The sequence below is a fragment of the Drosophila pseudoobscura genome, chromosome 3, assembly GCF_009870125.1.
Source record: "Drosophila pseudoobscura strain MV-25-SWS-2005 chromosome 3, UCI_Dpse_MV25, whole genome shotgun sequence".
NCBI lineage: Eukaryota > Metazoa > Arthropoda > Insecta > Diptera > Drosophilidae > Drosophila > Drosophila pseudoobscura.
Genome location: NC_046680.1, coordinates 1,398,242 through 1,686,599, shown reverse-complemented (window position 1 = coordinate 1,686,599; position 288,358 = coordinate 1,398,242). Strand labels below are relative to the sequence as shown.

Here is a 288,358-nt window from a genome sequence, read left to right as displayed (position 1 = left end):
CCGCATGCATGGGGCATGATCAACCAAACCCCCTCCACACGCGCCTCGCCAGGCTCTAATCGCAGAATGTTCGGCCAAGGACATCGGCCTATGCCGATGCCAATGCACATCACTGTCAGTGGGGAAGCACTGACACAAACGAAAGGGGTGACTACCTTTTCAGTTACTTACTGACCACTCAGATGGTCTTATTAAGCCGGGGTAGTGATCCCACCTTTATTATTAAAAACCGCAAGGAGGTCCTGGACCTCACGCTTGCCTCTCATGAGATACAGAGTAACATTGTATCCTGGAGGGTCCAGGAAGAGCACTCCTTCTCGAACCACAGGTACGTGGAAACTGTTTTCTCCTTCTCAGTACCGAAGCCAGTTCGTTTCCGGAACATCAGGCGGACAAACTGGACTCGGTACTCTGATTACATCTGTCGTGTTCTCCCCGAGCCCCCATCTGAGGAGGAGTTCTCCACGGAGGCCACGACGCCTGCAATAAGGCGCTCGACAAAGCATGCCCCTCTGGCAAGAACAGAGGCCGGAGGAAACCTGAATGGTGGAATCCGAAACTGGATGAACTCCTCCGGAAAGCCTCCCGGAGACTCTTCAATAAAGCTTAAGGCTGAGAACGTTGAGCAAAACTGGGCCGAATACAAGGCCATTCTGTCAACCTACAACAAAGAAATTGGAAAGCCAAACGCGCTTCCTGGCGTAAGTTCTGCAGCGAAATCGAGAGTAACTCAGAAGCCTCGCGCTTGCGCAAAGTTCTCTCGGAGACAACACCCACCCTGAGCTGCTTGAAGAACACCGACCAGTCGTGGACTACGTCCAGCGATGAATCGCTAAGTCTTCTCCTAAATACTCACTTCCCTGGCTGCGATGAAAACAGACCCAACTACTTCGCGCCTCCTTCTGTCGTCTCAAATGCCATCCTGAGCCTGCTAAACCAGGAGAACATCTCCTGGGCGATCAGAAGTTTTAAACCTTACAAATCCGCGGTCCCAGACGGCATTTTCACAGCGTGTATTCCGTCCAGTCTGATCTCAGACTCCCAGCATGCCTATCGGAAGGGAAGATCCACCAAAACGGCCCTACACTCGATCACATCGATCATCAAAGCGTCCCTTAACTTTAAGGAGTACACACTCGTAGCCTTCCTCGACATAGAAGGCGCTTTTAACAACATCCTTCCGACCGCCATCACGGGCGCACTGACGGATCTGGGGGTTGACTACAGGACGGTGAGCCTGATCAATCAGATGCTGCAATGCAGGACGGTTGAGGCATCACTGAGGACGTCAACGTGCACCAGATTTGTCAGCAGAGGCACACCGCAGGGCGGAGTCCTCTCGCCCCTCCTATGGAACGATATAGAGGGGGGTGGCTGCCGTGTGGTGGCGTATGCGGACGATGTTGCTATAGCACTCTCCGGAAAATTTCCGCAGACGTTGTGTGAATGCATGACAAGTACTCTCACGAAAATGTCGAAATGGGCAGACAAATGCGGGTTAGGCGTCAACCCGTCTAAAACGGAACTGGTGCGTTTCACTAGGAAGTACAAAGTTTCGGCACTGATTCCCCCAAAACTACGTGGGGAAGCGCTAGTCTTTAGCAACAACGCCAAGTATCTTGGCCTAATCCTCGACAGAAAGCTCGACTGGAAATTGAGCATAGAGGACAGAGTAAAGAAAGCCACAGTGGCCCTCTATACTTGCAGGAAAGCTATCGGACTGAAATGGGGAATGACCCCCTATACAGTCCGGTGGCTCTACACCGCCATCATACGACCGATCATGCTCTATGGAGTGGTGGTATCGTGGCCAGCCTTAGACAGAAGGACATGCCTCAATAACTCAGCAGAGTTCAACGCATGGCAGAGCTATGCATCACTGGCGGGCTACGCACTACTCCAGGGGAAGCCCTGGATACTGTGCTGGACCTCCTCCCTGTAGATCTCATGGGAAAGAAGGTGGCAACACTTTCTGCCCTCAGAATGAGAGAAGCCAGACTGTGGAAGGCGTCCGCAGTTGGGCACTCGGGACTCCTGATGAGACTCCCACAATTACCAGAGAGGACAGATTACTTTATTCCTAGTGATCACCTCTCGACGCCCTTCCAGGTATCAATCCCACCTTGGGAGGACTGGGAGATTTGCGAACCAGGACCTGCAAATGCGGTTCACTTCTACACTGATGGCTTATAGCTAGACGGCCGCGTGGGAGGCGGAGTCTACTGCAGCGAGCTGAACATCAGTCATTGCTTCAGGCTCCCGGACCACTGTAGTTTGTTCCAAGCGGAGATTGAAGCCATCAAGGAGGCCATTTCTATCGTCTCCAAACTACGTCTAGACACGCACTTAGTGTGCGTCTTCTCGGACAGCCAAGCGGCTATTAAAGCTCTAAGCTCAATATCGTCGAACTCAGCGACTGTAAATGACTGCCGCAGGTCTCTGCACGAGATCGCAGAGCAGTTAGTTCTCTTACTTATATGGGTCCCGGCCACAGGGACATCGAGGGGAATGACGCCGCCGACGAGCTAGCCAGGCAGGGTACTACGATTCCTCTTCTATCGGAGAAGGAGCAAGTAGCGAAGCCTTTGGCTACGTGCAGGCTCCTAACGCATAAATTGTTTGAGCAAAATGCCAATAGGAGATGGCAGCAAACCGTCTCCTGTAAAGTCTCAAGATTGATATGGCCATATCGATCGAAGAAGCGCTCAGCAGAGCTGTATAGACTCAGCAGAGCACAGTGCTCTGCAGTTACTCGAGCCATTACGGGATACTGGCAGATCGGCACTCATGCCTCCAGACTGTCAGTCCCTCATAACGACTTCTGCAGGAGTTGTCGCGACGAGGAGGAGGAGGAATCGGTCCCCCACTTCTTCTGCCACTGCCCAGCCCTTGGAAATCGTCGTCTTCGTATTCTCGGGGACGCTTTCCTCACGGACATTTAGGACCTCTCCGAAATCAAACCAGGGACCTTGTTCAAATACATCCAAGCGACCGGATGGGACTGCCCTTAATCCTGCAGTAGCCTGCTTTCACGGTTCAGGCAACCGAAGGAGCACATGCCCATGCGGCAACACAACGGACCTTTTATAGGTCCAAGTGAGCTCGGGGGCGGGATGCTAACCTAACCTAAAGTAGACCCAAAATTAAATTTATAAATTTTGCGCTGATTTTGATTTTATCTGATTATCTGATTTTATTCCCCTCAGGGCACCTGATTTCGGAGGCCTTTGGGAAGCGGCAGTCAAGAGTGCAAAGGACCTGTTGTATCGTAAGCTGGCCAACACCAGGTTCACCTCTGAAGAGTTGAGCACCGTCGTCGTCGAAATAGAATCGATTCTCAACTCGCGCCCGCTATCGCCGCTTTCGTCAGACCCAAATGACTATAGCACTCTCACGGCTGGTCATCTCTTGGTTGGCAAATCATTGCGACCACTACTTTAGAGGTTCTTCGAGAATATCAAGCTGCCAAATATGGACCGCTGCGATGCGATCACGGCCGTCAAGCAACGGTTTTGGAAGCAATGGTCAGCTGACTATTGACGCACGAAGTGGACAGCACCCTCAACGAACCTCACCGAGGGCACGTTGATCATCATCCATGAGGATGTTGGAAACTAGGCCGAGTGCAGTCTACTGTGCTTGGGAAGGAAGGGCTTGTACGGTTGGTGCATCTCCGCACTGCAAATGGAATATGTTGCATGCCAATACAAAAGTTGGCAATTCTTCCGGTGGTTTGAAAGCAGTCCTTTCAACGGGGCTGGAAGGTTCGGTCAAACTCTTTTCACGAAACAAACTACTCGAATGGCCCTCGTAAAATAGATAGCCTACGCTCACATTGTATAATTACTCTCCCAATCATTGTTACAAATTCACCACAGTAGAGTCTCTCTTATGCCCAGTGCTCAAGTACTGAGATTTGTAATAAATAGTTATTTACTAACGCTCAAACTCATCCATTGACTTTTCTTGCACGGCTAACGCATATATCTCATTTAATTCGTTTACTAAAAGCTAACACACCCCCATCCGTGAAAAAACATTAATGCGGAAAACGCTCTGTGTTTAAACAGCAGTGTCTAGCTAAGACAATGGTCCAGCGTCTTCCCGATCTAAAGTCGGGGGCTAGGCATAAAACGCTAGGGGTGGTCCACCCGAAATATATTAACCGGTATGGACCTTCCGGCCAAACATGGAGGCTGAAAGAGAGCAAACACGGGTAGGGATGTCAACCCAATCGTCGGTGGAAATGCTACCACCAGCGGACACGGGGAGGAGCAATCCTCTCTGCGTGTCACCAGCGGTCATACCTCGAGCACGGCGGGAGCAGGCCATGTCAGTTGTAATACGACTGCCACAAAAACGACGTGTTGCAGGATGAGCTGCGTGGGTGCCGCTGTCGACACAGATTTGGACCCGGACAGCGTGCTATCCATTAGCAAGACAGAAAAAGACTCCGCTCGCCGGAACCAGGTAAAAGCTCCCTGCGTAGGAAAGGGCCGAAGCGTTCCAGGGAGGGGATGAATGCAAAAGCTCAGTATAACGCGGCCCTCACGTTACTGAGCCGGCTCCAGGGCAAGGCGGAAATCTCCCAAGAGGAGAAATCCAAGCTAGCCTCGGCTGAGCAACGGGTACAGGAGGTCCGCAAACGAGATCGAGAGTGCTGCCTATGCCAGTCCCATGCACACGTTTGATGGAGGGGGATGGCTCCACTAACTCAGACGTATGGGGGATGAACACACCTTCTTAGGTCTCACCTCGTCAAACGTAATAGACCTAACTCTTCTTCCGGGAAAGAGTACTTTGGTATCTGACTGGAGAGTCCTCGAAAAGCCATCCATCTCAGACAATAAGTACTTATTAGTTCAAGTGCAAATTCGAACACCCTTCGAAGATAACAGTCTATAGAAACCCCCGGAAGAAAAACTGGGTAAAGTTTAAAAACACAGTTACTTCGAAGGTCGCGAATCAGGGCTGTGTGAAATCCGTGAAGGATTTAGAGAAGTCCCTAAAGACCCTATCCAAAGACCTACTGAACGCCTACCACGCATCGTGCAAACCCTCGAGAACGAAGAAGAATTCCAAGTCACTCTGGTTGAACCGAGATCTCTCTCACCAAAGGAACAACCTCAAGGAATTCTTCAAGATTGCCAAGCAAGCGAACGAAATATAATGAGGAATATAAAATCCTACTTAGGAACTACAAGAAGAAAATACGTAAGGCACAAAGGAGGACTTGCAGGAACTTCTGCTCCAAGCTGCTATGCTCCGGAATCTGCTTTCAAAGCAGCCCACAACTAAAAGTAGATAACGGACAGTTGACATAGGGCAGAAGCCCTAACAGCACTAGTGGGGGCGCATTTCCTTTGATGCACCGAGGTCACTGACGCCAAAGAGCATCAGGAACAGCAACCGAGGAACAGCACCCCTCAACAGGTCTGTTAACCACTAAGAGAATGCACTGGGCCACAGATTCCTTCGCGGGCATAAAAGCACCAGGACTGGACTAAATATTCCTAGCCAGATGCAGATGACCAAAGAAGATCACCCCATGGCTCTCAGCAATATACTCAGCATTTCTAAGTACGGGCTATATCCCTATCCAATGGAGAACCTCTAGAGTTGTCTTTCACCCAAAGGCAGGAAAGTGCAGCCACGTGAGTCTCAAGGATTACAGACCGATAAGCCTTAGCTTCTTTATTTTTATTTTTTTTCTTCTTCTTGGACGTTGACATGCAATGACTGCATCTTTCAAGAGGCGATGCAGCTATTGCACCCTCAAGTGGCCAGTGTGAAACTAGCAGAAGGCTGTTACGCGCGGATCCCAGGCAAAACGCAGCCCTCCTCCCGCCCAACCGACCGAGGGGCGCTGCCGCATGACGCGTGGTGTGTAGCCGAACCAAAGCCGCGAACATGCAAGAAAGATAGCTATTAGACTAACATTCGAGGAAAATTAGCACTAAACTTACTAAGGAACTAATCATGCAATCAATACAAAATAGACCAAATAGTCTCTTGTCAACTCTTGGAAAAATGTTTGAGCGCGGCATCCTACGAGGGGTACTGTTTAAAACAGCCATGCCAAACTATCAATTTGGGTTCAGGGTTCAGCACGGCACACCCGAACAACTGCACAGGGTAGTGGAACACATACTAGACGTCTAGACTAGCACAGTCTAGACTAGACTAGACTAGACTAGCTGCATCGCCTCTTAAAAGATGCAGTCGTTGCATTTCAACGTCCAAATAATATAGTTGTTGATGTCTATCGGTGGTTTTCCTGGATTCTTCAGGCTCTGGGAAAGTATGCTAATCTGAGAGAGCGTTAAAGATTAGCAACAGATACAGAATCACTCTGTTTGGTAGCGCCTTTGCTTCAACATTGTCCTTCCTATCGTCGCCAGGGGCCTTCTTGCACTTGAGAGTCCTTATGTCCTCCGAGATTGGCGCCACAGGGAGCTCCATCTGGTGGGTCTCATTTAGCCTTTTAGTGAGTATCATTGCTCTTCTACTAGATAGGACCGGAATTATGTGGTGTGTTTCTTCCAGATTCATCGCAAAAGCGAGGTGTAGATTTCCGCTTATAGCGGTGTAGTTTGAGTGTACGCCAATTTCTTCCTTACCCAGTTAGCCACTCTCCTGAACACTCTGTCAACCTGCAGGTCATTGGTGCGTATGTACTCGCGCCTGAGTCGTTTCTTGAGCAGATGAAGCCCGTCGATCTCACTTGAAGTGCCGCCTCTGTGGTTTCCAGTCTATGAAGTTCGACTGCCTTGAGGGCCGTAGCTGGTAGCAGCTGCAGAAGCTTCACAGACTTTGGCCACAAGAGTGTCGACTGCAGAATCTGCATCCTGAGTGGTCCTTAAATGTTACGCAGAATTTCCTTGAACAGGGGAATGTTTGAGTTGGGTTTCAACAGCCTCGTCATGGCTGGGAATGTCTGTCGAGTGGTTGATAATGTAGCAATGAGAGGCAGGTGGTCAGAGCTGAGCTCATGCTCTTCACGGATGGTAAGCTGATTGCTGGGGATAGATCGATATATGAATAATTCTAGGCAAGAGGGCATGGCTCTCTGAAACGGTGTGTAGTAGGTGGGGCTTCCTGTTACCAGAAATTGAGTTGACCCATTGGCTAGGTAGTCATGCAGCGCCAACCCTCTGCGGTGTCCTCTGTGATTACCCCAAATCCTGTGCTCTGCATTACAGTCTCCTCCAATGATAAATTTTTTACCCAGTATACCTGTAGTATACATTTTGTAGTATAAATTAAAGAATTAACAGTTTTTATTTAATTTCCCGCACCCGAGTGCATCGCACCCCTCCACCAACCAGCCAATTCTTTATTTATTTTGATTCGGTCAGGTCAGTTCATAAATAATCTGAAGGCTCAAACAAAAAACAAATTCAAGTTTTGGTTCTAGCGACCAGCAATATAATAATACACATTCAAAGTACGTAAGAATGCGTATTCATATGTACATTAAAATATGCTGGAGACAACAGAAAACAGAAAGCCAGAACTCTAAAAAACGAAGCGATCATACTATCACATACTAATTTTATGCGTGCTCCACGCAAATTTTATATTTTTTCCTGCCAAATGACTATTAGCAGGCTCTCTATTATTATTATTATCTATTATAATCAATTTAATAAATAACAAATATATCTATTCAACTTACCACTGGAATTTGCTGCTCCTTCTTCTATTTTATATTTATTTTAACTTGTTTCATCTGTTTTGTGCCGTGATTGTTGTTGTTTTTTGTTAAATTGGTCACAACCATTTAACCATTTTTTCGTTGTGAATGACAATTATTCAGAGCTCTGCACACTGAGTCCATCCAGGGGGAATGTTGGGATTTTTTGACAGATGTGAAACTCCGATTCACACTGCCACCATCCGCCATCCATCATCCGTCAAAAACAGCTAATGCCAATAACAAGTACATTCAATTTACGCGGAAGATTTAAAATTTTTTTCTAATAATGGATGATGAAGATGTATCAATTATTTCGCAAACAGCCCGATAGCAGCAAAAGCTCTGGTGATATTAATCAGTCAGCAGAACAGATACGATCCGCAATCGCAAAATATTGTTTAGACCGTAATTCAAATTATAAACTTATTTACTTTTATTTTCAACCACTTCCAATAAATCAATCAGTATTTTTTTTTTGCGTCTTGATTAGGTCCTTGACCATCTTTTCCTTCCTCATTTAATTTTCTTCCTTCTTCCTGTGAAATTCCTTCTGCTTTTCGAGTCGCTCTCTGGCGATCTCTGCCATCCAAGAAGTGTCGTCTTTTTGGTTCGCTTTGGCGGGGGCCCTTGTTGCCAGAAAAGGTGCTGGAGCTACATGATCCGTCCAGATCCAACTCGATAATATCCGAAAAAATCTCATTATTAAAGAATAAATTATGCATAAAATAAAGCATTTACAGAGCAAACAAATATTTGTGCTATGTTGTCAGTCGTCTGCCATTTATTCGCTACACACTTGCAACTTCAGCCTGGCAGACTCGGCCCTGTCGCATTCAATCTCATCGCCAGCCTTGAATGCATCCGAGCCATTGGAAACGATTGTTGTTGTTTTTTGCTAATTTGGTCACAATCATTTTTAACGTTTTCGCAGTGAATACCATTTTTTCGTTGTAAATGACAATTATTCAGAGTTGCATTTGAAAACCATCGGCTAAGTATTGCGTAGAAACGAGCGGCTTAGGAACATCCAAACTGGGAAACTTTCGGAAAGGCAAAACCTTACGGACAATCCCCGAAATGAATGGTATCCACTATCCGGTAGTCTGGATCGCTCTTTGGGCGATCTCCAAAAACACCAAAACCGAAGACCTTTGGGATTCACTTTTCCGTGTTCGATGTGCGACATGTTCGTTGTGTGAACGGGCACATCTATATACTGAATGGTTAGTGGTCATACTGTGAAAAACAGGAATAATTGTTTGGTATTTTTTGTTGGTATTTGAGCATGATCGATTTTCAGAATTATAAAGATTGGCGCCAAAAGTGTTAGCAAAGCAAACATACAAAACATATGTGTATGTTAATAGATGTGATTTGGTTTTGCATAAACAAAGATTAAATGTATACTTTTGCGAGTGAACACTCACGAATTCATTATCTGAGTGAAAAAACTATTCGCTCTCAACATATCTAGCACGGAAATTAATTTTGTCATTGGAGTTCACGGACGAAATTGAATGATTTGGGCCAGCTAATCCGATAAAAGAATTATTTAACATTATTATGATGTTACTAGTCTTCATTTCATTCTGGATCCTTTACGTACAACTGAGTCAATGTTTTTCTGAAGCAGATCATAATGATAAGAGAATATACAATGTGGTCGACGGTGGTGGTTCAGTGCATCATCAGAACTGGAAGCGTCATGTGATGATGGACTCCAATGGCTTGTATTGGCTTCAGTGGTGGATAAATCTAAACGAGAAAGCTATTAACTTTGAAGTTAACGTTAACACCCGTGGTTTTATTGGACTCGGGTTCTCAAAAGATGGACAAATGTCAAGAGCGGACATAGTGCTATTGTGGGTTGATGATCGCACAGGCCAAGCAAATGCTTTAGTAAGTTTCATAATTTGTACTGTATATTGATTTAAATATTAAATCTCATATCAAAACAGTTTGGGTACATATGTATGTACGTGTGTTTGGATAACGATCCCAATCCAGGTTCTGGGACAGATTTATACATATAGTACATATAGTTTATACATATTTGTATATGTATGTATGAATGTACATAAAAAAGTAACTGCCTTTTGTACGTAAAAGATTTCAAAATTCTAGTTTTATAAAACAAACATATATACCTATGTACATACTACCCTTCGCCTTTACTCAACTTTAATGGGTCTGTCACAATTAACCAATATTTTAGGACTGTCATGGATCAATTTATTCTCCAAACGGAGCTCCAGTGCAAGATGATACCCAAAATTACCACGTCGTCGGTGGTTATCAAAATGCTACTCATACCCATGTTCGATTCTCTCGTAAAATAGACACATGCGATCCATATGATATGCCATTAACCGTACGTATTTTATGATCATAGATTGTGAACAATCATATACAGATTCTTAAACACATATAGGGCGATACTTTTAAAGTTATTTGGTCTTTTGGTGATACTGACCCGGTTTATGGCAGCTTAAAAGGACATGGTCGCAATCGAGGCGAAAAATCGTTGCATTTACTTTCTCCGATGTTCCAAAAACATAGCGTCCTCACATACGGAGCAACAGCGAAAAGCTCAGCGGCAAACAAATGGGACGTAATAGTAAATAATGTAACGATCGAACCATCAATGGACACTCTATACTGGTGTAAAATTGTGCGACTCCCCAAGCTAACTGACAAACAACATATTATTGGCTTTGAAGCTCTCTTGTCTCGTTCTGGGTAAAAACTTGTTTGCCAAGTGTTAATTTTTAATCAATAATGTTTTTTATTATTTAATAGGTTAGAGCATAAAAATATTGTTCATCAGATGACACTATTTGAATGTCAAACGAAATTCTATCCTGGATCGGATCCGGCCTCTTGGGATGTTTGGGTGAGAAGTTCTGGTACAGTGTGCAACAGTAATCTATTGACACCAAGGGATTGGGATTCTTGCTCGACGCCAGTTGCAGTTTGGTCCACTGGTGGATCCGCAGGACAGTTTTTACCTCCTCATGTCGGCATTCCAATGGGAGGCTCATTGGGTGTGAAGTATTACATGCTAGAAATACATTATGACAATCCTAACGGAAAAAAATGTAAGTAGTAGGGTCAACAAAGATGAATAATATTTATAAGCAGTAATTTTAGCCGTAGATAATTCCGGGTTTCGTATACATTATACGAACCATCTGCGACCAAACGATGCCGGCATAATGATCAGTGGCATTTCTATATCCGACACTCAACTAATTCCACCTGGACAGAAATTGTATCGCAGTGTTGGCATTTGTGGACCTTCATGTTCTAACATGGTATGCACAAATATTATAAATACCGTTGATTGGTGAGATCTAACAATATAGTATTTAGATGTTTCCTAAGAATGGCATTAAAATTATATCTGGAATGATTCATTCGCATCAAGCCGGTCGGAAAATGAGTCTTCGTCATGTTCGGGATGGAAAAGAATTAAGCCGCATTATAGAGGATGATAACTACGATTACAGATATCAGCAAGTTCATCAACTAGCCAATGAAACAGTCGTACTGCCTGGAGACTACATTATCACGGATTGTGCTTATGAGACAATCCAGCGGAAACGCCCCACATTTGGAGGTTACTCAACGAAACAAGAAATGTGTCTTTCCTTCATTACTTATTATCCGAAGATCGAGTTGGCTGGTTGTTATAGTATGACGCCAGTTCGAGAATTTTTCGAAATGTTTGGTGTTTCCCAGTTCTATTCTCTAAACATGACGGACGTTGAAAATTTATTCCTTTACAATGGGAATTTCTTAGATTATATACCCAAAAGAGCTTCCCTGAAAACCAGGAAAAATCACTCAAATATGACCGTCGAGGATATCTTGTTTGAAGAGTCTTTGTTGAGTAAGTTGTATCGACGTGTTAGTATGCAATCACTTAATTTTACTTTGACTTACAGATAAACTGGTTATATCTGATCCTGTTGAGTTTCATGATCGCACATTTCTGTCCCATTTAAATCAATTACCATGGTCTGAGCCACTTTTTACTAAACGTGTCGAACAAGAACTTATAACTGGTAAACATATGACTTTTTGTCGTGTTTCTAACGATTCCATATCAATTGTAAGTTAGTGATTCTATATTTTTAAAATTAAATACTATAATATATATTTTCAGCCATCGGAAATTATACGTTTTCCCAACTTTACTACATTTGTTAAGCCAGCTAGTACTTGTCTAAATCACCTTTTCCATAATAACGCTGAAATAAGTTCCAATGGCTCGAGACTGCTTGCCGATCTAACATTAAGTCTGGTCCTTACAGGAATTGCCTTACGACACACATGACTCTTATTTATGTTTATAAAATAATAATACCCTCATACAACATTATAGCATTTATCAGAGCCAATGAGCAAAATGGTTCAAAAGTGACTGATTTTTTTGCGGCTGGGTGGCGGTGGTACTACGAGAAATCGGCGAACCCTATCATAAGTATACCATGTGTTTGTCGAATCGTCTTCATCTACGAATTAATGACAATTAAATAGATGATTACTTTTAGTTTTGACATTGAAATACATATATTTATTTATCAAAAAAATTGGAAGCATAAGCATACCTATTTATTTATTAAAATGAATGTTAATATGTGGTTCCCATATTCATGAAAACTATTTAGTATTTTGTATGATTTAGAATAATGGCCATAAATCTTTTTGTTAAACTTACTGAGGGACGTTTTATTTCTTAATTATTTTACAGACTGCCTAGACAGACAAACCTATCTTCGTTTTTGAATAGATTTGGATTTGGGAAAATCTGCAATCTGTCAAACCATTGTTGATTGTACAACATCAGTTCTTTGGACTCTCCTCCTCGTATCCGTGACCCTACTTCTGCTAATGGTCTTATGCATACCCTATTGCCAGGGTTTGGACCAGCAACCACTACCACTTCGACCGTCACGACAGCTATCACGTCAACCACAACATCAGCCTCTAATTGTCGTCCAGGTACCGCATCAAGGATAGCGCTCGCACCTTCGTAGAAACCAATACCTAAATCCAAGGCAAGATCCAGTCCAGGCTCAATCACTTCCTCCCTGGAACAGGGAAATGAGTTTTCCTAAACTCACGTTAATGTCCACCTTAATAGCTGCTCAAGCAACTCAGGTTGAGACAACTCCCAAAAAACCACGAAAGCCTAGGCCAATAACCATCCCTGGGGTGCTGGACATTACTGCCGTCGAGGATTCCCTGAGCCTCTCCGAGGACAGAAACTTCAGGGTAGTGGCAAAAAAACTTGCAGCATCTACACCCAAGGATACCATCAACCAGGCATTTGAGAAGTTGGGAGTGGTCAATCTGTACAACCCGAAGTCCAGGAGGAGCCCATCCATCAGCGCTGATGGAGTCAGGCAGGAACCACCCAACCAAAAACGTCTGGTTTATTGATCTCGCCTAGGCCTCTAACAACAAGTAAGCTCTCAAGATTGCTAGAATCAGCAGACAACGGGTGCAAACGGAGCTGCCCCGCAAAAACAACAGCGTGAGGCAGTGCTTCCGTTGCTTTGAATTCAACCACACGAAAAACTATTGTCTAAAGCGACCAGTGTGTGGCAGATGCGCCGAGGACCACTGGACAGGTAGCCCAGAATGCAACGCCATGACCGAGGACGACTTAAAAATCGCCAATCCGTCGAGAATGTCTCTCCGCAAAACCAAGAAAGGTAAAGAAAGGTGAGACATGTACCCTCGATGGCAGTACAACGGGGAATATCCTTCGCGGATGCTTTCCGCCTAAACAAACCCCAACGGGCCTACGTTGATACTCGCCGGGACTACTCGGCACAGCAGGATTACAAAACCCAGTTCCCTCACCTTAAAAATAAAACGCAGACCACCAACTTGGTCCTCCAACGCCCAAGGTTCTCCTACAGAACCGCAGATGGATGTGAACTCCATAGCTCAGGTTCTTGTTGAACTGCAGAGGTTAGAATCCCTTGACCAACTGCGTAACGCAGATACACTCCTACCCTCGCAATCTCTCTGAAAACCATAATGCTTTCGGACCTAAGGATCCCATTCTGGAACGCCCGTAGCCTGGCTCTTAACACCAATGAGCTGGCTTTATTTTTACAGCGTTATAACATTGACATCATGTTAGTGGATGAAACCTACCTTTACCCAGGGAAACACTACACACTCCACAGATACATGTGTAACAGAGCCAACCACCCATTAAACAAGAGGAGGAGCAGCTGTAGTCGTTCGGAGGGATATTTCCGACTACCAATTGTGCTGTGCAATTGGGGCTGATTCTTCTTGCAGTGGTCATGGCTTCAACTGCGTGGGAAGATCCTCATTGCTACAGCCTATTTGCCCCCAACGATTATCTTTTCAAGCATTGATTTCGAAAATTTTCTGGCCCAACTGGGTCTTAGGAAATATTAATGCGAAGCACAGGCTTTGGGGCAGTCACAGAGTAGACCGCAGAGGATTGGCGCTGCATTTGCTGGTTCTGGCGACAGGAAGCCCCACCTACTACCCACCGATTCGGAGATCCTGCCTAGACCTCATAATATATCGATCTATCTCCATCAATCAGCTTACCATCCGTGAAGAGCATGACCTCAGGTCGGACCACCAGCCTCTCATTGCTACCTTATCGACAACTCCGCAGACAATCCCAGCTGTGACGAGGCAACAGCCAACAGAAACCTAACTCAAACGTTTCTCTGTTCAGCTCGCTAGACTTAGAGACATATTTAAGGACCGTTCAGGATGTAGATGCTGCAATCGACACTCTTGTGGTCATTTGCTTCTAGCTCTTGCTTAAGCCGGTTGTGTTTTTTTCTTGCTTCCGCATTCTCCGCCCTATGCCTAAATATCATACAACATTGTTGTGAGTTTGTTTTGATATATCATCGCATCTCTTTAATTTGATTCTACTTTGTGTTAACCACCAGTGTTTTGTTTGTAAACAAGTGTTTAATATAAATTCAATATTCGCAACGTAACGCATCGGACTCGTGCAGGCAATTTGTTATTTTTTTTTGCCCAGTCTGCTTTTCGTTATCGCTTCTTCGCTGTGCACTGTTCTCGCGCATCAGCGTTTGCATCGCCCACACTCTCTCGTGCCTGCTGCTCGCATTGTTGCTCTCACTCTCTGGATTGCCTATACTCTCCCTCTCTGTGGACTTATCTTTTGTGTATCTGCTTTGGTGAGTTTACTGCTCGTTTTCTGCACTTCGTTGGATCACCTGCTTTGAATTATTGCCGCTGCAGCTGATTGTCTGGCTCGCTCTGCTGTCTGCTCTCCTACTTTACCTGCGATCTCACTCCGTTCTTTTATTATTCGTGCACAGTGATTCTATTGCTGTCAATAATGGCAATCGTTTTTAGTGTAAAGAAATGTGAATTCGGTGGTGTTATCATTGGTGATTCATTTCTTAGCTGCTGGCTGTGCGACAATTTTGCCCACATAAAATGTGCTGGTGGTGGAAATTTTGGCCGGCTGAATGATCTGATCTCGAATCGCATGGGCCTGTCTTGGTCATGTCTAGCTTGTCGGGAGATTGAGGCCGAAATGCGCACATTTAAGAGACAGACTCGAACTGGGTTTCTGGATGTCCGGAAACAATTTTTGGCTCTCAACGAGAAATTTCTTGCCCTTGAATCCCAGTTTCTTGGGCTCAAACTCTTGAGCGAATCGCCTAGACGGAAAATTCCGCATAATGATACCAATTTTTTGCAACCTAATCCGATTGGTACGCCTACCTTCATCCATCGGAAGCATTTTTTTACTCCGTGTAGTTATGCCACGCCGCCAACGGTGGCTCCGGTGTTCTTTACACCGAGCAATGTGCTTCCTTCGAGCATCCAAGTTCCCAACAGCATCAATCCCATCCCCGCAGTTCCTGTTGCCGTCACTTCTTACGCGGTGAGTGCTCTTAGTGCGGGTGTGCTGGTTGCTGGTGACGTCTTGCCAATTCCTGCTCCAGCCATTGCTGCCAATTCCTCTGCCCTTGAACCGTGATCTCTTTTAGGAGTGGCTCCACCATCTCGATCTCGCTCGGGACTTCAACAGTGGTCCCTCGGAAAGCAATATTTGTTTCTCGTCTTATTCCTGAGGCTACAACGGAGGATGTTAAACAACATCTTTCCTCTAAACTTAACACTTCCCCTGTTGATATAGCTGTGACTAAATTTACATTTAAACATAAGCGCAACATATCATCCTTTAAAATTCTTCTCCCTGATTCTTTACTATCCAGTTCTCTAAAACCGTCAATATGGCCTGAGCATACAATTATGCATGAGTTCCTTCTCAAAGATTCGAACTCGAATCCAAGAATTACCGAACCTGCTCTGTAACGAACCAGGCTGGATGTTGGGGAGTGGGTGTAACGTGCAACCACGATGTAGGCGAGATGGTCCTCTCAGCTTGAAGCGGCACGCTGTCAATTTTCCGGCTACTGGCTCGTCGGCCACGAGTGTGGTGTTCTTGTTTATTTGCTCCTAAGCTGAGGCCTACCCTATTATTATTTTACATTTAATGCGTGTCAATAAGCCATATGAAACCGGACGGAAAGCACAACACCTAAAACGAAAGACAATAACTGCACTGGTGAACGGACAACGAAAAGAATTCCTCAGCTGTTCATGAGGAGTGATGTTCGCCCACCCTACCTTGGTCTTGCTGTGCCCGATACCACATAATTTGTCACAAGACCCCTTATATTATGCGAGACCTACAGGGGCTTGCTGCAGGAGATCAAACACTATTTCTTCTACTCAGACATTATAAACGTTTATTTATTTCTAATGACTAAAATTAGTGATCCCCAGTAATTTAATGTTCTCATTTGCCCTTCCCGAGTATTGGCTACGACTTAATTTTAAATAATTTGCGTAAAGTACTGTAAACAAATAAGAAGCTTAGGCTAGATATGAGAGAGAACAGATGATTTGAATAGGAGTGAAAAGAAAAGAAATGTGAGAAAATTTTATGTGAGCAATTGCTGGCATAGCGATCCACCAAAAGAGAAGGTGTAATGTACGAGAGGCGTAGGGAAAAGAATCAAGAGGTGACTTTCTGATGCCCTCTCTTTTCAACCCACTAATTGGGTGCGCTCCCGTGGCGAACTTTCATATTTTTATATATTTTTCGAACTTTCATATATGTACATATTTTATTTATTCAATTGAACGACTTACAGGAACCTCCATCGACGAAGCGCTTCCGATTTGGGCCCCTGAAAAGTATAAAAAAAAGAACACACACAATTCGCACACACAAAAAAATTGAGATGACGACCGAGTGGCTCAGGCAGATCGAGTTAATTTTAACGGTGATTGCCTGTCTCTTTTCTTCCCGTCCCTCACGCCGCCTTACATTCCTCTGCGCTCAGTCTTGCATTCCTATGTGCAGATTAGCGGCGCTTATCGGGCACCGGTATGTGGGGGCTCGCCCGCAGCGCAAAGTTAGGTGGAGAGAGATAGATAGGGATAGCGAGCTAAAGAAGCCTAAATGAGAGGGAGAATAAAATAACTCGGGTATTGATGCTTAGAGCATCTGACTACGATCCGTTATTTGTTTCTTATATTTGATTCTTTTTTTTGTTATTGTTATTTTGGGCTGGGCTGGCCTTCTATGAGAAATTTTCTAACTCGATCTGCCACTATTTGCCGCCACTGAAGATCACTTTTTTTTTCTTTGCCTCCTCCCCTGCGCACGGGGTATGGACGCATACGCGGAGCGATGAACAAGCCGACGCGGCTGCCGTCTGCCGGGCACTAGTTGGCCTCTCCTCTCTGGCTCGCCGAACTGCTCCAAGGCGACGACCCAAAGCTCCGGCGAATTTCTACGACTTTCAGCTGGCGGTCGTGGAAGACGAGCCTCCTCCAATTTAAGACCTATGGAAATTTGCACCCACAGAACACCTTTATACTCTTTCGCTAGGCTGTCTTTTTTTTATTTCACAACTTACCCAAACGGGTGACCCGTCGAAAGGGTGTATCGAAGAGGTTTCACTAGTCACCGTCTCACTTCCTGGCTACTTTTCACTAGTTATTGTATTTATATGGTCTTTCTCTTTTTTCTTTCTTTGAATATTCAATTACGGCTGCCACTATAGAGGACACTTGGTGAACACAATCAAATGCTGTCGACCAGGCTTGGAATCCCGCAATGGCGTCCAATGCCATCTATTTATAGCCTTTTATCTTGTCCGACTTCGACTTCGAACTCGCTCTCCTTTCGACGAGGAAGTCTGACCTGGCTCTGACCCACTCTTTGATCCCAGGCCCTCTTTGCCGACTGTTAAAGAGAGTTTGTCTTGCCTCTCGTTAGACGGTGCCTAATTTTCGGCGGACCCCAAAAACCCTAGGCCTCCTCACAGCAGCTACAAGCCTCACCGTACAACTCCCCCCTGCCAAGATCAGACTTGGGGTGCAGAAGGCTCACAAGGATGAACCGCTTGTAGCTGTTATTGGCGGATATCTTTCCCGTGGTATTTCCCAATGCTTCGGCCCTGCAAATCTTCCAACTCATAAAGCGAATTTCCTAGCTTTCTCCGAACTCTAGCCTTCACGAAGGCGTGCCCAAGCTTAGCGTTGTATCCAGCTTGGAAGTTGCTTTGTTTAAAATTCCTTCTATAAACTTCCTGCCCAACCTGGTATACTATCTCTCTTGATCTTAGATTATACTGCTTTTCATTACGTGCATTTTGCTTATCCATTACTTCACGTGCTTTCTTCCTGACCAACTCCAAGGAATCCTCTCTTGTAAAAGCTGCCGCCCTGTCTTCCAACATCTCTAGTGATCTCAGCAGAGAGTAAGTGCCACCAGAAGTGATCATCTGCTGACCAAACACCATGTAGTATGGCGTAGCGCCTACTCCCGAGTGGATGGACGATCTCAGCGCGCAACAAATGCTGCTTAAATTCTCGTCCCAATCTTTTTGATCCGGACGCACATACGCTCTGATGGCGGCAATCACTGAGCGATTGACTCTCTCGGAGGCATTTGCCTGTGGCGCGTGTACCGCTGTCAAGGTATGTGAGATACGGTGGCTTTTTAAAAGGCTTTGGAATTTTTCAGCCCTGAATTGGGATCCATTGTCGGACACTATGGTTTCGGGCACCCCGAAAGTATGAAAGAGATCCTCCCGCAAGTATTTGATAATTACATCAGCTGTCAGCTTCTTAACGGCTTTGAGGAAAACAAATTTAGAATAATGGTCTAACACGATAAAAATAGCGACGTGACCACTTCGTGACCTAGGATATGGACCAAGAAAATCAATGTATAGTCGCTGAAAGAATCTTTGTGATTCGGCCGGCTTTCCCATGGGTGGCCGCAAGGTAAAGTTTGGCGCCTTTGTGGTCTTACACTCACTGCAATTATTCACATAAGCTTTGACGTCGTTAACCAATCCTGGCCAAAAGTAGTACCTACGGACGCGCTCCAAGGTCTTGTGAATACCCCCATGCGAGGCTAACGGATCATCATGTGACTGTTTTAAGATCTCGCCGATCAATTCCTTAGGCACCCATAATTTCCAAGCAAACGAGTCATGAAGTAAGTCGCCATTCGCATGCTCAGCTCTCCGGTAAACTAAGTTGTCGACCACTTTTACATCTGGCAATCGTTCCTGGTTGCTCTTTACCCGCTCCACCATTTCAAGATACCCTACCGCTCTGAAGTGAGGAGAATCTAGATCCACCAGGAGCCCATTACTCTTGTCTATTGCTGCGATCTCATCCTGGTGAACCCTTGACAATGCATCTGGGACTATGTTCTGGGTTCCCTTTCGGTGCTCGATGCTAAATCGGAAACCTTGCAATTTTAGTGCCCATCGAGCTAACCTCGAGTGCAGATCATTTTGGGACATCAACCACTTCAGTGAGGCATGATCCGTTATCACGGTGAATTGATGACCTTCGACATAAGCTCTGAACTTTTTAATGCACACTAAGGCCGCCAGGCACTCTAGCTCGGTCACTGTATAATTGCGCTGGGCTTTATTCAGCTTTTTAGACACGAAAGATATCGGCATCTCATCCCCTTCTTCCGTCTTTTGGACTAGTACACCCCCTACTCCCGTATTGCTCGCGTCGCAATGTATATAGAAGGGCTTTCCAAAGTCAGGACTTCTTAAAACTGGCGCCTTGCACAGCGTTTCTTTCAATTTTTCAAAGGCCTCTATTCCATCCTGGGACATGACGAATTTTTTTTTCTGTTTTAGCAAGTCTGTTAGAGGGGCGGATAGTGAAGCAAAATCATGTATAAATTTCCTATACCACCCGGCCATTCCAAGGAAGCTCCTTAGGGCTCGGAGAGTTCTTGGGAGCGGAAACTTAGTAATGGCGGAAATCTTTTCCGGGTCTGTTTTAATGCCGCCTTCGCCAATTACGTGACCTAGATATTTTACGGATCTCCTACAGAATCTGCTCTTCTCTATATTTATGGTCAGCCCTGCGTGACGGATGTGTTCTGCCACCGAACGCAGTACCTCAAGATGCGAGGGAAATGTGTCTGAAATGACCAGCAGGTCATCTAAGTAGACAAAAACTTGATTTCGGAGAGCGGCGGGTATTACCTTATCCATGAGTCTGGACATGGTTTGTGAGGCGTTGCATAAACCAAACGGCATGACCTTGTATTGGTACAACGGCCTCCCTGGTATGGTGAACGCAGTCTTGTCTCTCGACGCCACCTCCAAAGGTATTTGCCAAAATGCATCTTTCAAGTCCAGGCTAGTTACATATTCTGCCTTGGGCAATCTACTCAAGATGCCATCAATCTGGGGCAACGGGTACGCATCTTTTTCTGTCACCGCGTTTACTTTTCGACTGTCTAGACAAAGGCGAGCTTTCCCAGGCTTTTGGACCAGTACCACCGGAGAAGACCAAGCGCTTCCTGACTCCTCAATCACCCCTAATCTCAGCATCCTATCAACTTCCCCGTACAGCAATTTCTCAACAGCCGGTGAGACTGAGAAATGTCTCTGCTTTACGGGCTTCGCATCCCCCACATCGATGGTATGACAAAGCATATCTGTCCTTCCCAGACCCGACACAGCGAAGGATGGAAATAGGGAAATAACCTGGTTTAACGCCGCCTCCTGAGCAGACGTAAGTGTATGAACATCAGAACTCTCGCAAATTTCGGAAATCTTCCATTCGGACGGTAATAATTCAAAAAGGGACCAAAAATCAATACCTAAATATAAATCTTGACTTAAATTAGGAATTATGAATAGCTCTATGTTTTTAGACTCCCCACGGTACTCTATCTTAGTTGTTAACTTTCCTACTATTTGATGCTTCTTTCCATCAGCCGTAAAAGCATTGGACGACACCAATTTAAATGGTTTCTTACTGCATACTACCTCCTTTGCCAATTGACCACCCACGCAACTCATTCCGGCGCCGGTATCTAGCAATCCTACTACGGTTCTATCCAGTAACTTGACTTCGGCATAAGGCCTCTTATCTCCCTCCTTTTTCCTTATCTCATTAATACATTTGAGAGATTTAAAATGGGCCTTGATCCTACGTGCATTTCTAGTTAGTCTCCTTGACTTAACAATTTCCACTGGAGGTTCTAACTTCTTACCCTCTATCAACTTCATATGCCATCCCACTATCGGTGGTTCCGCCTCCCCAAAATCCCGAGAAGGCTCTCCTTGCGTTTCGCCACTTGCTACATCTAGTCCTGTTTCGCCGACCCCCTCTGCGGAACACTGGTCAGCCGACGAGACTCTGCCGTGTTCTCCTTGGTGTTTTTTTGACATTTTTTGCAAGATGGCTTATACGTGTTTGGCGCTCCGCAGCCAAAGCAGAATATTTTCCGTTTAGCTACGCAGTCGTGGTAACGGTGCCCTTCTTTTCGACAATTCCAACACACCAAGGATAAAGCTGCTATCTCCTCCCCAAACTCCGATTCCGAGAATTCTTCCGCATCCTCTCCCAAGGCTTCGTCCACTAGCTCCGAGATTTGCTTTCGAAATGGAGCAGGTTTTTGATAGCCATGAGTCCGACGCACCTCCTCCATAAAACATTCTCGCCTCTGACATATATCCCGTAGTGCTTCTATTGAGTCTATTTTTTGATTCAGGATTTCATGTTGTATTTCCGGCCGCAAGTTTCGGCGAACGATCTCGACCAAAGTTTTATGAGAAAGAGGCTGCTCTAACCTGTCAGTGAGCTTTTGGATTGCGTCAAAAAATACCTCGAAAGTCTCTTTTTCTCTTTGTTTCCTATCGCGAATCATCTGTCTAATGTCTACGTCCGTCCGGGAATCTCTGAACTGCTTCCTCAACGCTTCACACAGATCCATCCACCGCACTGAGCCAGCTGTCTTGTGATATCTCCAATAAAAATCAGATGCTTTCCCTTCAAACAGAGTGTTTGCATTGCTGCACAACAGCATAAAGTTCCCTTCCAACGTTTGATGGGTAAGGGCCTCTACTCGGTATATAAATGAATCCACGCTTATGGAGTCTGAGGCTCCCGAAAAGCGAAGCTTCCAATTATTCATTATATGACCCACCTTGTCAGGTCTCTGAGCTAAATCAGATGCTGCTGATCTAGAGAGCGAAGTCCGGAGTGGAGGGGTGTAAACTGCGCCCTGGTTCCCCTCGGGATTTTCTAGCAATTGGTCCAAAGAAGCGTTCATATTCAGGCTCCCTACTGACGGCTGCGGAATTTGCGCATTAGAAGCTAAACGAGCTTCTACAGTGGTACTTATCATTTGAGACATCTTCTCCGTCAGGTGGATAAGTAATTCATTCTGCATACCCCTAATAGCCGCCGTGATCTCCCTAGACACTTGATTTGAATTAGCCGCTTGATTTGAGGTAGACGCTTGACTTGAAGTAGACGCTTGACCCTCCGACCCCGCTTGCGATTGCTTACTGCCTCCCGCGAGAACTGACTTTGTCTGCTGTCTAGTCTTGCCAGGCACCAGAGGAGGCTGACCAGCCGTTGGGGCAGTACATACCGCATTGCAAACTGGACAGGTTGTTTGGGTCTTAAGGTATGTTCGCATGCATGTTTTATGGAATTCATGCTGACAAGGAGTTCTATAAACATCTTCGGGGGCCATTGTGACTTTGCACAGCCTGCAACAGAATGCTGAGGCGCTTGCCCCTTCATCATCAGACCGATCCAAGCCCATCTTTCTTCTTATAGGTATTTACTAAAAAAACTATCTGCTTAACTCGTAAAGGTATGTTTTCTTATATATATGTAATAAGGAAATTTAAAAGTGAAATGAAATTTGAATATTAATTAAACAAAAAAACTTTCAACTCAACAGTTTCCAATAAAAAAATAATACAAAAAAATTCTAATGGTTTGATCTCCCAGCTAGCCTGGCTCCCTGCAGAGCCTCTCTTAATTGTCCGAATTATTTCACCAAGTACAGCTAAAGAGGAAAATACTTTCTGGCAAGTTAGAACACCTAGGCCGTGGGCAGTGGTAATTCTAAATTCTGCGCACCTGCGTCCAACAGCGCTTATAGAAGCAGTGATCCAAACTGCCAAACAAAGATAAGACAAAGCAAACTGAGGCACTTAATGAAATGATCCGTGGTCAGGAGTGCACTTAAGCTAAATGCAGCACCAGTGAATCCAAGACGGTTCAGTTTTCCCTTGGTCCCTCAGGCATAAAGTTGAGTAGCACTTACAGCGCAGACTGAAATGACATGGACAACAGATAGCTTCTTAAAGCTATTCTAGTAGTATTCCTATTAATCACGACAATCAGGCTATTTGTACAGAAATAAGTCAAACTCACTCAGAACCCTTAGAATCGTGGCCCGGAAACATACCCTGGGGCTTAGTTTTCTATCGGTGTTCCAAAGATCCGTAAGAGAACTGGATGAAAGCGGAAATGATTTGCGTTTCTTTGTCTTCAATAAAGACATCGAACAGTCGATGGAAGGAAAATTTTAAAAGTGAAGGTTTGTTTTAGGTCATTGTTCGTGAACCACACCCCTAAGTACAAATTGTAATAATTCCCACCTAACAGTGAGGCCCCACGTTGGGCGCCAAAAATAATAATAAATGTAACGTGCAACCACGATGTAGGCGAGATGGTCCTCTCAGCTTGAAGCGGCACGCTGTCAATTTTCCGGCTACTGGCTCGTCGGCCACGAGTGTGGTGTTCTTGTTTATTTGCTCCTAAGCTGAGGCCTACCCTATTATTATTTTACATTTAATGCGTGTCAATAAGCCATATGAAACCGGACGGAAAGCACAACACCTAAAACGAAAGACAATAACTGCACTGGTGAACGGACAACGAAAAGAATTCCTCAGCTGTTCATGAGGAGTGATGTTCGCCCACCCTACCTTGGTCTTGCTGTGCCCGATACCACATAATTTGTCACAAGACCCCTTATATTATGCGAGACCTACAGGGGCTTGCTGCAGGAGATCAAACACTATTTCTTCTACTCAGACATTATAAACGTTTATTTATTTCTAATGACTAAAATTAGTGATCCCCAGTAATTTAATGTTCTCATTTGCCCTTCCCGAGTATTGGCTACGACTTAATTTTAAATAATTTGCGTAAAGTACTGTAAACAAATAAGAAGCTTAGGCTAGATATGAGAGAGAACAGATGATTTGAATAGGAGTGAAAAGAAAAGAAATGTGAGAAAATTTTATGTGAGCAATTGCTGGCATAGCGACCCACCAAAAGAGAAGGTGTAATGTACGAGAGGCGTAGGGAAAAGAATCAAGAGGTGACTTTCTGATGCCCTCTCTTTTCAACCCACTAATTGGGTGCGCTCCCGTGGCGAACTTTCATATTTTTATATATTTTTCGAACTTTCATATATGTACATATTTTATTTATTCAATTGAACGACTTACAGGAACCTCCATCGACGAAGCGCTTCCGATTTGGGCCCCTGAAAAGTATAAAAAAAAGAACACACACAATTCGCACACACAAAAAAATTGAGATGACGACCGAGTGGCTCAGGCAGATCGAGTTAATTTTAACGGTGATTGCCTGTCTCTTTTCTTCCCGTCCCTCACGCCGCCTTACATTCCTCTGCGCTCAGTCTTGCATTCCTATGTGCAGATTAGCGGCGCTTATCGGGCACCGGTATGTGGGGGCTCGCCCGCAGCGCAAAGTTAGGTGGAGAGAGATAGATAGGGATAGCGAGCTAAAGAAGCCTAAATGAGAGGGAGAATAAAATAACTCGGGTATTGATGCTTAGAGCATCTGACTACGATCCGTTATTTGTTTCTTATATTTGATTCTTTTTTTTGTTATTGTTATTTTGGGCTGGGCTGGCCTTCTATGAGAAATTTTCTAACTCGATCTGCCACTATTTGCCGCCACTGAAGAGCACTTTTTTTTTCTTTGCCTCCTCCCCTGCGCACGGGGTATGGACGCATACGCGGAGCGATGAACAAGCCGACGCGGCTGCCGTCTGCCGGGCACTAGTTGGCCTCTCCTCTCTGGCTCGCCGAACTGCTCCAAGGCGACGACCCAAAGCTCCGGCGAATTTCTACGACTTTCAGCTGGCGGTCGTGGAAGACGAGCCTCCTCCAATTTAAGACCTATGGAAATTTGCACCCACAGAACACCTTTATACTCTTTCGCTAGGCTGTCTTTTTTTTATTTCACAACTTACCCAAACGGGTGACCCGTCGAAAGGGTGTATCGAAGAGGTTTCACTAGTCACCGTCTCACTTCCTGGCTACTTTTCACTAGTTATTGTATTTATATGGTCTTTCTCTTTTTTCTTTCTTTGAATATTCAATTACGGCTGCCACTATAGAGGACACTTGGTGAACACAATCAAATGCTGTCGACCAGGCTTGGAATCCCGCAATGGCGTCCAATGCCATCTATTTATAGCCTTTTATCTTGTCCGACTTCGACTTCGAACTCGCTCTCCTTTCGACGAGGAAGTCTGACCTGGCTCTGACCCACTCTTTGATCCCAGGCCCTCTTTGCCGACTGTTAAAGAGAGTTTGTCTTGCCTCTCGTTAGACGGTGCCTAATTTTCGGCGGACCCCAAAAACCCTAGGCCTCCTCACAGCAGCTACAAGCCTCACCGTACATGGGAGAAGGGCGCACGCGGTTATTCCCGGCTGGGATGCTCGTCGGCTAATTGGGGTGGTGATCTTGCCCTCCTCTCACCTGATTATCTTCATTATTAACAAGTTAAAATTTATGCGTGCTACGACGAGAGTTAAGGTGGACCTAAAATTGCTTGAACACATGATTGGCCCTTTCTCCGACCTGTCCCCGAACGCTTTTCCCCGCCTCAGATCTCGTTGAGGGCGGATTGACCCTCCCTACCTTGGCCATTCCTAGGTCGCAATTCATATGGAATGACCCCTTTTCGTCGTTATGGGATCCTCAGGGGCATTTGGCTAGCCGAAGGCAAAACGGTGAACTAAAACATTATAAAATTTATTGAATTATGACTAAAAACTGAGCGATTCCTAAATTAAAACTAAACATAACTCAACAAAAAGTGCGTATAAAAAGTAAAAAGAATAAAAAAATAATATCAATAAAATTGCTTAATAATGATGAGGAATATAACTGACAATTATCTCGGAATTCATGTATAAAGACAGTACAACAGCCAGACCGAAAGGGGGGAAGAAACGGAACAAACAATAGGGGGAATTATGTAATTATCTAAATCTCTCTTTTCTTTTCTCTCATGAGTGGAATTGCCAGGGTTAAATTTTCTTGTTCGTTCTCACTCACCCGATGATCCGCATATCCACCGATGAAGCGCTTCCCGGAGGAGATTTGGACCTGTAAAGTGAACTCCAATCGGGAGTAAAACAAAGGCACACAAAAAAAACCTCACTCACAAATTCACTCTTTGCTCGCTCCACTCTTACTTTGAGCGACTCATTCCACTCGAGTACAACAAAAAACTCTCTCGGCCCTTTCTTTTTTTTCCTTTTCTTTCGCCTGCCCTTCGCCGACTGTCGCAGACTTTGACGCACAAAAAAACTAACAAAGAAATATTACTTAACTCATTAAATTATTAACACTAATCACTTAACACTGAATCCTATTATTGCTAGAGATCTCGGCCATTCCCGGTTTCTTTTAGTTTTAGATTTTCCCTTCCGAAATCACTTCACCGGTTCCCGACGATAAAAGCACTCGCGAAGCCACTCGAAAGACCCCGCCAAATCTCGGACTGCTCTTGCTTTCGCTCTAGCTACGCTATATAGCCCTGCCTTGGCTCGCTCTCCAACCAAACGATTGAGTTTTTTTTTTCCTCTTCCCCAAAAACCACTCAACCCCCGCTAGCGTGACGTCGGTGCCCGTGTACTTGGGCCTGCAATTTTTTTCCACCGCTGCTTTGGCTGCTCCTCTGGACCCCTTCTGGCGTCCCTTGGACGCTCGATCTCCTCGACGCCTCGCGTCTTTGGATCCGCGAAGCTGATCCGGGCCGCTTTGCAAAGAAAATACGGCGAGGCGGCGTTCCTCCTTTGCGGTATCCACTGCGCCAATGGCCGGTCCTACACGGATGAAATTATCTGACTAGTCCAATTTTCCTTTACCCTTCTCAATCTTACCTAGGCTGGAAAACTAATGCCGGAATGCTGAAGCTCTTCTCCTCCCGCCGCGATTACACTTTTTTTTCCTTTTTAGCACTTATAAAAAATACTTGTTGGCTGTTGATAGACAAAACGAACGCTCGGGTCGAGCGCCAAAACGGGAAGAGACCGAAGCCAAGCCCCCCAACAAGCTACAACCCTCGGGCCCTCTCAAAGGACAGGGTGAAAGGCCAGAGAAAGTTGACAATCCAAGCTGTTAACTCTATCACTCTTCCTATGCCACTTTTCGTGATCTCCCCGACCTAGCCCATAGAGGGTGTTTGGTCTACCACGGCCCTTACGGTGCCGACCACTAGATGGCGCTGCGAACTAGCTCGCTCGCTGATCCAAGCGTTACAAATACCCCCCGCCGAAGATCTGACTTAGTGGTATCACACAAGTCGGATCCAAACTGCGCGGATCAGCTATTGTTTTAAGTCTTTCGCGTGGTATCGCCCAATAGACCGTCCTTGTAGATCCTCCAACTCATAATAAGCATTACCTATCTTCTTGCGGATTCTGGCCTTCACATAGGCTGGGCCCAGTTTGGCACTATAGCCAGCCTGGAAGTTGCTCTGCTTAAAGTTCCTCCGGAACACCTCTTGGCCCACTTGGTACGAAACCTCCCTTGATCTCAAATTGTAATTTCGTTCGTTTTTCTGCCTTTGCTTTTCCATTACCGTTAAGGCCTTGCTACGTACCAATTCCAACGAATCCTCCTTGGAGAAGACTAGGGATTTATCTTCCAACAATCGAAGAGCTCTCAGAACTTTATACGTTTCCCCTGAGCTAACGAACTGCTGCCCAAATACCATATAATAGGGCGAAGTTCCAAGGCTAGAATGGACCGCGGTTCGCAAGGCGCAACAAATGCTGCTCAGCTCCTCGTCCCAATTTTTCTGATCGGACCTCACATAGGAACGAATGGCGGCAATTACAGATCGGTTTACTCGCTCTGACGCATTCGACTGCGGAGAGTATACTGCTGTGGCCGTGTGTGATATCTTGTGCGCTTTGAGAAACTTTTGGAAGACTTCCGACTTAAATTGCGAGCCATTGTCCGATACGATGGTCTCCGGAAAGCCAAAAGTGTGGAATAGATCTTGCTGCAGATACTTGATCACGAGATCAGCCGTTAGTTTTTTTACAGCCTTCAGGAAGACAAACTTAGAATAGTGGTCTAGTACTATAAATATGCCAATATTCCCGCTTTTTGAACGTGGATAACGGCCGAGAAAATCTACGTATAGCTTCTGGAAAAACCTCTGCGACTCGGGTGCCACTCCCATCGGGGGTCGCTGGACAGAGTTCGGTGCTTTAGTTGCTTTACAAGTGTCGCACGCGAGTACATACGCTTTTACATCTTTGACCAAACTTGGCCAATAGAGAAATTGTCGCACTCGCTCTAGAGTCTTATGAATTCCCCCATGCGATGCTAAGGGATGGTCGTGAGCATTGGCTAGTACCTCTGGAATGAGACTCTGTGGGATCCATAACTTCCAGATAAAATGATCATGAAGAGTACTCCCTGTGGCGAAATCACACTTCCTATACACACGATCTTCGACCACCCTCAGATCCGGCAAGTTAACGTCATTGGCCCTTATTCTGCTTACCAGCTCCACATACTCGTCGGACTGAAAAGCTGGTGACTCGAGATCAACTGCTTGTCCATAACCAACATCAACGGCCGCCAACTCTTCTTCATTAACTCTGGATAAGGCATCTGGTACAACATTTAAACGCCCACTCCGGTGTTCTATTTTGAAGTTAAAGCCCTGTAATTTCAATGCCCATCGGGCCAGCCGCGAATGTAGATCCGTCTGCGTCATGAGCCATTTCAGAGATGCATGATCGGTGATAACCGTAAAATCATGTCCCTCTATGTATGCCCTAAAACGATTGATGCAAACAATCGCCGCCAGACACTCTTGCTCGGTCACAGAATAATTTCTTTGCGCCTTATTAAGTTTTTTCGACACAAAAGCTATCGGAAATTCGTCTCCTTCCGGAGTCTTTTGCACTAAGACACCTCCAACACCTGACTTGCTGGCATCACAATGCACAAAGAAAGGTTGGCTAAAATCGGGACTACGAAGAACTGGCGCAGAGCACAACAGTTTTTTAAGTTCCTCGAACGCGGTACGTCCTTCTGGAGTCATGACAAATCTGCACTTGGGTTTCAGCAGGTCAGTGAGAGGGGAAGCTATCGACGCAAAATTTGCTATAAACTTACGATACCATCCAACCATCCCAAGGAATCTTCGTAGGGCTCTCAAAGAGTTCGGCACTGGAAAGTCTATCATGGCAGAAATTTTCCCGGGATCCGTTCGAATGACACCCTCCCCGACGATATGACCAAGATACTTCACTGAACGCATACAGAATTTGCTCTTTTCTACGTTGAGCGTTAATCCAGCCAATCGAACATGCTGCGCTACAACTCTCAACACCTTCATATGCGACTCAAAGCTATCGGAAACAATTAACAAGTCGTCCAAGTAGACGAAGACTTCATTGCGAAGTTCCGCAGGGATCACCTTGTCCATCAATCTGGTCATGGTTTGCGACGCGTTGGTGAGACCGAACGGCATAACCTTAAACTGATATAAAGGTTTACCTGGAATTGTGAAAGCAGTTTTGTCCCGAGACTCCGGATCTAAGGGTATCTGCCAATAGGCATCCTTGAGATCCAGACTCGAGATGAACATGGCTCTGGGGAGGCGACTTAGTATGCCGTCTATTTGCGGCAACGGATAGGCGTCCTTTCGTGTAACGGCATTGACTTTTCGGCTGTCTAGGCAAAGTCGAACCTTTCCCGGTTTCTGGACTAGCACAACTGGAGAGGACCAGGCGCTATCAGATTCCTCAATAACTCCTAACTTGAGCATCCTATCCACTTCGGCATACAGCAGTTTCTCCACGGCTGGTGACACGGGAAAATGCCGTTGTTTTACAGGCTTAGCATCTCCTGCATCGATCGAGTGCGACAAAACCGATGTTCTACCCAAACCAGAGACTGCAAAGGATGGAAATTCCGACACAACCTTCTGCAACTCCTCTTTCTGACTTGGAATTAGTACGTGCGATTCCTGACAAATTTCTGCTACCTGCATCTCCGGAGGTAATAAATTGAACGTTGACCAAAAATCGATTCCTAGATATAAGTCCTGGCTAAGCGACGGAATGATATGTAGCTCCAAATCCTTCACGACGTTATCATAGGTGACTGGAGTTCTCAATCGACCCAGAACCTCCTGCCGCCTGCCATCTGCAGTATGAGCAACTGAGATGCCCCGTTTAAATGGAATCCTGCTGGTAATTATTTGTTTAGCCAAATTCCCACCAACTACACTCATCGCTGCCCCCGTATCTAACAACCCAAGCACTGGCCGCTCAAAAATTTTTACCTCTGCGTACGGACGTTTATCGAGCTCTTTGTATCTAATCGCATTTATTGCTTTAGCTGCCTTCCAAAATGATCTCATCCGTTTGGAGTGTCTTGAATTGGATCTACGACGGAACAGTGTTTCTACAGCTTCTGCATCTGAATTAGAATTAATGAAATTATTCCATAAATTTGTTTTTACTGTACTGACGGGCTGGACTGGAATGCTCGTATCTATACCTGCCTGGTGTTGATTTTCTACTGGCTGGCGTCTGGGTTCGCGGATTTTTGGCGACGCACACTCTGAAGCTGACGAGGCTGTGTGCTCGCCCTGCCGTTTTTTTTCTGACATTTTTCGCAAGCTGGTTTGTAAATGTTTGGAATGCCACACCCATAGCAAAAGATCTTGCGTTTGGATTCGCAATCCTGGTACCGATGTCCTTCCTTATGGCAGTTCCAGCATACCAAGGCCAACGCTCCTATTTCGGCTTCGCCCTCCCCTTCGGAAAACTCCGTTGCGTCATCAGACATGTGCTCCTCCACCAACTCAGCTACTTGCCTACGGAAAGGAACACTCTTTTGATAACCATAATTCCGTCTCACGTCCTCCAGGAAACTCTCTCTTCATCTGCATATTTCCCTGAGCTCCCCAACCGAAGTTATTTTTATATTGAGCAACTCGTGCCTTACTTCGGGCCTCAAATTTCTTCGCAATATGTCTACCACAGACTTTTCTGACAAGGGAGACTCTAAACTATCCATTAGCTGGACTATGGCATCATAAAAGGCATCGAACCCTTCTTTTTCTTTCTGCTTCCGGTCCCTGATCGCCTCTCGAATGTCCACATCCGTGCGAGTGTCTCGGAACTGTTTCTTTAATGCCTGACAAAGCACATCCCATCGGACTACTACCACTGACTTATGAAACCTCCAAAAGAATTCCCGAGCCTTTCCGTCAAAGAGGATGCTAGCGTTGCTACATAGCACCGCAAAGTTGCTTTCCAGCGTTGCATGGGTGAGAGCTTCTACCCTATAGATAAAATTATCAACGCTAATTCCTTCCGCATCCCCGCTAAATCGTAGCTTCCAACCATTCATAATGTGTACGACCTTGTCCGGCCTTTGGGACAGATCGGAAGCTAAACTTCTAGGAGTGTCTCTGCCCTCTCTGTAAAATCCTGCCGATTCTCGGCCTCCGCCTGCTTCCTGACCCTGCGAACTATGGTCTGGAGCTATATTTCGAGTGTGTTGATCCCGGCCAGTCAGTTGAAGATGAGCAGCGACATTGGTTTGTATTATTTGCGCCATCTGCTCCGACAACTGGGTTAAAAGGTCGTTTTGCATGGCTCGCACTGCTTGGGTAATCATGATTCCTATATTCCCGCCATCAACTGAAGCTGAACCTGGATTATTATTTGCTGATCCCGTCGCTGGGGTGCCTGAAGCTTTTTCTTTGCTTCCTGCCTGCTGTTTTGCGGTTTGCGTGCCCGAAACCGATGCGCCGCCTTGCAACTCAAAAGTGACTCTTCCACATCTGGGACATTTAGCATTTTCCTTCGAGTAGGGGACGATGCAAGCTTTATGAAACTCGTGGCCACACCTGGTCTTGTATAACTGCAGGGATCCAAACTCTTCCCCACACAGAATGCAAACGGACGGATTTACAGGTTCTCCCTCCATTATTGATTCCCTTCGCCACGTCACCTAGCTTTTTTCTTCCCAGTGCTCACAATTCTTTGCCGGTCGATGACCTATCTCAACCGAGACAGCTGTTTCGGCGTTCTAGCAACTTTTTTTTTCTTGTGACACAAAAAAATAAAAACTCTTTGCTTACAGCTTGAGGAATTGAGACGCGTTTGTAGCTGATAATAAAACATAAAACAATTTATAATTAAAAATAAGAATAATATTTTGTGAAAATCGCAATATATAAAGAAATCAAAAAAAATATTTATTTGCCTTCAAGCATAGCTTAGTTCCCCTGAAAAAAAATCATATCGGAACTGGTGTGAGAAGAAAGAACAAAGATAATTTACCGCTGCTTGTGCCGCTAATCAGCCCTCGCAACAACAACCAAACGTTTTATTGCTTTGGAGCGCCGATCCGCAAGACAAAAACAACGACTGCAAGCTCGAGTGCGAGTAAATCGAAGCTAATCAGTTTCGTCTTCTTTACTCTCCTTCGCACTCTTGCTTCCGCGGACAGGTATGCTGGTTTTCCATCACCCGTGGCCAGGCAAACTCTTATTAAAGATTTTGTTCTGTATTTCCGAGCGTTTGATGGCTAGCTCTGCCGCATGACTATTGTAAACTATGGATGGGTCTTTGCTAAAACTCGTTATTCGTGGTCAGGGTGGACTTATTTAAAGACTTCTTCCCTGCTTTTCCAAACGTCTAACTCGTTGGGCTACGGACTCCATTACTGTAGGGTATTTAATCGCCTACTAAGCTCTACGTCCTCAGCCGTGGCTTGTCGATCGCTGCTAGCAACTTCTCAACAATAAATCCTATGCGACTGACTTGCAAAATTTAGCTGACTATGAAGATCGGTATTCTGGCCCAGATGCTGCAGCAACCGTAGTTTGAGAATAAAAGCGAATAAACGTATATGCCTCTCTTCTCAAGCCCACTACATATGTACATCGTTTGCCAGAAAAACCGAAAGTGTTTTTGATGTGTGTGTTTCGGCGATATTGTTGACCACATCGGGATGCGGTTCTACCAATTATTTTGGGTCCCATTGTTGGGCGCCACTAACTTTATAATAATGAAATTAATAATTACTTATAACTGTAACGAACCAGGCTGGATGTTGGGGAGTGGGAGAAGGGCGCACGCGGTTATTCCCGGCTGGGATGCTCGTCGGCTAATTGGGGTGGTGATCTTGCCCTCCTCTCACCTGATGCCTATCTTCATTATTAACAAGTTAAAATTTATGCGTGCTACGACGAGAGTTAAGGTGGACCTAAAATTGCTTGAACACATGATTGGCCCTTTCTCCGACCTGTCCCCGAACGCTTTTCCCCGCCTCAGATCTCGTTGAGGGCGGATTGACCCTCCCTACCTTGGCCATTCCTAGGTCGCAATTCATATGGAATGACCCCTTTTCGTCGTTATGGGATCCTCAGGGGCATTTGGCTAGCCGAAGGCAAAAAAAACGGTGAACTAAAACATTATAAAATTTATTGAATTATGACTAAAAACTGAGCGATTCCTAAATTAAAACTAAACATAACTCAACAAAAAGTGCGTATAAAAAGTAAAAAGAATAAAAAAATAATATCAATAAAATTGCTTAATAATGATGAGGAATATAACTGACAATTATCTCGGAATTCATGTATAAAGACAGTACAACAGCCAGACCGAAAGGGGGGAAGAAACGGAACAAACAATAGGGGGAATTATGTAATTATCTAAATCTCTCTTTTCTTTTCTCTCATGAGTGGAATTGCCAGGGTTAAATTTTCTTGTTCGTTCTCACTCACCCGATGATCCGCATATCCACCGATGAAGCGCTTCCCGGAGGAGATTTGGACCTGTAAAGTGAACTCCAATCGGGAGTAAAACAAAGGCACACAAAAAAAACCTCACTCACAAATTCACTCTTTGCTCGCTCCACTCTTACTTTGAGCGACTCATTCCACTCGAGTACAACAAAAAACTCTCTCGGCCCTTTCTTTTTTTTCCTTTTCTTTCGCCTGCCCTTCGCCGACTGTCGCAGACTTTGACGCACAAAAAAACTAACAAAGAAATATTACTTAACTCATTAAATTATTAACACTAATCACTTAACACTGAATCCTATTATTGCTAGAGATCTCGGCCATTCCCGGTTTCTTTTAGTTTTAGATTTTCCCTTCCGAAATCACTTCACCGGTTCCCGACGATAAAAGCACTCGCGAAGCCACTCGAAAGACCCCGCCAAATCTCGGACTGCTCTTGCTTTCGCTCTAGCTACGCTATATAGCCCTGCCTTGGCTCGCTCTCCAACCAAACGATTGAGTTTTTTTTTTCCTCTTCCCCAAAAACCACTCAACCCCCGCTAGCGTGACGTCGGTGCCCGTGTACTTGGGCCTGCAATTTTTTTCCACCGCTGCTTTGGCTGCTCCTCTGGACCCCTTCTGGCGTCCCTTGGACGCTCGATCTCCTCGACGCCTCGCGTCTTTGGATCCGCGAAGCTGATCCGGGCCGCTTTGCAAAGAAAATACGGCGAGGCGGCGTTCCTCCTTTGCGGTATCCACTGCGCCAATGGCCGGTCCTACACGGATGAAATTATCTGACTAGTCCAATTTTCCTTTACCCTTCTCAATCTTACCTAGGCTGGAAAACTAATGCCGGAATGCTGAAGCTCTTCTCCTCCCGCCGCGATTACACTTTTTTTTCCTTTTTAGCACTTATAAAAAATACTTGTTGGCTGTTGATAGACAAAACGAACGCTCGGGTCGAGCGCCAAAACGGGAAGAGACCGAAGCCAAGCCCCCCAACAAGCTACAACCCTCGGGCCCTCTCAAAGGACAGGGTGAAAGGCCAGAGAAAGTTGACAATCCAAGCTGTTAACTCTATCACTCTTCCTATGCCACTTTTCGTGATCTCCCCGACCTAGCCCATAGAGGGTGTTTGGTCTACCACGGCCCTTACGGTGCCGACCACTAGATGGCGCTGCGAACTAGCTCGCTCGCTGATCCAAGCGTTACAGCTCCAAAAAACTGATGTACCATTTCCATGCACTATCAGAACGTTTGCAGTTTGTTGGGAAAATTGCGTCAAATTCATACTAGTAGCGCGTCTTTTGATTTCGACGCCATAGCTTTTACCGAAACCTGGCTTAACTCTTCTGTCAATGATCATGAAATTTTCATTGATAGTTACACTATTTATAGAATGGACCGCCCATCTTTTGCAGGTGGGGTTCTGATTGCAGTTAAATCTGTTTTCTCATCTGAGTTATTCCCATTCAATAACATTCACGGAATTGAATTTGTTGCAGTCAAAGTTCGTGTTGGCTCCGCATTTTTCTATTTAACCTGCTCTTACATTCCTCCCAGGTCTGATGCTGAGCTTTACTTCCACCACCTCTCAGCAATTAATACTGTTGTTTCTGCATTAGGGCGCGATGATCGAATTATTGTCATGGGGGACTTTAACCTCCCATTTCTTTCTTGGTTGCCTTGTGATGACGCTAACCATTGGTTTCCCAATTGCCATAATGACTTTATCAATGGGCTAACGGATATTTCCCTTGTCCAAATTAATGCCGTTAAAAACATTAGGGACAGACTTCTTGACCTCGTTTTTGTAATCGATGCTTCTCTTGCTACGGTATCTAGAGAAAGCCCAATATCACTCCCTGACGATCCTTACCATCCAACTTTGTTGATATCCCTGGAGTGTACACAATCTGGTGGTGCTGAAAGTTCCATGGCTCCTTGTCACATAAAGTGTTTTCGCAAAACAAACTTTATCGATTTAGATCTTCATCTCTCGCGTCGCGTCGTTTCTTTATTCATTACCGAACATAGATGCAACTGTTAACTCGTTTTATAGTTCTATTTACTCCGCCCTTAATACTTTTGTTCCAGATATCACTGTACCTGTATCGTCCAAGCCTGCCTGGTTCTCCAAGTATTTGTCATACTTAAAAAATAATAAATCCCGGCTCTATAAAAAGTACCAGAAGTCGGGCTCGCTCTCTGTTCCTTGCCGTCAATAGTCAGTGTTATAATCATTACCTTTCACAATGTAGTAGAAACTTTCGTAGTGATCCTAAAAAATTCGTTCGTTAACTCTAAGCGCAAGTCAAAAGCTTTTCCTCCGTCCCTTCATTACCAGAACAAAACAGAAGTTTCTGCTGTTGGTATTGCAAATTTATTCGCTTCCTTTTTCCAAAGAACGTACTCGTCTCAAATTTACAACGCATCCACTCCGTATTCGTACCAGCTACCTCAAGCTAACAGCATTTTTCTGCCCTTTTTCGAGGAAAGCGTTGTTCAGGAAGGTTTGTCATCTATGGACATATCGTTTTCTGCGGGTCCAGAAAAGGTACCAAGTATTTTTATTTGTATATATATTCCTAACGCGACAGTATTCCTACTTTATGTTAAAGCGCTAGTCACATGGAGTTCACATATGTAAATTTTAATTTTATTTCTTTCGATTTTTATTTTATTTTATTCGGTTTGAGATAGGCGTGGCGACGGCCGACGCGGTTGATTTCTCCTCCCGAACTACTCCACTCCTTACCAGTAAGTTCCCAGCACTCCCGACGCTCACTGCTCGTTCTGCAACATTGTTGCGTACCCAAAACTCCGGTGTCGCTGGGCAACATCCCCTGTGTAACGGCTGATCTTGTTTTTATATATTTTTTCGATCGATTGTGTTAACTCCTCCTTCACTTAAGTGGAAGACGTCCTCGGATTCCTTTAAGCCGTCAATTAGCACTTGGAGGTCACGTTGGCGTCTGTTTCTCGGAGCCAATCCAGATATTATCGGTCTTCTTACGAGTCCTGATTCCAGTTGGTCGATGTGTCGTAAGTTTCCATACTTAACCTTTATAAGTACGGCAAGCTCGGTACGTCTTCATGGTTTGTTATGTCGAGGAATGTGGATACTGTTGATCCTGGAGACTTCCTCGCGTAGTTCTGTTTATCGATTGTATCCACTATGTCGTTTATGATGATTATGCCATTATCGATGCGTGTTACAGGTTCGAGATGGCTGGGCCGAGTTGGACAGTGCGCGATGACACCGGAGTGTAGTTGCTGCGCACAAGTTGTGTAGGGAAGTTTTTTACAGAATGTTGTTGTAAGAGTGGTAGCGCAGTTTCCGATAGCTGTAACATGGTTACCACCGTCGGCAATTTTTCGTCTTCGGCGAAGTTAATTGTGATGCCGTTGTGCTCAACAGGGTGATTACAGATTAATCTTACAGAATATTTTTTTTTGTAAACTAGGTAAGGCTTAGGAAAGAATTCATTATTAAATAAAACTTTGATTTTAGCTTCCTCTATTAGATCAGTAATAGTTAAATTCGTAGAGTGTTCATTAATTATTCTTCTCAAATCGTGAGAGTCTAATACGGAAGGGTTAACAATTCCTATCTTTGCAAGTGTAACTGATAACATTAATGCTTTTAATTCTGAAATAATTATTCTGTTTCTTGAAAGTAATGTCTCATTTGCGATTGTAGGAATTGGTTTCTTAACTCTTCTGTATCCTCTATTATTGTTGTATATTGAATAGTGAAGAGGAATATGAACTCATTATGAACTGATGTCTATCTTAAATTGTCCTTGTGGACCACCCTTCCTTTTATTAGGACCGTTGTCCCCAAGTCTGCCTCGATTTTATTTTCGGTGTACAAAGGTGTCAGTTTGTTTCCTAATCGTTTGTTTGCTTTTACAAGGACTGTGTCACCTACTTGAAACTGTCTATCATGTCTTACTTCATTCAGTTTTTTCATTTGGAGTTGTTGTGCTTTATGAACTCTATTCCTGATTTCCACCTCAAGTTCAGGGGAGGACGAGTGAATTACATCGACCGGACGTTTCTTCGTTACGGAGTGAACTGTGTTATTGTATTCAATAGTTGCTTGAAGTATCGTTTCCACAGTATTTGTAAGCTTCCTTTGGGCTGTTAAACATCTCGCAATGTCATTAAGGGTGCTATGGAATCTTTCGACTTGTCCATTGGAAGTACTATGAAGTGGTGGAGCATTTATAATTTGAATGTTATATTGGTTACTTAATAATGATTTTATTGTCTCGGACTTTATGGAAGGTTCGTTATCGCAATAGATCGTCTTGGTGTTCCGGTAAAAATTGATAAGTTGTAAAATTGCTGATTGTATGTCAACTATTGTTCTTGAAGCGATGGGTTGGACAACTGCAAATTTTGAAAGCTTGTCTATGCATGTGAGGAAATATTTTTTATCGGTTGAATATACGTCGATATGTAGCATTTCGCCCACATACGAGGGTATGGGTGTTTCCCCAAGTATTTGTTTTTGTGGGTGTCGGTTGTACTTGGCCGTTTGACAAATTTTGCAATTTGCAACAACCTCGACTGCTAATTTGGTCATTTTCGGGAAAAAATAGTCTTGTAAAATTTGTTTTACATTCTCCTGTGCCGCCCTATGGGCTCTATTGTGTTCTGTAATAACTATTTCTTTTTGTTCGTTCTTGTCCAAAATGTCATTTACTATATGTTTTGTGTATCGGAATATTGTTGTTGGAAATGTTTCTATTAATTTATGTTGAATGAATGCTAATATGGGTAATTCGCAGTGGATTGCATTTACGACATCTTTTTTGACAGCGTCACTTATTTTTTTAATTAACGAGTCCCTACTTGAGAAATATATTGTATGTCGGATCTTTTCACCGAACAAAATGGTTGTGCGATTTGAAGCTACTTCATGTTCCTCTATTATAATTTGGTTTCGAAAACAGTTGATTGGTTTGTCTGTTGATTCTATAGTGTATGTAAGTGATATTTCGCTGTGTATTGTGGCCCTGTCTGACTGTGCATCATCTTCTAAGGTATGGATGTTGTGTCGTGATAGTGCGTCAGCGACGAAGTTTTCTTTTCCTGGCTTGTAGAAGATATTTGCATTGTACTCGTCTATGAGAGCTTTCCAACGTCTTATTTTTGCGTTTGGGTTGCGATCAGAAACTGCAAACGTAAGAGGCTGATGGTCTGTAAAAATATTTAAATTTTTTACTCCGTATAGATAGTTTCTGAGGTTTTTCAAAGCCCAAACTATAGCGAGCAGCTCTCTTTCGTTTGTTGCAAAGTTAAGTTCCCTATCATTTAGTGTCCTTGATATCATGGTAATTGGCTTCCCGTCTTGTGATAAGACGGCTCCCAGACCGAAGGACGAAGCATCTGTTGTTAGGTCAAATGCTTTCTTATAGTCAGGATAGAGTAACATTACGCTTTCGGATGCCAGAATCTCTTTTAGTTTATTGAATGCCGCGCACTGACTTTCGTCTAATTTGACTGGTATTTTCTTTGACTGTCCGGCGCTTATCTTGCCATTTTCGCCCTTAAGGATGTCACTTATGGGTTTAGCTATGGATGCAAAGTCTTTAATAAAACATCTATAGTAACTTGCAAGTCCAAGGAATGATCTGACGTTGAACAAAGTGGTTGGTTGTTCGTAGTTACGAATCGCTTCCACTTTATTGGGGCATGTTTTTATACCATTACTTGAGACGACAAATCCTAAGTATTCGACATTCTCCTTGAAAAAGTGCGATTTTTCGCGCGAAACTCTCATATTGGCATCGTACAGTTTGTCTAAGACCCATGCGATATGCTTGACATGGCTTTCCATGTTTTCGGAAAAAATGATTACATCATCGACATAAACATAGCAAGTTTTCCCAATTTGCTCTCTGAGCACGTCGTCAATGGCCCTCTGAAAAATACTAGGTGCATTTTTCAAGCCAAAGGGGAGTCTACAGAACTCATACTTCCCATTTGCTACGGAGAAAGCTGTTTTTTCTCTATCTTTTTCTGCAAGTAAAATCTGATGGAATCCAGATTTAAGATCTAGGGTTGTAAAGTATTTAGCTGTACCCAAGTTGGATAATATAGAAACTATATTGGGAATGGGATATTTGTCATCTGTTGTTTTTAAATTTAGTTTCCTGAAATCTATGACCAAACGTTTTTTTTTATTTCCCTGTTCATCGGTAGCTTTTTTGTCTACAACCCAAACGGGGTTGTTGTATGGTGACCGAGACGGTCGTATTATACCACCTTTCAACAAGTCTTGAGTTTCTGCATTTACGAATTCTGAAACGCCCATTGGATATGGGTACAATTTTGAATATATGGGATCTTCATTTTCTGTTCGGATAGTGCCAATGATATTTGTATTATATGGGAGTGCTTCATTTGGGTCTGCGAAAACCCCTGTTCGGTTTCCTAACATCAGCTGAAACTTTTGGGATATAGTCTCAGGGACCTGTATTTCCTCGACATTTGTGAAATTTATGTTTGCACATTTTAAAAATTGGATTGTTTCGGAACCGAAGTTTGTTATTAATTTTTTATTCTTTAAGTCCAGTAGAACGTCACTCTGTTTTAATAGGTCAAGTCCAATTATACCGTCAAATGTCGTGAGGTTTGGTAGTAAAAAAAATGTTGAGTTGGTATTGAAAAGGTGCATTATACATTTTTTGTCTATGCCACTATAGCCATGGATTGACTTCACTCGGAAGGGTTTATTTACTAGGGTAATATGTTTTAGTTCTTTTAATGGTTTTATGTAGTTTTTGGAAGCTCCTGTATCTATGAGTAATTTGATTGTTCTCCCTGCTACTGTCCTTTCTATGAACGGAAGCAAGGAGTTATGTCTAAAAAATTAATCTGGTCATAATCTGAAAGGTCGTTTTCTATGCCATCAACTTCGGCGTTTGCTATAGTTTGGTAATCCTGTTCTTCCTGATCGAGTAGGGTATCTTCTGCTTCTACGTGGTTAATTCTTTGTTGTTTCGGTCCCGTAAAACGTGCGCTACTATTGTTCGGTCGCTTGTTTGTTTGTCCCTGGTTGTTGTAGTCCGATTGGTTGTTTTGTTGCTGACTTTGCCACTGGTTTTGTCTCTGAGGCGCGCTATTTTGTTGATACTGAGTAGTCTGCCTAAAACGTGAGGATGTGTCCACGTCCATTGGTTGGACCTGTTCTGATTTTGGTAAAAATTCTTGTTTCCTATACTGTGGGAGTTTCCCTAGTTGTCTTTGCCTTGTGTCCGTCATTAAATTCTCTCTGCCATGCTGTCTTTGTTCAGTTCTCTGAGCTTTTTCTTCTATGCTACGGGCGTAGTTTGAAGCGAACATATATCGATCATGATTAGCCTCAACTTCTTGAGCCAGTGCCAAAGCAGAGGGTAGATCTTTTGGTCTTGCCGAGAATAGAACATCACTTAAAGTCTTCTTGGTTCCTGAGATGAACACTCGTAGAGCGTCCGCTCTGTATTTCTCATTCAATGAAGAAGCTACAGTGGTTTCGTTAGTCATAATTGTTTTGTTTATAAGGAGGGTCAGTTTCTTTTCTACTTCGTCATAGTACTGTAATAATGTCAAATTTCCCTGCCGGAGCGTTGACATCTCTTGTTCAATTAAGTATATTGGTCGTTTGTCTGCGTACGTAAAGTCTAGTCGATCTATAATGGCTTTAAAATTAAGGGGAGTGTCGAAAGAAGAGAGTACCATATCAGCTGAGTTCTTAACTTTGTTTCTCAGTATTCCTAAAGCTTGATAATGTTTTGAGCTACCGTCAAATTTCTCATAAACTTTGTATGCGGTATGCGCAGCCTTCCTCCATGAGACATAGGTTTCATTCTTTCCCTCAAAGTCGGGCAGGGATTTCATAATATCAAGAGTCTCATTACAGACAACGTCTGTTCTTATCTCTGCATCCTTGTACGCCACCACTTGAGGAGCGTTAATTTGTACACTATTTAAGCTCTCCTGAATACCCTGTAGTTTTGAAGTGAAGCTCTGTTCCTGTACGGCTAGTGCGCTTGAAACCGCGGCCTCTATCATGAGTCTGAGCTGCTCGTTTGATATATTCATTTCTAAATTTATGTTCTCTATTACGTCTTCCTGATAATTTGTTCCTTTTAGTTTCTGAAATTCTTTTACCAAATCTTGTACTTCCTTATCACTCATAACCTAAACCAAAAAATGCACCTGTTTTTATTTATTTCACTATCAATCAACTTGCAAGACTAAATTGTGTTTTATGTGGGGTTTTGAGTTTTTTTTTTTTAATGAACACTCTACTCACATGTTCTTTGTCATAAACTATGTTAGTATAGCTGCTTCTTGATGTCTTCTTGTTGGTAGGTGTATGGTGGTGTATGGTGTACGGTTTATGGTGTATAGTGTACAATTTATGGTGTATGGTAGTATGGTGTCTTCTTTGTCTTCCAGATGCTGCTGGATTTATACTATGTTAGTATAGCTGCTTCTTGATGTCTTCTTGTTGGTAGGTGTATGGTGGTGTATGGTGTACGGTTTATGGTGTATGGTGAACAATTTATGGTGTATGGTAGTATGGTGTCTTCCTTGTCTTCCAGATGCTGCTGGATTTATACTATGTTAGTATAGCTGCTTCTTGATGTCTTCTTGTTGGTAGGTGTATGGTGGTGTATGGTGTACGGTTTATGGTGTATGGTGTACAATTTATGGTGTATGGTAGTATGGTGTCTTCTTTGTCTTCCAGATGCTGCTGGATCTGTTTTTTTTTTTTTATGTTCAATTGCGTGTATTGGTTTTTTATTTTTGCCGCTGGTTCAGGTTTTGCCGTGGGTTCGAATTAGTTGGGCGCCAATTTTAATTTTATTTCTTTCGATTTTTATTTTATTTTATTCGGTTTGAGATAGGCGTGGCGACGGCCGACGCGGTTGATTTCTCCTCCCGAACTACTCCACTCCTTACCAGTAAGTTCCCAGCACTCCCGACGCTCACTGCTCGTTCTGCAACATTGTTGCGTACCCAAAACTCCGGTGTCGCTGGGCAACATCCCCTGTGTAACGGCTGATCTTGTTTTTATATATTTTTTCGATCGATTGTGTTAACTTGTATGTAGTTGTATGCTTTAAGCAGAATGATTTTCTTATTCTAACATTTTTGGTATGACTAATATTTTTATTATTATGACTAATATTTGTATTATTAATACTAATACTAATTCTAATTTTTTTTTGTTTTTTTTCTATTTTATTTTTTTTTATTTATTTATTTTTTTTTTATATTATTATTTTTTATTATTATTATTATTATTTTTATTTACTTATTTATTTATTTTTATTTATTTATTTATTTTTATTTATTTAATTATTTTTTTTTTATGGGTTTATCAAGTGTTTTTCTAGTTTATCCCTAAATTGCGTTGCTCTACTAATATTTTTAATATTGAAAGGTAACTCATTCCATAACCGAATAGCATTTGTTAAAAATTGTTTTCCTGAATTGGCAAGTTTGTACCTTATGGTTACCAGATTCAACGTTCTATTCGATGAAGCAAAGGTTAATTTATCATATAAATGGTAAATAAGGCCATGGGCGTGCTTGGGTTTATAAAGAGGTGGTCAAAGGAATTTGACGACCCCTATATAACAAAGACTCTCTATACCTCGCTTGTTCGTCCGATCTTAGAATACGGCTCCTGTGTATGGTGCCCTCAGTACAAAGTACACCAGGACCGTATAGAATCAGTACAGAAAAACTTTTTACTCTTTGCTCTGCGGGGCCTTAACTGGGATGCGGGTGTAAGACTCCCATCTTACTCTAGTAGACTATTATTAGTAAACCTCCCATCCTTAGTTAACCGTAGAAAAATGCTTGGTGTGATATTTATGCACAACTTGATCAGGGGTGACATAGACAGCCCTGATCTGTTGAGCCGCATAAACTTCACGATTCCTATTAGACTGACTAGAAACTTTATACCGTTGTTCCTTCCACTTTGTAGATCGAATTATTCCTTGCATGAACCGTTTAGGGTCTTATGCTCGGACTATAATTCCCTCTACCATATAATATCCTCCACTAATTCTCTTCCTCTTATTAAATTACTAATCCTTACACACCTTTCTAGTAATTAGTAATTGTAGTGGTATTTGTATTTTGTATTTTATTGCATGCTTAATTTCTTAATAAGTTTAGTGCTAATTTTCCTCGAAGGTTAGTCTAATATCTATCTTTCTTGCATGCTCGGGTTTGGTTCGGCTACGCACCGCGCGTCATGCGGCAGCGCCCCTCGGTCGGTTGGGCGGGAGGAGGGCTGCGTTTTGCCTGGGATCCGCGCGTAACAGCCTTCTGCTGGTGTCACACGGGCCACTTGACGGTGCAGTAATTGCATCGCCTCTTGTTAGATGCAGTCATTGCATGTCAACGTCCAATATAAGTAGCTCGGCTGTCTGGTATAGATTATTCGATGTAGAAAAATAATTGTTCTGTACCCTATCCATGTCTTTAAATCCATTTTGAATATTTGTCTTGCTAAGACTGAGATATGATCGGTTCGTCTCTTATTATATATGTAGTGGGCAATGTTGTTAAATGTTACTTTTAGTTTTTTTTTAGATTCAGCGTCACAATTTCCAAATATTTCAATACCATAGAATAAGGTGGGTGTCAAATATGTCTTAGCTATCATTAGTTTGAGTATATCTGGCAGGTATTTTTGTGTTGGTGCGAGTTTTCTTAGTAGACTATATGTTCTACCAGTAGCTTTCACTACTTGGCTACTCCAAGAAAGCGTATTGTTAAATGTTAATCCTAAGTTTTCCACCTGATCTACGTAATTAATTTGTTTTCCTTCGATTTCAAGTTTTGGCTAGGCCATCGTATTTAGTTGCTTCTTGTATATAATTACACATTTAAATTTATCTGGATTAAGTGCCAGACCATTACGCTTCGCCCAGCTACTCACATTGAGCAAATCACTGTTACACACACTTATACACTCATCAATTTTACTCAATGGACTGTTAGTCGTACATTTGGACGTCATCCGCATACCTATGACTTTTACAATTTAACAGGACGTCTGGCAGGTCATTCACATATAATGAGAACAAAAGCGGCCCAAGAACTGAACCTTGAGGCACACCACATGCAGTGCTCATCATTGAAGAAATTCTACTTCCACTTACCACTACCTGTCTTCTATCCGTTAAATACGATTTTAATAGCTTTATAGCTACCTTACTAAAATTGAAAAAGTTAACTAATTTACTTAATAAGATTTCGTGGTTAACCGTGTCAAATGCTTTACTGAAGTCAAGTAGTACTAATAGCGTCACATTTCCTTCATCTTGTGTTAATCTAATGTCTTCCGTTATATTTACTATTGCCGTAGTACAGCTTCTTTGTCTTCTGTAACCTGACTGTTTGTCACTTAGTAGTGCATTGTTATCTAGAAAAGTTCGAATTTGTTGTGACATTAATTGTTCAAGGACTTTTGACAAAAACGATAGAATTGATATAGGTCTATATTCATTTTTTCCTTTAGGGACCGGTGTTATTTTCGCAAGCTTCCATGTACTTGGAAATATTGATTTTTTTAAGACAGTATTGCAAATATAAGTCACATGTGGTAATATTTTCGGAAGTAAGATTTTTAGAAATTTTGTATGTATTTCATCCAGTCCGATTGCATTTGACTTAATTTTAAGCACAGATTCAAGGACATCACACTGACTGGCACACATGAAGCTAAAGTTATTATCACAGGAACTATTCGGTATATTGTCAAGATAATGATTATATGCTACTTCAGGTACCCCGTTTATCACAAATTTTCTATTTAATTCATCTATGTCTACATCAATTTTGGTGTTATTTGTCCTCTTCCCTATTCCCAAGTCTTTGAGCTCCCTCCATGTCCTTCTTGTTAATATTGCACTTTGAAACCTTACAGAATAAAAAGATTTTTTAGCTGTCAGTATTAATAGGTTGGTTTTTTTCCTTAAAGTTTTAAATTCTTGATACTGAAGACGTTCTGTAGCGTTTCCATTTGTTATATGCTTTGTCCCTTAATGATATATTGTGTGCAATACATTGATTGAACCATGGATTTTTCTTTTGTGCAATCTTTAATTTACGCAGAGGTACGAATTTTTCATAAAGACATGTTATGTGAGCTCGTAGTTGTTCTACTTGAGAATTAACATCATCCATGTCAAATATTATATTCCAGTCATATGTATTAAATTCGTCATTAAGTTTGGTAATGTCAATGCTCTTAAAATTTCGGTACCATATGTCGTCGTCAATCTTTTTACAATTAAAATCATAAGTCAGGAAAAGTAGGTCGTGCCTGGAAAATGTTGGGACACATAACTGATCATAAAGAACGATTTTTTCTTTATCATTGACAAAACAAAGGTCCAATAATGTACTTGCAGTGTTTGAGAAATGTGTTGGTCTACTATTATTGACTAGATGCAAGCCTAACGATGCCATCGCTGACTCCATATGTCGTTCCTTCAGTATATTGCTGTTTAGATCCCCGATTATAATTACGTCAGTATAGCTTACAGATAGGTCTGAAATTGCATCAATTACTTGTTGGTAGATTGTATTGCGGTGTGGTCTGTACAGACAGCCCAATAGTAATTTAAGAGAACTGTTAGAGGCCGATAATTCTATAAAAAGGTATTCTATTGCACTTTCTGGAGGGTGCTTGCATATTAATTTGGATTTGAGTTTCTTGTTTATGTATACAGCAACACCCCCACCATTTCCTTCCCGATCAGATCGGTATAGATCAAATCCGGTACACAAAATAACATTATCACATAGATGCGGCATGAACCACGTTTCCGAAACACAAACTACATCAACATTCGATTGTTCAAACATATATCGGAACTCATCAATCTTACCATACAGACTCTGAGCATTTATATGACAAATATTTATGTCATCTTTTTGTTTAGCCAGCGTACGAATCAATATCCTACTATTCGTTGGAAGTCTATTCATATTATGGACCATTTAAAAGTTACTAAATAGCATATTAGCAGCACACGCAATATACACAAATCAATTATAACTATATAAAAACATAAAACCTTAAACTTCAACATTATATTACTATGGCTAAGGGAAGTTTTACTAACGAAAAAGGTTATTCTGGTCTGTCTCAACTGGCCTGTTAACTGCACCTGGATCAACTGCTGCAAGCTCATCCTCGGAAGTATCCCGCAATGCTTGCAGGTCATGCATGTTATCCACTCTAAAAATCTCTCCAGTTGGATGCTTCTTAACATGCACGATCGCCCGACGAGTGAAAACAGCCGATAGTGCTTTTCCTTTTTTCATTTTCATAGCCTCTTTGAAAACAGCCAGATTCTCTTTAGACAGCTGCTCATTAATATAAAACGCAGCCTGTGAGTCGAATTCCATTAGGTCCAGTGATAGCAGTTTTTTCGATTCCCTGCGATAGTTGCCAACAGCTTGCAACAACGCCGCCTTCTCTCTCACACTCTCTAGTCGCAGGATTATCACTGGATCAACAGCTGTTCCGTGTGTTCTCTGTCGGATCCTAAAGATGTCTCTCACCCTTGGGAGGGGTGTTAGGTTAAGGGCAAAGCACATCTTGTTGAATCGGACCTTCAACATTTCACCTTCTTCAAAGGGTATTCCATGAATACGGAGATCACACGCAATGTCCGCTTTGGCGCGCTCAACACATTGTGTGCTTAGATCTCTAACTTGCGCACGTATTTCTTGCATACCATGTACCTCATTTTTGAGTTTGATAATTTGCTGCTCCATTTCGTGGATTACCTCACCCGTCTTTTCCAATTGCAGGACACGTTCAGTGAGTTTCTTCACATCTACTGCCATACCAAGAATTTGATTGGTCATAGCTGTGAACTTTTCCTCTATGGCCTGCAATACACCCTCAGACTTTAACGTATTTGCCGTGATTAGTTTAGCCTGCTTAGCAAACATTCTGTCCAGGGCTTTCTGAATATTTTCTGGTATTTCCTCAGAACTCTTCGAGCCCTTGAGATCAGTTCCAGATTTTTCTCGCAGACGTTTTGAAACTGGAGCCATGTTCAAAACGTTTTTCCGTTACGGTGCTTCTTGAAATACTGCTTTATACTGCTTGAAATACTGCTTTGCCGACTCTTTACAATGCGTTGCCAATCACTTTGCTGTCTGCACTGCAAGTTGCATCTTAAAACTTTCTCTTCAACCTCTCCTTGGAACAGTCTTGTCTCCCAGTAATTTGGAATGAGTCCTACATTATTCCGCTTTACAAAAAAGGTTCAAGATCAAACATTGAAAACTATCGTGGTATCGCAAAGCTTTCCGCCATCCCGAAGCTTCTTGAGTTCCTGGTCACCCGGCAACTGCAACATCTTTTTTGCAGCTTGATATCTCCGTCGCAACACGGCTTATTCAGACATCGTTCAACATCGACTAACCTTCTTGAGTTTTCTATCCTAATCCACCGGGGTTTTCAAATTGGTCTGCAGACGGATGTAGTTTTTACGGACTTCAGCAAGGCATTCGATTCTGTGAACCATGCTCTGCGTATTCACAAGCTCTCTTTATTAGGGTTCCCAACGAATCTTCTAGATTGGATTTTGACCTATCTCTCTAACCGTACTCAACGTGTTTTGTTTTCTAACACACAGGGAAGTCATCTGGGCCCGCTTCTGTTTATTTTATTTGTGAATGACCTTCCTCAAGTTATAACATACTCTACTACACTAATGTATGCTGATGATGTTAAAATCTGTCTGTCTTACTCTGATTGGTATTTGCACACACGCCTTCAACTTGATCTAAGTGAACTACTATTGTGGTGTTCAACTAATCTTCTTTTTCTGAACCTTTCCAAATGCAAACTTATGACATTTTACCGTCGTGAAACCCTAAAAGGTCAAGTTTATGTGCTAAAAAGGAATGGTTTACAGAGTCGAATGCTTTACTAAAGTCGGTGTAAATAACATCCGTCTGTAAGTTACCTTGAAAGCCTTTAATAATGAAAGAGGTAAACTCTAACAAGTTCGTGGTGGTTGATCGCCGCCTTATAAATCCATGCTGAGTTGGAGATATAAGTGACTTGCAGAGATGTTGCAAGTGCGGAGTTAAAACCTTCTCAAACAATTTGGGAATAGCGGATAACTTTGCTATACCTCTATAATTTTTTGCATCAGACTTGCTACCTTTTTTATGGAGAGGAATTATAAACGATTCCTTCCAGATTGGGGGGAAGCAAGAGGAATCAATGGACAGGGTGAATAGTTTAAGCAATGGTCCACACAGAGCCTCGGCGCAGTACCTGAGTACACAACCTGGAACCCCGTCTGGGGGTTGAGACTTTACAGGAGACGGTTTGCTGCCATCTTCTATTGGCATATTGCTCGAACAATTCGTGCGTTAGGAGCCTGCACGTAGCCAAGGGCAACGTTACCTACCCTCTGCACGAATGGTTGCGCGAGTGCAGATTTCACGCGATCCACCTCGATATTCTTTGGTTTAACGGTCTTTGGACGCGTGTCTTAGCATAATTAATATATATTTTTCTATACATTTTATAATTTTACCCTTAGTGTAAAATGCGTGTTTTAATTGAAAAACTATAACGTTGACAAGCAATATAAAAGAGTGAAAATTTTCAGTATACATTTGGGCATGCTTTAAAGCAATTTTGTTGTTTTCAAATTTTGAATTAATTAACTTAAATAACTGTGCAATTTTAATTTACTTTTTTTTCAAATAAAAACCACAAACCACAAAAACTAAATTAAAATAAAATAATATAAACTAAGCTTAACTAAAATTCATAACTTTCAACGGCGCTTTGGTTTTTCCCCGCTCCCACTTACAATATTTCGTAGTTGAAGATCTTCTCTCCTGGTACGCCAATAATATGATCATGTTCAAGCTAACAGCTTTTTTCTGCATATTTTCGAGGAAAGCGTTGTTCTGGAACGTCATCTATTGTCATCTATTGACATATCGTTTTCTGCGGGTCCCGATAAGGTACCAAGTTATATTTTAAAACAACGTACTCAACGTGTTTTGTTTTCTAACGTGTTGTCAAATACTGTTAATGTTACTTCAGGTGTGCCACAGGGAAGTCATCTGGGCCCGCTTCTGTTTATTATACCCGATACTCAAAATGAGTATTAGATTTGTGGTAAAAGTGGATGTGTGTAACGTCCAGAAGGAATCATTTCCGACCCCATAAAGTATATATATTCTTGATCAGCATCAATAGCCGAGTCGATTGAGCCATGTCTGTCTGTCCGTCTGTCCGTCCGTCCGTCTGTCCGTCCGTCCGTCTGTCCGTCCCCTTCAGCGCCTAGTGCTCAAAGACTATAAGAGCTAGAGCAACGATGTTTTGGATCCAGACCTCTGTGATATGTCACTGCTACAAAAATATTTCAAAACTTTGCCCCGCCCACTTCCGCCCCCACAAAAGGCGAAAATCTGGGGCATCCACAATTTTAAAGATACGAGAAAACCAAAAACGCAGAATCGTAGAGAATGACCATATCTTCTAGACTGCAGAATCTGAATTGGATCGTATTATTATTATAGCCAGCATCAAGAAAAAAATTTCATTTTTTCTCGCCCTGTCTCTCTCTAACACACACGTAGCATAGGCGGCTTTGCTTAGAGTAAAACATTAGCGCCTAGATCTCAGAGACTATAAAAGCTAGTGCAAGCAAATTTAATATCCACAATCCTAATATATCGGACCGAGACGAGTTTGTTTCAAAATTTCGCCACACCCCGTTCCGCCCCCGCAAAGGATGCAAATCTGGGGATATTCACAAATCTCAGAGACTATTAAGGCTAGAGTAACCAAATTTGGTATCCGCACTTCTGTTAGATCTCACTATAAAACCTTTATATATGTATGAACCGTCGCGGGAGTGTTTATGTGGTTTTAAAGTCCCCGAGAATCGAGGTGTTTTTAGCATAGGCCAGCAGTTCCTGTGGCGTCCTTTTGGAGGCATCATCCAGTGATGCCAGCACTGGGGCGCCCAGGTATCTCCTCCTTGCCCTTGAGAGAGCCGGACAGTAGCAGATGAGATGTTTCAGGGTTTCGATAGCCCCAGGTTCGTCACATTTCCTACAACTGTCTCTGTTGGTGATGCCTAGCTTAGCTGCATGTGCAGCAGCCAGACACTGACCTGTAAGTATTCCCACTAGCAATCTACAGTCCTTTCGTGGTAGGTGCAGTAGGTAGTGGCTAAGTTTCTCGTTGCGTTCCTTGCACATTATCTTGGAGGTTTTGCAGGTGGTGGTACTGTTCCACCTGCTATCAGTCTGTGTTCTAGTCTGCTTCTCTAGATCGCATTGCAGCGTTCTAAGGGAGACAGGCACGTTCTCGGTTCTCCTATTCTCCAGCCCGACGCCTTCCTTAGCTAGTACTTCCGCCGCTTCGTTTCCTTCGATGCCCTGGTGGCTGGGAACCCAATAGATCCGCACTGTCTTTGTCGTGCTTAGGATGTCTAATGCCTCCCTGCTCGCCAAGACACTTCTGGAACTGACCGCGGACGACTGCATGGATCTTATCGCCGCTTGGCTGTCGACGAATGGGTTGACCGCATCGTGTGCTCGTTCTGTGAGGAGAGCGAGCTCCGCTGCTTTCCCGATGGCAAAAACTTCTGCCTGGAATATGCTGCATTGGTCCGGTAGCTTATAAGACAGCCTTATCTCAGGATCTGTAAAGTATAGGCCCGCTCCTACTCCTCCGTCCATCTTGGAGTCGTCTGTGTATATATTGAGGTGCTCAGTTTGGTCCCTTCCAATTTTCCAGTCTTCAGGTCCCAAAGATGTGGTTGTTTTGACGTCAAGGCAAGTTTGCAAGGCAAGGCATGTCCCTGCCAATTGAACTGTGCCCGTATCCTTGTATCGATAGGTTTCCTGATGCTATAAGGCATTGTGCTGCCTTTCCCGCAATCAGGCGAGCGTGGATGTCCAGGGAGTCGATACCGAGTACAGTTTCGAGTGCTTTTGTTGGGGTTTACCTCAGCACCTCGTAATACAGAGCAGAGCCTGTCGCTGAGTCTTTTCCATAAACTTATGGTATGTCTTCTTTTCAGTAGCCTGCCACCACACTAAAGCTCCATACAGCAGAGTTGGTCGCACCACCGAGATGTAGATCCAGTGCATTAGAGCAGGTGACAGGCCCCATGTGCTGCTGAGCATCTTCTTGGATGCATAAAACGCAATGGTAGCCTTCTTCACCCTTTCCACTACATTGGGCCTCCATGCCAGCTTGCTGTCCAGTACTGTGCCTAGGTATTTCACCTGTGATTTTGGGGTCAGCCTAGTTTGGTCAATTTTCGGGGGGGTCCATATCGGTACCTTGTACCTCTTGGTAAAGAGAATGAGGTCCGTCTTGTCCGCGTTGATACTGAGTCCTACCTCTTCCGACCACTCACGTATCTCCCTGAGTGTACGTTCCATTATGGAACTGAAGGTCGATGGACATACACCCGTAATAAGTATGCTTATGTCGTCTGCATAAGCTGTTATTTTTGGGGCTTTCCTTTCAAATCTCTTAATGAGGTTGTCGACCACCAAATTCCACAGTAGTTTCAACAGGACTCCACCTTGAGGTGTGCCTCTGTGTGCCCCCTTTACCATGGAAGCAGTGCCCCACTCCGATTGCACCCGTCTACAACTTAGGAGGTTTTTGATCCAGACGTTGATTGCAGGGTGTATGTTATTCGCTTCTAGGCGACTTGTTATTGCGGTTGTGGCCACGTTGTTGAATGCTCCTGAGATGTCCACAAATGCTTCCAAAGCATACTTTTTGTTGTGAAGGGCGCTCTCGATGGTGGCTACTAGCGAGTGTATTGCCGTCTCCACTGATTTCCCCTTGGTGTAGGCGTGTTGGTTTGTTGACATCAGTCCCCCTACCTCATTCCTGATGTGTAACTCCAACAGCTTTTCTAGTGTTTTTAGTAAAAAGGAGGTAAGGCTTATCGGTCTGTAATCCTTGGGACTCACATGGCTGCACTTTCCTGCCTTAGGGAGGAAGACAACTCTCGAGGTTCTCCATTGGATGGGGATATAGCCCGTACTTAGGCATGCTGAGTATATTGCGAGGATCCATGGGGTAATAACCTCTTTGGTCAACTGCATCATGGCTGGGAATATCCCGTCCAGTCCTGGTGCTTTTAAGCCCGCGAAGGAGTCTATGGCCCAGTGGATTCTCTTAGTGGTTAACAGACCTATTGGAGGGTGGTGTTCCTCGGTTGCTAGGTCCTGATGCTCCTTGGCGTCAGTGACCTCGGTGCATCCAGGGAAGTGCGCCTCCATTAGTGCTGTTAGGTTTTCTTTACTGCCCTCTGTCCACTGTCCGTTGTCTAGTTTTAGTTGGCTCTGTACTGTGGGCTGCTTTGAAAGCAGCTTCCGAAGCCTAGCGGTTTCGGGCACTTTCTCGATGTTGGAGCAGAAGTTTCTCCACGAGTTCCTTTGTGCCTTACGTATTTCCTTCTTGTAGCTCCTAAGTAGGATTTTATATTCCTCATTGACAATCTCTTCGTTCGCTTGTTTGGCGATCTTGAAGAATTCCTTGAGGTTGTTCCTTTGGAGAGAGAGATCTCGGTTCCACCAGAGTGGCTTGGAACTCCTCTTCGTTCTCGAGGGTTTGCACGATGCGTGGTAGGCGTTCAGTAGGTCTTTGGATAGGGTCTTTAGGGACTTCTCTAAATCCTTCACGGATTTCACACAGCCCTGATTCGCGACCTTCGAAGTAACTGTGTTTTTAAACTTTACCCAGTTTTTCTTCCGGGGGTTTCTATAGACTGTTATCTTCGAAGAGTGTTTGAATTCGCACTTGAACTAAATGTAGTTATGGTCTGAGAAGGATGGTCTTTCGAGGACTCTCCAGTCAGATACCAAGGTACTCTTTCCCGTGACAAGAGTTAGGTCTAGCACGTTTGACGAGGTGGGACCCACGAAGGTGTGTTCCTCCCCCACGTTTGCTACGTCTAAGTCAGTGGATAAGATAAAATCTAGGAGTGACTCACCTCTATCGTTGATGAGACTCCTAAGTTCTTCCGGTGGGGCGGGCCTGTCGTGTGCCATGTAGCAGGAAACTGCCATTAGGCGCTTTTCCTCGCTCTCCAGCATCACCACCGTCAGGTCATCCGTGCTGTAATAAGACATGAGATGAGCATGGATTCCCTTCCGTACGAGTACGGCGGTTCTGTTCCTGCTTACCGATGTTGAGTAGAGAAGGCTGTAATTTGAGGACTTTAGTCCGGCCACAGAGTTACCTGACGCAATCCACGGCTCCTGGACTAAAGCTATGTTGGCGGGCCCTTGCTCCATGGCAATGAGGAGCTCCGCCGACGCTACCTTGCTTTTATGAAGATTGAGTTGCAGCACCCTTAGTGTCATGGGTGGCTAATTGAACCTCACACGACGGGTTGACTATGATTGTCAGGTCACCGTCCTCCTCCTCCTCCGAGTCGTCCAGCGCAAGACCCTGGGCGGCCTCCACTATGGTCTCCAGACCTAGGTCCTTCTCGACCTCGCCTGCCTGGAGGGTGTGCGCATCTTTGTCCTCGAGGTGGCGCTTTTTCAGCCGTAGGTATACGCTACCTACGCCCCACGCCATCTTCCCGAACTTGGGATACAGGATGTCCTCCGCCTCCTTGCTGATCTGGAGGATCACGTGCTGGCCCCCCTCGTTGGGTAGTGGGCTACCGGCATGCAGAACCTTCCAGTCAGCCGTTGGCACGTCCGGATTTTGCCTCTGCAGCAGCTTCAGAAGAGCACCTTCGCCTTTGGTATGGACGGGATCAGCTCCCTGTCTACCACCTCCAGCTTGGCCCCCTCCCACAGAGCTTCCAGTAGGGGCACATTCTGCACCAGCCACTGCCGCGTTGGGTCGTCGTTACACTTGAGAATTTTGACCCCGTTCAGCCATCCCGCTCCATCGAACGTGGGCATGGGAGCGCTGGGGTCCTCCTCCATTCGCGAGAACAGTGCCTCGACGAGCTGCGCGTGGACTAACATCCACTGCGCCGCCGTCATCTTCCCGTTCTCGTCGCTGCGGTCGATCAAGGCCACAATGAGAAGTCTCTTGGACACCTCGCTCATGGCCTTCTGTCTCGGCTTCCTCGTCTTTGGCTGGGGGGGTGGCAACCTTGGGCCCGCGTTGCCGCTTGCTCGCCGGAGTGTCTTTGGCAGCACTCTCGATCGAGCGTTGCCCCTTGGTGGCCAACATCTCCTCCACCTTGTTGGCGAATCCACCGTTTGTTGCCTTCGTCTGGGGCAACTGCGCGTAGTGTTCGCGGCCCTAATGTACCCGTTGCTCAGCCCAGGCTAGCTTGGACTTCTCCTCTTCGGATATATCCGCCTTGCCCCGGAGCCGGCTCAGTAACTTGAGGGCCGCCTTATACTGAGCTTTTGCCTTCATCCCCTCCCTGGAACGCTTCGGCCCTTCCCTACGCAGGGAGCTGGTACCTGGGTCCGGCGAGCGGAGAAGGCTTTCCTCTTCGGTCTTGCTAATGGATAGCACGCTCTCCAGGTCCGAGTCTGCGTCGACAACGGCACCCGCGCAGCTCACCCTGCAACGCGTCGTTTTAGTGGCAGTAGTATTACAACTGACATGACCTGCTCCCGCCATGCCTGAGGTGTGACCGCTGGCTACACGCAGAGAGGATTGCTCCTCCCCGTGCCCGCCGGTGGTAGCAGTCACGCTTTCCACCGACGTTTGGGTTGACATCCCAACCCGTGCTTGCTCCTTATCTGCCTCCATACTTGGCCCGATGGACCATACCGGCTAATGTTTTTCGGGGGGACCACCCCCTAGCGTTTTATGCCTGGTCGCCAGGCACCTCTAGCCATGGCCTTGGTTCAATTCCCCCGACTTTAGATCGGGAAGACGATGGACCATAGCCTTAGCTAGACACTGCGTTACCCCGGGCAGGGCAAGCGACAGTGCATTATCCTCGCCCGGGATAATGCAGTGTCCATTGCCCAGCTGGCACCCTCGTGTAGGGTTCAGCTAGAGGGTTTTTGCCAGCCTAACAGCCATATAGCTGCAACTGTAAATAAAGCTAAGGGTGTTTTAGCGTTCATCAAGCGTTGGTTCAAGGAGTTTGACGACCCGTACGTTACGAAACAACTATACATCTCGTTAGTACGTCCTATATTGGAGTATTGCTCTTGTGTGTGGAGCCCGCAGTATAAAGAGCAGCAGGCTGTTATTGAATCCGTGCAAGAGCAATTTTTAATTTTTGCCCTTCGGAACTTTAACTGGGACTCGGGTAGAATCTTGCCACCCTACCGGTCTAGGCTAAATCTTATTGACCTGCCGTCGTTGCACCATCGCAGAATATGCAATGGCGTAATGTTTGTGCACAAGCTCCTTCTCGGGACTGTTGACTCCCAAACTCTCTTGGGTCAGATTGACTTGGCCGTTCCATCTAGACCTACCCGTACTTTTAAGCCTATCCGTCTACCCATATGTAGGTCTAATTATGCTGATCATGAACCTTTTAGGGTTTTATGCCATAATTATAACTCCCTCTGTCAAACCTTATCCCCTGAACTGTCTCTTAAACTAATTGCATGCAATATTTATAATCACTTAAATTTAGCTAACTTTTAACTTATCTTTTTCCGTCTTTAGTAACTAAGTACCATTATTAACAGATAATTTTGTTAATTTAATAAATAAATGAACAAAAAAGTCTGTGAACCTTCTGCAGCTGTTGCCACCTGCGGACTGAAAACCACAGAGGCGGCACTTCAAATGAGATCGAAGGGCTTATTCTGCTCAAGAAACGACTCGGACGCGAGTAGATACGCACCTGTTAATGTGTGTGTGTGTGTAGGAAGCTGGGTTGTATACGGTACATAAACCGTCTACAGTTTGGTCGTCGCAACTGGAACTTGAAGCAGTTGGATTGCGGTGTGGGTATCCTACGGTGCGCAAGGGAGGGTCTGAAGACACGGCGACAGCCTCTGATGATTACGATGGAAGATGAGTGACAGGCAGTTATGGTACTGTTTCTGATACTGACTTTATTGATATAATGATTCTTATTTATAGGTAATCAAAAGGTACAAAAGTGCTGAGTCTGTAAAATATATGTTTTGTGTATTATGGATAATTTTAGTGTCTGGTGGTCAATTGCGACATTATGATGGTCAGCAACTGCCCCGCTGTCTTCGCTGCAGTGGCTAGTGTGTTGCTAGGTAGGTATTATATTGCATGTTACGTAGAACACTGTGTCACGGTGCCACTGTGTTATGCCGACGGGTATTATACACTATTACTTAAGCATATTTCTGCAACTGAACATTCTCCCGGCCGTTGAAACTGTGTTCAACCATCGTTCAAGTCGACGGTAAACCGGCGTGCAAGGGGTATAGGGGGTGATGACATGGCTGGATCGGGATTTGATGGCCTTGGTTTCCATAGTTGATACTTCTTCCGGAAAATGAAGGCAATGATCAATAGAATTGATATTGCTAGGGCTGCATAAGCAGCGAGTTGATGGTGCTGCACGGTGGTGAGATGGTGTGGCAGCTCGTGATGATTGATGGCTGATAGTTGCTGGCGTAGATCATCAAGTTCTTGAAGAAAGTCTGATGTCTGGTTCTTCAGTTGCCACATTGCCACGTCACCAAACCGAGTGTAAGTCGATTTTACTTCGCTGATTGTGGTGCTGAAGGTGCTGATGCTTACTTCAGTATTGCGAGCAGTGCAACCAGGGGACATGGAGAATAGACCAGTTCCTTCCAGTGTTATGGTTGACGGAAGTCCGTTGCATACTGCTTGAAGTTTAGTTGTAGAATGCGTTGCGAAGATCCATTTATTTGGATGCTGAGTTTTTAGCCACACCATGTCAGCCTTTGTGTGTGTTACCTGACACAGTGTTTCTGTTTTATTGTTAAACAGTTGAAACTCACAGCGATTGTCCACATTGAAGATCGTCTGATTGTCAAAGCAGATGAACTCCTCGTTGTGTACTTTAAGACAACGTCGGAATTCCTCTTGGGTAGTGCCCATGAACTGGTCTCGGTGGATGTTAACCGATACTATGGTGGTTCTGAGGTCCAATAGACTCCAGCTTGTTGAATCCCAAAACGGAATCGGGATGATGTTGAAGACTTCGAGCTGAGCTGTTGAGACCAGCGGTAGCGTCAGCTTGAAGATGACGTGTTTTGCAGTCGAGGTTCCTTCGGCTCGCATGATTCTGTATAGTTGAATCACCTCCTTCGTTGTGACCGGCAGCATTTGATCTTGTGGCAAATGATCCCGTATCTGGTCTAGTTGGTCTATTAGTTGCTCGGGAGACACCAGCGTGGGGCTTATTCTCCGATGATGAATACCGATTAGGACATCAGATATGTCGGACTGCATTCGTTGAAGAGTTGTTGGGAGCAGGGTTAATTGTGCTCTGCGTTTTCGAGAGTTTTTCATTAAAACGCTTCCTGCTTTTAGCTCGTTATACACATGTTGAAAGTGTTGAACTATGGAGTTACATACCGGAACATTTATTAGTTCAGGGCACATGTATCGTAACTCTGAAATTCCAGCAGACATTATTTGCATATCCTTCCAATATGGGTCCAAGTCATAGTATACGATCAAGGTCCACTCAGACGTTGCTATTCTTGATGTTCCAAGTTTCTCATAGAATATTCCAGGCTTGTTTGCGAATTGTGTCACATTTATTGACTGTGACAATGCTAATGGAAGCATGAGCAACAGCACCACTAATGTTGATGTTAATGTAGGTGACAATTTTGTTGTTCGCTGTTTGGGTGGCTCATCAATCTCCGTGGTGTCACTGATCACGTTGTGGGAACGTTTGATTGCCACATCTTCTGGAAAGAGCGGCGCTAGACGAGTGATCGGGCGGTTGTATACGCCAGATGCTGTCAACCACTCGTACGTGGTTGTCCTGTCCAGGATATGTCTTAATGATGCGACCCATTGGCCACTTCATTACAGGAAGGTTGGCTTCTTTAACCAAAACTAATAATCCTTCAGGTACGTTTGATGAAGCGGTCTTCCATTTATGCCGAGCTTGCAATTCTTGGAGGTATTCTGTAGACCATTGTTTCCAGAATGAATGCTTTAGGCGCGATACCAATTCCCAGCGCTTGACCAATGTTCTTCCTTGATGATCAGCATTGACGTCAGGAGGCGTTGTCAATGGTTCACCAATCAAGAAGTGTCCTGGGGTGAGCGCTGTTGTATCAGTGGGATCATTTGACATTGGAGTGATGGGTCGAGAATTGAGAATTGCTTCAATTTCGATTATCACTGTGTTTAGTTCTTCAAATGTCAATGAGGTTGTGTTGGTGGTTGTTATCAACAGCTTTTTTGCTGATTTTACCGCCGCTTCCCAGAGGCCGCCAAACGATGGAGCCCTGGGAGGAATGAATTTAAAATCCACTTGTTTTTTGTTGCAATGATTCGTGATCAGAGAACTTGCCTTTGAGCTGAATATAGAATCTTCTAATTCTTTAAGCTGGTTGTTTGCACCCACAAAGTTCGTTGCATTGTCGCAATGAATAGTTTGGCCCTTCCCACGTCTGCTTAAGAATCGACGCAGGGCGGCCAAGAATGCATCTGTGGTCAAGTCGCTTACCAGCTCCAGGTGTACTGCCTTTGTGGAAAAGCAGCAGAACACGGCGATGTATGCCTTATCTGGTCTTTTGCTTCGGATCTTATGGTGGATCGCGATTGGTCCACAGTAGTCGACGCCTGCGTTAAGAAACGGGCGTGCTTGTGTGACTCGTTGTGCTGGGAGATTGCCCATGATCTGGTGCATCAGCTTTGGTCTTGCCTTGGTGCATCTACAACAGCTGTGGATGATGCTTCTAGCCATTGTCTTGTCATTGATAATCCAATATTGTTGTCTTGCGATTGTCTTAGTGCTTGAGCACCACAATGCATGTTCTCCTAATGTACCTCCCGCAAGATCATTTTGACGATTGGGTCATTGGCAGCAAAACTGGGTGTTTTGCGTTGTATGGAAGTAGAGCTTCTTCAAGTCTACCACCAACTCGGATGAGCTCATCGTCTCCTAGGAAGGGAGATAACGATATGATCGAGCTCTTTCTATCCACAGTCTTATAGCGTTGGAACTGTTTTAACTCTGCTGTAAACTCGGGCGTGAGTCAGTTCGTCTTCGCAGAGCATCGTGGTGTTCGCTCTGTTGGTTTTGTAGCAGAAGCGTAACATATAAGCCACAATGCGTTGCAGTTTGTGAAACGAGTTGCTATGTCTGCAAGTATATAATTCATCCCCAAGTGCGCTAGGTGTGATTGGCAAGCTTACATGTTTAGCTTTTCTCTCAAGATTGCTGGGTTCTATGTTGGCTGCCTTCGTCCAGTTGTCTCGAGATCCGTGCAGGAATACTGGTCCATATAACCACAGATTGTGATCTGCCAGTCTGCTTGCTGCGGTTCCTCTTGACAGGACATCGGATGCGTTGTTGGCCGATGACACGTGACGCCATTGTGACTGGTTTGTTAATGCCTGGATCTCGGCTATGCGATTTGCCACAAAGGTATGGTATGTTGATGACGATGCGTTTATCCAGGATAACACAACTGTGGAATCACTCCAAAACCATCCTGAAACCGTGTTAATGTCCATGTGCAGATCCTGTCGGAGTCAGTTTGTGAGCTCGGCACCGAGGTCTGCAGCACAAAGTTCTAACCGTGGTAGCGATTGTTTGGCTGTCGGCGGCACACGTGATTTCGAACAGAGCAGTCTTACTGACACTTGGTTGTTTTTGTATGTTGCGCGTACATATACTGTAACTTCTTGTGTAACTGGAATTTTACCATCGTAGATATGCCGGGGAATTTGCATTTTGTTCAATGTTTGTAAGTCGTCCCGGTATTCTTTCCATTCGGTTTGGTGTTGTAATGGTAATCGTCATCCCAATCCAGTTTGAGCTCCCAAAGTGGTTGCATGAAGATTTTTGCCTTTACTACCACCGGTGCAAAGAGTCCTAGTGGGTCAAAGATTTGGGGCAGCTCGGAACATACCACCCGTTTGGTGATGCGTGTAGCCTGGCCTTTCTGTGTTCGTCCACACAATGTATCCTTCTTCGGTATCCAGATGAGACCCAGAGTTTTCACGCTGTAGTGCTCTAGTGTCTCTCCTAGTTTTACATCGGTTACAATATCCTCTTTGGGGATTCCTTGGAGAAGTTGCTCATTGTTGGAGCACCACTTTGAATTCGCAATTTGAATCCGGACTGTAGCAATATCTTATTTAGTTCTTGTCGAACATGAATTGCCTCTGGAATCGTGTTTGCTCCAGTTAGACAGTCGTCAACATAGAAATCGGTTTTTAATGTTGTTGATCCTACTGGTAGTCTGTCTTTGTATTGTATTGCCAAATGATCCAGACATTTCGTTGCTAGGAACGGAGCAGCTGTTGTCCCATATGTTACTGTTTTCAGGCGATAGTACCTGATCTCTTCGGATGGATTGTTTCTCCAGACTATCATCTGATGGAATTGATCCGGATTCATCCACACTTGCCGGTACATCTTTTCTATGTCCGCTGTGAATACGTACTTATGAATTCGAAATCGTAGCAGAATAGACATAAGTTCGCTCTGAACGGTGGGTCCAGCCTGCAGAATGTCGTTCAAAGATTTTCCGGTGGCTGATTTGCATGAGGCATCGAATACTACCCGAAGCTTTGTGGTGGTGCTCTCAGGTTTGAGTACACAATGATGTGGGATGAAGTAGTGCCTTTTGGGAACTTTTGATGCTTGCACAATCTTCATATGTCCTAGTCCTTCATACTCTTCCATAAAGTCCACATAACTCTTCCAAGTTTCTGTTGAGCTTCGCCGCTCCAACGCTAGGAATCTTTTTGTTGCGGTTTCCAACGACTCCCCCAGGGCTGAAAAAATGTTCGGAAAATGGGAGCTTTACAATAAAACGGCCGTCTGAAGCTGTCCGAAGATTTTCTATAAAATGAGCTTCGCATCGTGCTTCCACTGGAGTGCGTGGTTTGTCTTCCGTCTCTAGATTGTCCAGAGTCCAGAATCTTTCCATGAGCTCGTTTACGCCCGTTGCACAAATGGGTGAGGAATTGTGGGCAGATTTGACTTTTCCTGCCACAATCCATCCCAGTTTCGTGTTTTGTAGCAACGGTCCTTAGCTGCTGTTGATCTGGTAGCAGCAGCGAGTAGTAATGCTCGGCTCCGATTAGCATGTCGATTTTGCCTGGCTTATGGAAGTTTGGATCTGCCAGTGAGATCTTGCTTGGTACGTTTAAGCTCTCTGAATCGAGTGCCTGAGCTGGTTGATCAGCTATTATCTGTGGTAATACGAAAGCTTCAATTCTTTGCGTAAAACCATTGTGAAGGGATTTCATGAGCACATTTACTCGAGCCCTGCTGGTCTTTGATTGACCTCCGATTCCTTCGATCCGTAATGTTGTGTCTTTTAGTTTGAGTGACAACATTGATGCCATTCGTTCAGAGATCAAGTTTATCTGTGATCCTGAATCTAGCAGTGCTCTGAAATTAGCAACCTGCCCGTTGTCGGCTTCTACTGTCACCTTTGCTGGGGCAGAAGATTGTAACTATTGTTACTTGCTGCAACAACCGGGCCTCTTGATTTTGTAGCTGCGCCTGATGCTGTTTCCAAATGTAGCATTGTGTTGTGCTTCTTGTCACACTTGAAGCAGTTTCGACCAGGGCATGCGTTTGTTTTGTGATTTGTTCTAAAACAATTAACGCACATTTTTTGTTTTTGTACCCAATTTAGTCGTTCTGATGGAGATTTGGAGCGAAATTCTTCGCATCCGTAGAGCCAATGGCTTACTTTCTTGCAGAATGTGCATAAATGTAATACAGGTGATGTGTTGGAAGGAGGGATTTGTACTGTTTCCAATCTATGGAACGCACGGAACAACAAAAATTGATTACCTTGGTGGTAATCGAATTCTATAGCTGTTTTTCTGTTGGCTGATAACCTGAATATGTCAGATTTGCCAAAGTGATACTTATTGGTAGGAGATGCTACCGTAAGTATTTGGCCTGGTTTCAAATTTTTATTGAAGATGTCCTGTTGACTGCTTTAATCTAATGTCCAGATCGAATCCTTTCACTGTAGCTTGTCTGACAGTTTGAAAGGATGACCAAGGTCGTGGTCACCAAATGTTAATGTGTGTGTGTGTGTAGGAAGCTGGGTTGCATACGGTGCATAAACGTCTACAGTTTGGTCGTCGCAAATAGAACTTGAACCAGTTGGACTGCAGAGTGGGTATCCTACGGTGCGTAAGGGAGGGTCTGAAGACACGGCGACAGCCTCTGATGATTGCGATGGAAGATGAGTGACAGGCAGTTATGGTACTGTTTCTGATACTGATTTTATTGATAAAACTGATTCTTATTTATAGGTAATAAAAGGTACAAAAGTGCTGAGTCTGTAAAATATATGTTTTGTGTATTATGGATAATTTTAGTGTCTGGTGGGCAATTGCGATATTTTGATGGTCAGCAGCTGCCCCGCTGTCTTCGCCCTCTGCGTAGAGAGTGCATTATCAGCAGAACTCACTGCAGTGGCCAGTGTGTTGTCGTGAGTTATTATATTACATGTTAAATAGAACACTGTGTCACGGTGCCACTGTGTTATGCCGACGGGTATTATAAACTATTACTTAAGCATATTTCTGCAACTGAACAGCACCAATAACCCGCAGGTTAACAGAGTCTTCAGAAGAGTGGCTAATCGGGTAAGGAAGAAATTGGCGAAACCAAAGATCGATGCCACGGATAGACTGCTATCGATGGCCACAGTTCGCGTACACTCAAGCTACGCCCTTTGGAAACAGACGCTACAAGCAGCAACCAACACCTCGCTTTCCGGTAAGTAAGGCTGATGGCTCATGGGCAAGAACAGCAATGGACAGTGTTGAGGCTTTTGCGACGAATCTGGAAGAAAGATTCACACCATTCCGGAGGAAATCTGGTAGAAGAGCAATGATGGTCACTGAGTGACTGAATGAGACCCACCAGATGGAGCTCCCTGTGGCGCCAATCAGTTTTCAATCAGGGCCGGAGCATTAGGTGGTGAAGGAGTTTAAGGCTAAGAAGAAGCCCATATCCCTTCCAAATCTTTCCAGTGTGCCACCCTCAACATCAACTTCCTCTTCCTCAACTTCCCGTCTTGCTTCCACCTTTCCAAAATACTAACTTCTCTTTTAGTAACCTATCAGAATGTAAGAGGCTTGCGTAGTAAGCTCAGCATTCTTTTCCGGGATAGTGTTGCATTTGCTTCCCACGTTATTGTGTTTACTGAAACCTGGTTAAAGCCGGACATTCTTAGTTCCGAGGTTTTGGCATGTCGGTACACCACTTTTAGAAAGGACCGTTCGTCTCGACGTGCAGGAGGGGTTCTAATTGCAGTGGACTCTTACGTCACGTCAGAACACTTCACAGTCCAGGCTCAACCGGAACTGGAATTCCTGTGTGTAAAACTGATTCTTCCCGCTATCGCTATATTCATTAATCTATTATCCGCTTTAACCGCTATTTCTTCCTCGCTATCAGATAAAGATATATGATAGTTCTTGGTGACTTCAACTTGTCAGAAACTGTTTGGTCTTCGGTAAACGAGTCTAGTATCCTAGGGCCCATGTCACGACATGACTTTGTTGACGGCTTGCTTGCCCTGTCCCTGTCTCAAGTCAATCATGTGAAAAATTCCTTGGGTCGATTGCTTGATCTATGCTTTATATCGGATCCGACCATAGTGTTGTTAACACGAGCCCTTCCGCTCACTATACCTGAAGACGCCTGCCACCCTACTTTCGAGGTGTCGCTAGATATAGGACCAACTGTATTGGATCGGTCGAGTAGACTACCTGAACGTGTCCGCTGCTTTCGTAAAGCCGAGTTTGCGAAGCTTAATAACCTTATTAGGGATTTTGATTGGTCCGCTTTGTACTTGTGCACTGATGTCACAAAGGGCACAAACATTTTTTACAATGCTCTTGGCACATTTTTTGATTCTTGTGTCCCACTTTCTTGTCAGATTAGATCTGGAAAACCCCCTTGGTTTACCAAAGAGTTATCCAGGCCAAAAAACCTTAAAATCAAGACTTTTTAAAAAATTTCAAGAAGTGGGCTCTCCTACTTCTCACTCTCGTTATGTAATAGCACGTTCAAACTTTTCAGTTCTTAATGCTCAATGCTATAAGAACTACCTACCTCGTTGCAGGATACGTTTTTCTCAGGACCCTAAACAGTTTTACTGCTTCGTAAACAGTAAGCGTAGAACGTCCGCACACCCATCATCGCTATCATTTTGTAATACGTCGGCAAATAATGATCAGGCAATTGCCGATCTTTATGCCCAGTTTTTCCAAACCACCAATTCTGAGGAACGCTACTCTGGTCAACCGTACCCATACGGATTACCGAGGTCGAACGGCATTTGCAGTCCCTTGTTAAATGAATATTCCCTACTTCATGATCTTCGACTAGTTAAGCCGGTGTTTTCACCGGGTCCAGACGGGGTTCCAGGTTGTGTACTCAGGTACTGCGCCGAGGCTCTGTGTGGACCCTTGCTTAAACTATTCACCCTGTCCATTGATTCCTCTTGCTTCCCCCCAATCTGGAAGGAATCGTTTATAATTCCTCTCCATAAAAAAGGTATCAAGTCGGATGCAAAAAATTATAGAGGTATAGCAAAGTTATCCGCTATTCCCAAAATGTTTGAGAAGATTTTAACTCCGCACTTGCGACATCTCTGCAAGTCACTTATATCTCCAACTCAGCATGGATTTATAAGGCGGCAATCAACCACCACGAACTTGTTAGAGTTTACCTCTTTCATTATTAAAGGCTTTCAAGGTAACTTACAGACGGATGTTATTTACACCGACTTTAGTAAAGCATTCGACTCTGTAAACCATTCCCTTTTAGCACATAAACTTGACCTTTTAGGGTTTCCGCCCAACCTCCTGAGATGGATTTCTAGCTATCTTTGTTCTAGGTCTCAAAGAGTCCTCTTCAAAAACTCCCTCTCTTTACCAGTAAAGGTTTCTTCGGGACTATCACAGGGCAGCCATCTAGGCCCCTTACTCTTCACACTCTTTATTAATTACTTGCCTTCGATATTAACATACTCTCGAGTACTTACGTATTCGGATGATGTTAAAATCTGTGTCCAGTACAAAGACATTTCATTTCATTCTCGCTTGCAATCCGATCTCAATAGCTTTCAGTCATGGTGTTGTGCAAAGTTGTTACACCTTAATGCATCGAAATGCAAAGTTATGACATTTCATCGTTCTAGCCCTTTGTTGGCTCCCTACGCCCTATTTGGTGGTTCTCTTGAGAGAATTACCCTGGTGGATGATCTGGGTGTTATGTTAGACCCCAAGTTAAAGTTTTCCGAACACATTTCTACCATGGTAAATAAGGCCATGGGCGTGCTTGGTTTACAGGAATTTGACGACCCCTATATAACAAAGACTCTCTATACCTCGCTTGTTCGTCTGATCTTAGAATAAAGCTCCTGTGTATGGTGCCCTCAATACAAAGTACACCAGGACCGTTTATAATCAGTTCAGAACAACTTTTTACTCTTTTCTCTTCCTTAACTGGGATGCGGGTGTGAGACTCCCATCTTAATCTAATAGACTGCTATTAGTAAACCTCCCATCCTTAGTTAGCCGTAGAAAAATGCTTGGTGTGATTTCTGTGCACAACTTGATCAGGGGTGACATAGACAGCCCAATAGACAATTCCTATTAGACTGACTAGAAATTTTATACCGTTGTTCCTTCCACTTTGTAGATCGAATTATTCCTTGCATGAACCGTTTAGGGTCTTATGCTCGGATTATAATTCCTTCTACCATATTATATCCAACACTAATTCTCTTCCTCTTATTAAATCATGAATCCTTACACACCTTTCTATTAATTAGTAACTGTAGTGGTATTTGTATTTTGATTGCATGCTTAGTTTCTTAGTAAGTTTAGTGCTAATTTTCCTCGAATGTTAGTCTAATAGCTATCTTTCTTGCATGTTCGCGTTTGGTTCGGCTACGCACCACGCGTCATGCGGCTGCGCCCCTCGGTCGGTTGGGCGGGAGGAGGGCTGCGTTTTGCCTGGGATCCGCGCGTAACAGCCTTCTGCTGGTTTCACACGGGCCACTTGACGGTGCAGTAACTGCATCGCCTCTTGAAAGATGCAGTCATTGCATGTCAACGTCCAAATATAAGAAATCTCGGGAGACATAAAGAAACTCAAATCCAAGAAGGCCCCTGGCGACGATACCAATTTGGTTTCAGGTTTCAGCCCGTCACAACCGAAAAACTGCACAGGGTAGTGGAACACATACACCCACGTCATGCCAAATCCTTTTAAGGTCCGAAGGCAAACATGACACGCCATCAAGGTGCCAACATTTGCCGACGGCTCAGCAATACTCTCGAGGGCTAGCTGTGTCTATAATGCCACAAACAATCTACAGCAATATCTGTTGAAAGCTGGACCTGCCGATGGAACATCTCCAATGTGCTCTCAATATGCAGTGGTGACGCACACTTTAAGAATACTCGTGGAGCAGCGAAGGGATCACATATACCTCGGAGTTACACTGGATGCACGTTTATCTTTCGACAGTCCCATCCGTAACGTGAGAAGTGTGTTGGTGGGTAAGGCCCAGAAAATGTCCTGGCTACTTAAACAAAGCAACAAGCTCAGCTTAAAAAATAAAGTCAAGATCTACCCTGCCTGGAAGTACGGCATTCAGGTGTATGGGATTGCCGCCAAGACTAACCTTGCGAGGATCATGACCTTGCGTAGGATCTCTGGAGCTGAGTGGTATATCCATAACCGGGACATCGCCGAGGACCATTTGATGGTGATGTTGTCAACAATCAAGTGAAGAGCCATATTTGTAAGCCAACCTAATGTACTGGCGTGGCGTCTTGCAAGAACCAGATACCGGTGTAGGCCGATGATCTAAAATAACCTCTACCATAGAAACCTGGACAGATAATTGAACCAAAAAATATCCCCCTCCAAATTCTTCGACCTGGATGACACGCATTTATTTATTTTTTCTTTGTTTTTAAATCAGTGTAATTTTTCCTTTGACTGTTGTATAAGTTGCTCCAACAGTAACAGCAAAAAATATAATTTATAACAGTGATATTATTTTATAATCAAAGATACAATCCTAATTATAATAAAAAAAGACAGTTTGAATATAATAAATAATATGATGTAAACGCCGCGGCACTCTACCCTAGCATTAAACTAGGCTTTACAATGATTGGGCTATCGTAGCTAGAGCTCTCATTTTTCCTGCGCTTTAACAATTAAGAAACAGTGCAGTGTGTTACCTGTGCTAGGTATCGGCAGAATAGTGGGAAATCTGATGAAACACAGAACTACAGTGTCGCACTCGTTTACAAATACAGGTGATGCCAATATTAGAAAGAGAACAGATGGAGTGGCATTTTATTCCCCAGGCAGGACGTCACTTCGGAGGTATTTGGGAAAGTTTATTATTGTTTATTTATGTATATATATACATATATATATATATTAATAGTTAATGGTCAGAATAGCCAAACAGGCAGTGATAGATGTTGAAAGTATCCACACGCCTAGGTCTTAGAGACTAAGAGGTAGAGCAACGAAATTTTATATGTAGCTCCAGTGATATAATACGGAATCAAGTTTTTTTTTAAATCGCCCCTTCCTTCCGTCCCCCCACCAAGGATGAAAATCTGTGGCTTCCATAATTTTATTTTATTTGTTTATTTATATATATATTCCCTACGTAACAGTGTTTCTACTTTGTGTTAATGCGCTAGTCACATGGTGTTCACATAGTGTTTGTAGTGGGGCGGATCGAAGCTCAACTCTCCCACATCGCAATTGATGATCCAGTGAACCTCCGAGTAGCCGTCATACTGTCAAATGAAAACCGTTGTGTTTCGTGGTATATATATAATTATGAGTGTGTATTTGGTTGGATGGTCACGCGGTAGATCGGCCGTCTGAAGCGGGGGTGAAATCGTAACTATCTCTATGATGCTTTTGCTGCCGTGAGCGCCGTGTGGATCGTGGATTGTGTATCTGAGCGCCCCTACGAGCGAGTTGGGACCGGGGCGAACGGAGTTGGCACAGTGCGCGGAAATTGTTTACTGCTGGCCTGAACATCCCCCCCTTGCAGGATTGCAAAATATAATGGGGTGGCCTATGGCTGGGCGTACGCCCCGGACCCGATTCATCCAAAAACAACGCTCTGGACTTGACAAGGACGTCGACTCAGTGTCGCTCCACGGTCGGATAGGCGTGCGGATGCGCAAAACGGGGCTTGCTCTTGAGGAATCTATGGATGGCGCCGTGGGTCCTACGACGGGGCGGCTCGCGGGGAGACGAGTGTGTCGTTCGTCGTGGGCCGATGTAGATGGCGACGGTGAAGTCGCGGCTGAGCGGGCTGGACGACGAGGGCGGCGTTTGGCATGGTTCGATTTAGATGGCGACGATGCTCCCGAGGCTGAGCGGGCTGGACGACGAGACGCGGGTACGTGGAGTAGCGTGTGGTGGTTCTTGCCACACACCCTGCACAGCCCGCCACTGCAACAATCCTTGCCGGAGTGTTGGTGAGCCAGGCAGCTCCCGCAATGCTGGTTGACAAGGACAGCTCGGAGTCTCTGTTCGGGGCTCAGGAGAAGAAATTGGTGGAAGGTCCGTGGCGGATGGACTCCTTGGCAGATTCGGCAACGGTAGGAGCCAATTTCCCGAGCACGTCGGTTCTCCATGGTGCGGTTGGCGCGGGGACGTTGGGCCATATATGGGTGCGGAGAACTATGATGAAATAAAGGCGTCGAAGACACATTAGTAACGATCTTGGAACGGGTGAGAGGCACATTTAAGACATAGTCTGGTGAGGCTATGTTGATCTAAGGACGGATTCACCTTCGTGTTCAGGCTTGAATTCGGACCGGAGCGTTGAGCTTTCATACAGTGCATATTTTGGAAATATTTCCGTCGGTCAGGAGACCGTTCGAGAACTTCTGCGGAGGGAGCTGGAAGGAAATTGCTGTCGTAAAAAGACCGCGAGTCTTCTACCAGTTTGATAGGTTGTCTGGAAATTTGACTCGAAAACGATGAGATTTGATTCATTACCTGAGGCACTGGACCTGTGAGTACCCAGCCGAAAATGGTTTCCTGCCCGAGGAGAGAGCCATAGATGTTGGTCAGTGAGCCACTTAACTGAATGGATGGAAGGATATCCGCTCCAATCAGGACATCTATTTGTGAATTCTCATAGAACGTCGGATCCGCCCATGATCGGTTCGGCAGGTCTCTCAAGAACCCTTGCGAGATCGGATGCGATGGAATATTCGCGGCCAATTCCGGAATAACGTAGGCTGTGGCATTTAGTTGTAAGCCCGGCTTTGTCGGAGAACGGATGGAAAAACTGCAGAGCTTTTTTGATTGAGCGGATACGGCATTATTTAGGCCGGAGACCTGTGCCTGGATACGTTGGAATGGCAATTTGATCATGTCCACAAGACGTTCTGTAATGAACGTCGCCTCTGAGCCAGAGTCGATCAGAGCGCGGGCGTGGAAAGTTTTTCCCAGGTGGCCAATATTAACGATGGCCCTGCCTAGAAGGACAGCACTCGTGCCGGAGTGCCGGAGTGAAATACGACTGAACGTTTGGCTGGGCTTCGGACGAACTTGGATTTTGTACGCTTGGTACTCGTGAATGTAGCTCGGGCCACGCTGAGGAATTTTGTGGAAATCGCCTCACTGGAGTTTGCTGGATTGCTACGGTGTAAAAGCGTATGGAGCCGGTCTACACAAGTGATGCAATTGTGGCCGCATTGGCATGCTCGTATCTAGTGGCCCCTTGCAAAACAGTTCAAACAAAGCTGCTTTTGCTTAATGTAGTCGGAGCGAGCGTCAGCGGGCATTTGAAGAAAGTGAGGGCATAAACGGATTGGATGATACTCTTTGGAGCAGAGATCACATGTGCTCCTCGTTTGATTGGGCCTGAGTCTCCATGCCTGGATGGCCGTCCTCGGTCGCTTCGAGAGACAGGTACCGCTCCACCAGGAACTTGTCCATGGCGTGCCAGGTGGGAATTTCGGACTTATGCGTCACGGATTGCTCCCAAAGCTCTAAGGTCGTCTTTGGCAGCTTAGCGGAAATGAGGAACACTAACAGGCCGAACAGGCCTCGAACTCCGCGTCCACCTTTGCCCACAGGCTTCGGAGTTGTCTCGCTGGACTTGGGAGAGCGAGCGGATTGGTGTGCTAGCATCTGGAGCGCTGAGCTTCTGGTCGAAACTGGTCAGTCTACTTGTAGCCAAGGCAAACTTAGACCGTTCGGAACTGGAGCCCAATTGGACCATAGTGCTAGGAACCGTGCGAGGGACTACCGAGGGGAGCAACAAAGCCTCGAAGGCATGTGGTGTGTGAGCCCGGGACGGTCGGACCTCGCTCAGCTGGGCCCAGACGGGACGATGTGGGCGTAGTGACTGAGCCGTTGGAGCTGGGTGGATGGGTCAAACTCAGCGAACGTACCCGCTTAAACTTTTTACGAGATTTCTTTTTACTATTGGGCAAGGTTGGCTGATGGATTTGCGATCACGCGTATCAGAGTCGCACAGCAGTGAGCGGGAATGGAGAAGCGGAAGTTCTGAACGACGAACCGTGGATATGTGGACTTGGTTGAATTTATTGGGAATTTATATTATAGAGATCGTACACAGTGGCCGGAATATATAATATAAAAATACTACGAACAATATAAAAAACTGTCCAACCAAGAACGACTAATGAGGATGAGCAATAATATTGAGACACAAGGTACCCCTATATAGAGTCGGTTGCAAAACGAATGGACAATATACCCTCGAAATGCAGGGTAGCGCGTCACTTGGCGTTCCGTTCCGGTCAAGCGCGACACCGAAAAATATTCTCCCACCAACAACAACGCAAGCCAAATGGTGGAGAAGCGAAAGTGAAAAAAAAACGAAAAGAATGCACCGTTGCTTCTGCTTGTATGTGTGCGGGTGTATGGATGTACATAGGTGCTATTTACCGTGGCTTGGATTAACGACCCCCCCTTTTGACGAGATTATAACAACGGGGAAAAAAAACAAACAAAAACAAAAGGGGAGACGCAGTGCACCGTGTTAGTTTATATATAGATGTATGTATGTATTGATAAAATCAAAAAAACTATGGACCATTGGGCATGCACGGAATAAACAAGGTGACTGCTAGAATATGTGCTTCAACATGTGTATGTGCGTTGGTATGCATACATCAGGCATGAAAGCTCAGCTGGTACGAGTAGAAATATTAGTAACAGTAATGTGTAATGAATGTAAGCACTGGATCGGAGGCGGAATGCGGATCAAATTAAACCTTTGGAAAAGTAGGAGGCCACAAGCATTGGCAGAACGAAGTATGGCTTAATTCTTTGAGCTAGAGCGGTAAGTACATATGGACATGTACATATGCCGAGGGGTATGTGAATACGGGTGCTGGCGTATTAGTCGGTGGATAAAATTGGGCTCGCTGTGGGTGAATTATTTTAAATTCACTGTGGCACAACTGCTTGCACCGTTTTTATGCGGAATGTGGATATTGAGAAGCACTCAAAGACGAGGAGAACGCTCAGATTTGCCGATAATATGGCGCCGTCAATAGAACGGTGGAATAAAGGAAACGGCACGTATGTATATATGGATATGTCCAATCCATTTCATCGTTCTAGCCTGGCTCCATATAATTTATGTGGTGGTTCTCTTGAGAGAATTAACCTGGTGGATGATATTAGTGTTATATTACATGCCAAGCTAAAGTTGTCTGAACACATTTCTACCATGGTAAATAAGGCGATGGGCGTGCTTGGGTTTATAAAGAGCTGGTCAAACGAATTTGACGACCCTTAGTTCTCCTGTGTATGGTGCCCTCAGTACAAAAACCAGGACCGTCTTATGCTCGGATTATAATTCCATCTACTATATTATATCCACCACCAATTCCCTTTCTATTTTTAAATTACTAATTCTCACATACCTTTCTCGTAATTAGCAATTGTAGTAGAAATTGTATTTTGAATGCATGCTTATTTTCTTAGTAATTATACCCGATACTCAAAATGAGTATTGGGGTATATTATATTTGTGGTAAAAGTGGATGTGTGTAACGTCCACAAAGAATCGTTTCCGACCCCATAAAGTATATATATTCTTGATCAGCATCAATAGCCGAGTCGATTGAGCCCTGTCTGTCTGTCTATCCGCTTGTCCGTCCGTCTATCCGTCCCTATGAGCCCCTATTGCTCAAAGACTATAAGAGATAGAGCAACATTTTATATCCGGACTTCTGTGATATGTCACTGTTACAAGTATATTTCAAAACCTGGTCAAAAAGACAGTTTAAGGTAGAAATACTAGCCAACATAATTAAGGTAGCGCGAAATGTAAAATTATTCTGATATGGAGTGTACCTGATCAAATGGATTCATTAGTACCTAACTTTTTAGTAGTTTTTCAACTTTGACTGCACTTTACGAAAATATGTCCCTAAATTTTCCTGAAATTTTTATACCCGATGCTCAAAATGAGTATAGGGGTAGATTTGTGGTGAAAATGGATTCGTATAACGTCCAGAAGAAATCGTTTCCGACCTCATAAAGTATATATATTCTTGATCAGCATCAATAGCTGAGTCGATTGAGTCATGTCTGTGTGTCCGTCCGTCTGTCCGTCCCTGTTAGTAATATTAGAAATATTTCACTGCTACAAGAATATTTCAAAACTTCGCCCCGCCCACTTCCGCCCCAGAAAAGGCGAAAATCTGTGGCATCCACAATTTCTATGATACGAGAAGACTAAAAACGTAGAATCGCAGAGGATGACTATATCTTCTAGAGTGCTAAATCTGAACGAGATCGTATAATTATTATAGCCAGAATCAAGAAAACAATTTCATTCTTTCTCGCTCTGTCTCTCTCTAACACATAGGTTTCATGGTCGGTTTTGCTAATTGCAAAATATGAGTTGAAGGATCTGAGAACCCATAAGAGCTAGAGCAACCAAATTTGGTATCCACACTCCTGTGATATCGGACCTTGACCGTTTTGTGTCAAAATTTCGCCACACCCCCTTCCTTCCGAAAACTATAAACGCAGAATCATAGAGAATGACCATATCTATCAGACTGCTGAATCTGGATCAGATCAGACAATTTTTATAGCCAAAAGGAACAAATCAATTTGCCGGAGGAGAGCCATACTGACTAAGTATGGCTAAGTATGGGTATAAATGTTGAGTTGCGTTTTCCGCAGCAACTCACAACGTTCCCCCACGTTTGTTTTATAAATTTAAAACTTTTGGTGGGTCTTTTATTCAAAATTCCGTGAGATTACAGGGCATTTACAAAGCATGTGTTGTCTGCTCTATTTCGCAGAATCAACAGGAATATATGTGATATTTTAGGTATACCGTGAGGTATTCTTTTAAAGTCCAAATTTCGCCCTTATTCAATTTGAGAAGTCTTTCTCTTCCGGGATGAGAAATAAATTGTCTTGCCTTTGACCTACACTATTCAGTGTTTCTTATTCCTCACATATCCCGATCTGGGTCCTTTTTTGAGCCCACAGAACGGTAGGGTAGTGATTAATTGTCTACCTTAATTCCACCTCTCTTAGCGAGGACATCTGTCATTTCCTTTCTCTTGTGCGTCTTATTGCCCTGCATGTGCCCCAACGTAACGCTCTTGAGTGTACCAAGCTGTTGGAACTGAGGAATATATTCCTTGATCAGTTTGGATTCGATCGTGAAGAGAGCGGAGAGCAAGCGTCTCCCAGTCCCCTCTGCTAATTTTTACAGTAACAGTACAGTGCACCAGGTTTTTAGTAATCTGATCAAACGAAGGACAAAATTCAGTAAAACTAAGGAATGTGCCGTTAAAAAAATTCACACTTTGTTTTTCTTATAGCTTCGAAGTTTTTGTGTTCCGAATTTAAATTTTATTTGTTTGTAATTTTAAAGAAAAACATAAAATGTTGTTAATAAATTTAAAAAAAAATGTCTAGAAACTTTGTCGGGTCAAGCAGCTTAAACATTGTAAATTATTGCCAGTGGTGTGGCCCAAAAGAAATGCATTTTGTTGTTGTTGTCATTTCCAACGCCCACTGTAAAGATCATTTGTTACCGCATAGGCAGCAGAATTCTTTCGTCTCCTTATATCTGAATCTCTCGTACTCGGCTTAACAGCGGCCCGAGCAGCTCTCCGGCTATCCTACTCTCTCGCTCGCGTCTAAGCTTGCTGCATAGGGCCCGGCAATTTGGCCCGTCAACCCTTGCATTTTTAGTCTTGAGCTAATCGTCGCAGCTATTAGATTAATATCCTCGCATCATTCGTTTGCCCAATCACCCCCATATGTACATACGCGATAAGTTGGTTTACAAATGCAAATAAATTGTAAACTAAATACAATCTCCCGACTTTCATTAAATTAAAAATGGCAACAGTTATTAAAAACGCCTAATAGCTTAACAAACTTATTTTTGATCGAATTTGTTTGCTTAACACCTCTTGTTACGGCAGAAACCGCAGCGGCAGCTCTAAATATCACTGCGCCTAACAGCCCTGAATATCACTGCGCCTAACAGCACAGACGTTAACAGCACAAGCATTAACAGCGCCGAGCAAAGGGTTAATCAGGGCGAACGGCAGCTATAGGCAAGGAAAAGGAAGAACGAAAAGAAAGGCAGCGGAAAAAGTTCACTGAAGCGGTACAAGTTTTTTAGCTCTAGCTCCCATAGTTTAACACCCGCCCGACATTGTAAATGAAACACCTGAATAAAACCGATTTGAAGAACAAAACCACGGGAGGCCTCTTGAACACGGGAGGCTTATCAAACGTACGGCCCCAGATTTGGAGGCGTTGCCCGGCGCGGCAATATTCTAAAAAACTTGTACCGCTTCAGTGAACTTTTTCCGCTGCCTTTCCGCTGCCGACGTTCGCCACGGCCTTCGAGGGAATGCGCTCCATCCCGAAGCATTCCAGACTGCCTCAAGCAGGAGGCCTCATGAGCTCCACGGTAATAAACAGAGGCTGGGACAGAGCAGCTCCCAACTGGACCGGAGTCCACATGTCAGGAACCACGGAAGCAACGCGGATTGGAATGCCTACTGGGCTGAATCCGAACGAGACAATGCCAGTCGGCGCTATGTGGCATCCAATGGCCGCACCGGCGCTGGGTACCAACCTGCATGGGCAAAACCCCTTCATTCGCGCCCCGACTGCACAGTATTACCCAAGTACGAGTCGAAACATTTCGGACCCGTACGCGTGCGGGAGTAATCAATCGGTCGCGCCAGCGGGGGCGGAGAGATGCTTGACAGCATCCCAGATAGCCGCAAGACAAGTCATCAACAAGGATCTACCATGCAGGCCCATGTTCATAGTAAACTTCGAGCAATTTACAGAACGCTGCGGACTCAGCGATCAAAAGAATCTCATGAGGCTGCAAAAGTGCCTGAAACGTGCCGCTTTGGAAGCAGTACGAGGAAAATTAATGATGCCCGCAACAGTTCGACTAGCCATCGAGACTCTTCGAATGCTATATGGCCGACCAGAGGCCATATATATCAGACCCTACAGACGAAGCTAAGCATGGAGCCGTCCGTGAAATCGAGCAGCATCGAAAGCCTAGTGCGCCTGCCGCTGTCGGTGCAAAATTATCGCGCTACTGTTGACGCGATAGCACTGTCCGCCTATCTGAACGACCCAATGTTACTTCGCGACCTTGTGGAGAAACTCCCATTCGACTTGAAACTGGATTGGGCCAGACAAAGCGCTGGACTTCCGAGGGTAAATATCGCCGTTTTCGACGATTGGCTATTCCGAGTCGCATCGTGCGCAAGCACCGTGATGCCAGTAGCACCCGAGAAAGAAGTCTGCACGAAGGAGAAGAACCCAAGAGTCCGGTTTATGGTGCACAATGATAGCAGCGCACAACCGCCCTGCCGTAGGTGCAATGGGGCCCACAAATTGGAGGACTGTAAGCAGTTCCTGGAGCTAGAAGGGCCAGGTAGATGGAACTTCGTCAGAGAAAATAAGCTATGCTGGAGGTGCCTTGGCAAACACTTTATAAGGCACTGTAAGTCAACAAGAGTATGTTCCGTCGACGGATGCTCGAGAAAGCACCATTTCCTCCTCCACAACAGTAACCAGCAAAGCTCTAGGGTAGAGAATAGGCCGAAGGTATGGTACTGCACACGATGCAGAACGAAGCTGCGTTGTTTAGATACGTTCCCTTAACATTGTATGGACCGAACGGCCAAATGCAAGTGTTCGCACTGCTAGACGAAGGATCCGCCTGTACCCTAATCGAGACGGAGATAACGGAAAAACTAGGCATCGATGGCCCCTCGGACGAGTTATGCCTACGCTGGACTGGAGACATCACGCAGAGAGAATCTCAATCCAAATGGATAAGCCTAGCGATCTCTCCAAGGGACAACGTGGCTTGCAGATTCACGCTTCAAAACGTGAGAACAGTAAAAAACCTGGATCTGCCGAAGCAGACGCTGGACGACTCAATCCTAGAATCCCATTCGCACCTGGAAAAGCTACCGATACTCAGCTACAAGGACGTGAGAGCGTTATTGATCATCGGATTGGACAACGTGAAACTTGGAGTGCCACTGACCGTCAAAGAACGCGAGAATTCCGAATTTATCGCCGCCAAGTCCAGGTTGGGGTGGTTCGTTTATGGCCGTAGAAAGGGCGACGGGCCAGCGAGTCCGCGGGTAATGCACGTATGCGAATGTAATAAACACCCACAGCTGGACACTCTTGTAAAAGAGAGTTTCTTATTAGACGCGGTTGGCATAAACATGGCGAAGAGCACACTCAGTTCCAAAGAGGACGAAAGAGCAAAAACAATACTGGAAAATTCCACGAGGTTTAGCAGCGAAATGAAGAGATGGGAGACAGGACTTCTCTGGCGGTACGACAACGTGGAACTTCCTTCTTCCAGAGAGATGGCAATGCGACGACTCCGGTGCCTAGAATCTCGTATGACACGCGATAAGGTGCTACGAGAGTTCGTAAACGAACAGAATAAGAGGTACGAAGACATCGGCTACGTCCGAAAACTGGAAAAAGATGACACGGTCGAAGGCAAACGCTCCTGGTATCTGCCCGTATTCGTGACTAAGAACCCGAACAAAGGCAAATTAAGACTCGTATGGGATGCAGCAGCCAAAGTGGAAGGCATCGCTCTTAATTCAATGCTTCTAAAGGGCCCCGACCAATTGCCATCGCTGGTAAGAGTAATATCGCGCTTTCGAGAGAAGTCTATTGGCATCTGCGGAGATATTAGAGAAATGTTTCACCAGGTTAGGATACGTTCGGAGGATCAAAGCTCACAGCAGTTTCTCTGGAGATATGGTGACACCAGTCGAGAACCGGATAGGTACGTAATGAGCGTAATGACCTTTGGTGCTTCTTGTTCCCCAGCAGCAGGGACCTACGTGAGAGATAGGAACGCAGAAAGGTTCATCAAGGAACAAAGAGAGGAAGTAGAGGCTGTAGCGCCATTTGAATTATAATAATTGTTATTAGGATAGTATTTCATGAAGTCTAGTGTAAGTTAGGCTAGGGCAAAGCGGGAGCGCAATAAAAGCTCGCTCTCTCGCTCTTGGCGAATTCGCCCCGCTTTGCCACCGTAGGTAAGATAGGCTTAGAAGAAATTGTTTTAATATATAGAAGGAGGTCGAGAAAAATCCCTGAAATCGAACGCACGCACCCCTTTTCTTTCGTCGTATTAAAATAAAAAATTGCAGTCACCCAAAATTTCGGCATTGTTATTTAGAAAAACTATTCTAAAATTTCATGGCGCCCCCGGGTGGACTTGCAATTTAAACGTACATATTAATTCGAGTGGAAAGGCAAAAAGTGACAGTGACACAGTGAAGAAAAGATAAATAGCCAAAATCTATTGTACATACATACATACATGTACATGCATATGTGCGGCAGCCAATTGCCAAATTGACCGCGACGTGTGTGCAAATAATCAAACAAACCAAACTAAAAATCACCGCGTCGGTCGTGCAATACCCTGTCTGCAGCTACATATATACAAGAGGAGAGTACAGCACCTGGAATTTCCTATCTTCCCAAGAGGTATTTGTGCAAAAAATTGAAAGCTCGAGTGAAGACGAAAAGATTAAAAAACTCGCAATTATTGCCTTGTGCTGAAACAATTGCACCTCGCTTTCAATTCTTGGCACATATGTACGTATGACATAGTAGAGCTAGATTGCATGCTGTAGTTAGAGTTGAGCATATATATTAATACATATATACATACATATGTACATCTAACCCTCTTGGACGCAATAACTACACATATACATAACTCATTTTAACTGCAATCGCTGTCGCCCCTTTCCCCTTTCTCGTTTTCGTTGTGTCAAATATATGTATAGTTGGGTCGTTGGCCAAGCACGCATACCAATACGCAGCTGCAGCGGTGAATTTTTTCGTCTCGCTTTCGCTCTTCACCGTTGCTTATCGTTGTTCTTTTGTTTGGCGCGCTTGATCCAAACCAAACACCAAGTGACGCGCTACCCTGTTTTCGTCGGGTATATTCGTTTGGTGTCAGTAGGATCCAACTATCAATTAAGACAAAGTCGTGCCTCGCAAATCAATTTAGCGTCGATCGTTGTCGGTGCATACGCATACACAACATTAATTCTTCAGAACTGCAGCGGTGAAATTTTTCGTTTTCGCTTGTCACCAGTGCAGTTCGTTGGTATTCTTGTGTGGTTTTCGTGTACGCGCCAGCCAAGCGACGCTATACCCAAAATTTTTCGGGTATATTGGTTTTTCACCTCGTTGGGTACAATTACTCATTATTTCATTGAGTGCCTCGGCATTAAATACGATTATTAGAAACGATCTTTCGCCTTCAGTTGCTTGAATTGAGAATCAATATGACCTCAAAAGCCAACAATATCGTCCTTGCAGAGCTGAAGAAAAAGCGCAGTTGCCGTGTCAAAGGCATTCGTTTATTAGCGGACCGTTTAGAAGCGGGGGATATTCCGCTGGTATTGACGGAGCTCGAGTGCAGACTCGAAACGCTGATGCGTAGCATTGACACGGCACGCGAACTTCAAGAGAAGATTGAAGATATAGACATTGACGATGAATTTGGAGTCGAGTTGGAAGAACTCTCAATTGTCACAAAGGCAAAATTAATGTCTCTCATTTGCGCATTAAAGACAGCTGATGAGACAATACCGGCAGTACCAGCTTATGGTGGCCCAACTCGTGCTCGCCTTCCGAAGTTAGCTCTGCCGCAGTTCAGCGGCAACTTTTCGGACTTTAAAAACTTCATAGGTTTATTTGAGACTCTAGTTCATAATGACCAAAGCATTCCAATTATCGAAAAGTTCAACCATTTGCTTTCGTGTCCCTCCGGTGAAGCGTTGGGAACAGTTAGGGCTTTCCAAGTAACCGAGACCAACTACGAGAAAGCAATGGTTAGCTTAAAACGGGTCTACGATAATGATTGTCTGATCTTTAAAAATCACATTGATGCCCTATTTAATCTTCCCAAAATGACCCAGCAACCAGCATCGTCCTTAAGGAACCTTATCGATACCGCCTCATCCATATATGGTTCGTTGTTGTCGATAGGCGATGATAAAAAGATCTCGAATGCGATGATTATTCATCTCGTCTTGAGCAGAGTCGATCCGGTGACCAAAGAGAAATGGGAAGAACAGCTCGATTATGACAAACTGCCACTTTGGACGGACTGTGAAAAGTTGCTTAATCGCAGACATCAGCATCTTTCGGCCGAAAATTCGGACAAACCAAAGCAGGAGCAGAAAGCTGTGCCAAGCAAGCCGCATAATCGGAGCTCATTCGCGTGTTCCACCGCGAATACCAAAAATCAACAATGCAGCTACTGCAATGCGAAAGGCCATTTGTTGACAGATTGCAGTCCATTTGGTCGGCTAGCAGTAATGCAAAGGTTCGAATTCGCAAAAACTGCATCCTTGTGCATCAATTGTCTGCAGCCAGGCCACTCTGTAGTACGATGCAAAGCTAAGAAGTGTCGAGTGTGTGGCTGCTCACACCATACCTTATTGCATAGGTACACAGTGGCGAATAAAAGTCTAGCGTTACCATCACCCCCAGAGAATTCTTCTCCTCCTCCCAATCAGAATCAACCTTCCACTTAGCATGCTCTCCATGCGACAGCTATGGATAGAGTTATTCTGGCTACGTCGATCGTAAGCGTCCTAACAAATAATGGTGAACATGTTTTGGCCCGAGCTCTGCTTGACTCGGGTTCTCAAACCAATTTTATAATTGAGCGCTTACAGATCCGTAGGGAGGAGTCGTGTATCAACTTTCTTGGTATTGGTGAATCCAATTCACAAGTCAAGAAAAAGATACACACGGTGGTGAAGTCGCGAATTACTGGTAGTGAGCTTTCGGTTGATTTCTGGATTCTAAGGTCCATTTCGGGGTATCACCCTGATCAGACACTTAACGTGAGTGACTGGAAAATCCCGAAGAACTTACCACTTGCAGACCCATATTTCTTCAAGCCACAGAAGATAGATATGTTGATAGGTGCAGAAACATTTTTCGAACTTCTATCTGTTGGTCAGATTCGACAAGGTCCTGACTATCCAACTCTGCAGAAAACGCTTCTCGGCTGGATTGTGTCGGGCAGATACACTCCAAAGGTGACTGCCACCCAAGAAGCTAGGAATTGTTTGAGTTGTCGAGAAGAGTCAGTGATCCACATCGACAATACATTACAAAAGTTTTGGTCACTGGAAGAATTGCCGTCTTCTAAAAAGTCTTTATCTCCTGAACACAAGTTATGTGAAGAGCATTATAGAAGGACTACTCAGGTCGTGCCTTCAGGTCGGTTTGAAGTAACACTGCCGTTCAAATCAGATCCCAGTATCTTAGGCAACTCCTTTGAAGTGGCTAAACGGCGGTTTTTATCGCTTGAAAAAAGATTGTCTCGTGACCCCGAGTTGCAGAAAATGTACTTGGAGTTCATGGAAGAGTACCTCTCCTTGGGTCACATGTCTACCACAGACAACACAATCCCCAAAACTCCACATTATTTCATTCCACATCAGTGTGTGTTGAGGCCTCAAAGCACGTCGACCAAGCTCCGCGTCGTTTTCGATGCGTCTTGTAAAACGTCCTCTCAGGTGGCCTTGAACGACATATTGATGGTCGGTCCTACGATACAGGATGAGCTGTATTCGACATTGCTCCGATTCAGACTACACAGGTACGCCTTGACAGCCGATGTTAAGAAGATGTATCGCCAAGTCTGGGTCGCTGATGCGGATAGACAATTCCAGCTCATAGTGTGGAGAAAAGACCCGTCTGAGTCCTTGAGAATATACCAGCTCAACACCGTAACATATGGGACTGGACCAGCCCCATTTTTGGCAATTCGGTGTTTGAAGAGGTTGAGTGAGTCTGCAAAACTCTCATTCCCTAAAGCTGCTGAAGTTATCGACTCCGACTTCTATGTCGATGACATGTTGACTGGTGCTGGTTGCGTAGAGGAGTTAAAGACAATTAAGTCTGATGTGGCTCAGGTTCTTCAAACCGCTGGGTTTGAATTGACTAAATGGTTTTCGAACTCACCTGAGGTCACCGCATCCGAGAGCACAGTTAAACCGATAACGATCTCGGACTCAGGGGCAACTAAGGCGTTAGGAATATCGTGGCTGCCACACGAAGACGTCTTTAAGTTCCAAATTGACACGTCAGTTATGGGTCTCCGAGCGACAAAACGGAACATCTTATCGGTGACATCAAAGCTGTTTGACCCCCTTGGCTTGTTAAGTCCTTTAGTAATTAAGGGAAAGATCCTACTGCAGGAGCTTTGGCTCAACAAGCTAGATTGGGATGAGTCAATTCCAATGAACTTGGAAACAGCATGGAACTTATTAAAAGAATCCTTGGGTCAGTTGGAGAAGATTACCATACCTCGATTTGTGCATACTGATCCCATGTAACCGATTCAAGTACATGCCTTTGCCGACGCATCCATGAGAGCTTATGGAGCCTGCGTCTATATCCGTAGAAAGACTGCAGAAGGTTTCAAGGTCTCCTTGTTGACTCCAAAGTCGAAAGTAGCGCCACTCAAGACGAAAACGCTCCCAAGGCTTGAGTTATGTGCCGCTCACCTTCTAGCAGACCTTTGTCACCGAATCAAATCCCTGCTCCAGGTTCCAATTGATAAAATGATATTCTGGTCAGATTCAGAAGTTACTCTTCATTGGATCAGATCCCACCCTTCGTCGTTGTCAACATTCGTTGCGAACCGAGTAGCGGAGATTCAAGAGTGGTCAAGTGAAGCTACGTGGCGGCATGTGCCAACAAAACAGAACCCAGCAGACATAGTTTCGAGAGGTTGTGACGTAGAGGAAATCGTGCAGTCGATCTGGTTCGGAGGACCAGAGTTCTTAAAGTTTGAAGAAGAGAGCTGGCCCAGAAATCCACACTTCGAGCTTTCCGAAGAAGAGATACAGATGGAAAGTCGGAAGAAATCGGTCGGACTGACCGTCGCGGCCAAGCCAAATTACTTAGTGGATGTAATCGAGGGATACTCGTCACACCTCAAACTGCTAAGAGTGTTCGTTTTCGTGTTCCGCTTCATCCGAAAATGCAAAGACAAAAGTCTCAACTTTGGAAAAATTCCGTCATCCGTAGAATACGACGAGGCGTTTCTAAAAATAGTCGAAATAACACAGAAAAATGAGTCTCAAGAAGATATTGAAAGGGTTCGTAAAGGTACCAAGTTAGGCCCCAGTCTTCAGCGCTTGAATCCCTTCATCCATGAAGAGGCTGGGACATGGTGGTCTTTTTCGTTGTTGCGAGTTGGGGGGCGACTAGTTAACGCTCCTATGTCATATAATGCCAAGTTTCCTTTGTTATTGACAAAACGCTCGCAGTTTGTGCAGACATACGTTCGCTATCTGCATCAAACGAATTTTCATGCCGGCCCACGAGCACTCGTGAGTATCCTTAGACAGCGCATTTGGATAGTGAATGCTCAGGCGGTCTGCAGGGCGACAGTTAGGTCGTGTATTCGTTGCTTTAAATGCAAGCCGCTACTCCAGACCCAAATGATGGGCAACTTACCCGCAGACCGGCTCCGTGCTCTCCGCCCATTTTCAGTATGTGGCGTTGATTTTTGTGGCCCAGTCTATACGACTCTGAAAATTCGTGGAAGGCCCCCTTATAAGTCCTACATAGCGTTATTTGTCTGTTTTGCGTCCAAGGCGGTTCATTTAGAAATTGTCTCCGATTTGACGACTAATTCCTTCTTGTTGGCACTCCAAAGGTTCGTCGGTCGTCGAGGATGTCCGCAACGCGTGAACTGCGACAACGCGACAAATTTCGTCGGAGCAAGTCGCCACTTCAGCGAACTGCGGAGGAAGATGGAGGCCGAAGCGGACGCGATACGCGAATTTTCGTCAAGAAGCGGGTGCGAGTTTGCCTTCATACCGCCTCGAGCACCGCACATGGGCGGACTTTGGGAGGCCGGTGTGAAGTCTGCCAAGGGCCTACTCCTACGCGCCATCGGAAGCGCTCTCCTCACCGCAGAGGAGCTGGAGACCGTGCTGGTCGGGATCGAGGCGGTGCTCAACTCGCGCCCGCTAGGACCCCTAAGCCCAGACCCAAGCGACGGAGACGCGCTGACTCCCGGGCACCTGCTGACAGGCGGGCCGCTCATCGCACCCCCAGCACCCAGGACCCCGGACCAGGAGGGTCTGAGCTGCTTAAAGCGATGGCGGCTTGTCTCGTCAGCCAGGCAAATGTTCTGGCAGCGATGGTCCCGGGAGTATGTGCTGGGATTACAAATCAGATGCAAGTGGCACCAGGAGGAGCCAAACATAAAGGAAGGCGACCTAGTAATCGTCGCCGAGGACAAACTGCCCCCTCAACAGTGGCTCCTAGGAAGGGTGGTCGGAACAACCGCCGGGCAGGACGGAAGGGTCAGAGTGGTCGAGCTAAGGACGAGCAGCGGAGCCAGGCCGATACACAAATTGGCGCTTCTGCCAATGGTTTGAAGCCTTCCAGGCCTTCAACGGGGCCGGTGTAGCGTCATTTGAATATTAATAATTGTTATTAGGATAGTATTTCATGAAGTCTAGTGTAAGTTAGGCTAGGGCAAAGCGGGAGCGCAATAAAAGCTCGTTCTCTCGCTCTTGGCGAATTCGCCCCGCTTTGCCACCGTAGGTAAGGTAGGCTTAGAAGAAATTTTTTGAATATATTGAAAAGAAGTCGAGAAAAACCCCTGAATTCGAACGCACGCACCCCTTTTCTTTCGTCGTATTAAATAAAAAATTGCAGTCACCTAAGAACTTTCGGTATTGTTATTTAGAAAAACTATTCTAAAATTTCAGATGGGTGTGCGGACGTTCTACGCTTACTGTTTACGAAGCAGTAAAACTGTTTAGGGTCCTGAGTAAAACGTATCCTGCAACGAGGTAGGTAGTTCTTATAGCATTGAGCATTAAGAACTGAAAAGTTTGAACGTGCTATTACATAACGAGAGTGAGAAGTAGGAGAGCCCACTTCTTGAAATTTTTTAAAAAGTCTTGATTTTAAGGTTTTTTAGCCTGGATAACTCTTTGGTAAACCAAGGGGGTTTTCCAGATCTAATCTGACAAGAAAGTGGGACACAAGAATCAAAAAATGTGCCAAGAGCATTGTAAAAAATGTTTGTGCCCTTTGTGACATCAGTGCACAAGTACAAAGCGGACCAATCAAAATCCCTAATAAGGTTATTAAGCTTCGCAAACTCGGCTTTACGAAAGCAGCGGACACGTTCAGGTAGTCTACTCGACCGATCCAATACAGTTGGTCCTATATCTAGCGACACCTCGAAAGTAGGGTGGCAAACGTCTTCAGGTATAGTGAGCGGAAGGGCTCGTGTTAACAACACTATGGTCGGATCCGATATAAAGCATAGATCAAGCAATCGACCCAAGGAATTTTTCACATGATTGACTTGAGACAGGGACAGGGCAAGCAAGCCGTCAACAAAGTCAGGTCGTGACATGGGCCCTAGGATACTAGACTCGTTTACCGAAGACCAAACAGTTTCTGACAAGTTGAAGTCACCAAGAACTATCATATATCTTTATCTGATAGCGAGGAAGAAATAGCGGTTAAAGCGGATAATAGATTAATGAATATAGCGATAGCGGGAAGAATCAGTTTTACACACAGGAATTCCAGTTCCGGTTGAGCCTGGACTGTGAAGTGTTCTGACGTGACGTAAGAGTCCACTGCAATTAGAACCCCTCCTGCACGTCGAGACGAACGGTCCTTTCTAAAAGTGGTGTACCGACATGCCAAAACCTCGGAACTAAGAATGTCCGGCTTTAACCAGGTTTCAGTAAACACAATAACGTGGGAAGCAAATGCAACACTATCCCGGAAAAGAATGCTGAGCTTACTACGCAAGCCTCTTACATTCTGATAGGTTACTAAAAGAGAAGTTAGTATTTTGGAAAGGTGGAAGCAAGACGGGAAGTTGAGGAAGAGGAAGTTGATGTTGAGGGTGGCACACTGGAAAGATTTGGAAGGGATATGGGGGGCCTATTCTTCTTCTTAGCCTTAAACTCCTTCACCACCAAATGCTCCGGCCAAAATTTGGCGGAGCAAATGGTGTCAAATTGAGTTGGGGAGATGCTTATCTTAAACGAGGCTATCTCCCTGGCATAAGAGAAGTTAAATTTCTCCACCTTTAAACCCACGGCTTTTATTTTGCTTTGAATAAAAGCAATTACATCATTAGATGTGAGGTCAGGGGCCGTTTGGTGGGACTCCCACCAGTGGTTTAGTCACCACAGGTCTAGTACCTGTGGTGGCAATATCCGGAGGTCCAGAACGTCTATTTACTGGTGGGATCGGGATGGTCGGGACAACTAGTGAACTTGCGGACACCACGGACACGGACGCTGCAGACGTACTTGGCTGCACATTCTCCGAGGCGATGAATACGGCTACCGAATCTGCATCGCCAGCAGCTGTCGTTGCCTTTGGAGTGGCAAACGAGATCAACTGCTGCACACTTGGAGTGGTCGGAGTCAGTTTTTCGGCGGCGCACGGCTGAGTGACGGTTGGCACTTGCAGATCCCGCGGAGTGACCTTTTTGCGCCTCGGAGACTCATTCGGCAGTTTTAAGCCGCTAAACCGAGCCTCCATGGCTAGGAGCCGATCGTATTGGTTTTTAAAAGCAACGGTCAGCTCCTTAAAGCCACTCCGCGTCTTCCTCATAAAAGCTACCATGTCTTTCTCCACCGCACGGCATACCTCGCAACTGTAATGCAAGCCATTACGTTTGGCTATAGCATCACTCACGAGGCCAGAAAATCCAGCGCATTTTACGTGCACTACGCTGTCGCAGAGCCAGCAGGGGACACTCGGCTGATCGTGAGTGATCTGCTTCTTGCAGGTTTTTTTGGCGCAGACCACAGCGTATTCCATTTTTATTACTTATATATTTCCTCGAGAAAATTTACAAAAAAAAAAAAATTAAAATTTCCAGAACAAATTGGTATCAGACCAATGTGCCAGACAACGCTCAAAGCGGAATTGGTAAGAAAAAAAAGGAGAGCAGAGTGGAGAGCGGTTATAGCGAGAGCTACTAAACAGAGGGCGCTATTGCTCAGAAAGTTGAAAGAGCGAGAGAGAAAGAACAGTTATTGAAGTTGAGGTAATAGCGAGAGAGTGATAAAACAACAAAAGCTACCAGACGAGAGCGGACTGCAATTCAATACTCACTGACTGCAACAACACAAACACAAGCCGACGCCGAAAAATAAAAAGTTAAATAATGTTTTAACACAAATCAAATCAAAAGGCATGCACTCGCGTAATAGAATAGGTTTCCAGATTGTTGTCTGGTTAGGAAGTATAATTAGAATTTAGTTAGGAAAACACCGGCTGTTTATTCAAAACAAAAGGAAAAAATGCGGAGCTCAAAACAAAAACACGTCTGATCACTACGAAAGAGAACGGATTTCTTGATTTGAGTATCGGGTATAAAAATGTAAATGTCCAGTGTGAGCAAAAAAAACGAGGGGGAACGTTGTGAGTTGCTGCGGACACCGCAACTCTACGGTTATACCCGATACTAAGTCAGTATGGCTCTCCTCCGGCAGACGCCGCTAATATTTAACGACACGACAAAGAGTGCGTGCGAGAGAGACAGAAAATCAGTATGAGCGTGACGTCGGGCGCTACGTAGCCACTGCAAATTGATTTGTTCCTTTTGGCTATAAAAATGATCTGATCTGATCCAGATTCAGCAACCGGATAGATATGGTCATTATCTATGATTCTGCGTTTTTAGTTTTCTCAAATCTGCAATATTGTGGATGCAACAGATTTTCGTCCTTTGTGGGGGCGGATGGGGGTGGGGCGAAATTCTGAGATATACGTTTTATAGTGACATCTTAAAGGAGTGTGTGTACCAAATTTGGTTACTCTAGCCTTAATAGTCTCTGAGATTTGTGGTTGCCTCAGATTTTCGTCCTTTGCGGGGGCGGAAGGGGGTGTGGCGAAATTTGGACATGAAACGGTCAAGGTCCGATATCACAGGAGTGTGGATACCAAATTTGGTTGCTCTAGCTCTTATGGGTTCTCAGATCCTTGAACTCATATTTTGCAATTGGCAAAACCGACAATGAAACCTGTGTGTTAGAGTGAGACAGAGCGAGAAAGAGTGAAATTGTTTTCGTGATTCTGGCTATAATAATTATACGATCTGGTTCAGATTTTGCACTCTGTAAGATATAGTCATCTTCTACGATTCTGCGTTTTTAGTTTTCTCGTATCTTTAAAATTGTGGATGCCACAGATTTTCGCCCTTTGTGGGGGCGGAAGTGGGCGGGGCAAAGTTTTTAAATATTTTTGTAGCAGTGACATATCACAGAAGTCTGGATCCAAAACATCGTTGCTCTAGCTCTTATAGTCTTTGAGCATTAGGCGCTGAAGGGGACGGACAGACGGACAGACGGACGGACGGACAGACGGACAGACAGACATGGCTCAATCGACTCGGCTATTGATGCTGATCAAGAATATATATACTTTATAGGGTCGGAAACGATTCCTTCTGGACGTTACACACATCCACATTCACCACAAATCTAATATACCCCAATACTGATTTTGAGTATCGGGTATAAAAAGCAGAAACTGTATATTCAGTGGGTGCTATGTCACTTTTAAATGTGTCATAATGCTCGCGGGCCTTATGACACAAAAATTAGTGTCATTTTGGGGCGTTATGACATGCCCCCGGAGTGAAGCATGATGCATCCTGCTATTTTCTCCTTGGTACGTATCGACTTAGCGCTCACATGTGAGAATTCAGCTTGTCCGATATTGTAGTAGTTTTTAAGTTGACCCAGGCCGTCAGCCATCGGGTGCTACAGGGGGACAAACGGATGACGGGTCGGCTCGCACAACTGTGAACTCGGAACCCGCCGTAACTGTACACACCGGTGGAAGTGCGACTATACTCTCCCCGTGAGGGCGGCTGGAAACAGGTCCTGGCACGGTCATGTCTCTGCCAGGATTCTGGTGAATGGTAGTCGGGCGGAGAGAAGAAAACTCTCATTGAAATTACCCCAATCCAAGGTGACACTGTTATATGCCGAGGGATGCATGGCCGGGGGGTGCCCGGTCACTAATATGCGGACCCTGGATACCTGCCGACCTCCAGTTTAAATTTGGCTTCCCGGGGCAAGCGGGCTATGCCTCGGGTGACCAACCCCTGCCCGCCTACTCGGGGGAACAACAATGCCAAATAAATCAAATATAACAAAGAAAAACACGGCAAAGGAGCTCGGTACTCCTCTTAAAGTACTTAAAGTACAAGCTAATCCCTCTGTACCAGCGCCTGGGAAACCAGGTCCAAAGAAGACGGGGAACGAGACTGAGTCGTTCCACCGTCTTCAGGCAGCAGCCGCAGCGAGGGGGGGCCCAAAAAGCCAATCGGGTCCTTCCAAGTCGGGTGGCTCCAAGGGCGAATCGGATACCGGGGTGGCTGCCAAGCAGAGCGTAATCGCAGTTGGTAAACGCACCGGGACCGAGGAACCCATGGGGGCGCCGGCGAGCAGCGTCTCTGCACCACGGGAGGAAAGCCGTCGTACCAGGACAGGAGACGAGCGGCTTTCAACCTGTCCAACTTGGAACTTGGAAGGAAAGGAGCAGAGGCTGTGGGCCTCCTCAATCCTGCCACTATTCCAGCCAGCCAAAGCCGGAAAGGGCGCAGCCAAGGCCCCAACAAGCGGCAACGGTCAGCGGAGGACCCCGCTAATCAGCGAGGCCAAGCCCAGCAAGCAACGAACCGGTCGTTCGCTGAGGTGGCGAGGGGCAAGACCCTGATCGGTGTCCTGGACTGGGGCGCCGAGGACGGCACTGTTCCTCGCGATAAGTGGCACCTGGTGGTGAACGAGCTGCAGGACCGGTTCCTACAGGAACTGGAGGAGAACAGCGGACCACCGCCAAAGTGTGAGGACGCAGGGTGGCATCAAGGCAAGGTGAAAGCCATCGCCTGCCAAGACACACGCTCTGCGGCCCTCTACATGAAGGCGTTGGCTGCTATCCAGGGGCGAAACTGAGATGGGAGGATGTTCCCAGCCGTCCGAGAGCCAGAGCATGGGTCTCGGCTAAACCTGCAGAATCTGAGAAAATCCTCAGGCTACTGCCGGTCTGCAACCCCCACTTTCCCACAGCAGATTGGAAGGTGGCCAGGGTAGAGAACATCTAGGGGCAGAGGCGCCAGATTATCCTCGTTCTTTATGAGGAGTCGCTAGAGCACCTCGCCAAGACGGACGGTGTGGTCGACTACGGGTACAAAATGGTCACCATAACCACCTATAAGTCGTATCGCAAGGGCAGGCAAGCGGAGGTCGGACGACATCCTGGAGGACCACGCGTTCGACGAGAGCGACCTAGCCAGAGGTCTCAGCCATATCTTTGTCGTGGAGGAGCCGGATTCCCCCGATCTAGAAGCAACAATGGTGGAGGTGAGACTCAGGAATGTCACTGATGATCCAGCAGATAAACCTCCACCATTGTAAGGCAGCATGCGCTGCTCTACTGCTCCACCTGGCCAAGGAGCCGACATAGTCCTCATTCAGGAACCCTGGATCCTCGGAAACAGGGTCTCCGGTCTGAGGACTTCTGACTACAAGCTATACGTAGCTAAGACCGCAGGTAAAATTCGTACCTGCATTCTTGCAAAAAGAGAGTTGCACTTATTTTTGCTCCCAAATTTCAGCAGTGAGCCTCGAAGGCCAAGAGCGCTCACAGAGGATCTGCTCCGCATGCATAGGGCATGATCAACCAAACCCCCTCCACACGCGCCTCTCCAGGCTCTAATCGCAGAATGTTCGGCCAAGGACATCGACCTATGCCGATGCCAATGCACATCACTGTCAGTGGGGAAGCACTGACACAAACGAAAGTGGTGACTACCTTTTCAGTTACTTACTGACCACTCAGATGGTCTTATTAAGCCGGGGTAGTGATCCGAAACTGGATGAACTCCGGAAAGCCGCCCGGAGACTCTTCAATAAAGCTTAAGGCTGATAACGTTGAGCAAAACTGGGCCGAATACTAGGCCACTCTGTCAACCTACAACAATGAACTTGGAAAAGCCAAACGCGCTTCCTAGCGTAAGCTCTGCAGCGAAATCGAGAGTAACTCAGAAGCCTCGCGCTTGCGCAGAGTTCTCTCGAAGACAACACCCACCCTGGGCTACTTGAAGAACACCGACCAGTCGTGGACTACGTCCAGCGATGAATCGCTAAATCATGTCCTAAATACTCACTTCCCTGGCTGCGTTGAAAACAGACCCAACTACTTCGCGCCTTCTTCTGTCGTCTCAAATGCCATGCTGAGCCTGCTAAGCCAGGAGAACATTTCCTGGGCGATCAGAAGCTTTAAACCTTACAAGTCCGCGCGGCCAGACGTCATTTTCCCTGCCCAACTGATTCACACTGGACTTAAAGCCAATAACTGGATCAAAATAATTTACGAGGGAATCTTCTCACACGGGTACATCCCTGACACCTGGCTTCAGACCAAAGTCGTATTCATACCCAAGGCAGGCAAGCCCTTGCACACTGCCACAAAAGATTTCAGGCTTATTAGTCTATCGTCTTTTCTTCTGATGGCGATGGAACGGCTCCTGGGGCTGCATCTCATAGCGTGTATTCCGTCCAGTCTGATCTCAGACTCCCAGCATGACTATTGGAAGGGAAGCTCCACCGAAACGGCCCTACACTCGATCATCGAAGCGTCCTTTAACCTTAAGGAGTACGTAGCCTTCCTCGACATAGAAGGCGCTGACGGATCTGGGGGTTGACTCCAGGACGGTGAGCCTGATCGATCAGATGCTGCAATGCATGGCGGTTGAGGCATCACTGGGGACGTCAAAATGCACCAGATTTGTCTGCAGAGGCACACCGCAGGGCGGAGTCCTCTCGCCCCTCCTATGGAACGTGGCAGTGAACACACTGCTCCGGGAGATAGGGGGGGGGGGGTGGCTGCCGTGCGGTGGCGTATGCGGACGATGTTGCTATAGCACTCTCCGGAAAATTTCCGCAGACGTTGTGTGAGTGCATGACAAGTACTCTCACGAAAATGTCGAAATGGGCAGAAAAATGCGTGTTAGGCGTCAACCCGTCTAAAACGGAACTGGCGCTTTTCACTAGGAAGTAAAAAGTTCCAGTACTGATTCCCCCTAGACTATGTGGGGAAGCGCTAGATTTCAGCAACAACGCCAAGTATCTTGGCCTGGAAATTGAGCATAGAGGATAGACTAAAGAAAGCTACACTGGCCCTCTATACTTGCAGGAAAGCCATCGGAATGACCCCCTATATAGTCCGGTGGCTCTATACCGCCATCATACGACCGATCATGCTCTATGGAGTGGTGGTATGGTGGCCAGCCTTAGACAGAAGGACATGCCGCAATAAACTCAGCCGAATTCAACGCATGGCAGAGCTATGCATCACTGGCAGGCTACGCACTCATCCAGGGGAAACCCTGGATACTGTGCTGGTCTCCTCCCTGTAGATCTGATGGGAAAGAAGGTGGCAACATTTTCCGTCCTCAGAATGAGAGAAGCCAGACTGTGGAAGGCGTCCGCGGTTGGTCACTCGGGAATCCTGATGAGACTCCCACAATTACCAGAGAGGACAGATTACGGTATTCCTAGTGATCACCTCTCGACGCCCTTCCAGGTATCAAACCCACCTAGGGAGGACTGGGAGATGGGCGAACCAGGACCTGCAAATGCGGTTCACTTCTACACTGATGGCTCAAAGTAAGACGGCCACTTGGGAGGTCTACTGCAGCGAGCTGAACATCAGTCATTGCTTCAGGCGACGTGTGCCTGAAAGATTATACTTTTATTATTGAAACGATTGTGAAGTATTATAATTGCTCTCCGCTACTTCCAAAGAGCGAAAAGCCTCCAGTGCAGGTTCATCCAAACATGTTTGGTATGCGAGCGCAAGTGCAGCGAACACGAAGTCGGTAGTTGGTATTTTGAGGATGGCCGAAGATAGCAGAGCCCTTCAGAAGTATGTTACGGCAGAAACCGTAGTGCGCCTAACAGCACTGACATTAACAGCACTCAGAAAAGGGTTAATCAGGGCGAATGGCATACATAAGCAAGGCAAGAAAGAATAAAGAACGAAAAGAAAGGCACCGTCGAAGAGTTAAACTGAAGCGGTACAAGTTTGTCAGCTCTCTTCTCCTCCTAACCTAATACCCTGCCTCCATCTTTGTAACTGAAAACACCTGACTAAAACCAAAACTTGCACAAACCACGGCAGGTCCATTAAACGCGGGAGGCTTAACAAATGTACGGCGCGGAAATTTCTAAAAAACCTTTTAGACGTAGTCAGCTGCGTCACGAGAGATTCGACATTGCAGGTGAGATATCCTCATACGGTTGGGCAGAAAGGCTAATCTGTTACATTTGAGCGACACGGGGTTCGTTTCTAACCACAAACTAGGACTGTGCGAAAAAAGACACCGTAGTAAAATGAACGGCGTTAATGGTCAGCAGCCGGAATCTGGCGGTGAGAACCCGTGTGGATTAGGAGAGATATATGAGCCGGAAAAGATGCCTGGTGCGAGTTCTGAGACTGAGGGAGACTGCAATGAAATTTATCGCGTTAGGGATACAAAAATATAGATGTGATCTCGGCGGCAACATCGGCCGCACCGAACGTGTCCACCACAGCCCCGACAAGTCATCAAGTACCTGAGCATACGAACCAAGGAGGAGGGGTGCTCCGATACATCGAGAGCTTGTGGGGAAACTTCCATTCGACTTGAAACTGGATTGGGCCAGCCAAAGCGCTGGACTACCGAGGGTGAACGACGACTTCTATTCCGAGTAGCATCGTACGCAAGCACCGTAGCATCCGAGAAAGAAGTCTGCACAAAGGAGAAGAATCCAAGAGTCCGGCTTATGGTGCACAATGATAGCAGCGCACAACCGCCCTACCGTAGGTGCAATGGGACCCACAAATTGGAGGGCTGTAAGCAGTTCCTGGAGTAAGAAGGGTCGGGTAGATGAAACTTCGTCAGAGAAAATAAGCTATGCTGGAGGTACCTTGGAAAACACTTTATAAGGCACTGTAAGTCAACAAGAGTATGCTCCGTTGATGGATGCTCGGGAAAGCATAATTTTCTCCTTCACAACAGTAACCAGAAAAGTTATAGGGTAGAAAATAGGACGAGATCGAAGGCAAACGCTTCTGGTATCTGCCCGTATTCGTGACTAAAAACCCAAAGAAGGGCAAATTAAGACTCGTAAGGGACGCAGCAGACAAAGTGGAAGGCATCGCTCTTAATTCAATGCTACTAAAAGGCACCGACCAAGTGCCATCGCAGGTAAGAGTAATATCGCGCTTTCGAGAGATGTCTATTGGCATATTAGAGAAATGTTTCACCAGGTCAGGATACGTTCGGAGGATCAAAGTTCACAGCAGTTTCTGTGGAGATATGCTGACACCAGTCGAGAACTGGATAAGTACGTAATGACCCTTTGTGATTCTTGTTCCCCAGCAGGAGCGACATACGTGAGAGATAGGAACTCAGAAAGGTTAATCAAGGAACAAAGAGAGGCCGTACTTCGCAAAACCTTTGTAGATGACTGGGTCCAAAGCTGTAACTCAGAAGACGAAATGGTCCGCCTACCGCTGGCAGTGAGGAACATACACATAGAAGGAGGCTTCGAGATGGGCGGTTGGATATCTAACTCGAGTACCGTGCTGAGAGCGCTCTCAGGAGATGGAGGTCATGGAGGACGAGAAGGAGTGCTTGGTATGGTGGCACCCAAGGAATGAATACTTCACCTTCGTCACCTCGCCTAGTCGGGCGAAATGGGACAGCAGTGCTGATAAGACTAATGAGGGCCGAGGATTCAACGTCGCCTAGGATAAGTTTGTGGAGAAATATAATTCCATGACAAGTCCTACGGCTTTCAAGAGAGTGCACATCTTCTTTTATAAGAAAGAAGATGTGGAGAGGGGTCCCAATTAAGTATGCGCAGGACATAAATAAGGAATTTTGTTTGAACGGACTCAAGCATATTGATATTTTTGGTAATGGGGAGACCAGATACAGGAACCATATTCCAAGATGGACCGAACAAGAGACACGTAGAGTAGTTAAGTGGTATAGGGGTCAGAAAATTCCTTCGACCATCTTTTGATAAAGCCAAGGACTCCTTTGGCTTTATTCGAAATAGCGGATATATGAGAATTAAAACATAAGTTCGGAACGAAGATAATGCCTAAGTCATTAACTTTGTACAGGCGTTCCAAGGAAATGATATTAATTGTAAAGTCAAAAAGGTAAGGCTTGTTGCGATGGAAGGTCATGACGTTACATTTGGAAATGTTAAGAGGAAGAGCGTTAATCTTGGACGTTGACATGCAATGACTGCATCTTTCAAGGGGCGATGCAGTTACTGCACCGTCAAGTGGCCCGTGTGACACCAGCAGAAGGCTCTTACGCGCGGATCCCAGCTCAACTGATTCACACTGGACTTAAAGCCAATAACTGGATCAAAATAATTTACGAGGGAATCTTCTCACACGGGTACATCCCTGACACCTGGCTTCAGACCAAAGTCGTATTCATACCCAAGGCAGGCAAGCCCTTGCACACTGCCACAAAAGATTTCAGGCTTATTAGTCTATCGTCTTTTCTTCTGATGGCGATGGAACGGCTCCTGGGGCTGCATCTCATAGCGTGTATTCCGTCCAGTCTGATCTCAGACTCCCAGCATGACTATTGGAAGGGAAGCTCCACCGAAACGGCCCTACACTCGATCATCGAAGCGTCCTTTAACCTTAAGGAGTACGTAGCCTTCCTCGACATAGAAGGCGCTGACGGATCTGGGGGTTGACTCCAGGACGGTGAGCCTGATCGATCAGATGCTGCAATGCATGGCGGTTGAGGCATCACTGGGGACGTCAAAATGCACCAGATTTGTCTGCAGAGGCACACCGCAGGGCGGAGTCCTCTCGCCCCTCCTATGGAACGTGGCAGTGAACACACTGCTCCGGGAGATAGGGGGGGGTGGCTGCCGTGCGGTGGCGTATGCGGACGATGTTGCTATAGCACTCTCCGGAAAATTTCCGCAGACGTTGTGTGAGTGCATGACAAGTACTCTCACGAAAATGTCGAAATGGGCAGAAAAATGCGTGTTAGGCGTCAACCCGTCTAAAACGGAACTGGCGCTTTTCACTAGGAAGTAAAAAGTTCCAGTACTGATTCCCCCTAGACTATGTGGGGAAGCGCTAGATTTCAGCAACAACGCCAAGTATCTTGGCCTGGAAATTGAGCATAGAGGATAGACTAAAGAAAGCTACACTGGCCCTCTATACTTGCAGGAAAGCCATCGGAATGACCCCCTATATAGTCCGGTGGCTCTATACCGCCATCATACGACCGATCATGCTCTATGGAGTGGTGGTATGGTGGCCAGCCTTAGACAGAAGGACATGCCGCAATAAACTCAGCCGAATTCAACGCATGGCAGAGCTATGCATCACTGGCAGGCTACGCACTCATCCAGGGGAAACCCTGGATACTGTGCTGGTCTCCTCCCTGTAGATCTGATGGGAAAGAAGGTGGCAACATTTTCCGTCCTCAGAATGAGAGAAGCCAGACTGTGGAAGGCGTCCGCGGTTGGTCACTCGGGAATCCTGATGAGACTCCCACAATTACCAGAGAGGACAGATTACGGTATTCCTAGTGATCACCTCTCGACGCCCTTCCAGGTATCAAACCCACCTAGGGAGGACTGGGAGATGGGCGAACCAGGACCTGCAAATGCGGTTCACTTCTACACTGATGGCTCAAAGTAAGACGGCCACTTGGGAGGTCTACTGCAGCGAGCTGAACATCAGTCATTGCTTCAGGCGACGTGTGCCTGAAAGATTATACTTTTATTATTGAAACGATTGTGAAGTATTATAATTGCTCTCCGCTACTTCCAAAGAGCGAAAAGCCTCCAGTGCAGGTTCATCCAAACATGTTTGGTATGCGAGCGCAAGTGCAGCGAACACGAAGTCGGTAGTTGGTATTTTGAGGATGGCCGAAGATAGCAGAGCCCTTCACAAGTATGTTACGGCAGAAACCGTAGTGCGCCTAACAGCACTGACATTAACAGCACTCAGAAAAGGGTTAATCAGGGCGAATGGCATACATAAGCAAGGCAAGAAAGAATAAAGAACGAAAAGAAAGGCACCGTCGAAGAGTTAAACTGAAGCGGTACAAGTTTGTCAGCTCTCTTCTCCTCCTAACCTAATACCCTGCCTCCATCTTTGTAACTGAAAACACCTGACTAAAACCAAAACTTGCACAAACCACGGCAGGTCCATTAAACGCGGGAGGCTTAACAAATGTACGGCGCGGAAATTTCTAAAAAACCTTTTAGACGTAGTCAGCTGCGTCACGAGAGATTCGACATTGCAGGTGAGATATCCTCATACGGTTGGGCAGAAAGGCTAATCTGTTACATTTGAGCGACACGGGGTTCGTTTCTAACCACAAACTAGGACTGTGCGAAAAAAGACACCGTAGTAAAATGGACGGCGTTAATGGTCAGCAGCCGGAATCTGGCGGTGAGAACCCGTGTGGATTAGGAGAGATATATGAGCCGGAAAAGATGCCTGGTGCGAGTTCTGAGATTGAGGGAGACTGCAATGAAATTTATCGCGTTAGGGATACAAAAATATAGATGTGATCTCGGCGGCAACATCGGCCGCACCGAACGTGTCCACCACAGCCCCGACAAGTCATCAAGTACCTGAGCATACGAACCAAGGAGGAGGGGTGCTCCGATACATCGAGAGCTTGTGGGGAAACTTCCATTCGACTTGAAACTGGATTGGGCCAGCCAAAGCGCTGGACTACCGAGGGTGAACGACGACTTCTATTCCGAGTAGCATCGTACGCAAGCACCGTAGCATCCGAGAAAGAAGTCTGCACAAAGGAGAAGAATCCAAGAGTCCGGCTTATGGTGCACAATGATAGCAGCGCACAACCGCCCTACCGTAGGTGCAATGGGACCCACAAATTGGAGGGCTGTAAGCAGTTCCTGGAGTAAGAAGGGTCGGGTAGATGAAACTTCGTCAGAGAAAATAAGCTATGCTGGAGGTACCTTGGAAAACACTTTATAAGGCACTGTAAGTCAACAAGAGTATGCTCCGTTGATGGATGCTCGGGAAAGCATAATTTTCTCCTTCACAACAGTAACCAGAAAAGTTATAGGGTAGAAAATAGGACGAGATCGAAGGCAAACGCTTCTGGTATCTGCCCGTATTCGTGACTAAAAACCCAAAGAAGGGCAAATTAAGACTCGTAAGGGACGCAGCAGACAAAGTGGAAGGCATCGCTCTTAATTCAATGCTACTAAAAGGCACCGACCAAGTGCCATCGCAGGTAAGAGTAATATCGCGCTTTCGAGAGATGTCTATTGGCATATTAGAGAAATGTTTCACCAGGTCAGGATACGTTCGGAGGATCAAAGTTCACAGCAGTTTCTGTGGAGATATGCTGACACCAGTCGAGAACTGGATAAGTACGTAATGACCCTTTGTGATTCTTGTTCCCCAGCAGGAGCGACATACGTGAGAGATAGGAACTCAGAAAGGTTAATCAAGGAACAAAGAGAGGCCGTACTTCGCAAAACCTTTGTAGATGACTGGGTCCAAAGCTGTAACTCAGAAGACGAAATGGTCCGCCTACCGCTGGCAGTGAGGAACATACACATAGAAGGAGGCTTCGAGATGGGCGGTTGGATATCTAACTCGAGTACCGTGCTGAGAGCGCTCTCAGGAGATGGAGGTCATGGAGGACGAGAAGGAGTGCTTGGTATGGTGGCACCCAAGGAATGAATACTTCACCTTCGTCACCTCGCCTAGTCGGGCGAAATGGGACAGCAGTGCTGATAAGACTAATGAGGGCCGAGGATTCAACGTCGCCTAGGATAAGTTTGTGGAGAAATATAATTCCATGACAAGTCCTACGGCTTTCAAGAGAGTGCACATCTTCTTTTATAAGAAAGAAGATGTGGAGAGGGGTCCCAATTAAGTATGCGCAGGACATAAATAAGGAATTTTGTTTGAACGGACTCAAGCATATTGATATTTTTGGTAATGGGGAGACCAGATACAGGAACCATATTCCAAGATGGACCGAACAAGAGACACGTAGAGTAGTTAAGTGGTATAGGGGTCAGAAAATTCCTTCGACCATCTTTTGATAAAGCCAAGGACTCCTTTGGCTTTATTCGAAATAGCGGATATATGAGAATTAAAACATAAGTTCGGAACGAAGATAATGCCTAAGTCATTAACTTTGTACAGGCGTTCCAAGGAAATGATATTAATTGTAAAGTCAAAAAGGTAAGGCTTGTTGCGATGGAAGGTCATGACGTTACATTTGGAAATGTTAAGAGGAAGAGCGTTAATCTTGGACGTTGACATGCAATGACTGCATCTTTCAAGGGGCGATGCAGTTACTGCACCGTCAAGTGGCCCGTGTGACACCAGCAGAAGGCTCTTACGCGCGGATCCCAGCTCAACTGATTCACACTGGACTTAAAGCCAATAACTGGATCAAAATAATTTACGAGGGAATCTTCTCACACGGGTACATCCCTGACACCTGGCTTCAGACCAAAGTCGTATTCATACCCAAGGCAGGCAAGCCCTTGCACACTGCCACAAAAGATTTCAGGCTTATTAGTCTATCGTCTTTTCTTCTGATGGCGATGGAACGGCTCCTGGGGCTGCATCTCATAGCGTGTATTCCGTCCAGTCTGATCTCAGACTCCCAGCATGACTATTGGAAGGGAAGCTCCACCGAAACGGCCCTACACTCGATCATCGAAGCGTCCTTTAACCTTAAGGAGTACGTAGCCTTCCTCGACATAGAAGGCGCTGACGGATCTGGGGGTTGACTCCAGGACGGTGAGCCTGATCGATCAGATGCTGCAATGCATGGCGGTTGAGGCATCACTGGGGACGTCAAAATGCACCAGATTTGTCTGCAGAGGCACACCGCAGGGCGGAGTCCTCTCGCCCCTCCTATGGAACGTGGCAGTGAACACACTGCTCCGGGAGATAGGGGGGGGGTGGCTGCCGTGCGGTGGCGTATGCGGACGATGTTGCTATAGCACTCTCCGGAAAATTTCCGCAGACGTTGTGTGAGTGCATGACAAGTACTCTCACGAAAATGTCGAAATGGGCAGAAAAATGCGTGTTAGGCGTCAACCCGTCTAAAACGGAACTGGCGCTTTTCACTAGGAAGTAAAAAGTTCCAGTACTGATTCCCCCTAGACTATGTGGGGAAGCGCTAGATTTCAGCAACAACGCCAAGTATCTTGGCCTGGAAATTGAGCATAGAGGATAGACTAAAGAAAGCTACACTGGCCCTCTATACTTGCAGGAAAGCCATCGGAATGACCCCCTATATAGTCCGGTGGCTCTATACCGCCATCATACGACCGATCATGCTCTATGGAGTGGTGGTATGGTGGCCAGCCTTAGACAGAAGGACATGCCGCAATAAACTCAGCCGAATTCAACGCATGGCAGAGCTATGCATCACTGGCAGGCTACGCACTCATCCAGGGGAAACCCTGGATACTGTGCTGGTCTCCTCCCTGTAGATCTGATGGGAAAGAAGGTGGCAACATTTTCCGTCCTCAGAATGAGAGAAGCCAGACTGTGGAAGGCGTCCGCGGTTGGTCACTCGGGAATCCTGATGAGACTCCCACAATTACCAGAGAGGACAGATTACGGTATTCCTAGTGATCACCTCTCGACGCCCTTCCAGGTATCAAACCCACCTAGGGAGGACTGGGAGATGGGCGAACCAGGACCTGCAAATGCGGTTCACTTCTACACTGATGGCTCAAAGTAAGACGGCCACTTGGGAGGTCTACTGCAGCGAGCTGAACATCAGTCATTGCTTCAGGCGACGTGTGCCTGAAAGATTATACTTTTATTATTGAAACGATTGTGAAGTATTATAATTGCTCTCCGCTACTTCCAAAGAGCGAAAAGCCTCCAGTGCAGGTTCATCCAAACATGTTTGGTATGCGAGCGCAAGTGCAGCGAACACGAAGTCGGTAGTTGGTATTTTGAGGATGGCCGAAGATAGCAGAGCCCTTCACAAGTATGTTACGGCAGAAACCGTAGTGCGCCTAACAGCACTGACATTAACAGCACTCAGAAAAGGGTTAATCAGGGCGAATGGCATACATAAGCAAGGCAAGAAAGAATAAAGAACGAAAAGAAAGGCACCGTCGAAGAGTTAAACTGAAGCGGTACAAGTTTGTCAGCTCTCTTCTCCTCCTAACCTAATACCCTGCCTCCATCTTTGTAACTGAAAACACCTGACTAAAACCAAAACTTGCACAAACCACGGCAGGTCCATTAAACGCGGGAGGCTTAACAAATGTACGGCGCGGAAATTTCTAAAAAACCTTTTAGACGTAGTCAGCTGCGTCACGAGAGATTCGACATTGCAGGTGAGATATCCTCATACGGTTGGGCAGAAAGGCTAATCTGTTACATTTGAGCGACACGGGGTTCGTTTCTAACCACAAACTAGGACTGTGCGAAAAAAGACACCGTAGTAAAATGGACGGCGTTAATGGTCAGCAGCCGGAATCTGGCGGTGAGAACCCGTGTGGATTAGGAGAGATATATGAGCCGGAAAAGATGCCTGGTGCGAGTTCTGAGATTGAGGGAGACTGCAATGAAATTTATCGCGTTAGGGATACAAAAATATAGATGTGATCTCGGCGGCAACATCGGCCGCACCGAACGTGTCCACCACAGCCCCGACAAGTCATCAAGTACCTGAGCATACGAACCAAGGAGGAGGGGTGCTCCGATACATCGAGAGCTTGTGGGGAAACTTCCATTCGACTTGAAACTGGATTGGGCCAGCCAAAGCGCTGGACTACCGAGGGTGAACGACGACTTCTATTCCGAGTAGCATCGTACGCAAGCACCGTAGCATCCGAGAAAGAAGTCTGCACAAAGGAGAAGAATCCAAGAGTCCGGCTTATGGTGCACAATGATAGCAGCGCACAACCGCCCTACCGTAGGTGCAATGGGACCCACAAATTGGAGGGCTGTAAGCAGTTCCTGGAGTAAGAAGGGTCGGGTAGATGAAACTTCGTCAGAGAAAATAAGCTATGCTGGAGGTACCTTGGAAAACACTTTATAAGGCACTGTAAGTCAACAAGAGTATGCTCCGTTGATGGATGCTCGGGAAAGCATAATTTTCTCCTTCACAACAGTAACCAGAAAAGTTATAGGGTAGAAAATAGGACGAGATCGAAGGCAAACGCTTCTGGTATCTGCCCGTATTCGTGACTAAAAACCCAAAGAAGGGCAAATTAAGACTCGTAAGGGACGCAGCAGACAAAGTGGAAGGCATCGCTCTTAATTCAATGCTACTAAAAGGCACCGACCAAGTGCCATCGCAGGTAAGAGTAATATCGCGCTTTCGAGAGATGTCTATTGGCATATTAGAGAAATGTTTCACCAGGTCAGGATACGTTCGGAGGATCAAAGTTCACAGCAGTTTCTGTGGAGATATGCTGACACCAGTCGAGAACTGGATAAGTACGTAATGACCCTTTGTGATTCTTGTTCCCCAGCAGGAGCGACATACGTGAGAGATAGGAACTCAGAAAGGTTAATCAAGGAACAAAGAGAGGCCGTACTTCGCAAAACCTTTGTAGATGACTGGGTCCAAAGCTGTAACTCAGAAGACGAAATGGTCCGCCTACCGCTGGCAGTGAGGAACATACACATAGAAGGAGGCTTCGAGATGGGCGGTTGGATATCTAACTCGAGTACCGTGCTGAGAGCGCTCTCAGGAGATGGAGGTCATGGAGGACGAGAAGGAGTGCTTGGTATGGTGGCACCCAAGGAATGAATACTTCACCTTCGTCACCTCGCCTAGTCGGGCGAAATGGGACAGCAGTGCTGATAAGACTAATGAGGGCCGAGGATTCAACGTCGCCTAGGATAAGTTTGTGGAGAAATATAATTCCATGACAAGTCCTACGGCTTTCAAGAGAGTGCACATCTTCTTTTATAAGAAAGAAGATGTGGAGAGGGGTCCCAATTAAGTATGCGCAGGACATAAATAAGGAATTTTGTTTGAACGGACTCAAGCATATTGATATTTTTGGTAATGGGGAGACCAGATACAGGAACCATATTCCAAGATGGACCGAACAAGAGACACGTAGAGTAGTTAAGTGGTATAGGGGTCAGAAAATTCCTTCGACCATCTTTTGATAAAGCCAAGGACTCCTTTGGCTTTATTCGAAATAGCGGATATATGAGAATTAAAACATAAGTTCGGAACGAAGATAATGCCTAAGTCATTAACTTTGTACAGGCGTTCCAAGGAAATGATATTAATTGTAAAGTCAAAAAGGTAAGGCTTGTTGCGATGGAAGGTCATGACGTTACATTTGGAAATGTTAAGAGGAAGAGCGTTAATCTTGGACGTTGACATGCAATGACTGCATCTTTCAAGGGGCGATGCAGTTACTGCACCGTCAAGTGGCCCGTGTGACACCAGCAGAAGGCTCTTACGCGCGGATCCCAGGCAAAACGCAGCCCTCCTCCCGCCCAACCGACCGAGAGGCGCTGCCGCATGACGCGCGGTGCGTAGCCGAACCAAACGCGAACATGCAAGAAAGATAGCTATTAGACTAACATTCGAGGAAAATGAGCACTAAACTCACTAAGAAACTAAGCATGCAATCAAAATACAAATACCACTACAGTTACTGTTCGGGCCAGCCGCTGAGGAATAACCGTAACTTTAGCATTATTATTGTATGAGCATAGAGAGCCGCCTACATATGTTGTAAAACGTTGACTTTCTGCAGAGCTGCTGCGCTCTCTCGCTAAAGGGGCTCTCTGCCGCCGCCACTTCGGCAACTACTTTGATCTGCTGCCGCCACTTCGGCAGTCACTTTGATCTAACGCCGTCGTCTATAGTCTAGTTCTATGCTAACCCCTCTGCGCATTGGTTGCATATCGATCTCGCATAAAGTACATCTGGCAATAGCAAGCAATCGGCTTCCGCTAAGCCACCAAGATTAAATATTAAATATATATATATATATATATATATATATAAATATATATTATAAAGTTTAACCCAAATCTCTTTTTATTTTGAAACACATAGGTGCCAAAAAAGCTTGGCATCTCAAACATTGGTGACCCCCCGACGTGATATAAAACCATTTCTTAATCGCGTTCCGTTAAAACACTTATTAATTATACAATATTGTGTTGTTGGGTAGTTTAACTACCAACAAATACATTTGAGTGCACATTGAAAAACAGTTTAAAGTGCAAATTCAGTGAGAGTGCGGCTGGAATATTTATAGACAAATTCCGGTACTTAAGCGTCGAATCTCTCATTCTCTGCGCAGCTGCAGCCGCGGTTCTTGACTTTTCGTGTTTTGCATTCTCGCTCTCGCGTCTATACATCGTCGCTTAAGCGGTATTTCATTTTCCGTTGTTGTGTCGATTGCACAACGGTTAACATGGACAACGATCCAAATACAGGCGCGGGCGGAAATATTGTGGTGGCTGATTCCAGACTGAGTCTGTATAAACGTAAAAGTCAGTCATTATATGATCGATTGCACAGGCTTGGCGAATCCTTCGCGGGGAATAAAATCGACAAGCTGACCGCCGCGGAAGTCGAGGTGCGCCTTGATATGTTGGCAGAAATTCGAGCGGAATTTAATAAGGCCCATAATGAGTTGGAGGCTCTCGATCAAAACGAGATTGGGAGTGAGCTGCGCGAAATCTTCGATACTCTTTTCATATCGTTGAAAGCTGAGTTGCTGGCTGCTGTTGAAGTAAGCCAGTCACACGCCGCTGCCAATTCTACGACTCTGCCAAGCCATTCCGGACATAGTACCATCATCATGGCTCACAAGCAGCGACTTCCTGAGCTGAAGGTGCCGAAGTTTTCTGGTGGATACGTCGAGTTCTCGGATTTTATGGCAATGTTCAAATCGGTGATTGAAGTGGATGCGGATCTCAGTGACATCGAGAAATTCCAGCACCTTCGCTCTTGCCTCGCTGATGCGGCTTTGGATTCGGTTCGATCGTTGGAGCTCTCCAGTGCCAATTATCGTGCGGCTCTGGATATACTTAATAAACGCTTTAATAACAAAAGACTTGTTTTCCAGGCACACATCAAGAAGATTCTTGGGCTAAAGAGGGTAGACTCGCCTTCTGCTAAAAGGCTTCGGGAGTTTTCGGATGCAGTCAATTTACACATGCGAGCGTTGCAGACATTGGGAACTGCTGAGGAGATTTCGGGATTCATGGTTATCAACATGCTGCTGCAGAAGTTGGATTCGAAGACGCAAACCAAATGGGAGGAGCACACATCGTCGGATGCTATACCTACCGCAGAGGAATTCTTCGAATTCTTGCAGCAACGCTGCCAGAAATTGGAGCGATTGGAATATGCTACAGCGACACACGCTAGTAGCGATCAGGTGGGAAAAAACCATTCATATACGCATGTTAAGAAAACGTTTGTAGCTTCCAACTCTTCCGCCGACCCGTCTGTATGCGTCTTTTGCCACTCAGCGGGCCATGGAATATACTCGTGCAAGATATTCGAAAATCTCTCACCGTTGCTGCGCCACAAAGAAGTGAAGAAGCTTTCCCTATGCTTCAATTGCCTAAAACCGGGGCACCGGACCCGCGCATGCAATAGTGGAAAATGTCGAGTATGCGGCGGTAGGCATCATAGTTTGTTGCACTTCGTTAGTATGCAGCCCACAACACAAGGCTGCCCAGGTATTACTCCTCCCGATCTGGCCGTTCAACCGGACACTCTTTCCGTTGCTCAAAATTCTGCTAGCAGCTCGTCTCTACCTTCGTCTACCTCTCTTGCTGCCCAAGGTCTTCACTCTGATGTCGTGCTTCTGGCTACAGCCGTGGTTCTCGTGAAGAATCGGTCTGGCGTTTTAGTTCCTTCTCGTGCCATCTTAGATTCAGGATCGCAGCTGCATCTCGTCACATCTAGGTTCGCCCAGCAGCTTCAGCTTAGGAGAACTCAATCGTCTGCACTTGTGTCTGGGCTGGGCGATACCAGCGTTTCTACTGAGGGATCCACCATAAGCATTTGTATGCATTCTCGCACCTCTGCTTACACAACTACACTTACTGCTCTCATCGCCCCCACGATTACCGATTCTCAACCAAGTATGGCAGTAAATGTATCCGATTGGCGTATTCCATCTAACATTCAGCTCGCTGATCCTGCATTTTTCAATCCTCAACGGGTTGATCTTCTCATTGGTGCGAGCGTTTTTTATGATCTCCTCTGCGTAGGGCAAATCAAACTCACCGATGGACTGCCTCTTCTGCTTGGGTGGACCCGGCTTGGGTGGATCGTATCTGGTGGTGGACAGAAGGTATCAAGCTCGGCGCTTTTGGCCACGCACAATTGTCCAGATTCGATAGCTGAGATGGAAGCAAGGTTGGATAAAACTCTTCGTATGTTTTGGGAAGTCGACGATTGTGTGGAGGCTGGGTTGAATACCAAAGAAGAAGACGATTGTGAAGCACATTTCGTAAGCCACCTTTCACGGTTGCCATCCGGGGAGTATGCAGTTCGTCTACCGCTAAATAACAATTCTGATCGTTTAGGAGAATCTTATGCTCAGGCTCAGACGGTTCATCAGTCTGGAGCGAAATCTGGAGCGTAATCTTACACTCAAGGAGCGGTATTCCGCCTTTATGAGGGAGTACATTGATTTGCATCATATGCACCAAGTCAACCCTGATTCCCGTAGCCTCTGCAAATATTTCTTGCCTCATCACGGTGTCCTAAAGGAGGACAGTACGACGACAAAACTCCGTGTCGTTTTCGATGGATCCGCAGCTACATCAACTGGATATTCTCTAAATGATGTGATGATGACAGGCCCTGTTATTCAGCCTGCATTGTTCAACATATTGATTCGCTTTCGAACATATCCAGTCGCTCTCACTGGGGACATTTGTAAAATGTACCGCTGCGTACGAGTGTCTCCACCCGACAATTTGTATCAATGCATCCTATGGCGAGATTCCATCGAGTCCGAGGTTCAAGTCTACACATTAGACACCGTCACATACGGGACGAGGGCTGCATCATTTCTAGCGGTCCGCGCAATGCACCAGCTGGCCATCGACGAGGGTGAATCCTACCCTCTTGGCTCAGCTGCTCTGCGGCAGGAGTTTTACGTGGATGACCTTATTTGGGGCGGTAATTCGGTCGCACAGGTCATGGACAAGATGCACCAAACATCAGCTTTACTGTCCCGTGGTAACTTTAGACTTAGGAAATGGTGCTCCAGTCACCAGGAAGTACTTGAGGGAACCCCTGAAGATGACATAGAGAAGTTCCTAAAGTTTATTGATGGAAGCGACATAGCCAAAACTCTCGGCTTAGCGTGGGACCCTGCTTCGGATCAGCTGCTTTTTGCCTTGTCCGCACTGGACACAACCTCAAAGCCATCAAAGCGGTCGGTTTTATCTACGATTGCGCGGTTCTACGACCCTCTTGGATTGATAAATCCAGTCATTGTCAGGTGCAAAATCTTCCTTCAGCAGCTTTGGAGAGAAAATTTGGATTGGGATGAAAGCCTACCCTCAGCGTTGCATTCAACTTGGATGGACTTGAGAAATAGTTTGGCAAGCATTTCTCGGATCTCATTTCCTCGCTTGGTTCTTCGTTCTAGTGTGGCTACAGAAGTTCACGGATTCTGTGATGCCAGCTTAGAAGCATATGGCGCTTGCGTGTATATCGTGTCCAGGGAAGCCCAGTCTTCGAGCCACGTTTTGTGCTCAAAGTCGCGAGTGGCGCCGCTAAAGACTATATCGATTCCTAAGCTGGAATTAAGTGGAGCCCATTTGCTTGCGAAAATCATGCAGAATGTAAAGGACATGGGAATCTTTACAGGTCGGTTCTATTGCTGGTCGGATTCGTCAACAGCATTATCTTGGATTAGGGACGAGCCAGCTAAATTTCAAGTTTTCGTGGCAAATCGAGTGGCATCAATTCAGGAGTTGACGGCAGACATGGAATGGCGCTATGTTCCCACATCTTTAAATCCTGCTGATATTCTCTCGAGAGGCTCGCTTCCCAACCATCTTATCCAGTCAGAGCTATGGTTTCACGGCCCATCCTTTTTGCTATGCTCCAAGGATAAGTGGCCTGTATCTCCTACTAACAACATAGCAACTTTGGAGCTTCGCAAGAGAGGATTGCTAATCACGTCTCCACATGCCGATCTCACGTCCGGATGCAAATTTGCGAATTTATTCTTTCGCATGCAGCGCACATTCGCCTACATGCATAAATTTATACATCGTCTTAGGCATCCAGGACTCACCGTTTCTGATATTCGGCAAGGAACGCATCTTCTAATTCGACACATTCAGCTGGCAAGTTTGTGAATGGACATAAAGGAGATTCGGCGCAATGGTCAAGTCATGAAATCCAGTTCTATTAGTTCGCTCAACCCGTTCATCGATCATTCTGGACTACTTAGAGTTGGAGGTCGTCTTGGCAACTCATCGCTAGGATTTGACGCTCAGCACCCGCTCATTTTGCCAAAGGGACATTCCATTACCTTTGCGCTGATAAGATATTATCATGAAAGAAACCTCCATGCCGGACCTCGCGCCTTGCTATCCAAAATTCGGCTGGAATATTGGCCCATTGGAGGTGTTAAGGCAGTGTCAAGAGTCGTCAGCAGATGTGTGAGATGCTTCAGGACTAAGCCGCGCATGGTCGAACACATCATGGGAGACCTACCTAAGGAACGTTTGGAAGGATCTCGAGCTTTTGAAGTCACTGGAGTAGATTACTGTGGACCTTTTTTCTACCGATCAGAAATCCGCACAAGGCCTCCGATCAAGTGCTACATTAGCGTATTCATCTGCTTCACTTCTAAGGCTATACACATGGAGCTCGTAAAGGATTTGACCACTGCATCGTTTCTAGGCGCACTAAAGCGTTTTAGTTCCACTCGAGGAAGGCCAAGTCAAATTTGGTCGGACAATGCGACAAACTTCGTTGGGGCCAAGAACGAGCTTCTGGAGCTAAAGAAGCTTTGTCTTAGCGAACCGCATATGAAGGAGGTCCACGAATCCTGCTTGGCTGACTCGATCGACTGGCGTTTCATCCCACCTCGCTCTCCGCATTTTGGCGGGTTGTGGGAAGCGGCCGTGAAGACCGCAAAATATCACCTGTACCGCTCAGTTGGACCATCTGTGCTTAGCTTCGACGAGCTGCGCACTCTGATCTGTCAGATCACTGCAATTGTTAACTCTCGCCCTTTGCTCTCGCTTTCAGAAAATCCTGATGATTTAGACGTTTTGACTCCTGCTCATCTGCTTTTAGGCGGCCCCCATGAGCAAATCCTCGATCCTGACCTAACGAAGCTGAACTACAATCGTCTTGATGGCTGGCAGCGGGTCACCCAACTACAGCAAATATTTTGGAGCCGTTGGCGCGAAGAGTATCTCACTCTTTTGCAAGAGCGCGCGAAGTGGCGTACCCCCGCGCAAGACATCTGCAAGAACGACCTCGTTCTGGTGAAGGACGAAAATCTTCCTCCAATGCGTTGGCCACTGGCTAGAGTGGTCGATGTCGTTTTGGGCAAGGACGGAGTGTGTCGCGTCGCTGACCTGAAGACATCCTCAGGAAACATCAGGAGGGCCGTCACTCGGCTATGTTTGCTGCCCCTTAAGGAATCTGTTGAGAGACTAGCTCCCAACGGGGGGAGTATGTTCGGGCCAGCCGCTGAGGAATAACCGTAACTTTAGCATTATTATTGTATGAGCATAGAGAGCCGCCTACATATGTTGTAAAACGTTGACTTTCTGCAGAGCTGCTGCGCTCTCTCGCTAAAGGGGCTCTCTGCCGCCGCCACTTCGGAAACTACTTTGATCTGCTGCCGCCACTTCGGCAGTCACTTTGATCTAACGCCGTCGTCTATAGTCTAGTTCTATGCTAACCCCTCTGCGCATTGGTTGCATATCGATCTCGCATAAAGTACATCTGGCAATAGCAAGCAATCGGCTTCCGCTAAGCCACCAAGATTAAATATTATATTATATATTATAAAGTTTAACCCAAATCTCTTTTTATTTTGAAACACATAGGTGCCAAAAAAGCTTGGCATCTCAAACAGTTACTAATTAATCGAAAGGTGTGTAAGGATTAATAATTTAATTTAATTTAATAAGAGGAAGAGAATAATAGTACACCAATTGTTGAGAGTGTCGAGATCTGATTGACGAAATAACGGGGACACCGGATCGCTGTAAGAAAAACATAGCTTGACATCGTCAGCATACATTAGGACTCGTGAATTCGTTAAAACTTGGGGAAGATCGTTGATAAAGAGGTTAAACAATAAGGGCCCGAGATGGCTACCTTGCGGCACACCCGAAGAGACAAAAACTGGTTTAGAAAGAGAAGATTTGAAGCAGACACGCTGAGAACGAGAAGGTACGCATTAGTCCAGTGAAGAAGTTTAGTCGGAAATCCTAGTAGATAGTTTGTGGATGAGGAGATTGTGATTAACTGAATCGAAAGCTTTACTAAAATCAGTATAAACTACGTCAGTTTGACATTGCTTTGCAAATCCGGCAGTTACGAAGGAGGAAAATTCAAGGAGGTTAGACGAAGGTTAGGTTAGGCATAGGCCAATATGGCCCTTAGTTATCTGGATGGGGGGTGTATGAACCGTCGTGGGAGTGTTAATGTGGTTTTAAAAGTCCCCGAGAATCGAGGTGTTATTAGCATAGGCCAGCAGTTCCTGTGGCGTCCTTTTGGAGGCATCTTCCAGTGATGCCAACACTGGGGCGCCCAGGTATCTCCTCCTTGCCCTTGAGAGAGCCGGACAGTTGCAGATGAGATGTTCCAGGGTTTCGATAGCCGCAGGTTCCTCACATTTCTCTGTTGGTGATACCTAGCTTTGCTGCATGTGCAGCAGCCAGACAGTGACCTGTTAGTATTCCCACTATCAATCTACAGTCCTTTCGTGGTAGGTGCAGTAGGTAGTGGCTAAGTTTCTCGTTGCGCTCCTTGCACATTATCTTCGAGGTTCTGCAGGTGGTGGTACTCCTCCACCTGCTATCAGTCTGTGCTCTTGCCTGCTTCTCTAGATCGCCTTGCAGCGTTCTGAGGGAGACAGGCACGTTCTCGGTTCTCCTATTCTCCAGCCCGACGCCTTCCTTAGCTAGTACGTCCGCCGCTTCGTTTCCTTCGATGCCCTGGTGGCTGGGAACCCAATACATCCGCACTGTCTTTGTCGTGCTTAGGATGTCTAATGCCTCCCTGCTCGCCAAGACACTTCTGGAACTGACCGCGGACGACTGCATGGATCTTACCGCCGCTTGGCTGTCGACGAATAGGTTGACCGCATCGTGTGCTCGTTCTGTGAGGAGAGCGAGCTCCGCTGCTTTCCCGCATTGGACCGGTAGCTTATACGACAGCCTTATCTCAGGGTCTGTACAGTATAGGCCCGCTCCTACTCCTCCGTCCATCTTGGAGCCGTCTGTGTATATATTGAGGTGCTCAGTTTGGTCCCTTCCAATTTTCCAGTCTTCAGGTCCGAAAGATGTGGTTGTTTTGACGTCAAGGCAAGTTTGGGGAGCATCTTCTTGGATGCATAAAGCGCAATGGTAGCCTTCTTCACCCTTTCCACTACATTGGGCCTCCATGCTAGCTTGCTGTCCAGTACTGTGCCTAGGTATTTTACCTGTAATTTTGGGGTCAGCCTAGTTTGGTCAATTTTCGGGGGAGTCCATATCGGTACCTTGTACCTCTTGGTAAAGAGGATGAGGTCCGTCTTGTCCGCGTTGATACTGAGTCCTACCTCTTCCGCCCACTCACGTATCTCCCTGAGTGTACGTTCCATTAAGGAGCTGAGGGTCGATGGACATACACCCGTAATAAGTATGCTTATGTCGTCTGCATAAGCTGTTATCTTTGGGGCCTTCCTTTCAAATCTCTTGATGAGGTCGTCGACCACCAGATTCCACAGTAGTGGCGACAGGACTCCACCCTGAGGTGTGCCTCTGTGTGCCCCCTTTACCATGGAAGCAGTGCCCCACTCCGATTGCACCCGTCTGCAACTTAGGAGGTCATTGATCCAGACGTTGATTGCAGGGTGTATGTTATTCGCTTCTAGGCGACCTGTTATTGCGGTTGTGGCCACGTTGTTGAATGCTCCTGAGATGTCCACAAATGCTCCCAAAGCATACTTTTTGTTGTGAAGGGCGCCTTCGATGGTGGCTACTAGCGAGTGTAGTGCCGTCTCCACTTATTTCCCTTTAGTGTAGGCGTGTTGGTTTGTTGACATCAGTCCCTCTACCTCATTCCTGATGTGCAAATCCAACAGCTTTTCTAGTGTTTTTAGTATAAAGGAGGTAAGGCTTATCGGTCTGTAATCCTTGGGACTCACGTGGCTGCACTTTCCTGCCTTAGGGAGGATGACAACTCTCGAGGTTCTCCATTGGATGGGATATAGCCCGTACTTAGGCATGCTGAGTATATTGCGAGGAGCCATGGAGTGGCTGGGACCTCTTCTTCCTCCTCGAGGGTTTGCACGATGTGTGGTAGGCGTTAAGTATCGCGTTGGATAGGATCTCTAGAGACTTCTCTATGTCCTCCGCGGATTAGACGATCCCTTCGTTCGCTTGTTTGGCGATCTTAAAGAATTCCGGCTCCACCAGAGTGGCTTGGACCTCTTCTTCGTCTTCGAGGGTTTGCACGATGTGTGGTAGGCGTCCAGTAACGCGTTGGACAGGGTCTCTAGAGACTTCGTCCTGTAGTCCGTAGTACTGTTTCCCGTTGCAAGTGTTATGTCTAGCACGTTGGATGAGGTGTGCTCCTCCCCAACGTTTGCTATATATAGATTAGTTGCTAGTAGAAAGTCTAAGAGGGACTAACCTCTGTCATTGATGTCTGTGCTTCCCCACACATTGTGGTGGGCATTGGCGTCCGTCCCGAGGACGAGTTGATAGTTTTTGGTGCCGGCTTCTGTCACCAGGCTCGTGAGTTCGTCGGGTGGTGCGGGTCTGTCGTGAGCCATGTAGCAGGAAGCCACCAGAAGGCTCTTTTCCTCACTTTCCAGCATCACAACCGTCAGGTCATCCGTGCTGTAATGAGACATAAGGTAAGCATGGATTCCCTTTCGTACGAGTACGACGGTTCTGTTCCTGCTTACCGATGTTGAGTAGAACAGGTTATGATTTGAGGACTTTAGTCCGGCCACTGAATTGCCTGTCGCAATCCAGGGCTCCTGGACTAGAGCTATGTCGGCGAGCCCTTGCTCCATGGCGATGAGGAGCTCCGCCGACGCTACCTTGCTTTTATGCAAGTTGAGCTGCAGCACACTCAGCATGGGTGGCTGGCTCACTTGCACCTGACGGGTTGACTACCAGCGTCAGGTCACCGTCTTCCTCTTTTTCGTCTTCAAGCGCAAGACCCTGGGCGGCCTCCACGATGGACTCGAGACCTAGGTCCTTTTCCACCTCGCCTGCCTGCAGGGTATGCGCGTCCTTGTCCTCAGGGTGGCGCTTTTTGAGGCGCAGGTAGACGCTACCCATGCCCCACGCCATCTTCCCGAACTTGGGGTATAGCAGATCGTCTGTTTCCTTGTTTATTTGGAGGATCCAATCGGCCGTTGGCACGTCCGCGTTTTGCCGCTGAAGGAGCTTCAGCGCTCGGTCCCCCTGGATTGTGATAGGGAAGAGTACCTTCGCCTTAGGCTTGGACGGGATAAGCTCCCGGTCCACAACCTCCAGCTTGGCCCCCGCCCACATCGCCTCCAGTTGGCAGACCGTACGCGTCAGCCACCTTAGGGTTGGATCATCATTGCACTTCAGGATCTTAACCCCATTTAGCCACCCAGCACCATCGAACGTGGGCATTGGGGCCGCGGGGTCTTCCTCCATCTGTGCAAAAAGTGCGTCGACGAGACGCGCGTGTACCAGCTTCCACTGTGCCGCTGACATCTTGCCGTTTTCCTCGCTGCGGTCGATGAGTGCCACGATCAGATGTCGTTTGGTCACATCGCTGCCCTTCGCTTTCGGCTTCGTTGGCTTCTTGGCCGCTTTTGGTGGAGGGGCTGCACTCTTGGGCCCGCGTTGCCGCTTGCTCGCTGGAGTGTCCTTAATGGCACTCTCAGTCGAGCGTTGCCTCTTGGTGGCCATCATCTCCTCCACCTTATTGGCATATTCGCCATTCGACGCCCTCATCTGTGGCATCTGAGCATAGTGTAGCCGACCCTCCTCTACTCTCTGCTCGGCACAGGCTAGCTTGACCTTCTCCTCCTGGGAGATGTCTGCTTTACCTTGCCGCCGGCCTTTTTATGTTGAAGGCCGCTTTGTATTGCGCTTTGGCCTTCATGCCCTCCTTGGAACGCTTCGGCCCTTCCCTACGCAGGGAGCTGGTGCCTGGTTCCGGCGAGCGGAGAAGGCTTTCTTCATCCATCCTGCTTAGAGAGAGCACGCTCTCCAGATCCGTGTCTGTATCGACTACGGCATCTGTGCGGCTCAACTTGCAGGCTACGGAGTGAGTTGTTTTTGTTGTTGTTGTTGTGGCAGTAGCTTTACAACTGACCTGGCCTGCTCCCGCGAAGTCTGAGGTGTGACCGCTGGCGACACGCAGAGAGGACTGCTCCTCCCCGTGCCCGCCGGTGGTAGCAGTCACGCTTTCCACCGACGTTTGGGTTGACATCCCAACCCGTGCCTGCTTCTTCTTCGACTCCATAGTTGGCCCGAGGGTCCATACTGGTTAATATTTTTCGGGGGGACCACCCCCTAGCGTTTTAGGCCTGACCGCCAGGCACCTCTAGCCATGGCCCTGGTTCGGTTCCCCCGACTTTGAATCGGGAAGCCGCCGGACCATAGCCTTAGCTAGACACTGCATTACCCCGGACAGAGCAAGCGACAGTGCATTACCCTTGTCCGGGGTAATGCAGTGTCCATTGCCCAGCCGGCACCCTCGTGGAGGGTTCAGCTAGAGGATTTTCGCCAGGCGAGGTTAGACGAAACGGAGCGACGTTTTACAAATCCGTGCTGTGATTCTGATAACAGGGAACTACAAAAGTGTTGGAGCTGAGAAGTAATAATTTTTTCGAAGAGTTTAGGAATGGCAGATAAATTGTAGATACAACGGTAGTTTGAGACCTCTGATTTAGACCCCTTTTTATGAATAGGAATTATGTAGGATTCTTTCCAGACGGTGGGAAAATCACCAAGCTCGAGAGAGAGGTTGAACAGCTTAAAGAGGGGCACGCAAAGAGCATCCGCACAGAGTTTGAGCACGGCAGTGGGAACCAAATCTGGACGAGTGGAGAAAGAAAATGTATACGATTTTAAATTAGTTAGAAGGCCATCATAATCAATAATGGCGGGATGGATACAACTTGCACTATTTAAAGGGATAGGATATGAGTGCGCGGCAGGATAGTCGTTAGGTGAAGCGAGAATAGAGGGCATGTTATTAGAAGGAGCAGAGTAGCAAAGTTGAAAAAATGAAGCAATAGGTTAGCAATATCGGAATTGTTATCTGCATAATTACCATTTAAATGTAAAAAAGAGGGATATTTTGAAGAATTACGTTTAGCGGAACAAACTTAAAGAATTGATTAGGATCTCTCTTAAAGTTGAGCTTGCATTTAGCCAAATAACTGTTAAAGCATTGGGATTGGCATTTAGATTTTGCTAATTTGCTATTTAGATACCTAGAAAAATCTGACTGCGAGCCAGACAGTTTAAACTTCTTATATAAAAGAGTTTTTATATATGTCTTTGGTTTATTAGCCGCGGAGTGAAAGTGCGCTATTGAGAGAGATAAAATCAGCCCTCTTGAAGCAAAATATAGCAGAAGGCTTTATGCAGGATTTGGTGGGACCAGGAGAAGGCAGCTGAACATCAATTTCGTGCTGCATGATTGGGAACATCTGGTTGGAGTCTTCGGATGGAGACCAGGAAATATTTGGAAGATTGAAATCTCCGAGGACGATAAGAAAATCGGACTCATTAAGTTGGAACGAAACAGTTTGAAAATGGGCTGCGTGAAGGCTGAAAATTTAGAGGACGGTGGGATGTAGCAGCCGAGCGACAGCGATTAGCACAACAAATACTCATTATGAAAAGATGAGTAAAAATAAATATGAAAAATGTGAGATTAACCGAGGAAAATGCTTGAACGATGACTTTAAGTCGAAAGTAATACTGATCAAGTAGCACAAACAATAACGCAGATCAATAAAACAACAACAACAAACAAACGGCCGTCGCGAAATCACAAACACAAAACAAAGGAGAGGGAGGCGGCAAACGCAATACGACTGTGTTAGTATAGAGAGAAAATAGAGATCGGCTCAAATAAAGTGCACCGACAATACATATGTAAACAACAATGCAGCGACTAAGAATGACAGGGTAGGTAAGAAAGCACAAATTTGGGAAAATTGGGAAACACGAATACTGGTTATGCACATGTAGCAAAACCAAATGCACGATCAGTTGCAAACACAATAAACGTTCTAGAATGCAATTAATCTCCTTAAATCACCGAAAAAAATAATTGTTAGGCGGAGCGAAGTAAAGACGCGACCATCAGCAACGATAGATATCGATACCGTTGATTATTTCCATCGGAAGTTTCAGCATCAGCTTACTGAGATCGTCCTCGAAGAGATGCGACAATTGTACCACATACCAGAACTGCGAGCAAGAGTTCGTACCATAGCGAAAACTGCTGAAGATATCGAAGATACCGCTTACAGAGGCACCGGAGATGGGAAACTTATCACCAGAGAGGTTAGCAATCAACGAATTGCCATTCACAAACACAGAAACAAACGTAGAAAGACGACGCGAGACACGATGGGGAGTACTCTATTCACGTGCTTCACCGTGCGAGCAGTACACACCTAGCTGGCGAACTCCCTGTCAACAGACGCCTTCATGCTAACATTGGAAATGTTCGTAGCCCGTCGAGGAGTCCATACTAGCCGAAATATTAGAGGAGACACACGTACAAGACCCTGTGCTGAGAACAGCACTAACAAGAATAGAAAATATGCTAAATTCCCGACCCCTGAATTACGTGCCTCCATGGAACTCCAATCCACCTCATCTAATTCGGAGACGTCGTGGTTCTAGCGGACGAAACAAGCCCAAAAGTGCAGTGCAGGAAAGGCGTCATCATGGACCTTCGAGTAGCCAAGGACGGGATAGACCAAAGCGCGGTGATCCGCACTGCATCTGGACTGCTAACTCGGCCAATAGTTAAACTGGCCAAGTTAGACGTGAAGACAACGAATCCACCCATGGACCAAGGCGTAACCAGAAGTTTGGCAAACATCACGACAAGCGACGAAGTTTGCGCAGTTTCCCTTCTCCCCGTAATCTAATACCCTGTTTTTGGCAGCTTAGCGGAAAACACTGTCTGTGGAGAACTTGGAGTGGGTGAGTATCGTGAGGCACTTGTGGACAGCCCTCTGGAGATCTTTTAGCGCTGCTGCTGACTCGGTACAGATTTTGGGGCAGACTGAAAAGGATCTTCAGCTGGGCTTTGAGTATCAGCCTATTATTCAAATTTAAGCTTGGGAGAAGTAGGAGGTCACAACCGTTGGCAGAACAAAGTATTGTTTAACTTGAAGCTAGAAAGAGAAATGCATACATATGTACCTATACCAGGGAAACTCGGACTGGAATGAAATGGAATGGTTTTTGAAATCTTTAACTGCTTCTTCGGCGCTCGTAAACCGTTGACCACGCAGTATTTTTTTTAATGTGAGTGAATAAAACAAAAATCATTGGATACTAAGTCAGGACTGTAGTGCGGATGAGTCATCAATTCGATGTTTTGACTTCTTAAAAATTAACATAATTAAGATGTGTGAGAGCTCGCCTTGTAATGATAGAGAATTATTGGTGTTCGGCAGTTGGTTTTGCGAATTTCTACGAAGACCTCCGGCAAAAAAATGATCGTGTACCACTCAGATTTGACAGTCCTACGTTGCTCTAGCAGAACAATGGCCACATGACCCATTCTCCCGAAGAAACAGGCAACCATTTAATTCAAAGTGTTTCATGCTCGAACAACTTCTGTTGGATTTGGCTCCTCTTGGAACACCCACATGATTCATCACGATTTAATAAACGACTTTTAAAGCACCACGGTCGAACTTTTTAAAGATTTCCTTACTTCAATCGACGCGAGCCTTTTTTTGAGCGATTGATAAGTTATGGGGTATCCAACAAGAACAAACCTTTTTTACAACTAAGTGTTCATGGAAAATGGAATGTATTGAAGTGGACCTAATGTGCATGGATGCCTCTATCTCACAATATGTCACATGTCGATCTTGAACTATCAGCTCACGCACACCATCGATGTTTTCTGGCACACCAACTGATTTTGGACGACCTTCACCGGACTCGTCATCGACTGAACTACGCCCACGAATTTAACTAAAAACGAGGGGGAACGTTGTGAGTTGCTGCGGAGACCGCAACTCTACAGTTATACTAAGTCAGTATGGCTCTCCTCCGGCAGACGCCGCTAATATTAAACGACACGACAAAGAGTGCGTGCGAGAGAGACAGAAAATTAGTCTGACCGTGACGTCGGGCGCTGCGTAGCCACTGCAAATTGATTTGTTCCTTTTGGCTATAAAAATGATCTGATCTGATCCAGATTCAGCAATCTGATAGATATGGTCATTATCTATGATTCTGCGTTTTTAGTTTTCTCGAATCTGCAATATTGTGGATGCAACAGATTTTCGTCCTTTGTGTGGGCGGAAAGGGGTGGGGTAAAATTTTGAGATATACGTTTTATAGTGAGATCTAACAGAAGTGCGGATACTAAATTTGGTTACTCTAGCTTTAATAGTCTCTGAGATTTGTGAATATCCCCAGATTTGCATCCTTTGCGGGGGCGGAAGGGGGTGTGGCGAAATTTTGAAACAAACTCGTCTCGGTCCGATATATTAGGAGTGTGGATACCAAATTTGGTTGCTCTAGCCTTTATAGTCTCTGAGATCTAGGCGCTAATGTTTTACTTTTAGCAAAGCCGCCTATGCTACGTGTGTGTTAGAGAGAGACAGGGCGAGAAAAAATTAAATTGTTTTCGTGATGCTGGCTATAATAATACGATCCAATTCAGATTCTGCAATCTAAAAGATATAGTCATCTTCTACGATTCTGCGTTTTTTGTTTTCTCGTATCGTCGAAATTGTGGATGCCACAGATTTTTGCACTTTGTGGGGGCGGAAGTGGGCGGGGCAAAGTTTTGAAATATTTTTGTAGCAGTGACATATCACAGAAGTCTGGATCCAAATATCGTTGCTCTAGCTCTTATAGTCTTTGAGCACTATGCGCCGAAGGGGACGGACAGACGGACAGACGGACGGACGGACAGACGGACGGACGGACAGACGGACAGACGGACGGACAGACAGACATGGCTCAATCGACTCGGCTATTGATGCTGATCAAGAATATATATACTTTATGGGGTCGGAAACGATTCCTTCTGGACGTTACACACATCCACTTTTACCACAAATCTAATATACCCCAATACTCATTTTGAGTATCGGGTATAACGAGGGGAACGTTGTGAGTTGCTGCGGACACCGCAACTCTACAGTTATACCCGATACTAAGTCAGTATGGCTCTCCTCCGGCAGACGCCGCAAATATTAAACGACACGACAAAGAGTGCGTGCGAGAGAGACAGAAAATCAGTCTGAGCGTGACGTGACGAAGGGGGTGGTGCGAAATTTTGAGATAAACGTTTTATAAAGAGATCTAAAAGAAGTGCGGATACCAAATTTGGTTACTCTAGCTTTAATAGTCTCTGGAATTTGTGAATATCCCCAGATTTGCATCCTTTGCGGGGATGGAAGGGGGTGTGGCGAAATTTTGAAACAAACTCGTCTCGGTCCGATATATTAGGAGTGTGGATACCAAATTTGGTTGCTCTAGCTTTTATAGTCTCTGAGATCTAGGCGCTAATGTTTTACTCTAAGCAAAGCCGCCTATGCTACGTGTGTGTTAGAGAGAGACAGGGCGAGAAAAAATGAAATTGTTTTCTTGATGCTGGCTATAATAATAATACGATCCAGTTCAGATTCTGCAGTCTAAAAGATATGGTCATTCTCTACGATTCTGCGTTCTTGGTTTTCTCGTATCGTCGAAATTGTGGATGCCACAGATTTTCGCCCTTTGTGGGGGCGGAAGTGGGCGGGGCAAAGTTTTGAAATATTTTTGTAGCAGCGACATATCACAGAAGTCTGGATCCAAAACATCGTTGCTCTAGCTCTTATAGTCTCTAGCTCACATCCACTTTTACCACAAATCTAATATACCCCAATACTCATTTTGAGTATCGGGTATAACCAGCGATAATCTGTCCTTTTTATACCCGATACTCAAAATGAGTATTGGGGTATATTAGATTTGTGGTAAAAGTGGATGTGTGTAACGTCCAGAAGGAATCGTTTCCGGCCCCATAAAGTATATACATATATTCTTGATCAGCATCAATAGTAGAGTCGATTGAGCCATGTCTGTCTGTCCGTCCGTCTGTCCGTCTGTCCGTCCGTCCGTCTGTCCGTCCCCTTCGGCGCATAGTGCTCAAAGACTATAAGAGCTAGAGCAACGATATTTGGATCCAGACTTCTGTGATATGTCACTGCTACAAAAATATTTCAAAACTTTGCCCCGCCCACTTCCGCCCCCACAAAGTGCAAAAATCTGTGGCATCCACAATTTCGACGATACGAGAAAACAAAAAACGCAGAATCGTAGAAGATGACTATATCTTTTAGATTGCAGAATCTGAATTGGATCGTATTATTATTATAGCCAGCATCACGAAAACAATTTAATTTTTTCTCACCCTGTCTCTCTCTAACACACACGTAGCATAGGCGGCTTTGCTTAGAGTAAAACATTAGCGCCTAGATCTCAGAGACTATAAAAGCTAGAGCAACCAAATTTGGTATCCACACTCCTAATATATCGGACCGAGACGAGTTTGTTTCAAAATTTCGCCACACCCCCTTCCGCCCCCGCAAAGGATGCAAATCTGGGGATATTCACAAATCTCAGAGACTATTAAAGCTAGAGTAACCAAATTTAGTATCCGCACTTCTGTTAGATCTCACTATAAAACGTATATCTCAAAATTTTACCCCACCCCCTTCCGCCCACACAAAGGACGAAAATCTGTTGCATCCACAATATTGCAGATTCGAGAAAACTAAAAACGCAGAATCATAGATAATGACCATATCTATCAGATTGCTGAATCTGGATCAGATCAGATCATTTTTATAGCCAAAAGGAACAAATCAATTTGCAGTGGCTACGCAGCGCCCGACGTCACGGTCAGACTAATTTTCTGTCTCTCTCGCACGCACTCTTTGTCGTGTCGTTTAATATTAGCGGCGTCTGCCGGAGGAGAGCCATACTGACTTAGTATCGGGTATAACTGTAGAGTTGCGGTGTCCGCAGCAACTCACAACGTTCCCCCTCGTTGATGATGATTTCTCGACATACAAAGAAATAAGTTCATCAACATATTTGTCGGGTCAAGCAGCTTAAATATTTTAAATTATTGCCAGTGGTGCGGCCCAAAGGAAATGCATTTTGGTGTTGTCGTTTCCAATGCCCCCACTTCTTTCGTCTCCTTATGTCGCAATCTCTCGTACTCGGCTTAACAGCGTCTCCGAGCAGCTCTAACGCTCTCGGGCTATCATACGCTCTCGCTCGCATCTAAGCTTGCTGCATAGGGCCCGGCAATTTGGCCCGTCAGCCCTTGCATGGGCAGTCTTGAGCTAATCGTCGCAGCTATTAGACTAACATCCTCGCATCAATCGTTCGACCCAATCATTCCCATATGTACATACGCGATAAGTTGGTTTACATATGCAAATAAATTGTGAATTATAAACAGCCTCTCGACTTTCATTAACTTAAAATTGCAACAGTTGTTAAAAACGCTTAATAGCTTAAGAGCTGGTGACCCCGACGTGATTGTGCAATAAATAATCCATCAGTGCAATCACAAACTAATATAGCATTCAAAGATCTAAACTAATTGCCATCTCAACCAATGTCATCGACCACATAAGTTATCCATACATTAATACACCGGCCTCCCTTGCATATTCGGTAGTGCACGTAGCTGTGGGCTTGCGCTGCTCTTTTCGGTCATCTTCCCGCAAGAAACGTTTCTTACACCGGTCGCCTTTGTATATACAGTTCGTACATAGCTGTTCGCTTGCTGGGCTCGGTTCTTCGCGTCTATTGCTCGTGTTACTCTTTGCGATCATCTTCCCGCTAGAGACGTTGGTCTTTCTTTTAACGGTGCCGCTACCATGGAAATTAATGCTGCTAACGAAATTCCAATGACCAGTGAGCAAAACAGGGTGTCTTTTTTGAAGCTTAAGTCAACGGAATTATGTGAGAAAATGAAAAGGTTAGCTTACGCTTGGCACAATGAGTCCTATACAATTCCCGACGCTTAGCGGCGGGTATGCGAACTGGACGGACTTTTATTCAATGTTTGCCACCATCATCGACAGCCATCCGGACTTAACAAACATAGAAAAGCTCCAGCATTTGCGTTCCTGTCTGCGGGATTTGGCATTGGAGACTGTTCGGTCGCTGGAAATCTCAGATGGCAATTATGCTGTGGCATTAGATTTGTTGCAAAACAGATTCAATAATCGGCGATTGGTCTTTCAGGCACACATCAATGAGATCTTGGCGCTCCAGGCTGTGGAACCTGGGTCAGTGGTCATGCTTCGGGAGCTTTCAGACAAGTTCAATTCACATATGCGCGCGCTCCAGGGCTTGGGCACCACTGAGCATATCGCAGGATGCATCGTCGTGCAGGAACTTCTCCGAAAACTGGATCCAGCGAGCTAAGATAAGTGGGAGGAACGATTCAACGACCCCGTATTCGCAAACTTAATTCCGTCGTGGGAATCTATGGCCTCGTTCTTGAAGCAGCGATGCAGATCATTGGAGACGATGGACTTTTCTATGGCAAGCTATGCGTTGAGCAATCAGGTGGGCAGAAGTAGAAAGCATAATAATTCTAGGTCCACATTGGTTACAATGAACCAAACCGTAGCACGCTGCGCGCTGTGCAACGATGGTGCTCACGAGGTCTAGCACTGCCAGAAGTTTAAAGCGCTGTCCCCCACAAATCGCCATAAAGAAGCCAAGCGGCTTTCGTTGTGTATAAATTGTCTCAGAACAGGGCATCGATTACTTCAGTGCACCTCGAGCAACTGTCGTACCTGCGGGGGTAGACACCATACCCTCCTTCATTTTTGTAGCCCTGGAGATACCGCAGTCCAAGGGAAATCAGCGACGTATACTCCATCTCAGTCTGTGCTGTCTGAGTCTACGCCATCTGAGCATACCACTGAGCCCTCTACTTCAGCGGCTACGTCGTCTGCCCTTATTGCCCAAGATCTCAGGAATGGTGTTGTTCTACTTGCCACGGCCACGGTCTTAGTCAAAAATCGTTCCGGAGTTTTAGTTCCCTGCCGAGCGTTGCTGGATTCCGGCTCCCAGTTGCATCTAATAACTTCTCGTTTCGCGAATCAGCTTCAGCTTCGAAAAATGAAATCATCGACTGCAGTCTCGGGAATAGGCGACTCTAGCTTCGTCACGGATGGATTTTCGGTCAACGTTAGCCTGCACTCTCGCTCAGCGGATTACTCAACTCTCATCACTGCCATTGTAGCCTCTAGCATAACCGATCGACAGCCAAGCTTAGGAATTGACACTCAAAACTGGAATATTCCATCTAACATACCACTAGCTGATCCGGAGTTTTATAAGCCGCAGCGCGACGATCTGCTAATTGGCGCAAGTCTGTTTTTCGAGCTCCTGTGTGTTGGTCAGGTCAAGCTACTGCCAGGATTGCCTTCAATTCAGAAAACGCGCTTGGGATGGGTCGTGTCTGGAAGTTGTTCGCGTTTAAAAGGTTCCTCGTTGATGGTCTCTCGCGCTCGGGCCGTAGCTGCTGAGGATAATAGTCCAGAGGATCAGCTTGAGGTGCTTCTTCGGAGGTTTTGGGAGGTAGAAAATTGCATCGAACCAATAATAAAGTCTACCAAAGAAGAGCTACATTGTGAAGCACACTTTGTGCAGCATTTCCGTTGACTACATAAAGGCGATTATTGTGTTCGGCTGCCAGCAAAATATAATTTGGATCTCCTTGGAGAATCTTACAATCAAGCGCTTCGTAGATTCCAGACCCTTGAGAGAAAGTTAGATCGTCGCCCTGATGTTAAATCTCAGTATGCAGCATTTATAAAGGAGTACCTTGATTTAGGCCATATGTCTCAGGTTCCTACCCAGTCAATCAGCAACTGCCGATATTTTTTGCCTCATCATTGCGTCATGAAGGAAGATAGTTCTACGACCAAGCTGAACGACGTTTTAATGGCTGGTCCCGTAATCCAACCCAAACTGTTTCATATTCTTGCTCGATTTCGGTCATACGCCGTTGCGATTACGGGAGATATCTGTAAGATGTATCGTTGTGTAAGAGTCTCGACCGAGGATAGCAACTTGCAGTGTATTCTGTGGAGAAACTCCAGGGAAGAAGACTTGCGTATGTTTCAATTGGACACCGTTACTTATGGGACGAAGCCTGCCTCCTATCTATCTGTGCGAGCTATGCATCAGTTGGCAATAGACGAACAGATGGCGTTTCCAGTTGGAGCTGAAATCCTTCGCCGTGACTTCTACGTGGATGACTTGATATCTGGAGCCAGCTCGCAGGAGGAGGCTATCCGGATTCGGGAGCAAACTACTGGAATTTTGTCTAGAGGTCAGTTCAGATTGAGGAAATGGTGTTCGAACGTCCCTGCTGTGCTGGATGGAGTTCCGGAAGAGGACAAGGAAACATTTTTGAAGTTCGACGATGGCAGCCATGTGACTAAAACTTTAGGACTTGCGTGGGATCCGGCTTCTGATCTACTATTATTTTTGTTCTCGGCCCTTCAATCTTCTTCTTGTGCCAAATCTCGTGTGGCTCCTTTGAAGAGACTTACAGTACCAAAGTTGGAGCTTTGTGGAGCGGAGTTGCTAGCTAGGCTCATATCTGAGATAGCTGGAATGAATGTATTCAAGGGAAGGTGTTACTGTTGGTGTGATTCTGCCGTTGCGCTCTGTTGGATTCGGGACGAGCCGTCAAGATTTAATATTTTTGTTGCAAATAGAGTGTCAACGATTCAGGAAATGACCGAAAAAATGGAATGGCGCTATGTTCCCACAGCTTTAAACCCAGCCGACATTCTGTCTCGAGGGGCTCATCCAACTGAGCTGAATGAGTCACCTCTTTGGGTTCATGGTCCTCCATTTCTTTGCGGCTCCTCAGATGACTGGCCACCCACTGTGCTACCTGATAAGCCAGCCCTTGAACTTCGTCGGAAGGCTGTTCTGGTCAAATCGCCCTACATGGACATTATTGCTGATTCCAAGTATGCGAATTCATTTGCTTCTTTGCAACGCGTTTTCGGATACATTCACAAGTTTTGCAGCCGAATTCGGCGCCCCGGACTCACTGTCTCAGACATTGAACATGGAACCCAGGTATTGCTACGACTAGTCCAGCGTACTCAGCTATGGGAGGACATGAAGTCACTGCGGGCAAGGGGAGCAGTCTCCTCATCGAGCTCAATCGCATCGTTATCGCCATTCATGGATCAGTTGGGACTTCTCAGGGTAGATGGTCGACTGAAAAACTCTTCGATGGATTTTGATGGCCGTCATCCCATCATCTTGCCCAGCGGCCATCCACTAACTCTTGCAATAATCTCCCATTTTCATGAGCGGAATCTGCACGCTGGTCGTCGAGCTTTGCTTGGACTAATTCGATCCCAATATTGGCCTATTGGGGGGAGGAAGACGGTAAACAAGGCAGTAAACAAGTGCGTAAGATGCTTTCGACTGAAGCCCAGGGTATTGGAGCATATTATGGCGGATCGTCCAAAGGAGCGGCTCGATGGTTCTCATGCCTTTGAGATCACAGGCGTGGACTTCTGTGGGCCGTTTTTCTACAAACCGGCGGCACGCAACAAGGCTCCAATCAACTGCTACGTCTGCGTCTTCATTTGTTTCGCTACCAAGGCTGTTGCTTTTCTACATGGACTAAAGCGCTTCATATGTACCAGGCGGAAGCCGCGGCAAATTTGGTCAGACAACGCAACCAATTTTGTCGGCGCTAAGAATGAGCTGATGGAATTAAAGCGCCTGGTCCTCAGCGATGACCATCAGAAGGCGCTGCTGGATTTTTGCTTGGTCGAGGCTATAGACTGGCACATCATTCCTCCGCGTTCCCCTCATTTTGGTGGTCTATGGGAGGCTGCAGTGAAGACGGCCAAGTACTACTTCTACCGTGCGATAGGCAACTCGGTTCTTGGATTTGACGAGCTGCGGACGCTGTTGTGCCACATCACGGCAGTGATTAATTCAAGACCCTTAGATTCAATTTCAGAGAGCCCTGCCGATCTAGATGTTCTAACTCCAACGCATTTCTTGAATGGTGGCCCTCCTGCTTCGTTCGCTGAGCCTGACGTCACGCAGCTAAACTTCGATCGCCTGGACGGCTGGCAGCGCGTTTCGTACCTGCAGCAGCTCTTTTGGTCCCGGTGGAAGGAGGAGTACATAACGTCACTGCATCAGCGCTCAAAGTGGCGCACTGCGAAGCCTAGTTTAGCAGTTGCAGATTTGGTTCTTGTCAAGGATGAGAATCTTCCTCCCATGAAGTGGCCACTGGCGAGAGTGGTCGAGCTTTTGCCTGGACGAGATGGCGTTTCCCGAGTTGCTGTGCTGAAGACGTCATCTGGAATCACCAAGCGCGCCGTCAACAAGCTGTGCCTGCTGCCCCTTAAAGATGCTGTTGAAAGTCAGGCTTCCAACGGGGGGAGTATGTCGGGTCAAGCAGCTTAAATATTTTAAATTATTGCATTTGGTGTTGTCGTTTCCAATGCCCCCACTGCAAAGATCATTTGCTACCGCATATGCGCATGCAGCGGAATTCTTTCGTCTCCTTATGTCGCAATCTCTCGGACTCGGCTTAACAACGTCCCCGAGCAGCTCTAACGCTCTCGGGCTATCATACGCTCTCGCTCGCGTCTAAGCTTGCTGCATAGGGCCCGGCAATTTGGCCCGTCAGCCCTTGCATGGGCAGTCTTGAGCTAATCGTCGCAGCTATTAGACTAACATCCTCGCATCAATCGTTCGACCCAATCATTCCCATATGTACATACGCGATAAGTTGGTTTACATATGCAAATAAATTGTGAATTATAAACAGCCTCTCGACTTTCATTAACTTAAAATTGCAACAGTTGTTTAAAACGCTTAATAGCTTAACAACAAGTTTCACTACCGAAAATAACACAAGTCTTTAATTACAACCAGTAGGCAAATCAAGAATAGAAAAAAACGAATGGAATGGGAAAAATATGAGGCTTAATCACTAAAGGAGAAAGAGAAAAGTTATAGATATATGTATATATAAACAATAGAGTATATGAATATAATATATGATATTAGAAATAAGGAAAAAAAAATAAATAAAAAAAATTATCAAAAGCAGCGGGGGTCAGACCAGAGATCCGCAATGGTGAGCCAAAACGAAATTTAATTAAACAATTTTTTTTTGGTTTGAGATTTTTTTTTTGTTGTTAGTGTATTTGTCGGCTACGGTTCAATGCACTAGCATGGAATGCGAGCAATGCAAGCTTAAAGCAGAATTGGCAACGACGAGAACGAAAAGCTTCGAGCGTGTGTAACGCAAGCGTTGCGCTTTCTTATCAGCAGCGGCTGGCCGCTGCGCATGCCTTTTAGATTTTTACGAATACAGGCGCACAGGAGAAAAGGGAGATTGGGTCACAACTTCAATACAGTAGTCCCTCGCTGAAAGGCGCCTTACGTTGTGGAGCTGGAGGGAATATTCAAAAGGTTTGGTTTTTTGTTCTTTGTTTTTTTGGGAACTTTCACTTTTACGGCTATCGAGGTAGGACTCTGACGCAGAGTTAATGAAAGTTACATAGGCATATAAGTAGAAGGAACCAAAGGTTCAGAAGGAACCAAAAAAATGACAATTAAAGCTACACTATGCTATAAAATCTGGGTCCGGATCCGTAGCGGCTTCTTCTAGGCCGTCGCAGAAAGCGAGTTAGCGGCGCATACGGGGAGGGGGGTGATCTCTATGCCCTCTATGCGTGTAAGTTAGGGATGGGGCAAGGGTAGCTCTCGCTATAACCGCTCTCCACTCTGCTCTCTTTTTTTTCTTACCAATTCCGCTTTGAGCGTTGTCTGGCACATTGGTCTGATACCAATTTGTTCTGGAAATTTTAATTTTTTTTTTTTCGTTAATTTTCTCGAGGAAATATATAAGTAATAAAAATGGAATACGCTGTGGTCTGCGCCAAAAAAACCTGTAAGAAGCAGATCACTCACGATCAGCCGAATGTCCCCTGCTGGCTCTGCGACAGCGTAGTCCACGCAAAATGCGCGGGATTTTCTGGCCTCGTGAGTGATGCTATAGCCAAACTTAATGGCTTGCATTACAGTTGTGAGGCATGCCGTGCGGTGGAGAAGGACATGGTATCTTTCATGAGGCAGACGCGGAGTGGCTTTAAGGAGCTGACCGTTGGTTTCAAAAACCAATACGATCGGCTCATAGCCATCGAGGCTCAGTTTAGCGGTTTAATACTGCTGAATGAGTCTCCGAGGCGCAAAAAGGTCACTCCGCGGGACCTGCAAGTGCCAACCGTCACTCAGCCGTGCGCCGCCGAAAAACTGAATCCGACCACTCCAAGGGTGCAGCAGTTGATCTCGTTTGCCACTCCAAAGGCAACGACAGCTGCTGGCGATGCAGATTCGGTAGCCGAATTCATCGCCTCGGAGAATGTGCAGCCAAGTACGTCTGCAGCATCCGTGTCCGTGGTGTCCGCAAGTTCACTAGTTGTCCCGTCCATCCCGATCCCACCAGTAAATAGACGTTCCGGACCTCCGGATATTGCCACCACAGGTACTAGACCTGTGGTGACTATTTAGTTAAACCACTGGTGGGAGTCCCACCAAAACGACAAGTTTGTGTTTCCCCTGACCTCACATCTAATGATGTAATTGCTTTTATTCAAAGCAAAATAAAAGCCGTGGGTTTAAAGGTGGAGAAATTTAACTTCTCTTATGCCAGGGAGATAAGCATCTCCCCAACTCAATTTGACACCATTTGCTCCACCAAATTTTGGCCGGAGCATTTGGTGGTGAAGGAGTTTAAGGCTAAGAAGAAGAATAGGCCCCCATATCCCTTCCAAATTTTTCCAGTGTGCCACCCTCAACCTCAACTTCCTCTTCCTCAACTTCCCGTCTTGCTTCAACCCTTCCAAAAAACTAACTTCTCTTTCAGTAACCTATCAGAATGTAAGAGGCTTGCGTAGTAAGCTCAGCATTCTTTTCCGGGATAGTGTTGCATTTGCTTCCCACGTTATTGTGTTTACTGAAACCTGGTTAAAGCCGGAAATTCTTAGTTCCGAGGTTTTGGGAGGTCTTCACTTCACAGTCCAGGCTCAACCGGAACTGGAATTCCTGTGTGTAAAACTGATTCTTCCCGCTATCGCTATATTTATTAATTACTCGTATATTCCACCTTCTTCGGATATCTCTATTTATGAGCAGCACTTGTCCGCTTTAACCGCTGTTTCTTCCACGCTATCAGTTAGCTGTCTCAAGTTAGCCATGTCAAAAATTCCTTGGATCGATTGCTTAATCTGTGCTTTGTCTCGGATCCAACCATAATGTTGTTAACCCGAGCCCTTCCGCTCACTATACCTGAAGACGTCTACCATCCTACTTTCGAAGTGTCGCTAGATATAGGACCAACTTCTCGGTCGAGAAGACCACCTGAACGTGGCCGTTTCTTTCGTAAAGCCGAGTTTGCGAGGCTTAATAACCTCAATAGGGATTTTGATTGGTCCGCTTTGTACTTGAGCACTGATGTCATAGAAGGCACAAACATTTTTTACAATGCCCCGCTTTCTTGTCCGATTACATCTGGAAAATCCCCTTGGTTTACCTAAGAGTTATCCATTCTAAATAACTTCAAATCAAGACTTTATAATACATTTCAGGAAGTTGGTTCTCTTACTTCTTATTCTCGCTATGTAATAGCTCGGTCAAACTTTTCAGTTCTTAATGCTATAAGAACTACCTATCTCGTTACAGGATACGTTTTTCTCAGGATCCCAAACAGTTTTACTGCTTTGTAAACAATAAACTTAGAACGTCCGCACACCCATCCTCGCAATCATTTTGCAATACAAATACTGATCAGGAACTTGCCGATCTTTTTGCCCAATTTTTCCAAACCACCTATTCTGAGGAAAGCTACTGTGGTCATCCGTACCCATACGGTTTACCGAGGTCGAACGGCATTTTCAGTCCCCTGTTAAATTAATGTTCTTTACTTTATGATCTTCGACTAGTGAAGCCGGTGTTTTCATCGGGTCCAGACGGGGTTCCAGGTTGTGTACTCAGATACTGCGCCGAGGCTCTGTGTGGACCCTTGCTTAAACTATTCACCCTGTAGATCGATTCTTCTTGCTTCCCCCCGATCTGGAAGGAATCGTTTATAATTCCTCTCCATAAAAAAGGTAGCAAGGCTGACGCAAAAAAATTACAGAGGTATAGCAAAGTTATCCGCTATTTCCAAAATGTTTAAGAAGGTTTTAACTCCGTACTTGCAACATCTCTGCAAGTCACTTATATCTCCAACTCAGCATGGATTTATAAAGCGGCTATCAACCACTGCTCTGCGAAGCTTAACTGGGATGCGGGTGTAAGACTCACATCTTACTCTAGTAGACTACTATTAGTAAACCTCCCATCCTTAGTTAACCGTAGAAAAATACTTGGTGTTATTTTTATGCACAACTTGATCAGGGGTGTCATAGTCTATTGCCTAATAGTCTAATGGCTATTGTCTAATAGTAAGTCATTACTAGAAATTTTATACCGTTGTTCCTTCCACTTTGTAGATCGAATTATTCCTTGCATGAACCGTTTAGGGTCTTATGCTCGGATTATAATTCCCTCTACCATATCATATCCACCACTAGTTCTCTTCCTCTGTTTAAATTACTAATCCTTACAAACCTTTCTAGTAATTAGTAATTAGTAATTAGTATTGGTATTTGTATTTTGAATGCATGCCTAGTTCTCTTAGAAACTTTAGTGCCAATCTTCCTCGAATATTAGTCTAACAGCTATCTTTCCTGCATGCTCGCGTAACAGCCTTCTGCTGGTGTCACACGGCCCACTTGACGGTGCAGTAATTGCATCGCCTCTTGCAAGATGCAGTCATTGCATGTCAACTTCAAAATATAAACGCTAAATTAAAACCCTATATTGAGTATTTAAGATTGGCGGTTACGTTACAACGTGTATATGAATAGCGGGCGGTGTCTATGATGCGGCGGTGTAAACTATGCATGCGGTTGGTTTCATCTTGAGATTTCGACTAACTTCCACTTCACAAAAGAAGTCGAGCCAAAAGGGAATTAAAAGATCAGGCGATGCGACGGTCCAATGCAAAACGGTACACATCGTTGTATGCGTGCTTTGCGGGCTTTGGCTATATACATTGGATATATACATTACAGCTATGTTTTGGACACGAGCAATAACAACACAGCTATGCGCGTAAAAATAGTTACCTAAGCGGTGTAATACACTCATGAGCATATCAATCGGGCAGTTGTAATATACATAAACATTGAACTACAAAACTACGAGGCTCATTTCCCCTGAACGACTGTTCAGAACAAGGGAAGCACAGCAAGTTTGGTAATAGGTCTCTTGTAAACTCCTCGGGCTGTTTTTACAGTGACCACTCGAACCCTCTCGTCTTGGCCAGGATGAACTTCGGTGATTCGCCCAAGCAGCCACTTGCTAGGCGGTTGATTCGGCTCCTTCAGTACCACAAGAGTGTCCACGGTTATGTCGTTGGACTCCGGCTGCCATTTCGTGCGAGGTTGCAAGGAAGTAAGGTATTCCAGACTCCAACGTTTCCAGAATCCTTGATCCTTGGCTTGCAGTTGTCTCCAACGCTGCAGTCTATCAATGTTGACGTCTAACAAGGACGGCTCTGGCACCGACATGTGAGGTTGACCTGTAAGAAAATGAGCGTGGGTAGTTTGGAGTTTGATAGATCGTACGCCTGTCTCCCAAAGACCTCCAAAATACGGGGCAGACGGCGGAATGAAGTGCCAGTTGATTTCCTGACTCGTCAGAAAATTAGCAATTTCCTCGTCCTGACTTTGAGATACAGCTATCCGTTGCATCTCCGTTAGTTCCTTTCTGGCTCCATGGAATGTTGTGCCACTGTCTGAGTACGAATCGGATATGGGGCCACGTCGAGACCAAAACCGTTTGAAAGCGGCGATAAATGCAGGAGTCGTCAAATCACTGACGAGCTCGATATGAATTGCTTAGGTGGACAGACAAACAAAGATGGCAAACCAAGCTTTGCCAAACGGTGTCCGACCTGCTGATGTCTTGATGGTAACTGGTCCAGCGTAATCCAATCCAGAATGTAGAAAGCAACGGGTGGGCTGAACGCGAAAGGCGGGAAGATCAGCCATGAGTTGTGTGCTCGTTCCTTTGCGCTTGAGGAAACATATCTTGCAGTTGAATACAATTTTGCGGACTATGTTAGGGGCTCCAAGGATCCAATACTTCTGTCTCCACGTGTGGAACATAAATTCGACTCCAGCGTGGAACGATGTGACGTGCTGGTGTCTAGCTAGTAAAACAGCGACTGGTGATTCCTTTGGAAGAAGTATGGGATGTTTTGCATCATAGGTTGCCATCGAATTTCCAATGCGTCCTCCTACGCGCAGAATTCCGTGGTCGTCAACACATGGAGTGTAGTGAATCAACTTGGATTTTTAAGAAAGTGCTTGTCCAGTGCTCAGCTGTTTGTACTCCCCTTGGAAGAACTCCATCTGGACATGTTTGATTACCGTAGAGCGGGCATATTGAAGCTCCCATGACGATAAAAACGATGACAGGCGGTCCTTGCAAGGAAGTCGATGTACAAAGCGAAAGCAATGGCTATTTGTGTGCAAGAGATATGACCAGGAGGAAGCTTTGTTGATCATAGAATTAAGAGCATTTCCTTCATCGGAAATGTGTAGATTAACTTAGGGTTTGACCTTTGCTTCCATCCGCGCAGCGTCCTCAGTCTAGAGTGTAAACTTTGCCTTAGCAGGTGGCCAAGTGCGATGTGATTGGGAAAGCCACGGTGGTCCATTCCACCACAGTTGATGTTCTACCAGATCCTTTGGTAGAAGTACGCGTGATGAACAGTCCGCGCGATTGTCCTCAGTGCGAATGTGTTGACAGCCACTACGTGGGCAAGCTTCCAGAATCTCAGCAGTGCGATTACAAACATAAGTGTTAAAAGTCCGTGGGGGTGATGTGAGCCAATTTCGGAGTCTGACCAACACGACCTACTGGAAATAGGAATAGTTAGAGCTTGCTTAACCAGAGATATCAATTTCGACAGAAATTGAAAAGGCTGTGATTTCTTATATAAGTGAAATTTTCACAGGTCGAGAATCTGTAACGTGACCTCTTGGGTGTCTGTTCTATGGTTTCTTTCGCTTGCACAGGGAACAAAAAGTGTGTGGTTATAAATTAGTGGACTGTATAATCTTTTAATATATTGAGCTTATTTATTTTCATATATCGAGTATTTAAGATTGGCGGCATTCAATTCGAGTCGTGGGATGGATATAGGTTTGATGGGTGCAACACGGGTTTTTGCGGCGATCAGTCTTACAACATAGTCATTATTGAGACTCAGGCGACTGTAGAGGACAGCGGCGCTTGCATGAGACGAAGCATCGGCGAATCCATGCAGCTCCGTTGCTTGAAGTGGCGAGGCGGATACTCACAAATGTCCTTTGGGAGTGAATTGAGAATTGACCAACAGTTTCAACTCCAGCCTTCGGAGCTGCTTGAGAACTCGAATAGCCAAGAACGGTGAAGACGCTAAACCATACGTCACGGTCAGCAGTCGATAATGATCGAGTGTAGCAGTCTCCTCCTTTCACCAGACAATCCGTTGGTAATGCGTGTGATCTTCTGAAACCAGGATGCCTCTAAATATTTCCGTACAAAACATATAGCAATGCTAATGGAAACGTAGACATACTCCAAGTAAATCCCTTTGAATAGGTGGTCCGATGTGTAGTCGTGAATTAAGTGAAGATCCATTGCAGTCCTCCCCAGAGCCATCGAATACAACTCGGCATTGCGTGGTGGTCCTATCTGGTTTAAATACTGCGTGGTGGGTTAAGTAATTGTGATTGGCGGGATCGTTTTGTACGGTAGTAGAAGGAATCACCTCCATGTGTCCTCGTTGTATATAATCCGCCATAAAGTCGACATAGTGTTGTTTGAGTGCCGGCAATTTTTCGAAATTTCCGCTCGAGAGAAGAAAAGCGGCGTAGTGCTTGTGGCAATGTGGATCGCATCGGAGGAGCAGAGTCCTTGAACGGATATTAGACGATGTACACGCCATCGTTTCTGCGGGTGTGCGTATGAACGAAGTGTTGCTCAGCGGGATCACCAGCATCAATAGTAGCGTCACTTGGTTGAACTCGTTCCATGTCCATGAACGACCGAACCAAGGTGTCCAGATCCTCGTGAGCGTGATGTGCTAATGCGTGGTTGTGAGCATCACTACTGAGACGGCAGCTGACTGTAATGACCCAACCAAAATTAGTATGAAGGATGCAATAGGATATTCAGAACCACACTCTGCGTTGTCCAGTGTAAATGTTCCAAAGCTGATCAGCTCCTAAAATCACGTCGTTTTCGCCTGGTTTACCGGTAGATCACGGTAGATCAGGGTAGATCACGAATCCTTCTCTACATCGGTGTGTTAGACTCGATCCTTTGGGCTGGAATCGATGAGGTTAAAGTGTTCATAATCAGACCTGTTACCACCACTGAGGTTCAGCTTGTGCGGGAGAGCAGCGTGAATGTGGCGCGACCTCTAGTAACCCCAGCAGGATATGCGCCTAGACCAACCACTGGTATACGAGCATGCGTGCGCGGCAATCCAATTCGTTGAATAAATGATTCGGGGACCATCGTTATAGTTGAACCAGTATCCAGCAATATCCTGCTGGTTGTTTCGTTGCCTCAGGAGTCGACTATAGTGGCCAAAATCGTTGGCAATATAGCGTGACCATTGGCACCGAATTCCCTCTCCAATGTATGGTGGCTGACCACGGCAGGATCAGCATCCGCAGCAAACTTGGACGAGCGGGAGGTTGAGTCAGCGGATGTATTGACAGAAGCGGAAACCGGGACAGAGCGTATATCCTCTGGATGGACAAGAGTGTGGTGCCTCAACTTACACAGACTGCACGTGTTTATGGAATTACACCTATTTACTTGATGAGATCGGCTTAGACAATTGAAGCACAACATCAAGAGCCTTGAATTGAGTACACGCATAAATAATGTTTGCCCGTGACAATATACACAATCGCGAACATGCGTCTTTGGCACGTCCACATGATGAGAAACTGCATGACGTCTATCCAGCACCGTGTGTGCATTCTGGAGTAGCTTTGGATCTTGACAAGACTCAAGTGCATCGCAACGGGCGAAGACAAAGCCGAAAAGGTCATTTATGGTCACATTTTCCTTGCACGATTCACTGGAGGTGGCCTAAGCTTCCTTGCATTCTAGCTTTGTGAGCAAGATATGGATCAGCTACACATCGCGGCTGTCGCAGCTCAGCGCATGTAGACCACGTATACTTTCGTCGGCGGTGTAAACCATTTTACGCACCTCGGCGATGTTTGAACACTTTGCGGTTGGCAACGAAAGAAAGTTTTGAATGAACGAACGAGCAATCAGTGACTTTTTGTTATAGCGATTTTCGAGCCTCTTCCATGCGTCCTGGTAATTGGCATACGGAAATTCATCCAGATAGGAATTCAAATAATGAAACTTTTGGCACTTGGACAGACTACTCTTCTTGTCGACTGAGCATAAGAACAAGTCACTAAACTGACACCAATCCCTATCTGCCCAAAAACGTCGGAATGCGTATTTTCTCGAACTGCAGCTCTGTGGTTCCCGATGAGTCCCGAATCCTCTCCAGAAGTTGAGTTTCTCCCTCAAATAAGCGTTCCACTGTGTTCGATAGCAGTAGATTTGAGTTGTCCTGCTCATTATCGTGACTGCTCCGGTAACTTATGGCTTCAGTGAAAATAATATGCGCACTAAAGAACCGTTTCTCATATTCGGGGATATCCAAATCTGGATCCACGTATTCTCACAGCTCTTCAGAGAGCTCCATAAAGCGATTGAAAGTTGCAACCAGTCGGTCCAACTTGTGCTCTAATGTTTGCACAGAAGTACATGACTGTGCAAACTCTTGAGCCTCCGTAGCCACGCGAGTTATTTGGGATTTGCAGGCACCACGTTGCTGAATTAGACGACGCACTAGGGCCTTCATGGCGAATAGCGGTCAACGATATCACTCAATATGTATATAAATAAACTCTATCGCGGTGATCCGGCTCGAAGGACCAAAATTTGCTATGGTTATGAATTAGTGGACTGTATAATCTTTTAATATATTGATCTTATTTATTTTCATATATTGAGTATTTAAGATTGGCGGTTATGTTACAACGTGTATATGAATAGCGGGGGGTGTCTATGATGCGGCGGTGTAAACTATGCGTGCGGTTTCAGCTGCAGCTGCGGGATTTGGCTATACGTGTGAGAACATTACAGCTATGTTTTGGACACGAGCAATAACAACACAGCTATGCGCGTAAAAATAGTTACCTAAGCGGTGTAATACACTCATGAGCGTATGAATAGGGCAGTTGTAATGTACATGAACATTGAACTAAAAACTACGAGGCTCATTTCGCCACAGTGTGTGTCTGGTCCTTGCGTATATCTATAAAATTAAAAATTTTACCTAAAATCTATACTTAAATCTAAGATTATATAATTTGTGAGGGCGCTCCTAATGCCCATTCACAAATCTTTTGTCAGCACTTTCTGGATTTATTAGACAATTTTTGTGCAGATGCGATGCTTGACGGAAATTTTAATCATTTATTTTACTTTCTTTTTTGTTTACAAATATGTTTGACTTAAACTATAGAATTGTATAAAAAATCTATAAACTCACATTACATCCCTTACAACCAGGGATGCCAGGCTGGATCCATGCGACAAAGATTATCGATATTTGTGGCAGATTGTATTAACATAGATATTTTCTTAATTTCAATGCTATCAAAATATGAAATTTTATTAAAACGGAGGAGTATAACATCTACCGCGGAGTTAACAACGCTAACGGTATGTTCCATATTATTAGCTTCTGAATAACGCTCTTCTGCTCCCTCAACTAATTTACATTCTCTAAAGACTTTTTTTTGCAAAGCGATTATTTCATCTCTTAAAATAGTTTGTAATATAGAGCTAAGTTTATAATTTGGTTGAATGAAACAACGAGCTGTAGCCACAATCGCTGCTGACAGAGGTCCCGAAATTCCAAAAGTGGTGATAAACTCTCCGATATTCGGAGTTAGGCGGAAAGGCACTGGTCTATGTTGATTAAGCTGACATTTGTCATCATTAACATCGAACTTAAAATATGAAATGTTCATGAGCCCAGAGTCCTGATGAAGATACATCATATCAGCATTGAGGCGTGTTAAATTTAACGCGTGTTCACAAAGATAAGAAAGAGCCAGTTGTAGCGTGAGCTAAAAATAAAATATAAGAGAATAATTTATATAAAAATATCGTGTCACGATGTTGGTGGTTCAACTCCTTCTAAGGGGCTAGAAGGATTTTTATGAAATTTGTTGTATATATGTACATAGACTGTAATTTCATATGAAATAAATAAATAACAAATAAATAAATATCAATAAAAAATAAATATCATATCATAAATAATAAATTCACATTTTTGTTCATTTTTATTTCTACCAATAGATTAAACATGATTCCTATGTCCTGTGATTGGTGAATTTCTTAATAAATTGGAATTTTGGAAAATATCCAAAATATTACGATTTTCCTCCTGCCGTATATACCTTTCCTATTCTTGTAGGCTCCCAGCCACCAAGGATTCAATGGCAACTCGTAGACAAGGACGCCCAAGATACGCATCGGACACCCACAGTGTAGTTTGTGGGTGTCCGATGCGTATCTTGGGCCAACAAATAGGTATAGCAAAGTTATCCGCTATTCCCAAAATGTTTGAGAAGGTATTAACTCCGCACTTGCAACATCTTTACAAGTCACTTATATCTCCCACTCAGTATGGATTTATAAGGCGGAGATCAACCACCACGAACTTGTTCAAGTTGACCTCTTTCATTATTAAAGGCTTTTAAGGTAGCGTACCGACGGATGTTATTTACACCAACTTTAGTAGAGCATTCGACTCTGTAAACCATTCCCTTTTAGCGCATAAACTTGACCTTTTAGGGTTTCCGCCCAACCTCCTGAGATGGATTTCTAGCTATCTTTGTTCCAGGTCTCAAGGAGTCCTCTTCAAAAACTCCCTCTCTTTACCAGTAAAGGTTTCTTCGGGAGTACCACAGGGCAGCCATCTAGGCCCCTTACTCTTCACACTCTTTATTAATGACTTGCCTTCAGTATTAACATACTCTGGAGTACTTATGTATGCGGATGATGTTAAACTCTGTGTCCAGTATAAGGACATTTCATTTTATTCTCGCTTACGATCCGATCTCAGTAACTTTCAGTCATGGTGTTGTGCTAACTTGTTACACCTTAATGCCTTGAAATGCAAAGTTATGACATTTCATCGTTGTAGCCCTTTGTTGGCTCCCTACACCCTATTTGGTGGTTCTCTTGAGAGAATTACCCTGGTGGATGATCTGGGTGTTATGTTAGACCCCAAGTTAAAGTTTTCCGAACACATTTCTACCATGGTAAATAAGGCCATGGGCGTGCTTGGGTTTATAAAGAGGTGGTCAAAGGAATTTGACAACCCCTATATAACAAAGACTCTCTATACCTCGCTTGTTCGTCCGATCGTAGAATACGGCTCTTGTGTATGGTGCCGTCAGTACAAAGTACACCAGGACCGTATAGAATCAGTACAGAAAAACTTTTTACTCTTTTCTCTGCGGGGCCTTAACTAGGATGCGGTTGTGAGACTCTTACTCTAGTAGACTGCTATTAGTAAACCTCCCATCCTTATTTAACCGTAGAAAAATGCTTGGTGTTATTTTTATGCACAACTTGATCAGAGATGTCATAGACAGCCCTGATCTGTTGAGCCGCATAAACTTCACGATTCCTATTATACTTACTAGAAATTTTATACCGTTGTTCCTTCCAGTTTGTAGATCGAATTATTCCTTGCATGAACCGTTTAGGGTCTTATGCTCGGATTATAATTCCCTCTACCATATTATATCCACCACTAATTCTATTCCTCTTATTAAATTACTAATCCTTACACACCTTTCTAGTAATTAGTAATTAGTATTGGTATTTGTATTTTGAATGCATGCCTAGTTCTCTTAGAAACTTTAGTGCCAATCTTCCTCGAATATTGGTCTAACAGCTATCTTTCCTGCATGCTCGCGTAACAGCCTTCTGCTGGTGTCACACGGGCCACTTGACGGTGAAATAATTGCATCGCCTCTTGAAAGATGCAGTTATTGCACGTCAACGTCCACGAATAACTAATACCTTTATGCAACACCACATTCCGATGTGAACCAAACCGACTTTTTCTTATAGATTTAAGGCTTTAAAAATGTTTCGTTATAATTTTTTTTTCCAAGGTTTGTGGTTTTTTTCTATCTCTCTCTCACACACTCTTTCTCTTAGATTAGCCAGGAACAGCCCAGAAACCCATTTCGATATAGAATATCTGAGCCCTTATGACTGCCAAAATTAGAAAACGGAAGCCAAAAACTGTAGTTGAGTCAGTGGGAGTTGATGAAGAAGCTTGGTTTGAGTAAGCAACGGATGAATATATGGATATCAATTCATTTATAATTATAAAAAATATCTGCGTAAAACAAAATAGTTTATTGGAAAAAATTGTTTTTTGACTTTTTATAAGGAATGTGCCGAAAAGAAACTGCAGACTTACAATCGTCAATTAGTCAATTAGCTAAATGCTACAAAGTTAGTGTTAATAGTGTGAAAAATATTATAATTAAGTTTGGAGAGATATGTTCTTTAAAAGATTTGCAAAAAACTGGAAAAAGAGCCAAGGGTTCAAAGTATTGACGAAAATGTATTAGCTTTAATCCACAAACATAGCACGATGTCCGTTCGAGAATTGGAAAAAAAAGCGCGAACAAGTATGAGTATGGTTCAAAGAATAAAACAACGCCATAAAAACAAAAAGTGCCGAAAAAAGTCTGCGACAAGTAGAAGTATGCAAAACGAGAGTGCGAAAGCTTAATGATCGCTTGCTCAAGTTATTTGAGTTTGTTCTCCGCTTGGGCCTTAGTTAAAAGAAATTTATGAAGAAAACGAGGGGGAACGTTGTGAGTTGCTGCGTACACCGCAACTCTACATTTATACCCGATACTTAGTCAGTATGGCTCTCCTTCGGCAGACGCTGCGAATATTAAACGACACGACAAAGAGTGCGCGCGAGAGAGACAGAAAATCAGTCTGAGCGTGACGTCGGGCGCTGCGTAGCCACTACAAATTGATTTCTTGCTTTTGGCGGTGAAATGGTGTGGTGAAATTTGAACACGAAATGGTCAAGATCCGATATCACAGGAGTATGGATACCAAATTTGGTAGCTCTGGCTCTTATAGGTTCTGAGATCCTTGAACTCATATTTTTCAATTGGCAAAACCGACACTGCAACCTGTGTGTTAGAGAGAGACAGAGCGAGAAAGAATAAAATTCTTTTCTTGATTCTGGCTATAATAATTATACGATCTGGTTGAGATTTTACACTCTAGAACATATAGTCATCCTCTACGATTCTGCGTTTTTGATTTTATCGTATGTTTAAAAATGTGGATGCCACAGATTTTCATCCTTTGCGGGGGCGGAAGGGGGTGTGGCGAAATTTTGACACAAAACGGTCAAGGTCCGATATCACAGGAGTGTGGATACAAAATTTGGTTGCTCTAGCTCTTATGGGTTCTGAGATCCTTGAACTTATATTTTGCAATTGTGTATGTGTTAGAGACAGAACGAGAAAGAGTGAAATTGTTTTCTTGATTCTGGCTACAATAATTATACGATCTCGTTCAGATTTTGCACTCTAGAAGATATAGTCTCTCAGAATCTTCTACGATTCTGCGTTTTTAGTTTTCTCGTGTCGTCGAAATTGTGGATGCCACAGATTTTCGACCTTTGTGGTGGCGGAAATTGGCGGGGCAAAGTTTTGAAATATTCTTGTAGCAGTGACATATCACAGAAGTCTGGATCCAAAACATCGTTTCTCTAGCTCTTATAGTCTTTGAGCACTAGGCGCTAAAGGGGACGGACAGATGGACAGACAGACATGGCTCAATCGACTCGGCTATTGATGCTGATCAAGAATATATATACTTTATGGGGTCGGAAACGATTCCTTCTGGACGTTACACACATCCACTTTTACCACAAATCTAATATACCCCAATACTTATTTTGAGTATCGGGTATAATTACTAAGAAACTAAGCATACTACTACAATTGCTAATTACGAGAAAGGTATGTGAGTATTAGTAATTTAAAAAGAGAAAGGGAATTAGTGGTGGATATAATATAGTAGAGGGAATTATAATCCGAGCATTAGACGGTCCTGGTTTTTGTTCTGAGGGCACCATACACAGGTGAACTAGGGGTCGTCAAATTCGTTTGACCAGCTCTTTATAAACCCAAGCACGCCCTTGGCCTTATTTACCATGGTAGAAATGTGTTTAGACAACTTTAGCTTGACGTCTAATATAACACTAATATCATCCACCAGGTTAATTCTCTCAAGAGAACCAGCACATAAGGTATATGGAGCCAGGCTAGAACGATGAAATGGATTGGACATATCCATATATACATACGTGCCGTTTCCTTTATTCCACCGTTCTATTGACGGCGCCATATTATCGGCAAATCTGAGCGTTCTCCTCGTCTTTGAGTGCTTCTCAATATCCACATTCCGCATAAAAACGGTGCAAGCAGTTGTGCCACAGTGAATTTAAAATAATTCACCCACAGCGAGCCCAATTTTATCCACCGACTAATACGCCAGCACCCGTATTCACATACCCCTCGGCATATGTACATGTCCATATGTACTTACCGCTCTAGCTCAAAGAATTAAGCCATACTTCGTTCTGCCAATGCTTGTGGCCTCCTACTTTTCCAAAGGTTTAATTTGATCCGCATTCCGCCTCCGATCCAGTGCTTACATTCATTACACATTACTGTTACTAATATTTCTACTCGTACCAGCTGAGCTTTCATGCCTGATGTATGCATACCAACGCACATACACATGTTGAAGCACATATTCTAGCAGTCACCTTGTTTATTCCGTGCATGCCCAATGGTCCATAGTTTTTTTGATTTTATCAATACATACATACATCTATATATAAACTAACACGGTGCACTGCGTCTCCCCTTTTGTTTTTGTTTGTTTTTTTTCCCCGTTGTTATAATCTCGTCAAAAGGGGGGGTCGTTAATCCAAGCCACGGTAAATAGCACCTATGTACATCCATACACCCGCACACATACAAGCAGAAGCAACGGTGCATTCTTTTCGTTTTTTTTTCACTTTCGCTTCTCCACCATTTGGCTTGCGTTGTTGTTGGTGGGAGAATATTTTTCGGTGTCGCGCTTGACCGGAACGGAACGCCAAGTGACGCGCTACCCTGCATTTCGAGGGTATATTGTCCATTCGTTTTGCAACCGACTCTATATAGGGGTACCTTGTGTCTCAATATTATTGCTCATCCTCATTAGTCGTTCTTGGTTGGACAGTTTTTTATATTGTTCGTAGTATTTTTATATTATATATTCCGGCCACTGTGTACGATCTCTATAATATAAATTCCCAATAAATTCAACCAAGTCCACATATCCACGGTTCGTCGTTCAGAACTTCCGTTTCTCCATTCCCGCTCACTGCTTTGCGACTCTGATACGCGTGATCGCAAATCCATCAGCCAACCATGCTCACTAGTGAAAAGAAATCTCGTAAGAAGTTTAAGCGGGTACGTTCGCTGAGTTTGACCCATCCACCCAGCTCCAACGGCTCAGTCACTACGCCCACATCTTCCCGTCTGGGCCCAGCTGAGCGAGGTCCGACCGTCCCGGGCTCACACACCACATTCCTTCGAGGCTTTGTTGCTCCCCTCGGTAGTCACTCGCACGGTTCCTAGCACTATGGTCCAATCGGCCGCCAGTTCCGCACGGTCTATGTTTGCCTTGGCTGCAAGCCAGCGCTCCAGATGCAAGCATACCAACCCGCTCGCTCTCCCAAGTCCATCGAGATCAACTCCGAAGTCTCTGGGCGAAAGTAGACGTGGAGTTCGAGGCCTGTGTGGGTGCGATAGCGGAAGCAGATCCAGCTGACGTCCAAGGGATGTACGATGACTGTTACGCGGTCTACGCGCAATGCCTTGCCGAAGTGAACGATCAGATCGAGCCCCCGACTGCTCCTCACACGCGGCAACTAGCCGTTTAAAAGACTACCGGCGGTTGCCGCCTTCCTTCATGTGACACTGACGTTTTCAGTGGAGACTACCAGAAGTGGCTCACGTTCCGAGACCTGTTCACCGCCAGCTACATAGAAAACCCGAGGTTTGCTCCAGTGGAAAAACTGTTCCATCTCAACAAAAAGACGAGCGGTGAGGGCCACGACATAGTAGCACAGGCTCCACTCAAGAACGAGGGTTTTTCGTCCGCATGGAACGCCCTCCGTGAGCGTTTCCAAAACAAAAGGCTGATACTCAAAGCCCAGCTGAAGATCCTTTTCAGTCTGCCCCAAATCCGTACCGAGTCAGCAGCACCGCTAAAAGAGCTCCAGAGGGCTGTCCACAAGTGCCTAACGACACTCACCCACTCCGAGGTCTCTACAGACAGCGTTTTCGCTGACGGAGTGCTAGTGTATATCATTTCTGCTAAGCTGCCAAAGACGACCTTAGAGCTTTGGAAGCAATCCGTGACGCACAAGTCCGAAATTCCTACCTGGCACACCATGGACAAGTTCTTGGCGGAGCAGTACCTGTCTCTCGAAGTGACCGAGGACGGCCATCCAGGCATGGAGACTCAGGCCCTCTCCATGGCGAGCCTACCCTTGTCAGAAAATTCAAAGGGCAATCACAACCCATTCCAGTCCCAAGGGAGCCCTGTTGCAAGGCGGGATCACTCGTTCGGAACAACTGGTGATTCGAAGCGGAGAACGTGTGATCTTTGCTCCAAAGAGAACCATCGGATCCGGGTATGCCCTCAATTCCTTCAGATGAGACCTGATGCTCGCGCCAGCTATATTAAGCAAAAACTGCTTTGCTTAAACTGTTGCGCAAGATGTCACCAGATGCGGGAATGCCAAAGCGCCCACAACTGCAACACGTGTGGAGACCGGCATCATACGCTGCTGCACCGTGGCACTCCAGTTTCCAGCCAATCCGTGTCCATTTCCGTACCACTTTCGACACCTGCCGAAGTTCAGCTTAGTGTTCAGAACGATTTCGCCTCCGGCAAGAGGGCTGTACTCCTGGGCACGGCCATTATTAATATTAGCCACTTGGGGACAAACTTCCACAGCCGCCCTCTAATCGACCCGGGTTTCGAGGCAACGTTTATTACGGAACGTCTCTTCAATATAATCAAGTTGCCGTTCCGACGTATCCAGGCACAAGTCGGGCCTCAATCAGACAGAATCCGCTCAATCCACGAAGCTCAGTCATTTTGCCATTTATTCCCGGCGAGGCCGGATTTGCACGTCAACGCCACGCTTACGTTCTGCCGGAACTGGAGGGTAACCTTCCATCCTATCCGATTCCGCAAAATTCGTTGCGAGACCTGCCGAACCTCGCATGGGCGGATCCGACCTTCTATGAGAGTTCACAAATAGATGTCCTGATTGGAGCGGATATCCTTCCGTCCATTCTGTTAAGCGGCTCACTGACCAACATCTGTGGCTATTTCACCCTTCTATACGCAAGTTTCGAGCGAGCTAGAGGCTCCCTTAGACCAGCTTCTTACCAAGTTTTGGGAGGTGGAGACAGTACCGGGGAAAATTGTAGGCGAGTCGGATGCCTACTGCGAAAGCAATTTCTTCCGAACCACTTCGAGAACGTCGAATGGAAAGTACTTTGTCGCGTTGCCGTTGCGTGACCCAGATCGTCTCGGATCCGATCTGGGGTATTCCAGGTCGATTGCCCTGACTCAGTTTTTGCGGAACGAAAATCGTTTAACAAGAGACGCCACCTTACAAAAGCAATACGACTCCGTGATCCAAGAATACCTAGACCTTGATCACATGACAGAAGTTCCTCCGACTCATGGGTCCTCAACTTACTACCTTCCGCACCACGCTGTCTTCAAGCCTGACAGCACTACCACGAAGGTCCGCGTGGTATTTAACACATCCAGCCCTTCGACCAACGCACTCCGTTGAATGATCTTCTGCACGCCGGTCCTCCAATCTGACTTGACCCTACAGAACTGGCGTTATTTCCGGTACGTGTTCAACGCAGACATCACCAAAATGTATCGCCAGATTTGGGTTGACCCCAAACACACCCCTTTCCTTCGAAACAAGGAGGGACACATCCGCGACTATGAACTAAAGACCGTAACCTTTGGAGTCAGCTGTGCTCCTTTTCTTGCCATCCGAGTGTTGCAACAGCTAGCAGGCGACGTCCAGTCCAGATTCCCGAGCGCAAGTCACATTATCCGGTCATTCATGTACGTCGACGATGTCCTTGCCGGAGCGGACTCTACTGATGAGGCTCGACTAGCCGTCCGCGAGTTACAAGCCGCACTTAGCTTTGCAGGCTTTCCGCTGAGGAAGTGGACTTCAAACCACACAATTATTCTGGCAGGAATTCCGAGTGCTCATCTACTCCACAACGACTTCCTGAAGATTGATGAAGAGAGCACGGGTAAGACTCTCGGGATTCGCTAGAAGGCGACTTCAGACGAGTTATTTTTTGTCCCTCCTGAGCTGGCGCCTGAGTCGTCGTACACCAAGCGATCAGTTCTGTCCCAGATGGCAGGGTTGCTCGACCCCGCGGGGTGGTTGGCCCTATTCATTGTCCGGTCCAAGATCTTCATGCAAAAAATCTGGTTGGTGGTCTGGTCACTCTCCCGCTTAGAGCTTTGCGGTGCAGTGCTTTTGTCCGAAATGGTGGCGGCTATCCTGCCTAATATGCCAACTGCAAGTACGGGCTGCTATTGCTGGAGCGATTCTAACATATTACTCGCCTGGCTGGCAAAGCCCGCGTGTCACTGGACCACGTTCATGGCCTCGGATGTCTCAAGTGACCGATCTTGAAAAGTGGTGTCACGTTCCATCCGAACAGATCCCCGCGGACCTAGCCAGCAGAGGCGTGCCGTTACAGGAGTTGGTTGAGGACCAACTCTGATGGCACGGACCAACATGGCTGCAGAGGGGCCGAGATCAATGGCCGGCACCAGTTAGTAACTCCCCCGTTATGACCTTAGAGCAGCGTGCTGTATCCACGATGTCCATTTCGCACTCAACCCAGCCAAAGACTTCCTCGAACGATTCTCCAGTCTGGAGAGAGCTCTACGAGTCTGTGCATATATTGTGCGCTTCACGAATCACTGCCGGAAATTATCCACCAAACAATTATCCAACAAACTCTTATCCTAGAGACGCAGCGTAGAGAATACCCCGAGGAGTATCGCTGCCTAAGTGGTAAGCGTCCAACGCCAAGGTCAAGTTATATATTGAACATGAACACTTTCCTAGAAAAAAAGGTTGCAAAACCAAATGATGGGAGACCTTTCAACTGAGCGGTCGTCCTTTTCCAGACCGTTTCGGCATACAGGGATTGATTACGCGGGTCCTTTTGAAATACGGAACTATATAGGGAGAGCATGTCTGATCACGAAGGGGTATGTGTGCGTATTCGTGTGCTTTTCCACAAAGGCGATACATTTAGAACCCACGTCCGACCTCACCACCGAAAAATTTCTCGCCGCTTTCGCTCGGTTCGTCGCAAGGCGCGAATGTCCACAGCGTATCCATTCAGATAATGAAAAAACTTTCGTTGGTGCAGCAGCCCTGCTTTCCAGTGACTTCCTTGACGCGTTTAAGGACTCGGTGACTGATGCGAATAGCCATCAGCGGGTTTTATGGCGCTTCATCCAAGCAGGAGCTCCACATATAGGAGGTTTATGGGAAGCCGGAGTGAAGAGTTTCAAAACTCTCTTCTACAAGGCCACGTCCACTCGGAGGTATACGATAAAAGAGCTTTCTACGCTGCTCGCTAAGATTGAAGCGTGTCTCAATTCCAGGCCACTCTCACCGATGTCCGACGATCCAACGGAGTTCCTAGTCTCACTCCCGGACACTTCCTTATTGGGGGACCCTTAATGGCCGAACCTGAAGCAAGGGGAACCTTCCGTCGATCATAAATCGGTGGCAGCATTTGAAGGCCCTCAACCAACAAATCTGTCAAAGGTGGAAGGAGGAATACCTCAAGTAGCTCCACAAGCTGACTAAGTGTCAGACGCCGACGCCAAATCTGTAGGTTGGCGATATGGTGGTCATTAAAGAGGATAACCTGCCGTCCAACGAATGGCGGCTCGGAAGGATAAATTCCGTGTATCCCGTTGCCGACGACAGGGTCCGAGTGGTGGATATCCTTACTGCCCGCGGTATCCTCAAAAGACCGGTTTTAAAGGTCGTTCTCCTTCCTATAGAAGCCCGTCATTCCATCCAACAATAACGTGAATGTGCACTCGTCCCATTCACAGCTCCGTACTAATACTTCTTCGACTTCTCTACTCCATCATAGTACCATCCTCATCTGGACATGGCCCCACGGATCCGCCTCAACCGCACCACGGAGGCGCCGTGATCGAGGAATCAACTCTTACCGTTGCCGGGTCTGCCGAGGAGTGCATCCGCTACGGACCTGTCACCATTTCCTTCGCCTGAGCCCCGAGAAGAGGCCGGAGCCTCTCTTTAAGCCGTCCTCATTAACAAATATTGCGGGAACTGCCTGGCCCACGAACACTCTGGCAAGGATTGTCGCAGTGGCGGGGTGTGCAGAGAGTTGCGGGGACCGCAACACCATCGACTGCTTCTCTAGGGTCCCAAGCTGAACGCCGCCCGAGTCTCCCCGTGAGCCGCCCCGAGGCAGGGACCCCAGCACCTCCAGTTGACTCACTTCTATAACATCGAAGCCTCAACCTCCTCCCGACGGCACTGGTGGTCCTGGATACGGGTTCCAAAAACTTCGAGACGGCGGCGCTCATCGACCCATGCACGCCGGTGAGCTGCATTGACGACTCCTTGGCCAGCACCTTCAAGTTGCCCACCCCTACCCGTGTAGGGGACGAGAAAGTGTGTACGGCGATGATCCGCGCCAAAATTGGCGACTTCCGGTTGAAGACGGTGCTTAAGGTCGAGCACCGATGGCGCATCCGCACGCCGATCCGACATCTGACGATTACGTCCGGGCGCGGTTCGGCGACCTGAGGCTTGCCGATGAGCAATTCCATCGATCGGCCACAAACTCGCTCATCTTGGGAGCGAACGTTTACCCGAAGGTGATCCAGCCCGGGTTTCTTGCGCGTGAGAACGGCCTGCCGGTGGCTCAGAGCACCGTGTTTGGATGGATCCTGCCGGGGGCGTGCACTCAGCCTTGTAATCCTGCAAGGGGGTGGAGGATGTTCAGTGCAGCCGCAGATAATTGCTGCGCACTGTACTAACTCCGGTCCCAGCTCGCTCTCGCGCGCTCGGAGGGGCACTCGGAAAATCTACGATCGACACTACACGATCCACACGGCGCTCACCGCAGCATCAAGCTTAGAGCACAAGACTTAGAGTAAGTTACGCTTTCACCCCCGATTCAAACGGCCGATCTACCGCGCGACCCCCGAACCAAATACACAGCGACATATATCTACCACGAAACACAACGATCTTTTACATTTCTTGCGACGGCCACTAGGAGGTTCCCTGGATCAACAATTTTGATATTGGAGAATTGAGCTTCGCCCGCCTCAATACAAACAGCCATTACTTTGCATTTCGGGGCATTAAGGTGTAACAAATGTTCACAACACCATGCCTGAAAGTTATTGAGATCGGATTGCAAGCGAGAATGAAATGAAATGTCTTTATACTGGACACAGAGTTTAACATCATCCGCATACATAGGTACTCGAGAGTATGTGAGTAGGGGGCCTAGATGGCTGCCCTGTGGTACTCCCGAAGAAACCTTTACTGGTGAAGAGAGGTAGTTTTTGAAGAGAGCTCTTTGAGACCTGGAACAAAGATAGCTAGAAATCCATCTCAGGAGCTTGGGCGGGAACCCTAAAAGGACAAGTTTGTGTGCTAGATGGGAATGGTTTACAGAGTCGTTTGCTTTACTAAAGTCGTTGTAAATAACATCCGTCTGTAAGTTACTTTGAAAGCCTTCAATAATGAAAGAGGTAAACTCTAACAAGCTCGTGGTGGTTGATCGCCGCTTTATAAAACCAAGTTGAGTTGGAGATATTAATGACTTGCAGTGACGTTGCAAGTGCAAAGTTAAAACATTCCCAATCATTTTAGGAATACCGGATGCTTTAACTCTATAATTTTTTGTAACAACCTGGAACCCCGTCTGAACCCGGTGAAAACACCGGCTTAACTAGTCGAAGAAGTAGAACATTCATGAACAAAAATAAGATCAAATACATTTTCAAAACAAATAGTGATGATAGTGGGTGATCTGCTTATTGCATGATTTTTTAGCACATACAACAGAAAACTCCATAATAAAAAATGTTAACAAAATTAAAATCAAATAATATTTTAATAAAAATGGCTATCAGACCAGTGTGCCAGACAGACGCTAATAGGAGGAGAGGAGAGCAGTTGCAGCAGCAGCTAATGAGAGAGAGAGCTACTGAACAGGAAGTTACGAGATCGAGAGAGAAATAACAGTTATTTAAGTTTAGGTAATAGGGAAAGAGTGATAGTGCAACAAAAGCTACAAAACGAGAGCGGACTGTAATGCAATTTAATGCGTACTCACGACAACACAAACACGACAAGCCGACGTCGAAAAATAAAAAGTTTAATAATAAGTTTAATAACACAAATAAAAAGGCAGGCACTCGAGGAATATTTACGAAAACACCGGTTGTTTGTGCAAAAGCAAAAGGAAAAAGAGCGGTGCGCAAAACAAAAACGCGTCTGGTCGCAACGAAAAAGAACGACGATATCTCCCAAGGCCATGAGCGAGGCTGCCATTGTGGTGCAGTGGAAGCTAGTCCACGCGCAGCTTGTCGAATCTCTCTTCTCGCGAAAGGAGGAGGACCCCAGCGCTCACATGCCCACGTTCGATGGAGCAGGGTGGCTGAACGGCGTCAAGATCCTCAAATGCAACGACGAAGCTGCTACAGAGGCAGAACCCAGACGTGCCAACGGCAGACTGCATTGTTCTGATTGAGGAGGAGGGGTCAGAATGTGATCCTCTAGATCAGGAAGGAGGCAGAGGACCTTCTGTATCCCCAGTTCGTGAAGATGGCGTGAGGCGTAGGTAGTGCCTACCTACGCAGTTTTGCATACCCTGCAGGCAGGCGAGGTGGAGAAAGAACTAGATCTGGAAACCACAGTGAAGGCCGCCTAGGGTCTTGCGCTGGAAGACTCTGAGGAATAGGAGGACGGTGACCTCACAGTAATAGTCAAACCGTCGTGTGAGGCTGACACTAAGGATGCTGCAGCTCAACCTTCATAAGAGCAAAATAGCGTCGGAGAAGCTCCTCATTGTCATGGAGCAAGGGCCCGAGGACATAGCTTTAGTCCAGGAGCCATGGGTTGTGTCAGGCAACTAAGTGACCGGACTAAAGTTCTCAAAGTACAACCTTCTCTACGCAAGAAGTAAGCAGGAAAAGAACCGCCGTACTCGTACGGAAAGGAATCCAAGCTCATCTTATGTCTCATTACAGCACGGATCACCTGACGCAAATTCTGGAGCATTCGACTCTCGAGGACTTTAAAATCACATAAGCACTCGCGCGATGGTTCATTTGACGACTTAAAGATTTTTTTGGACTGTTTTTATATAAGAAGTTTAATAAATTCACCACATTTCAAGGAGAAAAAAATCAAAAGTTCCCATTTAAATTCACAAAAACGTCAAAAGCCGCCGGTGCTACGATGCTTTCATCTTTACGGTTTATTATCACTCCGAATTTTGAAAATAAAGTACTAAAAAAGTATAGGGATGCACTAGACTTTTTGGGAAAGCTGATGTGGGTAACGCCTAGAAGAAAATTTTTTAACCAGACCTCTGTGATAATGCACCGTTAAAACTGTAAAAAAAACTGTAAAATTTCGTCCAAAAGACGAAAATCTATGGCATACACAAATTTGAAGATACGAGAAAACTGAAAACGTAGAGCCATGGAGACTGGCCATATCTACCAAACTGCTGAAGGGAAGCAGAGGTAAGCGAAACGAAACGGCTTGTGTTGGTGTGAGAATAGAAAAAAAAGACGAACGATTTTTATAAATTTTTTGTTGTCAAATAATTAATTAATTAAATCAAAATTAGATCAAAATCGTCCCATTCACAGCTCCGTACTAATACTTCTTCGACTTCTCTACTCCACCATAGTTCCATCCTCATCTGGACATGGCCCCACGGATCCGCCTCAACCGCACCACGGAGCGCCGACGTGATCGAGGAATCAACTCTTACCGTTGCCGGGTCTGCCGAGGAGTGCATCCGCTACGGACCTGTCACCATTTCCTTCGCCTGAGCCCCGAGAAGAGGCCGGAGCCTCTCATTAAGCCGTCCTCATTAACAAATATTGCGGGAACTGCCTGGCCCACGAACACTCTGGCAAGGATTGTCGCAGTGGCGGGCTGTGCCGAGAGTTGGGGACGAGAAAGTGTGTACGGCGATGATCCGCGCCAAAATTGGCGACTTCCGGTTGAAGACGGTGCTTAAGGTCGAGCACCGATGGCGCATCCGCACGCCGATCCGACATCTGACGATTACGTCCGGGCGCGGTTCGGCGACCTGAGGCTTGCCGATGAGCAATTCCATCGATCGGCCACAAACTCGCTCATCTTGGGAGCGAACGTTTACCTGAAGGTGATCCAGCCCAGGTTTCTTGCGCGTGAGAACGGCCTGCCGGTGGCTCAGAGCACCGTGTTTGGATGGATCCTGCCGGGGGCGTGCACTCAGCCTTGCAATCCTGCAAGGGGGTGGAGGATGTTCAGTGCAGCCGCAGATAATTGCTGCGCACTGTACTAACTCCGGTCCCAGCTCGCTCTCGCGCGCTCGGAGGGGCACTCGGAAAATCTACGATCGACACTACACGATCCACACGGCGCTCACCGCAGCATCAAGCTTAGAGCACAAGACTTAGAGTTAGTTACGCTTTCACCCCCGATTCAAACGGCCGATCTACCGCGCGACCCCCGAACCAAATACACAGCGACATATATCTACCACGAAACACAACGATCTTTTGCATTTCTTGCGACGGCCACTAGGAGGTTCCCTGGATCAACAATTTTGATATTGGAGAATTGAGCTTCGCCCGCCCCAATACAAACAGCCATTACTTTGCATTTCGGGGCATTAAGGTGTAACAAATGTTCACAACACCATGCCTGAAAGTTATTGAGATCGGATTGCAAGCGAGAATGAAATGAAATGTCTTTATACTGGACACAGAGTTTAACATCATCCGCATACATAGGTACTCGAGAGTATGTGAGTAGGGGGCCTAGATGGCTGCCCTGTGGTACTCCCGAAGAAACCTTTACTGGTGAAGAGAGGTAGTTTTTGAAGAGAGCTCTTTGAGACCTGGAACAAAGATAGCTAGAAATCCATCTCAGGAGCTTGGGCGGGAACCCTAAAAGGACAAGTTTGTGTGCTAGAAGGGAATGGTTTACAGAGTCGTTTGCTTTACTAAAGTCGTTGTAAATAACATCCGTCTGTAAGTTACTTTGAAAGCCTTCAATAATGAAAGAGGTAAACTCTAACAAGCTCGTGGTGGTTGATCGCCGCTTTATAAAACCATGTTGAGTTGGAGATATTAATGACTTGCAGTGACGTTGCAAGTGCAAAGTTAAAACATTCCCAATCATTTTAGGAATACCGGATGCTTTAACTCTATAATTTTTTGTAACAACCTGGAACCCCGTCTGAACCCGGTGAAAACACCGGCTTAACTAGTCGAAGAAGTAGAACATTCATGAACAAAAATAAGATCAAATACATTTTCAAAACAAATAGTGATGATAGTGGGTGATCTGCTTATTGCATGATTTTTTAGCACATACAACAGAAAACTCCATAATAAAAAATGTTAACAAAATTAAAATCAAATAATATTTTAATAAAAATGGCTATCAGACCAGTGTGCCAGACAGACGCTAATAGGAGGAGAGGAGAGCAGTTGCAGCAGCAGCTAATGAGAGAGAGAGCTACTGAACAGGAAGTTACGAGATCGAGAGAGAAATAACAGTTATTTAAGTTTAGGTAATAGGGAAAGAGTGATAGTGCAACAAAAGCTACAAGACGAGAGCGGACTGTAATGCAATTTAATGCGTACTCACGACAATACAAACACGACAAGCCGACGTCGAAAAATAAAAAGTTTAATAATAAGTTTAATAACACAAATAAAAAGGCAGGCACTCGAGGAATATTTACGAAAACACCGGTTGTTTGTGCAAAAGCAAAAGGAAAAAGAGCGGTGCGCAAAACAAAAACGCGTCTGGTCGCAACGAAAAAGAACGACGATATCTCCCAAGGCCATGAGCGAGGCTGCCATTGTGGTGCAGTGGAAGCTAGTCCACGCGCAGCTTGTCGAATCTCTCTTCTCGCGAAAGGAGGAGGACCCCAGCGCTCACATGCCCACGTTCGATGGAGCAGGATGGCTGAAAGGCGTCAAGATCCTCAAATGCAACGACGAAGCTGCTACAGAGGCAGAACCCAGACGTGCCAACGGCAGACTGCATTGTTCTGATTGAGGAGGAGGGGTCAGAATGTGATCCTCTAGATCAGGAAGGAGGCAGAGGACCTTCTGTATCCCCAGTTCGTGAAGATGGCGTGGGGCGTAGGTAGTGCCTACCTGCGTCTTAAAAAGCGCCACCCCGAAGACGAAGTTCTGCATACCCTGCAGGCAGGCGAGGTGGAGAAAGAACTAGATCTGGAAACCACAGTGAAGGCCGCCTAGGGTCTTGCGCTGGAAGACTCTGAGGAATAGGAGGACGGTGACCTCACAGTAATAGTCAAACCGTCGTGTGAGGCTGACACTAAGGATGCTGCAGCTCAACCTTCATAAGAGCAAAATAGCGTCGGAGAAGCTCCTCATTGTCATGGAGCAAGGGCCCGAGGACATAGCTTTAGTCCAGGAGCCATGGGTTGTGTCAGGCAACTAAGTGACCGGACTAAAGTTCTCAAAGTACAACCTTCTCTACGCAAGCAGTAAGCAGGAAAAGAACCGCCGTACTCGTACGGAAAGGAATCCAAGCTCATCTTATGTCTCATTACAGCACGGATGACCTGACGCAAATTCTGGAGCATTCGACTCTCGAGGACTTTAAAATCACATAAGCACTCGCGCGATGGTTCATTTGACGACTTAAAGATTTTTTTGGACTGTTTTTATATAAGAAGTTTAATAAATTCACCACATTTCAAGGAGAAAAAAATCAAAAGTTCCCATTTAAATTCACAAAAACGTCAAAAGCCGCCGGTGCTACGATGCTTTCATCTTTACGGTTTATTATCACTCCGAATTTTGAAAATAAAGTACTAAAAAAGTATAGGGATGCACTAGACTTTTTGGGAAAGCTGATGTGGGTAACGCCTAGAAGAAAATTTTTTAACCAGACTACTGTGATAATGCACTGTTATAACTGTATTTCAAAATTTCGTCCAAAAGACGAAAATCAATGGCATACACAAATTTGAAGATACGAGAAAACTGAAAACGTAGAGCCATGGAGACTGGCCATATCTACCAAACTGCTGAAGGGAAGCAGAGGTAAGCGAAACGAAACGGCTTGTGTTGGTGTGAGAATAGAAAAAAAAGACGAACGATTTTTATAAATTTTTTGTTGTCAAATAATTAATTAATTAAATCAAAATTAGATCAAAATCGTCCCATTCACAGCTCCGTACTAATACTTCTTCGACTTCTCTACTCCACCATAGTTCCATCCTCATCTGGACATGGCCCCACGGATCCGCCTCAACCGCACCACGGAGCGCCGACGTGATCGAGGAATCAACTCTTACCGTTGCCGGGTCTGCCGAGGAGTGCATCCGCTACGGACCTGTCACCATTTCCTTCGCCTGAGCCCCGAGAAGAGGCCGGAGCCTCTCATTAAGCCGTCCTCATTAACAAATATTGCGGGAACTGCCTGGCCCACGAACACTCTGGCAAGGATTGTCGCAGTGGCGGGGTGTGCCGAGAGTTGCGGGGACCGTAACACCATCGACTGCTTCTCCAGGGTCCCAAGCTGAACGCCGCCCGAGTCTCCCCGTGAGCCGCCCCGAGGCAGGGACCCCAGCACCTTCAGTTGACTCACTTCTATAACATCGAAGCCTCAACCTCCTTCCGACGGCACTGGTGGTCCTGGATACGGGTTCCAAAAACTTCGAGACGGCGGCGCTCATCGACCCATGCACGCCGGTGAGCTGCATTGACGACTCCTTGGCCAGCACCTTCAAGTTGCCCACCACCCGTGTAGGGGACGAGAAAGTGTGTACGGCGATGATCCGCGCCAAAATTGGCGACTTCCGGTTGAAGACCGCACGCCGATCCGACATCTGAGCGATTCCGTCCGGGCGCGGTTCGGCGACCTGAGGCTTGCCGATGAGCAATTCCATCGATCGGCCACAAACTCGCTCATCTTGGGAGCGAACGTTTACCCGAAGGTGATCCAGCCCGGGTTTCTTGCGCGTGAGAACGGCCTGCCGGTGGCTCAGAGCACCGTGTTTGGATGGATCCTGCCGGGGGCGTGCACTCAGCCTTGCAATCCTGCAAGGGGGTGGAGGATGTTCAGTGCAGCCGCAGATAATTGCTGCGCACTGTACTAACTCCGGTCCCAGCTCGCTCTCGCGCGCTCGGAGGGGCACTCGGAAAATCTACGATCGACACTACACGATCCACACGGCGCTCACCGCAGCATCAAGCTTAGAGCACAAGACTTAGAGTTAGTTACGCTTTCACCCCCGATTCAAACGGCCGATCTACCGCGCGACCCCCGAACCAAATACACAGCGACATATATCTACCACGAAACACAACGATCTTTTGCATTTCTTGCGACGGCCACTAGGAGGTTCCCTGGATCAACAATTTTGATATTTGAGAATTGAGCTTCGCCCGCCTCAATACAAACAGCCATTACTTTGCATTTCGGGGCATTAAGGTGTAACAAATGTTCACAACACCATGCCTGAAAGTTATTGAGATCGGATTGCAAGCGAGAATGAAATGAAATGTCTTTATACTGGACACAGAGTTTAACATCATCCGCATACATAGGTACTCGAGAGTATGTGAGTAGGGGGCCTAGATGGCTGCCCTGTGGTACTCCCGAAGAAACCTTTACTGGTGAAGAGAGGTAGTTTTTGAAGAGAGCTCTTTGAGACCTGGAACAAAGATAGCTAGAAATCCATCTCAGGAGCTTGGGCGGGAACCCTAAAAGGACAAGTTTGTGTGCTAGAAGGGAATGGTTTACAGAGTCGTTTGCTTTACTAAAGTCGTTGTAAATAACATCCGTCTGTAAGTTACTTTGAAAGCCTTCAATAATGAAAGAGGTAAACTCTAACAAGCTCGTGGTGGTTGATCGCCGCTTTATAAAACCATGTTGAGTTGGAGATATTAATGACTTGCAGTGACGTTGCAAGTGCAAAGTTAAAACATTCCCAATCATTTTAGGAATACCGGATGCTTTAACTCTATAATTTTTTGTAACAACCTGGAACCCCGTCTGAACCCGGTGAAAACACCGGCTTAACTAGTCGAAGAAGTAGAACATTCATGAACAAAAATAAGATCAAATACATTTTCAAAACAAATAGTGATGATAGTGGGTGATCTGCTTATTGCATGATTTTTTAGCACATACAACAGAAAACTCCATAATAAAAAATGTTAACAAAATTAAAATCAAATAATATTTTAATAAAAATGGCTATCAGACCAGTGTGCCAGACAGACGCTAATAGGAGGAGAGGAGAGCAGTTGCAGCAGCAGCTAATGAGAGAGAGAGCTACTGAACAGGAAGTTACGAGATCGAGAGAGAAATAACAGTTATTTAAGTTTAGGTAATAGGGAAAGAGTGATAGTGCAACAAAAGCTACAAGACGAGAGAGGACTGTTATGCAATTTAATGCGTACTCACGACAATACAAACACGACAAGCCGACGTCGAAAAATAAAAAGTTTAATAATAAGTTTAATAACACAAATAAAAAGGCAGGCACTCGCGGAATATTTACGAAAACACCGGTTGTTTGTGCAAAAGCAAAAGGAAAAAGAGCGGTGCGCAAAACAAAAACGCGTCTGGTCGCAACGAAAAAGAACGACGATATCTCCCAAGGCCATGAGCGAGGCTGCCATTGTGGTGCAGTGGAAGCTAGTCCACGCGCAGCTTGTCGAATCTCTCTTCTCGCGAAAGGAGGAGGACCCCAGCGCTCACATGCCCACGTTCGATGGAGCAGGATGGCTGAAAGGCGTCAAGATCCTCAAATGCAACGACGAAGCTGCTACAGAGGCAGAACCCAGACGTGCCAACGGCAGACTGCATTGTTCTGATTGAGGAGGAGGGGTCAGAATGTGATCCTCTAGATCAGGAAGGAGGCAGAGGACCTTCTGTATCCCCAGTTCGTGAAGATGGCGTGAGGCGTAGGTAGTGCCTACCTGCGTCTTAAAAAGCGCCACCCCGAAGACGAAGTTCTGCATACCCTGCAGGCAGGCGAGGTGGAGAAAGAACTAGATCTGGAAACCACAGTGAAGGCCGCCTAGGGTCTTGCGCTGGAAGACTCTGAGGAATAGGAGGACGGTGACCTGACAGTAATAGTCAAACCGTCGTGTGAGGCTGACACTAAGGATGCTGCAGCTCAACCTTCATAAGAGCAAAATAGCGTCGGAGAAGCTCCTCATTGTCATGGAGCAAGGGCCCGAGGACATAGCTTTAGTCCAGGAGCCATGGGTTGTGTCAGGCAACTAAGTGACCGGACTAAAGTTCTCAAAGTACAACCTTCTCTACTCAAGCAGTAAGCAGGAAAAGAACCGCCTTACTCGTACGGAAAGGAATCCAAGCTCATCTTATGTCTCATTACAGCACGGATGACCTGACGCAAATTCTGGAGCATTCGACTCTCGAGGACTTTAAAATCACATAAGCACTCGCGCGATGGTTCATTTGACGACTTAAAGATTTTTTTTTACTGTTTTTATATAAGAAGTTTAATAAATTCACCACATTTCAAGGAGAAAAAATCAAAAGTTCCCATTTAAATTCACAAAAACGTCAAAAGCCGCCGGTGCTACGATGCTTTCATCTTTACGGTTTATTATCACTCCGAATTTTGAAAATAAAGTACTAAAAAAGTATAGGGATGCACTAGACTTTTTGGGAAAGCTGATGTGGGTAACGCCTAGAAGAAAATTTTTTAACCAGACTACTGTGATAATGCACTGTTATAACTGTATTTCAAAATTTCGTCCAAAAGTCGAAAATCTATGGCATACACAAATTTGAAGATACGAGAAAACTGAAAACGTAGAGCCATGGAGACTGGCCATATCTACCAAACTGCTGAAGGGAAGCAGAGGTAAGCGAAACGAAACGGCTTGTGTTGGTGTGAGAATAGAAAAAAAAGACGAACGATTTTTATAAATTTTTTGTTGTCAAATAATTAATTAATTAAATCAAAATTAGATCAAAATCGTCCCATTCACAGCTCCGTACTAATACTTCTTCGACTTCTCTACTCCACCATAGTTCCATCCTCATCTGGACATGGCCCCACGGATCCGCCTCAACCGCACCACGGAGCGCCGACGTGATCGAGGAATCAACTCTTACCGTTGCCGGGTCTGCCGAGGAGTGCATCCGCTACGGACCTGTCACCATTTCCTTCGCCTGAGCCCCGAGAAGAGGCCGGAGCCTCTCATTAAGCCGTCCTCATTAACAAATATTGCGGGAACTGCCTGGCCCACGAACACTCTGGCAAGGATTGTCGCAGTGGCGGGGTGTGCCGAGAGTTGCGGGGACCGCAACACCATCGACTGCTTCTCCAGGGTCCCAAGCTGAACGCCGCCCGAGTCTCCCCGTGAGCCGCCCCGAGGCAGGGACCCCAGCACCTTCAGTTGACTCACTTCTATAACATCGAAGCCTCAACCTCCTCCCGACGGCACTGGTGGTCCTGGATACGGGTTCCAAAAACTTCGAGACGGCGGCGCTCATCGACCCATGCACGCCGGTGAGCTGCATTGACGACTCCTTGGCCAGCACCTTCAAGTTGCCCACCACCCGTGTAGGGGACGAGAAAGTGTGTACGGCGATGATCCGCGCCAAAATTGGCGACTTCCGGTTGAAGACCGCACGCCGATCCGACATCTGAGCGATTCCGTCCGGGCGCGGTTCGGCGACCTGAGGCTTGCCGATGAGCAATTCCATCGATCGGCCACAAACTCGCTCATCTTGGGAGCGAACGTTTACCCGAAGGTGATCCAGCCCGGGTTTCTTGCGCGTGAGAACGGCCTGCCGGTGGCTCAGAGCACCGTGTTTGGATGGATCCTGCCGGGGGCGTGCACTCAGCCTTGCAATCCTGCAAGGGGGTGGAGGATGTTCAGTGCAGCCGCAGATAATTGCTGCGCACTGTACTAACTCCGGTCCCAGCTCGCTCTCGCGCGCTCGGAGGGGCACTCGGAAAATCTACGATCGACACTACACGATCCACACGGCGCTCACCGCAGCATCAAGCTTAGAGCACAAGACTTAGAGTTAGTTACGCTTTCACCCCCGATTCAAACGGCCGATCTACCGCGCGACCCCCGAACCAAATACACAGCGACATATATCTACCACGAAACACAACGATCTTTTGCATTTCTTGCGACGGCCACTAGGAGGTTCCCTGGATCAACAATTTTGATATTTGAGAATTGAGCTTCGCCCGCCCCAATACAAACAGCCATTACTTTGCATTTCGGGGCATTAAGGTGTAACAAATGTTCACAACACCATGCCTGAAAGTTATTGAGATCGGATTGCAAGCGAGAATGAAATGAAATGTCTTTATACTGGACACAGAGTTTAACATCATCCGCATACATAGGTACTCGAGAGTATGTGAGTAGGGGGCCTAGATGGCTGCCCTGTGGTACTCCCGAAGAAACCTTTACTGGTGAAGAGAGGTAGTTTTTGAAGAGAGCTCTTTGAGACCTGGAACAAAGATAGCTAGAAATCCATCTCAGGAGCTTGGGCGGGAACCCTAAAAGGACAAGTTTGTGTGCTAGAAGGGAATGGTTTACAGAGTCGTTTGCTTTACTAAAGTCGTTGTAAATAACATCCGTCTGTAAGTTACTTTGAAAGCCTTCAATAATGAAAGAGGTAAACTCTAACAAGCTCGTGGTGGTTGATCGCCGCTTTATAAAACCATGTTGAGTTGGAGATATTAATGACTTGCAGTGACGTTGCAAGTGCAAAGTTAAAACATTCCCAATCATTTTAGGAATACCGGATGCTTTAACTCTATAATTTTTTGTAACAACCTGGAACCCCGTCTGAACCCGGTGAAAACACCGGCTTAACTAGTCGAAGAAGTAGAACATTCATGAACAAAAATAAGATCAAATACATTTTCAAAACAAATAGTGATGATAGTGGGTGATCTGCTTATTGCATGATTTTTTAGCACATACAACAGAAAACTCCATAATAAAAAATGTTAACAAAATTAAAATCAAATAATATTTTAATAAAAATGGCTATCAGACCAGTGTGCCAGACAGACGCTAATAGGAGGAGAGGAGAGCAGTTGCAGCAGCAGCTAATGAGAGAGAGAGCTACTGAACAGGAAGTTACGAGATCGAGAGAGAAATAACAGTTATTTAAGTTTAGGTAATAGGGAAAGAGTGATAGTGCAACAAAAGCTACAAGACGAGAGAGGACTGTTATGCAATTTAATGCGTACTCACGACAATACAAACACGACAAGCCGACGTCGAAAAATAAAAAGTTTAATAATAAGTTTAATAACACAAATAAAAAGGCAGGCACTCGCGGAATATTTACGAAAACACCGGTTGTTTGTGCAAAAGCAAAAGGAAAAAGAGCGGTGCGCAAAACAAAAACGCGTCTGGTCGCAACGAAAAAGAACGACGATATCTCCCAAGGCCATGAGCGAGGCTGCCATTGTGGTGCAGTGGAAGCTAGTCCACGCGCAGCTTGTCGAATCTCTCTTCTCGCGAAAGGAGGAGGACCCCAGCGCTCACATGCCCACGTTCGATGGAGCAGGATGGCTGAAAGGCGTCAAGATCCTCAAATGCAACGACGAAGCTGCTACAGAGGCAGAACCCAGACGTGCCAACGGCAGACTGCATTGTTCTGATTGAGGAGGAGGGGTCAGAATGTGATCCTCTAGATCAGGAAGGAGGCAGAGGACCTTCTGTATCCCCAGTTCGTGAAGATGGCGTGAGGCGTAGGTAGTGCCTACCTGCGTCTTAAAAAGCGCCACCCCGAAGACGAAGTTCTGCATACCCTGCAGGCAGGCGAGGTGGAGAAAGAACTAGATCTGGAAACCACAGTGAAGGCCGCCTAGGGTCTTGCGCTGGAAGACTCTGAGGAATAGGAGGACGGTGACCTGACAGTAATAGTCAAACCGTCGTGTGAGGCTGACACTAAGGATGCTGCAGCTCAACCTTCATAAGAGCAAAATAGCGTCGGAGAAGCTCCTCATTGTCATGGAGCAAGGGCCCGAGGACATAGCTTTAGTCCAGGAGCCATGGGTTGTGTCAGGCAACTAAGTGACCGGACTAAAGTTCTCAAAGTACAACCTTCTCTACTCAAGCAGTAAGCAGGAAAAGAACCGCCTTACTCGTACGGAAAGGAATCCAAGCTCATCTTATGTCTCATTACAGCACGGATGACCTGACGCAAATTCTGGAGCATTCGACTCTCGAGGACTTTAAAATCACATAAGCACTCGCGCGATGGTTCATTTGACGACTTAAAGATTTTTTTTGACTGTTTTTATATAAGAAGTTTAATAAATTCACCACATTTCAAGGAGAAAAAATCAAAAGTTCCCATTTAAATTCACAAAAACGTCAAAAGCCGCCGGTGCTACGATGCTTTCATCTTTACGGTTTATTATCACTCCGAATTTTGAAAATAAAGTACTAAAAAAGTATAGGGATGCACTAGACTTTTTGGGAAAGCTGATGTGGGTAACGCCTAGAAGAAAATTTTTTAACCAGACTACTGTGATAATGCACTGTTATAACTGTATTTCAAAATTTCGTCCAAAAGTCGAAAATCTATGGCATACACAAATTTGAAGATACGAGAAAACTGAAAACGTAGAGCCATGGAGACTGGCCATATCTACCAAACTGCTGAAGGGAAGCAGAGGTAAGCGAAACGAAACGGCTTGTGTTGGTGTGAGAATAGAAAAAAAAGACGAACGATTTTTATAAATTTTTTGTTGTCAAATAATTAATTAATTAAATCAAAATTAGATCAAAATCGTCCCATTCACAGCTCCGTACTAATACTTCTTCGACTTCTCTACTCCACCATAGTTCCATCCTCATCTGGACATGGCCCCACGGATCCGCCTCAACCGCACCACGGAGCGCCGACGTGATCGAGGAATCAACTCTTACCGTTGCCGGGTCTGCCGAGGAGTGCATCCGCTACGGACCTGTCACCATTTCCTTCGCCTGAGCCCCGAGAAGAGGCCGGAGCCTCTCATTAAGCCGTCCTCATTAACAAATATTGCGGGAACTGCCTGGCCCACGAACACTCTGGCAAGGATTGTCGCAGTGGCGGGGTGTGCCGAGAGTTGCGGGGACCGCAACACCATCGACTGCTTCTCCAGGGTCCCAAGCTGAACGCCGCCCGAGTCTCCCCGTGAGCCGCCCCGAGGCAGGGACCCCAGCACCTTCAGTTGACTCACTTCTATAACATCGAAGCCTCAACCTCCTCCCGACGGCACTGGTGGTCCTGGATACGGGTTCCAAAAACTTCGAGACGGCGGCGCTCATCGACCCATGCACGCCGGTGAGCTGCATTGACGACTCCTTGGCCAGCACCTTCAAGTTGCCCACCACCCGTGTAGGGGACGAGAAAGTGTGTACGGCGATGATCCGCGCCAAAATTGGCGACTTCCGGTTGAAGACCGCACGCCGATCCGACATCTGAGCGATTCCGTCCGGGCGCGGTTCGGCGACCTGAGGCTTGCCGATGAGCAATTCCATCGATCGGCCACAAACTCGCTCATCTTGGGAGCGAACGTTTACCCGAAGGTGATCCAGCCCGGGTTTCTTGCGCGTGAGAACGGCCTGCCGGTGGCTCAGAGCACCGTGTTTGGATGGATCCTGCCGGGGGCGTGCACTCAGCCTTGCAATCCTGCAAGGGGGTGGAGGATGTTCAGTGCAGCCGCAGATAATTGCTGCGCACTGTACTAACTCCGGTCCCAGCTCGCTCTCGCGCGCTCGGAGGGGCACTCGGAAAATCTACGATCGACACTACACGATCCACACGGCGCTCACCGCAGCATCAAGCTTAGAGCACAAGACTTAGAGTTAGTTACGCTTTCACCCCCGATTCAAACGGCCGATCTACCGCGCGACCCCCGAACCAAATACACAGCGACATATATCTACCACGAAACACAACGATCTTTTGCATTTCTTGCGACGGCCACTAGGAGGTTCCCTGGATCAACAATTTTGATATTGGAGAATTGAGCTTCGCCCGCCCCAATACAAACAGCCATTACTTTGCATTTCGGGGCATTAAGGTGTAACAAATGTTCACAACACCATGCCTGAAAGTTATTGAGATCGGATTGCAAGCGAGAATGAAATGAAATGTCTTTATACTGGACACAGAGTTTAACATCATCCGCATACATAGGTACTCGAGAGTATGTGAGTAGGGGGCCTAGATGGCTGCCCTGTGGTACTCCCGAAGAAACCTTTACTGGTGAAGAGAGGTAGTTTTTGAAGAGAGCTCTTTGAGACCTGGAACAAAGATAGCTAGAAATCCATCTCAGGAGCTTGGGCGGGAACCCTAAAAGGACAAGTTTGTGTGCTAGAAGGGAATGGTTTACAGAGTCGTTTGCTTTACTAAAGTCGTTGTAAATAACATCCGTCTGTAAGTTACTTTGAAAGCCTTCAATAATGAAAGAGGTAAACTCTAACAAGCTCGTGGTGGTTGATCGCCGCTTTATAAAACCATGTTGAGTTGGAGATATTAATGACTTGCAGTGACGTTGCAAGTGCAAAGTTAAAACATTCCCAATCATTTTAGGAATACCGGATGCTTTAACTCTATAATTTTTTGTAACAACCTGGAACCCCGTCTGAACCCGGTGAAAACACCGGCTTAACTAGTCGAAGAAGTAGAACATTCATGAACAAAAATAAGATCAAATACATTTTCAAAACAAATAGTGATGATAGTGGGTGATCTGCTTATTGCATGATTTTTTAGCACATACAACAGAAAACTCCATAATAAAAAATGTTAACAAAATTAAAATCAAATAATATTTTAATAAAAATGGCTATCAGACCAGTGTGCCAGACAGACGCTAATAGGAGGAGAGGAGAGCAGTTGCAGCAGCAGCTAATGAGAGAGAGAGCTACTGAACAGGAAGTTACGAGATCGAGAGAGAAATAACAGTTATTTAAGTTTAGGTAATAGGGAAAGAGTGATAGTGCAACAAAAGCTACAAGACGAGAGCGGACTGTAATGCAATTTAATGCGTACTCACGACAATACAAACACGACAAGCCGACGTCGAAAAATAAAAAGTTTAATAATAAGTTTAATAACACAAATAAAAAGGCAGGCACTCGAGGAATATTTACGAAAACACCGGTTGTTTGTGCAAAAGCAAAAGGAAAAAGAGCGGTGCGCAAAACAAAAACGCGTCTGGTCGCAACGAAAAAGAACGACGATATCTCCCAAGGCCATGAGCGAGGCTGCCATTGTGGTGCAGTGGAAGCTAGTCCACGCGCAGCTTGTCGAATCTCTCTTCTCGCGAAAGGAGGAGGACCCCAGCGCTCACATGCCCACGTTCGATGGAGCAGGATGGCTGAAAGGCGTCAAGATCCTCAAATGCAACGACGAAGCTGCTACAGAGGCAGAACCCAGACGTGCCAACGGCAGACTGCATTGTTCTGATTGAGGAGGAGGGGTCAGAATGTGATCCTCTAGATCAGGAAGGAGGCAGAGGACCTTCTGTATCCCCAGTTCGTGAAGATGGCGTGAGGCGTAGGTAGTGCCTACCTGCGTCTTAAAAAGCGCCACCCCGAAGACGAAGTTCTGCATACCCTGCAGGCAGGCGAGGTGGAGAAAGAACTAGATCTGGAAACCACAGTGAAGGCCGCCTAGGGTCTTGCGCTGGAAGACTCTGAGGAATAGGAGGACGGTGACCTGACAGTAATAGTCAAACCGTCGTGTGAGGCTGACACTAAGGATGCTGCAGCTCAACCTTCATAAGAGCAAAATAGCGTCGGAGAAGCTCCTCATTGTCATGGAGCAAGGGCCCGAGGACATAGCTTTAGTCCAGGAGCCATGGGTTGTGTCAGGCAACTAAGTGACCGGACTAAAGTTCTCAAAGTACAACCTTCTCTACTCAAGCAGTAAGCAGGAAAAGAACCGCCTTACTCGTACGGAAAGGAATCCAAGCTCATCTTATGTCTCATTACAGCACGGATGACCTGACGCAAATTCTGGAGCATTCGACTCTCGAGGACTTTAAAATCACATAAGCACTCGCGCGATGGTTCATTTGACGACTTAAAGATTTTTTTTGACTGTTTTTATATAAGAAGTTTAATAAATTCACCACATTTCAAGGAGAAAAAATCAAAAGTTCCCATTTAAATTCACAAAAACGTCAAAAGCCGCCGGTGCTACGATGCTTTCATCTTTACGGTTTATTATCACTCCGAATTTTGAAAATAAAGTACTAAAAAAGTATAGGGATGCACTAGACTTTTTGGGAAAGCTGATGTGGGTAACGCCTAGAAGAAAATTTTTTAACCAGACTACTGTGATAATGCACTGTTATAACTGTATTTCAAAATTTCGTCCAAAAGTCGAAAATCTATGGCATACACAAATTTGAAGATACGAGAAAACTGAAAACGTAGAGCCATGGAGACTGGCCATATCTACCAAACTGCTGAAGGGAAGCAGAGGTAAGCGAAACGAAACGGCTTGTGTTGGTGTGAGAATAGAAAAAAAAGACGAACTATTTTTATAAATTTTTTGTTGTCAAATAATTAATTAATTAAATCAAAATTAGAAAGCAACAATTTTTTAATAAATCATAAATCTGATTAGCTACTTACCATTTTTCTAAAATGCCAAAAATCCGTAGCTGCCGAAAATGTCTTCAATGCCCAATCTTTAAGTAAAGTTTTTGGGACCATAGTCCATTGAATTTCGGAGAATATTTCTCTTAAAATTGTATGTGTCGTTTGAGTTCCTCTAGCCTGGACTTCAGAAAGGCGCTCATAATATTTAACAATTGGCATATCATAGTCAATTTTCATTTTATGACAGCATTTCTTGAAGATTTTTATTAGTGAGATACTATTGGGATTATCTTCAGCCAATCGCATCTGTGGCGATATGGGGACAACACGAGGTACTGTTATATTTAAAAAACGCCGGCTTGTCTCTTTTTGCTTCTCTAGGTAATAATTTAACATTCTCTTTAATTGCAATACTCGCTCTTCACGTCGAGCATCGCCAAGTCCAGAATCCAGGACTACTAAATAAGGATAGATTTTTCCATTTGTGCCTCTGATATATAGCCTTCGTGCAGCAGTATTGTTCTTTTGAACTATTTCCACACGTGGCATAAATCTTGCGATTCTTACATAATAATGTGAAGATGAAGGAATCAATAACTCTCCAGGAAGTTCAACTTCAGCGGTTTTCTGGCTAAAGTTTGATAAAAATCTACACTTGTCTTCTATCAAAAACGAAGTCGGTAATTTTTTAACCTTGGTTTCCAAAACCTTAATCCAGGTTTTTAATTTAGTTATTAAATTGTGCAATTTCATAGCGCCGGGTTTTGAAAAATCAAAATCATTCGTAAATTGTTCCTTCATTTTCTGAAATACCGGATCCTGAAAGGTTACTTGGGCCCTCCGTGCTAGGGATTCTGAGGCGGCAGAATTAGATATAGATGATGTTACAGAGCCCGGGACATTTTCAATCCCAATGCCAAATGTGGATCCTAGCTTTTTAACGAAGTGTAATGTATGGGGGGTTATGGTTGCATTGACGACTGTATTTCTATTCTCAAATGCTATAGCATAGCACTTTATTAAGCCTTGGCGCAGTTGTCGAAGAACCTCTTCGGTCCAACTCTCCCGAAACCAAACCATTTGATCAACTATGCCTTCCAAAGAACTCAGAATTGTTGGATGCACTTCTCGTTGCAATTGCATTACCTTAGAGCATCGCCACATAGGGGGAGTTGCTTTAATAGGGTTAACTGAAGGAGTAGTGCCTTGATTACCTCTACCGCAACTCGAAGAAATGGTCTCCAAATTCTAAAAAAAAAAAAATAAAAACAAATGAAACATTTTTTTTTATTTACATTAATAAGCTTGGTTAGTTTTACATATAGGCATTTCCATTTAAAACGAACAAAGTGGATTTTTACTTTTACAATCGACTTATCTTTCAAGAAAATTAAAGAAACCCAGTATTCGCACGGCACAAAAACAGCGACGAATGTTGGGCATTGATGTCTCTTAAATTTATTTATCTCTTTTGATTTATTATTTATGTCGCTTGGAACATTGGTCCATTTCTCTGGGATTTTTTAGATAGTTCAATATGTAAGAAAGACTTGTACTTATATTAAGTTTGAATAAATTCAAAAATATAATCGGGCTGATATTTCAAGACAAAAGAAAATGTGTTTTTATTGACTTTTATTGTTTGTTGGCATGGTGATAGTTGAAAATGCACATGTGGCGGATTTAGGAAGTGGTTTGTCATTAACGCTTGGGTAACATAGCCTGGGAAAAAATATAGGCTCATAAATGGATTACAAACATTTCTGAAATGGATTCTAATGTATTCTAAGGATAGCTTGCAAATAACAGTATAAAGTTTTTTCCTTTAGGGTCTGGTCACTGACAAAACAGAACAAATACACGCACGCTCGCTCCCTCACTGAGCAGAACACTTTTTGTGTTTTCGTTGGGTTATTTAACAATTTACATATGCCACTTACAAGTACGCAAAAGACAATTTTGTCTTCAGCTCGTAACAAAATTCTCAGTTAAAAACAATAACAAGAAAGGAGTGTAAAAATCGGTGTTTGCTTGAGCGAAAGACGAATTCGAAAAAATAGAGTTGACCGGATCTTTTTTAGTTCTTTTCCAAATGATTCCGTAAATTTGAGTATTTTTTCCAGACACCCCGTAAGAGTCAACCCTTATTTGGTCTTACTCTAGGGTAGACACTACACCATATTTTACGAGAAGAGATACAAAATTTATATTATAAATATAACTTACTGAGTTTAATGTTTTTCCAGCAAATACGGCCTGTTCGGCTGATTTATGCTTCTCGCGTTGCTCAATCTTTAAAGTCAAATATAACGTCCGTATTGGAAAATAGACCGCTTGTGGATAAAGACGCCCAATCTATAAAAGTAAACATAAACAAAATTGTTATATCTGTATGTATTAAAAAGTATGTATAAAATATGCCACTCCATAGTTACTACTTTATTGCCTTTGTCGGCGGCGATTAAACCAATGTACATTGGAAACCTTTTGACACTTCAAATGATTAATGTTCGCATTTTGCTCCTACCATTTCCTACCTCAACACTGGCATCAAACTTATTTTTTCTGGTAGACTTGGAGTTGGAAAAATTTGTCATGAATTTTGGGTGTCAGCCATCGGGTGTTAAAGGGGGATAGACGGATATGCTTAATACCCTAGGATAAAGGGGTCACGAGCTAGCTAGCCAGCTAGCCAAAGTTGGCATGGGCGCAGTTAAGGCCCCAAGCAAGCGGCAACGCTCCGCGAAATCATCATCACGCAAGTCCAACATGCCAAGAGGTCGAAAACCAAGCTGAGGAACCCCTCGTTTGCAGAGTGGCGAGAGGAAAAAGACTCATTGGCGTCATAGACAGAGGCTACATGGATGGCCAGATTCCTCAAGACAAGTGGCACCTCGTGAAAAACGAGCTCCAGCACCATTTCCACCAGAAGTTCGAGGAGAACGGAGGACCACCGCCCAAGTGTGAGGACGCTGGGTGGCACCAAGGCAGAGTGAAAGCCATCGCCTGCCAAGATGCTCCCTCGGCGGCCCTCTAAAATGGGAGGACATTCCCAGCAAACTAAGGGCCAGACTATGGACTATGGCTACAAAAAGGTAGTCATAGTCCGTACAAATCTGAATCAAGGGGCACGCAGCCGGAAGTCGAGCCATACCTGGAGCCCCATGAGGCCCCGAGCTTGGAGGCTAAGCTTGCGATGTTCAACGTAGCGTCTATGGTGTGGGACAACTTCCTGAAGGGCACGTGTCGGACAAAAGCGACATAGCAAGGGGTCTCAGGCTCATCAAGGTCGGGGAGGAGTTGGATTCTCCAGAAAGCAACCACGACAACACTATGATGGAGGTCAACCTGAGGAATGTCACTGACACTCCTGCAGCAATGAGTCGCTATATCTCCTCCTTAACACCCACTGCCCTGGCTGCGATGACCAAACTACAGACCAAACTATTTCGCGGCTACTTCTATTACCTCAAGTGATATCAAGAACCTGCTAAGCCGGAAAATTTCCTAGGCGATCAAAAGATTAGATGGGCCAGATGACATTATCCCTGCCCAACTGATACACGCTGGACAAAAAGGCATTATTTGGCTCAAAATAATTTAATGTAATTCTTCAACTGGTGCATCCCTTACATCTGGCTTCAGAGTCGTATTCATTCCCAAAACAGACAAGCTTTCGCACACTGCGCCAAAAGATTTCAGACCCGTTAGCCTATCGTCCTTCCTTCTGAAGACGATGGAACGGCTCCTGGGGCGAGTATTCCGAGTATTCCACCTAATCTAATCTCCGACTCAAAGCATATGCCTATCGGAATGGAAGATCCATCGAAAGAATTACACCCTAGTAGCCATCCTCGACATAGAATGCGGCTTTAATAACATCCTCTCGCCCGCCATCACAAGTGCACTGACGGACCTGGAGGTTGACTCCCGGACGGTGAGCCTGATCGATCAGATACTACAATGCAGGACGGTTGAGGCATCACTGGGGACGTCAACATCCACCATACCGCAGGGCGGAGTGTTCCCGCCCCTCCTATGGAACGTGGCAGTGATCGAACTGCTGTGGAAGATAGAGGGGGGTGGCTGCCGCGTGGTGGCGTAGCATTCTCTGGTAAATTTCCGTAGACGCTGTGTGAGTGCTTGACAAGGCATGAAGACGTCAAAATGGGCAGACAAATGCGGTCTAGGTGTCAATCCGTCTAGGAAGTACAGTTTCGGCACTGATTCCCCCAAAACTATGTGGGGAAGCGCTAGTCTTTAGCAACAACGCCAAGTATCTTGGCCTTATCGTCGATAGCTCGACTGGAAAGAGTAAAGAAAGCCACAGTAGCCTTCTATACTTGCAGAAAAACCATCGGACTAAAATAGAGAACCCCTTATATAGTCCGGTGGCTCTGCACCGCCATCATACGACCGATCATGCTCTATGGAGTGGTGGTATGGTGGCCAGCCTTAGACAGAAGGACATGCCTCAATAAACTCAGCAGAGTTCAACGCATGGCCCAAGTGAAGACCTCGATACCATGCTGGACCTCCTTCCCGTAGACCTCATGAGAAAGAAGGTTGAAACACTTTCCGCCCTCAGAATAAGGGAAGCCAAACTATGGAAAGCATCCGCGTTTGGTCACTCGGGAATCCTGACAAGACTACCGCAATTACCAGAGAGGACAGATTACTGTAACCCTAGGGACCACCTCTCGCCGCCTTTCCAGGTATCCATCCCACCTAGGGAGGACTGGGAGATAGGCGAACCAGGACCTGCAAATGCAGTCCACTTCTGCACTGATGGCACAAAGCTAGATAGTGGAGTTTACTGTAACGAGATAAATATCAGTTACTGCTTTAGGCTCCCAGATCACTTTAGTGTGTTTCAAGCGGAGGTTGAGGCAATCAAAGAGGCCATTTCCATTGCCTCCAAACTACGCCTAGACAATCACTTGGTGTGCGTCTTCTAGGACAGCCGAGCAGCTATTACAGCTTCAGGATAAATATCGTCAAACTTAGCGACTGTAAATGACTGCTGCAGGTCTCTGCAGGAGATCGCACAGCAATTAGATTTCTTCCTTATATGGGTCCCCGGATATAGGAGCGTCGATGGGAATTATGCCACCGATGAGCTAGACAGGCTACAATTTCTCTTTTAGCAGAGAGGGGGCAAGTAGCGATGCCTTTGGCATCGTAGGCTTCGGCTTCCCACGCACGAAATATTTGAGCAAAAGGCAAACAGGAGATGATATGGCCATAACGATTGAAAAAGCGCTAGGCGGAGCTATAAAGACATATTTGAGCTCTACAGTTACTCGATCCTTCACGGGACACTGAAAGATCGGCACTGACGCCTCTAGACTGCCAATACCTCACAATGACTTCTGCAGGAGTTGTCGCGACGAGGAAGATGAGAAATCGGTCCCCCACTTCGTCGTTTAGTTTTTTAAGAATGCTCAAACTTAAAGGTCGTAAAAAAAATTCTGAAAACTTATTATGTAAAAAAAATATTATTAGTTTTTTCCATCTGTTGGCCATTTTATACGTTTTCTGACTTTTTATACCCGATACTCAAAATGAGTATTGGGGTATATTAGATTTGTGGTAAAAGTGGATGTGTGTAACGTCCAGAAGGAATCGTTTCCGACCCCATAAAGTATATATATTCTTGATCAGCATCAATAGCCGAGTCGATTGAGCCATGTCTGTCTGTCCGTCTGTCCGTCCGTCCGTCTGTCCGTCCCTTCAGCGCCTAATGCTCAAAGACTATAAGAGCTAGAGCAACGATGTTTTGGATCCAGACTTCTGTGATATGTCACTGCTACAAAAATATTTCAAAACTTTGCCCCGCCCACCTCCGCCCCCACAAAGGGCGAAAATCTGTGGCATCCACAATTTTAAAGATACAAGAAAACCAAAAACGCAGAATCGTAGAGAATGACCATATCTTTTAGACTGCAGAATCTGAATTGGATCGTATTACTATTATAGCCAGCATCAAGAAAACAATTTCATTTTTTCTCGCCCTGTCTCTCTCTAACACACACGTAGCATAGGCGGCTTTGCTTAGAGTAAAACATTAGCGCCTAGATCTCAGAGACTATAAAAGCTAGAGCAACCAAATTTGGTATCCACACTCCTAATATATCGGACCGAGACGAGTTTGTTTCAAAATTTCGCCACACCCCCTTCCGCCCCCGCAAAGGATGCAAATCTGGGGATATTCACAAATCTCAGAGACTATTAAAGCTAGAGTAACCAAATTTGGTATCCGCACTTCTGTTAGATCTCACTATAAAACGTATATCTCAAAATTTCGCCCCACCCCCTTCCGCCTCCACAAAGGACGAAAATCTGTTGCATCCACAATATTGCAGATTCGAGAAAACTAAAAACGCAGAATCATAGATAGCGACCATATCTATCAGATTGCTGAATCTGGATCAGATCAGATCATTTTTATAGCGAAAGGAAACAAATCAATTTGCAGTGGCTACGCAGCGCGTTACGTCACGCTCAGACTGATTTTCTGTCTCTCTCGCGCGCATTGTCGCGCGTGTCGTTTAATATTAGCGGCGTCTGCCGGAGGAGAGCCATACTGACTTAGTATCGGGTATAACTGTAGAGTTGCGGTGTCCGCAGCAACTCACAACGTTCCCCCTCGTTAAGTTCTGACTTTCTGCAAGTTAATTTAACATTGACTGCTGATTGATTTACTCGGATTTCAAAATTCTACTCCAATTTGATTTGACTTCGACTTTTTACTGAATCAGCTTATTGATATTATAATATACAGTGGTGCTCATAGACTTAAGCCACAAGAATTAAAGCCAATGAATTTAAACGAAAATCAAGAAAAGTTTTTATTTTACAGCTCCTATTTTCTCTCAAATTAGTTCTATTTGTCAGTGTTCTAGTAAAACAATAAGCAAGTTATGAAAATAAATATCCAGCGAAATAATTACTGAAATAATAATCTGAAACCATCTCCAAAATGTCCTGCTCATATACTTAAGCTTCCTGGAAAAAATAGTTAAAAAAGTTACATTTTGCCCAGAATTCCTTGTATTTTTCATAAATGTACTTCAATATTGAGTGAGATGAACTTTCTGCTTAAGAACAGTGGAGCAACGCTTTGGTATTGAATCTAAAAGACGTGCGCACTTTTGAAAGGTGATTTTCTTCCATTCCTCCTGTAAAATTCGGCACAAATCCTTTTAATTGTTAATTATACCCGATACTCAAAATGAGTATTGGGGTATATTAGATTTGTGGTAAAAGTGGATGTGTGTAACGTCCAGAAGGAATCGTTTCCGACCCCATAAAGTATATATATTCTTAATCAGCATCAATAGCCGAGTCGATTGAGCCATTTCTGTCTGTCCGTCCGTCAGTCCGTCCGTCCGTCTGTCCGTCTGTCCGTCCCCTTCGGCGCATAGTGCTCAAAGACTATAAGAGCTAGAGCAACGATGTTTTGGATCCAGACTTCTGTGATATGTCACTGCTACAAAAATATTTCAAAACTTTGCCCCGCCCACCTCCGCCCCCACAAAGTGCAAAAATCTGTGGCATCCACAATTTCGACGATACGAGAAAAAAAAAAACGCAGAATCGTAGAAGATGACTATATCTTTTAGATTGCAGAATCTGAATTGGATCGTATTATTATTATAGCCAGCATCACGAAAACAATTTAATTTTTTCTCGCCCTGTCTTTCTTTAACACATACGTAGCATAGGCGGCTTTGCTTAAAGTAAAACATTAGTGCCTAGATCTCAGAGACTATAAAAGCTAGAGCAACCAAATTTGGTATCCACACTCCTAATATATCGGACCGAGACGAGTTTGTTTCAAAATTTCGCCACACCCCCTTCCGCCCCCGCAAAGGACGAAAATCTGGGGCATCCACAAATCTCAGAGACTATTAACGCTAGAGTAACCAAATTAAATATCCGCACTCCTGTTAGATCTCACTATAAAACGTATATCTCAAAATTTCGCCCCACCCCCTTCCGCCCACACAAAGGACGAAAATCTATTGCATCCACAATATTGCAGATTCGAGAAAACTAAAAACGCAGAATCATAGAGAATGACCATATCTATCCGGTTACTGAATCTGGATCAGATCAGATAATTTTTATAGCCAAAAGGAACAAATCAATTTGCAGTGGCTACGCAGCTCCCGACGTCACGCTCAGACTGATTTTCTGTCCCTCTCGCACGCACTCTTTGTCGTGTCGTTTAATATTAGCGGCGTCTGCCGGAGGAGAGCCATACTGACTAGTTATCGGGTATAACTGTAGAGTTGCGGTGTCCGCAGCAAGTCACAACGTTCCCCCTCGTTTTTTTTTTTGTGGCAATGTCTTGGTTTGGAATTCCCCACAAGTTCTCTATACGGTTCAGGTCGTGACTCTGAGGTGGCTATTGCAAAAAATTGATTCCCTCTTGGTTAAGCCACGACTTGACTATCCTGCAGCAATGTATGGGGTTGTTGTCCTGTTGAAATATCCAGGCAAGTGGCAAATTATCGGCATATTCTCCAGATAAATTGTTACACAGAATGTTTCTCTACATTTCGGCGTTCATAATGCCTTGAATCTTCACCAGAGGACCTAAGCCCGATGCGGTGAAACACCCCCATGTTCGAGGCGCCACCATGTTTAACAGTCTTCTTTGTGTATTTTGGATTTAATTATTTGTTAGGAGGACGTCGTACATATAGTTTACCATCACCTCTAAAGACATTAAACTTGGATTTTTCGATCTAAGCAATCATATTTAAAAAATTGGGACCTTTGTGAATATGCTCTGTGGCAAATTGATTTTCATAACTTGGTTATTGTTGTATTAGAACACTGTCATAATTTGAGACAAAAAATTGGAGCAGTAAAATAAAAACTTTTCTTGATTTTCATTTAAATTCTTGGTGTAGTTCTTGTGGCTTAAGTCTATGAGCACCACTGTACATTAATACTTACTTGACTTATGACTATTATAATATATATTAATACTTACTTGACTTAAAAGGTTCAATATAACATCGCCCTCAAATTGTTCCAAGCAACACAAGAGCTGTGGCACCCATGGTAACCAGTAAGAGGGAGGAATCCCTGAAACATATTTCTCCAAAGTGCTTATAAGAGTATTGGTTGTGTTATCATAAGACAAAAACCATAAAACTTTGGCAATATACTTCCGAGTCTTGCTTTCGTTTTGGTTTCTGCATGCATGCAAATAACATATTAATGCATTAGAGGCTAATGGCATTTGTTTGTCCTTCAAAAAAATTTGTTCCATATAGTCTCCCCACATAGCCCATGCTTTTGTAAGTCCATCATGTAGCTGTGCAGCGGCGCTAAATGCCTTGCCAGCTTCTTCTGTACGTCCAATTTGAGCCAACAAAAGTCCCTTTAATGCATAGAATTCCGCATTCATTTCACCAGTAAAGTACTTTAAGTTTGTCGATTCGATGACTTCCAAAGCTTCATTAATTTCATTTCTTCCGGATGTGGATGGCATTTGAAGGTAGCATTTTACTTGTTGACGAATTTTCTAATATGAAGAAAAATATTTAGGTGTTATTTTTTAAAAATATTTTATTTTGCTACCATAAAGTACGTATACTTTATAAGTTTCTATATGTATGTATACTCGACTTTTCCACTTGATTATTCATATGCTCATACTATACATATACGTAATAAAAAAAAAAAATCGGAACATTGTATGGGCGCCAAGCACAGTTATACACGTGGGCGGTATCCTTTTTTGTTCGTTAAAAATATTTGAATAACATTTTAATACCTAAATAATACAAATGTCGCTACTCTTTTTTAGAAGTACTATTAGAAATGTGAAAAATCAGTGGGAAAACCGGAGTCCGTGCATATTAAGAATATTAAAATTTGCACTTTCTAATCTAAAATGTAATTATACGAAAATTTGATGCATATAGTATAGTACATATAGTACATACATACGTACATGTTCTAATGGGTAGAAATCATTTTTATATTATTACCTGAAAACAATCCACAATAGGAACAGATGGTATAGTGTATATTCTGGATAATGTCTCTTGACAAACTCCAGTCAAGTTATGTTTTCTAGCAATTTTTCCAAAAGAAATAATTGCTTGTGCAGATGCATGCACGCCCAACATTGTACTTCCTTGATCTGCTTGTTGCTCCAGATGTTGAGTTATTATTTGGTAGTGGTGTTGCCTCCAAGTAAATATGTCGCTCCAGTGCGACAAATCATCGGAAATGATTGGTAAACGGTTACGCCACGTTTTTACAATAGCTTTCATGTCATGCAACGATGAATTGCGCGATTGTGAAAGACCTTGGTGAATCTGACTTGCTTCGTGAAGTTCCATAATTTGTTGGGAAGCTTGAAGGTATGGCAAATGAATATGAGATACAATGTTTGGTAATCTTCGCCACTCACGAATGCATAAACTAGATGCAATCTCTACATATCGTTCAACACTTCCTGTCTGTCTTTCTTCTTGGTGTAATATAGACAAATATCCTTTATAAAGATTTAGTTTAAAACCATGGTGTTTTAAATAACATTGCTCAGTTTTCGCCAAGGCATTTTTCATCAGATTCCAGTCAGGGACGCGCCAAGAACTTTCAAGTATTAGGAACATATTTTTTTCCTTATTAGATTGAGCATAGTCCAATAGAATATCCCACTGGTTAAGTTCCTTTGCACATCGCATCCAGTGTTTTTCCCATAGTAGCAATTCACTATTTATATTTGTACTAACGAGTCCGCTGTTTAAATCTTGCTTGAATTTAGTCATTGCCAGATCATAAGCCCCTTGTGCTTCTTCGAAAAAGCCCATTTGTTCATATGAAACAGCCACGTTTGTTTCCGGATAGTTCGCAAATTTGAGCCATAAACCTGCCCACAAGTCTTCCTCATGCATAGCGGAGTACATTTTTGACAATGAGTCATATATATTATTTGATTGATGGATATCCGATTCAGTCTGATTTGTTTCCACATCCTCATTATTGCCTTTGTTTCGCATTGATTGTTTTAATGCTAAATTTTCCAAAACTAATATTGTTCTGTGCCACAGGTTATGCGATTTTCCCAGGTAGGTTAATAAATTTGGCGGAATATATATGGATGGTGTGCACTTGGTCAAACTTTCAACAAAGGTATTAAGCGTACTTGGAAAACAATCTTTTTGATTAACATTTGTTCCTGAAGAAAGAAATGGTATAAGTTCTTTTGTTATGTTGTACCGTTGATCTTCAGTAAATATATTCCAAATGCGAGGAAATATCGATAACCATACACTTTCAGCTAGTTCAGTATCTACATGGCATAGCTGTGAGGTCGCAACAAGCATCTGATCGGTACGTATATTTCGATTTGCTTCAAGAAATTCAGCTTGTTTATAAATTAGTTCTATCAAAGTATCACGTCTGGTCGGTAATATTTGTTGGCAGTCATCTTTCCGGGCTGCAGTGAATTCAAGTTTCAAATCGATATCAAACACGTCATCTTTATCATCAACGCTCTGAACATTCTCAAAAGATTCGGATTGAGAAGATAAAAAGGATACAAATGTATTATCCTGAGTTTCAGTTGAATTTGCTGGAATAACTGATGTTATGCTAGGTATCTTAAAAGCTTCATTGGAACATTGAATTTGGGTCATCGTATTTGCTGTTAAAATAAGCAATTCAATGCATTGTTTTATCCAATAATGAGAACCAATTGTGTCCCAAGCTTGAGAACAAATTATATACAGCAATCTATCATGAAGCCTCCGACGCATAGAAGAATCTAAAATCTCAAAGAATTTGGCGCGAATATGTGGATTTTGAAATCTGAGACCATTTAGAAAGGCTCCTTCTAATTTACTAGTGAGCTCAGTCTGTTTAAGCACTTCATCTCGATATATAAAATTTATAATTTCCAAAAACTGGACGTTTAATTCAATGTCATCAGCGAATTTCTTTTCAACATTTTGCATTAACTTTACCAGTAATGCTGATTTTTCCCGTATAGATGGTACTTGAGTCATAATATTAGGTTCTTTAGTTTTAACCCAGTCATCAAGCATTTTAATTATACATTTTATAATTTTTACTTCTGAACTTTTTTCAATTAGACTAACCAAAATTGTCCCTATAAATAGTTTTCTGATTTCCACACTCATTATAAATATTCTGTTTTTGATCAATTCCAATGAAAGCACTAGAAGTTCCAAAGCTAATGAATTGGAATCTGGAGGTTGTATGTTTACATTATTACTGCCAATGGTGTTTATGTGATCTTTTGTTAAGCGATTAAGAACTCGAATAAATTGGACCAAAATTCGATCGATATAGCTATGATTGTTTGTAGTACACGCTTTTAAGATCATCAACGTTCCGAAGAGAGACGATGCATTTGGCTGCGGACTCTTTTCGTAAAATGTAAGATTGTCCGTTATCATTTTACTAATTGCACTATATAAGATATCCAGATCATCATGTTTATGTTGTGCGTCCGGAGGAAAGATACCCATTAGTCGTGTAAGAAACATATGCATCAAACGAACAATCCGAGTATTTTGATGAATAATACACAAGGATAGACCTCGTTGAACTGATCGTACTATCGACACCAATTGTTCTGAGCTTAATATCGTAGTTAAGAATGTAAGAAAATCAATTCCGGTGCATATATTATTTAAATTATGGTGAGGTGTTTCCACTGTAGCAAACACTTTATCAAGCCAGTTGAGTTTAATATCAAAGGGTTGAGGCCAAATTTCAGGTCGCATTGCCATTTTTAACAGCATAACACATCTAAAATTATATAAAATTTCCAAATGTTAAAAATGTAGGTACGAAATATGCAAATATATTAAAAACTCGAAGTATGCGCAGAATAGGGACAAGCGAAAACAAATTTCGAATTTTTTTTTTAATTAAAAGCAAGGTAAAGGTAAAAGCAAAAAATCTAATATATTAGATAAATTAAATCGTTAGACAAATATTACCGGTTATCGTTTTTTATACCCGATACTCAAAATTAGTATATTGGATTTGTGGTGAAAGTGGATGTGTGTAACGTCCAGACGGAAGTGTTTCCGACCCCATAAAGTACATATATTCTTTATCAGCGTCAATAGCCGAGTCGATTGAGCCATGTCTGTCTGTCCGTCCCTATGAGCGCCTAGTGCTCAGAGACTATAAGAGCTAGAGCAACGACATTTTATATCCGGACTTCTGCGATATGTAACTGCGCCACTTGCGTGCCCACAAAGGGCGATAATCTGTGGCATCCACAGTTTCAAAGATACGAGAAAACAAAAAACGCAGAATCGTAGATGATGACTATATCTTTTAGACTGCAGAATCTGAACCAGATTGTATTATTATTATGGCCAAAATAAAGAAAACAATTTAATTTTCTCTCGCTCTGTCTCTCTCTAACACACGTTTAATAGTCGGCTTTGTCTATCGCCATTAGTTAGCGCCTAGATCTCAGAGACTATAAGAGCTAGAGAAACTAAATTTGGTATCCACACTCCTGTTATATCAAACCTGCACAAGTGTATTTCAAAATTTCGTCACTCCTTTCCGCCCCCGCAAAGGACGAAAATCCACAAATCGCAAAGACTATTCGAGCTAGAGCAACCAAATTTTGTATTCATACTTCTGTTAAAATCCACTGTTACAAGAGTATTTCAAAATATCGCCCCACCACCTTCCGCCCCCACAAAGGACGAAAATCTGTGGCATCCACAATATTGAAGATACGAGAAAATTAAAAACGCACAATCATATAAAATGACCAGATTGCCGAATCTGGATCAGATCGGATCATTTTCACAGCCAAAAGAAACAAATCAATTTTCAGTGGATACGCAGCGCCCGACGACACGCCTCTCGCACGCACACATTGTCGCTCAATGTAGCCATACTGACTATGTATGGGGTATAAATGAAGAGTTGCGGTCGCAGTAACTCACAGTGTTCCCCCTCGTTTTTATACCCGATACTCAAAATGAGTATTGGGGTATATTAGATTTGTGGTAAAAGTGGATGTGTGTAACGTCCAGAAGGAATCGTTTCCGACCCCATAAAGTATATATATTCTTGATCAGCATCAATAGCCGAGTCGATTGAGCCATGTCTGTCTGTCCATCTGTCCGTCCCCTTTAGCGCCTAGTGCTCAAAGACTATAAGAGCTAGAGAAACGATGTTTTGGATCCAGACTTCTGTGATATGTCACTGCTACAAGAATATTTCAAAACTTTGCCCCGCCAATTTCCGCCACCACAAAGGTCGAAAATCTGTGGCATCCACAATTTCGACGACACGAGAAAACTAAAAACGCAGAATCGTAGAAGATTCTGAGAGACTATATCTTCTAGAGTGCAAAATCGAACGAGATCGTATAATTATTGTAGCCAGAATCAAGAAAACAATTTCACTCTTTCTCGTTCTGTCTCTAACACATACACAATTGCAAAATATAAGTTCAAGGATCTCAGAACCCATAAGAGCTAGAGCAACCAAATTTTGTATCCACACTCCTGTGATATCGGACCTTGACCGTTTTGTGTCAAAATTTCGCCACACCCCCTTCCGCCCCCGCAAAGGACGAAAATCTGGGGCATCCACAAATCTCAGAGACTATTAACGCTAGCGTAACCAAATTTAGTATCCGCACTCCTGCTAGATCTCACTATAAAACGTATATCTCAAAATTTCGCCCCACCCCCTTCCGCCCACACAAAGAACGAAAATCTGTTGCATCCACAATATTGCAGATACGAGCAAATTAAAAACGCAGAATCATAGATAATGACCATATCTATCAGATTGCTGAATCTAGATCAGATCAGATAATTTTTATAGCCAAAAGGAACAAATCAATTTTCAGTGACTACGCAGCGCCTGACGTCACGCTCAGACTGATTTTCTGTCCCTCTCGCACGCACTCTTTGTCGTGTCGTTTAATATTAGCGGCGTCTGCCTGAGCAGAGCCATACTGACTATGTATCGGGTATAAATGTAGAGTTGCGGTCGCCGCATCAACTCACAGCGTTTCCCCTCGTTTTGTTTCTTGGTTGCTATTGATGCCTTTTGGCATCAGTGGCCTCGGTGCATCCTAGGAAATGAGCTTCCAACAAGTGGTACCTTAAGGTCCTTGGCGATGTCTCGGTTACGGATGTACCACTCAGCTCCGGATATCCAGAGCAGAAATTTTCTCTGGAACGTCATGATCATCGCAAGGTTAGGTTTGGGGCAATCCAATACACCTGAATGCCGTACTTCCAGGAAGGGCTAGTATGGATTTGTAGATCATGACTTTGTTTTTATACCTGATACTCAAAATGAGTAAAGGCGTATATTAGATTTATGGTGAAAATGGATTTGTGTACCGTCCAGAAGGAAGCATTTCTGGCCCCATGAAGTATATATACTCTTGATCAGCATCAATAGCCGAGTCGATTGAAATGATCTTGTTGCTTTGTTTAAGTAGTCAGAACATTTTCTAGGCCTTATCCACCAACTTCCTCCTCCCGCTACGGATGTGACTGGAGAAAGTTAAACGTGCATCCAGTGTAACTCCGAGGTAAGTGTGATTCCTACGCTAGTCCACGAGTTTCCCAAGCAGAAAGACACCAGGGCTAGAGCCTATTCTTAAAGTGTGCTTCACCACTGCACACTTATCAGGGTTTATGGAGATGTTTCATCGGCCGGCCAAGTTGTCAAACAGCTTGAGGTATTGCTGTATATTGTCTATGGCATCATAAACACAGCTAGCCCCCGTGAGTACTGCTGTGTCGCCAGCAAATGTGGCCACCTTGAGGGTCTGCCTTGTTGCCTCGAATGTGGCTTAATGATGAGGAATTGCTTTACGGGGAGGACTGTCGTCTTATGCGCTGTTTAAAATGCTCTAGCTTTTATAATCTTTGAGCACTAGGCGCTGATAGGGACGGATAGACGGATAGACGGACGGACGGACAGACAGACAGGGCTCAATCGACTCGGCTATTGATGTTGACTAAGTATATATGTACTTTATGGGGTCGGAAACGATTCCTTCTTGGCGTTACACACATCCATTTTAACCGCAAATCTAATATACCCCAATACTCATTTTGAGTATCGGGTATAAAAAAAAAAACCAAAGCCGATCTGATAACCTCTAAGAAACTCCGCTGGGTTATAGACTGCTCCGCTGAACGGGAGTTGTCCTCCTTCCATAAGCAGGAAAGTGAAGCTATGTGAGTCCCAAGGAATACAGACCGATCAGCCTTACCACCTTTCTACTAAAAACACTGAAAAGCTGCTGGATATACAAATCAGGAATGAGGTAGGGGGACTGATGTCAACTAACCAGCATGCATATACCAAAAAGAAATCGGTGGGGACGCCAGTGCACTCGTTAGTAGCTACCATCGAGAACGCCCTTCACAATAAAAAGTATGCACTGGGAGCATTTTTTGATATCTCCGTGATTTTTAACGAGGCTATGAACGCATTAACACATCGCCTAGAAGCGACTAACATATATAAACTGAAAAACTTATAAGTATTAGACGGGTGCAATCGGAGTGGGGCTTCCTTGGTAAAGGGGGCACACAAGGGCATACCTCCGGGTGGAGTCCTGTCGCACCTCCTGCGGAATCTGGTGGTCACCTCATAAAGAGATTTGACAGGAAGGCCCTAAAAATAGTCCCCATGTCTACCGACCATCAGCTCCATAATAGAACGTACACTCAGGGAGATATATACGGCGGACGACCGCCCTCCTCTTTACCAACAGGTACAAGGTACTGATATTGGCCCCCCCTGAAAATCGATCAAACTAGGCTACACACAAAAATGCAGGTGGAGTCTTAGTGTGGTGGCAAGCTACCGAAAAGAATCCACAATCTTATGGAAAAGAATCAGATCCATGCAGTCGTCCACGGTCAGTTCTAGAAGTTTCTTAGAATCAGGGAGGAACTAGATACCATAAGCACGAAAGAGCCACAGCGGATCTATTGGGTTCCCAGCCACCAAGGCGTCGAAGGAACGTCGGCGGACGTCCTGGCTAAGGAAGGCGTCGGGCTGGGGAAAGAGACCACCGAGAATGTGCCTGTCTTTCCTAGAACGCTACAAAGCGACATCTCTAAGTCGCAGGTCAGATTACTGACCGAAAGCAGGTGGAGGAGAACCACCACCTGCAGAACCTCGAAAATCATGTGCATGGAACTGCACCTACCATGGAAGGACTGCAGACTGTTAGTGGGAAAACTTACAGGTCACACTGTTTGGCTGTGGTGCGTGCAACAAAGTTAGACATCATCATTCTGATGCCATTCTGTCTGCTACATCTACACGAAATTAATGTACAAATTTACTCTTTGAGTACCGCTTATAAAAAAAATTGACCCAGTGCGCTTGTACCCAAGCCTTAGGTTAATTCATACGTATATGCTGACACTGGTTTTTTGGTTTTGTATACCAGGAACTCGAAGAGTATATGGGTATATTAGATTTGTGGTAAAAGTGGATGTACGCAACACCCAAAAGAAAGCATTTCCGACCCCATAAAGTATTTATGTTCGTGATCAGCATAAATAATCGAGTCGATAAACCCATGTCAGCCTGTTCGGACACCCGTATCAAAATTCAAAATTCAAAATTGTTTCAAAATTTCCGTCCCTACAAAATTAATTGGTTTGTCTATGTGAATTATCCGTATACAGGCATGAGTACAGCAATGATTTTATGAAAGCTTTGGATTCATGTGGGGCTCCAGTACATATATATATACACATTAAGAGATCGGAAAGGACATTCTTCTGGCTGGTGGTACATACATTTACACGAATACAAAACCCTGTACTCTACATATGTATGTGTACCGCGTAAAAAATAAATTCATTTAATTAGCTAAGAAGCTAAGCTAACTATGCGAAGTACAATATTTTTTCATTACCTTCGAGATAAACTTTCTCCAGGTGATATGATTCCAGCTTGAGGATCATTAACCTGACATGCTAAACGCACTAAAAAATTGAGTACCGTATCGCAATATGACTTATCAATGGATCGAAGAACGTCATCAGTTTTAGTATATGATCCAACACCTGTAAAAATATAATATTTATATATTATATTTATTTATTTATTTATTAAATTAACAATTATCTGCTAATAATGGTACTTAATTACAAAAGCAGGAAAAAAGAGAAATTAAAAGTTAGTTAAATTTAAGTGATTATAAATATTGCATGCAATTAGTCTAAGGAACAGTTCAGGGGATAAGGAATGAATAAAAGGTTCATGTTCGGCATAATTTGACCTACATATGGCTAAGCGGATTGGCCTAAAAGTACGGGTAGGTGTAGATGGGACGGCCAAGTCAACAGAGTTTGGGAGTCAACAATCCAGAGAAGGATCTTGTGCACGAACATAACGCCAGTGCATATTTTGTGATGGTGCAACAACGGCAGGTCAATAAGATTTAGCCTAGACCGGTAGGGTGGTAAGATTCTACCCAGTCCCTGTTAAAGTTACGAAGGGCAAAAATTAAGGGGCTCCACACACATGAACAATACTTAACCAACGCTTGATAAACAACCTTAGCTTTATTTACTGTTGCAGCTATGTGGCTGTTAAAACACATCTTATGATCAAAAAGGACGCCGAGGTCATTTGAACTCGAAATTCGCTCGAGAATATGATTTCCTAGAACATATGAGACAAAATGTGGAGCGCGACGGTAAAGTGTCATAAGTTTGCATTTAGAAAGGTTCAGAAAAGGAAGTAGTTGGAGGTAGTTGAACAGCACAATAGTAGTTCACTTAGATCCAGTTGAAAGCGTGTATGCAAATACCAATCAGAGTAAGGCAGACTGATTTTAACATCATCAGCATACATTATTGTAGTAGAGTATGTTATAACTTGAGGTAGGTCATTCACACATAAAATAAACAGAAGCGGGCCCAGATGACTTCCTTGTAGCACTCCTGGAGTAACATTAACAATATTTGACAACACGTTAGAAAACAAAACACGTTGAGTACGGTTAGAGAGATAGGACAAAATCCCATCTAGAAGGTTCGTTGGGAATCCTAATAAAGAGAGCTTGTGAATAAGCAGAGCGTGGTTCACAGAATCGAATGCCTTGCTGAAGTCCGTAAAATCTACATCCGACTGAAAACCAATTTGAAAACCACGGTGGATTAGGTTAGAAAACTCAAGAAGGTTAGTCGATGTTGAACGATGTCTGAAAAAACCGTGTTGCAGCGGAGATATCAAGCTGCAATAAAGATGTTGCGGTTGCCGGGTGACCAGGAACTCAAGAAGCTTCGGGATGGCGGAAAGCTTAGCGATACCACGACAAGACTGGGAGACAAGACTGTTTCAATGAGAGGTTGAAGAGAAGGGTCAAGAGCTTGCAAAGGGACTGAGCACAGTGTTTTAAAATGAAACTTGGTACCTAGTCTGGACCCGCAGAAAACGATAAGTCCATAGATTACAAACCTTCCAGAACAACGCTTTCCTCGAAAATAGGCAGAAAAATGCTGTTAGCGTGAGGTAGCTGGTATGGATACGGAGTGGATGCGTTGTAAATATGAGACGAGTACGTTGTTTGAAAAAAAGGTAGCGAATAAATTTGCAATACCAACAGCAGAAGCTTCTGTTTTGTTCGGGTAATGAAAGGAAGGAGGAAAAGCATTTGTCTTACGCTTATAGCTAACGATGTGTTTCAACTATAAAACTGACTATTAATGGCAAGGAACTGAGAACGAGCGGAAGAGTATAGAGCGAAGGCCGACACTTTGGATTTATTGTTTTTTAAGTATGACAAATACTTGGAGAACCAGGGAGGCTTGGACGATACGGGTACAGTGAGTATATAGAGTTATAAAACGAGTTGACAGTTACGTCTATGTTCGGTAATGAATAAAGAAACGACCAATCAACAAGCGAGAGATGTAGATATAAATCAATAAAGTTTGTTTTTTAAAAACACTTTATGCGGCAAGGAACCATGGAACTGTCAGCACAACCAGATCGGGTACAACCAGACAGAGTTGGATGGTAAGGATCTTCAGGAAATGATATTGGGCTTGCTCTGGACCTCAGCATAAGAAATGGGAGGAATGTAGGAGCAGGTTAAATAGAAAAATGTCGACACAATACGAACTTTGACTGCAACAAATTCTACTCTATGGATGTTATTGAATGGGGAAAACTCAGATGAGAAATCAGATTGCTCTTATGTTTAAATGTAAATTTAGTCACAACTATATCATCAGGAGAAGCGTTAAGTTTAGAGGAAAGATGTTGTTTAACGTCCTCCGTTAACATTTTGTAGCTTAAGCTTACAGGCTTCCTGCATATGTTTTTTATTTAAAATTTTATTTTCAAATTTTATGGAAGTTTTGAAGATTTTTTAAAATGTTCAAATATTGTTTAGAATGAAGAATTTTTAAGGTGTTGGATTTTTTTAATTTAGAGCTTGCAATTTAAAACTTCGAGATGAATAAAAACTTTCAACTTTAAAAACTACACAAGTTATGTTGAACTTAGATTACAAATCTTTAAAAAGAATTATAACCTGTCACTTAATTATTTAAAAATTAAAATTTAAAAGTCTTGGCCGTCGTTCTAGGGTCTAATAAGCTAAAAAAAAATATCCTTACGGATATATAGATAAATACTTAGTAATGTTGCAACTTTCCTTGTACAGCGGATTCTCTTAGATTTTCAGCAGATTTTTTTCTATGCTCTATCAAATCCGTTCCCTGGCGTTTACTTGAGGTTTCCCGAATCAGTTCATCTTCAGATCCATCAATTTTCGCTTCCCGTTCGTCTTCTTTAATGCGATGCAGTTCCCATTTGATAATAACTTCTGCTAAATCAACAGCTAGCTTTTTATGTTCAATAGACGCAGTTGCGGGGAATCCAAGCCGTTGCATATAATTAATCAAGTGCTGCACTAGCTGGTGTCTAACAGGAAAATAAACCTAAAATATAAGCGTTTATCAAATATTTTTATATACATGTGTACAACAAATAGACTTACCTTATAGTGTCGAATTATTAGTTGTAAAATATGAAAAAGCTGTTGCATTGCGTGACCTTCTTCAACGATAATTTTTTTTGTCCAATGAGTCAACATAGTGTTCCCATCTTCCATTCGTAATGGCATAGCAGGCGTTAAGACATCTAAAGCCTGTTTTACAATTGATCTGGCTTCTAATGCGTGTCCTTTCAGTAGAGAATGAAATACTTGTAGGACGATTTTCTTATGAATGGCCAATCTAGCGATTATATGCGCCAGCAATAAATGACCATGGTATCTGGCAGTAGGATCCACGGAATTTTTACTAAGTAAACAAGGCCAGGCAAAGGTCATGAGGCGCCTAAGCTTATTTCCCTGTTTCTTATTATTAGCATCACCATCGTGTATATGTTGAGAAGCACGCTCAACCAGTAAACACGCAAGCTGTAGCAAAGCAATTCTTACTGCATCGTCATATTGTTTATCCGGGTCAAAAACCTTATTAATAAACACGGAAACAATATTTTTCTCATCTTCTTGATACGGAGTCGGCGGTGCGCCAATAAGTTTATTTCCTTCGCCTTTGTCAAAACTTACAGTGAAACATGGTATTAAAACAGCTGTAATGATTTTTGCTTTTAGCTCTTCGGAAATTGAATTGTTATTGAAATTTTCAACAAAGCGAAAAAATGCGTTTCGTTTCCAGTTGACCGTAAAGCTTTGAGCAACAGTATTTTGTAAAAAGTCTCTTAGGAAATAGACGTCTGGAATAAATCGATAACACAATGCCCTTAATAATTGAAAGAGTAGATCAATGTCATTTGTATTGTTTGAAAAATATAACAAAAGTATTCGTCCAATTAAATGCCATAGATCGCATGCCACATTTTCCAGGCATGTCGAGTACAAATTACTATGCCACATACTCTTAAGGGCATCTACAATATCCTGACGTGTCGGAATCCATTGGTCATCTAATTCCATTAGTGTAAAAATAATCAAAACGGCTTGATGCTGAGCTTCGTATTTATGTGGTTGGTGGATATCTGTATTCCAATTCAAATATGCCAATAATATTGTATATTTACTGGTTTTTATTACAGAACGAAAGGATGTTCCCATTTCGTGCTTTAAAATAAAAATAAAAAAACGGTTCCATTGAGCATCCATCATAATTGATTCCATTATAAATAGATCTACAGTTTCAGCAGGAAACCGTTGAAGAAACTTTAAGAGCGCTTCGCGATATGGACTAGATGCCTCTATCATCAAGTTATTTTCCGTCTTCAAGACAAGTTGGCATAGCTTTTCAATATATTTTGGTGACGCTGATATATGATAAAACATTTCAATAAGTGTGACAATTTTTTGTTCATATTCTCCACCTTTAGATGACGCAAAGAAATTCGTGTTATGATTGGTACACTTATAATCACCAACAAATATTTCAATAATTTTAGTGCAATGTTGCAATATTTGCTCACTTAGCTTTTCATTAAACATTTGTGGGAATAGTTGAGTAAAAAATGACAAACGCTTTATTGCTGGAATAGATAAATTCCTATGGTCTCCCAACTTCAGAAGTAGTGGACGCATCGCAGATTGAATCTATAAAAATTTCAATAAAATAAAATAATATTTATAAAATATCGTATTTTTATACTTGATACTCAAAGAGTAAAGGGATAATTTCCAGAAGGAAGCGTTTTCGACCGCATAAAACACTCGTTTAATGACTAAACTATGCAAACACCACATTTCCGCTGTTTGAGGCTTTAAAAATGTTAAATGATTTTTTTTCTGGTTTGTTTTTTTCTAAAAAGGTTTAAAAACTCATATTTTTGTATTAGTTTTTCAGTGGTTGTGTTGTGTTGAAATTCCGATAAGCTTGTGCCTTTTTATACCCGATACTCAAAATGAGTATTGGGGTATATTAGATTTGTGGTAAAAGTGGATGTGTGTAACGTCCAGAAGGAATCGTTTCCGACCCCATAAAGTATATATATTCTTGATCAGCATCAATAGCCGAGTCGATTGAGCCATGTCTGTCTGTCCGTCTGTCCGTCCGTCCGTCTGTCCGTCCCCTTCAGCGCCTAATGCTCAAAGACTATAAGAGCTAGAGCAACGATGTTTTGGATCCAGACTTCTGTGATATGTCACTGCTACAAAAATATTTCAAAACTTTGCCCCGCCCACTTCCGCCCCCACAAAGGGCGAAAATCTGTGGCATCCACAATTTTAAAGATACGAGAAAACAAAAAACGCAGAATCGTAGAGAATGACCATATCTTTTAGACTGCAGAATCTGAATTGGATCGTATTACTATTATAGCCAGCATCAAGAAAACAATTTCATTTTTTCTCGCCCTGTCTCTCTCTAACACACAGGTAGCATAGGCGGCTTTGCTTAGAGTAAAACATTAGCGCCTAGATCTCAGAGACTATAAAAGCAAGAGCAACCAAATTTGGTATCCACACTCCTAATATATCGGACCGAGACGAGTTTGTTTCAAAATTTCGCCACACCCCCTTCCGCCCCCGCAAAGGATGCAAATCTGGGGATATTCACAAATCTCAGAGACTATTAAAGCTAGAGTAACCAAATTTGGTATCCGCACTTCTGTTAGATCTCGCTATAAAACCTTTATCTCAAAATTTCGCCCCACCCCCTTCCGCCCACACAAAGGACGAAAATCTGTTGCATCCACAATATTGCAGATTTGAGAAAACTAAAAACGCAGAATCATAGATAACGACCATATCTATCAGATTGCTGAATCTGAATCAGATCAGATCATTTTTATAGCCGAAGGAAACAAATCAATTTGCAGTGGCTACGCAGCGCCCGACGTCACGCTCAGACTGATTTTCTGTCTCTCTCGCACGCACTCTTTGTCGTGTCGTTTAATATTAGCGGCGTCTGCCGGAGGAAAGCCATACTGACTTAGTATCGGGTATAACTGTAGAGTTGCGGTGTCCGCAGCAACTCACAACGTTCCTCCTCGTTTTTAGTAATAATCGTTTTCAGCCCAACATCAAATTTTGCTTTGAAATAATTGAAATAAATCACATAAAGTATACAAGTTATAAACACTCGGATGTAAGCAGGGATCTGTAACCCATTAAAAAGTACGACAACAAAACACAAGTGGAGAATCCTAAAATAAAATAATTATAAATGCTTACATTAGCGTGTAATCACTTGCCACCCGCATTAAAAATGTATCCTTTGCGTGGGTCTAACGACATTTAGTTTGAATTTACAACTTAACTTAACGCAAATGTCTAGACTTTTTTGGTAAGAGCAAGGAGTCAAACCAGCTCCTTTGGGATTAAACAAGCGTCTAGTTCACTGACAGCTAAATGTAGCAAAATAAAAAAATTCTAGTTTCATTTCTGTAGGAAGGAACCGAGTATACAAGAAATTAATGAAACATATATGTCAATTAATAATTATCCTGTAAATCTCGCCTTTTTTAATATAGAAAATTGTACGCGATGGAAGTGGAAAGTCGAAAAAAATATATATAATATCAAAGACTATACAATACCAAGATGTTGCATGAGGAACAAATTCTTTTTAAATTTTCGTTTGACGCTTCACGGTACGGGCGCGCGGGGCTATTACTTCAATTCTCTTTTACGCTACCTTCGCCCCCGAAATGCTACTCGGCTTCGTCAATGCCTCGGTCAGCGTCGAGTCGGTGTGTCTCGAGAGTAAGAATACAAAAACAAAAGCATGTCAGTGTCTGCGTGCCGAAACCGTAGGGCAGCGTGGTCGCTGATGTCTTTGACGCGGCACAGTGGGGACTCAGCCGAAATAGTAAAAAAATTGTATGAGTGCTTTAGATAAATTTAATGTACGCATCTAATAGAGAATTTTCTAATCGAATTTTCAAGATAGTTTTAGTTTAGGAGATATAAGCACTCAAAGTTTAACATTTTTTCAGTGTGCAAATATTGAACTCATATTCACTAACTAATTTAGCAAGCTGAGACGGCCAAAGGTCCCACTGTGCCGCTCCAAAGACATCGGCGATCCGCGACCACCGCTTCGACGGTGCTGAGGCTCGAGAGTTCAGAATTGCCGAACAGACGAAACCGATGGGCAGCGGGGTCGCGGTAGAGACGAAGTACAGGCGAAAAGGGAATTGAAACCCCGCGCGCTCCCTCGTGCCTTTTGGGTTATAATGTTAGGACCCGCCATAGAACAGCTTTTTGGTCGCTCATGCATTATCTTGGTATTGTATAGTCTTTGATAATATATATAATATAATATATATACCATCGAAAATTCTTAAAGGCCAGAAACTAAGAAATATACCATCGCAAAATGCATGTTAATGAAACTTAATTTTAATATAACATCTAATTAGTATATACATTATTTTAAAAAAATAAAAAATCTTTTTTGTTTTAATGCATCCCTGGCTTTTTTGCAACGTTTTAAAGTTACCTGTTTGATAAGGTGCAAGCGATAGTAAAAAACGCGGGAAACTGTTTGTGTACTTAACCAATGCACTGTGGTTCCGCCAAGGCCAAAAATCAAAAAATGTTATGACAACGTACAAAAAAAAAATTATAAACAAATTGTGTCTAAAATGTTCAATCTTTGCAATGGCAAACTGGATTTTTCCGGAGACATAACGGGACTTACTAAAAATAGAACAAAACGCATGAACACGTGTTCATTTTTAGAGCAATGCCCAGCAAAAGCTACATTTTTCAAAGAAAAAATCAGCTTCAAACTTTTTTGGGCTTTTTTATGTTTACTTAAAGTTTTAGTTGTGTTCCCCCGGATTCCCCCATAGATTTTATATTCATTGTCTTTACTTAATAAGAGTGCTTAAGTCAGCTGCAGAAACTTGCAGTGTGTCTGTATTTGTCTTCAATTGTGCTGTACAATTTGTATAACAAAGCTCTTAATATTTTATATTATATTAATATTTTTCGTTTTTAACTTTTAATTCGATAGGCACGCCTACATATTTTTAATTTCTGGTGCTCCAAAACGGGCACAAACACTGAAAAAGTACGCGAAGTTATTACTGCTGTACAACAAAATATTGAAAACAACGGCTTTATTGCTGAACTGAATGCGCTTATTCAACCTATTGAATACATTTGCGAAAATTTTTGGATGTGTTAAAAACTTAAGAAATCTTCCATATTGGCTAAGTACAACGGAATCAATTTTATTGAAATGAACCCAAATATCCCAGAAAGAGGCGGAAAGTGCTTCACGTGGCCGTGAAAAACTTAATTTTATGGAGTCTTCAACTCCATAGCTCATAGCTCATAGACCAGCTGAGGCTAGTCGAAATTGATAAGTGCGCTGTTTCCGCATTACGCAACGAAAATCAAAGCCAAAATGTGTTGCCAGTTGAAGTAATTTCTCTTTTAATGGCGACCGCAATGGAGAAATGAAGAAATGCAGACTTATTCATACCCGCAAAATGTCACGAAAATTAACAAATACGGATATACTAAATGACCTTCTTTTACGGTCCGACCGATATATTACTTGGCAGAGAAAGATTCCAAAAAAAGACAATTCAAACTTATTTTTAAAGCCATTGTAAAATTTTGTATTATTTTGAAACTACAGCCCTTCGAAATATTTTAGCATTTAATTTGCTCTTAAATTGTTATTGTTTATTTATGTGTTACATTTTATTAATTGTGGTTAATTGGTTGGCAGTTTTTTGCAACTACAAATACTATTTAAGAGGCTTGGTAAAACTTTCAGCTCTCTACTGATGTTAGAAGTATTTTTGGCCGCGATTCCATACAAGCGGAACCACAGTGCAATGTGGATGTCTCTTATGGTCAATAACTAATTTTGTGCGCAATTGTGCGAGAAAGTAATTATGTATTATTGTAGTGCAGCCTGTGTATACAATAATCCTAAAACTCGTTTTTGCGCCAGTGTGCGCATTTTAATTTATTTGTAGGTGGGGTGGGGTTCACTTATGAAATGCTGCTCAGTATTTACATTGAAAATAATCGAAGCGCCGCAGCGCTTTCGAGTTGGATTTTCGAAGAACTGAAGGCATACAAAATAAGCACGGAGAAAAAGGATGAAATAAATAATAAAGTAAGGAGCTTTTATTTACACATCCAAAATGGCAAAATGCGGGAGAAGCATGTCTAAATTTAAGAAAAAGCATAACTCATGGCTTTTGTCTAAGATGGTTATCAAGGTTGAAAGTACGTCGTGATCGAATTCCATGACTTCAACATCAAGATCAGTTGGACGCTCGCCATTTTAATATATACTCCACATTGAAAAGTTAAAAATTACTCCGTTGTTGCCTCGTTGTTAAGGTTGCCTCGGTTCCCGCCTACTCGTGGGTACAACAATGCCAAACGACAAAAGTATCAAAAATAAAAACACCGCAAAGGAGCTCGGTACTCTTTTTAAGGTACCGGAGGAATAAGCCAAACCCTCTACACCAACGCCTGGGAAACCAGGTCCGAAGAAGACGGGGAAGGAGACTGAGTCGGTTCACAGCGTCTCTGCACCACGGGGAGGAAAGCCGTCGAACTACAGGTCGTCAGCCAAAGGAGAGGAGTAGAGGCTGTGGGCCTCCTCAATCCTGCCACTGTTCCAGTCAGCCAAAGCCGGAAAGGGCGCAGCCAAGACCCCCAACAAGAGGCAACGCTCAGCGGAGGACCCCGCTAATCAGCCAGGCCAAGCCCAGCAAGCCAAGGGAGTGAAGATCCTCGCAACCCTCTGTGTCCTAGGGGTGTGGGCAAGGCAAGGTGAAAGCCATCGCCTGCCAAGACGTCCTCATTCAGGAGCCCTGGATCCTCGGAAACAAGGTCTCCGGTCTGAGGACTTCTGACTACAAGCAAATAATAACCGTAACTTTAAGCATTATTATTGTATGAGCAGAAAGAGCCGCCTGTGTTGTAAAACGTTGACTTTCTGCAGAGCAGCTGCGCTCTCCCGCTAAAGGGGCTCTCTGCCGCCGCCACTTCGGCAATTACTTTGATCTGCTGCCGCCACTTCGGCAATCACTTTGATCTAACGCCGTCGTCTATAGTTTAGTTCTATGCTAACCCCTCTGCGCATTGGTTGCATATCGATCTCGCATAAAGTTTATCTGGCAATAGCAAGCAATCGGCTTCCGCTAAGCCACCAAGATTAAATACGAATTATAAAGTTTAACCCAAAATCTCTTTTCATTTTTGAAACACATAGGTGCCAAAAAAGCTTGGCATCTCAAACATTGGTGACCCCCCGACGTGATATAAAACCATTGCTTAATCGCGTTCCGTTAAAACACTTATTAATTATACAATATTGTGTTGTTGGGTAGTTTAACTACCAACAAATACATTTGTGTGCACATTAAAAACAGTTTAAAGTGCAAATTCAGTGAGAGTGCGGCTGGAATATTTATAGACAAATTCCGGAACTTTAAGCGTCGAATCTCTCATTCTCTGCGCAGCTGCAGCCGCGGTTCTTGACTTTTCGTGTCTTGCATTCTCGCTCTCGCGTCTATACATCGTCGCTTAAGCGGTATTTCATTTTCCGTTGTTGTGTCGAATTGCACAACGGTTAACATGGACAACGATCCGAATACAGGCGCGGGCGGAAATAAGCGTAAAAGTCAGTCATTATATGATCGATTGCACAGGCTTGGCGAATCCTTCGCGGGGAATAAAATCGACAAGCTGACCGCCGCGGAAGTCGAGGTGCGCCTTGATATGTTGGCAGAAATTCGAGCGGAATTTAATAAGGCCCATAATGAGTTGGAGGCTCTCGATCAAAACGAGATTGGGAGTGAGCTGCGCGAAATCTTCGATACTCTTTTCATATCGTTGAAAGCTGAGTTGCTGGCTGCTGTTGAAGTAAGCCATTCACACGCCGCTGCCCATTCTACGACTCTGCCAAGCCATTCCGGACATAGTACCATCATCATGGGTCACAAGCATCGACTTCCTGAGCTGAAAGTTCCTAAGTTTTCTGGTGGATACGTCGAGTTTTCGGATTTTATGGCAATGTTCAAATCGGTGATTGAAGCGGATGCGGATCTCAGTGACAACGAGAAATTCCAGCACCTTCGCTCTTGCCTCGCTGATGCGGCTTTAGATTCGGTTCGATCGTTGGAGCTCTCCAGTGCCAATTATCGTGCGGCTCTGGATATACTTAATAAACGCTTTAATAACAAAAGACTTGTTTTCCAGGCACACATCAAGAAGATTCTTGGGCTAAAGAGGGTAGACTCGCCTTTTGCTAAAAGGCTTCGGAAGTTTTCGGATGCAGTCAATTTACACATGCGAGCGTTCCAGACTTTGGGAACTGTTGAGGAGATTTCAGGATTCATGGTCATCAACATGCTGGTGCAGAAGTTGGATTCGAAGAAGCAAACCAAATGGTCGGATGCTATACCTACCGCAGAGGAATTCTTCGAATTCTTGCAGCAACGCTGCCAGAAAATGGAGCGATTGGAATATGCTACAGCGACACATGCTAGTAGCGATCAGGTGGGAAAAAACCATTCCTATACGCAGGTTAAGAAAACGTTTGTAGCTTCCAACTCTTCCGCCGACCCGTCTGTATGCGTCTTTTGCCACTCAGCGGGCCATGGAATATACTCGTGCAAGATATTCGGAAATCTCTCACCGTTTCTGCGCCACAAAGAAGTGAAGAAGTTTCCCTATGCTTCAATTGCCTAAAACCGGGGCACCGGACCCGCGCATGCAATAGTGGAAAATGTCGAGTATGCGGCGGTAGGCATCATAGTTTGTTGCACTTCGATAGTATACAGCCCACAACACAAAGCTGCCCAGGTATTACTCCTCCCGATCTTACCGTTCAACCGGACACTCTTTCCGTTGCTCAAATTTCTAGCAGCTCGTCTCTACCTTCGTCTACCTCTCTTGCTGCCCAAGGTCTTCACTCTGATGTCGTGCTTCTGGCTACAGCCGTGGTTCTCGTGAAGAATCGGTCTGGCGTTTTAGTTCCTTGTCGTGCCATCTTAGATTCAGGATCGCTGCTGCATCTCGTCACATCCAGGTTCGCCCAGCAGCTTCAGCTTAGGAGAACTCAATCGTCTGCACTTGTGTCTGGGCTGGGCGATACCAGCGTTTCTACTGAGGGATCCACCATAAGCATTTGTATGCATTCTCGCACCTCTGCTTACACAACTACGCTTACTGCTCTCATCGCCCCCACGATTACCGACCGATTCTCAACCAAGTATGGCAGTAAATGTATCCGATTGGCGTATTCCATCTAACATTCAGCTCGCTGATCCTGCATTTTTCAATCCTCAACGGGTTGATCTTCTCATTGGTGCGAGCGTTTTTTATGATCTCCTCTGCGTAGGGCAAATCAAACTCACCGATGGACTGCCTCTTCTGCAGAAGACCCGGCTTGGGTGGATCGTATCTGGTGGTGGACAGAAGGTATCAAGCTCGGCGCTTTTGGCCACGCACAATTGTCCAGATTCGATAGCTGAGATGGAAGCAAGGTTGGATAAAACTCTTCGTATGTTTTGGGAAGTCGAGAATTGTGTGGAGGTTGGGTTGAATACCAAAGAAGAAGACGATTGTGAAGCACATTTCGTAAGCCACCTTTCACGGTTGCCATCCGGGGAGTATGCAGTTCGTCTGCCGCTAAATAACAATACTGATCGTTTAGGAGAATCTTATGCTCAGGCTTATCGACGGTTCATCAGTCTGGAGCGAAAACTGGAGCGTAATCCTACACTCAAGGAGCGGTATTCCGCCTTTATGAGGGAGTACATTGATTTGCATCATATGCACCAAGTCAACCCTGATTCCCGTAGCCTCTGCAAATATTTCTTGCCTCATCACGGTGTCCTAAAGGAGGACAGTACGACGACAAAACTCCGTGTCGTTTTCGATGGATCCGCAGCTACATCAACTGGATATTCTCTAAATAATGTGGTGATGACAGGCCCTGTTATTCAGCCTGCATTGTTCAACATATTGATTCGCTTTGGGAAATATCCAGTCGCTCTCACTGGGGACATTTGTAAAATGTACCGCTGCGTACGAGTGTCTCGACCCGACAATTTGTATCAGTGTATACTATACATAATTCGGTCGCATAGGTCATGGACAAGATGCACCGAACATCAGCTTTACTGTCCCGTGGAAACTTTAGACTTAGGAAATGGTGCTCCAGTCACCAGGAAGTACGTGAGGGAACCCCTGAAGATGACATAGAGAAGTTCCTAAAGTTTAATGATGGAAGCGACATAGCCAAAACTCTCGGCTTAGCGTGGGACCCTGATTCGGATCAGCTTCTTTTTGCCTTGTCCGCACTGGATACAAACTCAAAGCCATCAAAGCGGTCGGTTTTATCTACGATTGCGCGGTTCTACGACCCTCTTGGATTGATAAATCCAGTCATTGTCAGGTGCAAAATCTTTCTTCAGCAGCTTTGGAGAGAAAATTTGGATTGGGATGAAAGCCTACCCTCAGCGTTGCATTCAACTTGGATGGACTTGAGAAATAGTTTGGCAACTATTTCTCAGATCTCATTTCCTCGCTTGGTTCTTCGTTCTAGTGTGGCTACAGAAGTTCAAGGATTCTGTGATGCCAGCTTAGAAGCATATGGCGCTTGCGTGTATGTCGTGTACAGGGATGCCCAGTCTTCGAGCCACGTTTTGTGCTTAAAGTCGCGAGTGGCGCCGCTAAAGACTATATCGATTCCTAAGCTGGAATTAAGTGGAGCCCATTTGCTTACGAAAAGCATGCAGAATGTAAAGGACATGGGAATCACAGGTCGGAGACATGGGAATCACAGGACACAGGTCGGTTCTATTGCTGGTCGGATTCGTCAACAGCATTATCTTGGATTAGGGACGAGCCAGCTAAATTTCAAGTTTTCGTGGCAAATCGAGTGGCATCAATTCAGGAGTTGACGGCAGCCATGGAATGGCGCTATGTTCCCACATCTTTAAATCCTGCTGATATTCTCTCGAGAGGCTCGCTTCCCAACCATCTTATCCAGTCAGAGCTATGGTTTCACGGCCCATCCTTTTTGCTAGGCTCCAAGGATAAGTGGCCTGTATCTCCTGCTAACAACATTGCAACTTTGGAGCTTCGCAAGAGGGTATTGCTAATCACGTCTCCACATGCCGATCTCACGTCCAGATGCAAATTTGCGAATTCATTCTTTCGCATGCAGCGCACATTCGCCTACATGCTGTGAAGGCATAAGCCTCCACAATAGAGATCACGACACCACCCCTTGAAGGGACCGCCCCGACGGTTGTTACCTAGTTTCATTATTATCTCCTGTTATCTTTATCTCATTATCTCATTATATTACTAGTACTATTATTATTACCAAGACAGACAAATGAATCCTTAGTTCCTTAATTAAAATAAGAAATAGGCTAAGAAAACCAAAACAGTGGGGTTTTTTTCTATTAGTAAGAGAACACACACGAAAGAGAGAACGCAACGAAGAGAACGCAACGAAGAGAACGCAACGGCTATACACAGAGTAAAGAGAGCGAAGCGGCAGAGAAGCCGCCGATCGGCCTTACGCCCACGCAGCCGAGGAAAGAGCCGACGGCGAAGCAGAGAATACACAGACGCAGCCGATCGCCCACGCCGCCGAGGCCGACAGCCGAAGCTGCGCAGCCACGAAGCGGCAGAGAAGCTGGAAAAAGACAAAGCAGAGGCCTGGCACGGTCCAGCGCGGGCCAGGCTCAAGAGTGATCTCCGAGGGCTGAACAAGACCGGTTGTGTGGCGGAAAAATAAGCCGAGAGCGCGCCGTATAAAAAGAAAAGAACAAGCTGTGACCACGCGGTGTACGAGATAAGCCGAAGTGACGAGGACCCGCCGCGGGATACCAGGACCCCAAAGGAGGGAAACAAGGGTGAGCCACCTCACGTATGTGAGCTCTGGGGGGGAACAGATCGGTGCAGTAGGCAGGTATAGACAGAACATTCCCGCAGTTGTTTTACATATCCATGCCCACATGTTGTTTAATATAAGTTTTTTTGGCGCTTATTTCCCCGCTGCAGGCGCGGGATTTTAAGTAGGGAAATGATCCGAAAATAATAAAGACACCAACCTCCACCCACCTGTCTCAGGACATTCGCCCGTAGGAGTCACTCACTTCCCCTCCCCCTCGTTTCCCGGGAGGCCCGGCGAAGTGGATGTAAGTCGTGGATCACGCGACATTCACCAAGCTGGGTTTTTTCCTCTCCTGTACCTTTTCCCCCTGGGGACCCGGCGATGCTGTATGTGAGTCGTGGATTCACGCGGCATTCGCAAAGCTGGGTTCCCTCTCCTACACCCTCGCCCTGGGGACCTGGCGACGCAGATGTGAGTCGTGGATCATGCGGCATCTACTAAGCTGGGCTCCCCTCTCCCATACCCTTCCGATCCCTGATCCAAACCTCTTCTCCCGCCACACATGACCCCCAACGCACGTCTCTGCAGCTCCCAAGCACGGTTTCACCCACGCCTCGTGGCCGGGACAGGCCCGACCGTCCCACGATCCACCCCACGGGCGCGCTTTCGCCACGAGCGGCTCTCCCCTTAGGTCCTCACACAACAAATTTTGCTGTGGGGAAGGACCGGGCCCTGGACAGACTGAGAAGCTGTACCTCGGCCTGAGAATTTCCTTACAATGCATAAATTTATACATCGTCTTAGGCATCCAGGACTCACCGTTTCTGATATTCGTAAAGGAACGCATATTCTATTTCGACACATTCAGCTGGCAAATTTGTGGATGGACATAAAGGAGATTCGGCGCAATGGTCAAGTCATGAAATCCAGTTATATTAGTTCCTTCAACCCGTTCATCGATCATTCTGGGCTACTTAGAGTTGGAGGTCGTCTTGGCAACTCATCGCTATGATCTGACGTTCAGCACCCGCTCATTCTGCCAAAGGGACATTCCATTACCTTTGCGCTGATAAGATATTATCACGAAAGAAACCTCCATGCCGGACCTCGCGCCTTGCTATCCAAAATTCGGCTGGAATATTGGCCCATTGGAGGTTTTAAAGCAGTGTCAAGTGTCGTCAGCAGATGTGTGAGATGCTTCAGGACTAGGCCGCGCATGGTTGAAAACATCATGGGAGACCTACCTAAGGAACGTTTGGAAGGATCTCGAGCTTTTGAAATCACTGGAGTAGATTAATGTGGACCTTATTTCTACCGATCAGAAATCCGCACGAGGCCTCCGATCAAGTGCTACATTAGCGTATTCATCTGCTTCACTTCTAAGGCTATACAGGCTATAAAGGAGGCGCGTTTTACTACCACTCGAGGAAGGCCAAATCAAATTTGGTCGGACAATGTGACAAACTTCGTTAGGGCCAAGAACGAGCTTCTGGAGCTAAAGAAGCTTCGTCTGAGCCAACCGCATATGAAGCAGGTCCATGACTCGATCTTGGCTGACTCGATCGACTGGCGTTTCATCCCACCACGCTCTCCGCATTTTGGCGGGTTGTGGGAAGCGGCGGTGAAGGCCGCAAAATATCACCTGTACCGCTCAGTTGGACCATCTGTGCTTAGCTTCGACGAGCTGCGCTCTCTGATCTGTCAGATCACTGCAGTTGTTAACTCTCGCCCTTTGCTCTCGCTTTCAGAAAATCCTGATGATTTAGACGTTTTGACTCCTTCTCATCTGCTCCTAGGCGGCCCCCATGAGCAAATCCTCGAGCCTGACCTAACGAAGCTGAACTACAATCGTTTGGATGGGTGGCAGCGGGTCACCCAACTAGAGCAAATATTTTGGAGCCGTTGGCGCGAAGAGTATCTCACTCTTTTGCAAGAGCGCGCGAAGTGGCGTACCTCCGCGCAAAACATCTGCAAGAACGATCTCGTTCTGGTGAAGGACGAAAATCTTCCTCCAATGCGTTGGCCACTGGCTAGAGTAGTCGATTTCGTTATGGGCAAGGACGGAGTGTGTCGCGTCGCTGACCTGAAGACAGGACAGGTTTTTCCTCAGGAAAAACCAGGAGGACCGTCATTCGGCTATGTTTGCTGCCCCTTAAGGAAGAATCTGTTGAGAGAATAGCTCGCAACGGGGGAGTATGTTCGGGCCAGCCGCCAAATAATAACTGTAACTTTAAGCATTATTATTGTATGAGCAGAAAGAGCCGCCTATGTTGTAAAACGTTGACTTTCTGCAGAGCTGCTGCGCTCTCCCGCTAAAGGGGCTCTCTGCCGCCGCCACTTCGGCAATTACTTTGATCTGCTGCCGCCACTTCGGCAATCACTTTGATCTAACGCCGTCGTCTATAGTTCAGTTCTATGCTAACCCATATCGATCTCGCATAAATTTTATCTGGCCATAGCAAGCAATCGGCATCCGCTAAGCCACCAAGATTAAATACGAATTATAAAGTTTAACCCAAATTCTCTTTTCATTTTGAAACACATAGGTGCCAAAAAAGCTTGGCATCTCAAACACATGGTAAGTTCAAAATATTTAAAACTTTGTATTGCCCAGCCTGAATCCTTCTCCAGGAATTCACAGCTGAGAGTTATTAAATTTTCTATGGTATCATTTAGATGATATCAATCAGAATTGTTGAAGATTAAGAATGCTTTAACCAATGCTTTTCGATGTACGACATTTTCGTTGCATGAACTGGCACATCTATGTACTGTATGGTTAGTGATAAAAGACTATAGGGCATCCACAACAATGCTTCTCCCCAAGAATTAATAAAAAACGAGGGCGAACGTTATGAGTTGCTGCGGACACCGCAACTCTACAGTTATACCCGATACTAAGTCAGTATGGCTCTCCTCCGGCAGACGCCGCTATTATTAAACGAAACGACAAAGAGTACGTGCGAAAGAGACAGAAAATTAGTCTGAGCGTGACGTCGGGCGCTGCGTAGCCAGTGCAAATTGCAATTTTGACACAAAACGGTCAAGGTCCGATATCACAGGAGTGTGGATAACAAATTTGGTTGCTCTGGCTCTTATAGGTTCTGAGATACTTGAACTCATATTTTTCAATTGCAAAATCGACCATGAAACCTGTTAGTAGAGAGAGACAGAGCGAGAAAGAATGAAATTGTTTTCTTGATTCTGGCTGTAATAATTATACGATCTGGTTGAGATTTTACACTCTAGAACATATAGTCATCCTCTACGATTCTGCGTTTTTGGTTTTACGGGGGACGGACTGTCCGTCTTTCCGTCCCCTTCAGCGCCTAGTGCTCAAAGACTATAAGAGACAGACATGGCTCAATCGACTCGGCTATTGATGCTGATCAAGAATATATATACTTTATGGAGTCGGAAACGATTCCTTCTGGACGTTACACACATCCACTTTTACCACAAATCTAATATACCCCAATACTCATTTTGAGTATCGGGTATAATTACTAATTACTACTTACTAGAAAGGTGTGTAAGGATTAGTAATTTAATAAGAGGAAGAGAATTAGTGGTGTATATGTTATGGTAGAGCATAAGACCCTAAACGGTTCATGCAAGGAATTATTCGATCAATAAAGTGGAAGGAACAACGGTATAACATTTTTAGTAAGTCTTATAGGAATCGTAAAGTTTATGCGGCTCAACAGATCAGGGCTGTCATCACACCAAGCATTTTTGTACGGTTAACTAAGGATGGGAGGTTTACTAATAGCAGTCTACTAGAGTAAATTACTACTAGAGTAAAAAAAACTACAACAACGAAAAAGAAACAAGAAAATACCGATTGCAAGTCAAACGCAGAGATTAGGCGAAACTGCAAACAACAAAAAAAGAAACAACAACCAAAATTTGAAAGGTGCATGCGAATTGTGCATTGCAAAGCATTTTGTTGCATTTGCCAGAAAGGAATGCAAGTGGCAACGTCTAACAAGTAATTTACCATATACACAGATAAACACAAACACTGCCACGCAGAGACAGTTGCACACAGATGCATCGATTTGGTGTACGCTTAAGAAATTAGACGAAAATCGAATGGCAAAAGCTAAAGGGAGTGAGCCTATGTACGTCCATAGCTGAGGTGTCAAAATAGAAGAATTGATTGCAAAAGGATTCGGCTTTGGTTTACAAACTAAGCGTTTTTATTCGACTTGAGCAATACGAGTAGTCGTAGTAGAAGTTCCGACAGATCAGCAGGGTGTCGTTCTCTCTCTCTCTTTCTCTCTCTGTCTCTTTCTCTCTCTGTCTCTTGCGCTCCGTTTGTTTGTTATCACAAATCACTTCAATCTCAAATCTATAAAAGAGCCTTAAAAATAAATACAATTTATTTGATTGGAATGCCCCCGCCCCTGCCCCATCCACTCCGTCCACAGTTGCCTCGTCGTCTGCCCCTGCGTCTGCTGCTGGCTTCTTATCAACAATTAAATTGAACTTGTACGAGTATTTTTCTACAATTCTCAACAATACCTGCACCTCCTCCTGTCTTTCTAACTCTATGTGCGCCTCCTCTCCCTGTCTCTGTCTCTGTCTCTGTCCCACACACAAGCATTGTTATCGCAACAGCCGCAGAGCCAAAAAGCAACAAGAAAAACCATAAATAAATATACATATGAACTGTAGATACGTATATTTTTTCATGTGGGAGACCGAAAACATTTTCGAGCTCCTTTGCTTTCTTCACCTCTTATCGCATTTTGATGGCTTTGTTTTTACTATAATTTATTTATTCATTCGCGTGATTTATGTACGCAGATGTACACTGAACGATCGCCGGATGGACCCAGGCGCCGAGAGTATCGTTTCAGCGATAATCCAGACAATCTGCCGCTCAAAAGAGTGTTCCCTGAAGCTATTGTTGGGGCTCTTGTTTCAGTTAAGAGCCACCTGATGTCTGGAGTCCTTGTTGCCGCTGCTGCTAACGTGTTTCATTCTCTGATTTTGTGCGGACAGCGTCGGAGAGTGCGTGGCAGGGCCCTTTGTTTGACCTAATTAGGGGACTTAGCACACAAACAGCAAATGACAGGAGGATGAAGGACACACATAAATACACACGTAAATATGTAGGTACTCGCATTGATTATGGACCCATAGAAAAGCGAAAGCAAATCACCAGCTTAATGCACTTTTGTATGTAATTTTCTTGCATCGATTAGCGATTCGATGCCATAAGTAGAGATTCGATGAGTGATGGGATTCAATAGCATCCGTTTTAATTGATTTATAAGCTTAAGAATCGAAAAGAAGAATGTGCACTGCTTTAACCTTCAGGGGCATGGCCATGGGGTACCTCCGGAGAGGCTGGAGTGGAATTTGGAATAAGATCTGCCGAGTTTCGTTGACAGAGAAAATAAGACAGGGCCAGGCCACTCGTTCTACATGATGGTGGTGTAAGCTCCGGCTTTCGTTGCATAGTTTTGGGCTTGGCTCAGAAACCTTTCAGCCTTTTCGCTAGTCGTTCTCCGGGCGCAACCACTGTTTGGCATCAGCTCTTTTGGCAGGCTTATATTTGGCCTATTTTATGGACTGATAAATCTGAAATTTGAATGTCACGTTCCTGCGGGTGGAGCTGCAAATTTATTATATTTTGCACGCTTTCTGTCAGCGCAGAGCAGCGCCGTTGCCGATAAGCACACGTGATAGAACGCTTTCTGAACGCTTCTCCCAAATGTTTCTACTACGCAGTTAGCCGGAGGTTAAATTAAGCCAAAAGTTTGCCCCACGCACAGCGAGCGGTGCAGCTGTGGCAATTTCACTTAAGCTTTGCATAGCAAAACGTAAAAATTTTTTTTGTACTGATTCTATACGGTCCTGGTGTACTTTGTACTGAGGGCACCATATACAGGAGCCGTATTCTATGATCGGACGAACTAGCGAGATATAGAGAGTCTTTGTCATATAGGGGTTATCAAGTTCCTCTGACCTCCTCTTTATAAACCCAACCACACCCATGGCCTTATTTACAATGGCAATAATGGTTCAGAAAACCTAAGCTTGGTGTCTAATATAACACCATGATCATCCACCGGGGTAATTCTCTCAAGAGAACCACCACATAGGGTATATGGAGCCAACAAGGGGCTAGAACGATGAAATGTCAGAACATTGCATTTCGAGGCATTAAGGTGTAAAAAGTTTGCACAACACCATGCACACATAAGTACTCGAGAGTAAAGAGTATGAAGAGTAAGGGGCTTAGAAGGCTTCCCTGTGGTACTCCCGAAGAAACCTTTACTGGTAAAGAGAGGGAGTTTTGGAAGAGGACCTGGACCCAGACCTCGCAAATAACGGTTGATACTTTCGGCGTGTCAGATAAAAACCTCTCATTGACCGACACATTGAGACAAGGGACTGAAAATACCCGATAAAATCTGTTTTTGCTCAACTCGCTCTTCGCTCAAGCAAAGACCGATTTTTTCACTTCTCTTTTGTTCCTGTTTTTCACTGAGCATCGTATCGCGAGTGAACGAACAAAGTGTGTTTTTCGTATGTATGCGTGCTCGTACGTGTGATGCTTATGGCAACGATCAATTTTTGTGAATTCTATACGGTTTGACTATTGGAGCTTAAAATGAATCGTGAAAAGCAAAACGAAAATGTTCTATTGCCAATTTTGCAAATAAATATACATATTACAATACAATAGCCCAAAAGATGCGGAAAACATGAATAAATAAACATATACACGAAAAAAAAACTAAAAACACTTTATTCAGACACTATTTTGGTTCTGCTCATTTAAAGACACTTTTGCTGTGAGCGTTTGACCAAAGTGTCTCTCTAAGTTGTTATTGTGAGACACGATTGTTTGTCGGGCTCAACCGAAAACACAAAACACATAACACAAGCGAAGAGACAAAAAGTGTTCTGCTCAGTGAGAGACCGTGGTCTTTTTCTGTTTTGTCAGTGACGAGACAGCAAAGGGAAAAAGTGTTGACCGTTGTTTGCGAGCTATGCCTGGAACAAAGATAGCTAGAAATCCATCTCAGGAGGTTGGGCGGACACCTAAAAAGGTCAAGTTTATGCGCTAAAAGGGAACGGTTTACAGAGTCGAAATCTTCACTAAAGTCGGTGTAAATAACATCCGTCTGTAAGTAACCTTGAAAGCCTTTAATAATGAAAGAGTTGGTTGATCGCCGCCTTATAAATCCATGCTGAGTTGGAGATATGTGACTTGCAGAGATGTTCCACGTGCGGAGTTTATACCTTCTCAAAAATTTTGGGAATAGCGGATAACTTTGCTATACCTCTAAAATTTAATTTTTCGTCAGACCTGCTACCTTTTTTATGGAGAGGAATTATAAACAATTCCTTAGATCATGCGGAAGCAAAAAGAATCAAAAGACAGTGTGAACAACTTAACTTAACAACTCTTGAAATTTTGTATAGTCTTGATTTTAAGGTTTTAGACTGGATAACTCTTTGGTAAACCAAGGCGGTTTTCCAGATTTAATCGGACAAGAAAGCGGGACACAAAAATCAAAAAATGTACCAAGAGCATTGTAAAAAATGTTTGTGGCTTTTATGACATCAGCGCACAAGTACAAAGCGGACCAATCAAAATCCCTAATGAGGTTATTAAGCTTCGCAAACTCGGCCTTACGAAAGCAGAGGACACTTTGGAATAGCCTACTCGACTGATCCAATACAGTTGGTCCTATATCTAGCGACACCTCGAAAGTAGGGTGGTAGGCGTCTTCAGGCATAGTGAGCGGAATGGCTCGGTTTAGCAGCACTATGGTCGGACCCGATACAAAGAACAGATCAAGCAATCGACCCAAGGAATTTTTCACATGATTGACAGGGACAGTTCAACCAAGCCGTCAACAAAGTCATGTCGTGACATGGGCACTAGGTTACTAGACTCGTTTACCGAAGACCAGGCAGTTCCTGCCAAGTTGAAGTCACCAAGAATTATCATATGATCTTTATCAGATAGCGAGGAAGAAACAACGGTTAATGCGGACAAATGCTGCTCATGAATAGAGATATCCGAAGAAGGTGGAATATACGAGCAAGTAATGAATATAGCAAAAGCGGGAAGAATCAGTTTTACACACAGGAATTCCAGTTCCTGTTGAATTTGGACTGTGAAGTGTTCCGACGTGAAGATAGAGTCCACTGCAATCAGAACCCCTCCTGCACGTCGAGACGAACGGTCCTTTCTAAAAGTTGTGTACCGACCAGCCAAAACCTCGGAACTAAGAGTGTCCGGCATTAAGTTTACTACGTAAGCCTCTAATAATCTGATAAGTTACTAAAAGAAAAGTTAGTTTTTTGGAGAGGTGGAAGCAGGACGAGAGGATGAGGAAGTTGAGGTTGAGGGTGGCACAATGGAATGATTTGTTAGAGTTATGGGGGGCCTATTCTTCTTCTTAGCCTTAAACACCTTCACCACAAAATGCTCCGGCCAAAATTTAGCGGAGCAAATGGTGTCAAATTGAGTTGGGGAGATGCTTAGCTTAAACGAGGCTATCTCCCTGGCTTAAAAGAAGTTAAATTTCTTCACCAAACCCACGGTTATTATTTGGCTTTGAATAAAAGCAATTACATCATTAGATGTTAGTTCAAAAACTTGTCGTTTTGTTGGGACTCCCATCAGTGTTTTAGGCACCACAGGCCTAGTACCTGTGGTGGCAATATCCGGAGGTCCGGACCTTTTGATCACTGGTGGGATCGGAATAGACGGGACAGCTAGCGAGATTGCGGATACCACGGACACGGACGCTGCAGACGTACTTGGCTGCACGTTCTCTGCAGCGATGAATTCGGCTACCTAATCTGCATCGGCAGCAGCTGTCGTTTCCCTTGGAGTGGCAAACGAGATCAACTGCTGCACACCGGGATTGGTCGGAGTCAGTTTTTCGGCAACGAGCTGCTGAGTGACTGTTGGCATTTGCAGATCCCGCGGAGTGACCCTTTTACGCCTCGGAGACTCATTCAGCAGTTGCAGACTGCCAAATTGAGACTCCATGGCTAGGAGCCGATCATAATGCTTTTTAAAGCCAACGGTCAGCTCCTTAAAGCCCTTCCGCGTCTGCCTCATAAAAGCCACCATATCATTCTGCACCGCACGGCATGCCTCGCAACTGCAATGCAACCCATTGCGTTTGGCTATAGTATCACTCACGAGGCCAGAAAATCCAGCGCATTTTGCGTGCACTACTATGCAGTCCACTGCAATCAGAACCCCTCCTGCACGTCAAGACGAACGGTCCTATCTAAAAGTTGTGTAATGAACTGCCAAAACCTCGGAACTAAGAATTTCCGGCTTTAATCAGGTTTCGACAAACACAATAAAGTGGGAAGCAAATGTAAAACTATCCCGGAAAAGAGCTGGTGCTGAGTAGAGTAGACTCGAAAATCGTGTGGATGCTTGTTGTGTCCACAATAGCCTATTAAATGAGCATGAGTTATTCAAATACTATACCCTTCATTCCCAAAAAGCCAGCCACATTATTGGCGAGCTGGACGACTTGTTGAAAAGTCGTTGTTATCTTCAAATCACAAAGTGTTCAAAGTGGAGAACCACGAGTTCTTTGATGAATTCAAATTCACGAGTTCAAACGCATTGAATTTCCTATTAGATTGTCAGTCGCAATGAAAATCAATACATCTCAAGGCCAAACTGTAAGTTTGCGGATTAGATTTGGGAACACCTTGATTTTCACACGGACATGCACGGCATATTCTTGCGAACTTTTTTATGTGGGCTTAAGACGGTCTGGCAAAAAATATTGTACTTTCCATTGCTCTTAGGAAATAAATAGTAGTTTTTCAAGCAGACAGAAGAGCTATTTTGAGTGAAACAGCCAATTCGCAAGACTCGTCTATCAAAATATAGAATAAAGATTATCAACGACGAAAAGAGGTGTGTATAAAACTGCACACATAAAAAGACTAAGACTGAAAAACCATGCCTTGCCAAAAAAAAGCGATGGACTACACGAAATCAATATAGTCCTATTTTTCTGTTTTCGGAGGCACAGGTAAGAAAAAGTGGGTTTGATGATAGGGTTTTTTTTGCTATTACATAATTTTATTGAATACCTGTGAAGCTTACCTTTTCTTTTTCAAGTGTGATTCCAGTTATAAAATGCTTCATGCAGAGATACGCAGTTTCTTGAAGCTCTGATTTATCATTTTCCATTACTTTAAAAATTATATTAATAATTTTTTCTTTATAACCAATATCAGATATATAATGACATGCAGCCAGTGCACGTAAAGCACTAGTCCTGAGAGGTATGAGATTGGCCACGTTTTTATAACAATCCAATTTGGCCAATGTTGCATCTTCAGCTTCACTTAACGTGAGCAACTCGTGAAAAAATAGTTTATGATAGGTATTTGATAAATCTGAAATAAATTTGTTTAATATTAATAATTTACTTAAACGGATGCGGGTATTATATTTTAAATTATATGGAGGCGACCACTATCTCTATCAGCATGCAAAAATGTTGATGTTGATTTGTATTTCAGCCCCAGGATGTTTATAGGCTATATATAAAATCGGAAACGTGACCGCCGACCGGAAAATCGCGATTTTAGTATTTTTGTATGAATATTTTCAAGGGTTCTGTGAAGCCCAGTTCTGTCAAACGTATGTTAATTAAACAAATAAATACCATTTTTAAATGTCAACCGTATTAACATAACATAACATAACATAACATAACCATACAACCAGCGACAAAAAAAAACCGCACTGTGAAATTTTATCCATTTGTGATTTCTCTAGTTAGTGGTTTTCGCAAATATTATCCTATTTGTTTATTATACCCGATACTCAAAATGAGTATAGGGGTATATTAGAGTTGTGGTGATTTTTCCGTCTGTCGGTCCCTATTAGCGCATAGTGCTCAAAGACTAAGAGAGCTAGATCAACGAAATTTTGTATCCAGACTTCTGTGATATGTCTCTGTTACAGGTATATTTCAATACTCCGCCCCGCCCAATTCCGCCACTACAAAAGACGAAAATCTGTGGCATCCACAATTTTAAATATACAAGAAAACCAAAAACGCAGAATCGTAGAATATGACTGTTGAGAAATGAGCCTCGTAGTTTTTTTGGTTCAATGTTCATGTATATTCCGATTGACATATTCATACGCTCATGAGTATATTGCACCGCTTAAGTAGCTAGTTTTACGCGCATAGCTGTGTTGTTATTGCGCGGGACCAGAACATAGCTGTAATGTTCTCACACGCATGGCCAGACCCGCAGCTGCACACGCACACAGCGATGCGTTCCGTTTTTGCATTGAGACTGTTCGGAGCAGAACCCAGCCGATTAGCTGCTTGCCAAACAGCACCTAATTCTTGGCCCTCAGCCGCTTATTTTGTTTGTTACTTATGTCTATGTCACTCATTTGTTTGTTAAAGCTTTGCGCGTACTTGCCCTGCTAAACGCTCTCTGCCAGCTCACTCTTCGCTATCTCCGCTTTGCGTCTGCCTACCGACGTCGGCCGAGCGAAGCTGCGCTTAGCGATCGGAGCGGCAATGTAAAGGGCAGGCAAGCCACACTTGCAATTTGGATGTCACGCATTAAAGAACATATCGTAATTTTATTTCTGCGCCGAGTTTTATTTAATTCGAAATAATTAGTCGGCCAATTGGGGATAAAAAACATTATCTGCACATGCAGTCGGGCGCTGACGCTGAGTTGCCGTCGCCGAGCGCGGAATCGACCCAGCATGATCCTGCAAGTGGCCTAGTAGCAAGCAAATATACTAGCCCTCCCCCCTCGAGTCAGAAATCTCTGCCTAGCCAAAACGTGCTGCTAGCTACCGCAATCGTATATGTCAGGGGCCGTTTTGGATCGCTTATTCCATGTCGTGCCATTTTGGATTCCGCTTCTCAGGTTAACTTTATAACATCGAGACTCGCCAATCAGCTGCAGTTAGATCCTCACCCGTCTCACGTTCAAATCGCCGGTATTGGAGAGTCAATTCTACCATCCAGCAAGGCTGTAGATATCGTCCTGCAATCTCAAGACGAAAGCTATCACGGTTTCCTCTCTGCAATTATCACTGCCTCAATCACAGGAATGCACTTCGGCCTAGACGCAAAGGATTGGCCAATGCCAAATAATCTTAAACTGGCTGATCCTAATTTCGCCAAGCCCCAGCGTGTCGATCTGTTGATAGGTGCTGGTTTGTTCTTCGAATTAATACGCTTTGGACAGATTCGACTGTCAGACCAATTGCCAACATTGCAGAAGACGAAACTTGGCTGGATAGTGTCAGGAAGTATTAAAAACTCTGAGAAAGCCCGTGCGGCGCTAGCAGCCGTTGAAGATCCGCTTGCGAGACTAATTTGTGCGATATTGTAAGGCGGTTTTGGGAAGTCGATGGAGATTATTCGCCCTCATCAATTTCGGAGGAAATTCGCTATAACCGCTCTCCGCTCTCCACTCTGCTCTCTTTTTTTTCTTACCAATTCCGCTTTGAGCGTTGTCTGGCACATTGGTCTGATACCAATTTGTTTTGGAAATTTTTAATTTTTTTGATTTTAATTTTTTTTGCAAATTTTCTTAAGAAAATATTTGAATAATAAAAATAAAATGGAATTCGCTGTGGTCTGCGCCAAAAAAACCTGCAAGAAGCAGATCACTCACGATCAGCCAAATGTCCCCTGCTGGCTCTGCGACAGCGTAGTCCACGCAAAATGCGCGGGATTTTCTGGCCTCGTGAGCGATGCCATAGCCAAACGTAATGGCTTGCATTACAGTTGCGAGGCATGCCGTGCGGTGGAGAAAGACATGGTGGCTTTCATGAGGCAGACGCGGAGTGGCTTTAAGGAGCTGACCGTTGGTTTTAAAAACCAATACGATCGGCTCCTAGCCATGGAGGCTCAGTTTAGCGGTTTAAAACTGCTGAATGAGTTTCCGAGGCGCAAAAATGTCACTCCGCGGGACCTGCAAGTGCCAACCGTCACTCAGCCGTGCGCCGCCGAAAAATTGACTCCGACCACTCCAAGTGTGCAGCAGTTGATCTCGTTTGCCGCTCCAAAGGCAACGAAAGCTGCTGGCGATGCAGATTCGGTAGCCGAATTCATCGCCTCGGAGAATGTGCAGCCAAGTACGTCTGCTGCGTCCGTGTCCGTGGTGTCCGCAAGTTCACTAGTTGTCCCGTCTATCCCGATCCCACCAGTAAATAGACGTTCCGGACCTCCGGATATTGCCACCACAGGTACTAGACCTGCGGTGACTAAACCACTGGTGGGAGTCCCACCAAAACGACAAGTTTTTGTTTCACGGCTGGCCCCTGACCTCACATCTAATGATGTAACTGCTTTCATTCAAAGCAAAATAAAAGCCGTGGGTTTAAAGGTGGAGAAATTTAACTTCTCTTATGCCAGGGAGATAGCGTCGTTTAAGATAAGCATCTCCCCAACTCAATTTGACACCATTTGCTCCACCAAATTTTGGCCGGAGCATTTGGTGGTGAAGGAGTTTAAGGCAAAGAAGAAGAATAGGCCCCCCATATCGCTTCCAAATCTTTCCAGCGTGCCACCCTCAACCTCAACTTCCTCTTCCTCAACTTCCCGTCTTGCTCCAACCTTTCCAAAAAACTAACTTCTCTTTTAGTAACCTATCAGAATGTAAGAGGCTTGCGTAGTAAGCTCAGCATTCTTTTCCGGGATAGTGTTGCATTTGCTTCCCACGTTATTGTGTTTACTGAAACCTGGTTAAAGCCGGACATTCTTAGTTCCGAGGTTTTGGCAGGTCGGTACACAACTTTTAGAAAGGACCGTTCGTCTGGACTCTTACTTCACGTCAGAACACTTCACAGTCCAAGTTCAACAGGAACTGGAATTCCTGTGTGTAAAACTGATTCTTCCCGCTTTCGCTATATTCATTACTTGCTCGTATATCCCACCTTCTTCGGATATTTCAATTTATGAGCAGCACTTGTCCGCTTTAACCGCTGTTGCTTCCTCGCTATCTGATAAAGATCGTATGATAGTTCTCGGTGACTTCAACTTGCCAGGAACTGTTTGGTCTTCGGTAAACGAGTCTAGTATCCTAGTGCCCATGTCACGACATGACTTTGTTGACGGCTTGCTTGACCTGTCTCAAGTCAATCATGTGAAAAATTCCTTGGGTCGATTGCTTGATCTATGCTTTGTATCGGATCCGATAAAGCCGAGTTTGCGAAGCTTAACATTTTTTACAATGCTCTTGGCACATTTTTTGATTCTTGTGTCCCGCTTTCTTGTCCGATTAGATCTGGAAAACCCCCTTGGTTTACCAAAGAGTTATCCAGTCTAAAAAACTTAAAATCAAGACTTTATAAAAAATTTCAAGAAGTGGGTTCTCCTACTTCTCACTCTCGTTTTGTAATAGCTCGGTCAAACTTTTCAGTTCTTAATGCTCAATGCTATAAGAACTACCTATCTCGTTGCAGGATACGTTTTTCTCAGGACCCTAAACAGTTTTACTGCTTCGTAAACAGTAAGCGTAGAACGTCCGCACACCCATCCTCGCTATCATTTTGTAATACGTCGGCAAATAATGATCAGGCAATTGCCGATCTTTTTGCCCAGTTTTTCCAAACCACCTATTCTGAGGAACGCTACTCTGGTCAACCGTACCCATACGGATTACCGAGGTCGAACGGCATTTTCAGTCCCTTGTTAAATGAATATTCCCTACTTCAAGATCTTCGACTAGTTAAGCCGGTGTTTTCACCGGGTCCAGACGGGGTTCCAGGTTGTGTACTCAGGTACTGCGCCGAGGCTCTGTGTGGACCATTGCTTAAACTATTCACCCTTTCCATTGATTCCTCTTGCTTCCCCCCAATCTGGAAGGAATCGTTTATAATTCCTCTCCATAAAAAAGGTAGCAAGTCTGATGCAAAAAATTATAGAGGTATAGCAAAGTTATCCGCTATTCCCAAATTGTTTGAGAAGGTTTTAACTCCGCACTTGCAACATCTCTGCAAGTCACTTATATCTCCAACTCAGCATGGATTTATAAGGCGGCGATCAACCACCACGAACTTGTTAGAGTTTACCTCTTTCATTATTAAAGGCTTTCAAGGTAACTTACAGACGGATGTTATTTACACCGACTTTAGTAAAGCATTCGACTCTGTAAACCATTCCCTTTTAGCACATAAACTTGACCTTTTAGGGTTTCCGCCCAACCTCCTGAGATGGATTTCTAGCTATCTTTGTTCTAGGTCTCAAAGAGTCCTCTTCAAAAACTCCCTCTCTTTACCAGTAAAGGTTTCTTCGGGAGTACCACAGGGCAGCCATCTAGGCCCCTTACTCTTCACACTCTTTATTAATGACTTGCCTTCAGGATTAACATACTCTCGAGTACTTATGTATGCGGATGATGTTAAACTCTGTGTCCAGTACAAGGACATTTCATTTCATTCTCGCTTGCAATCCGATCTCAATAGCTTTCAGTCATGGTGTTGTGCAAACTTGTTACACCTTAATGCCTCGAAATGCAAAGTTATGACATTTCATCGTTCTAACCCTTTGTTGGCTCCCTACACCCTATTTGGGGGTTCTCTTGAGAGAATTACCCTGGTGGATGATCTGGGTGTTATGTTAGATCCCAAGTTAAAGTTTTCCGAACACATTTCTACCATGGTAAATAAGGCCATGGGCGTGCTTGGGTTTATAAAGAGGTGGTCAAAGGAATTTGACGACCCCTATATAACAAAGACTCTCTATACCTCGCTTGTTCGTCCGATCTTAGAATACGGCTCCTGTGTATGGTGCCCTCAGTACAAAGTACACCAGGACCGTATAGAATCAGTACAGAAAAACTTTTTACTCTTTGCTCTGCGGGGCCTTAACTGGGATGCGGGTGTAAGACTCCCATCTTACTCTAGTAGACTATTATTAGTAAACCTCCCATCCTTAGTTAACCGTAGAAAAATGCTTGGTGTGATATTTATGCACAACGTGACCAGGGGTGACATAGACAGCCCTGATCTGTTGAGCCGCATAAACTTCACGATTCCTATTAGACTGACTAGAAACTTTATACCGTTGTTCCTTCCACTTTGTAGATCGAATTATTCCTTGCATGAACCGTTTAGGGTCTTATGCTCGGATTATAATTCCCTCTACCATATTATATCCTCCACTAATTCTCTTCCTCTTATTAAATTACTAATCCTTACACACCTTTCTAGTAATTAGTAATTGTAGTGGTATTTGTATTTTGTATTTTATTGCATGCTTAATTTCTTAATAAGTTTAGTGCTAATTTTCCTCGAAGGTTAGTCTAATATCTATCTTTCTTGCATGCTCGCGTTTGGTTCGGCTACGCACCGCGCGTCATGCGGCAGCGCCCCTCGGTCGGTTGGGCGGGAGGACGGCTGCGTTTTGCCTGGGATCCGCGCGTAACAGCCTTCTGCTGGTGTCACACGGGCCACTTGACGGTGCAGTAATTGCATCGCCTCTTGATAGATGCAGTCATTGCATGTCAACGTCCAATATATTAAGATGTTCATTGCGAACAGCATTTCGTCACAAACTGCATTCGCCTAGATTCCGGAGCTTACTCCGTGCGTTTGCCAACCAAATTCAGTCTACAGGAATTAGGAGAATCTTATCAGCAGGCGCTACGTAGATTTCTCAATTTGGAGAGGAAGCTAGCAAAAAATGCACAGCTTAAGGCAAAATATATGGAGTTTCTCCAGGAGTATCGTGATTTAGGACACATGCAGTACTTCTTGCCTCACCATTGCGTCCACAAGCAGGATAGTACAAGCACCAAATTACGTATAGTGTTCGATGGATCTGCCAAAACAGCGTCTGGAGTATCACTGAATGATGCGCTAATGGCTGGACCCACCATCCAACCTAAAATTCTGATAACTCTGCTTCGTTTCCGCTTTTTTAAAGTCGCCTTGTGTGGCGATATCTGCAAAATGTATCGCTGTGATACGATACGCACGTGTAGTGCATCCTATGGCGCAATGACCCTATGTTCAAGTTGGAGACTGTTACTTACGGAACCAAACCTGCCGCTTTCTTAGCAATTCGTGCTATGCATCAATTGGCAAATGATGAAGAAGAGATTTCTGTGTCGATGATCTCATATCTGGGGGGGACAGCATTGATTCTGTCATCAAGATTCGTCAGCAGGTAAAGGAGCTACTTTCGAAAGGATGTTTTCCCATACGTAAATGGTGTTCCAATGAACCCGCTGCTTTGGAAGGCGTATCGGAGGCGGATCGCGAAAAGTTCCTTACCTTTCATGACGGGACTGAAGTAACCAAGGCGCTTGGTCTAGTTTGGGATCCCACCACGGACAATCTTCTGTTTAGCTTCGCTCACGTCGGAACCGCTGCAGGACCAATATCGAAGCGTTCGGTCCTGTCTACACTAGCTAGGTTCTACGATCCTCTAGGGCTCATCTCTCCCATCATCACAAAAGCTAAAATATTTATGCAGTCGCTATGGAACGAAAGCCTAAAGTTGAATTGGGACGAAAGCTTTCCCCAGGATCTACATACGACTTGGATTGAGTTGACTTCGCAGTTGTCGATGGTTGAAAACTTTAAGTTTCCACGTTACGTGCTTCGGCAGCAAGCCAGATTAGAAATGTACGCGTTTTGCGTCCACCACTATTACGCAAATATGTTGCGGGAATCATTCGCAAATGTGTTAGATCAAAGACTATACAATACCAAGATGTTGCATGAGGAACAAATTCTTTGTCAATTTTCGTTTGACGCTTCATGGTACGGGCGCGCGGGGCTATTACTTCAATTCTCTTTTACGCTACCTTCGCCTCCGAAATGCTACTCGGCTTCGTCAATGCCTCGGTCAGCGTCGAGTCGGTGTGTCTCGAGAGAAAGAATACAAAAACAAAAGCATGTCAGTGTCTGCGTGCCGAAAACGTAGGGCACCGTGGTCGCTGATGTCTTTGGCGCGGCACAGTGGGGACTCAGCCGAAATAGTAAAAAAATTTTATGAGTGCTTTAGATAAATTCTAATAGAGAATTTTCCAATCGAATTTTCCCACTGTGCCGCTCCAAAGACATCGGCGATCCGCGACCACCGCTTCGACGGTGCTGAGGCTCGAGATTCCAGAATTGCCGAACAGACGAAACCGATGGGCAGCGGGGTCGCGGTAGAGACGAAGTACAGGCGAAAAGGGAATTGAAACCCCGCGCGCTCCCTCGTGCCTTTTGGGTTCTAATGTTAGGACCCGCCATAGAACAGCTTTTTGGTCGCTCATGCAACATCTTGGTATTGTATAGTCTTTGGTTAGATGCTTTCGTTTGAAGCCAGTGCTGACGGAACATATCATGGGAAACTTGCCTGCGGATCGCGTAAGGACTAATCCAGCATTCCACACAACGGGCGTTGATTTTTGAGGACCCTTTTATCACAAGTCGGAAGTCAGAAGCAGGCCTCCTATCAAATGTTACATCGCTGTCTTCGTATGCTTTAGCACCACAGCAACTCATTTGGAAGTCGTTCGGGATCTATCAACAGAATCCTTTCTGGCAGCATTAAGGCGTTTTATAAGTCTACGTCCCAAACCTCGAATCATCTGGTCAGACAACGCTGCAAATTTTGTAGGAGCAAAAAATTAGCTTTTGGAGCTTCGGCAAATGTTCCTCAGCGATCCTCATACGTCGGCTATATCACATCTCTGCGTTTCTAGTGGAATCGATTGGAAATTCATCCCCCTTCGCTCACAATTACATTCTTTCTCGCTCTGTCTCTCTCTATTGCTAAAAATGAGCGGTTATATCTCAGAGACTATAAGAGCTAAAACAACCAAACACCCCCCTTCCTCGACCGCAAAGGACGAAAATCTGGGGCATCCACAAATTTTAGATACTATAAAGGCTAGAGTAACCAAATTTGGTATCCAAACTCCTGTTAGATCTAACTATAAAACGTGTATTTCAAAATTTCGCCTCACCCCCTTCCGTCCCTACAAAGTGCGAAAATCGGTGGCATCCTCAATATTAAAGACACGTGAAAACTGAAAACACACAATCATAAAGAATGGCCATATCTACCAACTTGTCGAATCTCGATCAGTTCGGATAATTTTTATAACAAAAGGAACAAATCAATTTGCAGTGGCTACGTTCAGACACGTTTTCTGTCTCTCCGGCACGCACTCTTGGTCGCTCAATGTAGCCATACTGACTATGTATCGGGTATAAATGTAGAGTTGCAGTCGTAATGCTTTTATTTAATCTGTTTTATCTGTACAAACTTAACAAAGATTTGAATGAAAGCTGAGTCCCATTGCCTTCTTAATTACAAAGCCTCCATAAAAAAAGCTCGGATACATTAAAACACTTTTTATAAAAAAGCTCGAAAATGTTAAGATTTTCGTATAATCACCAAAGCTGGTTTTAAACTACCTATGTAGACTTCCCACTTTTCATACTTTTTAACTTATAAACTTTATAAACTAACTCAAGAACATGGTTCCAAACAGCTCTTCGCAGATTTGCATCCAGTACTTGCAACAAGGTAATACCTAACTCAGCACTAAGGATCAAGAATAACACCGCATTTGGAATATGCTCGTCCCCTGCAAAGGATCACGAAACACGAACAACGACCACAATAACTAAAGATATGATTCCCAAAATTTCAGACCTGACAACCGACACTACCCGGTCTTAAGGAGTCATTACAGAGCCTGCATTGGAAAGCCTTGCCTAATTTTAGGGCGCTGTAAAGGTATAGAAATCATTACTTACCAATCGTAAACAATCTTGGTTCCAAGGTGGTACAAAACGTGTTTCCATCCATTAATCCGATTTGTGCATTGGCTGGTTGATGTCTCAACAAATGTTTTTTTGGTGGTATTATATCAGCGAGTACATCTTTATGTGGGTCCATAACTTCCGATACTGTTTTAGATTGAATTGCTCCTATATGCTTTAAGAGTATCATAGATTCCTCTCTTACAATCCCATTAGGACTTGTAATATGTCGAACTAGTTCGTGAATAACTTCATATGTGGCCTTTGTTTGCAAGTCTTTAAGATCATCATTTTTATAACTTACACTAATAGGGCTTAAGCAAATTTCCAGCACGGTCTTCATATAATTTTTTGTAATTTCGATGGCCCCATTGGAAACATCTCCCTCTAGGTCCATTAACACAAACATGAATGCTTTCAAAAAGTTGAAGAGATGTTGATATAGAGCACGCAGAGACATATGCTTACATAAAAACTGAATGGCTTGACAGCCACCAACCTTTGAATACCAAGGTCGATCATAGCATAAGGATGTCATTTTTTCTGCCAAATACTGGATTAAAGGTAATCTACATGCTCTTTCTTTATTTCCCATTATATTTGTGGCAGTATCAAGAATTATTCCCATGCAAGCTATGCCAGGTTTGCATAGTTCCTTTTCTTCGTGACCCATGCAAGCAGCTAATGCATCGATTAGAACCATGGGATCTATGCCATTAGAGACTTGGTAGCCTTTTTGAGGAAACGGACCCGCCTGTTGTGCAATAGCTACCATTGTATAATGTCTTACAACAGCTGCCATTACTGGACAAACAGAATCTCGCAAGTCTTTCGTCGCTGAAGCTACTAACATTCCAATAAGAGCAGTCTGATGAGTTCCACGCACACTAACATCCTCAACTTTATGTTGAAATATTGACCAATTCATTATATTGCTTTCCACAAAGTCTGCATGGGTAAACAGTTTTAGCAACGTATGTTTCTCATCATCCAAACTAATGAACGCTGCTAAAAAACATCTGATTACTTCCCAGCTTTGACGCCTATAAAACTGATCAGTAGAATTAGACCCTAATGCTTTAAATGCAGAATGAATCGCTTCGTCCACGGGAAATTCGATTGGAGTTTCATATTCTTGAAAGTATGTTATAATGGAAATGATTGGTTTTTCATTTTGATCATAATGTAGAGTCTGTGGTTCCACCATCATTTTGCGATTGCCACCTCCAAATTTTCCAAGAACGCGAAAAGCAACAAGGGCGGCATTGTCCTGATTTCGTAAAGTTTTCCAAAGGGCTTGCATCAACGCCGCTCTAACTGGTTGTATGTGATCATATAAAAAATCAGGCTGCAAATTGTCAACGCAGAGTTCCAATGTTCTTAGTCCCTAAAATTAGAAATTGTAGCTATATTAAATTATAAGAAAGCATGTATTTATTAGTTACATATATAGATAAATATATTTTTTGTCTTATTTTTCTAAGACTTAAGCATCGTTTGCACTACGTAAAGTCTAGTGTGAACAAACTGTGTTTTAGGGGCGTCATATCTTTAACAATCCTATGTCTGCACATCAACATAAGCAAAGTGGATTTTTCTGGGAAACAGGCTCGTTGATTCCTTAAAGTTTAATTAGGTGGCTGTAGTAGATTCTAAAATCTAATAGATAGATAGGCATCATCTTATAATAGTTGAAGTAGGTATTGTAACGAGCCGGTGGTGTCAGAAATAATTCCCTTCTATGCGTTCAAAACATCTGGTCAAAGTAAAAAAAATTTTCCAGGGGTTTACCAAAAAATACGGGTGACATGAAATAAATAAGAAAATCATGACACAGAAATTTGCATGTGTTCATTTCAGTTTTATCCAGAGATCAATTTATCGTTAAATGATATAAAACGCATCCGTACAAGAAATGGTTATATGTCAACTGATCACAGCAGAAGGCTGTTACGCGCGGATCCCAGGCATAACGCAGCCCTCCTCCCGCCTAACCGACCGAGGGACTATGTTAATACCGAAATTAGGAAATTAAAGGCTGAAATTAAAGGATTTTAGGAATAGCGGATAACTTTGCTATACCTCTATAATTTAATTTTTCGTCAGACCTGCTACCTTTTTTATGGAGAGGAATTATAAACGATTCCTTAGATCAGGCGGAAGCAAGAAGAATCAAAGACAGTGTAAAGAACTTAGAAATATGCCGCGACCGCAACTCTACATTTATACTCAGTACATGGTTAGTGTGGCTATACTAACCTATCTGGGTTTGGTCATTCTTTATGATGGTGCATTTTTAGTTTGTATTTTGTCTTCGCTTCTAGCTCTTTCTTTAGCGGGTCGTGTTTTTCTTGCTCCTGCATTATCTCACCTTTGTTTAAATATCATACAACATGGTTGTCATTTTGTTTTGGTATATCATCGAATCTCATTGATTTGATTTGAATATTGATTATAATTTCGGTTAATCACCAGTGTTTCGTTTGTAAACAAGTTTTTAATACAAATACTATATCGCAACGTAATAACGGACTCGTGCAGGCAATTTGTTATTGCTTTTACTCAGTCTGCTTTTGGTTATCGTTTCTTCGGTGCAACAGTGCACAGTTCTCGAGCATCAGCGTTTGCATCGCCTACACTTTCTTGAAAGCATAAGCGGGCCTGCTGCTCGTATTCTTGCCATCACTCTCTCTGGATTACGTAGTTCTTCTTCTTTTTGGACTATACTTTTGTTGTCTCTACTTTGGTGAGTTCCTTCCCTGCACTTTGTTGGATCGTCTGCTCTGAAATATTGCCGCTGCTGCTGATTCTCTGATTCTGATTCTCGGCTCGCTCTGCTGTCTGTTCTCCCATTTCACTCTGTGCTTTTATTATTCGTGCACAGTGAGTCTACTGCTGTCTAAAATGGCAATTGTTTGCAATGCAAAGAAATGCGAATTTGGTGGTGTAATCATTGGTGATCCATTCCTTAGCTGCTGGCTGTGCGACAATTTTGCCCATTTTGAAAATTTCGCATAATGATACCAATCTCTTGCAACCTAATCCGATTGGTAGGTCTGCCTCCCACCTTTATCCATCGGAACCATTTGTTACACCGTGTGGTCAAATGCTTTTCCTCCTTTCCTTCATTACCAGAACAAAACAAAAGCATATGCTGTTGGTATTGCAAGTTTATTCGCTACCTTTTTTCAATCGAATTTTAAAACACTGTGCCCAGTCCATTTGCAAACCTTTGGCCTTTCTCTTTGGAACAGTCTTGTCTCTATCAAATATGGAAAACTATGAGTTCCTGGTCACCCGGCAATCGCAACATCTTTGTTGCAGCTTGATATCTCCGCCGCAACGCGGTTTTTTCAGACATCGTTCAACATCGACCAACCTTCTTGAGTTTTCTAACCTAATCCACCGTGGTTTTCAAATTGGTTTGCAGACGGATGTAGTTTTTACGGACTTCAGCAAGGCATTCGATTCTGTGAACCATGCTTATTCACAAGCTCTCTTTATTAGGATTCCCAACGAACCATCTAGATTGGATTTCGTCAACGTGTTTTGTTTTCTAATGTGTTGTCAAATATTGTTAATGTTACTCCAGGAGTGATACAAGGAAGTCATCTGGGCCCGCTTCTTTTTATTTTATGTGTGAATGACCTACCTCAATTTATAACATACTCTACTATAATAATGTATGCTGATGATGTTAAAATCAGTCTGCCTTACTCTGATTAGTATTTGCACACACGCCTTCAACTGGATCTAAGTGAACTACTATTGTGCTGTTCAACTACCTCCAACTACTTCCTTTTCTGAACCTTTCTAAATTCAAACTTATGACATTTTATCGTCGCGCCCCACATTTTGTATCATATGTGCTAGGAAATCATGTTCTCGAGCGAATTTCGAGTTCAAATGACCCCGGAGTCCTTTTTGATCATAAGATGTGTTTTAACAGCCACATAGCTGCAACAGTAAATAAAGCTAAGGTTGTTTATCAAGCGTTGGTTTAAGGAGTTTGACGACCCGTACGTTACGAAAAAACTATATATCTCGGTAGTACGTCCTATATTAGAGTATTGTTTTTGTGTGTGGAGCCCGCAGTATTAAATCTAATTGACCTGCCGTCGTTGCACCATCGCAGAATATGTAATGTTCGTGCACAAGCTCCTTCTCGGGATTGTTGACTCCCAAACTCTCTTGGGTCAGATTGACTTGGCCGTCCCATCTAGACCTATCCGTACTTTTAGGTCAATCCGCTTACCCATATGTAGGTATAATTATACCTCACACTAACCTTTTAGGGTTATATGCCTCTGATATACCTTATCCCCTGGGGGTGGGCTAAAATTTGAAATACACATGTAACAGTGAGATCTAACAAGAGTATAGATACAAAGTTTTGTTGCTCTAGCTCTAATAGTCTTTGCGATTTGTGGATGCCAAAGATTTTCGTTCTTTGCGGGGGCGGAAAGGGGTGGGCCGAAATTTTGAAATACACTTGTGCAGGTTTGATATAACAGGAGTGTGAATACCAAATTTGGTTTCTCTAGCTCTTGTAGTCCCTGAGATCTAGGCGCTCACTTTTTGCGGTAGGCAGAGCCGACCATGAAAAGTGTGTGTTAGAGAGAGACAGAGCGAGAAGAAATGAAATTGTTTTCTTCATTCTGGGTACAATAATGATACGATCTGGTTCAAATTCATCAGTTTTATAACATCAGTGCACAAGTACAAGGCGGACCAATCAAAATCCCTAATGAGGTTATTAAGTAAGCTTCGCAAATTAGGCTTTACGAAAGCAGAGGACACTTTCTAGTTTCAGTTGGTCCTATATTTAGTATGGATGGTAGGCGTCTTCGGGTATAGCGGAAGGACTTGGGTTAACAACAATATGGTCGGATCTGTAACGAAGCACAGATCAAGCAATCGACCCAATGAATTTTTCACATGGTTGACTTGAGATATGGACAGGTCAAGCAAGCCGTCAACAATGTTAAGAGACAACGGTTAAAGCGGACAAGTGCTGCTCATAAATAGAGATATCAGCAGAAAGTAAAATAAACGAGTAAGTGATGAATATAGCGAAAGCGGGAAGAATCAGTTTTACACACAGGAACTCCAGTTCCTGTTGAACTTGGACTGTTCCGACGCGAAGTTAGAGTCCACTGCAATCAGAAACCCTCCTGCACGTCAAGACGAACGGTCCTTTCTAAAATTTGTGTAATGACCTGCCAAAACCTCGGAACTAAGATTTTCCGTCTTTAATCAGGTTTCGACAAACACAATAACGTGGGAAGCAAATGCAAAACCTTCCCGGAAAAGAATGCTGAGGCTCCTACGTATCTTACTACTATCTTAAAATTACTTTCTTATTATTGTAAGCTTATAAATGTAAAATAATTGTAAATATAAAAACTTACCTGACTGATTAAAGTAGGTGAACCATTTAAAGCAGAAACTAATGGATCCATTAGCATTGGTAAATAAGGCAGTAAAGATGACAGTCGAACCGGTACAGTCAAACAAAGCTCCACAAAAAGATCCCGCATATGTTGCTTATGAAATCCACTTTGTAATCGATTTAGACCTTCCAATAAATTTGGTAATAGAGGTAAAAATTCTTGGTACAGTAAGTCATGACTGCCGCCACCTATAGATCTAAACAATGCCCTCAGTAGTAAAAAATAGTTGTACGGCTCATCAGAAATCAATGCTAATTCCATTGAGCGGATAACTATTTTGTGAAGATGCGGGCGTAACATCTGTTCGTTTTCGACAGGAAAGAGACTGACGCTTCCAAAAACAAGTTTAAACAACCGTAGATACAAATTAGATCGCTCAACGTTTGATCCCATTTCTTCCATTTTTTCCAAAAGATATTCCACCAAAACGGTGGCAAAAAGCGGCGATGTTGTTGGATTAGCTAAAAACGAGTTGGCTATTACTTGCAGGGATTGATTTTTATAGATTCTCTCCACCAAAAAATTGATTGTAGTTGCAAATATTTCTTGAAAGTTCTGCGAATGCATCATAAGGAACTGTGGAATAAATAATAAAAGTTCAAAAATAATTTATTATTATAGTATTGTATAGGGCGCAAGACGGGGGTTGCGTCTAACTTGTCCTAGCCACAAAAAATAAATTCGATATAACGCGACTTATCAAGAATTTACGTGAAGAAACTATTATAACTGAAATGTGACACGAAACAGAGTGTGTGAGAAAGCGGCGTGGCCACGCTATGTAGTCACTGAAATTTCATTTGTTCCGTCTGGCTGTAATAGTTTCAAATACTGCAGTCTGGAAGATATGGTTATTCTCTACGATTCTGCGTTTTTCTCGTATCTTCTAAATTGTGGATTCCACAGATTTCTATACTCTATACTCGTTTTAAGTATAAAAAAAATCTCCTCGATGGACCTCGATTTCTCAAAATTGAACGTGCAGAAAATTTTTATCGGTCAAACATTTTGTCGGGGACGACCCAAAATAAAACTTAGAGCGACGACGACACAAAATATTTCATTGGGTCACGACGATGACCCCAAACTATTTTATATAATATATTATATATAATATATATAATACGTAAGCAGCCATAGTCGATTGATCCTAACTTTTTTTTAGTTACATTCTCTCATAATGTGGAAATGATCAGACTAAAACTATCGACAACTATCTTATTTAAATTAGGAAGCCTAGCTTATGATTATTGATTATTATAAATATTATATGTATGTATTATTAACATAAGGCGCAAAGTTAATCCAAATTTTCCAGATGGTTACCTAGCATCTGGTTTAAGATGCTTACATCAGTTACCATGTGCCACAATCTAAAAATAAGGTCTGTTTTTTGAAAGACTTTAATGAGAAGAGAGCAAAAATATTTTCCCCAAGTAAAATCGTGATTGGTTTCAAGGAGGCAGCTCTGAACCCATAAAGTAAATATCAACATAAGAAGCCCCATAAACATCAGAGACTGCAAAAAGTCACATTTAAGTTTTACGCACACAAACGCAATCAAGAACAGTCTCGTCCCGACCGCTCATAAGCAAAATCATACGAGCTGACACCTCAAGATATGTAAAGTTTGAGTGGAGCACCGATCGTATGTGCTTCAGCAAGTATCCGTCAACGCACAGAGTTTATTCTGGTGATTTTCATGCATGAACGTTTTTTGATAAACAAGCGCTGCTCAATCAGTCAAACGAGTGTTTTATTATAACCGATACTCAAAATGAGTATTGAGGTATATTAGATTTGTGATAAAAGTGGATGTGTGTAACGTCCAGAAGGAATCGTTTCCGACCCCATAAAGTATATATATTCTTGATCAGCATCAATAGCCGAGTCGATTGAGCCATGTCTGTCTGTACGTCGGTCTGTCCGTCCCCTTTAGCGCCTAGTGCTCAGAGACTATAAGAGCTAGAGCAACGATGTTTTGGATCGAGACTTCTGTGATATGTCACAAACATATTTCAAAACTTCTCCCCGCCCACTTTCGCCCCCACAAAGAGCGAAAATCTGTGGCATCCACGATTTTAAAGATACGAGAAAACCAAAAACGCACAATCGTAGATAATGACTATATCTTTTAGAGTGCAAAATCTGAACCAGATCATATAATTATTTTAGCCAGAATCAAGAAAACAATTTTTTTCTTTCTCGCTCTGTCTCTCTCTAACACACAGGTTTCTTGGTCGGTTTTGCCAATTGCAAAATATGAGTTCAAGGATCTCAGAACCTATAAAAGCCAGAGCAACCAAATTTGGTATCCACACTCCTGTGATATCGGACCTTGACCGTTTCGTGTCCAAATTTCGCCACACCCCCTTCCGCCGCCGCAAAAGACGCAAATCTGAGGGTATCCACAAATCTCAGAGACTATTAACGCTAGAGTACCCAAATTTAGTATCCGCACTTCCGTTAGATCTCACTATAAAACGTATATCTCAAAATTTCGCCCCACCCCCTTCAGCCCACACAAAGGACGAAAATCTGTTGCATCCACAATATTGCAGATTCGAGAAAACTAAAAACGCAGAATCATAGATAATGACCATATCTATTAGATTGCTGAATCTGGATCAGATCAGATCATTTTTATAGCCAAAAGGAACAAATCAATTTGCAGTGGCTACGCAGCGCCCGACGACACGTTCTGACTGATTTTCTGTCTCTCTCGCACGCACTCTTTGTCGTGTCGTTCAATATTAGCAGCGTCTGCCGGAGGAGAGCCATACTGACTAAGTATCGGGTATAAATATAGAGTTGCGGTCTCCGCAGCAACTCACAACGTTCCCCCTCGTTTTTTTACTTACAATGCCACTGAAATGCTCCAGAACTTCTTTTTCTTCTTTACTTCTAGATATTAATCCTGAAGTTCGCTGTTGGTTTGGATTAACGTTAATTGTATAAATATCTAAAGCCTCCATTGCAAAATGAACTAAGTCAATATATACACATAAAATCTCTGGATTAAAAAGCTTTTCTTGTGTAACAAGACTTGTATCAGAAATCTGAAACTTTAAAAGATATTAGGGAAAATACAACAACAAAAAATCGATTTTAAACATACTTTTGAATTAAAAAAACCCCATGTAATTGTTTTAACTCCACCGACGAGGGTTTTGACTAAGCTTCGAAACTCAGCAACATTTACTGAACACACCCATTGAGCCCCAGATGCCGATGCTTTAGCTTGTTCACTTGTCAGCTGATCCTTGAAAGCAAATATATATATATATATATATATTTATATTATTATAGTATAAATATTGTTTACAGTACATACATCCTTTAGTTCTGGCAAGTTAATTAGTGGTAATGTTGAGTTTCCTTGAAGATTGTTGGGTGCTCCAGAGTTGGATTGTCCTTTGCTTAAAATAAAATTCATAATAATATTAAGTAATGTTAATGATTCAGAATATATTTTTCGTCAGCTTATTTAGCTTTTACACGAAATTTTAGCCAAACAATACACAGTTGAACGATTATGAAAGGAAATTTCGGCACTCCGAAAAGACGTTCACTAACTAACAACTATTAAAAATTTGTTAAAAACAGAGTGTACCTCTTCAGACAATATAAACAATCTAAACGAAAGGTAAAGCCTAGATATAACCATAGTAAATTTCAGTCCTTCGATCAGGGTCACAGCTCATAATTCGGTAAAGAGGCGCCTGCAAATCCCAACTAAATCGTACATCTACGGTAGCTCGGGAATTTGTACAGTCATGTGCTTGTGTGCAACATTAGATCACAAGTTGGGGACACCTTGGAAAGGAAGCTAAGCAATACTGCGGCTGACCGACCTTCTGGCAAAGCGGAGGGGGTTGATTTGCCGTCGACAAGCGCCCAAGACAAACGCTACACCTATGCTTCACCTTAGAACAGAAAAAGGTGACTCCCCAAGCTAAGAGGCAGCGCTCGCAGGAGACACCGGGACCGGTAGCAAAGCTCTCCTGAGTGCTGCCCAATGTCTCTTTTGCGCAGATTGCCAAGGAAAGGACGCTAATTGTCGTCCTCGAAAAAGGCAGCGCAGAGGGAAGGATTCCAAGGAGTCAGTGGAAGTGGGTGGAAGCGGCATTCGCCGACCGCTGCTTCGAACTCCTCGACAAGGACCCAGGACCACCGCCAGTCTGCAAGGATATGGGGTGGTTCCAGGGAAACGTTAAGATAATTGCCTGCGAAGACGAGCGCTCCGTGAAGCTCTACAAAGCGGTGGTGGCGCAGGTCGGCGAGATCTATGCTGGGGCGAAACTCGTCGCAGTCGACTGGAGCGAGGTGCCCAGCTGACCGAGGGCTAGAATTTGGGTGCCAGCTACCTTCAAAGAGCCAGAGCGCATCCTCAATATGTTGCAGAGGTGCAACCGAGGCCTACCGACCTCAAATTGGAAGGTAGTCAAGGTTGAGACGAAATAAGGGCCGACTAACCAGGCAATGCTCGTCCTCAACAAAGAGTCGCTGGCCACAATAGAGGCAGCAAAAGGCGAGCTAAAATTCGGCTTCAGCTCGGTCACCATCAAGGTGTTTAAATCGAACGCGACGGCCGCGGTGCTTCTTGTCGTCAACACAGACGTGCAGGACGTCGCTGCGGAGATCGAAGCGCCTGACGACGAGCTGGAGCCAGACCAAGAAGGCTTCTCTTCTGAGACGGAACTGTTGCTCGATTTTGAATCAATGTGCCGAGAGAGGGTCTCAGACGACTCGGACGCAGATATTACAGTGGTGGAGAACCTTGAAAATGGTCCTAAGGATCCTTCAAATCCCTCTCCACCACTGTAAAGCAGCATCAGCTGCCCTCATACTTAGACGCGAGCGGAGCCGCCGTAGTCCTGATCCAGGAGCCATGGGTGGTAGGAAACCAGGTCTGTGGCTTAGGGACGATGGAATACAAGATCATTGTATCCCAAAATGAAGGTAAAACCCGTAAATGCATACTTGCGAGAAAGCACCTAAATATCTTTCTGCTCCACAATAATAGCGATGGCGATAACACGTCGGCAAGCCTAGAGATAAACGGGACTCATCTCAGGCTGGTGGCGTCCTATATGGCCCACGAGGAAGATGATCCTCCCAACGACCTTGTTCGCAAACAGCGAAAGGACAGACAAAGACCTACCAATAGGTTGCTATGCCAACGCCCACCACACCCAATGGGGGAACACGGGCAAGTTCTAAGAAACCCCCTGGTGGTCTAAACAACTAAACATCCTTCGTAGGACTTGTAGGACTCTTTTCAATAGAGCCAGAAGAGCTAATAAGGATACTCACTGGGCAGACTATATAATCAGTCTTGCACTACACAAAAAGGAAACGAGGAGAGCTAAAAGAGCCTCCTGGCACAAATTTTGCTCCGGAAAGTTTTTTCAAAAACAACTCCTTTAGTAGGTTGCCTAAAAAAGAATGATGGTACGTGGACCAACTCCAGTGAGGAGTCTCTACACATTCTGCTCGACACGCATTTTCCCGGATGTACAACCACCGAGCCGATATACCTCCCAGGAGAGGGATCGGTAGAATCGATGGACCATATTCTTACAAAACGGAACATAAGCTGGGCAGTAAACAGCTTCAACCTGTTTAAATCGCCAAGCCCGGACCAGGTAATCCCGGCCCTTCAGATACGGCCATCAACTGGCTAAACAGTACTTCAAGAAGATACTGGCAATATCGCAAGCATGGCTTAAGGCTAGAATAGTTTTCATCCCTTAAGCAGGTCTTTACCTGCTTACCTCACACTCAATCCCGAAAGACTTTAGACCAATCAGTTTATCGTCTTTCCTACTCAAAACCTTTAAGAGACTTATCGGGTTACAACTACGGACAACCATTAGTCCTCAGCTGTACTCAAGAGCGCAGCATGCCTACCGGAAAGAAAAATCCACAGAAACGGCACTTCATAAAATAACCTCGAGTGTAGCAAAGTCTCAGCATCTCAAAGAATACTCATTAATAACTTTTCTCGATATCCTGGGGGTGGACTGTCACTTGGTGCTGCTCAATTGCTCATATGCAGGACGGTGACATCATAGATGTCTGTTATTAATCGGTGATTTCGGTGATTTATTCCAATCGTGCACATAACGAATAGCTCCAAAAGAGAGACCAAAAATGCATGTGGACTGTGAAGTTGAATTTACTACAAAGTGAGTTCTCGATTTGAAAATAAAAAAATAAATATATGTATAATCGACAAGTAATATTGCAAGCTAAAATTAATATTGAAAAGAAGGTATTTACTATGCAATACAACTGTGTTTAGGATATAATGTGCTGTAGTTTTGTTTTAATAATTAATTGTTCCCAGTGTTATTGTCTGTTAGGCCGTCAGCCGTCGGGTGCTATAGGGGGATAAACGGATGTCGGGTCGGCTCGTCACAACTGTAGACTTGGAAAGGGGCACGGGTGCCTCGGGTTCATGGCTTGCCCTGGATCCAAGGCGACTGTGCTCCGCGTCATAGGATACAGGTGGGCACGAGCGAACCGGCACCCGCCGTAACTGTACACACCGGCGGACGTGCGACTATACTCTCCCCGTGAGGGCGGCTGGAAACAGGTCCTGGTACGGTCATGTCTCTGCCAGGATGCTGGCTAATTGTAGTCGGGCGGAGAGAAGAAAACTCTCAGTGAAATAACCCCAATCCAAGGTGACACTGTCATATGCCGAGGGATGCATGGCCGAGGGGGTGCTCGGTCGCTTATATGCGGACTCTGGATACCTGCCGACCTCCAGTTTTAATAAGGCTTCCCGGGGCACGCGGGCTATGCCCCGGGCGACTAACCCCTTCCCGCCTACTCGTGGGACCAAATATGCCAAACTCAAACATTAACATTAATACAAAAAACACCGCAAAGGAGCACGGCACTCCTCCTAAAGTGCCGGAGGGAAAAGACCATCCCTCTACAAACGCATCTGGGAAACCAGTGCCCAAAAAGACGGGGAAGGAGACTAAGTCGGTCCACCGTCTCGAGGCAGCAGGCGCTGTGAGGAGAGGACCGAAAAGCCAATCGGGCCAATCCACGTCGGGGGGCCCCAAGGGCGACCCGGTTACCGGGGGGGCGACCATGCAGAGCGATATCGCGGCTGGCGGACCCCTTGGGACCGGGAACCCCTTGACAACCCCGGCAGGCGGCGCCTCTGCCTCGAAAGATAGGCCCAAGTTTCAGGACAAAAGACGTGCGGCCTTCATCCTGGGCAACGACGACCCGGTGTTCCTGGCGTCTGCCCAGGGAATCGAATCGCGGCGATGGGCCAAGACAGTCCTGCCCGACTACCAGCCAGCCAAAGCTGGCAAGGCCACAGCCAAGGCGCCAAGCAAGCGGCAACGCTCGGCGGAGGACACCGCCACACAAGTCCAACAGGCCAAGAGGACAAAGACATTGAGCAACCGCTCGTTTGCCGAGGTGGCGAGGGGAAAAACCCTGATTGGAGTCCTAGACAGGGGCTCTTAAGACGGGCAGATCCCTAGGGACAAGTGGCACCTCGTGGAAAACGAGCTCCAAGACCGTTTCCTCCAGGAGTTGGAGGAGAATGGAGGACCACCGCCCAAGTGTGAGGACGCCGGGTGGCACCAAGGCAGGGTGAAAGCCATCGCCTGCCAAGATGCTCGCTCGGCGGCCCTCTACGCGAAGGCGGTAGCGTCGCTCAAGGAGGTCTACCCAGGAGCCCAGCTGGAGGTCGTGAAGTGGGAGGACATCCCCAGCAAGCCGAGGGCCAGAGCGTGGGTCTCGGCGAAGCCTGCAGAGCCGGATAAGATTCTCCGGATTCTGCAGGTCTGCAACCCCCACCTTCCCACAGCCGATTGGAAGGTGGCCAAAGTAGAGGAGAGCAACGGGCAGAGGCGCCAAATTATCCTCGTCCTGAACGAGGAGTCGGTCAGACTTCTCCACGACACGGAGGGCGCTGTGGACTACGGCTACAAGAAAGTAGTCGTAGTACCATACAAGTCCGACTCCAAAGGCATGCAGCCGACGGTCGAGCCAGACCTGGAGCCCCCGGAGATCCCTAGTACGGAGATCAAGCCTGCGGTGTCAGACGTGGCATCAGTGGTGTCGGATGACATTTTAGATGGTTACGTCTCAGACGTGAGCGATCTCACTAGGGATCTCAAACACATCGGGGTCGCGGAGGAGTTGGACTCTTCGGAGAGCGACCACGAAAGGACAATGGTGGAGGTGGACCTCAGGAATGTCACTGATACTCCTGCAGATAAACCTCCACCATTGTAAGGCAGCATGCGCTGCTCTTCTGCTCCACCTAGCCAAGGGTGGAGCCGACATAGTCCTCAGGAGCCCTGGATCCTCGGAAACAGGGTCTCTGGTCTGAGGACTCCTGACTATAAGCTATACGTAGCTGACTCCGCAGGTAAAACTCGCACCTGCATCCTTGCAAAAAGAGATTTGCACTTATTTTTGCTCCCAAATTTCAGCAATGAAGACCAAACAGCAGTGAGCCTCGAAGGCCAGGGGTGCTCACTGAGAATCTGCTCCACGTACATGGGTCACGACCAACCAGACCCCCCTCCACAGGCGCTCAGGGCGCTAATCACAGACTGCGAGGCCAAGGACACCGGCCTAATCGTAGGGTGCGACGCCAACGCACACCACTGCCAGTGGGGAAGCACTGACACCAACGAAAGGGGTGAGTACCTCTTCAACTATTTACTGACCACTCAGATGGTCCTTTTAAATAGGGGGAGTGATCCCACCTTCATTATTAAAAACCGCAAGGAGGTCCTTGACCTCACACTTGCCTCTCACGAGTTACACGGGAACATCGTATCCTGGAGGGTCCTGGAAGAGCACTCCTTCTCGGACCACAGGTACGTGGAAACCGTATTCTCTTTTTCACTACCGAGACCAGCTCAATTTCGTAACCTTAGGCGGACAAACTGGGCTCGGTACTCAGACCATCTCTGTCGTGTTCTCCCTGAGACTCCACCTGAGGAGGAGATCTCCAGGGAAGCCACGACTCATCTTGTTAAACTATTTACCGACGCCTGCAATGAGGCGCTCGATAAATCCTGCCCCTCTAGCAAGAGCAGAGGCCGGAAGAAACCTGAATGGTGGAATCCGAAACTGAGGGAACTCCGGAAAGCCTCCCGAAGACTCTTCAATAAAGCTAAGGCCGAAAACGCTGAGCAGAACTGGGCCGATTACAAGGCCAGTCTGTCAGTTTACAATAAAGAACTGAGGAAAGCCAAACGCGCCTCATGGCGTAAGTTCTGTAGCGACATTGAGAATAACTCGGAAGCCTCGCGCTTGCGCAAAGTCCTCTCGAAGACTACACCCACTCTGGGCTACCTGAAGAACGCCGACCAATCATGGACAACGTCCAGTAATGAGTCGCTATATCTTCTCCTTAACACCCACTTTCCCGGCTGAGATGAAAACAGACCACACTACATCGCGGCTCCCTCCGTTGCCTCAAGTGGTATCATGAACCTGCTAAGCCAGGAGAACATTTCGTGGGCAATAAAAAGCTTCAAACCATACAAATCCGCGGGACCAGATGGCATCATCCCTGCCCAACTGATTCACGCTGGACAAAAAGGCACTAGTTGGCTCAAAAGGATATATGAGGGAATCTTCTCCCATGGATATATCCCGGAAACCTGGCTTCATACCAAAGTCGTCTTCATCCCCAAGGCAGGCAAGCCCTCGCACACTGCCCCCAAAGGTTTCAGACCCATAAGTCTATCGTCCTTCCTTCTGAAGACGATGGAACGGCTTTTGGGGATGCATCTCACGGTAAATATTCCGCCTAGTCTATTCTCAGACTCCCAGCATGCCTATCGGAAAGGAAGATCCACCGAAACGGCCCTACACACGATCACATCAATCATAGAAGCGTCCATCAACTGTAAGGAATACACCCTGGTAGCCTTCCTGGACATAGAAGGCGCCTTTAATAACATCCTACCGACCGCCATCACGGGTGCACTGACGGAACTGGGGGTTTACTCCCGAACGGTGAGCCTGATCGATCAGATGCTACAATGCAGGACGGTTGAGGCATCACTGGGGACGTCAACGTCCACCAGATTTGTCAGTAGAGGCACCCCGCAGGGCGGAGTCCTCTCGCCCCTCCTATGGAACGTGGCAGTGAACGAACTGCTGCGGGAGATAGAGGGGGGTGGCTGCCGCGTGGTGGCGTATGCGGACGATGTTGCTATAGCATTCTCGGGTAAATTCCCGCAGACGCTATGTGAGTGCCTGACAAGCACTCTCAAGAAGATGTCAAAATGGGCAGACAAATGCGGGTTAGGCGTCAACCCGTCTAAAACGGAACTGGTGCTCTTCACTAGGAAGTACAAAGTACCGGCACTGATTCCCCCAAGACTATGTGGGGAAGCGCTAATCTTCAGCAACAACGCCAAGTATCTTGGTCTAATCCTCGATAGAAAGCTCGATTGGAAATTGAGCATAGAGGATAGAGTAAAGAAGGCCACAGTAGCCCTCTATACTTGCAGGAAAGCCATCGGACTAAGATGGGGAATGACCCCCTATATAGTTCGGTGGCTTTACACCACCATCATACGACCGATCATGCTCTATGGAGCGGTAGTATGGTGGCCAGCCTTAGACAAAAGGACATGCCTCAACAAACTCAGCAGAGTTCAACGCATGGCAGAGCTATGCATAACTGGCGGGCTACGCACTACTCCAGGGGAAGCCCTGGATACTGTGCTGGACCTCCTCCCCATAGATCTCATGGGAAAGAAAGTGGCAACACTTTCCGCACTCAGAATGAGAGAAGCCAGACTGTGGAAAGCGTCCGCGGTCGGGCACTCGGGAATCCTGACGAGACACCCGCAATTACCAGAGAGGACAGATTATTGTGTCCCTACTGATCACCTCTCGACGCCTTTCCAGGTATCAATCCCACTTAGGGAGGACTGGGAGATGGGCGAACCAGGCCCCGCAAATGCGGTTCACTTCTACACTGATGGCTCAAAGTTAGACGGCCGCGTGGGAGGCGGAGTCTACTGCAGCGAGCTGAACATCAGTCATTGCTTCAGGCTCCCGGACCACTGCAGTGTGTTCCAAGCGGAGGTTGTAGCCATCAAGGAGGCCATTTCCATCGTCTCCAAACTATTTCTAGACACGCACTTAGTGTGCGTTTTCTCGGACAGCCAAGCAGCTATTAAAGCTCTAGGCTCAATATCGTCGAACTCAGCGACTGTAAATGACTGCCGCAGGTCTCTGCACGAGATCGCAGAGCAGTTAGACCTCTTCCTTATATGGGTCCCAGGCCATAGGGACATCGAGGGGAACGACGCCGCCGACGAGCTAGCAAGGCAGGGTACTACAATTCCTCTCCTTATGGAGAGGGAGCAGGTAGCGATGCCTCTGGCTACGTGTAGGCTCCTCACGCACGAATTGTTTGAGCAAAATGCCAATAGGAGATGGCAGCAAACAGCTTCCTGTAAAATCTCAAGATTGATATGGCCATATCGATCGAAGAAGCGCTCAGCCGAGCTGTATAGGCTCAGCAGAGCACAGTGCTCTGCAGTTACTCGAGCCATTACGGGACACTGGCAGATTGGCACTCATGCCTCTAGACTGTCAATCCCTCATAACGACTTCTGCAGGAGTTGTCGCGACGAGGAAGAAGAGGAATCGGTCGCCCACTTCTTCTGCCACTGCCCAGCCCTTGGAAATCGTCGTCTTCGTTTTCTCGGGGCTGCTTTCCTAACAGACATTTCGGACCTGTCCGAAATCAAACCGGGGACCTTGTCCAGATTCATCCAAGCCTCCGGATGGGACTGCCCTTAATTTGCAACAGCCTGTTTCTCCACGGTTTCTAGGCACTGGGAAGGGGCACACGCCCATGCGGCACCACAACGGACCTTCTATAGGTCCAAGTGAGCTTGGGAGGGTTTCATCACTCTCCCAGGCTACCGCCTGAACCTAACCTAACCTATTGTCTGTTACTTGTTATTGGACAAGGACATAGGCACAATATACATATCAATGTATGCTTTCTCGCATTCATTTTTTGATAAGTGGTTCTTAAATAATGGGTCATTTCCTGAAAAAGCTAATAAAGTTTATGAAGGTCTATAGCAGCAGTTTAAAGACGTCATTCTCGTGATGTCATTAAACATGCTTTAGTATCCATTGAAGAGCTCTCCGAAGAAGCTGCTGAGTCTAGGAGTAAGGATATAAAAATGTATCGACTCCATCACACTCGGAAGATCTCACGTGTCGCAACAAATACAGATTTATTAAACAGATTATTGTTGGGCTCGGATCCATTTTTAACTGGGCAACGAAAACTTCAAAACCAAAATAAATCTATTCTTTTCAAATCTGTTTTAGATTTACTTAATTAATTTAATTCATTTCACATCATTTAATATTTGTTTTTATTTTTATTTTTCGTTCAACAAAATGTAATAAAAATTAATTGATTATGTTTAGTTTCTTAAATTAGTAGTACAGTAGTAGTAACCATTTCCGTACAGCACCGTCCACTGTGCGGCGTTGCAATTATCTTTGCGGGGAAATAGCCCCAAACACTATGCGACCTAATGACCGCAAAGCTTGCTCGATTGTTCGGATGGACAGAATCGCGCGAATTGGGATTAAATCCGTCGAAAACGGAACTCGTGTTATTCACAAATAAATACAACGTCCCGGCCCTCAACCCCCAAATACTAAATGGATACAGGCTCTCCCTCAGCGACAGTGCCATTTACTTAGGGTTGGTAATTGACAAAAAGCTTAACTGGAACCTGAATGTCAAGGATAGAGTGAAGAAGGCAACGATAGCACTCTATACTTAGGACTTAGGACTATAAGGACAATCACCAATCAGCTGGGAGCTTGACCTTGCAGGAAAAGAGCGGTCAGAAATGGAAGCAATACGTCTTAGAGACTCTGAACAAAGGGTACCTGAACACATAGGTCACTCATCTATACTATATAAAAACAACATTGTCCCAGCAAGCTGCGATCAGATTTCTTAACGTGATATCCTCGAACTCGGCTACTGTGGCAAGCTTCTGCAAATCTCTTCACGAGATGGCTCAGCAATTTGCTATCAGCATAATATGGGTGCCGGGCCACCGGGACATCGAGGGCAACTGAATAACGGACGGGCTCACCAGATCTGGTACTACGACCCCCCTTCCCCAAGATAAGGATATTTGTATGCCTATTGCCACCTGCAAGCTCATCATAAAAGAGCAATACTGGCAGACGAAAAGTGGTAAATAGGACCACTTTGTCGCACAACTCGACAAACAAGACCGACCATAGATAAGAAGCGCACCTCAGAGCTCTGCAAACTAGGCAGGAAAAGCTGCAACGCAGTCATACGTTCCCTCACAGGATATTGGCTAATAGACACCCACGCTCACAGGCTGGGTGCCGCACATCATGAGTTTTGCCGCAGCTGCAGAGACGAGGACGAGGAGGATACAGTGGAACACCTGTTCTACTCCTGTCCAGCTCTCAGCAGAAGACGGCTACAACACTTAGGCTATGCCTTTCTCAACGACATCTCGGAGATGTCTACGTTATGTCCAGAAAGATCGCAAACTTTATAAGATCATCTGGCTAGGACAACTGTTGACATGAAGTCTCACTGCAGGAAGGGAATGATCCCAAGCGGTATCACAATTGGCCGAAACCGGCCTAAGTATGCAAGTTTGTACCTTATGGTTACCAGATTCAACGTTCTATTTTATCATATAAGTAACTCGACTAAATATTTGTCTTGCTGAGATTGAGATATGATCGATTCGTCTCTTATTATATATGTAGAGGGCAGTGTTGTTAAATGTTACTTTTTTTTTTTTTTTTGAGATTCAGCGTTACAACTTCCAAATATTTCAATCCCATAGAATAAGGTGGGTGTCAAATATGTCTTAGCTATCATTAGTTTGAGTATATCTGGTAAGTATTTTTGTGTTGGTGCGAGTTCTCTTAGTAGACTATATGCTCTACCAGTAGCTTTCACTACCTGGTTAGTCCAAGAAAGCGAATTGTTAAATTTTAATCCTAAGTTGTCCACAAGATTTACGTAATTTATTTGTTTTCCTTCGATTTCAAGCTTTGGATAGGCAATCGTATTTAGTTGCTTCTTGTATATTATTACACATTTACATTTATCCGCATTAAGTGTCAGACCATTACGCTTCGCCCAGCTACTAACATTGAACAAATCACTGTTACACACACTTATACAATCAATTTTACTCAATGGACGACTAATATACATTTGGAGGTCATCCGCATACAGATGACTTTTACAATTTAACAGACGTCTGGCAGGTCATTCACATATAATGAGAAACAAAGGTGGTCCTTTGTTTCGCTATTAACCGTGACAAATGCTTTACTGAAGTCAAGAAGTACTAATAGCGCCACATTTCCTTTATCTTGTTTTAATCGAATGTCTTCCGTTATATTTACTATTGCCGTTTTTGCAGCAGGAGAACTTAAATGCTTTGAAGTCGACAGCCTGTTTTATTGTTCTGCTATAACCTGACAATTAGTAAAAATCGCAACTAGAGCCCGCTGGACCGGAGTCAACCTATAATTTAATTTGGAAAAAGTTTTCCGAATTTTCAGCCGTAGTACAGCTTCTTTGTCTTCTGTAACCTGAAAATTTGTCACTTAGTAGTGAATTGCCATCTATTAAAGTTCGAATTTGTTGTGACATTAATTTTGCAAAGACTTTTGACAAAAACGATAGAATTAATATTGGTCTATACTTATTTTTTCCTTTAGGGACAGGTGTTATTTTCGCAAGCTTCCATGTACTTGGAAATATGGATTTTGTTAAGACAGTGTTGCAAATTTAAGTCACATGTGGCAATATTTTCGGTAGTAAGATTTTTAGAAATTTGGATTGTATTAAATTTTGTTCTTTATAGTTTTAAATTCTTGATAATAAACAGACGTTATGTAGCGTTTTCATTTTTTATATGATTTGTCCCTTACTGATATATTGTAAGCAATACATTGGTTGAACCATAGATTTTTCTTTGGTGACATCTTTAATTTACGCAGCGGTACGAATTTCTCATAAAGACATGTTATGTGAGCTCGTAGTTGTTCTACTTGAGAATTAACATCATCCATGTTAAATATTATATTCCAGTTATATGTATTGAATTCGTCATTAAGTTTGGTAATGTCAATGCTCTTAAAATTTCGGTACCATATGTCGTCGTCAGTCTTTTTACAATTAAAATCATAAGTCAGGAAAAGTAGGTCGTGTCTGGAAAATGTTGGGATAGATAACTGATCATAAAGAACGATTTTTTCTTTATCATTGACAAAACAAAGGTCCAATAATGTACTTGCAGTGTTTGAGAAATGTGTTGGTCTACTATTATTGACTAGATGCAAGCCTAACGATGCCATCGCTGACTCCATATGTCGTTCTTTCAGTATATTGCTGTTTAGATCCCCGATTATAATTACGTCAGTATAGCTTACAGATAGGTCTGAAATTGCATCAATTACTTGTTGGCAGATTGTATTGCGGTGTGGTCTGTACAGGCAGTCCAATAGTAATTTAAGAGAACTGTTAGAGGCCGATATTCTATTGCACTTTCTGGAGGGTACTTGCATATTAATTTGGATTTGAGTTTCTTGTTTATGTATACAGCAACACCCCCACCATTTCCTTCCCAATCAGATCGGTATAGATCAAATCCGGTACACAAAATGACATTATCATGCGGCATGAACCACGTTTCCGAAACACAAACTACATACATCAACATTTGAACAATCAAACATTTATCGGAACTCATTAATCTTACCATACAAATTCTTTTCATCTTTTTGTTTTGCCAGCGTACGAATCAATATCCTACTATTCGTTGGAAGTCTATTTATATTATGGACCATTTAAAAGACATTCAATCGCATATTAACAGCACACGAAATATACACAAATCACTTCTAGCTCTAAAAAAACATTAAACATTAACTACTGTTAAACGGAGATCACACGCAATGTTCCCTTTGGCGCACTCAACACATTGTGTGCTTAGATCTCTAACTTGCGCACGTATTTCTTGCCTACCGTGTTGCTCATTTTTGAGTTGGATAATGCTGCTCCATTTCGTGGATTACCTCTCCCGCCTTTTCCAATTGCAGGACACGTTTAGTAAGTTTCTTCACATCTTCTGCCATACCAAGAATTTGATTGGTCAGTGCTGTGAACTTTTCCTCTAAGGCCTGAAATACACCCTCAGACTTTTGCGTATGTTTAGCAAACATTCTGTCCAGTGCTTTCTGTATATTATCTGGTATATCCTTAGAACTCCTGGAACGCTTGAGATGAGTTCCAGATTTTTCTCTCAGACGTTTTGATACTAGAGCCATGTTTAAACGTTTTTCCTTTATGGTACTGTTTGGCAGCGTTTTACACTGCGTTGCTTATTTTGAAATACTGCTTTTTAAAGGTATTGATATACTGCTTTGCCGACTCCGTTACTATGCGTTGCCAATCGCTTTGCTGTCTGCATTGCTTGCAACTCCGAAATGATCAAATGCTGGATTACCAAGAGTGGTTCAAAACAATAACAACCCATGTGAACCATGTGTAGTGAACCCATGCAACTACATATGCAACACTCTGTTATATATATAAATTCATATATGTAAGAAGGAGTGGGCCAGCTGGCCTATTGAAGGGGCAGCGGGGAGCAGCAACAGCAGTAATAACAGCAGCAGAGGAACAGCTGATGAGCAGCAACAGCAGTAGTAACAGCAGCAGATCAACAGCGGACAGAGAAGAAGAGGAACAGAGCGAAGCAGTGAAAAGGAGAGAACAGCAGCATACGGACGCGACGCAAGCAGCAGCAGAAAATCAGCAGAAATAAGCCGTAACATTAAGAACTTGTGTAAGCACACATACCAGGCCATCGCGATAATAATACGAATAAACAATACTCTAAATAATATCTTACATATATAAGCGCGTATATAAACGTAGTGACATAAACAACTATTTTTTACACATTCCTTTTGTACAGCAACATGATCTGCCGCTTAAGCGCGGATTAGCTAGCTGGCCAAACTGCTGATCAAGGCAGGAAAAAACAGGCAGACCCTAAACGCACTCATTCGGCGGCTAAGGGTCTCTTTCAATAATCCACTTAATGCTGATTGTTAAGCTATTAAGCGTTTTTAATAACCGTTGCAATATTTAATTTAATGAAAGTCGAGAGGGTTTATAAAATTCACAATTTATTTGCACATGTAAGCCAACTTATCGCGTATGTACATATGGGACGAACGAATGAAGCGAGGATGTTACTCCAATAGCTGCAACGATTAGCTCAAGACTGCCCATGCAAGGGCTGACGGGCCATTTATATTGCGATTTATTGCGATTTAAAGAGACGAAAGAATTCCGCTGCATGCGAATGTGCGGTAGCAAATGATTTTTGCAGTGGTGGCATTGGAAACGACAACACCAAAATGCAATCCTTTGGGCCGCACCACTGGCAATAATTTAAAATATTTAAGCTGCTTGGCCCGACACTGATCATGCATTAACATAGACTCAGGCAAAGACCGCTCGCACTAATAGTGGTACTCTCTTCATAAGATGCATGGGAGAACTCTCACTCTCCGATAAACATAAGAACAATTGTACCCTAGGCTAAGACTCAAAAGTATTCCAATAAACAGTCACTTATCAGAACTCAAACCCAACGGATCTTTTTCTTCGTACTGAAATCTTTACAATTCTTCTTCCAAAGCACAGCCAATAACAAATATTTTTCCACTGTATTTTATTAAAGTTGGCGTGGTAGTGTTGACTTCAATTATTTCCACAATGCGTCTTTCAATGCGGACACAGTTTATGATGTGAATAAAACATTCTGTTTAATAAATAATTGTGTATCACTCGAGTTTTTCACGATTTTGTTCCTCTGAATGTTGCGCACGACTTGCGTGCTTGCTTGCTGTTTTGTTGGTGAGTTTTTCAACATTGGTTTTTCGAGCCGGATCTTCGCCTTCCCCATAAGGAGAAGCTCACCCCAGCTAGCATCCGCGGATCGCTCCAACTCCAAGATAAGTACGACTCTTCGATTGTGCCCAAAACCAGTACAGTGATTTTGGGCAAGTTTCCATCCCAGTCCGAGTTCCCGTGGGAAACGTTCTTCAACGTTCTTTCGGTTTTATAAAGATATAGAATAACAAATCACAATCAATCTTTGTTTAACTAATTATATTGTCAATAAAAATAACACACGATTCCATACATACGGCACATATGCATTTATCTTACATATACGTTCGCATTTTAATTTAGCATATTCTTGAACATCTACATATATACATATATACATATATATATTATATATATTTTATATAAAACGTTTATATACCGTCATCCTAAATGTTCGTTCTTGGATGAACATTTCCTCATTGATCGTAGTATTTATATCTATACATTCCGGGCACTATGGTCCAACCGGCAGTCAGTTCCGCACGGTCTAAGTGCTTGCCTAGGCTGCAAGCAGACTAGCCCGCTTCGACCAAAAGTACACCAACCCGCTCGCTCTCCCATGTCCATCAAGATCAACTCCGAAGCCTGTGGGCGAAGGTGGACGCGGAGTTCGAGGCCTGTTCCGTGGAGATGGCGGATCGAGAGGGTGTAGCTGATGTCCAAGGGATGAACGATAACCGAACCGAACGATCAGCTCGAGCCCGCGACTTACCCTTACACGCCGCAACTGGCCGTTCAAGTGACGACTACCGGAGATTGCCGCCTCCCTCTATGCGACACTAAAGTTTTCAGCGGGGTCTACCAGCATTGGCTCACGTTCCGAGACCTGTTCACCGCCATTTATATAAAACACCTGAGGCTGGCTCCAGTGGAAAAACTGTTCCATCTCAACAAAAAAAAAACGAGCGGTGAGGTCCACGACATAGTGGCACAGGCTCCACTCACGAACGAAGGTTTCGAGTCCGCATGGAACGCCCTACGTGAGGGAGCGCAGCAGTAAGATCCTTTTCAGTCTGCCCCAAATCCGTTCCGAGTCAGCAACAGCGCTAAAAGAGCTTCAGAGGGCCGTCCACAAGTGCCTTACGACAATCACCCGCTCCGAGCGATAAGGAAATCCTTATCCTAGGATGGTTCACTCGTTCGAGGCCACAGTGACTCAAAAGAGGATCACGTGTGATCTCTGCTCCAAAGAGAATCATCCAATCCGTTTATGCCCTCACTTCCTTCAAATGCCCGCTCCAATTACATTAAGCCAAAGCTGCTTTGCTTGAGCTGCTTTCAAAGAGGCCACCAGATACGAGAATGCCAAAGCACCCACAATTGCATCACTTGTGGAGATCGGCACCAAACGCTTGTATACCGTAGCAACCCAGCAAACTCCAGCGAACTCCAAAACGGTACAAAATTCCTCAGCGTGGCCCGAGCTAAATCTACGAGTGCCAAGCGCATAAAGAGACTTGACGAGGCTTCCATGGGCGGGTCCTACATTTTTCGAGAGCTCTCCAATCGATCCTCTGATTGGAACTGATCTGCCACCATCCGTCCTGCTAGCGGCTTGCAGACCAACATATGTGGATCTCTCCTCGGACAAGAAACAGTTATCGGCTAGGTACTCACAGGCCCAGTATCTAGCATGGCAAATCAAATTGTATCCTTTTGAAGTAGAAATTCCAGACTACCTTAAACCAACATGGCCTCATCAGACCATGTAACGACGTGTCAATTTCCAATGTTCTAAATGTGCCTTTTACACGCCAAGCCGTCGTGATCGAGGGATTAGCTCGTAGTATTGCGGGAACTGCATGGCTTAACAACACTCTGGCATGGATTGTCGCAATGGTGGGCTGTGCAGGGTGTGTGGCAAAAACCACCACATGCCACTCAACATACGCTCGTTTCGTCGTCCAGCACGCTTGGCCTGCCGGCGTGCCGTCAGCCGATCGAACGTGTAAACCGCAACAACATCGTCTACGACTGCAGCGTCCCAAGCTGAACGCCGACGTCGTTTTCCCGAGAGCCGTCCCGTGGTAGGTACCCCAGCGACATCCGTCGACTCCCTTCTACAACATCGAAGCCTGGTTAGTTTACAAAGGTAACTTTTTGAGCTTTCTACTTATGTCGACTCTGGAGGATCCTGCTTGTGTCCTCCGCTTTGAGTTGGATGTCCATTGGAAGAGCGGAAGCTACAGCAGCATCGCTTACTTTGGAGACGAGAATGTCTATCGCTCTATGTATGTCGTCGACTGATTTCACTGCCATATTGAGGTCCAGAGTCTTTCTGATCAGGGCAATATTGGAGACCGGCTAAGAAACCTTGCTCTGGCTGGGATCGGTGGGGGGTCATTGACAGCGTCGTGATCAGTGGCAGGAAGTCAAAGCTCAGGGCGTGCTGTTTACGGAGCCCTGGGATAGTAGGATACCAGGGATCGACTTGTACCCGAAAAATTCCAGGAAAGAGGGCGTTTACTTGTGCTGAGGAGCTTGTGAGTCTGGCTCCCCCTTTTCAGCTGAACCAATGCCTCTGCTTTGCATTCAAGTCGCCTCCAACGATGAATTTGTTGTCCAGCTGAGCCAAAAGATGGTCAAACTCAGCGCAACTTTCAAACACAGGTTGCTTTAGGCATATGTTCTTGGTGTGGTCGAACTCGTAGCAGCGAAAACATTGCCGCACGCTGTTGTTTTTTCTATTGCGTGGTTTAGGGCTCAACTCTACTACGACAGCGTTGACGTTGACGATAACATATTGTATAAGCTTAAGCTACAAAGCGTTTGTTTTTTACCTGTGAAAAAGAAACAGTGAACAACAGTGTGAGTTGCTGCGGAGACCGAAACTCTACATTTATACCCGATACTTAGTCAGTATGGCTCTCCTCCGGCAGGCGCTGCTAATATTGAACGACACGACATAGAGTGCGTGCGAGAGAGACAGAAAATCAGTCAGAACGTGTCGACGGGCGCTGCGTAGCCACTTTTTTTTTTTAAATTGATGTTATTAAGCGTTGAATCCGTACATTGCATATATCGTATCTTAACAACACAGGTAAATAATATTCAGGAGACCAAACCTATTGCTTAATGCAAGAGGACTTATAGAAATAGATAGAATATAGTATAATCTATAGTAATAATAAAAAAAAGTAATATTATACTATTGGGGGGGAAACTTATAGTTGGCCAAAAGTTTTGGCAAAGCCCAATCTCTTCAATCGCCTCAAAGGTCTGGCAGGTAGTAAACGTCTCGCGAGTTTACTCGTCAGTCTGTCACTGTATCTGCTGGTGTGCCTTCCAATCTGCTCCTCTACTGTATGCAGATTCAAGTCCCGATGTAGGGTGGAGCCTCGCACGTATCAGGCAGTTCGTTATTTGCCGCATGGCGCGATTCTGCAGGACCTGTATCCGTTTGTAGTTCGTTTTTGCAGCTATACCCCAAATCTGCACGCCGTAGAGCCAGATGGGGGCTACACAAAGTGTACATAAACTGCTCTTTTGGCTCTCAGTGACATGGTGCTTCTTCTGTTCATCAGCCACCGCAATTGCTGCATTCTTTGCCCACATTTACGAGCCGTAGCTTTCAAGTGTGGACCAAAAGTAAGACGCTTATCAAGGGTGATACCGAGATACTTTGCTTGCTCTGGTTGGTCCAAAGTCTTCATACTGTCTTCATACTTCATATTGGTGGGGTGTTGTCTATGAGCGCTTTCAGGGTGAAGCATGGATTGCTGGTCTTCAGTGGGTTGACTTTTAGATTCCATCTCTTCCACCAAGCTGCCAAAGAGTGGAGGTACTCCTGGAGTCCATCTGCTGCTTCAAGGCGGCATTTAGAGCTGTAGAGCAGTGCTATATCGTCCGCGTAAGTAGAGCCTTACGGGGAACCTCCATATGGTGCTCGCTTGGGGCAAGCGGGCCAAGGACGCTGCCCTGTGGAGCTCCAGCTCTCATTTGGCAAGGGGTTGAATAGGTGTTCTTGCACCTGACCATAAACTGACGTCCTTTCAAGTATGATCGTAGGACTCCGTAGTAGACTCAGTAGGCCGATATGCCAAACTCTATCGAATGCTTGCTGCATATCAATGAAGACTGCATTGCAGTATTCTAGATTATCGAAGGCCTGTAGGATGTGCCTTGCCAATCTATGGACTTGCTCCACTGTGCCGTGTCCCTCCCGAAAGCCAAACTGATGATCCGGCAAGATACGGCATTCCTTGATGATGCCACCAAGACGATTGGCAAGAAGCCTTTCCCAGACTTTTGATAAGGAAGACAAGAGACTTATGACTTATTGGTCGATACGACTCAGGGTCATCTTCCGGTTTTCCAGGCATATGGATCATCAGGATTGTTGCTATTTTCCACTGCTAAGGGAAAACTGCACCCTTAACATGGCGTTAAAAGTGAGCGCTATATAGATTATCACACGTGATGCCTTCAGTGTGGAATTGCACACTCTGTCAATGCCAGGAGCCTTCTTCCTCGGTAGGGACTTGATGACTTCTACAATCTCCTCAACCCTGACTGGTTTAATGGATAAGGCCATTTGTAGAGGTGCTTGCAGACCATCTTGGGTCTCTCTGAACTGTGCCTCCGTGGCGAATTGGTAATGGGTGAACCTGTCCTCTAAATGATGTGCAAACGAATTGGCCTGCTCTTCTTCGTTTGTGGCAAGATCGCCGTTGGGACACCGGATAGGAACCTGTCTTAACGGGTGTCTCTTAAGAGATTTAGTGGTCTTCCAAAGCGAATATCCAGCATCCACGGTGTAATGCTGGAAATCCATGAAAGCAAGCATTTGTTCAAAGAAGTTGCTTCGAAGTTCTCTTAGTGTGTTTCGAAGTTGCTTGGCAGCCCGGTTCCATAGAATTCGGTCCTATGGGTCTTGAGATCGGATTGCGCGTCATCGAAGTCTCCTTTTTTGTGACAAAAGCTCTCTGGCCTCTCTTGTAAGAACTATTCCTTATCGGCGCTTGTCGGTTGATGCGAAGGCGTTGAGGCAGCTGCAGCCATGTTTATATTCTCTGTGATGTTATCCACAGCCATCTCGATATCTTCCTCAGAGTTTAGCGTGACGTTCAGTTGGATCAAAATCTCTAAATGTTGCCTAAAGGCGAGCAGATTAGTGTGCTTGGTGATTAGACGAGGGCTTGAATTTTCTATAATGCCATCTGTGTCAATGCTGATGACTAGGGCCAGATGGTCGGAGTTCAGATCCCAGCTCTGACTTATTGTTGCTCTTGAATCCGGAATACCATGATGCACTGCGAAGTCTATGCAGGACGGCGTGTGATTGAGTACATATGGATACCTGGTTGGTGATCCAGTTGCAAGGATCTTCGCGCCAGTGGCAGAGATGGCTTCCGCTAGCTCTCGCCCCTAGGGGAATTGTAAGTGTCTCCCCACAACCAGTGTCGGGCATTCCAGTCACCACCAACCAAATACCTTTGCCCGCAAGCACGGAGTGCGTCGAAGTAATGTCTTTCCTCAATCCTGACTCTGGGAGGGCAGTAAATGGCGCTGAACTCAACATCGCCCAGTCCTGTGGCTACTTTTACTGCTGGCATGCTGCGTGTCTCAATGACCCTTTGTGGAAAATGGCGAAGCGAGGTCCTCACTAAAACCGCCACTCCACCAACGCTATTATTATTCCGCGATGGCTTGAAGGCTGGATAGAAGGCATATGCATGGATTTTTACAGCTACCCCTCTTTTAATCCTGATCTCCATCAAAAGGAGAATATCAACACTGTTGTTGTGCGAAGAGCTCAATTTCTTTTACTTTCCCTGAAATGCCGTGAGCATTCCAGATGAGAACCTTTAGGGGATTCATTGAGAGGCTGAAACGTTGTTCTGGAACTGACGATTAGATCCAGCCAATTCAAAAACTGTTTTTTCAAGTTTTTCAAGGCGTTGATTGGCATTTATTATGCTGCTGCTGTTCTTGCTGCTGTTGCTGTAGCCACGTAAGAAACTGCTGCTGTTGCTGCTGCTGGAGCTGTTGTTGCCATTGCTGAAATGGTGCCTGCTGATGTTGCAGCAGCGCCTCAACTTCATATGAATTTTGTTGCTGATTATTCAATCCTTTTGCTGAGATATCTGATGAAAACGACGCTGTGCAGGTCCATCTTTGCGAGGTATTGCATTTAAATTACCTTTTGCTACGGCAGCATAGGAGGCTCCTGTATTACTTCTGGATCCTAGCAAAGGTTGATGCTGGACAATATTTCGCTGGTGTTGCTGTATTGTTGGTCTATCAGCTCCTTTTTTTGTGGCTAGACTGCAAGGTAGGAAACTGTTGCCGGTCTCCAGGGAGTGTGGTAGAGTAAGCATATGCCGCTTGGTTGTTTAAGGGGACATGACTCGTCCGGCTTGCCTTCTTTGCGGAACCCATTGATCGGCGTAGAAACTCCTGGTACCATTGTCATCCTTTGTAACTGGCCATATGGCTTCCAGAGCAGTGAATGTAGGTTGGCTGTGCGTCTAAGGGACGAGTGCATTGTGAGGTTTGGTGGTTTTCACCACATCTGGCACAATTTGGATGTCGGCGGCAGTATTTAGCTGTGTGATGTAACCCTGGCATCGACGACATTGTGCAATATCTGTAGATTTTCTCATCTTTTCAATCCTTATTTTTTGGCGGCAAAGGGTCCTGACTTAGTAAATTTCGTTAATTTTTACACAAGGCTTAATATAAATGAAGAAAATATTAAGTTTTTCGTCCTTGCTATTCCTTGAGCTTGGATTATGGATATGAAGGACCTCGAAGCCCAACATTTTAAACTCGGCGGTAATGTCATTGTTTAGGGTGCTATGATGTAGGTCTCTCACTACAATTCTATGAGGCTTTTCAGTCTGCATTTGGTATGTGTGGAATTCTATTCCTATGGCATCCAAACAATCCACAATTGCTCTATAGGTATCACTGTCTTTTAGGAGGATTCTGACCGTTTCCCCTTGGTTAGCTTTAACGACAACGTTATTTAAATTTGCAACTTCCCTTATGAGATCAAATAGGTAATTTAAGTTGCTAATGTTGACAAATATTTGTGGTGGTTTTGGAGGGCCCTTAAGCTGATTACCAGAGCTCGCTGTTTCTCCTTGCAGACCCTGGTCTGTATTAACTGCGTCATGAAGTAGATAATTTTTAGCGTCTGCATCTACATTCATCCGAACTTCCTCATCCTCACTATCACTTGAGATGTCAATGTCAAGAGTGGCAAATCTGTTATTGCACTTTGCCTGTTTGCTTGTAGTTAGGGGCGAGCGCAGATCCCGGCCGCGGCTCCCTCGTTTTGGGTTAGAAGTGGGTGACAAAGTCTGATTGTTTTTTCTTTTGCCCGATCTCCGTTTTTGAGCATCCAGCAATCGTTCGGCAGCAGCGCGAATTGTTTTTGCCTCTGGGCATATCGATATGGTGGGTTCTTGGGTTCTATCAGCTCTTAGTGCAGGGCAGATACTGCTTATTGTAGGTGGTGTTGCTGGTGGCACTAGTGAATGTTACTGTTGTTGTGGTTTCTGTGCATGTAGAGCGTTCGGCCTCTGAACGGTACTCAGCACGAATCTCACAAGGTAATTTGCCTGATATTAGAAGCATTCTCTCATGATCAGTCCGCTTATTTCTAAGCCGAGAGTCAGATAAAATATTCTCATTCATTCTATAGTTATATTCTTCAATTTACCAATATTAAAGAAATGGAGCAGGGAGAGATCACCTTAGCTGATAAGCGAAGTTTTTATTGCCTCTCTTTTGCGGCTGTGCGCAGAGTAAGGGGAAAGTCTTTCCCGAAGGGCAGTGAATGCAGTTGTATAAACCTTCACTAATTGTTTTTTGTTTTTGTCCAATTGCCGACACCGCGCGAAGCAGCGCCCGAAGTTACTATGTATGCTATTTTTAGCACACAAGAGAATGCACCGCTAAAGCAGATTAGAGAAAATACCTTTGCACAAGCGCGACACAACCGATCTCTGTGAAAGTTGATTAAAGACTCGCGTAGCCACTGTAAATTTATTTGTTACTTTTGGCTATAATAATAATTCGATTTGATTCGGATATGGCATTTCTCTATGATTGTGCGTTTTTAATTTTCTCCTAATTTTAAAAGTGTGGTCTTTTGTATTGGCGGAAGGAAGTGGGGAGAAATTTTGAAACACACTTGTAGCAGTGAGCTCTCTACAGTGAGCAAAAAGAATTACACTTGTAACAGTGAGTTCTGCAGTGAAAAATTACAAATGGTTTTGTAGCAGTGAGAGCTCTAGTCAGTTCTAATAGTCTCTGAGACTTGTGGATTCCCCAGACTTTCGTCCTTTGCGGGGGCGGAATGGAGTGTGGCGAAATTTTGAAACAAACTCGTCAAGGTCCGATGTCACAGGAGTGTGGATACCAAATTTGGGTGCTCTAGCTTTTATAGTCTCTGTGATCTAGGCGCTAAAGTTTTGCGCTAAGCAAAGCCGGCTATGATACGTGTGTGGTAGAGAGAGACAGGGCGAGAAAAAATGAAATTGTTTTCTTGATTTTGGCTATAATAATGATACGATCCAATTCAGATTCTGCAGTCCAAAAGATATGGTCATTCTCTACGATTCTGCGTCAATATGATTAGCTAAATAATTTGAGTTTCTAGCTTTAGTTATGAAAGTCTGCAAGAGCATTAAAAAATAAAATGAATATAATTCATTATGTTCGTTATATACATAATTATATGGAATTGTTCCACCTTCTACTGTTAGCTACAAAGCAAGACCGAAGGCAACAAAAACACCTCAAATTTCTCCATGCAAAACATCGTTTTGGAGCATGGAAAGAACCTGGAGAGCAATTATTTCCTAATCAAAACACACAAACAACTATACATATGTATATATCGTAATGTTTACTTACCATTTTTGAACGATTAAGGGTAGCTGAATTTTGGCAATAGTTTCAAATTTTTTTACAAAAACCTTCAATAGTTTTGACAAAATTTGTCGAGATCGCTGCGGCTCCAGTTCACTGTGATGCCGCAAACAATCAACTAGATTTAATAAAAGCTTGCAAGACATAGTTTGTATTCCTACGGCAAGTGTCTCATCATGAACATTTTTTGAGAACAGATTTACAGCTTTTATTAGCACGTCCAAACTTAGACTCTGACGAACATGATGAGCTAGATCTGCTAGCGTAGAATATGCCAACGGCCGAATTGAGTCCAATGTGACTCCCTTACCAATAAGCAAGTCTTCATCAAATAATTTGTCTATTGATGGAATAAACTCTACAAATAAATAAAAGATTGGAATTATTTTTGGATGTGTGATAAATCAGTTAGTAAATAAAAGTCTCGTATCCTGGTGTTTGTAGTTGAGCTACTCCAGATCGTATACATTTTTTATATATATTTAGTAGGTATAAGATGAGGTGGTAAAGTATTTTTCACCCTCCTACTACCCCCCACCATATTTTAATCGGGATTTTTAGTATTTTTCTATGAAAGGTATTCAAATAATAAACATTGTAAAGTATGTTTTGATTTTTTTGATGTATATGTTACGTGCTTTGAGATTGTGAAAGGTTAGCATACTGGTCTTTATAAGTAAATAAGTAAGAACAGCATTTGGTTAATTAAGACTTGAACAATTCCAGCTAGACGCAAGGTGGCCCATTTTGGCCACCGAACGAATAATGCAATACCAAAAGGTGCACTCTGAAATTTCACTTTCGACTTCTTCAGCTTCCCCAAAATGTTATTCTATTCGTGAATTTTTTTTTTGTTTTTCTATAAATCAGTTCTTTACAAAAGTACATATTACTTTTTTTAATTAACACGAAATCTTTTTCCAAATAACACTTTTTTCAACGTTCAATTAGTAATTTGATCAAACAAAGGTACAAAATTCAGTTAAATTTTAAAAAATGATGACCCACTAGATAATTTGGTTTTTTATAAACTAATAATAAATAATATTATTCCGAATTTTTTTTTGTCCAAATATAAATTTATTTGTATTTTGTGGAACCCGCGTGGCATTTATTGCACATTTGACCCTCTTGGGTATAAAGCCTTCAGGCGAATGCTTTACGGTGGCAATGCATCAATTTTCCGAATAGAGTTTTCATCTTTTGCAGCGAACTGTGCGGAAACCATTAGATCCAATGAGATTACATTATATACAAAAAGAATTCTCAATTACAAAAAATGGGTCGCGGAAAGCATTTAAACGACTTTGAAAAAGGTCAAATAAAAGGTTATATAAATTCTGGCCTAAATCAGCGTGAAAGCGCCAAAAGAATCGGACGAATCCCAAATGTAACTGGCAACTTTATTCGTAATGAAGCAACCTACGGCAAAAATATGAAAGAGGGTCTCAGCACACAACAACACCAGCAGACAGACGATTTACCATTAGAACTGCTTCAAATTCCAAGCGTTCAGCAGCCAAAATCAGGGAAGATGCAAGTTTGGCAACGGTGAAACGCATTATTCGTAGTGCCAAAGATTTGAAGAGATTGAAGATAAAAAAAAACCACCTCTCAATGATGCGCGTATAGCTGCACGACTTCGTTTTGGAAAGGAACATATGACATGGAACAAGGAGTGGCACGACGTCGTGTTTTCCGATGAAAAAAAAGTTAACCTGGATGGACCGGATGGCTATAACTACTATTACCATGACCTACGAAAGGAGGAATGTGTTTTGAGCCGAAACCACAGCTGCGCGGGAGGCATAATGGTATGGAGTGCGATTTCCTATTATGGGACTTGTGAGCTACAGTTTCTGTCATCGAAAATGAATGCAAATGTGTACAAATCTGTCATACAAAAGGCATTCCCACATTTTTCTAATATTTTTGGATCGAAACCATGGATATACCAGCACAACAATGCACCCATTCATACTGCTAGAGTGGTAAAACAGTGGATAATTCAACAAAATGTGAAATTGCTAGACTGGCCGCCGTACTCCCCGGACCTAAATATTATAACAAACGTTTGGGGATTATTGTCTCAAAAAGTATATGAGGGCGGAAGGCAATCTCAAGACACTGAGACCCTAATTGACGCCATTAAATCAACCTGAGAAACTATATCGCACAATGTTCTAGAAAATTAGTTGTTGTTGATCTAAAATAAATAGGCATTTTTATACCCGATACTCAAAATGAGTATTGGGGTATATGAGATTTGTGGTAAAAGTGGATGTGTGTAACGTCCAGAAGGAATCGTTTCCGACCCCATAAAGTATATATATTCTTGATCAGCATCAATAGCCGAGTCGATTGAGCCATGTCTGTCTGTCCGTCTGTCCGTCCGTCCGTCCGTCCGTCCGTCCGTCCGTCCGTCCGACTTTAAGGGCTAGAGCCAGACTTCTGTGATATGTCACTGCTACAAAAATATTTCAAAACTTCGCCCCGCCTACTTTCGCCCCCACAAAGGACGAAAATCTGTAGTATCCACATTTTTAAAGATACGAGAAAACCAAAAACGCAGAATCGTAGAGAATTACCATATACCATATTACCATATTACCAATACCATAAAACATTAGCGCCTAGATCTCAGAGACTATAAAAGCTAGAGCAACCAAATTTGGTATCCGCACTCCTGTTAGATCTCACTATAAAACGTATATCTCAAAATTTCGCCCCACCCCCGTCCGCCCACACAAAGGACGAAAATCTGTGGCATCCACAATATTGCAGATTCGAGAAAACTAAAAACGCAGAATCATAGATAATGACCATATCTATCAGATTGCTGAATCTGGATCAGATCGGATCATTTTTGTAACCAAAAGCAAGAAATCAATTTGCAGTGGCTACGCAGCGCCCGACGTCACACTCAGACTGATTTTCTGTCTCTCTCGCACGCACTCTTTGTCGTGTCGTTTTTTATTAGCGGCGTCTGCCGGAGGAGAGCCATACTGACTTAGTATCGGGTATAACTGTAGAGTTGCGGTGTCCGCAGCAACTCAAAACGTTCCCCCTCGTTTGTAATGTTTTTGAAAAAATAAATAAATAGCCTTTAAAAACGTGTTCTGGAAACCACATATTGCTATATTAACAATGAATTAATCTATGCAAAAAAATTATTTCATATAAATCGGTTGGTTAAAAAGATATAGCGGTTTGACTTTTGAAAACTGTTGAACCTATTCAGTTGAGCGGCACTGTTCATAAAACGAGTAACAAAACAAAGAACTTTTTTTATTTGAATGTTGATTGAATCGGTTGTCTGGTTTCGGAGGGACTCGCACGTTCAGCAGCTGTTGTCGCCTGGAGAACGCCAGTCCGGCCAACCTGTCGAGGATCCGCATTCTCTCCTGAGAAGCGGACACTGCGGAGAAGGGTCCCAATTGGGTCCCTTCAGAAGTGGAACCAGGATGCTTCCATTCTGTTGGGAAGTGCCCTGTTTCCAGGCAGTGGGAATACATCGCTGTTAGATGCTGAGCGTCTGCTCTTCAACCTGGCATCGCATGCATCAACCTCGAAAGCTTTGAGGGCCGGTGGAGCCTCGATCGGGATGGCAATGTTTGCATTGGACTCCGTAACAGGGAAGAAGTTGTGACGGAGCATCCGTTCAAAGTACAGGTAAAGGTTGAAATACAGAATTCGAATGGATTATATCCGGTTGCACCAAATCAAAAAGTGATAAATTGATTGTGGCGACAACAATAGACGTTGGGGACTTTGAATGGATCTGGTAATTGGAAAATGAAAAGAATGACGTAGAATATGTTTGCGAGAGGCATTTCTTGGAAACAACAAGAAGAGATGAGAAGGCAAGTATGTGTTTAAAATACCATTTAAAAAAGAAAAAAAAAGGATATTCAAACCACAAGCTATGGCGCGATTTTACAGTTTAGAAAGAAAGCTCAGCAATACTACAAAATTAAACGAAAATTACATCAATTTTATGCATGAATAAAAAACTTAGGACATATGGTAGGTAGAGTCTAAATAAGATGGGAGATATGATTTGCCCCCTCAAGGAGTCATAAGCGAATCCAGTCTAACGACAAAGCTGAGCTAACAATAAAAGATTAAATGATATCATGTGGGTTTGACCAAGAGTCCAAAATGACATTTACGATATTATGGTGATATGGCGTAAATGGCCATTTTTATTAATATCTGCAGACATTGCAAAAATGCACCGACAAATTAATATTGATAAAGAAGACCAAACAACTAGGAAGTTACTGGGAAGTTTAATAGTTTTAAATCTTTATACAAAAGCCGAAAAGCCAATCGGGTCCTTCCAAGTCGGGTGGCTTCAAGGGCGAATCGGGAACCAGGGTGGTTGCTAAGCAGAGCGAAATCGTGGCTGGTAAGCGCTCCGGGACCCAAGAACCCAAGAAAGCCCCGACAGGTAGCGTCCCTGCACAACGGGGAGGAAAGCCGTCGTACCAGGACTGGAGACGAGCGGCTTTCATCCTGTCCAACGAGGACCCAAACTTCAGGGCGTCGGCAGAAGAAAAGGAGCAGAGGCTGCGGGCCTCCTCAATCCTGCAACTATTCCAGCCAGCCAAAGCCGGAAAAGGCGCACCCAAGGCCCCCAACAAGCGGCAACGCTCAGCAGAGGACCCCGCTAATCAGCGAGGCCAAGCCCAGCAAGCCAAGCGGGTGAAGACCCACCTCACGAACCGGTCGTTCGCTGAGGTGGCGAGGGGCAAGACCCTGATCGGTGTCCGGGACAGGGGCGCCGAGGACGGCAATGTCCCCCGCGATAAGTGGCACCTGGTGGTGAACGAGCTCCAGGACCGGTTCCTACAGGAACTGGAGGAGAACAGCGGACCACCGCCAAAGTGTGAGGACGCAGGGTGGCATCAAGGCAAGGTGAAAGCCATCGCCTGCCAAGACGCACGCTCTGCGGCCCTCTACATGAAGGCGGTGGCTGCTCTGAAAGAGGTCTATCCAGGGGCGAAACTGAGATGGGAGGATGTTCCCAGCCGTCCGAGAGCCAGAGCATGGGTCTCGGCTAAACCTGCAGAATCTGAGAAAATCCTCAGGCTACTGCCGGTCTGCAACCACCACCTTCCCATAGCCGATTGGAAGGTGGCCAAGGTAGAGGACATCCAGGGGCAGAGGCGCCAGATTATCCTCGTTCTTTATGAGGAGTCGCTAGAGCACCTCGCCAAGGCGGACGGTGTGGTCGACTACGGGTACAAAATGGTCACCATAACCACCTATAAGTCGTATCGCAAGGGCAGGCAAGCGGAGGTCGGACGACATCCTGGAGGACCACGCGTCCGACGAGAGCGACCTAGCCAGAGGTCTCAGCCATATCTTTGTCGTGGAGGAGCCGGATTCCCCCGACAGCGATCTAGAAGCAACAATGGCGGAGGTGAGACTCAGGAATGTCACTGATGATCCAGCAGATAAACCTCCACCATTGTAAGGCAGCATGCGCTGCTCTACTGCTCCACCTGGCCAAGGAGCCGACATAGTCCTGATTCAGGAGCCCTGGATCCTCGGAAACAGGGTCTCCGGTCTGAGGACTTCTGACTACAAGCTATACGTAGCTGAGACCGCAGGTAAAATTCGTACCTGCATTCTTGCAAAAAGAGAGTTGCACTTATTTTTGCTCCCAAATTTCAGCAGTGAGCCTCGAAGGCCAAGAGCGCTCACTGAGGATCTGCTCCGCATGCATGGGGCATGATCAACCAAACCCCCTCCACACGCGCCTCTCCAGGCTCTAATCGCAGAATGTTCGGCCAAGGACATCGACCTATGCCGATGCCAATGCACATAACTGTCAGTGGGGAAGCACTGACACAAACGAACCTTTTCAGTTACTTACTGACCACTCAGATGGTCTTATTAAGCCGGGGTAGTGATCCCACCTTTATTATTAAAAACCGCAAGGAGGTCCTGGACCTCACGCTTGCCTCTCATGAGATACAGAGTAACATTGTATCCTGGAGGGTCCAGGAAGAGCACTCCTTCTCGAACCACAGGTACGTGGAAACTGTTTTCTCCTTCTCAGTACCGAAGCCAGTTCGTTTCCGGAACATCAGGCGGACAAACTGGACTCGGTACTCTGATTACATCTGTCGTGTTCTCCCCGAGCCCCCATCTGAGGAGGAGTTCTCCACGGAGGCCACGACGCCTGCAATAAGGCGCTCGACAAAGCATGCCCCTCTGGCAAGAACAGAGGCCGGAGGAAACCTGAATGGTGAAATCCGAAACTGGATGAACTCCTCCGGAAAGCCTCCCGGAGACTCTTCAATAAAGCTTAAGGCTGAGAACGTTGAGCAAAACTGGGCCGAATACAAGGCCATTCTGTCAACCTACAACAAAGAAATTGGAAAGCCAAACGCGCTTCCTGGCGTAAGTTCTGCAGCGAAATCGAGAGTAACTCAGAAGCCTCGCGCTTGCGCAAAGTTCTCTCGGAGACAACACCCACCCTGAGCTGCTTGAAGAACACCGACCAGTCGTGGACTACGTCCAGCGATGAATCGCTAAGTCTTCTCCTAAATACTCACTTCCCTGGCTGCGATGAAAACAGACCCAACTACTTCGCGCCTCCTTCTGTCGTCTCAAATGCCATCCTGAGCCTGCTAAACCAGGAGAACATCTCCTGGGCGATCAGAAGTTTTAAACCTTACAAATCCGCGGTCCCAGACGGCATTTTCACAGCGTGTATTCCGTCCAGTCTGATCTCAGACTCCCAGCATGCCTATCGGAAGGGAAGATCCACCAAAACGGCCCTACACTCGATCACATCGATCATCAAAGCGTCCCTTAACTTTAAGGAGTACACACTCGTAGCCTTCCTCGACATAGAAGGCGCTTTTAACAACATCCTTCCGACCGCCATCACGGGCGCACTGACGGATCTGGGGGTTGACTACAGGACGGTGAGCCTGATCGATCAGATGCTGCAATGCAGGACGGTTGAGGCATCACTGAGGACGTCAACGTGCACCAGATTTGTCAGCAGAGGCACACCGCAGGGCGGAGTCCTCTCGCCCCTCCTATGGAACGTGGCAGTGAACGCACTGCTGCGGGATATAGAGGGGGGTGGCTGGAGTGCAAGTACTCTCACGAAAATGTCGAAATGGGCAGACAAATGCGTGTTAGGCGTCAACCCGTCTAAAACGGAACTTTTCCTTTTCACTAAGAAGTACAAAGTTTCGGCACTGATTCCCCCAAAACTATGTGGGGAAGCGCTAGTCTTTAGCAACAACGCCAAGTATCTTGGCCTAATCCTAGACAGAAAGCTCGATTGGAAACTGAGCATAGAGGATAGAGTAAAGAAGGCCCTTTATACATGCAGGAAAGCAATCGGACTGAAATGGGGAATGACCCCGTATATTCGGTGGCTATACACCACCATCATATGACCAATCATGCTCTATGAAGTGGTAGTGAGGTGGCCAGCCCTAGACAAAAGAAATTGTCTTAACGACTCAGTAGATACCAACGAATGGCGGAGTTATGCATAACTGGCGGGCTACGCACTACTCCAGGGGAAGCCCTGGATACCGTGCTGAACCTCCTCCCTGTAGATCTCATGGGTAAGAAGGTGGCAACAGTTTCTGCCCTTAGAATGAGAGAAGCCATCTGAGGAAAGCATCCGAGGTTGGGAGGTTCTGGAATCCTAATGAGACTCCCGCAATTACCAGAGAGGACAGATTACTGTATCCCTAGTGATCACCTCTCGGCGTCTTTCTAGGTATCTATCCCAACTAGAGAGGACTGGGAGATGGGCGAAACAGGACCTGCAAATGCGATTCACTTCTACACTGATGGCTCAAAGTTAGACGGCCGCGTGGGAGGCGGACTCTACTGCAGCGAGCTGAACATCAGTCATTGCTTTAGGCTCCCGGATCGCTGTAGTTTGTTCCAAGCGGAGGTTGGTGCCATCAAGGAGGCCATTTCTATCGTCTCCAAACGATCTCTAGACACGCACTTAGTGTGCGTCTTCTCGGACAACCAAGCAGCTAAGCAGTAGCCTTTGGCTACGTGCAAGCTTCTCACGCACGAATGGTTCGAGCCAAATGCCAATAGGAGGTAGCTGCTTCCTGTAAAGTCTCAAGATTGATATGGCCATATCGATCGAAGAAGCGCTCAGCAGAGCTGTATAGACTCAGCAGAGCACAGTGCTCTGCAGTTACTCGAGCCATTACGGGACACTGGCAGATCGGCACTGAACCTGCAGTAGTCTGCTCTCACGGTTTCAGGCAACGAGATGGGGCACATGCCCATGCGGCAACCTCTTATAGGTCCAAGTGAGCTTGGGGGGCGGGAGTTTCTTTATCTCCCCCTCCCGGCTACCGCCTTAACCTAACCTAACCTAACCTAGCAAGCAAAGGAAAAAAGTGTTGTCAGTTCTTTGCGAGCACTGGATAAACGTATTGAGTGTTTATACATCCAGTAATCGTGGAGTGCAAGGTTACATTTAACTTCAAAACTTACTCTGACGTAGGTCTGTTGCAAATATATGGCGGGCGGCAATCAATAGTTCTTTTCTAAGATGTGCTGCTTCTTTGGGACAATTGGCCATCAGGTTGAGCATCCCATTTGTTACAGATAGCGAATTAGCTATAACCACTTCCTAAAAGTTAAAATAATTAATTATAATTATCACGTTAAATTACACATTCGAATCTTTAAATTACCTGAAATATTCGTACAATGTATGCCAAAAATGACAATGTTTTGATTTGTGCACCCATGAAGTCGACAAAGGTTTCCTTCTGAGTCGAATTTCTGTAAACAAAAATGAATACATTTGTTTTTAATTTTATGTACATATGAAATTAATTCAATGACATGTATAGTAAAAGTAGATGTGCATTTACGTAGCGCTTTTACGACAAAATGTTAAAAAAAAAAAATGAAAATTTCAAATTTTTTTAAAGTTTTACTTCTATTTGCATTTGAATTAAGTAGCCTTATATTCAGCCAAAAGATATGAGCCATACAAATGTGGTTTGGGAGCTTGGGGTTAAAAGTTTCAAAACTTTGCGAATTGAAGGGGGACTGAGTGTAAGGGCAGAAAAATGCTGTTAGCTTGAGGTAGCTGGTACGGATACGGAGTGGATGCGTTGTAAATATGAGACGAGTACGTTGTTTGGAAAAAGTTAGCGAATAAATATGCAATACCAACAGCAGAATCTTCTGTTTTGTTCTGGTAATGAAGGGACGGAGGAAAAACGTTTGACTTGCGCTTAGAGTTAACGAACGAATAGAGTTTTTTAGGATCACTACGAAAGTTACTACTACATTGTGAAAGGTAATGATTATAACACTGACTATTGACGGCAAGGAACAGAGAGCGAGCGGAGGAGTATAGAGCTAAAGCCAACGTGGAGCCCGACTTCTGGTACTTTTTATAGAGCCTGGATTTATTATTTTTTAAGTATGATAACTACTTGGAGAACCAAGGAGGCTTGGACGATACAGGTACAGTGATATCTGGAACAAACGTATTTAACTACTATAAAACTATAAAACTATAGTTTATATATACTATAACTATATAACTATAAAACGAGTTAACAGTTGCATCTATGTTCGGTAATGAATAAAGAAACGACCAATCAACACGCGAGAGATGTAGATCTAAATCGATAAAGTTTGTTTTGCGAAAACACTTTATGTGACAAGGAGCCATGGAACTGTCAGCACCTCCAGATTGTGTACACTCCAGTGATATCAACAAGGTTGGATGGTAAGGATCTTCAGGGAGTGATATTGGGCTTTCTCTAGATACCGTAGCAAGAGAAGCATCGATTACAAAAACGAGGTCAAGAAGTCTGTCCCTAATGTTTTTAACGGCATTAATTTGGACAAGGGAAATATCCGTTAGCCCATTGATAAAGTCATTATGGCAATTGGGAAACCAATGGTTAGCGTCATCACAAGGCAACCAAGAAAGAAATGGGAGGTTAAAGTCCCCCATGACAATAATTCGATCATTGCACCCTAATGCAGAAACAACAGTATTAATTGCTGAGAGGTGGTGGAAGTAAAGCTCAGCATCAGACCTGGGAGGAATGTAAGAGCAGGTTAAATAGAAAAATGCGGAGCCAACACGAAATTTGACTGCAACAAATTCAATTCCATGCATGTTATTGAATGGGAATAACTCAGATGAGAAAACAGATTTAACTGCAATCAGAACCCCACCTGAAAAGATGGGCGGTCCATTCTATAAATAGTGTAACTATCAATGAAAACTTCATGATCATTGACAGAAGAGTTAAACCTGGTTTCGGTAAAAGCTATGGCGTCGAAATCAAAAGACGCGCTACTAGTATGAATTTGACGCAATTTTCCCAACAAACTGCAAACGTTCTGATAGTGCATGGAAATGGTACATCAGTTTTTTGGAGCAGGTTCGGTAATTCTTGGATTCGAGTTCGAATCTTTGAGAAGGAACTCATGCATAATTGTATGCTCAGGCCATATTGACGGTTTTAGAGAACTGGATAGTAAAGAATCAGGGAGAAGAATTTTAAAAGATGATATGTTGCGCTTATGTTTAAATGTAAATTTAGTCACAGCTATATCAACAGGGGAAGTGTTAAGTTTAGAGGAAAGATGTTGTTTAACATCCTCCGTTGTAGCCTCAGGAATAAGACGAGAAACAAATATTGCTTTCCGAGGGACCACTGCTCTAAGTTGAAGTCCCGAGCGAGATCGAGATGGTGGAGCCACTCCTAAAAGAGATCACGGTCCAAGGGCAGAGGAATTGGCAGCAATGGCTGGAGCAGGAATTGGCAAGACGTCACCAGCAACCAGCACACCCGCACTAAGAGCACTCACCGCGTAAGAAGTGACGGCAACAGGAACTGCGGGGATGGGATTGATGCTGTTGGGAACTTGGATGCTCGAAGGAAGCACATTGCTCGGTGTAAAGAACACCGGAGCCACCGTTGGCGGCGTGGCATAACTACACGGAGTAAAAAAATGCTTCCGATGGATGAAGGTAGGCGTACCAATCGGATTAGGTTGCAAAAAATTGGTATCATTATGCGGAATTTTCCGTCTAGGCGATTCGCTCAAGAGTTTGAGCCCAAGAAACTGGGATTCAAGGGCAAGAAATTTCTCGTTGAGAGCCAAAAATTGTTTCCGGACATCCAGAAACCCAGTTCGAGTCTGTCTCTTAAATGTGCGCATTTCGGCCTCAATCTCCCGACAAGCTAGACATGACCAAGACAGGCCCATGCGATTCGAGATCAGATCATTCAGCCGGCCAAAATTTCCACCACCAGCACATTTTATGTGGGCAAAATTGTCGCACAGCCAGCAGCTAAAAAATGAATCACCAATGATAACACCACCGAATTCACATTTCTTTGCACTACAAACGATTGCCATTATTGACAGCAGTAGAATCACTGTGCACGAATAATAAAAGAACGGAGTGAGATCGCAGGTAAAGTAGGAGAGCAGACAGCAGAACGAGCCAGACAATTAGCTGCAGCGGCAATAATTCAAAGCTGATGATCCAACGAAGTGCAGAAAACGAGCAGTAAACTCACCAAAGCAGAGACACAAAAGAAAAGTCCACAGAGAGGGAGAGTATAGGCAATCCAGAGAGAGTGAGAGCAACAATGCGAGCAGCAGGCTTGCTTATACTCACGAGAGAGTGTGGGCGATGCAAACGCTGATGCACGAGAACCGTGCACACCGAAGAAGCGATAACGAAAAGCAGACTGGCCAAAAAACAATAACAAATTGCCTGCACGAGTCCGATGCGATTACGTTGCAATATTGAATTTATATTAAACACTTGTTTACAAACAAAACACTGGTGGTTAACACAAAGTAGAATCAAATTAAAGAGATGCTATAATATATCAAAACAAAGTCACAACAATGTTGTATGATATTTAGTCAAAGGGCGGAGAATGCGGGAGCAAGAAAAAAAACACAACCGGCTTAAGCAGGAGCTAGAAGCGAATTGGGTGATATACAGTTTATTTTTTTTTTTATTAAATCCACGTAGCCATCTACGTTACTAGCATTACGTTACGATTGGGTCATTTTGTCAAACAAACCAAAAAATAACTTTTATCAAGAATAACACAGCCACACAAAAAAAGTATCGTGCGCGGCTGACCCCTATGTATTTTGGGGCCCTGAGAAGGAACCCAAGGTCAGATTTGGTACATCACGTCAGGTTTTTTTTCTAACCTCAAAAAACCTACATATGTACATATATGGTCGAAACATGGTGTAAACTCATTTGAAAAATTTACCGGATTTGCTTGAAACTCGTCACTCGGGGGCTTTCGGGATCAATAATTACGAGTTTGAAGTCAGTTTAAAAAAATTCAAAATTGTGGATCCAGTAAGTCCGGATTCACTTAAAACGAATAACTCCCCGGCCGTGCTTCATCTACATATACATCTACATCTTCCCCCTTTAAATAGATATTTTGAGGAGAAAAGAACTAGATACATCTCGAAACAAGAAAACTGACATCAAATTCGAAATCAGCGACCGACCCCAAAAGCCCCCCAGTGACGAGTTTCAAGCAAATCCCATCAATTTTTCATATGAGTTTCCACCATGTTTCGACCATATACATATGTATGTTTTTCGGATCGGGTCAAGCAGCATAAATATTATAAATTATAGATAATAGTGAGGCCCAAAGAAAATTCATATGTTGTTAGTTATTTGCAATGCCCAATGTAAAAATCATTTGGTACCGCAGTGGAATTATTTCGTACCTTTATATAGTCTCTATCGATCTTTCGTACTCGGCTTAGCAGCAGTCCTGAGAAGCTCTAATGCTCTCGCTCTATCGTACTCTCTCGTCGCGTCTAAGCTTGCTGCATAGGACCCGGTCTCGAGCTAATCGTCGCAGCTATCAAACATTACGACATTTTTACAAGGACACAGGTTATCAAGGGTTTGAACAACTCATTTTTGTAATAGATAAAATGATGGCTTTGTTTTTATGCTTATGTTTCAACTAAGAAGAATAAGCATGACTTATATTGCAGTCAACATTGCATTCTAGATAGACAAAGCCCTGTGAACTCGAAGGCTTCATCAAAAATAACAACGAAGACAAAATCCTTTATTAGCGAAACTCACTTTGGCCTCCTGTACACCCAACTATCGCGCTGCTCGGTAAGGAGGATCGGCCTCCTTTAATTCGACCCTGAATTAAATACCACCAACACCATAGAAGCCAACAAACACACTCAAACCGTGGATTCCAGTTGATCCTGATGTCCGCAATGTTGTTTTGGATTTAATTTCACCCAGAAAATTCCACCATTCATCATTGCGTCACCAGTTTTAGGGATGTTTACTTTATATCGGGAGTGGGACAACACCTCAAATTTACGTGCGTCACCTGTTCACACATCACGAAACCATAAAAGAGATTTTTGCCCAGCACGAGCTTTTCAATGAGGGCCACATAGGACTCGGAGCTGTTTCGTAGGAAGTATTCTCTGGGGAAAAAGTTTTAGCGAGCAAGACTCCCTCGACCGGTGTACATTTAAGACTGCTGCGACAACAGTCAGAAAGAAGAAATGCTGATACGTGTTTCTCTATGACCGCGTCTGGCATGATGGAACGACAGTTGAAGCTGTCAAACCACTGCTTCCTCCAACGCTGATTAATTTCATCAAATTCTTTTTGATCTCCTGGAACTTTATAGTTGATACCAGAGACTGCGAACACACAATCGAGAATTGGATATTCGGACTTTCCTTAACTGGGAGCATCTTCCTAGATACAATTATCCAGCACTATATATCAATATACGTTGAGCTTCCATAACTCGAACGTCTTTATCTTGAATTTTGTATACATGTCGAAGTCTTCATCTGTCGAGAGTTTTCTTTGAATAATGGTGGTTTCACATATGGAAGTTCTACGGAACATTGAAACTGTCCACTCTCTGCAGGAAGTCGAGATGAAAAACAACTTAAACGACCTATTTTAGAAAGCTAATGGACCAGACTCAGCGTCAGGCTCTGCTCTGCGTCATGGGTAATGGGGGTCGGCCCTAACGAAAGCATTCGAAATACTATGAATTGACCCCTTCGACATTCAGACGCATAGACGGGTAGGTATGCGCATCGGATCGTCTCATTCTGTATGAGAATGAGCAACCGAATTGAATATATGTACTCAACTCGGATATGTATGTACATATATTCCATTTTTACATTTAAAATTTTTACTTGGGTATGTCGAGTTTAAGAATATCGATCAATAGAGCTTAGTGTTAATGTGTGTGTGTGTGTAGGAAGCTGGGTTGCCTACGGTACATAAACAGTCTACAGTTTGGTCGTCGCGACTAGAACTCGAAAAAGTTGGACTGCGGAGTGGGTATCCTACGATGCGCAAGGGAGGGTCTAAAGACACGGCGACAGCCTCGGATGATTGCGATGGAAGATGAGTGACAGGCCGTTATGGTACTGTTTCTGATACTGACTTTATTGATATAATGATTCTTATTTATAGGTAATCAAAAGGTACAAAAGTGCTGAGTCTGTAAAATATATGTTTTGTGTATTATGGATAATTTTAGTGTCTGGTGGTCAATTGCGACATTTTGATGGTCAGCAACTGCCCCGCTGTCTTCGCTGCAGTGGCTAGTGTGTTGACGTGAGGTATTATATTGCATGTTACGTAGAACACTGTGTCACGGTGCCACTGTGTTATGCCGACGGGTATTATACACTATTACGGCCGTTGAAACTGTGTTCAACCATCGTTCAAGTCGACGGCAAACCGGCGTGCAAGGGGTATAGGGGGTGATGACATGGCTGGATCGGGATTTGATGGCCTTGGTTTCCATAGTTGATACTTCTTCCGGAAGATGAAGGCAATGATCAATAGAATTGATTTTGCTAGGGCTGCATAAGCAGCGAGTTGATGGTGCTGCACGGTGGTGAGATGGTGTGGCAGCTCGTGATGATTGATGGCTGATAGTTGCTGGTGTAGACCATCAAGTTCTTGAAGAAAGTCTGATGTCTGGTTCTTCAGTTGCCACATTGGTGGCGAGGGTGATGTCTCCGGTGGGCTCACGTCACCAAACCGAGTGTAAGTCGATTTTATTTCGCTGATTGTGATGCTGAAGGTGCTGATGCTTACTTCAGTATTGCGAGCAGTGCAACCAGGGGACATGGAGAGTAGACCAGTTCCTTCCAGTGTTATGGTTGACGGAAGTCCGTTGTATACTGCTTGAAGTTTAGTTGTAGAATGCGTTGCGAAGATCCATTTATTTGGATGCTGAGTTTTTAGCCACACCGTGTCAGCCTTTATGTGTGTTACCTGACACAGTGTTTCTGTTTTATTGTTAAACAGTTGAAACTCACAGCGATTGTCCACATTGAAGATCGTCTGATGGTCAAAGCAGATGAACTCCTCGTTGTGTACTTTAAGACAACGTCGGAATTCCTCTTGGGTAGTGCCCATGAACTGGTCTCGGTGGATGTTAACCGTTACTATGGTGGTTCTGAGGTCCAATAGACTCCAGCTTGTTGAATCCCAAAACGGAATTGGGATGATGCTGAAGACTTCGAGCTGAGCTGTTGAGACCAGCGGTAGCGTCAGCTTGAAGATGACGTGTTTTGCAGTCGGCGTTCCTTCGGCTCGCATGATTCTGTATAGTTGAATCACCTCCTTCGTTGTGACCGGCAGCATTTGATCTTGTGGCAAATGATCCCGTATCTGGTTTAGTTGGTCTCTTAGTTGCTCGGGAGACACCAGCGTGGGGCTTATTCTCCGATGATGAATACCGATTAGGACATCAGATATGTCGGACTGCATTCGTTGAAGAGTTGTTGTGAGCTGGGTTAATTGTGCTCTGCGTTTTCGAGAGTTTTTCATTAAAACGCTTCCTGCTTGTAGCTCGTTATACACATGTTGAACTATGGAGTTACATGCCGGAACATTTATTAGTTCAGGGCACATGTATCGTAACTCTGAAATTCCAGCAGACATTATTTGCATATCCTTCCAATATGGGTCCAAGTCATAGTATACGATCAAGGTCCACTCAGACGTTCCAAGTTTCTCATAGAATATTCCAGGCTTGTTTGCGAATTGTGTCACATTTATTGACTGTGACAATGCTAATGGAAGCATGAGCAACAGCACCACTAATGTTGATGTTAATGTAGGTGACAATTTTGTTGTTCGCTGTTTGGGTGGCTCATTAATCTCCGTGGTGTCACTGATCACGTTGTGGGAACGTTTGATTGCCACATCTTCTGGAAAGAGCGGCGCTAGACGAGTCTTAATGATGCGACCCATTGGCCACTTCATTACAGGAAGGTTGTCTTCTTTAACCAAAACTAATAATCCTTCAGGTACGTTTGATGAAGCGGTCTTCCATTTATGCCGAGCTTGCAATTCTTGGAGGTATTCTGTAGACCATTGTTTCCAAAATGAATGCTTTAGGTGCGATACCAATTCCCAGCGCTTGACCAATGTTCTTCCTTGATGATCAGTATTGACGTCAGGATTCGTTGTCAATGGTTCACCAATCAAGAAGTGTCCTGGGGTGAGCGCTGTTGTATCAGTGGGATCATTTGACATTGGAGTGATGGGTCGAGAATTGAGAATTGCTTCAATTTCGATTATCACTGTGTTCAGTTCTTCAAATGTCAATGAGGCTGTGTTGGTGGTTGTTATCAACAGCTTTTTTGCTGATTTTACCGCCGCTTCCCAGAGGTCGCCAAACGATGGAGCCCTGGGAGGAATGAATTTAAAATCCACTTGTTTTTGTTGCAATGATTCGTGATCAGAGCACTTGCCTTTGAGCTGAATATAGTCTTCTAATTCTTTAAGCTGGTTGTTTGCACCCACAAAGTTCGTTGCATTGTCGCAATGAATAGTTTGGCACTTCCCACGTCTGCTTAAGAATCGACGCAGGGCGGCCAAGAATGCATCTGTGGTAGGTCGCTTACCAGCTCCAGGTGTACTGCCTTTGTGGAAAAGCAGCAGAACACGGCGATGAATGCCTTATCTGGTCTTTTGCCTCGGATCTTATGGTGGATCGAGATTGGTCCACAGTAGTCGACGCCTGCATTAAGAAACGGGCGTGCTAGTGTGACTCGTTGTGCTGGGAGATTGCCCATGATTTGGTGCATCAGCTTTGGTCTAGCCTTGGTGCATCTAACACAGCTGTGGATGATGCTTCTAGCCATTGTCTTGTCATTGATAATCCAATATCGTTGTCTTGCGATTGCCCTTAATGCTTGAGCACCACAATGCATGTTCTCCTCATGTAGCTCCCGCAAGATCATTTTGACGATTGGGTCATTGTAAGGCAGCAAAACTGGGTGTTTTGCGTTGTATGGAAGTAGAGCTTCTTCAAGTCTGTTCTCCTCATGTAGCTCCCGCAAGATCATTTTGACGATTGGGTCATTGTAAGGCAGCAAAACTGGGTGTTTTGCGTTGTATGGAAGTAGAGCTTCTTCAAGTCCACCACCAACTCGGATGAGCTCATCGTCTCCTAGGAAGGGAGATAACGATATGATCGAGCTCTTTCCATCCACAGTCTTATAGCGTTGGAACTGTTTTAACTCTGCTGTAAACTCGACTTGTTGTATGGTTCGCAGGATTATAGTGCGGGCGTGAGTCATTTCTTCTGCGCAGAGCGTCGTGGTGTTCGCTCTGTTGGTTTTGTAGCAGAAGCGTAACATATATGCCACAATGCGTTTCAGTTTGTGAAACGAGTTGCTATGTCTGCAAGTATATAATTCATCCCCAAGTGCGCTAGGTGTGATTGGCAAGCTTACATGTTTAGCTTTTCTCTCAGATTGCTGGGTTCTATGTGGGCTGCCTTCGTCCAGTTGTCTCGAGATCCGTGCAGGAATAATGGTCCATATAACCACAGATTGTGATCTGCCAGTCTGCTTGCTGCGGTTCCTCTTGACAGGACATCGGCTGCGTTGCTGGCCGATGACACGTGACGCCATTGTGACTGGTTTGTTAATGCCTGGATCTTGGCTATTCGATTTGCCACAAAGGTATGGTATGTTGATGACGATGCGTTTATCCAGGATAACACAACTGTGGAATCACTCCAAAACCACCCTGAAACCGTGTTAATGTCCATGTGCAGATCCTGTCGGACTCGGTTTGTGAGCTCGGCACCGAGGTCTGCAGCACAAAGTTCTAACCGTGGTAGCGATTGTTTGGCTGTCGGCGCCACACGTGATTTCGAACAGAGCAGTCTTACTGACACTTGGTTGTTTTTATATGTAGCGCGTACATATACTGCTGCGCCATATGCTCGTTCTGATGCATCTACAAACGTATGGAGTTCTTGTGTAACTGGAATTTTACCATCGTAGATATGCCGGGGAATTTGCATTTTGTTCAATGTTTGTAAGTCGTCCCGGTATTCTTTCCATTCGGTTTGGTGTTGTAATGGTAATTCGTCATCCCAATCCAGTTTGAGCTCCCAAAGTTGTTGCATGAAGATTTTTGCTTTTACTACCACCGGTGCAAAGAGTCCTAGTGGGTCAAAGATTTGGGCCAGTTCGGAACATACCACCCGTTTGGTGATGCGTGTAGCCTGGCTTTTCTGTGTTCGTCCACACAATGTATCCTTCTTCGGCATCCAGATGAGACCCAGAGTTTTCACGCTGTAGAGCTCTAGTGTCTCTCCTAGTTTTACATCGGTTAAAATATCCTCTTTGGGGATTCCTTGGAGAAGTTGCTCATTGTTGGAGCACCACTTGCGCAATTTGAATCCGGACGGTAGCAATATCTTATTTAGTTCTTGTTGAACATGAATTGCCTCTGGAATCGTGTTTGCTCCAGTTAGACAGTCGTCAACATAGAAATCTGTTATTAATGTTGTTGATCCGACTGGTAGTCTGTCTTTGTATTGTATTGCCAAATGATCCAGACATTTCGTTGCTAGGAACGGAGCAGCTGTTGTCGCATGTTACTGTTTTCAGGCAATAGTACCTGATCTCTTCGGATGGATTGTTTCTCCAGACTATCATCTGATGGAATTGATCCTCCGGATTCATCCACACTTGCCGGTACATCTTTTCTATGTCCGCTGTGAATACGTACTTATGAATTCGAAATCGTAGCAGAATAGACATAGGTTCGCTCTGAACGGTGGGTCCAGCCTGCAGAATGTCGTTCAAAGATTTTCCGCTGGCTGATTTGCATGAGGCATCGAATACTACCGGAAGCTTTGTGGTGGTGCTCTCAGGTTTGAGTACACAATGATGTGGAATGAAGTAGTGCCTTTTGGGAACTTTTCATGCTGGCACAATCTTCATATGTCCTAGTCCTTCATACTCTTCCATGAAGTCCACATAACTCTTCCAAGTTTCTGTTGAGCTTCGCCGCTCCAACGCTAGGAATCTTTTTGTTGCGGTTTCCAACGACTCCCCCGGGCTGAAGGGTGTTCGGAAAATGGGAGCTTTACAATAAAACGGCCGTCTGAAGCTGTCTGAAGATTTTCTGTAAAAATGAGCTTCGCACCGTGCTTCCTCTGGAGTGCGTGGTTTGTATTCCGTCTCTAGATTGTACAGAGTTCAGAATCTTTCCATGAGCTCGTTTACGTCCGTTGCACAAATGGGTGAGGAATTGTGGGCAGATTTGACTTTTCCTGCCACAATCCATCCCAGTTTCGTGTTTTGTAGCAACGGTCCTTAGCTGCTGTTGATCTGGTAGCAGCAGCGAGTAGTAATGCTCGGCTCCGATTAGCATGTCGATTTTGCCTGGCTTATGGAAGTTTGGATCTGCCAGTGAGATCTTGCTTGGTACGTTTAAGCTCTCTGAATCGAGTGCCTGAGCTGGTTGATCAGCTATTATCTGTGGTAATACGAAAGCTTCAATTCTTTGCGTAAAACCATTGTGAAGGGATCTCATGAGCACATTTACTCGTGCTCTGCTGGTCTTTGATTGACATCCAATTCCTTCGATCCGTAATGTTGTGTCTTTTAGTTTGAGTGACAACATTGATGCCATTCGTTCAGAGATCAAGTTTATCTGTGATCCTGAATCTAGCAGTGCTCTGAAATTAGCAACCTGCCCGTTGTCGGCTTCTACTGTCACCTTTGCTGGGGCAGAAGATTGTAACTATTGTTACTTGCTGCACCAACCGGGCCTCTTGATTTTGTAGCTGCGCCTGATGCTGTTTCCAAATGTAGCATTGTGTTGTGCTTCTTGTCACACTTGAAGCAGTTTCGACCAGGGCATGCGTTTGTTTTGTGATTTGTTCTAAAACAATTAACGCACATTTTTTGTTTTTGTACCCAATTTAGTCGTTCTGATGGAGATTTGGCTTGCTTTCTTGCAGAATGTGCATAAGGGTGCTCGCGCTCTTCCTGTGTTTGCTGATGCAAATGTCGTGCCTCTTGGCTCTCTCCTTGATGCTGGTGGCTTCTTACTGGTTCCTAGAACCCGAATTCTTTGCTCCAAGAACTGAAGCATCGTATCCAGCGCCTGAATGTCCTTTGAGCTTCCCAATGATTGCTCATACAAGGCCTTATTTGTTACATCCAGTTTGTTTCTGATAATGGCAATCAATATCGGATCCCATGTACATACATTGATGCCTAATCCCTTTAGTGATGCAAGGGATTCTATGGTTGTTATATACAACTCTTTTAATGACTTGGGTTCGTCATTAATTGTTTGGTGATTGAGGAAGCGGTTCAGTACCGTATTCGACACATCTCTGGGATTTTTGTATGCGTCAACTAGTATTTCCCAAGCGGCTTCATAATTTTCTTCCTTTAGATCGATATGTCGAATCAATCTTTCTGCCGCGCCGGTAAGGGTGGTTTTAAGATACCACATCTTTTTCATCTTTGGAAGATGAGTGACAGGCAGTTATAGTACTGTTTCTGATACTGACATTATTGATAAAAATGATTCTTATTTATAGGTAATCAAAAGGTACAAAAGTGCCGAGTCTGTAAAATATATGTTTTGTGTATTATGGACTATTTTAGTGTCTGGTGGCCAATTGCGACATTTTGATGGTCAGCAACTGCCCCGCTGTCTTCGCACTCTGCGAAGAGAGTGCATTGTCAGCAGAACTCACTGCAGTGGCAAGTGTGTTGTCGTGAGGTATTATATTGCATGTTACGTAGAACACTGTGTCACGGTGCCACTGTGTTATGCCGAGGGGTATTATACACTATTACTTAAGCATATTTCTGCAACTGAACACTTAGCTTTTAATTAGAAAACGACAATTGATAGCATTGTACTTACCGTTGTATGACTGTTGGTTGTAAATTAATGGTGGTCAATATTAAAGGTATAAATTCAGAAACCTCTTGATGGACTGCATTCTTATATATTTGGTACATCAATACTACAATAATTGGAAGCTCTTGTAAAACTTTTAGGGATAATATTCCTCGAGGCAGTAGGGTATACTGAAAAAAGAATTATAATAATAATACAAAAATTTAATTAAAATTCACGTTTTCGACATGACTATAACTAGAACTAACACACAGAATATGTATACTTTATGGGGTCGGAACAAAAAATGATCACGATCACCAAAGATCCAATATACTCCTATACTCTTTGAGTACCGGGTATAAAAAAAACAAACAAAACTCCTTGGCTAAATTCTTTTTCGATAGACAGGATACTTTATGTGGTCTCTTGTTAGATAAAGACTTTTCTGACTTGTAGGGTCGACATCCATAGAAAAAAGCTGTGTTATATCATAAGATGCAAATGGACTTTGTCTTACGAATGAACGCTATACTTACAGTAGGCTGTTGGGAATTGGAATCAAGCTGTTTTTCGACATGTATAGTTTTGACAGAATAGGCTTCGGGTAACAGACTTTCCAAGTTTAGTTCCGTTAAGTCGCCTAACCAGATATCGTTTGACGTTTCAAAAATAGATGTTACATGGTTGGGTAGATTTGTATAGATATCCTTGACGAATCCTAAAAAAAGTTGTATCTATATAAAGCGAAAATTATTAAATTACAGACAATGTATATGTAAAAGATATAGATTTAACTATTTATATTATATTTATTTATATTATATTTATTTATATTATATTTATTTATATTATATTTATATAAATGTATTTATATACTTAACTATTCGGAAAGTTTTCTATCGGAGCATAGAAAACTATGTGCAGCATTTTTATACCCGATACTCAAGAAGTGTATAGGGGTATATTAGATTTGTGGGGAAAGTAGATCTGTGCAGTGTCCATAATGACGTGTTTCCCATTAAGTATATATATTCTTGACCAGCATCAATAGCCGAGTCGATTGAGCTCAGTCTGTCTGTCTGTCCGTCCGTCTGGCCGTCCCTATTAGCGCCTAGTGCTCAAAGACTATAAGAACTAGAGCAACTACATTTTATATCCGGACTTCTGAGATATGTTACTGTTAAAAGTATATTTTAAAACTTCGCCTAGCCCACTTCCGCCCCCACAAAGAGCGAAAGTCTGTGGCATCCATAATATTGAAGATTTGAGAAAACTAAAAACGCACAATCATAGGACCATATTTACCAGATTGCTGAATCTGGATGATTTTTATAGCCAAATCAATTTGTAGTGTCTACGTAGCGTCCGACGACACGCTCAGACTGATTTTCTGTCTCTGTCGCACGTACTTTTTGTGGTGTAGTAGCGGCGTCTGCCGGAGGAGAGCCATACTGACTAAGTATCGAGTATAAATGTAGAGTTGCGGTCTCCGCAGCAATTCACAACGTTTCCCCTCCTTTCTTTCAAAATTAGGCGTTTTCACATTAACACATTATCGTTTTCAAAACGAAAATATTTTCCTCGACGAAATTTTTTCATATCAAATTAATCAAAACGAATTTCAGTTTCGAACGAAATAAAATAGAAGACTTATTGATGCAAACATAATTGTTGATTAACATAAATCTTACACCATTACCAGGGTAATTTAGCTTCTGTCTTCTTTATAAATGTTTTGTTCTTCTTTTATCACACTGTATATTTTCGAACCAGGTCAGCTGTTTTTGTTTGTTTCTGCAAGAGTAACCGGAGCCTGCCCAAATAATTTTTATGAATACGTACTATAAAAAAATATACGTCGCGCAAATATTTTTCTTTTCGAGTTGTCAAGTTAAACTATTTTTGAAAAATAGTATTGGTCCAAGGAGTCGGAAACAATGATCCTTCGGAACCGATCCCAAACAAATTTGAGTTAACTCTATCAATTTAACGTACGCACATGATGTTGTCTCAAGCAGCTGTATCAAAACAGGCTTCTTTGATTTGATCAAGTTTTCCACATTCCGAAAGAATTTTGTAATGTATGACAACTTTAATGTTAACTATTTATTTTAAATTTTAAGAGAACATTTTTAGACCCTGAGACCTTTGAAAATTACACTTTTATAAATAAACGCAAAACTTATGTTCATATACATATATGGTATTATATGATAATCTCAGCCACGCCCCCAATCATCAAACACGGGTAATTAATAATCCACCCTCGTATATATGTATTACTACATAGACACCCACAATGTTAAGTTTTTGTAGTTGTTGTTTGTAGTTTTATAGTACTATTTTATACAATAGTACTAGCAGGTCCGTTTTAGCATCTCTTGGGATGGACTGATTAACTAGTTGACGTAATCGTTGTTTTGTTATGATGTTTGATGTTTTGTTATAGTTATCAAAGGACCTATAATTAAAAAAATGAGTTTGCATATTTACTTACTTCTGGGTTAAAAGATGGACGAAAGTGTTTATGCAGCTCAATTATTATTCGAAGGCTTACAAGAACATTTTCTTCATTGTCAGTTTTTAATATTTTGAGCATCATTGTTATAATTGATTTGACATGTTGTCTTAAATTTTCTGTTATGGGCAGTCGATGAATCATCTCCAAAATAAGTTTACGGATCTAAAATAAATTTTAAAAATCACATTAATTATAAATAATTATATATACATAATAATATTACAAGAATTGAAGGTTAGTTGCGGGGGCCGAAATGGTCGAAAAAATTACCAGAACTTTTTGTTTTTCGTTGCCGAAAGTAAATATCTTGTATTTATTCATGTATCTTTTTTACAAAGTTTATAGTATATAAAATACAATTTTTCAAATATGCGAAAGTCTCAGGGTCTAAACATGTTCCTTTGGAACTTTACTATATATAGATCTGATCGGATTTAGAATGCTACAAAATATTCCCGCCACGAAAATTTCAGCTCATAACACTCCACTTTTATATTAAACTAGAGGGCCCTGCCACGTTTCTCTGTGGCGCACATTGTGGTTGTACGAATAAGAAAAGAAGATAAATAAATTGATTTGTTCATCGATGGAGAATAATATGCCGCACTTGAATCTGATTTACGATTATGACAATTTCCTCTTCGCCTACTACGGATGAGATAAAAAATAAAAAGAAGATCAATTTTTTTCTCGATCGCAGGTGTGTTTTCCAAAAATTTTGGGGGTAAGTTGTCTTTTATGAGTGGCTCCACCATCACGCTCTCGCCCGGGACTTCAACTTAGAGCAGTGGTCCCTCGGAAAGCAATATTTGTTTCCTGTCTTATTCCTGAGACTCCAAAAAGGACATCTTTCCTCTAAACTTAACGCTTCGTCTGATGATATAATTGTGACTAAATTTAGATTTAAACATAAGCACAACATTTTTTGTTCAAATTGAGTCAAATTCATATAAATATTGCGTATTTTGATTTCGACACCATCGCTTTTACTTTACACTTTACAATTACACTATTTAAAGAATGGACTGCCCATCTTTCGCTGGTGGGATTGCAGTAAAATCTGATTTCTCATCTGAGTTTCCCCCATTCAATAACATCCATAGAGTAGAATTTGTTGCAGTTTCGTATTGTGTCGACATTTTTCTATTTAACCTGCTCCTACATTCCTCCCATTTCTTATGCTGAGGTCCAGAGCAAGCCCAATATCATTTCCTGAAGATCCTTACCATCCAACTCTGTCTGGTTGTACCCGATCTGGTTGTGCTGACAGTTCCATGGTTCCTTGCCGCATAAAGTGTTCTTAAAAAACAAACTTTATTGATCTACATCTCTCGCTTGTTGATTGGTTCTTTATTCATTACCGAACATAGACGTAACTGTCAACTCGTTTTATAACTCAATATACTCACTGTACCCGTATCGTCCAAGCCTCCCTGGTTCTCCAAGTATTTGTCATACTTAAAAAACAATAAATCCAAAGTGTCAACAATATTTTGCGTTATTATGACACAATTCGAAATGTCAGCGTCGAGGAATAATTGGACGTGCCCTAGAGCGATATGAAAGGGGCTACATGCAGTAAGTTCATCGCCAGGAGCTGAAGGGCAAGCTACATAGTCTTTTCAAGAGTTCGCGCAGACATAGAGGGACTCTCACGATTGTCTTACAATGAAACACCAACCGAATTTCTAGAGAGATACAATATTAATGGTTCTATAGACGGTATTAGGCATATAGACAAACGCCGCGCAACGGTTCTGATGCAGAGAAGGACGTTCGAGGAAATAAATCTTTCGAAAATAAAGCCTACCTAAATAATAGGAAACAGCTCTCTCTGTTTCTCAATCTAAAATACGAACGTTACAATATATATCTTTTTAAACAAGTCGACCTGTTTTTTGTAGCCTTGCATTGTTATTTGAAAAAATAAGATAAATACCTGGTATTCATTTTATAAGTATATATGTATCTTTTATATAGATACATACATAAATATAGATGGAATATCTATCATACGTACAAATTGTAACAAAATTCAATTTATATATGTAAATATACAAATCATTTATCCCCATGGTTGCCTTCAAATCTTAATTCATCTAAATCTTGCTTATATTCACTTATCCCTGTCATTTAGTTGCATATAAAACAGCCATTTAAGATATTCAGCCAGGTTCCGTTTTCACATTCACAAACGTTCTCCGATTTACTTTTGAATACACATAAATTGGGGCTCCCGTTTTCACATTCCGCAAGATTTATTCATTTTCAAAACGAAAACATTTTCGTTGACCAAATGAAAAGTAAACGGCATTTTATACAAAGAAACGAACCTTATTTGCAAAAGGAACGAGGGGAACGTTGTGAGTTGCTGCGGAGACCCCAACTCTACATTTATACCCGATACTTAGTCAGTATGGCTCTCCTCCGGCAGACTCCGATAAAGAGTGCCTACGAGAGAGACAGAAAATCATCTGAGCGTGACCTCGGGCGAAATTTTGTGATATACGTTTTATAGTGAGATCTAAAAGGAGTGGGGATACCAAATTTGGTTACTCTAGCCTTAATAGTCTCTGAGATTTGTGGATGCCTCAGATTTTCGTCCTTTGCGGGGGGGGAAGGGGTGTGTCGAAATTTCGACACAAAACGGTCAAGGTCCGATATCACAGGAGTGTAGATACCAAATTTGGTTGCTCTGGCTCTTATTGGTTCTAAGATCCTTGAACTCATATTTGGCAATTAGCAAAACCGACCATGAAACCTGTGTGTTAGAGAGAGACAGAGCGAGAAAGAATGAAATTGTTTTCTTGATTCTGGCTGTAATAATTATACGATCTGGTTCAGATTTTGCACACTAGAAGATATAGTCATCTTGTACGAAACTTCTTTAGTTTTCTCGTATTTTTGAATTTTTGGATGCAACAGATTTTCCCCCTTTGTGGGGGCGGAAGTGGACGGGGCAAAGTTTTGAAATATACTTGTAGCAGTGACATATCACAGAAGTCCGGATCGTTGCTCCAGCTCTTATAGTCTTTGAGCACTAGGCGCTGATAGGGACGGACAGACGGACGGACGGACAGACAGACAGGGCTCAAACGACTCGGCTATTGATGCTGATCAAGAATATATGTATATACTTTATGGGGCCGGAAACGATTCCTTCTGGACGTTACACAAATCCATTTTCACCACAAATCTAATATACCCCAATACTCATTTTGAGTATCGGGTAAAAAATTAGATGACTTATTGATGCATTAACATAAACTTGACACCTACATATATCAGGGTAATTTAACTTTTGCTTACTTTATAAATCATTTTACTTTAACCCAACCTCAAATTTGGCTCCAAAAATCCAAAATCATTCACTACATATAACCTCATAAACTATAATACCTGTACATATACATATACACAACTAGTATACTAGATAATAATTCCTTTACAACATATAATATCGTAGAAAACCAACCCTGTACATATGTACATACATACTCAAGTGTATAATTATACCTTAGCGAGCTTAAGGCCTCAGTAGCTATAGCCCCATACTTGTTAATACCTAGTTTTAGCTATTTATTAGCTTTATATAATAATAATAAAATCTTTTGCTTTCTTTATAAATCATTTTACTTTAACCCAACCTCAAATTTGGCTCCGAAAAATGGGCCAGGGCAACAATAATTTTCGTTTTGGTGCAAACAGCAAAAATATGTGAAAACTGGAGATCCTTAAAACGAAACATTTTAGCTGAAAACGTAATCCGCAAAAGTAAATGAAAAACGGAGCCTGCTTGATTATAAATATAAAAATTTGGCAGCAGACTCTTTTGATGACCAATTATAGCATTCCATATAGGTATGTACAGTCCTTGACTTAGGTGTTTGCACAACTATAATATTTGAGTTTACTGCTGTTTTAGAGCTTTTTCATGGCTATTTTCAAAAGAAAAATAATTTTATTCGATAAATAAATACATTTCCTGTAAAATTGACTTTTATGTTTTAAGTTTTCTAAACTGAAAAAATTATAAAATAAGACGTATAAGACTTAGGACTTGTTCTTGTAATTTGCCATAAGGTCATTTTTTTTACAGGCATTAACCCTTAATTCTAGTTCTGTGGAACTGTAAAATATTCAATACCGAAATCGTCAAAACGATGAAATTTAGAAAACTGAGAGGTAAGAAAAAATAAACCAAAGAATCTCGGCTCAAAAGATTTCAAAAAGAAACTATAAAGGTCGAAACACACAGGCTGCTTATGCAGGGCACGCCCTCCGTACCGTAATGGAATGAACCTTGCCCTCGACTTGCTAAACCTTAACAGCACTCTCTATCGAGGATAAGAAAGTACTCGGAAGAACAAACGTGCGTTTTTCCGTGGAACCTACATCAGCTGCTGCTCCAAGCATATGGAGGTTTCCAATATCTGAGAACTGTCAACAGGCCCATTATCCATTTGAAACCTGATCATCATTAAACTCCAAAATCACTCAATTTTGGCGAAGGAAGGCCAGGAAAAAAAGGCAAGCGAAATTTCATTTAATACCGAGCGAAAACAAAGAAAAACAAAAAAAAACAGCTAAAAAGAGGTGATACGAGACAGCTGTTTGCGATCGATAAGATCAGCCAAAGCGATAAGCTCGTCTTCATTTCCGCGAAAGGGGGCTCACCATGAGTGCACCCACAATTACAGAGCTTAAAATCTAAATGCAGGGATCAATACTTGATCCGTTATTGTTCTGCATTCATGTAAATGACCTGCCAATAGTATTGTCTGACTCTAATGTGAACATGTACGTCGATGCTCGTGTACGTCCAATTATATGTTAGTCGATCGTTAAATACAATAGATGAGACCAATATAGGACTTGAGAAAATCAGTGCATGGGCAACCCACAATCACCTATGCCTAAATCCAACCAAGTCAAAATGTTTGATTACACATAAAAAAGTGTCGCGCGGCAGACCAGAGTATCACATCACATCCCCATATATTTTGGTAGGTCCTTTCGTGGTAGGTGCAGTAGGTAGTGGCTAAGTTTCTCATTGCGTTCCTTGCACATTATTTTCGAGGTTCTGCAGGTGGTGGTACTCCTCCACCTGCTTTCGGTTTGTGATCTGGCCTGCTTCTAGATCGCTTTGCAGCATTCTAAGGGAGACATGCACGTTCTCGGTTCTCCTATTCTCCAGCCCGACGACTGCTTTAGCTAGTACGTCCGCCGCCTCGTTTCCTTCGATGCCTTGGTGACTGGGAACCCAATAGATCCGCACTGACTTTGTTGCTTATGGTATCTAGTGCCTCCCTGCTCGCCATGCCGCCTCCATGGATCTGATTGCCGCTTGGCTGTCGACGAATGTCGACGGATGGCGAAAACTTCCGCCTGAAATATGCTGCATCGGTCCGGTAGCTTATCCGACTGGCAAAAATCCTCTAGCTGAACCCTCTACGAGGGTGACGGCTAGGCAATGGACACTGCATTATCCGGGGCGAGGGTAATGCACTGTCGCTTGCCCTTTCCGGGATAATGCAGTGTCTGTCGTCTTCCCGATCTAAAGTCGGGGGAACTGAACCAGGGCCATGGCTAGAGGTGTCTGGCGGCCAGGCATAAAACGCTAGGGGGTGGTCCCCCCGAAAAATATTAACTAGTATGGACTTTCGGGCCAAACATGGAGGCTGGAAAGGAGCAGGCTATTTCAGTTGTAATACTACTGCCACAAAAACGGCGCGTTGCAGAGTGAGCCGCGCGGGTGCCGCTGTCGACACAGACTCGGACCCGGAGAGCGTGCTATCCATTAGCAAACAGAAGAAGAAAGCCTTCTCCGCTCGCCGGAACCAGGTACCAGCTCCCTGCGTAGGGAAGGGCCGATGCGTTCCAGGAAGGGGATGAAGGCAAAAGCTCAGTATAAGGCGGCCCTCAAGTTACTGAGCCGGCTCCAGGGCAAGGCGGATATCTCCCAAGAGGAGAAGTCCAAGCTAGCCTGGGCTGAGCAACGGGTACAGGAGGGTCGCGAACACTACGCGCAGCTGCCCCAGATGAAGGCAACAAACGGTGGATACGCCAACAAGGTGGAGGAGATGTTGGCCACCAAGAGGCAACGCCCGAACGAGAGCGTTGCCAAAGGCACTCCGGCGAGCAAGCGGCAACGCAGGCCCAAAGTGGCCACCCCCCAGCCGAAGGCAAGGAAGCCGAGACAGAAGGCCATGAGCGAAGTGTCCAAGAGACATCTCATTGTAGCCTTGATCGACCGCAGCGACGAGAATGGAAAGATGACGGCGGCGCAGTGGAAGTTAGTTCACGCGCAGCTCGTTGAATCACTGTTCACGCGAATGGAGGAGGACCCCAGCGCTCTCATGCCCACGCTCGATGGAGCGGGATGGCTGAACGGGGAAATTACTAGTTGACGCATACAACAATCCTAGAGATACAAATATGGATGTTACAAATCATACCTTGTTTGAACAACCATTGGGAAGCTCAAAGGACATTCAGGCGACACGATGCTTCAGTTCTTAGAGCAAAGATGGATGCGAATAATTTCACTCCAAATCTCCATCGGAACGACTTAATTGCGTACAAAAACAAAAAATTTGCGTTACTTGTTTTATAACGAATCACAAAACAAACGCATGCCCAGGTCGAAACTGCTTCAAGTGCGACAAGAAGCACAACACGATCCTAAATCTGGACACAGCATCGGGCGCAGCTACCGAATCAAGAGCACCGACGGTTGGTGCGGCAAGTAACAATAGTTACAATATACCTGCCACAGCAAAGGTGGCTGTAGAGGCCAACAACGAGCAGTTTGCTAATTTCAGATCACTGCTAGATTCAGGATCACAGATAAACTTAATCTCTGAACGAATGGCATCAATGTTGTCACTCAAACTAAAAGACACAACATTACGGATCGAAGGAATCGGAGGTCAATCAAAGACCAGCAGGGCTCGAGTAAATGTGCTCATGAAATCCCTTCACAATGGTTTTACGCAAAGAATTTAAGCTTTCGTATTACCACGGATAATAGCTGATCAACCAGCTCATGCACTCCATTCAGAGAATTTAACGTACCAAGCAAGATCTCACTGGCAGATCCAAACTTCCATAAGCCAGGCAAAATCGACATGCTAATTGGAGCCGAGCATTACTATTCATTGCTGCTACCACATTAACAGCAGCTAAGGACAGGAGGCCCGTTGCACACAAACTACAACACACAAAACTGGGATGGATTGTGGCAGGAAAAGTCAAGTCCGCCCACAATTCCTCACCCATTTCTGCAACGGGAGTCAATAAGCTCATTGAAAGATTCTGGACTCAGGAGTATCTAGAGTCGGAAGAAAAACCACGCACTCCAGTAGAAGCACAGTGCGAAGCTCATTTTTTAGAAAACCTTCAGACTGCTTCGGATGGCCGGTTTATTGTAAAACTCCCATTTTGCGAACACCCTTCAGCTCTGAGGGAGTCTTTGGAAACTGCAACAAAAAGATTCCTAGCGTTGGAGTGCCGCATCTCAACAGAAACTTAGAAGAGTTATGTGGACTACATGGAAGAGTATGAAGGTCTAAGACATATGAAGATGGTGCCAGCATCAAAGGTTCCTAAAAAACACTACATTATTTCACATCACTGTGTACTCAAACGTGAGAGCACCACAACATAGCTTAGGGTAGTTTTCGATGCCTCATGCAAGTCAGCAAGCGGGAAATCTTTGAACGATGTCCATTCTGCTACGATTTCGAACTCATAAGTACATATTCAAAGCGGACATTGAAAAGATGTACCGACAAGTATTGATGAATCCGGAGGATCAATTCCATCAGATGATAGTCTGGAGAATCAATCCGTCAGGTACTATCGCCTAAAAACAGTCACATATAGGACTACAGCTGCTCCGTTCCTAGCAACGAAATGTCTGGATCACTTGGCAACACAATATAAAGACAGACTATCAGTAGGATCATCAACATTAAAAATCGATTTTTACGTTGACGACTGTCTAACTGGAGCAAACACTATTCCAGAAACAATTCAAGTTCGGCAAGAACTAAATAAGATATTGCTACCATACGGATTCGAATTGCGCAAGTGGGGCTCTAACAATGAACAACTTCTCCAAGGAATACCCAAAGGGGATATTGTAAGCGATGTCAAGCTAGGAGAGACACTAGAGCACTACAGCGTGAAGACTCTGGGTCTCATTTGGATGCCGAAAAAGGACAAATTGTGTGGACGAACACAAAAAAGGCAGGCTACATGTATCACCAAAAAGGTGGTATGTTCCAAACTGGCCCAAATATTTGACTCTTTGCGCCGGTCGTAGTAAAAAAAAAATCTTCATGCAACAGCTTTGGGAGCTCAAACTGTATTGGGATGACAAATTGCCATTACAGCTCCAAAACGAATGGAAGGAATACCGGGAACAAACATTGAACAAGATGCATATTCCCCGGCATATCTATGATGGTAAAGTTCCAGCTAGCCAAGAACTCTACACGTTTGTAGATGCATCAGAACGAGCATATGGCGCAGCAGTATACGTAAGACAAAAAATCACTACCACGGTTAGAGCTGTGTGCAACAGTTTTTGGTTCCGAACTCACAAAGCGAGTCCGACAGGATCCGCACATGAGCATTAACACAGTTTCAGGATGCTTTTGGAGTGACTCCACCGTTGTGCTATCCTGGATAAACGCATCATAAATACCATACCTTTGTGGCAAATCGAATAGCCAAAATCCAGGCGTTAACAAACCAGTCACAATGGCGTCATGTGTCATCGGCCAACATCGCAGCCGATGTCTTGTCGAGAGGGATCGCAGCAAGCAGATTGGCAGATCACACTTTGTGGTTATATGGACCATTATTTCTGCACGGATCTCGAGACAAATGGATGAAGCCACCCATCAGAGAACCCAGCAATGTTGAGAGAAAGGCTAAGCATGTAAGCTTGCCAATCGCAACAAGACATAGCAACTTGTTTTATAAACTGCAACGCATTGTAGCATATATGTTACGCTTTTGCTACAAAAAAAGCAGAGCGCATAAAACGAGAACTGAATCATGCCCGCACTATAATCCTGCCAACCTTCCAACAAGTAGAGTTTACAGCAGAGTTCAAACAGTTACAACGCTCTAAGACTGTGGATAGAAAGAGCTCGATCATACCGTTATCTCCCTTCCTTTGTGCACAGTAGGGTATCCACTCCGCAGTCCCACTGGTTCAAGTTCTAGTTGCGACGACCAAACTGTAGACGGTTTATGTATCGACGTGTCAGCAGCTGAGTCATCGAAGACCCGTACTGCAGCGGTCATTAAACCGCACAACTACAAGCAACAGTCGATATTATTGAACTGTGCACACGCTCAGCAAATGAAGGAAAGAAAATGAAATGAAAGATAGTGTGAAAAGGAGACATGAATCATGTTTTGATACTGTGCACAGTGTGATTCCTAACTGTTAACACGAATTAGTGTGCACTCGTGCAGGGCTCTAATATGTATACATACATTATTTGTGCTGCACTACATTAAGTTATATCATGACGGCCCAAAAGTGTTCTACGGCGGGGTTTTTCATGACGCCCCCTAGACAGAAGGCGCGTGCCGGGTTTCAAATCTCTTTTAGGCCCTTCATCTCTGACCGCGACCCGCTGCCTACCTACTTGGGCTCCGCTGCCTGCATACTCGTTCGGTCCCAAAATTGTATAGTAACACAAGGTAGAGACTCATCATCACATTGCTTGCGCATGATTCAGCACCTTGATGCTAGATAACTGTACCGAGTGAATTATTCATTTGTTATACAAAAAATCAAAAATTTACATGGAAGTTAGCAAGTATAGGGGTATATTAGCTTGGTGGTGAAACTGGATGTGTGTAACGTTCAGAAGGAAGCGTTTCCGACCCCATTTAGTATATGTATATATTTTTGATCAACATCAATAGCCGAGTCGATTGAGACCTGTCTGTCTGTTCGTCCTTATGAGCGCCTAGTGCTCAGAACCCCCAAATTTGGTATCCACTCTCCTGTGATATCGCCCCCATTTCGGCCCGAGCAAAGGACGAAAATCTTTGGCATTCACAAATCGCAGACTATTAAATCTAGAGCAACCAAATTTTGTATCCAAACTTCTGTTAGATCACTCTGTTACAAGTGTATTTCAAAATTTCATGTTCAGACACGTTTTCTGTCTCTCCAGCAGGCACACATTGTCGCTTAATGTAGCCATACTGACTATGTATCGGGTATAAATGTAGAGTTGCGGTCGCAGCAGCAACTCACAACGTTCCCCCTCGTTTTAAAATGGGTCCTGAAAAAGTTGGCATTAGAACTTTTATTTTTAAAAGCATGCCAAACCGAGTCGGTTGTCAAACCGTTAAATTGTCTCTATTCGATTTTTTTAAATTAGTTATTCGTAAGAATCATTCCTTGTGGGCTACACACGAAGGTGAAAAAAGGCATACAAAAATGTATTGGTGAATAGGCTACAATTTGACAAAACTAGCAGCTTTTTTATTTTTGAAAATACCAACAACAAAACAGCCTTCATATATTAAACTCGAGTCATCAATGTACTTAATCATGCCCAAGTAACGTTTTTTTTTTGCAATCTAGTGAACTAAAAGGGTCTCTAATTTTGCGTCGCCAAAAACTGTATATTTGTTACAAGCTAAGCAGCCAAACAAATGAGTAGGCAAATAAAGTAGGCAGCAGAGTAGGCAGGCAAATGAGTGGCTGCGATCTGAGACGAAGGATAGCCTAAAAGAGACTAGGTGTACCTAGTACCCCGCATGACCGTACGTAGAAGCGTCGAACGAAAATTGAAATGGAATTTGTTCCTGATGCGATATCTTGATATTGTATGGTATTTGATTACAAGTTTTAGTTTAAAATATATATTTTGTCATAAATTGGCACCAAAAATCATTTCTATAAACGCTATAAAAATATACATATATTTTATTATACTATAATTATACTGTGTATGTATTTTTAAAAAACTCACGTGTTGCATGGTGTTTTCTTGAATGAACTGAGGGTCGCCCTCTTGCAATATACGCATAAATATTTTTAGTGAGGTTTCCAGGAATGATGGATAGGATGAGCTTTGAATTATCATTTCAAAGTGTTCGCTTAGTTCTTGTGTGGCTTTTAACTTGATTTCCTCTTTTGCAGAGGGATCGTTAAGTATATTCAAATAATTTCGGAAAGTGATAACCGGAATACTTTCACTGACAGACATTTTTGTATGGTGATGGACTTGACAGCCTATTGCCTTCTATTGTAAGCCGGTATAAACAATATTTAATATTTCAGAATTAAGAGTTTGAATCATTAATCATGCCAGGGATGAAGAGTCATCACAAAACAAAATTTTGTTTTTTATATTTAGAAATTTGGGATAGGAACACTTTTCTATTGTCAACACAATATAGGGTATGCTCTACATATAATAGTAAAAATAATTAAGTGATTATCCCACAAAAATTGATGCACACATTTTTGCATAGCGCATTTTACCCCAATTTCAAAACGGAGATATTTCTTTGCACCGAAATGTAATGTAAACGACATTTTAATAAACAAAACGAATCTTAAAGCCGTTTAGCACCTGGCATATCTATGGGGAACGGGAGGAAAGAAGTGAAACTCAGATTCCCACTGGCACAATACTAACAATGACTATAAAATAAAAATGTT

General features: G+C 44.3%; 2 protein-coding genes across 10 annotated transcripts; one reads left to right on the top strand and one right to left on the bottom strand.

Moving 5' to 3' along the window:
• Positions 1–8,976: 8,976 nt before the first annotated feature.
• On the top strand, positions 8,977–12,354 carry LOC4811772 (MOXD1 homolog 1). The gene is made up of 8 exons (XM_001352305.4): positions 8,977–9,598; positions 9,915–10,070; positions 10,131–10,438; positions 10,499–10,797; positions 10,850–11,013; positions 11,072–11,591; positions 11,647–11,813; positions 11,868–12,354. Exons 1-8 carry the CDS (start codon positions 9,263–9,265, stop codon positions 12,036–12,038), a joined length of 2,121 nt encoding a protein of 706 aa, XP_001352341.3. The 5' UTR covers positions 8,977–9,262; the 3' UTR covers positions 12,039–12,354.
• Positions 12,355–138,156: 125,802 nt separating this feature from the next.
• Nipped-A (Transcription-associated protein Nipped-A) lies at positions 138,157–288,041 on the bottom strand. 9 transcript variants are annotated; one of them, XM_033378556.1, is made up of 21 exons: positions 287,664–288,038; positions 276,625–276,810; positions 274,664–274,861; positions 274,149–274,315; positions 261,583–261,673; positions 261,380–261,518; positions 252,860–253,232; positions 229,289–229,373; positions 229,073–229,216; positions 228,816–229,019; positions 225,913–226,530; positions 220,496–221,888; positions 210,842–211,137; positions 188,889–190,475; positions 188,544–188,829; positions 185,790–185,940; positions 177,853–180,649; positions 176,847–177,383; positions 170,066–170,194; positions 167,873–169,087; positions 138,157–138,843 (listed from the first exon to the last, which is right to left on the bottom strand). In XM_033378556.1, the coding sequence occupies exons 1-21, from the start codon at positions 287,898–287,900 to the stop codon at positions 138,271–138,273; spliced, it is 11,406 nt and encodes a 3,801-aa protein (XP_033234447.1). In that variant the 5' UTR covers positions 287,901–288,038; the 3' UTR covers positions 138,157–138,270. The 9 variants fall into 9 exon arrangements, 8 of the variants coding, with proteins under 8 accessions (XP_033234447.1, XP_033234448.1, XP_033234449.1 ...); XM_033378557.1 differs by lacking the exon at positions 287,664–288,038 and adding an exon at positions 276,919–276,984; XM_033378558.1 differs by lacking the exon at positions 274,664–274,861.
• Positions 288,042–288,358: the final 317 nt, after the last annotated feature.

Coding starts and splice junctions, on each gene's coding strand:
- LOC4811772 (XM_001352305.4), top strand. CDS start 9,263: ATGATGTTACTAGTCTTCATTTCATTCTGGATCCTTTACGTACAACTG. Junction 10,439..10,498: donor GCTCTCTTGTCTCGTTCTGG/GTAAAAACTTGT, acceptor ATTATTTAATAG/GTTAGAGCATAAAAATATTG. Junction 11,014..11,071: donor GACCTTCATGTTCTAACATG/GTATGCACAAAT, acceptor TATAGTATTTAG/ATGTTTCCTAAGAATGGCAT.
- Nipped-A (XM_033378556.1), bottom strand. CDS start 287,900: ATGTCTGTCAGTGAAAGTATTCCGGTTATCACTTTCCGAAATTATTTG. Junction 229,020..229,072: donor GGGGTTTTTTTAATTCAAAA/GTATGTTTAAAA, acceptor TATCTTTTAAAG/TTTCAGATTTCTGATACAAG. Junction 190,476..210,841: donor TCACACTTGAAAAAGAAAAG/GTAAGCTTCACA, acceptor AAATTTTTATAG/ATTCAATCTGCGATGCGTCC.